This window comes from Halichoerus grypus, chromosome 13 (assembly GCF_964656455.1).
Source record: "Halichoerus grypus chromosome 13, mHalGry1.hap1.1, whole genome shotgun sequence".
Lineage (NCBI taxonomy): Eukaryota > Metazoa > Chordata > Mammalia > Carnivora > Phocidae > Halichoerus > Halichoerus grypus.
Genome location: NC_135724.1, coordinates 49,336,463 through 49,624,820, shown reverse-complemented (window position 1 = coordinate 49,624,820; position 288,358 = coordinate 49,336,463). Strand labels below are relative to the sequence as shown.

General features: G+C 42.0%; 2 protein-coding genes and 1 pseudogene across 2 annotated transcripts; 2 read left to right on the top strand and 1 right to left on the bottom strand.

Moving 5' to 3' along the window:
• Positions 1 to 24,266: 24,266 nt before the first annotated feature.
• Positions 24,267 to 24,785, bottom strand: CETN1 (centrin 1). Its single transcript, XM_036082049.2, has one exon. It carries the CDS (start codon positions 24,783 to 24,785, stop codon positions 24,267 to 24,269), a length of 519 nt encoding a protein of 172 aa, XP_035937942.2.
• A 53,422-nt stretch (positions 24,786 to 78,207) lies between these two features.
• On the top strand, positions 78,208 to 264,649 carry COLEC12 (collectin subfamily member 12). Its single transcript, XM_036082041.2, has 10 exons — positions 78,208 to 78,427; positions 95,437 to 95,487; positions 224,411 to 224,533; positions 232,424 to 232,522; positions 233,254 to 234,300; positions 245,565 to 246,053; positions 247,059 to 247,195; positions 248,430 to 248,539; positions 255,872 to 256,017; positions 263,193 to 264,649. The coding sequence occupies exons 1-10, from the start codon at positions 78,421 to 78,423 to the stop codon at positions 263,210 to 263,212; spliced, it is 2,229 nt and encodes a 742-aa protein (XP_035937934.2). The 5' UTR covers positions 78,208 to 78,420; the 3' UTR covers positions 263,213 to 264,649.
• On the top strand, positions 144,783 to 146,672 carry LOC118529238 (RNA-binding protein PNO1-like; annotated as a pseudogene).
• Positions 264,650 to 288,358: the final 23,709 nt, after the last annotated feature.

Genomic DNA, 288,358 nt, shown 5'->3' with positions numbered 1-288,358 from the left:
TGGACATTTTAACAATATTAATTCTTTCAATCCATGAGCATGGTATATCTTTCCATTTATTTGTGTCATCTTCAGTTTCTTTCATCAGTGTCTAATAGTTTTCAGAGTACAGGTCTTTCACCTCCTTGGCTAAATTCCTATGTATTTGATTCTTTTTGATGCAGTTGTAAATGAGATTTTCTTAATTTTTCTTTCTGTTAGTTCATTATTAATGTATAGAAATGCAACAGATTGTTGTAGATTGGTTTTGTATCCTGTAACTTTACTGAATTCATTTATTAGTTCTGGTAGTTTTTGGTGCAGTCTTTAGGGTTTTCTATATATGGTATCATATCATCTTTAAATAGTGACAGTTTTATTTCTTCCTTACTAATTTGGATGACTTTTATTTCTTTTTCTTGTCTCATTGCTGTGGCCAGGACTTCCAGTGCTATGTTGAATAAAAGTGGCAAAAGTGGGGGCATCCTTGTTTTGTTCCTGATCTTAGAGGGAAAGCTTTCAGCTTTTCACCATTGAGTATGATGTTAGCTGTGGGTTTGTTATATATGGCCTTTATTATGTTAAGGTATGTTCCCTTCATACTCACTTTGTTGAGAGTTTTCATCATAAATGGATGTTAAATTTTGCCCAATGCTTTTTCTTCATCTATTGAGATGATCGTATGATTTTTATTTTTAATTTTGTTAATTTGGTGTAATATGTTGATTGATTTGCAGATATTGAACCATCCTTGCATCCTTGGAATAAATCCCACTTGATTGTTGATGTGTAATCCTTTTATTTTTTTTAATTTATTACTGAAGTTTAGTTGACATATAGTGCTATATTAGTTTCATGTGTACAACATAGTGATTTGACAAATCTATACAATACTCACTGTTCACCACGATAAGTGACGTCACCATATGTTATTACAATAGTATTGACTATAATTCCCTATGCTGTGCTTTTCATCTCCATGACTTATTTATTTTATAACAGGAAGTTTGTACCTCTTAATCCCATTCACCTATTCCTCCCATCCCCCCAGCCACCTCCCCTCTGGCAACCACTAGTTTGTTCTCTGTATTTAAGAGTCTGTTTTTTTGTTTTTTTATTTGTTTTGTTTTGTTTTTTTTTTTTTTTTAGATTCCACATGTAAGTAAAATCATATTCATTTGTCTTTCTTTGTCTGACCTATTTCATTTAGCGTAATACCCTCTAGGTCCATCCATGTTGTCACAAATTAGAAGATTTAATTCTTCTTTTATGGCTGAGTAATACCTTTTAATGTATTGTTGAATTTGGTTTGCTAATATTGTGTTGAGGAATTTTGTAACTATGTTCATCAGGGATATTGGCCTGTAATTTTCTTTTCTTTCTTTCTTTCTTTCTTTCTTCTTCTTCTTTTTTTTTTTTTTTTTGTAGTGTCTTTGTCTGGTTTTGGTATCAGGGTAATGCTGGCTTCATCAAATGAATTCGGTAGCATTCCTTCTCTTCGATTATTTAGAATAGTTTGAGAAGGATAGGTATTAACTCTTCTTTAAGTGTTTGAATTCCCCTGTGAGGCCATCTGGTCCTGGACTCGTGTTTTTAGGGTTTTTTTGACGACCAATATAATTTCATTACTAGTAGTCATTCTGTTTAGATTTTCTATTTTCTTTCTGATTCAGTCTTGGAAAATTGTATGTTTCCAGGAATTTATCCATTTCTTCTAGTTTGTTCAATTTGTTGGCATATAATTGTTTGTAGTAGTTTCTTATAATCCTTTGTATTTCTGGGATGTTGATTGTAACTTCTCCTCTTTCATTTCTGATTTTATTTATTTGGGTCCTCTTTTTTTTGTTCTGGATGAGTCTGGCCAAACTTTTATCAATTTTATCTATCTTTTCGAAGAACTAGCTCTTAGTTTCATTGTTATTTTCCATTATTTTCTGCTATTTCATTTATTGATGCGCACGGATGGATGGGGTGGTCCTTGGTGTGGCTGGCTGCAAAGCCCAGCTCTGACTATTGCAGATGCCCTGGTGAGCAGGGCCACCCCCCTCCAGGGGTGGGAGTTGCTTTGGTGGGGAAGATGTCCATTGGGTGTGGCAGGGTGGAAGTGTTTTGGGAGGGGGGGCACTGGTCCTGGCTGAGGCTATCCATGGGGTGCGGTAGGATGGGAGTCACTTTGGAGTGGGTGAATTGGGCAGGACAGGTCCACAGGGGGACACCTGGGTAGGGTGAGTGGTGGTAGTAAGGTAGATGGGGAGTATGAGAAATGTCACCCATCAGTGCCAGGGCAGCTAGGTAGAAGGAGGGTAAGGAAAATGGTGCCTGCGAGCACTTCAATCTGCAGAGAAAGTTCTTCAACTTTCTGTTCCTTTGGCACATGCCATAAAACTAGTCAATAAATCCCTTCACACATGGCTCAGGAGCTTTTCAAACTCCTCCCTCTGTGCTGGGTCTCAGAGTGAGTGTGTTTGTGCATGGGCCCTTTGAGAGTGGAGTCTCAGTTCTCCTGGAGTTAAGCCCTGCTGGTTTTCAAAGCCAGATGTTATGGAGGCTCATCTTCCCTGTGCAGGGGTCCAGAGCTGTGGTGCCCAATGTGAGGCTTGAACCCCTTGCTCCTCAGGGAGGACCTCCACATTTGTGACATTTCTCCCACGTGTGGCTGAATGTACTAGGGGTGTGGGTCCTGACTAGACCACGTCTCTGTCCCTCCTACCTGTCTTAGTGTGGCTTTTTCTTTGTCTTTATATCTTTAGGTGTGGAAAAGCTGTTCTACTAGTCTGCAGGTTTTTCTCAGAGTTGTTCTATATGTAATTGAAATTTTGGTATGTCCATGGGAGGTGGTGAGTTCAGGATCTTCCTGCTCTGTCTTCTTGATCTTCTCTCCTCTACACAAATATGTTTTTATAGGACTCATTAAAGCTTTAAACATTTTTTTTAAATTTGAAATTTATGATATGTATGTCCCTATATAGGCCAAACAAATTTCTTTGGAAATATAAGCCATAATATGAAGTAGAGTAAGTAAACTCTTAGATAAAACATTTGGAAGATTATGTGTATAGCTGTCCGGCATTTTTTGACAATATGCAAACACATTTTAAGTAGATAAATGATAAAATCTAGCATATAAATAATGCAAGAGATAGTATTTCAGGCCCACTACAATTTGATAATTGATGAGCTGAACTGAAAATTCAGCTAATGATTTGTTTAAAAACAATTTGGAGAACTCTTGGTAACCATAGCCAGTTGTAGTCTGGGTCTCTCTGGCTACTGAAATCTTAAGATCATCATGGGTCCCTTTAAAGTTTTGAGGAATTAGGGGGCCAATACTTATTATGTGCTTAGTGCTTTCTATGCGGGTCACACTGACTGTTCTGAGCTGGCCCACCTACCTTTCAAGGGCCCTTAGAAGTTGGTCCTTGTGTTTGAGCAAACTGCTGTTTGGAGTTTATCTATGCTCCCTTGGGCACGAGGATGGACAATTACAGGACACACTCAAAGTCCAACCCACACCTCATTTCAGCTGTCTTGATTATCCACTAATTCTCTGTTTTAGTTGGAAACCTCTTAACTCTGTTGGAAAACAGATCAACGCAAAGCAAAACTTGAAATATTATTACTTTAAGGAGCCTAATGTCACTTTTGAGCAGCTACAGTCCACACCTGTCAACATATGTGTTCTATCCTGAGAGGTGACTAGTTGGCCAATAGAAGAAACAAGGCTTTGGGTATTTTTCTCAGGAAGAGAAGAGTACAGTTCTGGAAACGTTAGTCATAGGAAATTATCCAGTGCTACTCTGACCCTTAGAACCCTTGCTCATTAGTTTGCTGTTGTCCAAGTTTGGGACCGTTTGAAGTCATGGCTGACATCTGCACACTCTTTTTCAACAAACCCAAATTTTGTTGAAAAAGGAAACTGTTGTTTAGGAAGTCCAGTGGCTCATCCTAGAGTGGCAGATTTTTTTCTGTAATCTATGTTCCCCCTTTAAGTGTAATTTCTGAGAACACAAGTTTATTGCTAACTAGTACTAATTACTTTTAAAATATCCTGAAGCTTCCAAAAAGTTTCTGCCTCTAATTATTTCATCTGTTTTCACAGCTGCCATTTTGTTCTTAAGATTAAGCAATATTTCATACAAACCCCTTTACTTTTATAATTATTATGTCATTATGTTTAAGATTTAAGTGGATTATAAAATATTACACATAGCTACTTGGTAACTAAGGAGCAAGGCCATCTTAGTTAAGAAAGATGGCAAGAAGATGTGTGCAATATCAACCAAGAAATAGGCTGAAGAGTCAGACAGATGGACTTCAAAATGTCAGCTACACTGTTAAGGTCAGGCTTGGACAGAGTGTCTTAGATATGTGGCCATAATGGACTTGTTACTAAGTCACCCCTGATTAGATTTGTCCATCCTGCCACTGGCATAGCCAGACAACCTCTGGCTACACTTACTGGGCAGAGCAGACGAGGAAGCCTGTGCCATTTGTGCTGTTTCCTATGTGCAGCCCAACTCCAAGATAAAATGTCAATGGTCCCCTGCAGTTGTGCAACCTGGAAGCCCTGCATGTGTCCTGTACACAAGCTGGGATTTGCTGACTTGCACAAGTAAGGTCAGAAAGAGAAGGAAAGAGGGTGAATCCCTAATGCAATCTCACAACTGATGAGATCCATGGACTAGTGGATTCTCCATGAGTCAGATAACCTACTCTTACTTGGGAGGGTGGGACGCAGGAGTGTTACCCTGGTAGAAGTCCCTCCATAGTAACATGAAGATGTTCTCCTACACACACACACACACACACACACACACACACACACACACACACACACACACACACACCCCAAGGAGAGAATGTATGAAAGAAGTAAAATAAAAGACAAAAGATCAAAAACTAAAGATCCAAATTATTTATGTAGATTATATAGGTTATAATAGTAATCAATTTCACTAGATTTCTTTCTTTCCTTCCTCCCTTCCTTCTTTCTCTCCTTCCTTCTTTCTTTCTTTATCTTTGTTCATTTAACCATTTATTTAACAAACTTAAAGGACATGATTCATATTACAAAGCTAAATTTTAGAAGTAGGTGTAAGTTCTCTTTTAAAAATTGCTCCCTTTAGGGCCCTTGGGTGGCTCAGTTGGTTGGACGTCTGCCTTCGGCTTGGGTCATGATCTGGAGTCCTGCGATCGAGTCCTGCATCGGGCTCCCTGCTCAGCAGGGAGTCTGCTTCTCCCTCTGCCCTTCACCCCCCCTCAAATAAATACATAAAGTCTTTTAAAAAATTGCTCCCTTTGTAGGCAAAGGTTGGCTAACTCACTGACAGAAAGGACCAGTGGTGTAGTATAAAGGTCACTGATTGAAGAGGTCAGTTTTCATCAAAATCTCTGCCACTGTGTGCACTCCAGACCTCTGTGTCCTCATCTAAAAATGAGAAATAATCAGAAGAAATAATCTGAATTGTTACCCCCCAGTTCTAAAGTTCTATGATTATTATTCACTTATTCTCACCAAGCTTCATCAGTTTGAGTAAATAAATGAGTTGAATCAATCTGTAAAATAAAACATTACAGCTACCTTATCTCTCTTACAGAGTTGCTGAACGTGTCCCTTTAGTTAATACAAATGAAAACGTTGTGTTGAGCCATAGAGCACATGTAACTGGAAGGTAGATGAACAGCTTCTTTAAAAAAAATTCAGACTAAACTAGAATTATTTTAGGCTCCTATAATATAGGCAGCAAAAGTAGGCACTGAACCCAGACTTCAAAATTTTTCATGAAAAAGATCAAGCTTGAATACAGTATGAAGAAATTATATCCCACTTAACCTCATTATAAAGTCAGAATTTATCTGTACAGAAAAGTACCACATAAATTTAATTATTGATCAGGATGCATATAAATACCAAATACATTCTAAAATTTCCATTACACCCAGCATAGTACTTCCCTTGTTTCTTTCCAGTGAGCTCAGCTCTTGGAATAGCATATTCAGAAAATCTGTATTGGGCACTGATTATTTCCCACATATGGAGGATGTGACAGGAAGAAAACAGAGGCTTTCTGCTGTCTGGGAGCATGTTGCATTCCAATGGGAAGGAAGAGGACAATACACAAATAAGCACATAAGCAAGAGCACATCAAAGAATGAAAGTTGTTACAAAGAAAATAAAATGGGGTAATGTGATTTTAAGTAATTGGAAAGGGGAGGGGCTACCTTAGGTAGACAGTCAAGGAAACTTTTAAACCAGTGCTTCTTAAACTCTACCATGCAAATGAACCACATGGGATCTTGTTAAAATGCAGATTCTGATTCAATAGGTCTAGGTGGGGCCTGGGATTCTGCATTTCCAGTAAGATCCCATGTGATACCTGTGGGTCCTAGTCCACACTTGGAGAAGCAAGGATCTTAAGTATTTTTCCCCGATAGCATTCCCATACTTAAATCCCTTCAGTTAATTCTCATTGACCACAGAGTAAAGTTCAGTCAGAGCATGTAGCTCCTTGCTCAAAAGTTTCCAATGGGGCGCCTGGGTGGCTCAGATGGTTAAGCGTCTGCCTTCGGCTCAGGTCATGATCCCAGGGTCCTGGGATCGAATCCCACATCGGGCTCCCTGCTCAGTGGGGAGCCTGCTTCTCCCTCTGCCTATCTCTCTCTGTCTCTTATGAATAAATAAATAAAATCTTTAAAAAAAAAAAAAGTTTCCAATGGCTCCCCATTTTCCTCAGAGCAAAATCGAAAGGATTTACAACGGCTTCCAGGACTCTTCAAGACCTTCTCCATTCTGAAACTATCTGATCTCATCTCCCATTACTCTCTTCTTTTCCATATCAGCTCTAGCTTCCCTGGCCTTATTGATGTTTCTGGAGTATGTTAAGCATGATCTTGCTGTGGGGCCTTTGCATGGCTAATCCCCGTGCCTTAAACACTCTTCCTCCAGATAGCCACCTTTAATTCCACTCTTTAACTCAACTCTGTGCACAAATTACCTTCTCAAGGTGGCCTATCCAATGATGTGAGGCCTATTCCCCTCTTTTTAAAATAGAGGGCAACTTACTCCCCTGCACCTCATTCCTGGTCTCCCTTACACCCTCTTCTTATTCTTATGCCATAACACTTAGCACATTCTAACAGATTACAAAATTTATGTGTATATTATATGTATTGCTTATTTGTATTCTTCTGAGAGAGCTTTGTTTCATAGTCTAATGAATCTCAAGTGCCTAGCACATTGTGTGTGTGTGTGTGTGTGTGTGTGTGTAAAATGAACAGAATTTCATAGCATACTTACATGGCCTGACTCTGGCCTATCTCTCCAGACTATCTCTAACTGCTTCCTTCCCTATACTCAGTGGTCCAGCAGTCCTAAACTGCTAACCATTGCTTGAATACATCATGGCTTATTTTCTCTTTGTGCTACATATTGCCTCTTCCAGGTCTTTCTCCCACTTATTATTTATTCTTCAAAGTTCAGATCAGGATGCATTTACTTATTTCCATTCTCAGGACATTCTTGATAATGCCCTGCTTTATCACACCATTCTACTTGTATATACCTCTATTACTACACACTCCCTCCTTTATTTCAAGAGTTTACATATCGACCCAGTCAAGGTATGCACAGGAAACAGAAGGTACACTCAGATGAAATCATAAAAATAATTTTATGAAGGGGCCATTTGCAGAAGTGGGCAGAGGTAAAGAAATGGATCCTTGGGTACAGAAGCTGAGTGAGTGCTAGGACCTTGGAGGAGGGAATTGGAATAGAGGAACAGCCAGAGAAGCCATGCCAAAACAATGCCCCCCATTTGCTGAACTCAACCCGAAGCCACAAAGCTCCCAGGGTGCCTCAGAGACATAGTTCTGGGGGCATAAGGCAGGCAGAGAAGGGTAGAGAATGGGTCTGGGGGGAGAGGGTGGCAAACAAAGACCAACCAGCATATGTGTTCATCTCCCCATTAGGTGGATGATTTCTTTTCATTGTCATATCCCCAGCACCTAGCACAGGGCTTGGTTCAGAGTGATCATTCAATAAATCCTCATGGACACAAACTATAACATTAGGGCATATACTACTTTAACTGAATATTTGTAGGAAGGTAGGCAGGAAGGCAGGCAAGCTAATTACTTTCTATCTTTGACCAATTTTCATTCATTTCCACACAGAATTTTTAAAATTGTTTCTTGAAATCATATCTAACTTAGATGACAATAGCACAACCAGGACAGAATCCACTGTAAGAGTTAATTTTGGTCATCCTGCTTTGCTGAGTTCAATCTAATAGCCCCCAAAGCAACATAAACCTGGAAATAAATGTACCCATATGGGACTATCAGCCTAAGATACAAAGCATGAGAATTACAAAATATTTCAATTAGTGATGCTTGTCTACTAATTGTACAACATCATCTCTGGGTCCTGGCACCAGGAGGCAATGACTAAAAGCTTGTTGACCATCTAGAGTCAGGCAAGCCAGGTAGATTTGAGACAGGGAGTAATCCAGATACTCTGATGATACACAAGAGGCTATTGGGGAGGGTCACCAACTGTCCTGGTTTGCTTGGGACTGTCCTGGTTTTAGTACTAAAAACCTTCAGCTTGAGGAACGCTGAGTCCATGTCAACTGGGACAGTTGGTTACCCTACAATCAGGATCAACTGAAAAATACAGATTCTGATTCCTCGTGATAGTTTCCTTAAGAGGTATTACTCAAAGGTGACTCAAGCTACTATAACTCTTTGACAGTTATTTTGAGTTTTGTAAAACTCAGAACCTTCTCTAACTGGCATGTGGTAACTTCACTGATGAACTAACGCGTCAAGAAGTCCTAAGAAAAACCCTACACTGCCTATATTCTCTTAACCTCAAAGCTTGCAAAACTGCTTGATCTATTCGGTTCCTCAGGTGTAAAATCATGTGCTCTAGCATATTTGTAGAAATAACAAGCCTTTCTTTCCACTGGTTTCCTCAGGTTTCTGGGTGTATTTCTAAACACTTTGCTAGCCTTCTCCTCTGTAAGCTGCGAGCCCCTAGTTCTAGCCGCTTACGGGAGGAATATGCACATACGGCTCCTGTACCAGGGGCGATTTCTGATCTCTGTATCTGCTAAGTGAGGAAATGGTTGAGAACAATTTAACTTTTTGCAGCAAGTCTAACTTGCTCAAACTTTTGGCTGAAATATAGAAACTCGATATGCCATAAAACTGCCTGGTTCTTGAACCAGATAAACTCCTTTTATTAGTGAGAAACATCACATAGGTACTGATTTATATATCCTTTATGTAAGTACAGGAAATACTTAGCCAATATAACATATTTATAATTTATGAGAGATTTTAGAAAAAAAAGACCTGGCAAGTGGGTTGCTTTGAATTTTGGTGGGAAAGGCGAATGCTTCTGAAGCAAATAATAAAAAAAAAAGATCCAGCTCCTGAGTACAGTAAAAGCATGCAAATGATAATAGGCCAAACAACAGTTTGCTAAGAGGAATAGATTAAACCAGTCACCAAAATTAAGATTTTCCTATGTGATGTGATATTAAGGGAAATAGTTTGGTTAATACTTATGATATAAATCATTATTAATTTTTATGATTATGGCAGTCACTGACATTTTGGTGCTAAAAGTAAATAATTTAAATAATTGGAAAGTCAACTTTTTTGAAAGTTTTAAAAAATTTACTTAAGCTTCTTAAGTCACCATCACCTGAGAAAACAAATGAGAGCTGCCTTTACTGGGTACACAGTGCCAGGCCCCCTGTTAGACATTTTACATAGAATTTCATTTAATCCTTTCAACCCTATGATATGAGTATCACCCAACCCCATTTTATACACAAGGATCACAGAAGTTAAGTGATTTGCCCAGTGTCACAAAAATCTCTTTGTTCTTTCCATTGCATCATGTAATTACCTTAGAAACAAAACCAAATCACTTAAAGACATGTAAATATACCATTTTGGTAAAGATATTATTTTGCTTCTCTCTGTGTAATTTCATTGTATGTTGCTAATTAAAAGTGAAGTTAAATAAGAAACCTGATATAGCATTATAAGATCTATAATGATGCTTTTTGTGTATTGTAGAGGTATTTGTACCTTTAGTGCTTGTTGAATAGTACTCGGTAATTCTATTCATTTTGCTAATTTGCTCATATTTCAATTTCTGAAATAGTTGCCAAAAGCTGTTAAAAGGGAACAATGGGCATATTTTTAAAGTTTAATAAATCAAAACAACATGAGCACATGCTAAAGATTAATTTGGGATCATTTACATAAATGGCATTCTGGGAAAAAAAAAAAGGAGGTGTTTTTTTTAAGTGCAGAAAAAGGAATGCAACCTATTTCTTCCAAGGGCATGTGAGTGGATCTCATATTCTCACACATGGCTTTGTTTTCAAATTCTTGAAAGTGCAGAAATTCTTTTAATTTAAAGGTGAGCCCATGGAAAATCTGGAACAGCTGTAGAACACCATAGAGGAACGCAGTGCACCAGCCACTTTCTCAGCTCACAACACCACCCCAGGGAGGTCTGAGCCTCCGCTCACCACTGTTCTAAGTTATCAAAGAGAGGCACCTCTCACCTCTTTCCCCATTGCTACGAACAAGATGCTTCCATGGAATTCATTGTCTCATTAACTGACCCTGCCTAAAGGCTATTGAGTACAGAGAGAAACTTGACAACTCTTTGGACTCAAGAGGGACTCCATGCTGTCCAAGGAAGAAGGCTCAGGGAGAGTTTAAGTTTAGCTGACTAGATAGTAAAACTTGGAAAACAGCCATATCTCAAAATGCTATCTGAGGGACCTGGCAAAACATACCACCGTGACTTTCTTCAAGGTCACACAAAGTTTAAGTGATTTTTGCTATCCCACATTCCAATGTGTCCTTCTCCATCAATGCATTTCCCATGGTAGTTCATCATTCTATATTTATGGCATTTTTATTAGGTAACAGCATCTCATCTCTCTGAGTAATTGTGCTGCTATTTCTGGAAACTTCTATCAGCCACAGTCTGGGACTGAGGGGTGTCATCCATGTTGAGGGGGGAGTTTGAAAATCTTGTTCTTGAATGAGACAGGTAAAAAATGGTCTTATTAGGATTTCTGTTTTCAATGTCCAAAGAAGAGTCCCTGGGAAAGAAAAACAGATAACACAGCACTGGTAAGATCTGTACATCGGAAGTAGGCTAAGCTAGAGTAATCAGCTTAATCTAGCCATAAAAATAGTGTACGGAGCTCTTTGTTTCATTAACATCGGTTAACCAGGGCCCATCAGGAACGTGGATTGACTTCAGGGGGCTCCTCCACGGCTTCCACCAATGCTGAGTTCCGCAAAGCTGTGCTGAGAATGCCATGAACTGCCTGAGCTTTCACACACACATGCCCCTGTCACGGTGATTCATTTTCTGCCTGGCTCTTTTCCCCCCAGTGCTTTTGTAGGGATGGGCTGTCTCCCGGCATTGAGCCTCCTGGCTGTTTCGATACAGACAGGAAATGGGTTGGTATAGCCCAGGAGGTCACCTGAGCTTTGTTGGCAGCCTCTGAAGTAGCCACCAGCATTCCCACGTTCCTTGGCGAGGACAGGGAGTGGCTTTGTTCTGCCTTCCAAGAGGCTGGACATCCACTGAGTTTGTCCTGCCTGATCTGAGAGGGGCTTTCTCTGGCTTTCCAGAGAGGTGGGCTGGAGCAGCCAGAAGAGGAACGGCTCTGTCCTAAGGGATATCATCCCTCACCTGTCACTCGTGTGCGCTCCAGTGCTGCCCTCTGGAGGCATCTATGCCACGGGCTGGAAGCCCGCCCTATTAGTCCCGAGATAGTCTCCACCTGGAGCTGGGAAACCCAACAGCCGTTAGGTCTTCGGAGAAGCAGGTGCTACCAGGTGTGAAAGGAGCAGTGGCCATTTGGCTCCAGGTAAATTGCTGTCATGAAGCAATCGTGGACCTGCAGTAGAAAGAACACCCAGGTTTCCAAAAGAAGCTAGAAATACAGATTCTTGCCTGGAATTCCTGACTTTTCAAACTTGGCAGCCTCACTCAGTTAAAAAACAAAAAGCAAAACAGAAAAACATTGTAATGGCAGGACCACGGGTAGCGTATCCAATGTCTTGTGCAAATTAGAAAAAAAAAGCACCCCTCTGGGCAGATAGAGCAGGGAAAAAACCCCAGGGCCAAAATGCCAAGTAAAAAGGTGCCCCTGAGCAGTTGCTCCCTGTGCTGCTGGCTTAATGAGTGAGTCCTGGCTGGGTTTCCGCGTCCACCCGCCGGCTGGCTGGGCGCTTCAGGGAGGTACAGCCCGCACAGCGGCACGCAGCTCTCAGGCTCCTGCCAAGTGCGTCTGTCCAAGCCAGATCCTGGCCCTGGGCCTCAGGTTCACAAGCTCTGGATGATGGAAGAGGGAGCTGGAGAGCAGGGGTCCCCCAAACCTCCCCTCAGTCATCCTAGATGGTGAATGTTGGATCTGGGGACGCCGTTATTTTAGATGGCATTTGTCCCCTAAGGTCAATGCACTCTGTATGTGAGAAGGATGTCCTTCTTTATCTACTTTCTCTTTTTTGGTACACTTCATCTATTATTATTTTTAATGTCTTCCCTTTATTGGTCTACTATGTGTCAGAGCACTTTATATAAATTATTTCTGACAGTATCCTGACAGGGCAACATAATTCCCCCTATTTTACAGACGCAGATACTAAGGGTCAGAGAAGTAATTTATCCCAAAACCAGCAGGAAATGGCTATGTGCTGGGCTTTGATTCTAGGTCTGTCTCATTAGGAAGCTGTTGCTGTCCTAAGATGATATGATGACTCTGTTGTTTCTACTTGGGATGGTAGAGTCTCTGTCTTTTCTCCCCAAAGTCACCCAAGGAAGGTCTATGTTATTCAAGCATATTCAAGCACTTGGTGCATAGAGATCTTCTATTTGGTACCTTCTCCCTCCCTCTTTCTGTTTCTTAATAAATGCAAGAACAATTCTTTCATAAAGCAAAGAATGTATTTGTGTAATGTTTAACTTTGAAAATCACAACATCACCAGATGTACATATCCCAATGCGTGTTGTTCCTTCAAAATACTGGGTTGCCTTGGTGACTAGAGACTTATTCCAACGATGCGTTCATCAGTCATCACCTTTCCAATGCTTCTCTTTGGGAAGTACCTTTAAAGCCAGTTTACACACCACTCAAAGAAATTAGGCTCATCTTTTCAATGACATCTACTGCTTTAATCCTTAAATTATAATATTCAGCCTTTCCAGCCACTCTGTTATCAGACTTGAGTACAAATAACTAGAAGCTATTTCCAAAAATTAATTAAGCCCAGTCTCAATGGAATTAGATTTGCTTTTTTTTTTTTTAAGATTTTATTTATTTATTTGACAGAAAGAGACACAGCGAGAGAGTGAACACAAGCAAGGGGAGTGGGAGAGGGAGAAGCAGACTCCCCGCTGAGCAGGGAGCCAGATGAGGGGCTGATACCAGGCTCGATCCCAGGACCCTGGGATCATGACCTGAGCCGAAGGCAGGTCTGAATGACTGAGCCACCCAGGTGCCCCTAGATTTGCTTCTTGAGAATGTTCACAAGAATATGCTGGATTTGGGGCCCCTGGGTGGCTCAGTTGGTTAAGCATCTGCCTTTGGCTCAGGTCATGATCCCAGGGTCCTGGGATCGAGCCCGGAGTCAGGCTCCCTGCTCAACGAGAGTCTGCTTCTCCCTCTCCTCCCTGCTCGTGCTCTCTCTTGCTATCTCTGTCTCTCTTTCTCTCTCAAATAAATAAATAAAATCTTAAAAAAAAAGAATATGCTGGATGATTTAAGACTGTCTCCTAAACAGGGGTTCCCAAACTATTCTGAGCTCAGCAGCACCATTGATTAGGTGTATGACCTTTAAAAGAGACACCATGCCTTGGACTGGAAAGGTCCTGACAAGCTGATTAAACTAAATAAAGAGTTAGGTTGGTAGACTCTGTAAGTTTTGAGTTTGGACTCAGGAGCCAGACAGACTGGGTTCAAATCTTCCCTTTGCCTCTTACTAGGTATGTAAGCTTGCACAATTTACTTTATCTCTTCATGTCTCAGTTTCCTCTTTTGTAAAATGAAGATGATAATGGAATAGGTAGGGGTTCCTAGAACAGTGGGTGATATGCAGTGAGTGCTATTTAAGTGCTGGCTACTCTTGAAATCACACATATCCCTGTACAGCATCACCCTGAATTACCAACGTGTTAGGTAAAGTCAATGATAAGGCAGACCTGTTTTCTATAAGTAGTCACATCAACTGTGGTAATAAAATGTTCTTTTTTTTTTTTTTTAAAGATTTTATTTATTTATTTGACAGAGAGATAGAGAGAGAGCACAAGTAGGCAGAGAGGCAGGCAGAGGGAGAGGGAGAAGCAGACTCTCCACTGAGCAGGGAGCCTGACGTGGGGCTCGATCCCAGAACCCTGGGATCATGACCTGAGCCGAAGGAAGCCGCTTAACTGACAGGGCCACCCAGGCGCCCCAATAAAATGTTCTTATATAGGAAAAGCAATTTTGTTTAGTTGTTAAAATCAAAATGAAATCAGCAAGTGAAAAGATTCTCTACATTCCATTTCATTTTATATTCAAGGAATTCATATGTAAATGGACATGCCTGATACAGCATTACAACATCAATAGCTTGAAACACCTTGGCATCTTGGCAACACCTTCATTCAACCCATGCCTCTGCACATTTATGATAGGAACATATTTTTGGAGGTAGTGCAGGCCATCTTTGGGCAGGATTGGTTGTTAAAAAGTCTCCCTGACACTAAGTTGAAATCTCTTTCCCTTATCATTTCATCTCCCTGAAACCCTTGGAGCCTTATGGAACAAATCCCATTACTTTGGAGGTCATATGCCTTGAGAAGAAACAGGTTTAGTTCTTTTAAACCACTTCTCTTAAGATGTGGTTTTGTATCCCCTCACCCTACTTATCTCACTCTTCTCAACAGACCTTGATTTCTCCAATTCCTTTTAAGATGTAATACCCAGAAGTGAGCATAGTCCTTTAGGGCATAGAAATGGGTCTCCCTCCTTGTTTGGTGAATCACACTTTTATGAATGTAGTCTAGGAGTACATTCATTTTTATTTTCATTTAGTTCTTATTTTGACAGCGTATTGCACACTTACTAAAGTGCCAAAAGAAAATAACTGTTAGCTCAGATTCCTATATCCAGTGAAGATATTCTTTGGGATTGAAGGGAGAAATGAAGTTATTCTTAGAGGCAAAAAAGTGAGAGAATTGTGCAGCAGATGTACACAAAAGAATGGCTAGGGATGTTCTCAAACAAAGAAGGAACCATGGAACATCCAGAAGAAAGAAAGAATATAGTAAGCAAAAATATGGTAAATACAATAAGCTTTCTTTCTCTTCTTGAGTTTTCTAAGTTATTTGATGGATAAAGCAAAACCTATAACACTGATCTGATTCTAAATGTATGTAGAAAAAATATTTAAGACAATTATTTTAGGTGCTCCTGGATGGCTCAGTCGGTTAAGCGTCCGACTCTTGATTTTGGCTCAGGTTATGATCTCAGAGTTGTGAGATCGAGCCTCACATTGGGCTCCATGCTGGACGGGGAGCCTGCTTAAGATTCTCTCTCCCCCTCTCTCTGCCTCTCTCCTCCCCATCCCCCTTGAACTCTCTCTTTCTCTCTTGAAGAAAGACAATTATTTTATACATGAGATAAAGTAAAGAGATGTAAAGAGAGAAAAGGTTTTCATACTTCACTTGAACTGGTAAAATGATGACACCAGTGTACTGTGATCAACTATATATGTATAATGTCACACCTACAGCAACCACTAAAAAAGCCCAGCAAAGAAATATACTTTAAGACACTATAGATAAATCAAAATGGAATGATAAAAAATGTTTATGTAGCCAATATGAAGGCAGGAAAAAGAAAACAGGGAAACACAAAAGCCAAAGAGAACACAAAAAATAAAATAGTAGATTAAGCCCTCATCTATCAATATTTACATTAAAAACAAATTGCCTAAATATACCAATTAAAAGACAGATATTGACAGAGTGGATTAAAAACATGACCAAATATATGCTGTCCACAAGAAATTCAGTCCAAATGCGATGATAGAGGCAAGTTAAAAAGTAAAAGGATGGAAAGGGATGCATCATGCAAACATTAATGAAAGGAAGCAGAAGTGCTATATTTATATCAGATAACTTAGACTTCAGAGCAAATAAAATTACCAGAGACTGAGAGAACCATTATATAATAGTAAAAGGGCCATTCCACCAAGAAGTCATAGCAATCCTACATGTCTGCGTACCCAAACAACAGAGCTGCAAAATAGGTGAAGCAAAAACTAATAGAACTGAAAGGACAAATAGACAAATCCACAATTAAAATTGGAGACATCAACATCCCTCTCTCCACAATTGATAGAATAACTAGACAGAAAATCATCAGTGTTATAGAAAAACTCATCATCACAAACAACCAAGAGGATCTAATCATCATTTAAATAATAGGCATGCTGAAGATCCTAATGGAAAAAGTGGACAATATAAAGGAGTGATGTGTTTGTAGGCAGAGAAATGGAAACTCTAGGAAAGAATTGAAAAGAAATTAGAAATCAAAAACACTGGAACAGAAATGAAGAATGCCTTTCCTGGGTGCATTAACAGACTGGTTGTAGCCAAGGAAAGAATTAGTAAGCCTAAAGATATGTCAATAGAAACTTCCAAAACTGAAAAATAAAAAGAAAAAATAATGAAAAAGATAGAACAGAATGTGTAAGAACTGTGGGACAATTACAAAAGGTATAACATACATGTAAGGGGAATGCCAGGAGAAGAGAGAGAAAGGAGGGGCGCCTGGGCAGCTCAGTTGGTTAAGTACCTTCGGCTCAGGTCATGATCCTAGGGTCCTGGGATGGAGCTCCACAGTGAGCCCTGCATTTCCTCGGGCTCCCTGCTTAGCGGGGAGTCTGCTTATCCCTCTCTTTCCCTCTGCCCCTCCCCCCAGCTCATGCTCCCTCAAGCTCTCTATCTCTCTCAAATAAATAAATAAAATCCTAAAAAAAAAGAGAGAAAAAAGAAAAGAAATATTGGAAGTAATAATGGCTGAGAATTTTCCAAAATTAATGACAGATACAAATCACAGATTCAGAAAGCCCAGACAACACCAAAAATCTGCATGTAATTATCACATTCAAACTGCAGAAAATCAAAGACAAAGAGAAATTCCTGAAAGAAGCCAGAGGGGTGGAAAACATCTTACATGTAGAGAAATAAGAATAAGATTTACACTGACTTCTCTTCAGAAAGCATGCAAGCAAGAAAATGGAGTGAAATATTTAAAGTGTTAAAAAAAAAACACTAACCTAGATTTCTGGATTCAGTGAAATCATATTTCAAAAGCAGAGAAGAAATAAAGACTCTCTCAGACAAGCAAAAATTGAAGGAATTAGCAGACCTGACACCAAGATACCTGTCTTGTAAGAAAGAAGTTCTTCAAGAGAGAAGGAAAATTATTTAGGTCAAAAACTCAGATCTACATAAAGAAAAGAAGAGCATTGGAGAACGAATAAATGACGGTAAATAAAATATTTTATTTTTCTTATGTTAATTGATCTGATAGGTAATAACTTATTCAAAATAACAACAGCAACAATGTATTGAGTGATTGTAGTGTATGGATAAGTGAAATGTTAAGGATGACAGGAATGTTATAAGGGAAGAGAAGGACAAGTTGGGAATAAAGTATTTGCAATATCTGTGAAGCAGTATAGCGTTATTTGAAAATGGTCTTGAATTTGTCATAAGCGTATATTGTAAAGTCTAGGATAATCACTAAATTTAAAAAGAACATGAGTATAATTGATACACTAATACGGAAGATAAAATGGAATCATAAAATTCTCAGTTAAAACCAGAGAAGGCAGAAAAAGAAGGGAAGAAAAAGAATAAATGAACGAACAGGGGCAATGAATAGAAAATAGTAACACATGTAGGAGATACTAATCCAACTAAACCAATAATCACTTTAAAAGTGAGTGTTCTAAATATACCAATTAACAGAGACTGGCAAGAGTGGATAGAGAAACAATATCCAACTATATGCTGTCTATAAAAAAACCCCACTTTAAAAATAAAGACACAGATTAAAAGTAAAGAGATGCAGAAATATATACCATGCTAACACTAATCAAAAGAAAGTGGGAGTAGCTATATTAGTTTCAGACAAGACAAGGAAAATGATCATGGATAAAGAGGGACATTACATAATGATAAAAGGACAATTTCTAAGAAGGCATGAAAATTCTTACTATGTATGTGTCTAAAAATAGAACATCAAAATAATGTGAGGCAAAAACTGATAGAACTGCAAGGGGAGACAGATGAATCCACTATTATAGTTGGAGACTGGCACCCCTCTATTAGAAACGGACAGATCCAGGAGGCAGAAAATCAGTAAGGACATAGTTGAACTCAACAGCGCCATCAATCTACTGGGTATAATTGACATCTACAGAATACTTCATTTGACAGTAAGAAATTATACATTCTTCTCAAACTCAAACAGAACATACACTAAGATAGATTACATTAAGGGCCATAAAACACAGCACATTAAAAGAATAGATCTCACATAAAGTATGCTCTCATACCACAGGGAATTAAATTAGAAAAAAAGAACAGAAGCATAGCTGGAAAATCACAAAATAGTTGAGATTAAATAATAGACTTCTAAATAGCAGATGGGCCAAAGAATTCTCAAGAAAAATTAAAACATATCTGGAACTAAATAAAAATGCAATTGCAACCTATCAAAATGAGGGGGATAAGACCAGAGCAATGCTTAGAGAGAAATTTATGGCATCCAATGCATATATTAGAAAAGAAGAAAGATTTAAAAACAATAATATAATCTGTTGCTTTAGGAAACTAGAAAAAGAAGGGGTATGTCTGGGATCAGGCACAAGCAGGGCCAAAGGGCCCAAGTAGGCTGCACGAGAAGGAAGTCCCCCATGTCATCCACCAAGTTGCACCAGAGCCTTTCCCTCAGCTCCTACCTATGACCACATGGGAACTGGGGGTCCCTTATGACCAGCTGTTGGAAGAAAAAAAGGCTGAATTTGGTTCAAGGATAGGTCAGCTTGGTATAATGAACTATGATACAATGCAGCACTACTCAAAGGTGGATCAGAAAGATATCAGTGAGAAGGGAGGTCCTCCCAAAGGATAGAATTTCTGGTAGTGCGCTTGATCTTCAATTTTGTATAGAAAGAGAAGTGGCCTAGGATTAGAATATATGTGGACTCACAGAATGGTGACCAACCAGTTCGCTGATTTTTTAGTGCCCTGGAAAAGGAAACATCAGGGCTAAATATCACTCACCTATCTGAGAGTGCCAATCATAGAAGAGACACCAAACAACCAAGAAGACAGGATGACTTGGTCAGTTGACATCAGTCTGCCTCTGTCTTGGCTGCCCGAGAGCTGGCACAATAGGCACATGAAAGGAGTAGTCATTGTGGCAGAGATGGAAACTATGCACAAGCCCAACAGCATAGCTGCTGAACCAATGCAGAACAGCACTGCTCGCAAGAAGATGAATTGGCCTCTTAATGTTAAGTACTCTAATTTGATCCCTTCTACTCTGGAAAGACCAGTGACTCATCTTGATTGGACTGGACACATATTTCAGTCATGAGTTTGCCTTTGCCTGCAGAGCTTCAGCCAACACTATATCTGGGTATTTATCCTCCCAACATGGGATCCCACATAATATTACATTGGACCAAGGGACCCACTCCACAGGAAAGGAGGTGCAGTGACCAGTGATGATGATCAGCAGTGCAGGAGTAGGCATATAGCCACAGAATCTAGTGGTCCAGAATGGAGTTGTTGAAAGCTTCTACAAGCTTTATTGCTGATAGAACAAAGGAAAAGCCTGTTGAAGATGCCTTTGAGGGGCCAGCTTGGACATTATAACCAATGAAGATGGAGTACCATCCTCCAGGATGCAGCATATGCTCTAAATAAATGACCCATTATATGCTGTGATATCTCTTAAGCAGAATGCATGGGTCCAATAAACCAAGGGTAGAAGTAGCTCTCACCTTAATTCCCATTCATTTGCTCTTTAATTTGTGCTTCTCATCCCCACAACCTTGGATAATGTGTATTTAGAGATCTTGGTTTCGATAGGGGGCAGCTTCCACCAGTGGGCACAGCAACAAAACTATTAAATTTCTGTGTGGCACCCAATCATGGTAGGTTCCTCATGCCAAGAGAGCAATAGTCAAGTAAAGGAATTGCCATCCATACATAAGTAAGGGATCTTGGTCATCAAGCTGCAGGAAGAATATGGAAAGAATATGTTTGGTACCCAGGTATTGCACTCAGTGCCCTTTCATTTATTTGTTGAGGGTGGGGAGAATCTAGATTGGATAGGAGGGAGCTAAGTACTATCTGTGGCCTCGAGATCAGCTTCTGCATCAGGAGCTGTAGTTTGCCCCTCTAATCTTCCTTTTGTAAGATTCTCTCAGGAAGAGAGATCCATCTGACTCTTTTTTTTTTTTTTTTTTTTTTTTATTCATGAAAGTCAGAGAGAAGGGCGCCTGGGTGGCTCAGTTGGTTAAGCGACTGCCTTCGGCTCAGGTCATGATCCTGGAGTCCTGGGATCGAGTCCTGCATCGGGCTCCCTGCTCAGCAGGGAGTCTGCTTCTCCCTCTGACCCTCCTCCCTCTCATGCTCTCTGTCTCTCATTCTCTCTCTCTCAAATAAATAAATAAAATCTTTAAAAAAAAAAAAAAAGAAAGTCAGAGAGAGAGAGAGAGGGAGGGAGGCAGAGGGAGAAGCAGGCTCCCCGCCTAGCAGGGAGCCCGATGCGGGACTCGATCCCAGGACCCTGGGACCACGACCTGAGCCGAAGGCAGACGCTTAACCATCTGAGCCACCCAGGCGCCCCCATCTGACTCTTGAATTTGCTTCTCCCAGAACTTACAGAAGGCTAGTGGATCTAAGTGGTGTAAGGGGTAGACTGCAGTGGAAGCTGTGGGGTACTGCCTACATCTCCCCTCTGGCCTTGCACTTCGGAACTGAAGTCCTCATCCCTCCAGGTGCTGAGAGTGTTGACAGCTAGTAGTTTGCAACTGAATTCTCCCTCCCAGTGGTTACCCTCGACCGAGGAGGGCCACCTTGCTCAGGGTCATACCACTCTCTTGGGGAAATGGACTGTCAATTAGTGAAAAGTTTTAAAAGCCCAACTTTCTTGTCCCAATTTGAGGCATCTCTGCAGGGTCATCCTCACTCCAGAACTCCTTATGGGATCATCTGAGTCCTTTGTTGTGACTGCATCACAGCCCAACTCCTCCCTCTGCCCAGTCCTGGTTTCTTCCTTCCTCCATACATGAGAACACACTTGTATAAACTTCCTGCACATAAATCTCAGACTCGAAGTCTAGTTCCCATGAAAACTAACCTGCAACAATCTAAAGAGTTGGAACTATTCCTTCCAATATCTTCTTAAACATAACTAAGATGTCTTTAAGGGGGGGGGAGAACCTTTTACTGTTCTCTGCTTATTTAGGGCATTCACTTTCTTGATATATTTTTTTAAAGATTTATTTATTTATTTATTTATTTATTAGAGGAGGGGCAGGGGCAGAGGGAGAGGGAGAGAATCCTCAAGCAGACTCCCCACTGAGCAGGGACCCCTATGTGGGACTTGATCCCAGGACCCAGAGATCACAACCTGAGCTGAAATCAAGAGTCAGATGCTTAACCAACTGAGCCACCCAGGTGCTCCACTTTCTTGATATTATTACAACTTTAATACAGTCATATTTTCATCCTTGGCTCTAAGCTCTGCTTTTCATGTTACATTTGTCATTAGAAAGAAAGGGCTTATCCATGAGGTCTCTAAACAGTTCACATGGGTTTCTTTGGTCTGCTTCCTGCTTCTTTATTGGGGCCATTTGTGATAGCCCGTGGAAATTACTTTCTTAGTTCTTCCCAACATATACAGCTGTGTTCCCCCATCTGCAAAAAGATATCTATAAGTTTTCTTTGAATTTCTTGTGTTTTACCTTTGTAAAGACTAGGCCATATGTAAAGACTAAGACCCAGCCAGACATATATGATTAACTTCTCTTAAAATTCAAATTCAAATATCAGTCTGGGCCTGCTCTTATCATCGCCCTTTCCCATCTTTCCCCTTATCCTCTAAAGTATGAACCAGTTGAGAAGCAAGACTAATAGTTCATTGTGAAATTCTTCCTTAGCAGTAAATAAGATTCAGAAGTATTCTAGAGCTCCCTTCCCTTGTGTGGGATGGATTGTGCCCTCAGGGCAACCCTTTATGTACCGGGCTACAGCCTCCACAGTTGACCCCAGGGCATTTGAGCAGCCTGACTGCTGGGCTTCAGCCCAGGTTGCTGGTTTTCACTTCTATCCTCTGTTGGGACAGGAGCCGAGATTGAACCTAGTCCAGTTGGCTGAGGCTCTGACCCTTTTGCGTAGTTTCTGCCAACTTTTTTTGTTTCTGGTATTTCTACCTTGATCCATATGTAGATCCTTGGGCCAAGATTCTGGTCATCAGGATGCCAGGAAGTCTTGCTTCCCAGAATGCCATACTCTTCCCCTTGCCCTCAGATCAGGCCCTTCAGACTGATGCTGGCCCAAATTGCAGCTGTATCCTCTACAACTGCACCTGTATCCGCACTAAGACCCTGAACCTGAACTGTTAGCATTTGCAGCCTGGTTGAATTCCCCTGCCCTGTGCCAGCCACCTCAGCAAAATTCTTTCTCACAGCGAATGCCCACATACCCATCACTTCAGCTAGTACTACTGCTTTGACAAATTAGTCCCTGTTAATGAGAATTAAGCTCAGAGTAGTAGTTTCCCTGATTAGATCCACCACCCTCTGAAGGGTAAAATTGCTGGCAAAGCAAGTGAAAAATTTTCCAGAATTTCAGCATTTATCTTAATGGGACTTTGTATGAAGATTTAATTTAGGTTTAGTTGTGACCAAAATATCTTGCCTGTTTAATAGTTTTGTTGCCTATTATCAAAACATTAGTCTAGGCTCCATCTTAGCAGATAGATTATATTATCGTCCCATAATTATATTATTTAAATTTTCTCTAATTTCAGATTTATAGATATTCAAAAGGGTAGCTTTCTTATTTCAAAATAAGAAAGCTTAATTTAGAACAGAGAACAAGTAATATCAACACACACAGAAGCCACAGTGAAATAGTGTCCTGGGATTATAAAATAGAGAATCACTTACATGCCAAATGCTCTGGCATCAACTATACACCAGAGGGGGACAATCAAGTATTAAGAACTAAGATATTCTAAGAATTAGCATGTAGATACTGGCTTGTAATAAAGCAATAATAAAATGAAGGTTATTATAATACAGTGTAACTAAAATGCTAGCTGATCTTTCCAAGGACAGATAAGTAGCTTAAAATGAATTCTATTTTTTACAGTTTCCTAAATGAAGATCTACATTTGTAAGATATTTACTCAAAATCATTAGTTAGCTTAATCTCTTAAGCAAATTATTCTTTGGTTGGGCCAATATTAAATTAAATTTTATTTTGTAGCCCTGGTATACATCTGGCCCTGGATAACATACAGTGGATGAGTTATACACAAAAGAAGAATCATTTGTATGGATGTAGTCAGAGAATAGACAAAACTGCAAAATTTACCACCACCCAACTACAAGCTTATACTTTAGAACAGCACCTTTCCTGAGCCTAGTAAGTTTAAGTGGCTGCACTGTTCTCCTTCAAACCAATATTCGGTTAAATGAAAAGTAATGGCTAGGATGACCCGCTGGCCAATTCCACCTCATCATGCTAAAATAATGACTTGAATTTAAGGAATAATATGTGAAGCAAGATAATATAAGACCACCAAAGAAGTGACAAGGGAATCGCATGGCTGTTTGTCCCAAGAAGCCAGCCTACCTTCCTTCAGTTCAATGGTTGTCCACCAAAGCAGGGCAGGTGAGCGAGGGGGCTGAAGCATCGGGTCTTTATTCAACCTAAAGTACTCCAGGTCTGCTTTTGAGAAGTAAAAACCAAAACTCACATTAAAAGCATCTTTAAAATTCTATAATTGAGCCAGAGATCTGGAAATAGAAATATCTAAACAAATTGGGGGTAAGAGGATAGTGCTGTCCTCTAACTCAAGGTTTCACAAAATGGAAGCAGGGAACCCAGCAAGTCACTCGACTTCTCTACACATGCTTGCGGAAGAAAGCGACTTTAATACAAGTTGGTCTTTTTCATGATCCGAAGAAATTCTTCCTCGTTCACTTCACCGTCTCCATCTCGATCGGCTTCATCTATCATTTCCTGCAGCTCCTCGTCGGTGAGGTTTTCCCCTAACTCGTTGGCCACGCGCTTTAGGTTTTTGAAAGAGATCTTCCCAGTTTCATCATCATCAAAGAGCCTGAAAGCCTTCAGGATTTCTTCTTTGGTGTCTTTCTCGGCCATCTTCTGAGTCATTACGGCCAAAAAGTCATTGAAGCTGATTTTCCCTGTGCCTTCCTTGTCCACCTCGGAGATCATCTTCTTCATCTCTTCCTTCCTGGGTTCAAAGCCCAGCGCTCTCATGGCCACCTTCAGCTCCTTCACGTCGATGGTCCCACTTCCGTCAGCATCGAAGAGGTCAAATGCTTCGCGAACTTCTTGCTTCTGATCTTCAGTGAGTTCAGGCTTAGGGCCCACCTTTCTTTTCTGGCTGGTAGAGGCCACATTTGACTTCTTAAAGCTGGAAGCCATATTCCTTTGGCGGTTGTTACCTTTAACGGTGCCACCGCAGCCGCAGTGCTTGCGCGGGGTGACCCCGCCTGGAGCGCATGCGCACGGTGACCACCCCCCCCCCCCCAGAGCGCATGCGCACGGCCTCTCCCCATTCATTTCCAAAGCTTTCCCTTGTGTTCTACCAGTGAGACCTGCCTCACTAAGCCCGCCATGTCTACGAGACTTTATTGACGTTATAATCCACGGTCCCCTCGATTATCACCCAGTTTCCACGAGCTGAGACGTGGGTTGGCAAGAAGTCACTGTAGCCACAGTGGTCTTCCATAATGTTTGCCTCTTCCTGTTCTGTCCAGGCCATTTGCCAGCATCCAGAGGACCAGGTTTATAGGGTTATTTGGAAGTCCTTCTTCCCTCCTCTTCTATACAGATTAAAACAAACAAGCAAAAAAAAAAAAAAAAAAAAAAAAAAAAAACCTCTTGGAGTTAAAAACAAAACAAAAAGCCTCCTCTCAGTCTGAAGTTACCTAAGGCTAAATTTAGGATAATCAAGATGGAGCTTGATCCCTTGGCATTAAATGTGGGGAAGAAGGAGAGAGAATATTAAGTCACAGCATGTGTTCAACTTGACATAAATGGAAAACAGATAAAATGGAAAAAGTTATGTATAAAATTTGTAGAAGTTTGTCTTCTGACATTACACTCAACAATAATAAAACTTCACTGGCTTATTCAGCATATGCCGAAATATGAAATGTAATATCCAAATGTATGATTTACTTTCAGTGTTTCAATTTTACATACTCAGTGTAATTACACTCGAATAACAGTCTTAATTTCATTCACTAGGCTTTTCGTTTGGAAAGGGGTTGAAATACTACTTTCTGTTATTTTTTTAAAGACTCTAGCAGCATATTATTACTCTCACTGTTTATCATCTAGTCGGGGCTGTGCTGAAATCCCCACTCTCATAGCCCTGCTTTGGCAGTGGAAATGGGAGCGTATGATGCAGTACATGTTGGGACTAAAAATTGCCTCCTCAGAACAAAGGAGCAAGAGAAAAATGGGAGATTTTTAAGTGAAAAGAAAGGAAAGAGTCATCAAGTAGGCCCATAAAAGGAATTGCTTTTAGAATTGCTGTATGTTTCTTTAAATATATTTTGAAGATCTGACATTTTAGCATTCTTTTCCCCCCCAAACCTCAACTTATTAGTACTTGATCAGTTACAAAGAAGGCACTTTCAAAAGTTTTTATTGAAGAGTTTTTATATCCCCAGTATCTAGAACAGTGCTTGACACATAGTAGGTAGATTAATAAATATTTGTTGACTAAGTGAATGAGAGTTACTATTGGTTTTGAAATACTTCTGAATTGTCCAAATAAAACCAACAACCTCCCTCCCCCCCAGATTAAATTATGCTGGGAGTGTTTTACAAATTCAGTGTTTTGTTTTGTTTTTTTAAATTAGTGAGCAGATATTGTTTACATGATCTGTTTAATAGCTAGATCTTACTACCTGCCCCAATTGATATGTGACATAATGGACAGAGGGCCTGAGTATAGGGTTTCTAAAAGTCAGGGTAACTTACCTCTGGCACCTCCCACCTCTTGCCTCCCAGCACTTGTCACAGTGTCAACCCAAAGTAGACTTGGCAAGTAGACACTGCCATTGCCCATCTTTCAACACTGCAAATCCTCCTGTTTTCTTAACCAGGTCAAAAAGCCTGGGATCTTATCCCAACCCCATGCCTTGTTATCTCTGTGATTCGAGAAAGTCACTTAACCTCCCAGACTCAGTTGAGACATTTGCAGAGTAGACATAATAATATAGCTTCCTAATAGGGCTCCTGTGCATGTTCAGTGAGCTACTCCAGGAATTGTTCCCTAGTGGGGACCAAACAGGGCTGGGTAATTGTTAGTTGAATCTGGATTTTTCCTAGACATTGTGCATTTCTTTTGACATCCGCTCCTCTGCCCAAATTCAAGCCAAGCTATGATGTGTTGGGAAAAATTGAAGGATAGAAGCTGCCTTATATAGAGCTACATTTGGGCCAAGCTGAGCTCAAAGCAAAACGGTTGTCATAGTTTCCAGATGTGTGCAATCAGCAGTCACAACTAGGGGCCACCAAGAGCACCCTTCATAGAAAACAGTGCCCTCAGCCAGAGTCAGCTGTTGGTGGGGAGTTACTTTATATTCATAATCTGTAATCTGATTTAAAAAGGGAAGGGAAACTTACATGGATTATATGCCTAGCATTGCGCTTGCTCCTTGCATTTGGTCTCATTAAATCCTTGCCATCATTTCCCCACTCTGCAATGAAGAAAAATGAGGCCTGGGAGAGGTCGGTAACATATCCAGTGGTACACAGCCAATAAATGGTGGCTCTGGGATTTTAAACCTTGGCCTGTCTGAGTCCAATGCTGAGGCTTTGTTCACCACAGCATGCTGCCTTCTCTAAAAATTGAGATTATTACCAAGATGTAGTATCACTGGGAATATATGATCCTGCTTTTCTTCCCTAAATGTATCAATAATTAAGCATCTTGCCTAGAAAGATTTAACAGGATTTTGTAGGATCTCAGATGGGGTCTCATTCTGGGGTAAGCCAATGAGAAAAAGAGCAATATGCCTGGTATTTACATTTATTTTTCCATTCTGCCTCATTCCATTCCTTGCTTTCAGCTCGTGGTACAAGGTAGTGAGAAGTAGTCTGGGCAAAGTGCTTTCAGTTGTCATTAGTGAGAGTCTATATAGCGCTTATGAAAATCAGCTTCATTGCCTTCAAGTCACGTTTTAAGTTCTAATGAGACCGACATAAAGTAAATGGGATGTCCTGGAAAATCAATGGATAAGAGTGGTTTGGTTTTGTTTTGCTTTTGCCCTTAAAGCTTTTGTACTATAATGTCCTAGGTAATATGCTAAATCAGTTGTCAATTTTCTGAGAGGGGGAGAGGAGATGCTTGTTTAATGGAATGGTCATGGAAGCTTAACAGCTGGAAGGGGGTAAAAAAAGAGGTGCCAGAATTCCACAACAGGGTCTGGAGTCAGTCAAGACCAAGAGAAAGGACCCATGCAGCTTGCTTATTCTAATTATTTGGTTTTCCATTTGACCTGCATGGCATGAAAAAAGGTGAAGCTCAGGAGTCTTTTAAAATTTAAGTTGCACTCAGCAAATTCAGCAAATTCCAGGTGCCACCCAAGGCAGAAAACATGCACAATAAAGTTTCTTTATTGCGGCCTATTTACTTTCCAACAAATGCAGAACAGAGAAAATGCAAATGTTTGACACTTGTGCATAAGCAGGACAACTGTGCCAGTGTGGTGGATGGGTGATTCCCAAACCAACAGTAACAGAACTACACTATTTATTCTTGAATACGTGGAGCCATTTACAAGAAATGGCCTCAGCAGCAGGAGTTTTACAATCCCGGTGGTCTCTGAATGAGACTACGAAGTCCAGTCCAGTGACTCAACCCAAGCCTTTTTGGCAAGCCCAGGAATAGACTTAAGTGTCCAGCCAAAGGCTACATAATTGCTCATTTCATGAACCCCAGAAATAAAGAAATACTCCTCTCAGATATAAAATCAGACTGTGTTTTAGAAAAGTTTACCAGAATCTCACACTGCTTCTCAAACTTTCATCCAAATACTCCTAATAGCAAAGGAGGTATAAAGCACTTCTTTGGGATCCAGGGAAACATTTGGAAGAAGCCTACACCAAGCATGAAAGGTCTTTATAATTCCGTATTTTATCTTTAAAAAAAAGGATTTTGCTTTTTGCTTCATAGCACATTTGCCAATTCTATTATGTTTTTAAATGATTGACCATCAAGCAAATTTGATTCCCTCGAAGAAAATGCACTGTACTTATTTTGTGACTTTAAGTATACCCCAAGGACGTGAGCAGGGGAGAGGAGAACCTTACGTGTTTTAGCAAACTTGGATGGAGGATCTAATGTAGAGCTTGAGATGGAAAAAATAAAGATTGACAGTGTTTCCCTTCTGCTCCCAATGAAGATCCACTCCACTTATACATCATTTGGATTTGGAAGAAAAAAAACAGGAGGAGGAAGGAAAAGTGTGGGGAGGAGAGGAAGGAAGATAAATGAATGTCCAGAGCATTTGAACTTGAGAGGTGGAGTGAAATTAAATGCATCCAATGAAAGAATGACTGCCCTCTCTTCCCAGAGCCCAGATCAGTCCAACTTAAGCATTGCTTTGATGGAAACAAGCTGAGAAAAGATACAATCTATGTTGATATAAACTCAAAGCAGAACCTCATGGGATTTATGAGCCAGCAGTCATACTACCCTGCTGTCTGAAGAGGGCCCACAAGTGCGGGCAAATGACAGAAAATGCAGAACCAAGAGGCCTGGAAGTGGCTTGCTTGGATTTTTAAAATATCTCCTAGACTAAGCTATTGATTCACCCTTTGATCCACCTTCTTTTATTCTCCAAGGCCCCTGAGACATCAGCATCTAAACTGGCTCCGAGGCTGTTAACCGAGGAGAATTTTCTGCTTACCAGGGATAGAAAGGTCAAAAGCCCACAGGGGTGTTCGTAACACAAGATGAGCCAAGTGGGCTGCATGTTCAGGGTGTATTTAGGGATTAGCAGTGACCTGGAGAGTTTGTGCCCTTTTAAAAGACATTGAAATTCAAATTTAAAAACAGAACAAATGAAATGACTGCTCAGGCCCAAGAAAACAGGTCTTGCGGAAAACAGGTCAGGCAGAACTTGGCCTTTGGACTGCATGTTGTTCATCCAGGCCTTGTACTGGCCACTTCTTCTGCTGGGGTTCATGTACTAAGGATGCTTTTCAGAGAAAAGGACAGAGAGAGAGGGAAAATTGAATCCTAGCTCAAAGCCCATTCATGCCTAGTTCCCTGAGTACAGCATAAAGATCGTTACTGAAGGACAGACCATGCTATGAGCCAGCCCAGTAGGGGAAAGTGACCTGCGACAGATGGAGCGCGAATCTGTTTGATTTTCTCCCCTGAACCAGCTTGGAGAGGAGGAACCCTCTCTGCTTGCTGCGTCTCTGTGTCCTTATCCACCAGCACCCCTTTGGCCTAGAGGCCCCTGTGTTTGGCAGTGAGACCCATCCAGGTCCACTTTTAGAGGCCAGCCCTGAGGTCCTGTGCAAGGCACAGTGAGGGAGCAGAATAGCTGGGACTGGGACCCTTTCCCATAGAGGCCACAACAGCCACGTTTTCAGAAGTCTGCTCCCCAACTCATTGGAAATTGGGGAAACTAAATGAAAGTGACAGTAGAAGGAAATGTAATGCTTTTGTGAAAAAGACATTTTTCAAAAATTTCAAGTAGTAGATAATAAGAATCAGTTCTATGACTGCAATATGCATTTTAAAATAAGCTTCTGAACTCAATTACAGTTGCTCTGCATTTCAAAGTTTAGCAGTGTGTCAGCAAACAAAGCATCAAAGGAAACCAGTAGGTCATGTTAGGAATCCCTTCATCAACAAGTAATCATATTACAGCTCCCTCCTGCTAAGCCTCTAAATGGGAAAGGGGGTACAAATTAGGGCAGGAGGAGATGATGTCTTCTCATCCATTCCAGTTGGCAACTGACCATCCCCATGGAGGTTTTTCATTTAGATGCTGGTTAAACATCTTTTGAAACTCAGTGGGTTCACCACCGGGAATTGCTGTCCCTCTACTTTCCGTGATGTTCCGCATTTGCTACTTTGCATCTACAAAGTCCTTTCCAAATTCCTTTGGTTTCTGGATCATTCTTATCTGAAATCCATGTCCTTTTGTTTTTGTTTTTTTTCCCTTGGCACCAGCCAGGGTTCCTTTTGCTCAGAATGCTGTGCATGGGATAAAGCTTAGGATGGAAACTGGGTCATTTACTTGTGGTATTGTTTTCAATTGCACCTCATACAAAGTGTTTGCCTGCCAGGGTGATTTCAGGCCCCATTGCATTAGTGTGAGTCCACAGTTGGTTAATTTTAAAGCTCCCCACATCCTCTAAGAACAGTTTCAACAGGCACTTTGAAAAATAACTTAAGGATTAAAAAAAACAACAACAACGTAAGGATAAAAGAGGGGAACGAGTCAAGGGGAGAAAGAGGATACACATTAGCTTTTAGATATAAACTTACACTTCAGATCATCTACCAAGTTGGGTTGAAAAAGATGGGGAGGATTCATATCTTACCACAGATCTGTCTATGTGAATTTATCAAAATCCTGAGTATTTAGTAAATTCTAAGAAAGTGATCATTATTTAGCCTTTCTTTCTGCTTAAAAAGTGTGAACATCCTGATTTCCTAGCAGTCAACTTTTAGACACTAAGGCATAAACTAGACATTTTATCTTACATATTGTTCAAAACAAAGGAAAGGGCACTTTAGAATTCCTGGTTTGTTAGGGATTAATTTAGAATACACAAAGCAAATATATTTGAATTTAGCATGGGGGAACTCCAGAAATTTACAAGGCGAGGATTAATGTCCAGATAAATGGAAGAAGATTAAGAACATGTTCAGAATTGTATTCTTTAGCTTAGTGAAAAACAACTCACCAGCAGAGAGATCTCTCTCCTCCGAATGACTGTGGTTATCCACCTCTCCTGGACTCTATGGCAGCCCCAGTGAGGAGAAGCCAGACACACTGCATCTATAGGTTACATTTTAGTCTGAGACAAGTTGTCTAAATTATGTCAGTCGTGACCAGATGGCCCATGTGCACAGGGCAGCAGTGTGGTGAGCTCAGAGCCCTGGGTGCCTGCCCTGGGATACCAGCATGACCACTCCTAGGTACATGACCTCAGGCAAGCTAAGCTCCAAATTCCTATGAAATGGGGTTGGAAAAGCAGTTAACTCACAGGACTGCCGTGGTGGGTAAGTGAGATAATCCATGTGATTTGGTGCCAGGGACTGAGCCACATGATGGTGAAATTTTTAAGGTGATTGTCATGTAGCCCCTGGCTCTGTTACCTGTTTACTGACACCCAAATATTTTATTCAGATCTCTCCAGTTTCATATTTATAACTTTTGATTATCAGGCTTACTTTTTATTAGTTTCTAAAATAACAGTTGCTTAAATAAACGAGATTTATTTCTCTCTTTTGCTTGGTCCCAGCTCACCTGGCTACTCAGATGGTCCCAGGACACCAAGCCGCTTCGGTATTATTGCTCTGGCCCTCCTAGGTGGTTTGCCCTTGTTACACAGTCTAAGAGGGCTCCCCATGCGCAGCGTCTTAGCCAGCAGGAAGGGAGATGTGTCGGGCTCCTCTTGAGAAACAAATCCTCTCCGCTCTACCTAACCGCTCCTCTCGTGCGCACAGCTGCCCCGGATTTGCCAGTTTGCACGGCTACAACCTGGTAGTGCTCACCTCCGCCCAAGCCTCTCACTTTCTGTTCTGGAGCTTCTTGGACATCCTGGCAAGTACAAGCCAGTGGGGTGTGAGAGTTAACCCGTTGACAAAAGGTGGACGAGCACTGGTGGGTATCTCTCCCCTTGTGTCTCCCCCTCAGAAGGTACTATGGGATTGAGCGCTGGTCACCTGTAATAGTGGCCAGCTGTGTGACATTCTTTTTTTTTTTTTTAAAGATTTTATTTATTTATTTGACAGAGAGAGACACAGCGAGAGAGGGAACACAAGCAGGGGGAGTGGGAGAGGGAGAAGCAGGCTTCCTGCTGAGCAGGGAGCCTGATGCGGGGCTCGATCCCAGGACCCTGCGATCAGGACCTGAGCCGAAGGCAGACGCTTAACGACTGAGCCACCCAGGAGCCTTCTGTGACATATTCTTGCGTTGACTTTCCCTCCTTCCTCGTCACACTTGCTCTTGTCACCTTCACTCCTGCTCCCTGGAATCATTTCCCAAATAAATCTGCAGTCAAGCTTCAGCTTCAGACTCTACTCTCAGGGGAGCCCAGGCTGAGAGAGGGGAGTACACAAGGACCCAGAAGTGGCCCACATCCCATCTGCTCACACTCAATTGGCCTCACGTAGCTGCCAGGTAGACTGAGAAGTGAATTCTTTTTTTTTTTTTTAAGCTTTATTTATTTATTTTAGAAAAAGAGAGAGAGAGACAGTGTGTATGAGCACAGTGGGGAGGGGCAGAGGCAGAGGGAGGAAGAGTCTCAAGCAGACTCTGTGCTGAGCATGGAGCCCCATATGGGCTCGCCCCACCACCCCGAGATCAGACCTGAGCCAAAACCAAGAGCTGGATGCCCAACTGACTGCGCCACCCAGGTGCCCCAAAGTGAATTCTTTATTGTGGGCTGCCATGCTCCCAGTTAAAGTCCATTACTGTGGAGGAAGTCTCTGCACATGATTCACTGCATATTTCTTTTAGTTAGACAGATGTGACTTTGCACAATTCAATACAACCCAGATAGGATACCAGGGGTTATGACCACTGGACTAAGGGACCCGAGATTTTGTCTGCATTCTTTTGACCCATTTTCTATGTGAACTTAAGCAGGTTGCTTCAGTCTTCTGGGCCTAAATGTCTTCATTTGTAAAATGGTGATAGTAATAACTCCTTTCATTCTGTGACTACATTACCTGACAGGTATGCCTACAGAGTGCGATCCAAGTTACCCCTCTAGTGGGTGAGCTCACCCCACCCACCAACCTGGGAAATAGTGATCAGCATTGGGTAAACATTTGCTGCTTAAAAGGTTGCACTGAAGTGGGCTCTTGCAGATCATCTCTCTTCATTTCATCATTAGTGCCTTCTCTTCCAAAAGATTATCTACCTTTGGAATTTATCCTTTTAAAAATAATCACGAGGAGAAAAGCAGAGGGGGAAGTTACCCATGACACTTGTTATGTGAGCCTAAGGGACAAAACTGCATTCTCTGTCTCCATCAATAACCTAAACTTTCAGACATGTAGGAATAGTTAAAGATTCCTTCTGGACTATTTTAAGGAGCAAATTTATTAGTTCTATAGCATCTCGTAATCCTGAGGTATTTAGGAAAACTACATTCTTTGGATTCTGAAACCCTGGCTGTTTCCCTGAGCTACTTCAAACAATGCAGCTTTTGCTGACAGGGCACTCCCTGGGCCAGCAGTGTTGTTGAATTGTAAGTAAATAATCTTGAAACAAATCCATAGTTGACACACTGTCATATTATGTTTACTGCTCCAGAGGAGGGATTTATTCTGAGGATATTGAAAAATTCCATTGCTGTTTGGGGGGAGCGACAATTGGGATCACCCATAAATTAAAGTGACTGCCCTCTGTACCTAGATGTGGTCCGAAACATTGTGCATGCACTGAAATGTCATATGCGAAATAGAACAGTGCTGGATAAAAATATATAATGTTACTAAATAAAAACAGATACCGTGGATATGACATTTAAACTGCCAAGTTTGGCTGCAGCTAGCGGCCGTCCTTCTCCCAGGATTAATAACATGGGAGTTCTGAAGGTGGAGCAGAAAAGCTAACTCAGTTCAACGGCATCCTGCTTTGGTTTAGCATAGATTTCATGATGTAATTTAGGTTGCCTTTAAAAAAAAAAAAGATTTATTTATTTATTTGAGAGAGAGAATGCCCACATGTGAGCTGGGGGGGGGAGCGGCAGAGGGAGAAGAGCTCAAGCCAACTCCGCACTGAGCGTGGAGCCCGATATGGGGCCAGATTGCATGACCCCTGAGATCATGACTCAGCTGAAATCAGGAGTCGGCCACTCAACCCACTGAGCAACCCAGGTGCCCCTAGGTGGCCTTTTTAAAAAATAGTTTAATATTTATTGAACCAGGTATGTCTTTCCCTGCAAGCAGGGTATTTGTTTTGTGAGTTTCTAAAACCCAGTACCTTCTCTGCCATCTCTGTGTCCCCACGCCTGGCTCATTTGAGGGCTGGTCTGGCTTTGGGTGTTGGTAAGAGCAGTCATATCATGTGGAGTAGGGACAAATACTCAGGTGAGGAAGGCATCAGCCAAAGTCCTTGATTTCAGCAGGAACTTCTCTCCACTAACTCCATCTAAATCACAGCAATATGTAATTACAGAAAATTAAGAACAAAGCTAGGATTAAACTACAACATCCCTCTGTGCGCATAATAACCTTCCTTTGATACCTTCTACAATCTTTTAAATAGCAAACATGTGCTTTTTTTGAGGTGATTTCCTTATGTAGAATGATGGTCATAGAGACAGGAAAATAAGTTCTTCCACAATTGTGGACTATTCAGCAGAGGGCTGTTCAGCAGGGTGGGAAGAGCCAGAAGTGCTGCAAATAATCGTAGCACCGAGGATGATGTTTTAAAGCAGGGGCGAAAGGGCTCCCCTCCCGGCGGGTCAGGGAGAGCCTCCTAGAGGAGGTCCCACTCCAGCATTCTAGGAGGGCACTTAGGAATTGTCCAGGAGGACAGAAGAGCAGGAGACTTTGCGGTCAAGGGAATAACACCTACAGTACAAAGGAGTAGAAGCAAGAAAAGTGAACAGCAGGTTCACTAGTGGTTGAGTATTGGACGTGCGTGTGGGAAGTGAGGAGGGGGTATGCTTGGGGACGGTGTAAGCCCCTGCCAGGTCTGCTGGGAACTCGTGCATGGAAGGCAGTGGGGTGGCAGGCACAAGCTATTGAGGTCCTGGGAAGGAGATTTAGAGTCATGGAATGTGATAGTTTGGTGGAGATAGGGGTCTCTGTGTTGTAGACCACCCAGTTCAAACGGCTGATGGTCACGATCTGTTTGTGCGCTTCTCCTGACCAGCCCAAAGACTCAGGGCTGCGGCAAGATCATGGAGGGCCTCAGCAGCAGTGAGAGAAGTGGCCTCTTGCAGTGTGTAGGATTGCCCAGGGCTAGCTCTTACCATCTCGCCTCTGCTCACACCTGCCCTGCCAGCCTGGCTAGACCTTTTATGCCCTCATGCCTGCACATTTTATGAGTTCTAGCTGACTAGACTCTCCTCCATGTGTAAAGAACTGGCAGGTGGTGCGCCTGGCTGGCTCAGTCCGTAGAGCATGCAACTCTTGATCTCAGGGTTGTGAGTTCAAGCCCCACATTGGGTGTAGAGAGTACTTAAAAAAAAAAAAATCTTAAAAAAAAAAGAACTGGCAGGTCCCCCTTTATTTTGTTCCTCTTCCTTTTAAATCTACTGCTCTATTCTTTATTGCAGGAGATGCTGAACATTCAGATATTCAGTAAATAGCCTCACTTGTTTCAGTTGCTTTCTGTGAGATTTTTCCACCCTCCGCCTCCCCCCCATGCCCGCAATCACAGGATCCTAGGGAGAATAGTATAAATGACCCCCCATGCACTCATCATCCAGCTTCAACAATCACCAATTCATGGTCAATATTTTCACCATTACCCCTATCCTCAGGTTATTTTGAAGCTATCCCCAGGCATTTCATCTATAAATAGTTCAGTATGAAATAAGAAAAATTTGATTCCCATGTGAATCTGATGTCCCGCACTTTGGCCATATTTAAAAGTATTATTTATTAGAGTTACTCTATGACCCAGCAATTGCACTCCTGGGTATTTACCCCAAAGACACAGATGTAGTGAAAAGAAGGTCCATATGCACCCCAATGTTCATAGCAGCAATGTCCGCAATAGCCAAACTGTGGGAAGAGCCGAGATGCCCTTCAAAAGATGAATGAATAAAGAAGATGTGGTCCGTATATACAATGGAATATTACTCAGCCATCAGAAAGGATGAATACCCAACTTTTACATCAACATGGATGGGACTGGAGGAGATTATGCTAAGTGAAATAAGTCAAGCAGAGAAAGTCAATTATCATATGGTTTCACTTATTTGTGGAACATAAGGAATAGCATGGAGGACATTAGGAGAAGGAAGGGAAAAATGAAGGGGGGGGAAATCGGAGGGAGAGATGAACCATGAGAGACTATGGACTCTGAGAAACAAACAGGGTTTTTTGGAGGGGGGGATTGGTTAGCCCGGTGATGGGTATTAAGGAGGGCACGTAGTGCACGGAGCACTGGGTGTTATATGAAAACAATGGATTGTGGATCACCACATCAAAAACTAATGATGTATTGTATGGTGACTAACATAACATAATAAAATTTAAAAAATAAATAAAAAATAAAAGTATTATTTATTTATTTAAAAGTATTTTTTCTGTTCATTGTCGTCAGAGCGCTTGTTCTCAATTAGCAATTTACTGAAAAGCCATTTGCCACTTAAAAAATACATTATATATGCAAAATGTTTCTATAATGTATAATATTAGAACTAAAAATAGTAGAATATTTTAGAGCAAACACACATGTAACCATGATTGAGCTAGAGAGAGAGGAGTATTACCAGTATCTTGGAGGTCCTTTGCTTCTTCTCTCTCCCCTCCAGTTACCCTCTGTCCTGAAATTGAGGCTAATCATTGCCCCCACACAGAGCTCTGTGTGTATTCACCATATGTAAGTTTGGACCTCTAAACAATATATTGTTTAGCTTTGCCTACTTGTGCACTTTTCATAGAAATAGAATCACTGAATCATATAAATATGGTCATATAAAAACAAAATCACATAAAGTAAAAATCATTTAAATAGAATCACTGAAATATTGTTCTGTGACTTTTTCTTTTTTAAACAGACTTTTTTTTTAAAATTTTTATTTATTTATTTGACAGAGAGAGACACAGCGAGAGAGGGAACACAAGCAGGGGAAGTGGGAGAGGGAGAAGCAGGCTTCCTGCCGAGCAGAGAGCCCGATGCGGGGCTCGATCCCAGGATCCTGGAACCATGACCTGAGCCGAAGGCAGTTGCTTAACGACTGAGCCACCCAGGCGCCCCTGTGACTTTTTCTACTTTAACATTTTTTTTTATATTCATCCATGGATGTATACCTTAAACAGATTAAAAATGTTCTCTTCTATTGCTAGTTTTTAGTTTTAGTTTTTTAGGTTGTTTGTTTTATAATTCTGAATGGTAACTGGATTTTTATTTTTCCTTAAACAAGCAATACATTTACTTATTTTTTAGTTTAGTTTAGATTCAGGTGTAGAATTTAGTGATTCATCACTTATATAAAACACCCAGTGCTCATCACAAGTGCCCTCCTTAATGCCCATTACCCATTTAGCCCAATCCCCTGCCCACCTCCCCTCCAGTAACCATCAGGTTGTTCTCTATGGTTAAGAGTCTGTTTCTCGGGCGCCTGGGTGGCTCAGTTGGTTAAGCGACTGCCTTCGGCTCAGGTCATGATCCTGGAGTCCCGGAATCGAGTCCCGCATCGGGCTCCCTGCTTGGCAGGGAGTCTGCTTCTCCCTCTGACCCTCCTCCTTCTCATGCTCTCTGTCTCTCATTCTCTCTCTCTCTCAAATAAATAAATAAAATCTTTAAAAAAAAACCAAAAAAACAAAAAACCAAACAACAACAACAAAAAAGTCTGTTTCTTGGTTTGCCTCTTTTTTTCTTCCTATGTTCATTTCAATCTCTAGTTCTATCTGCCCCTTTACAAATGGCAAGATTTCATTCTTTTTTTGTGGCTGAGTAATATTCCATTATCTATATCTATATATCCCACATCTTTATTGATTCATCGATTGATAGATTGGGCTATCATTGATAGTTGATATCATTGATAGTGGATATCACTGATAGTATAATTGATAGTTTGGGCTCGTTCCTTACTTTGGCTACTATGGTAACTGGATTTTATTGAATTCTTTTTCTTCATATTCTAAGAAAACATGGTTTCCTCTTTTAAACTGTCATACTACTTGACTTTTTAACATTGAGGCAACCTTATATTCTGAATAAATCTAACTTGGTCATAACATACTATATTTTTCATACATTACTGGCTACAAGTTTGCTAATATTTTGTTTAGGGTTTTTGCATCTATATCCATGACTGAGATTAGCCAATATTCTTCCTTTCCCCTATTGTCCTGGTCAAGTTTGGACATTAAGGTTAAGCTAGCATCATGATATGAATTTGGAATTAGTCTCTCTTTTTCTGTAATCTGAAAATATTGTAAAATTTGGAATTGTTTAATCCTTGAATGTCTGTTAGAACTCAACAGTAAAATAATGGGTCTAATATTTTTTCTGAGAAAATATTTTGAATCAATTCCATTCCCTTTGTGAATTCAATTTCTTTAATGTATATAAAACCATTATGATTTTCTATTTTTTCTTGAGTCAATTTTGATCATGAAAATTTTTCTAGTACTTTCTGTATTTCACTTATGACTTTGGCATGAAGTTGTACACAGTATTATTACATAGTATTTTAAATCTCTTCTGCAACTATAGTTATGTCTCCTTTCCTATTCCTAACATATTGATGAATGCTTTATCTTTTTTCTTGCCCAGATTTGCCGAAGGTTTGGCAATTTTATTTGTCTTTTCAAATAACCAATTTTTGGATTTGTTGATCCTCATTTAGTATAGGATTTCCTCCCATTAATATTTCTATCCTTTTTTTTAAAAAAAAATCTACCTTTCTGAACTCATTGTTTTATGTATTCAGGTATTTATTTTATTTATTTTATTAAAGCATAGTTGACACAATGTTACGTTAGTTTCAGTGTGCAATAATAGTGATTCAACAACTATGTTATGCTATGCTCACCACAAGTGTGTATCTTTGCTATCTTTATTATTTTCTTCCTCTACTTTCTTTTTTTTTCCTGCTCCTCTTTTTGCTTCTTAAGCAGCATGCTTAGCTTGCTAATTCTCAGCCTTTATTCTTTATTATTATAAGCATTTAGGCTATAAAATTTCTCTATACCCCTTTAGAATATCTTAATGTTTAATAATTAGCAATAATTATTAATGTGAGATATTTTAAGCACTGTTAATGTTAAGCAATCTTTGCAGTGAGTTTACTGAGACATGAAATACATTTCATCATGTTTAAAAATTTTGGTTTAACAGCTTATGATACAACTACTTGAAAGTCTGGTTCTAAATTCAATTTATTTCTATTTTTTATTTTAATGATGATCACAGCTGAAAAAGATACCTCACAATAACATATAAATACAAAAATGAAAGATGTGCATTGTTGGGTATACTTACAAATGATGGTATCTTTATTTTTTTAATAGTCCCAGGCACCAATTATGCAAGGTTTTTCTTAATGTTTGGTTAGGAAATTTCCATCTTCACTGATCTGTGGATGTTGCTTCTCCCTATATTTGACAGATGGTTAAAAAACCACTGATATTCTTCATTTGGAAGAGTTAAAAAATTAATCTTTTTCCAAGTCTAAGTAGGCAGATAAAAGAGTTCTAAGAGGTGAAACATCTTTTCGGCAAGAAAGTTACATAATAATGGAAAGATTTCTAAACATATTTTGCACAGACTATCTTTTCTCTCTCTTTTTTTTATCTTTGACACAAAACATTTTACTAAGTTTTATTTCAGCTGAAGCCTCCTATTGCCTTATGGATATTTCATTACTTTTTATCTTAATCATAATTTTTTATGTCAAAGACCTAGATAGTGGATCACTTAAAAACACTTATTTTTATGTGTTATTATTATATATTTCAAACAGGCAGATAGAAAAATTGAGAACATGAATTTCCCCCATCCCTTTATTTTTGACCCAGGTGGCCTTAGCATTCACTTACATCCCTGGATAACTGAGATTTTGTTGTCATTGCAATGCAGGGCACACACAGTATGCACTCAAGAGGTAATGGCTGGGTGAATGTGTGGATGAATGAATGAATGAATGAATGACCTAATTGTTTGGCTTCCTCCATAGACTGTGATCTATGGGGACCACTTCTTTTTTTTTTTTTTTTTTTAAGATTTCATTTATTTGACACACAGAGAGATCACAAGCAGTGGGAGCAGCAGAGGGAGAGGGAGAAGCAGGCTCCCCGTGGAGCAGGGAGCCCGATGCGGGGCTCAATCCCAGGACCCTGGGATCACAACCTGAGCCGAAGGCAGACGCCCAACCGACTGAGCCACCCAGGCACCCCAGGACCACTTCTTATTTACCTTTGTATCCTGAGTATCTAGTATAATGCTTGCACACAGTAGGCGCTAAATATTCTTAGAAAGAAAGGAAGGGAGAAACAGGAAGGAAAGAAAGGAGAAAAGGAGAGAGAGAATTGTGTATGTTCTTACCTGTATGTCTCAGTTAAAAAGAGTGCTTAGTAAGTTTGGCCAGTTCCACTTTAACCTTATTTACAGCCTTTTCAGTGCTTATTTTTAATGAGAGCAGTCAAAAAAGATTCCTAGGATAGCAGTTATCTCTCTATAAGTGAAAGTGTTTTCCCAAGGAATAGAGGAACTAGTGAATTCTATTTTCATACAGTCTCAAGGCTACTCCTAATTGCCTATGGATTGGAAAGTACTCCTTTGTCTTTGATGTTATTCTTTCACTGTCTTTTTGAAAGATAAAAAGCTAGCAGAGGTTTGTGATTGGATTATGCTCCTCCCACCTCAGCCTTGGAAGTCTTGGTGGGATAGGATGTAGTAATACTTTGAGTCACTCAGAAGCGTAAGTGAATAAAGCATAGTGAATAAATGGCTGCTAATATCCAGCACTGTGTGTTTGCATGTGGGATGCACCCTCTCACAGGGAAACTTTACCTCATGCCAGGATGTTTAATCAATGCCTCTGACAAAGTTACATGGTTACCTGCAGTGAGACTCTAGTAATACTTTTGGAAACCAACCCACCGTGAGCTCTTGCTGTGAAAGTATTTAAATAATTAAAAACATTCCTCTATCAAAGGAGTCTCCTTCTGACAGTGGAATCCATAACTTCTGTAGCCTTTCTTTTCAAAACACTTAGATGAAAGAGATGGTTGTGTTTTGTGCAGCACTCACGACTTTTTTTTTTTTTTTTAATGAGGCCAAACTTTGGTCAAAACACTTAGTGATGAAAATCTTAATAACCATAGGTTGGGGCACCCAGCTTCTTACTGTCTTCCTCCAAGCGGCATGAGTGGTATGACTGTGCTACATAAGGAGAGGTTTGTATTTCCTTGTTGGGATCTTGAAGAGCTGTTTTTGTTTACACAGGAAGTCACTGGGCAGGAAATCTCAGCAGTAGGTTTCAGGCTCAAATCTCTGAAGAGCAATGAGAAGAGAAACAGAAGTGCCTGAATGCGCACACACACACAGACACACACGCACACACAATCATCATGTCTTACTCATTGTGGAGGAAATACAAACAGCCTTAAGAAAGGCCCTGAGATTTAAGACGGGATGCATCTGGAGGGGGAGGTCAAGAGGAGGATATGACGACACTCAAATGAGGGAAATACTACCCTCTGAGCACTTTTTTTTTTTTTTAATGACAACCATTATAACAGCAATAGCTTCCAAGACCAAGGGCACTGAAATTCACCCAGACAGGTCCAGATGGTCTGAAGCCATCTTAGAATGAAAGGGCCCTCCTGTGGGCTTCTGAGACGTAGCTGATGGGGTTAATAAGCCCCTGTAGATCTCAGATGGATCAGGCACCAGCTCAGTAACGTTTTGTCCCTGGATTGTCACCCACAGTGAAAATCGGATAATATGGAGAAGGGCATTGTCTTGGCAACAGAAAGATGGTCACCAGGGAACCTGGAAAAAGGAAGCTTCTGTCTGTACACCACGAAGTTGAGATTTGTGTGGCAGGTTGTTCCAGCTAGAGGAAGATCTCACTCTTTGCATTACAATTCTCCATCTTCCAAGCAAACTTACAAGGAAAGGCAGGCCCTGATCTGTGGGCCAAGTATGACACTCTCCATGGCAAACACATTGGCTATCGTAATTGAGAGATGAGTTACTGGTTCATAAATCAATTTTCTCAAGTTTGGTTAGTGTAAACACTCATTCCCCAGGCTCCAACACCCCTAAGTGAACGGATGAGAGGAAAATTTTGAACCAAAAGATAAAATCTGAGGTCCAGCCTCCAGGCTTCTCCAGGCCTCCAGCCTCATGACCTCAGCTGCCCCAAAGGCCCCAACTGACCTGAAGGGGTATCAATTGAAGCATGACTCCAGCCACCTCAAGTGCCCAGGGAAGAGATAAGGGGACGTATTTTAAAGTTGGCTAGATTACTTCAGTGGGCAATTAATTCTCCACTTTGTGCCTTTCTTGACCTTGGATTTCAGCTTTCGGCATTAGTACCATGGACACCCCACCTTCTATTAATCTGATTTCCTGGTCATCTTTATGGGGAACTTCACTGTTTGTAAAGGCTTTTGCATTCAGGATGTCATATAGCCAACGTAACAACTCTGAAAAGTAGGTGATATCACTATTCTCACCTCATGAATGGGAAACACGAGGCTCAGGGAAAGAAGTGACCTGCACATAGTTACTCAGTTAGTAGGCAGCAGAGCCGTAACCTGGACCCCGATGTTCTGGTTTGATTTCTGTTATGACACGTTGGTCATATCCTTAAACCACCGATAGACAAACTTTAGCCTCATAGACCTGCAAAAATATTTGTCTGCTTCATTATCTATAAATTATAAAATGTATGACAATGTTAATATGTTAAGTACATTACTGAACATTCAAAAAGCCAGACATTTTGAAAGGATAAAGAAATGAAATAAAAGGATGTTTTAAAAAATAATTCATTTTGTTTACTGATCAAGCAAAAACAAATTTTGCTCTAACTACAATTATTACTCATTTTAATTTTAGGGAGATGTGATGGTCAAAGCTTCAGTATTTATGAAAATCTTGGTTTAACATTCTGTGACGTAGTGACTTTCAAGTGTGGTCTTCAATATATTTTGACAGTTTTTATTTTGGAATAATTTTAGATTTATGAAAAGTTGCAAAGATAGTACAGAGTTGTGTATACCCTTTACCTGGTTCCCCCCACTGTAAACATCTTAAGTTGTGACGTCTTCCTGTGGCATATTGGACTTAGGAGAATTTGGATTTCACTAGCTTTTCCACGTATGTCCTTTTTCTGCTCCAGGATCCAGTATAGGGTCCCATCTTGCTTGTCATCATCATATCTCCCAGTCTCCTCTGATCTGTGATGGCTTCTCAGTCTTTCCTTGTTTTTTATGACCTTGGCAGTCTCAAGAAGTATCAGCCAAGTAGCCTGTAAGATGGCTCCTCAATCTGTGTTTGTCTGATGTTTTTCTCATGACTAGACCAGGGGAATGGTTTTGGGGATTGAATATCCCAGAGGTAAAGTGCCGTTCTCATGGCATCATGATGGGTGTACATGATAGCTGTATGGCATCTCGGGGGATGCTGGCCATCCCTTGGTTAAGGCAGTGTTTGCCAAGGTTCTTCACTGTGGAGACACTACTTAGCCCTTTCTCTATTCTGTCAAGTCACTATATGTAGTCCATGTTCATAGCAGGGAGAAATGGGAGAGTTGGGAAGTAAGCCCTACCTCCTGGAGGGGTGGAGTCTACATACAGTGTTTGGAATTTTTCTGTGGGGAAGATTTGTCTCTTCTCCTTTCATGTATGTATGCATTCAATCATTTATTTATATGAACATTGACTCATGGATATTTATTTTATAGTTTGGGTTATAACCCGGTGCTATGTTACCTATTTTGTTGCTCAAATTTTTCCAGCTTTGGCCATTGGGACTTTTCTTTGGTTGGTTTCTGTGTCCCAGTTCATGCTCCAGGTTCATGTTGTATTTTCCCTGCCTCAGCCCTGGAAATTGTCATTTCTCCTAGGTGTCCTGGTTTTTTAAATTGGAGAGCAAACCATTGTGTGCTCACTGCTGTTGGAGTATCATTAATTCTAGGCCCATTTGGTAGACCAAACTTGGGCACACACACACAGATGTGTACTAACTCACGTTTGTCCAATACTTAGTTTTTAACAGACAACATGGAAAAAGATTTCTTACAAAGATAAATAGACCCAAATAAAAGAATTGCATCATTGACTAAATTTCCTAAAACATGACACCTAATTTTCAGTTGTATCTGCCAGTTATAAAAACATTTTTGTTCAAATTCATCTAGTAAGCTTAAATATTCCCTGTTGTTAATCCATTGGTTCTTACAAACTAAAAAGTGTTGCTTTTTGTATTGTGCACTCACAAGTAGATTCAAAATCTACAAATTCTCTTTCCAAGTTTTTAAAAAGTGCAGATATCAGAGTTTTTATAGATGACACACTATTTTGGGCAACAGAATTCCATAATCATGGAAATATTTCCAGACATCCAGTTTCTCAATGTTTTTTTTGTAGCACAAATTTTATTCAGACAGTATTTACTTTCTCATTCATTGTGAACATATCCACTTTATTGTGAAATGACAGAGTGAGAGTGTTCATTATTTATTTACATATATATTTTATTGTGGTAGAAGATAAAAGTTATTATTTTAACTGTTTTAAGTATACTGTTCAGTGGTAATATTCTATTGTTGTGCAACTATCACCACATTCTATCTCCAGAACATTTCATCTTGTAAACCTAAACATCTGTACTCATTAAATAAGAACTCCATTTCCTTCTCCCTCCAGCCCCTGGCAACCACGGCTCCAGGCTTTTTTCTCTCTCTGAATTTGACTATTCTAGTACCTCATATAAGTGGAATCATATAATATTTTCTCCTTTTGTAACTGGTTTGTTTCACTTAGCATAATGTCCTCAAGGTTTATCTGTGTTGTAGCAGGTGCCAGAATTTCCCTCCTTTCTAAGACTGAATTATAGTCCACTGTACGTATATACCACATTTTGTTTATCCATTCAAATATCAGTGGACACTTGGTTGTTTCTACTGGTTTGGCTATTGTGAATAACACTGCTGTGAACATGAGGGTACAAACATCTGTTCAAGTTCCTGCTTCCACTTCTTTTGAACATATCCCCAGAAGTGGAATTGCTGGATGATGCGGTAATTTTATGTTTAATTTTTTGAGATTTTCTTGGTCATTTTCCATCTCACTACAATCTCATTTTTATAAAATCAATCTCAACAAAGATATTTGAAAACCTTGAAATATACCAAAAGTGAAGACAAAGATGAGGGCATTATTCTTTTCTGAGTAAACATAGTATGTGTGAACCTAATAAACCGTTGGGATATGGGTTCTAATGACAGTATATGTTAAATACTAGGAAATCTTTATTTTTCTTATTTTTAAAACAGAATTTTAATATAGTCCAAACTTTTAATTTTTTTCTCCTCACACAACAATGGACTGCTGTTCTAGAACGCACAGGAGAGAGTGGGGGTCTGGGTGATGGCCTGAGTCTGTCTGTCCCGCCCTCTCTACCTTGGAAAGTTGTCACTACTGCAGTGGCAAACGAGAGGGTTCCAGTCCCAGGCCTCCCTCCTCTGTGTGCTTTGCTGCCCTCCCACCTGGCACCACCACCTACTCCCATTAATCACTCAGGTCCCATTAACCCCTTGGCATCCCAGATCCTCAGCCCAAAACAGCTTGCTGAGAGTTCAGTCATTTTCTGAATTTTCTCATAAGCAAACATAGAAGGAGGCTCTGAGTTTCTGGGGCACCTGTCAGGACTTACAGTAGGAGTTTGCTCAGTGAAATTGCCCCTGGGCTTGGCACCTCTGATCAGTGTTGATAAACATTCAATAGTTGCTAGAAGATTTTGAGATTAATTGATGCAGGTAGGAAAGCTCCTGCTGGGACCTACATATAGAACTTTGGCTGTCTATACATAGGACACAAGAGTTACAAGCCATTCTTGCTGCTTTCTTATGGAGCTCATTAGCAGTGGCCCATGCAGAAAGTGGCAAGGTCGGAATGATGACTACTTCTATGTACACTGCTGTGTCTCTGTGTTCAACTAGAATTTAGAATTGGAATAGGCTTGGAATGATTCTATTGTCATGCATCTAGACCTGACATGTGAAAAGATGGCCGTTTTAATTTTTTTAGTTTTTTTTTTTTAGATTTTATTTATTTAACAGAGACACAGCGAGAGAGGGAACACAAGCAGGGGGAGTGGGAGAGGGAGAAGCAGGCTTCCTGCGGAGCAGGGAGCCCGATGCGGGGCTCGATCCCAGGACCCTGGGACCATGACCTGGGCTGAAGGCAAATGCTTAACTGACTGAGCCACCCAGGCGTCCCCACAGCCATTTTTAGATAGCTTAGTGTGAGCCCACTTATTGAAACTGTCAGACAGTCCATTTATTCATGCTGGATTTTCCTCAAGCACTCTTGGTGCTTTTCTTGTGACAGGGTCTGCCAGGACACATATCAGCACCTCCCCACCCCCAACTCCACCCCAGGTCAATGCTGACACTCCTCTCGCTAAAAAAAATGAATTTTCTCATTTTAGCTTACTCATTTGGCAGAACCACCACATCTACATGCCAATTCAAATAGAAAAGAGGGAAGGGGGGGCATATGAAAAGGGGAGGGGGAGAACTGTTTTCTAATTAATCAAGATGTACATATCAGCACTTCATTTTTTACCTCTAAATAGCATTGTGCCCCACAAACTGCCACTTGCGGCTGCAACTGAGAAGGTAAGCCTTTCCATATCAGGAAATAAAAATAAGTTGATGTAAAAGAAACTGCAAAATAAATTGAGACCTTAATTATTATTCTCTATTAAGAATGTGTTCTTATGGATTAAATACTACACTGAGTCACAATATTTTTTGTTTTGCATTTTGTTTTGCATTTTTTTTATTGAAGTACAGTTGACACACAATGTTACATTAGTTTCAGTTACACAGCATAGTGATTCAACACCTCTATACTTTATGCTGTGCTCACCACAAATGTAGCTACTTTCTATCACCATACAAGACTATCAAAATATCATTGACTCTATTCCCTATGCTGTATCGTTCATCCCCATGACTTACTCATTCCGTAACTGGCAGCCTGTCCTTCCCACTCTCCTTCACCCATTTTGCCTCCTCCTTCCCCTCTGGCAACCACCAGTTACAAATATCTTTCTTGTCAAGAACTTTTCTTAATAATAAGGCAGAATTTTCAAAACTGTTATTACCTATGTACAGATAATGTCCCCATTTTTTTTTTTCTGATAAAACCTTTTTACCAATGCAAAGAAGATATCACAAGCACAGGCCTACTACCTTCCATTCATACATTCAGCACTGGACACAAAATACATATAAGTAAAGAGCTAGAGGACAGGTCATTTCAGGCTTGGGGAGAAGAAATGGTTTTGGGGAGGAGGGAACATATAAGGTGGGATTTGAAAGAAAGGATGGTGGAAGGAGGGCATTCAGGGATGAAGAAATGGTTTGAGCAATCACGGGGAATGTTAGGTGTGTGAAAAACTCTGATAAGGACTGTTGGAACCAGAATGCAGCTATCCTGGAGTGGCAGGGGTCCATTGTAGGTTTCTCAGTAGTGGAGTGAAAACATACTTCTATTTCTAGGACAAGGGTCCAAGTATTATGGCTCCTCTGAAGTTGAAGAGGGAAAGCAAGATGGACATGAAGAACCTCAGAAAACTTTACATTGCTTTCACGGAGTCAGGCAGAGGCAAGAGAACATTCCAAGTTTAACTCTAAGAAGTGCATGTTGACAAAGCGTCATATATTATACCATCCTGTTTTCCTAAATGTACATTTTAAAATTTGTTCTCAGTTCATCTGCCCATCACCATGGAAAGTCACAGGAACACTGTCTAGAGAGTTAAGAGGAGCAAGACCGTCAGCATGACCTTTACCCCAGTGAGGAGATGCTCATCTTTGTAGGTAGTATTCAGTAATGTTTAATTCTTGGAGGTGCTTGGCTTCACACTTTCACTACACAAACACCGTCCAATCCAGTTTGGTATCAAGTACCCCTAACATCTTGGCACCAAAGCCATTACTTGGGTCCATACCTGTTTTCTTCCAGTTTCAGCTTCAGTAGGTCAGAATCCAACTAAAATCACACATAAATAATCCATATCAAATAGGGAAATATGAAAGCAACAACATTTTAAGACAACATTGAGGGGCGCCTGGGTGGCTCAGTCGTTAAGCGTCTGCCTTCGGCTCAGGTCATGATCCCAGGGTCCTGGGATCCAGCCCTGCATCGGGCACCCTGCTTTGCAGGGAGTCTGCTTCTCCCTCTCTCTCTGCTCCACACCCCACCCCCACCCGCTCATGCTCTCTCTCTCTCTGTGTCTCTTGAATAAATAAATAAATAATCTTTAAAAAAAAAGACAACATTGAATATGCATCGATACCAGTTAGCTCTACCATTGGTATGCTGGGTATTGTGGTGTCTTCTAAAGATCCATTCCCCTTTTTCTTGGTAACTCTTCCAATGTTAATTTAAATATCCACAGACCCAAAAACAGATATGCGCATTAGCACCTTAAACATGCTCAGAACACCTACATTAGCCTACGGTTGGGCAAAATCATCTAACACGAAACTTGTTTTATAATAAAGCATTGAATATCTCATGTAATTTATTGACTACTATATTGAAAGTGTAAAACAGAACGGCCATATGGGTACAGAGTGGCTGTCAGTGTCTTGGTTGTTGACTCGTGATCGAGCGGCTGATGGAAGCTACGGCCGGCACTGCCCAGCATCATAGGAGGGTATCATACTGCGCATCACTAGCCCGGGAAGAGGTCAGAATTCAAAGTTTGAAGTATGAATGCATATTGCTTTTGCATGATTGCAAGGTCAAAAAATTGTAAGTTGAAACACAAGTTGGGGGCCATCTACATTTTGAGAGGGCCCAACCTGAAGGGAACAGGGAAGGTTTCTGTGTGAGTTACCTCCTGGGATGAGCCCGAAAGCAGGGTTGGGTGGGAAGGAAGAATGGGCACTTGCAGGCATGAGGTTTTCACGTCAGTCAAGTAAGAAGCTACGATTTTTAGAAGCAGACACTTACCTCAGAGGCCTTCCTCCGCGGGCATGAAGTGGAACAGGGTAAATGGTCATCCTTGGTAATGTGACCCATTTCAGCATCTGGATGAATAACTCAGACCTCCAAAATCACATGCTTCTCCTCTTGGGGAGAGAGAGTTGTAGGTGGGGAATGAGGAATAGTGCATGTTGACTGCATTCCTACTGTGTGTCAAGAACTGTGTCAGAGGTTTTACATATTTTGTCTACTACATTTAGTAATCATAACAATCCTCATTATAAAAAAAGATGCATTTGAAATTCTGCTAGAATAAATCATTTTCCTAAGGTCACAAAGCTAGCAAGTTGGTGGGGCAGGAATCTGAATTTAGGTCATTTTGGCTCTGAAGCCTGACTCTACATTTAGTTTTGCTTATGTAGACTCAACTTGAAACTTCAGTTTGAATGAAACCACTTGGTATTAATTAGAAGAAGGAGAAATTGGCAAATGCTGTTTTAAATTCTTTGAACAATTCTCTGGAGAGCACATTAAATACCCAAAAGCAAAGCAAAAATGTATATTAGTAAGAACACAGCCATTCAAAAGGCAATTGTTCACCATCAGTTCCAAAAAGAATAAAATGAAGGGAGTTCAATTTCCCCAATTTTTCATGCCAAGTGCTCAAGCTCCAAGTTTCCCTCACTGCTCTTTCTTCACTTCTTCTCCTTACACGTTACACGTTACAGCTTCATTCCATAAGATGTAAGTGGTATTTATAGGAAATACTAATCACTGCCAACAAGTGAATACTCACATTAAACACGATTTAAAACAACCTTCTCTGCAGTTGTTTATAATAACCTCTTGGAACTTTGAAATTAAAATCTGTATCGCATCCAGCCCTTTTCCCGCCTCTTACATTACACAAAGCCAAGAACTTGCCCTTGAACATACTTCAACTCCCTGGCCCATCACTCCGACATGCTCTGTAGCTAATTATCTCAATCCCTAAATATTAGTCCTTTCCCTTGTCTTCTCTGGTTTCCTGGACATGATTCACCCTCCCTGTGTATTTCATTGTTTATGTCAATGAACAAACTCTCTGTCCCTTAAACAGACTCTTTCTTCTTTCTTTGCCCTATCTTCCCTCAACACCTTTTCGGCAAAATGTGCATGGAACTTCTCCTTTTTCACAGGAAGAGATCCAAAATTTGAGATAGTCCAACCTTCCCATTAAAGAGACAAGGTCATTGAGACCCAGAGAGATTATGTGATTAACCCAAACTCACACAGCTAGAAAGAGGCTGAGTCATATCAAGAGGAGAGGACTCTTCCTTGGGTTCTAGTTCAATGTCCTTCTCACCATCCTGTACCACCGACCACTGGTTCACACCCATCCCAACCGCTTGCCGATTTGATGTCACATCATGTCTGCGCAAAGCAGAGGGTATGTTCCATTTTCATTTTTCAAGTGACACATGGCATAGGGGAGGTCCAGGTACAATTGTCTCATGGCCCAAATGCTGCATGTAAGCTCCTTATTCTGCAACAAATACTCCTAAACCAAGGCATCTTCCCAAAGCCCTCCCTTCAAAGCTGTTCACTGGTGTGTGGCATCCCTCTTCCAAGGGTGTTTTAAGGGGACAAGATTGTAGCCTAAAAATTTCAAAGAGAGAATTGTAGAGGCAAAATTGTGAGGGTGGGTGGGCTGGGTGGGGCTTGTAAGGCAGGGCGCAGAATTACTAAGCTATGCAAACATTTTGCTATGGAGGATCTGGGAGGGATGTGGCAAAAAGAGTTTTGCTTTATTCCCATTGCTGTAAAGTCCTTCGAGACTATTGCTATTCACACAAACATAGCAAACCACTCAGGGAAAGGAACTATAAAAGGCAGACTCCTCTTCAACATGGCATGTGATACTATACAAAACTGCTTGGGATCACCCATGTCCTGACACCTGCCCAGTGTGGATATAGTCTTTTAAGCTTGAAATACTTGTAAATACTAGGAAACAGAGGGTGACCTTTTTTTTTTTTTTTTTTTTTGACATCCCAAGACGTGGTGTTGGTATGGAGGGAAGAGTCCTAACACCTGTTTTTGGCAGGACAGGGCCGTAGTTAATCCACTGTCCTGTGCTGGCTTCATGAGCATGAAGATTGTGCCTGATTTAATGCTCTGCCGTTGCTGTCTTGACATTCTTAATAATTTTTAAAATGAGTCTCACATTTCATTTTGCACCAGGCCCCATAAATCAGGTAGCTAGCCCTGTCACTGCTCCTCCCTCACCCCATTAACTTCCATATATAGTTCCTTCTCTAAGCTAGACTGAAGGGCCTATATTCTGTTCATTCTTGTTTCCCATCTGTGCCTACCAAATTGTGTATTGGTTATCATTAGACCACAACTTTATTTTCTCCCTTATCAGTGCCCAGCTTTATTAGGACTCAGAATCCTACTGCAAACATAAATCTATTTGGTGGCCTTAAATCTTATTTCTAAGCATTTCCTAGCTCTAAGGTTCTACAATTCTCATTTTCTTCTTGCTTAGGTGCTGATTAATTTCATAACCAGGTTAATTACAGCAACTCCTGAAAATTACTTTCAGAAAGCTGAGAGACAGGTTTCTTTCACCAGAAATGAAATTGCTTATAAAATTGCTTCAGAATATAAGATTGTTTAAAACCTTCTTCTAAAAGATGAATAAAAAAACCAGGTAGCTCTTTAAATTTCAATTGGCCAATGATAAAAATTTTCTTCTAAGAATTAGCATTTGGGCAAACTTCATGGATAAAAGAAAGCTATTGGATATACCGAAGCTATTGGGAACAAGAATAAGTAGATAATTTTATTATTAACCATATCTGGTTAATATCTTAATAGTCATTTAGTATTTATTAAGATTTTTATTAATTAGGTTTAATTTTAACAGTATTTAGTAGAAAGGAACTGGGTAACTAGTAATTAATGTCTTGAGTGAACAAGAACCAAAACAAATAAGAACAGGTAAAAAAACAAACAAGCCAACATGAAAGATAAGATGCTCTTACACAATTCCCCATAAATCTCAAAATCAGGCTCTTCAAATGCAGGAAAGAAATTGAGTTCCTGCTCTTTCACATAACCCTGGATTCTTTCCTTGTTTTTGGAAAGCACAGTGGCTTCAGTCATTCACTTTAGGTCAAATGTGCTCCTTCCCATAGTAAATGTTGACCGTGGACCTCTCGGCACGAATCACTGGGGTCGGTGCCATGTGGGCAGAGAAGGGGTGGGCTTTGTTCTTGCCTTCAAGGAGCTCATTCTCTAGGTGGGACTGCCAACACACTGATGCCCCCGTGCCACCAGACTGTGAGTTTGGGCCAAGATGTGAGTCTGTCTTAAGTCATCTTTGCCTCGTACTTGTCTAGCATGTACAGAACATCTAGGGTGCAAGAAATATTTCACAGTTGACTGGCTGGCTGGCTGAATGAATGAATGAATGAATACTCATGAGTGAAGTACTAATGAGCTCTCCTTTTCTCATAAATACCAGCTCCTCTTAGATGGCACCAACTAAACCATTGAACAAACACCTTTCAGGGAGAAAATGTGTAGGTCTCTATGGAAGCCTACATCAACCTGACTTCTATACTCCAATTTTTTCACATTGTCTTCAAATAGGAAAGGAGTCGTAATAAATGGTTTAGATGTTACTGATGTTTTCAGTCAGTAACATGAGAAGTCAGAGGCAGCCTTAATTCAACAATCCCAGATTGTCTAGAGGAGATAAGGTGCATATCTAGAGTAGAATTCTATGTAGCTATCACAAACCCTGTTATAGAAATGTATTTGTGGGCATGGAAAACATTCGTGATCTAGCACTAAGGGAAAAAAAAATAGACCAAAACATAGGCCCCCAAACAGCCGTAGTGTCACTTGATGTCACCACGATTGTAGATCTCCAGGGCGGGGCCCACAGGTGAGCCTTCACTGGGCCTGACACCAAGAACTGCTGGCTCTGACTTGTATTTTTCATGCAATTACCATTGTTCCTGCTTTAGAATGTACCTGCTCTCCTTCTATCCTCAGTTTCGGGATGCAACTAATGATAAAATAGAGAAGGCCTTAAATCCAGAGTATTACACTGAAGAGAAGATTTTGGGTAAATGTGTCCAGATTGGCCATGGTGTTTTCACGTTGAGCCAGAAAGCACCATCTGAGCAAATAGACTTTTCTGGAATCATTTTATAGTGCTGATCTCACACTTAAGAGCTTGTCACTCAAACGAGAGCATTTCTGTTAATACACATATAAATTTGTGTAAAAAAGTGACCTTAAAATGTAAGTGTCAGCGGGCATAGGAAGACAATATGGCAAGCACATGGCCTAAGACTCCAGAGTTCATGCCCTGCCCCTGCCATGTAATAGCCAGGTGATCCTGTGAAGGATACTTGCTTTTTCAGCCTTGTTGTTTATGTAAATGACAACAGGGGTTAGAAAGAACTACCTGGTCTAATTCCTAGGCTAAGGCCCATATGGGAAAGTGCTTTGTAAAGTGCAGGACTTTTTAACTGTCAAAGGTTTGACTGTAATCAGATGATGGTGAAAACGTCTTGGTGTTGGGAGACTTGGGTTCTGGGTAGACAGCAGCTACGGCAGATTATACGGAGACAATCCTGTAAGCTCTTCCAGCCTGCAGGCTCATGGTCAAATGCAGAGTTTGCCTAGGTACTTTCTCATGATACTTCCAACATGAAAACTCTATTATGTTATAAAATAACCTTTGTGTTTCACTCTCAGTTTTAGTTTTTCTCATATCATGAAAGAATGAGTCTTGCATTTGATTTTTTGGGCTGTATGTGAGAGAGAGTGTGGATATGGGGGAGGGGGGTTGGAGAGGGTGAGAGAGAAGGAGGGGAGGGTTGGGAGGACTGGGAGAGGAAACTGGGAAGGGGAAGAATGATAAGATAATACAACCAGGCGTCACAAACTGGAAAAACAGACCACCCAGAATTGAAGGCTCCTGATTACCTGTTCTGAGGAAACAGGAACCGCACTCAAGGAATGGATGTGGATGCCTTGACAAGCCCTGCTCTGGCTGTGGGAGAAGCCATCGGGCTTGCTTCCTTCCACCCGCAGATTTACCAAGGGTGGCCTCTGCCTCATCGAGTGTTCCCTAGACCTGGGTTTGGTGGGGTCTTTTGCTTTCTCAGTTTGTTTCTTTGAGAAAAACTTTTATCCATTTTAGCAACAGTGGCTTTGATGAGTGAAGAGCCCCTTGGGAATAATTAGAGACAAATCCACATTGAACTGTGGACAATTTTCTACTGAAATAGATTTCTTTCTACTGTTCCCAATTATTATTATTTTTTAAAGATTTTATTTATTTATTTGACAGAGAGAAACAGCAAGAGAGGGAACACAAACAGAGGGAGTGGGAGAAGGAGAAGCAGGCTTCCTTCCCACGGAGCAGGGAGCCTGATGCAGGGCTCGATCCCAGGACCCTGAGATCATAACCTGAGCCAAAGGCAGACGCTTAACGACTGAGCCACCCAGGCGCCCCTACTCTTCCCAATTAAGATCCTGTCTTCTGGGATTCAGCTTCAAAAGTTGCATTTTCTCCTTGTGGATGTCAGAAAACTCGTGTTACAATTAGTATCTGGACAGCAAAAGACCCAATTGCATCTAGATGGGTCCCCCAGGTGAAGGAGAGCAGGACATCAGAGACAGTGCAATTTGGGTAGGGAGGTCAGACAAGCCAGTGTGTCCAGGCAGAGGCAAAAAAAAAGAGCTTATTAGCACTTCTTTTTGGCCTGAGTTATCCTGGAAGGTTAACGCAGAATGTAACTTTATTTCATTCCGCCTTTCTAGGCACACATTCTGAGAAAAAAAAGAGCCAAAATTAAATTCACAAAACATGGCACTGTAAAAGGGTCCTTTCAAGATTTAAGATGGAGACAGCTGGAGATCCTGGATTCAGCTTCCAGGACCACAGAATATAAGTGCTGTAGATGACTCTCACTTTACAAACAAGGATTCAGAGATCCAGAGGGGTTGAGTGACTTGCCTAAAGCCCTCAACTTGCTTGAGACAGAGTCATTGTGACTCAGGACATTCTTTTCTTTCTACCACATCACAGGGCCTATTGAGTTAAAAAAGGATTTTGGTCCTGAAATATGACATGTCAAAAGTAGTGTTATAGGGGCGCCTGGGTGGCTCAGTCGTTAAGTGTCTGCCTTCGGCTCAGGTCATGATGCCAGGGTCCTGGGATCGAGCCCTGCATCGGGCTCCCTGCTCGGCAGGAAGCCTGCTTCTCCATCTCCCACTCCCCCTGCTTGTGTTCCTGTTCTCACTGTGTCTCTCTCTGTCAAATAAATAAATAAAATCTTTAAAAAAAAAAAAAAGTAGTGTTATAGAATGACATCATCAGTCAACTTGACTGACATCTAAATAAACCTTTGTTATAAAGTCTGAAGAAATAAGTGCAAAAAGAGATCATCTGAAAGATACCTGTTTCAAGACAATAGAACCTCTAAGAATGGGCTGGTTATGACATCTCTCTGTAAGGACATCTGTTGACGAGTGGAAAATTGAGTCATCAAGCATGAACTCTGGAGTCAGATCAGACTTGGAGTCAGTTCTGACCCTCTCTCATCCTACCTTTGGGCAAGTTACCTAATCCCATAAGCCTCAGTATCTACATCTATACAACAAGGAGACACATATTCTCTACCTCTTAGGGCTGCTGTGAAGATTGGATGAAATTAAATACACATAAAGTGCTTAGCACAGTGCCTGATACATTGTACATGCCTAATAGACACTCACTATCATGATAATTCCAGTTATTGATTGATATGGTGACCGAATTCTTTCATTTACTTCTCAAATATTTTTTGAGCTTCTCTACCCCAGGCACAGAGGATAAAAGAGTGTCTGTAATACAGTGTTTGTCCTTAAAAACAAAAACAGATTGTCACAAGGCAGTGAAAGGGCTAAGTTGGAGCCCCAAGGAGGGGTACTTGGCTGTTCCGGGAGGGTCGAAGTATATCTTTCTTGGAGAAGGCAAGATCTGAATAAGTAGCAGTTAGCTAGTTAAAGGTGGTGAGAAGTGAGTGGGGTAGAAAATGGTGGGAAGGGGTCAGGGCTGGAGGGTGATAGAGAAATGTGAAAGACGGTAGGCTGGGGTAAGCACTGAGTCCCACCTGCCCTGTTGATGGCTCTTTTAATATGCATTTTGAAAAATTAGTTTCAATGAATTATGTTTCATAGTTTTAGTAAGTGTGTAGATTAAAGGCCGTTGCCAGGTTAAAATGTATCCCGTAAGTGATGTGTTCCTATTTTTGGATTGACCATGTGATTCAAGAGTGAACCACACAGAACTGTAATTTGGTTCATTTTAAGCATCAAAGTTACACCAAGAAAAAGAAGTGTTCGCCAAAGAGAGAAAGGGAGGGAGGGAGGGAGGGAAGGAAGGAAGAAGAGAGGAAAGGGGAGAGGGAGGTGGAGAGGCAGAGAAAGGAGGAAGGAAAGGAAAAGAAGGGAAAGCTGTTCATTTGAAGTGAGAATTTGTCAATGGAAACTGTTTTCCTTGTCTGCATTATTTGTTTTGAGCAGTGTTCAATATTTAAGATTGACATTTTAGTTTTGTAATAAACTGCATAGTTGGTACTCACATTCCTATTAATGCTTTTGTTCGTGGAAATGTGGCTGCTTTATAAGTTTCTGATTCTCACGGGAGACTTCTGGACTCCCCAGGGAGACCGTTCCCTTCCTTCCTCCATTCCTCAGGACTGCTTACAAATCTCCCTACAGCACGGACTACCTGGAGACTATTTGTTACCTTCTGTCTTCACACTTGACAGTCAAATCCTCCAGATGCCTTGTAGCTACTCTCAGCATCTAGAATATTGTCAGTCACAAAATGGACAGTCAAGAAAAGTGTGTTAATGTGTTGAATAAATGACTGACTCCTGACAATGAGTGGCTATTATCTGAGGAAACATACTCCACTATGAATTTTGTCTAGCAGTCTGTCTTATCTCTAGCTTGATCTAAGACCAATGAATAAAACAATGACATCATTTGAAGTTATGCTTAGACATACCTTTTATCTGATAATCAAAATTTCATCCTGTTGAACCAAAGCCAAATATTTAATAAGCATGATCACTCATCATCTCTCTCCTTTATCTAATTACAATTCATGCATTGGAATTTCTTTTTTTTTTTTTTTTAAGACTTATTTACCTATTTTAGAGAGAGAGAAAGAGCACAAGCAGGGAGGGGCAGAGGGAGAGAAATTCAAGCGGACTCTGTGCTGAGACAGCCCAACATGGGGCTCAATCTCATGACCCGGAGCTGAAATCAAATTTGGACACCTAACCGACTGAGCCACCCAGGCACCCCTGAAATTTCTTGAATCCAAAAAGTTGGTATCAGTATTTCTTATCTTGCATTTGGGTGCTTTTCACAATATGATGCATGTTTTTGTCTCTTTGATAGGTGGTGGCTCCAACAGTGAAGATTTGTATTGCCAAGTCTGCTTCAAATCTGACATGTGAGCAACAAGGCAGGATGTATGTCAGGACCAAGGTCATGAGGTGGTGGGGGGATTTGATGTGAGGTCAAGGAACTCACCTGAAAATGCCAGGGATTTGATGGAAGTTAGTTTGCATTTCTAAGTGTTTTGGTGCAGAATCAAAATGAGCTGTCAGAAGAGGTGGGTCATAAAACCAGATGGGTCTGGGCTCTCAGCACCGCGAGATATCACAAAGTCCGTCCAAGCATGGATCCCCTGTACAATGTCTCCAGCCAGGGCTTGTGATAAGTAGGTTGACAGTCAGCAAGAGGAGCTCAGAGGCTATGGGGTAAGGCTGGCCCTTTAAAGAATGAAGAGCTGATCAGAAATCAGAGCCTCCAGACAAAGACCTCGATTTTGGAGCAAACTACTGTTCCAAGGGGAAGCTTCTCAAAGTTTTCACCTAGAGTAGACACTAAGCTTAGGGCTTGGTTTGCCCTAGGTCTTCAAGGATCAGGGAAGTGGTAGCTTTTGAGTAAAACATAAGTGTGGGCGGCAAAGAACAGACCTGGTCAGTCTGGACAATCATGAGGCTCACATCTTTTGTGTTGGAGGTATGAGAACTTTGAGGGAGAGACCAATGCCTTCGATAATCGTAAACAATCAGGGACTACAAATTATTAGGGAGCACACGATGTTAGACAAGACAGAAGCATTCAGTGGAGAGAAGATAATTGAATTAGCCAATATTCTTTTTTTTTTATTTTAATTCCAGTATAGTTAACATACAGTGTTACATTAGTTTCAGGTGTACAATATAGTGATTCAACAGTTCCATATATTGCTCAGTGCTCATTATGATAAGTGTACTCTTTTTTTTTTAAGATTTTATTCTATTTATTTGAGAGAGAGATAGAGCGCAGTGAGGGGGCGGCGGGGAGAGGAGCAGAGGGAGAGGGACAAGCAGACTCCATGCTGAGCATGGAACCCGACATGGTGCTCGACACGAGGCTCGATCCCAGGACCCCAAGATCATGACCTGAGCCAAAACCAAGAGGCAGATGCTTTAACCTTGTGCCATCCAGGTGCCCAGATAAGCATACTCTTAATCCTCTTCACCTATTTCACCCATCCCCCCTACCCACCTCCCCTCTGGTAACTAAAAGTTTGTTCTTTATAGTTAAGAGTCTGCCTTTTGGTTTGTCTCTTTTTTTCTTTGTTCATTTGTTTTGTTTCTTAAATTCCACATGAGTGAAATCATATGGTATTTGTCTTTCTCTGACTGACTTATTTCACTTAGCATTATACTCTCGAGCTCCATCCACATTATTGCAAATGGCAAGATATCATTCTTTTTTTTATAGCTGAGTAATATTCCATTGTATATACATATATATCACATCTTCTTTATCCATTCATCTATCGATGGACATTTGGGTTGCTTCCATAATTTGGCTATTGTAAGTAATGTTACACTAAACATAGGGGTGCATGTATCTTTTTGAATTAGTGTTTTTGTATTCTTCATGTAAATACCCAGTAGTGGAATTACTGGATCATATAGTAATTCTATTTTTAATTTTTCGATGAACCTCCATACTGTTTTCCAGAGTGGCTGCCCCAGTTCGTACTCCCACCAACAGTACACAAGGGTTCTTTTTTCTCCACATCCTCACCAACACCATTGTTTCTTGTGTTGTTGATACTAGCCATTCTGACAGGTGTGAGGTGATATCTGATTGTGATCTTGATTTGTATTTCCCTGATGGTGAGTAATGTTGAGCATCTTTTCATGTGTCTGTCAGCCATCTGTATGTCTTCTTTGGAGAAATGTTTGTTCATGTCTTCTACCCATTTTTATTTAGTTATTTATTTTATTATTATTATTTTTTAAGATTTTATTTGACAGAGAGAGACAGCGAGAGAGGGAATACAAGCAGGGGGAGTGGGAGAGGGAGAAGCAGGCTTCCCACAGAGCAGGGAGCCCGATGTGGGGCTCGATCCCAGGACCCTGGGATCATGACCTGAGCCGAAGGCAGACGCTCAACGACTGAGCCACCCAGGCGCCCCTTCTGCCCATTTTTAAACTGGATTATTTGGGTGTTTTTGTGTGTGTGTGTGTGTGTGTGTTGAGTTGTATAAGTTCTTTCTATATTTTGGATACTAACCCTTTATCACGTATGTCATTTGCAAATATCTTATCCCATTCAGTAAGTTGCCTTTTAGTTTTGTTGATTGTTTTCTTTGCTGTGTAGACCTTTTTATTTTGATGTAGTCCCAATAGTTTATTTTTGCTTTTGTTTCCCTTGCCTCAGGAGATATATCTAGAAAAATATTGCTTTGGCCAATGTCAGAGAAATTATTGCCTGTGTTCTCTTCTAGGATTTTTATGGTTTCAGGTCTCACATTTAGGTCCTTAATCCATTTTGAGTTTATTTTTGTGTATGATGTAAGAAAGTGGTCCAGTTTCATTCTTTTGCATGTAGCTGTCCAGTTTTCCTACCACCATTTGTTGAAAAGATGAGTTAACCAACATTGTAGACACAGGCAGTTCAATTAATCACAAAAATGAGGGACTTTTAAAAGCATCTGAAAGACTGATAATCAATAGTAATTGGTACTTACTAAGAGCTTGCTATGTTTTAAGTACTTTACATGTATTATCTCATTTAATCCTCATGACACTTCTGTAGGGACTTATTGCCCTGATTTTACACTTGAGGAATGTGAGATTCTTAGAGAGGTTAAACAACTTGCCTGGTGTCACTCAGCTGATCAGTGTCATAACTTGGATTTAAATTCAGGCATTCATGACTCGAAAGCTCATGCCCTGACTCCTCAGCTAGTGAAACTAAACAGCTGTTCTGTGACACAGTTGTGCCACAAACCCTTTTAGATGGGCCACCGACTTTTGACCCATGTTTACTATATACTGTTTTCTTCAGCTAAGGGTCCACAGTATGATAGAAATACCATGTCTTGGAGATACAACTTGTTGTAGTAAGGCACATATTCTACTGTCAATCCAACACCAAAGAAAGATATGTTTATATGTGAAGGATTTGCTTCCTGACCATATTGGAAGGCAAGATCAGGTCAATAAATAGTTTTATTCAAATAGCAACTTTGTGGAAAGATAGCAAATAGAATAGTGAGATACCAGTTGTTACACTTTTTAAAAAAGATTTATTTTTTTTTTATTTTTGAGAGAGGGAGGGGGAGGGAAAGAGGAAGAGGGAGAGAATCTCAAGCAGACTCCCCGCTGAGCACAGAGCCCAATGCGGGGCTCGATCTCACGACCCTGAGATCATGACCTGAGCCAAAGTCAAGAGTCAGGCGTTCAACTGAGCCACCCAGGTGCCCCATTAGTTGTTGCACTTTAATGGTTTTGACAGCACCACCCCATTAACTCTGTAAGTGCTCAGCAAACACACAAAATTGTGACCTACGTCTGTGTGCTATGAACAACCAAAGAGATCAAGTCACTATAATGGAAGATCCAGAAACTGAATAGTTGCCAAAGGGGATTTCAACTAAATGAATCTTTATTCTTTAAAGGAGGTGAAGAAATAAGATTATTTACACATTCTTGAGATAGTTCTGGGTTGGCATGTTTCCTTAAGAACCAGTGCAATTTCGCTTTATCGAGAAGATTATAAAATACTGTTGAAGTGGTTGAAAAATGTTTCAAATGGTTTTTAGCAACAATAAATTTTACTAATTCATAAAAACATGAATAAGGAAATTAAGGGGGAGAAAGGACTGTTTTTGTACTCAAAATATTCAGAAATTTTCAGACTTAAAAACATTCTAGTGAGAATGTCTATCCGTCTCTTTCTCCCTCACTCCCTCTCTCCCACATACACAGACTCTTTTAATTTTTTTTAAGATTTTATTTTTAAGTAATTCCTACACCCAATGTGGGGCTCAAACTCACAACCTGGAGATCAAGAGTCACATGCTCTACTGACTGAGCCAGCCGGGCTCCCATACACACAGACTCTTTTAAACATTCTCATTTTTTTGGATATGAATGAAAACTGGAAATAATGCACATTAATTAGTGAAACTTATATTACTTACTCTATTAAGCTTGTAGTTTTATAGCTAACATATAACTAAAATTTCATTCAGGGCTAACGATAAAAGCAATTGGAATTTAGATTTTATTGTTAGAAAAAAGTCAGTGCATCTATAAAGACCAATAAAGCACTCCTGTTGAGCAGCACAATTTTCAATACTATTCTTTGGAAAGAGAAGGTTAGGGTATTCACCATGAAGAATCAAACAGATCTCAATCACCTTTGAGACCAGAGGGAAAATGGTCAAAACAACTCATTTGGCAACCCACACCAGCCACGCGGAGTTCACCCATCCTCATCCTTTCCCCTGCCTGGCCATTTCCCCTAGAGCACCACTGTGTATGGACATGCTGCACCTGCTTCTTATAAACTCCAAAGTGAGTCCTGTGGCTCAGACAACACAGACAGGGTTAAAAGTAAACCCTCCGAGGTTAGACAGCCATGAGTTTGAGTCCTGGTTCTGGCCCTGATCACCTGTGGGACCTGGAGCAAGCTACTTAACTTTTCAGGGACTCAGTTTCCTCATCTGTAAAATGGGAATAATAGTAACAACCGTACTCACACAACAGTTAGCAGATTGTTTCTGAGTTAAGTGATCAATAAATGTTAGCTAGCTATCCTTATTCCCAGAAGGCAAGTGCCTAGAAGGGTGTATGTTTGCTACATCTTTGAATTTCCCATATTTAACAGAGTGCCTTGTCTAAAGAAGTGACTGAGTGAGGGTTTATGAATTCTGGCTGCCTTCTGTAGCTTGCTGGTGGTAACTATAGACACAGTTTAGGAGGGGTCTGAATATGGGAAGGAATAGAGTTGGTGAAGGCCAGTCTATTCTCACTGACCTCATGATCAATGGTTTGGGGGTTTTTTCCCCCTGAAAGATGTCTCATTTCCTTTCTGTAAATTTGCTCTGTAGTTACTTGGTATTCTCTGACTCTTGATTAATACATCATGGATTCTCCAAGCTGGGTCTTGTGTGTCTTGGGTACAACCTCTCACTAGCTTCAAAGGTCTAGGAAGAGTTAACTGTGAAACTCCCTCATTTCTTTTCTAACCCCCTCTTGCTATAAATTACCAAACATTTGGATGTTTGGTAAATCAAAACCTAAAGAGCTTTTTCGTATACACATATCATTTTAAAAAGCCAAATTCCAAAATAATTTGCACAAACTAATTATTTCCCAATTTCCTATCATTAAGCTCCATTTTCACACTGCTCCCCTTCTCAAAAGCTAGTCCTCTCTGTTCATTATAGAGATTAGATGTCTGGTAGAATCATTATACATTTCATGTAGAAAATGAGACATGAGAAACACTTCCTTCATTTAGGGCCAAAAATTGAAGGGCCAGTATACTCTCTCTTAAAAACCAATCCTCCTTTTTCCTTAGATGACTTTTCCTTTTCCTTTAGGAGTTCGTGTCAATGCCGCTTCCTCCTGGAAGCCTTCCCTGCCTCTTACAGACTGGCTTAGGTGTCTTTCATACAAAAATAATAACTGCTGAGAGCGCTATGCACTGTCTTAGGCTCTTTACATTCATTATCTGATTTATTCTTCAAACTATCCTGAGTGGTAAGTTACTATTATAATCTCTATTTTGTACTTGAGAAAGCTGAGTATAGGGCAGGAAAGTAAGTTGGCAGAACTGGCATTCAAACATAGGCAACATGACTTCGGAGCCTTGTTCCTGACTACTGTGCCACCTTGCCTCCCAAGAGCACTCCATACTTTTCCTGTCACTGCACTTGCAGTGCCTGCCCAGCAGCCAGCCCCTCTTCCCTTCATGGCAACTTTCTGTTTCAGTCTAACCACACAGACTCCGTCCTTGGGCCCCGGGGTAAAACACATGATGCGGTCTCACCCAGTCAACACACCCCCTCCAGTTGCTCATAGTGATTGGTTCAGCGTCGGCCCAGGTGCTAGGTTGGTCCAATCAGAAGAAATCTTGAGACTTTTGCTCAAATGCAGGGAATGCTGACACAGATTCCTTCTTCCCCACAATAGTTAAGGATGTAGCCTGCAGCTTCAGGAGTTGCTTGAAGCCGTCTTGGAATCATAAGAGTTCTGATGACCAAGGAGCCCATATCATGGAGGCAATGCTGAGAAATGAAGAGAAAGAAGTGCTGGGTCTGGTCAGATGCTTTGAGCTGCCTGGATCAGGCTTTCCTGAAGCCAGCCTACCTCTGGAAGGTACAGGCATATATAAATTTCTTCTGTTGTTGGAGCTCCTGGGTGACTCAGTTGGCCAAGCGTCCAATTCTTGATTTCAGCTCAGGTCATGATCTCAGGGGCTAGAGACCGAGCCCCAAGTTGGGCTCCATGCTTAGGAGTCTGCTTGAGATTCTCTCTCCCTCTGCTTGTGCTCACACGCACGCTCTCTTTCTCTCTCTCAAATAAATAAATAAATCTTTAAAAATAAATTTCCTTTATTGTTAACCCAGTTGGAGTTGGGTTCTGTTACTTGCACTGGAAAACTTCTTAACTCATCAGTACTACCCATGATATTTTTCTTGCTTATTTGATTGCTTCTTTCCCTCAACAAATGCTAAGATCCTTGAGGATAGAAGCTGCTCTATCTTGTCACTATTGTGTTCCCAGTGCTTGATTCCTAATAGACACTGCATGAATGTTTGCTGAATTAATAAAATAAATGAATGGCAAATTTTAGTTGGTCGGGTGTGACCTGAATCAAACTTTTAGTTCATTTAGTGAACTTCATGCCATGTACAGATGCTTGAAATTTTCAACAGGAACCTGAAAAGGCAGCCAAGCCAGGCAGAGATTGAAATGAAAATTCTGATTTCTAAAATGGTTTAGTTGTACCACATTAGTTAAGCTATCCATTGAATAGGTTTTATCCTTAAAACAATAACATAAAATCCAAACAATTGCAAATAAGAGATTCCCACTGAAATAAAATGATAATCAAATACTTTAAATAAAAATATAAATACTACATTGAAGAATCAACAGTAATTGTGTACAATATCCACTTGGAGTAGGGTACCTTTTACCTGACAGTCTTCCTTTATATTTTGTTTTTAATCTAAAACAATAACATCAAAAAATCCCCCAAAACCCAGGATAAACTAGAAGCATTTATTAAAGCAACCATCAATTTCACTGCCATCATCTTTTGAGGCCTGAAACATCAAAGATTTACTGGTGTTACCTATAAATAGTAATTTTCATGTGAATTATAGTTAAAATGTACATTCAAGGCATCCTGATGGCAGTGAGATGAGCCTCAAAGAACTCTTGGAGCTCATGCAGTCTATTTCCTCAACTACTAATGAGAAAACAGAAGACCTAGTGAAAAAAAGGCTTACCTGTGTTTAATCCTAAGGCTTCAACAAGCATTCGTTAGGTGCATGTTCTATGTCAGATTTGGTGTTAGATATTGAAAAATAAAATATCTGTTCTCTAGAAGGTTACAACCTACTTGGGAAAACAAATATATACAAACACACAGCAATTAGTGATTGGTTCTATAATGGGGGTGTAACATCAGATTCCTCGAAGGTGCAAAGGATCAGTCAATTCTGGAGGTGAGAGGTTTGTGGAAGTTGTTTTCAGAACAGAAGGTTCTTGAGTCTTGAAGATTCGATAGATGAGCGGTGGAGAGGGAAGGAAGGGGGAGTGGAGGATGCATGGCTAGGGCTGGTGGTCCAGGAAAAAGAATTTCTGTCATTGCAAAGGGCATGAAAAGAAATGTGGAGCCAGAAACAGTTGCCAAAGTCAAGGAACTGTCAAGAGATTAGTAGCTGGAGCTGAGGCTCAGAGGGAATCAGGCCTGTCCTTCCCACCATGCCATGCTAAGGAGTCTGGAATTTATCCTCAAGCTAACTGAGAACTTTCAGGCTATGGAGTAATAGAATGAGATGTGCATTTTAGTGAGCCAACTTCACAGATGGGATTGAGGGTTGGCATGCGGAGGAGTTGGTAGTCAGACTGGAAGCAGATACAGAAGGTGAGAAGAAAAGAATGAATGAGGATGCTGACTTGAGCAAATGGATGGATGGTGTAATATATTTTTTTAAAGATTTTATTTATTGAGACACCTGGGTGGCTCAGTTGTTAAGCGTCTGCCTTCGGCTCAGGTCATGATCCCAGGGTCCTGGGATCGAGCCCCGCATTGGGCTCCCTGCTGGGTGGGAAGCCTGCTTCTCCCTCTCCCACACCCCCTGCTTGTGTTCCCTCTCTTGCTGTGTCTCTCTCTGTCAAATAAAGATTTGTCAAGCAGGGGGAGGGGGAGAGGGAGAAGCAGGCTTCCCGCCAAGCAGGGAGCTCGATGTGGGGCTCGATCCCAGGACCCTGGGATCATGACCTGAGGCGAAGGCAGACGTTTAATGACTGAGCCACCCAGGCACCCTGGATGGTGTAATATTAATCTGAAGTGGGAATACAGAAAATGGTGGTTTTATGGGAAAGTGGTGAATGGAATCTGTTTTGAGTGTATGAGGTATAAGTGCTTGGTGAACACGCAAGTAGAAATGTCCAGGAATATTCTGGTCAAGATAGCATTGTGAGTTCATGTTTCAATATATATTTTTTAAGATTTTATTTATTTACTTCACAGAGAGATAGAGAGCACAAGTAGGCAGAGTGGCAGGCAGAGGGGCAGGCAGAGGGAGAGGGAGAAGCAGGCTCTCCGCCGAGCAGGGAGCTCGACGTGGGGCTCGATCTCAGGACCCTGGAATCGTGACCTGAGCCAAAGGCAGCCGCTTAACCGAATAAGCCACCCAGGCGCCCTGGGGGTTCATGTTTCAAAGTCCCCTTTCCCCACTCCAAACACAGAGCAGTGATGGGAAGAATATACCTAGAGAAACTTGAAAAGATGTTGCTATCTCATAATGCTATCTCATATCTCATTATGCTATCTCATAAATACAACATTGGACCAGATTTAGAAGAGAAATCTGAAATGACAAGCAGGACTGAAGCTGTGGCCTGCTGGGCTCAGGGTCTGGAAGCAGGTGGAGGTGGAGTTTGTGTCTTGTGGGGTAATGAGGACTAAAAGAACTTAGACAAGATAGAAAAAGTGAGCCAGGTTTACCCTTAGAAACCAGGGGCTGGTTTTAACTCCTGCATGAATGGAAACTGAGAATAGGTCCAACTACCTTGCCACTTGAGCCCCACCTGATATGAGCTTTATAGCTAGAGAGATAGGAAGATGCAAATACAGCTTACAACCAGTACCTGGGCCAAGCCACCCTCTGGCTCAAGAACCAGGTATAGGCTTGTCCATATGACTGGTTTGGGCCATATTTGAAGTGACTTGAGATATACCTGTGCTCTTGGGCTTGCCCTCTTGCTCTCTGATGATCTATCAGGAGAGGAACATGAACCAGGTACGGGCTGTCCCTTAGCCTAGGCCCCCAAATGGGAAATGGGAAGCCAACCACATGCCCTAGGTAGCATTTGGTCCCAGAGGGATGAGAGACACATGGACCAGACCTGAAACCAACATGGAACCTGGAGCCCAGAAGCTGGTTCCTAGAACCGAGGGTCCAGCCAAGCCCAGCCAAGTGGCAGCCTGCCAGCAACACCATGGTCTTGAGAATAAATGGCTACGTTTTTAAGCTACTGAGTTGTTTTTTTTTTTTTTAAGATTTTTATTTATTTATTTGACAGAGAGAGACACAGCGAGAGAAGGAACACAAGCAGGGGGAGAGGGAGAGGGAGAAGCAGGCTTCCCGCAGAGCAGGGAGCCTGACTCGGGGTTCGATCCCAGGACCTGGGATCATGACCTGAGCCGAAGGCAGACGCTTAACCGACTGAGCCACCCAGGCGCCCCAAGCTACTGAGTTTTTTGTACAACATTGTTGTGGTATTAGTTGCAAACACCTTATAATTTATTACATTTGTTTTCTTCATGTGTTTTGAGAATATTGATTTACAGGCTTATTTTGAATGGGAGGGTTTTGGTTTATTTTCATCTTCTCTGTGCTTATTGCCACCTGTGTAATAAATTTCAGAAGGCTCCATGCAGGCCCCGTAGGCCTATGTCCAGAGGCAAGTCTTACTGACTCTTCAGGCCCTGTGCTGGGGCATGTGCTTGGCTTCCCATTTCCCATTTGGGGACCCAGGCTGAGGGACAGCAGATGTCTGGGTCATGTTCCTCTCATATCAGATCACCAGAGCGCAGGAGGACAAGCCCAGGAGCATGGGTATATTTCAAGTTACTTCAAATATGACCAAAGTGGACAAGTCCAAAGTCAAGAGGCAGAGAAGTATACTCCACCCACCATGAGGCCAGAGTACAGGAGTGAACATAGAATTCTATTCCAGGGATGTTTTTAGAAAATCGTACAAGCAACTACAATGAATTTCATGCCAATAAATTTGAAACTCTACATGAAAGGGAAAGGTTTTGAAATATCTGATAAGCAATTGGACAGCTGTGTCTGGAACTCAGAAAAGTCCAGGCAGGAAACACAGTCATCAGAAACAAACAGTTGTTCAAGTCTTGAAGACAGAACAGACGGCAAGATCCTTAGGAACATCCTTATTTTGAAGCAAGATAGATAAGGAGGAGCCACATTGAAGACCAAGAGTAGAGTAGACTTAGTAGGAGAATCAGAGACCTGTCGATACCTATCAGAGGGAAAAGAAAGGTTCAAGAAGTTGAGTGTCAACAGAAGAGAAGTTAAATGAATTAAGGATGCCCATTGGAGTTGGCCATTTGAATGGCTCCAATGACCTCTGTTATAGCAGGGCTAGCGCCACCGTGTGGCCGCCGACGCGTAGCCACTGTTTGAAGAGGGAGCAGGTCCTGGAAGTGGACACTGCAGGTGTAGATGACTTCAGGAGCTTGGCTCTGAGGAAAAGAAGAGTTTAGGAAGTAAAGGAAGAATCTACAGGGAGAGAGAGAGAGAGCAATAATAGATGACTTGAGAGCAGGGAGAGGTGGGGTTTGAGAACACAGCTGGGAGGGGAGCCCTGTGCCCCAGATAAGATGCCTCTTCCTGTGATTCTTAGGGGAAGTGTGAGGCCAGGTGCTAGGAAAGATAAGTTGTAAAGGGGTAGGAGCAGGGGAGAGCTCAGGAACTTGAGGGGATTCCTGCCAGATAACCTCTGATTTTCTGTAGAGAAGGAGATGAGGTCATCCGCTGAGAATAAGAAGGTGGGCGTCAAGCAGGGTCCTTGAGAAGGTCAGGAGAAGCTGCTAGGAAATGGGGACATGGGCTGCCCGGAGCATGTGCAAGGACACTGAGAGAGTCATGAGGCTGCAGCAGAATTAGCTATGATCTGTGCGGGGACCAGGATCCTGGGGTCTGACTCGTGGGCATTTTCCTTACAGCACGTTAACATCCAGGATTCTAAGATCTTACTAAAATTTATAAAGATTTCATGAGCTGTATTTTCTCCATAGAACATATTAGGTAAAAGGTAAGAATTGTCAGGCGCCTGGGTGGCTCAGTTGGTTGAGCGACTGCCTTCGGCTCAGGTCATCATCCTAGTGTCCCAGGATAGAGTCTCACATCGGGCTCCCTGCTCAGTGGGGAGTCTGCTTCTCCCTCTGACCCTACCCCCTCTCATGCACTCTCTCTCTCTCAAATAAATAAATAAAATCTTAAAAAATAAAAGGTAAGAATTGTCGTTAAGCTATCCACATTCCCGTGTTCTTGCAGCATTGCAGGTTTAATTATAAAATTCTTATTCTTTCTTTTCAGTCTTAAGTTTTTCATTCAGTGAAACTACAGTTATTGGAAAATCATAGTAAATTTGAGATGTGCTTATTTTGAATACATTCAATAGGAATCTTAATGGAACCTTATTCTCCATTGTCTTGGACTTAGAAAAGTTGTGGAGCCCTTCTGGACTTTAGCTTCTACTATATGGATACTAAATATTTCAATCTTTTTTTTTTTTTAAGATTTTATTTATTTATTTGACAGAGAGAGAGAGAGAGAGAGCGAGAGAGGGAACACAAGCAGGGGGAATGCGAGAGGGAGAAGCAGGCTCCCCACGGAGCAGGGAGCCCCATGTGGGGCTCAATCCCAGGACCCTGGGACCATGACCTGAGCCGAAGGCAGACGCTTAACGACTGAGCCACCCAGGCGCCCCCTAAATATTTCAATCTTATGTGATTAGAAATCCACAACTTTTAACATCTACAGAGCAAATCAATTTAATGGGCGAGCCGAGAATTCACTACAGCATAGGAGCAATCAACAAAGAACACTTTTCCAGTTCAGCAAAAAGTCTTTGCAAATAAAAGATCCTATTAAATTATTTGCACTTCTGCTGCTTCCTCTTTAAGTAAATCCTTTAAAAAGAATATTGATAAGCACTATTCTTATGTGCTAAGAAAGCACATTCAAGATAAAGAAAAATTTAAGCTCAATGTATAATGTATTGCTTCAATGAACGATATAAATAACTAAAATGGAAAGAATGATTGGATTTTAATCTTGAATAAAAAATGTAGGGTAAAATGTAGTGTAGTCAAAAACTCCAATGGAAATGGCTAGTTATTTATAAGAAGGAATAAAATAAAATTTTGCCAATCTTGAAAGACTATAATATCAACAGAAAATACCACATAGGAATAAGACCATACTGTGAAACCTCACCAATCTTGATATACTTATTTGGAATTTGTAACAATTTTGACAAAAGCTTAACGCAAGTTTACCTTTTCACCATTATTAATCAAATTATAGTATAAACAATATTCACAAAGTTAATGTTTAAATTACTTTAGAGAAAAAATTATGTTCAAATATCTTGAGCAGACCATACTTAGTAACAATGTACATATGAATTATAAACAATTTAATCTATCCCTTAAGGTAGTTCTCTTTGGGATTTCTACTATTTTTGTACTTGTTCGCTCTTAAAAATAAAACCGTCTCTTTAGAGATAATCCATCATTCAGATTTAAAATTAATTTTACTAGGCTCTTCCCTACCCAGCCAAATTGTTATTTCATATAAAATAATTGAAGATTATTTTGTCTTTGTTCAATTTAGTCTTCTGCTTTACCTTAAAAAGCAAAATAGAAGATAACAAATAATTAATTATGAGGAAAATTACTACAGTTGGATGAGCTTCTCCTAAGTGATAGGAAATATGTGAAGTATTTTATTTTATTTATTTTTTTAGGCGGGGAGGGGCAAAGGCAGAGGGAGAGAGAGAATCCTAAGCAGGCTCCACACCCAGTGCAGAGCCTGACTCGGGGCTCAGTCTCACATCCCTGCGATCATGACCTGAGCTGAGATCAAGAATCAGATGCTTGGGGCGCCTGGGTGGGTCAGTTGGTTTAGTGGCTGCCTTCAGCTTGGGTCATGAGCTCAGGGTCTTGGGATCAAGCCCCACGTCCGGGCTCCTTGCTTAGCAGGGAGCCTGCTTCTCCCTCTCCCTCTGCCTGCCATTCCCCCTGCTTGTGCTCTCTCTTTCTCTCTCTCTCTCTCTCTCTCTCTCTGTGTTAAATAAATAAATAAAATGTTTAAAAAAAAAGTCAGATGCTTAACTGACTGAACTACCCATGCACCCCTACGTGGAGTATTTTAAAACATTATCTCTAATTCCTTGAAAAATATTGCAAGAAAGATAATGTCCTCACTTCTTATAGGAGGAAATTGATATTCAAATTAAGTGATTTCCCTAAGTGTCAAGTATTTTCTGAATCTGATAAATAAGATACAGTAATGTGTATCAAGGGGTAAACACAGGGTCTAGAACATAGAAAGCTCTTAATAAATGTCAGCTATGCTATTGCTATTGCTCTAAAGAAGGGGCTCACTTTATTTTTTTATTTTTTAAAAGATTTTGTTTATTTACTTGAGAGAGAGTACACAAGCGGGGGTGGGGAGGGGCAGAAAGAGAGGGAGAAACAGGCTCCCCAATCAGCAGGGAGCCCTACCTGGGGCTGGGTCCCAGGACCCTGAGTTCATAACCTGAGCTGAAGGCAGACGCCCAACTGACTGAGCCACCCAGGCGCTCCAGAAGGGCTAACTTTAAAGTTGGGTGAAAATTGATGAAAGATAAATTAGCTCCTCTAGCTTTTGCATCTGTTTCAGTTGCATTTGAATACTCATTCATTTATTGATTCAACAGACACTTACTGAATGCTGACTGTGCACTGGGAATGCCAGTGTGAAAATATGGACAAAGATGTACCTCTGAGGTAATCCAATATTTCAAAAAGTGATCAGCTACAAATGTGTATGTGTGTGTGTACATATATGTACATATACATAAATGATCACTGATTTTTATATATATTTATATATATTTGTAGCTGATCAATGTGAAAGTTGAAATTCAGACATATTTTGAAGATATATATATATATCTTCAAATATATGTATCCAAAATGCATCTGAATTTCCAATTTTCACATTTTTATGTGTATATTCTGTATTCAATAGTGTTTATATGTATTTCATGTTAGAGCTTTTGAGCCAAAAGGGACATTGGAAATGACCTAGTCTAAAATCCATCCTTTTACAGTGAGAATCCTTAGACATAGAAAAGTCAGAGGTCTGCCCTCCCTCAGACAGACACCTCTCACAGAACCGGCCTTAGAGTCCAATTCCACTGGTCACCAGAGGGTGGCTTTGCTCACATCAACATACTTCATCTCCAGAGCAAATGAATGACAAAGTCAAATGAAACATGAAACCAAAGTAAATCCCTCTCATCTATGTCACTGTAAAAGACACCCGTTAGAAGCAAAAATAAACTTTTATTTTATTTTATTTTACATAGGCCGCTCTGAAATGTCCAGGTGTAATATGTCTGAAGCCTGATAGGAGAGCAATCGCCGACATTTCAGAGTTGGAACGGACCTACTGGTCATCCACCTGGAAGCTATCAGGTCATGATGAGGGAATTGCTGTTTACCTCCAGATGCACCCTGGTCTGCAAACTGAGACTCAAGGGCCACATTTCTGTTTTCTTGGGCCCTTGCCTCTTCACTGAACTTAAAAAGAGGCTCCAATACCATCCTGAGAATCACAGTGGTTTGTAGTGGGCTAGAGGAACAATTTCAGACTGATCCTTTGAACTGTGAAATATCAAATGGAATAAAATAGTGGTTTTTTGGACAAACAGGGGAAGCAGCTCTCAATCAGAGCCCTCTTTCAAAATGCTGTTCGTTTAAACACTAAAGAAACAGAAACACTCACTGACAGAAACCTAAGCTTTTAAAGACTTAAAAGCTATTTCTTTATTAAAAAAAAAACTTTTCATGCTGATCTCAAGGATAATCACATCTCAGAGGATGGAGACAGAGCACCTGGTGTCCATAGAGCACCATTAGTTTCTTTATGGGATCCTAACATTTTAGTGGACTTGCTCAACAGCACAATGGCTAGTCTGGCAAAACAAAGTCTATTCCTTGTCAAGTATGGGAGAGAATATGAAGTGACTCAGAAGAACAAACTGTAGAAGCCAATATTCTTCTCAAAAAATAAGCTTATTCTCCTGTCATACTCAAAGGCTTGGTTTTCAGAGCATGTATCGTCCACAGAAGGCTATCCTAAGGGATGTTCCATACATTTTGCTTTCCCTGCTCTGCATTTTTGGGGCATCTTCTTCCATTACTAATCCCTTTTCCATTTATTCAATCTTTCACTGGATTTTTAATTGCTAGAAGCTGTTGTTAACAAAGATGAAGAAGTCATGGTCTTCCTCTAAAGAAGCTCATAGTCTACCATGATGATTCTCCAGGCTCAGTGAGCACAAAAATCAGCTGGGGAGTGCTAGAATATGGATTTACCCCAAGTTTCTTCCTGAAAGATTCTGATTCAGGAGTCTGAGGTGAAGTCCAACCATCTCCACTTTATAAAAACACCCCTGAGTGATTCTGATCTAGGTGGTTCCCAGATGCCATTGTTCAACCCACTTGTCTGGAGGGAAAGAACAATTTTCATGCTCATTTGAATCTCAGTTAATGTTCAGCGTCCAGCTTTCCATGCCACCTTCTTTCCTTCTATGGCCTTTTATCTGTATCTTTCATGACATTGGCCATCTCCCACTTTCTGTCCTTACTGTGGCTCCTTTCTGGAATGCCTTGTCTCACCTATCAGCTTCCTGGATGGGGGACTGTCTGGCCCTAATTTGCATTGTGTGTAGCACAGTGTCAGTTATTAGTAATCATGTAAGTCTTCCTTCCTGGATAAAGGGGCTCATTTCTAAATGGAGAGTTGTTTTTAAAGCGGACACAAAGAAGTGTACTGATACAACGGAGAAAGGAGGGTGTTTTTAGAGGTGGAATGCTAGGCTCAAAGCTTCATAAGTGGAATAAGCACTTGATGTTTAGGGAGACACCAAATAGCTTGGCTGAAATGGAACAAAAGGGGCTGCATAATGAGAGAAGAGAAATGAGTGGGCAAATGGGAGGTGGTGGTAGTGCTGACACTTGCTGGAGGGTACTGGCTGCCCACCAGAGAAGAAACAGAGATGGTCAGAGATCAAGGTATTGGAGTGATGCCAGCACAAATTGACTGCCACTCCTTCCCCTCCAATGTTCTGTCCTGCCTTGGTCTCCCTACCCTCTCAGCTTCTCCCTTACTCAAGGAGCCCATTGGGCTCAGCCTGGGTTCCCCATTCTCATATCATGGCCTAAAAACTCTCTAAAGGGACTAAGCTGGGGAAACTGTAGAGTTTCCCAGCTCTCTTCTATCCCTCTTGCCTCTCTGGCTGCTGCGTGTTGGAGCCTGGAGTGGAGAAGAAGCAACAGGGGGCATGGGGAGGCCACCTGGAGGGTTCTTGCTGAATTCTAGATTGGTATAGTGGTCTTTACCTGGGAGATGGGAAGAAGTGGAGACGTGTGAGATATGTTCTGAAGGTGGAAGCAGAGCTTGGTGAGAAGGGCTAAGGGAAAGAGAGCAGGCAAGCGTGATAGGGCTTTGTCATTGGTAAAAAGTAGATACTTAGCACAAGGTTGGACTGAGGATTAAATGATACGATGCCTGGGGCACCTGGGTGGCTCAGTCGTTAAGCGTCTGCCTTCAGCTCAGGTCATGATCCCAGAGTCCTGGGATCGAGCCCCACATTGGGCTCCCTGCTCCACAGGAAGCCTGCTTCTCCCTCTCCCACTCCCCCTGCTTGTATTCCCTCTCTTGCTGTCTCTCTCTGTCAAATAAATAAATAAAAATCTTTAAAAATTAAAAAAAATATGATATGATGCCTTCTCCAGGTTTATAATGTAAATGCAGGGCACAGTTGCTGCTGCTGGAGGTGGGGAGGCCTGAGCATGACCTGGGGGCCCTGTAGCCCATCAAAGCATCTTCACCGGTATGATTCAGTCCTTTCCAACCACACCATTCTCCCTCCTCTCCTGTACCCTTCCCTTCTCCTCCCAAGCCCCAGTTCAATCCTGAACTTCTCTCACAGACCTTGACCAGAGAAATCTTGGTCAGCTCATGATCTGCATGTGTCCACAACCTTCATCTTGTGAACCCTCCAGAGTGGCATTCAGAGGAGGTGGCAGGCAGGGGACCTATGTGTTGTACCCAAGAGGCTCCATCCACTCTGTGCTGAAGGAGGCGATCATCCAGGAGCCCTCCTTAAAACTGTCCTCTAAAGAATTGCCAAGCCTGCTTTTTCATCACAGGTCTGCAAATCTGGTTCATTATAACAAACATCATAGGTTTTGGGTTTTGTGGGATTTTCTTTTTGACCTCATAATTTTTTGTTAGAAATTTTTCTAACAAAATAGAAAAATAGAAAATGTGTGGTAAAATACACATAAAACTTACCATCCTAACCATTTTTAAGTGTGCAGTTCAGTGGCATTAATTGCATTCACATTTTCACCCAACAATTACCACCACCCATCTCTAGAACTCTTCACCTTCCAAACCTAAAACTCTGTAACAATTAAACACTAACTCCCCATTCTCTCTTCCTCCCAACCCCTGCCAACCACCATTCTATTTCCTGTCTTTATGAATTTGACTACTCTAGGCAACTCATAAAAGTGGAATCATACAGTATTTGTCTTTTTGTGGTGGCTTTTTTCACTTAGCATAATGCCCTCAGGTTCATTCATGCTGTAGCATGTGGCAGAATTTCCTTCCTTTTTTAGGGCTGAATAATACTCCATTGTTAGTATATACCACATTTTGTTTATCCATTCATCCATTGATGGGGATCGCTTCTACCTTTTGGCCAATGTGAATAATGCTGCTGTGAACATGGGTGTACAAATATCTATTTGAGTCCCTGCTTCTGGTTCTTTTGGGCATATATCCAGAAGTAGTATTGTTAGATCATATGATAATTCTATGTTTCATTTTTTTGAGAAAGCACCATGTTGTTTTCCATAGTGGTTGCATCATTTTACATTCCTACCATCAACGCACAAGGTTCTGATTTCTTCACATCCTTGCCAACACTTGTTGTTTTCTGTTTTTTAAAAAACATTTTTATTTTTTATAATAGTCTTCCTAATGGGTATGAAGTGGAATCTCATTGTAGTTTTGATTTGCATTTCCCTAGTGATTAAAGATGTTGAACGTCTTTCCATATGCTTATTGGCCATTTGTAAATCTTCAGAGAATGTCTATTTGACTCCTTTGCCCATTTTTGAACTGGGTTGTTTTTTGTTGTTGAGTTGTAGGCATTCTTTCTATATTCTGGATATTAATCCCTTACAAGATATATGATTTACAAATATTTTCTCTCATTCTGTGGGTCGTCTTTTCACACTGTTGATAATGTCCTTTGATGCACAAGTTTTAAATTTTAATGAAATCCAATTTATCTGTATTTTCTTTTACTCTGTTTTTGGTGTCATAGCTATAATTTATGTTTTTAAAATGATTTTTTAACGCAAATATTGGAGCCAAAATCCTCTCCATTCTTCAGTTGGAGAAATTACTATGCAAAGAAACTGATGGATTTACTCTACCCCAGCATTAGTCAGTAAATTCTGGGCTGAGAATCCATAATCTGGGCTCCCTTTAGCAACTCTCACCTGCCCTGCAAGACAAGGCAGTTATCTTAGTGAAAGCTGGAGCAAGTCCCCAAGGACCCTGTAGTTTAAGCAACCCCTAAAGTGAAATAAAAAGTGCTGTTTTTTGTATTTTCTTTGCTAGTCACGTACAAGTTTCTCCCTGATGTTCAAAAGAAGAAAGCTTCTGGAATGGAGAGTCTAAAATATTTTAGAATGTATTTCTTTCTGGGCATTACCTTTTTCTAGAGCAGAATTCCCTGTTTCGAATGAATCAGTGGGTTGTTTACACCATGCTACCAAATCCTCAGGACAGGAAATCTGAAAAGCTGCAACCACCGCCCAGGCAGAATTGTATTGCTTTTGGTGCTAGTAAGCACATGGTAATTTTTCATTTCATCGTTGTGGAAGAAGTCGCTCTGCACCTCCCTCTCCACAGCTCCACTCACTACTTAGTTTATGTTTTAAAGCAATAAAGCAACAAATGGGTCTGATTAGGAGTTTCTAAAAGGGGAAAAAAACCCAAAAAAACCAAACCCACACTGGGACAACATGATGGGCCACAATGAAAGGAACTTCCTAAGAAGCCACTCAATAGTCCAGCCTCCTTCAACATGATCAATTTCAGATCAATTTTAGGGATGGTGGGTAGAAGGGTGACTTCTTCCAACCAAGGGGATTGTAGTGGAGTTTTTGATCTCTGTCTTTTTTGGAGGTCCAAGAGTTGTAATCCTGCTCTGAGTTCTGTAGGGAGAGCATCTCATGGTAATTTCGGATTTAGCAACAGCTCTATCCGGGTGACAGTGAGCGCGCTCGCCCGTGCCCCGTTTTTCTCCGGGCGCACCTGGAAACTTTGAATCCCGAGGACATTTCTCTCTTTGGTTTAATCTTCTAATCCTCCATGCCCCCAGAGACGTTTGGGGAAGGGACAAGCTTATTCCGCCACCCCGTGACACTGTTGCTCCCCAACTCTCTCACCCCAAGCTCTAGATAGTTCGGGGTCTAGAAACAAGCCCAGCAACAGCACCTTTCGCGCACACCAAGGGTGAACATTTGACCGCCCGGGAGGCGCTTTCTTCCGACTTCGTTCCGCCGCGGGTCCGACGAGGCAAAGGGAGCCCCCGGGCGAGGCACCGCGTGGAGGAGAGGCTGGGCGAGAGAGCGACTGGGCAGGGGCGAGCGCGGGCCCGAGGGCGGGGCGGGCGCGGGAGGGCGCGAGGGGGCGTGGGCGCGGCGGCCCGAGCGCCCCGGCGGGCCAGGGGGAGGGGCGCTGGCGGGAGCGGCGCCTCCCGCCCGGGGTGAGCAGCGCGCGCGGCAGCCCCGCGGCACAGAGCGCCGAGCGGGGAGCGCGGGCCGGCGGCGGAGGCGAAGAGGGAGGGCTGGAGCGCAGACGGCCGACGCGCGGCGCGGCTGCCATGGGCGCGCAGTGACCGGCTGTTCAGCGCGAACTTCCTCGGCGGCGCGTAGCTCCCTGGCTGGCGGTGCGTCTCCTCGGTCACCATGAAAGGTAGGGCGGCGGCGGGCTGCGCGGGGCTCCCGGCCGGCAGGGCCGGTTTGGGGCGCGCGGGAGGGGGCGGAGATGCAAGCCAGCGCGAACTTTCTCCGCGCGGAGGGCCGGGGCAGACGCGCCCCGGGGCTCGTGCGTGCACGCGTGGGGCGCTCCTCGGTCCCGGAGTTGGGCACGGCAGGAGACCTAGATGTTCGGGGTTTTGGGGCGTGCAAGTAATCCCCTCCCCATCGTGTCGCTGCAAAGTAGTTTGGAGCCCTAAGTCGTTGTTTACGGATTCCAGTTCTCAGCTTTTTAATTGAAAAAACATGCCGAGGAGAGTAGAGGCATCCTCATTCCCCCCAGTCGATTTTCCGCTCTGCGGCGCTCCACACTCCGTTCGGGGTCCTCTCCTCCCGGCTGGTGCCGTTTCCCCATCCGAGAAGTCGGTGTGCTGCCGGCCGGGTGTTTCCTCTGGGACTCGGGGATGTTCTTGGTGCGTCCTCCCCACATCTGGCAATGATTAGGTGCCCGCGGAGTTCAGCTGGCTCGGAAAGTGCGTTTGGCATCTTTCTCCATCAGACCCACCGATTGGAACATAACTGCTCTCCGTTCCGCGTCCCTTCCACGTGCCCGCCTGTGGAGTTGGTGTGCCCACGTGTGTTCAGAGGTGACACAAATCGTCCCGTTGGTCGTCTCCGGGGCGGTGTCCTCTGCAGGCCGGTTTAGGGAAGTGTCAGATTCCTTTAAACGGAATCACAAGGAGAAGGGCTTTGCGGGGCAGCCTTCGCTTTATGAGAAACATAGAGATTGGCCAGCAGAATTCTGATTTACATGTGAGATAAATAATTACAACAGAGGCATCGAAGGGAATCGTTTGGGGATGGGCTGGTTTGGTCTTTACACAAGACTCGGGCCTGAGTGAGGGGGCTGGGTGCGAAATGTCGTCCGACCGCGGTGACCGCATTTCCAGCCGCCAGAGACCGTGCCCTGCTGTCCGAGGGAGGTGCCCGGGGAGCCCCACACGCTTGGAAAGTAACTTTCGCCTCTAGGTTTCCCTGAAAGGAAGTCCTCGCTAAACTCTCCCGAGCGATAATGTCCTACCAATTAGCTACCCTTCCAAGGTGTCGGTTTCTCATCAGGAGACCCTAGGAGGGGCAGGGACTGAAAGTGAGCCTACCCACAAGACAAACAAAAGATAGGATACACTTTTCTGGCCAGGGAGTTATGAAACGCAGTGGTGTGTGTTCCTTCTTTTTCCACTCAGTTTCTCTTCTCTCATTTACATTTTGGGAAACACTCAGTTTCTTCGGCCAGCACTGATTAAAGGATCCTCTTGGCAAGGAAAGAGTTCACAGGCTACGCGTTACTTTGGGGCTCAGTTACCATCATTTTAGCCAGAAGTTAATCTTCTCACTGCTGGTCCTGAGGCCAGTAGTTTCTGAACTGTTGGAAAAGATAAGCTGACTGCTCACTCCATCAGCTCCCGTGTGGGTTCCTGAGCCCTGAAAATCTTGTTATGCTTTTTGACTGGGTAAATGACCATTATTGCAGTTTGGGTATTTTTCAGTGTTATTCAGATCTGCCACGGAAGACACACCGGAAAGTCCTAAACATGTCTTTGTGAGATTTACTCTGCATTCTGGACCAGCTTGCAGACCCCCTGGAGAAGGCTCATTGCTTACCCTCTGCGATCCAGGCACTGCCTAAAGGCCCCACATACCTTCTGTCCCAGTGGGGGAGGGGTGATAAGGGACTGGTGAATCCCAGGGTAGACTACTCACTTTGAAGTCCTCTTTTAAAAGGAAATATTCTGTAAGAAGTTTGCTTACCAACTATTGCCATATAATTTACATTCATTTGTCCGTTTAGTGAAATGGGGAAGGAAGGGGACAGTCATAATTTTATAGTATCTACTAAGTGCCAACCACTGTGCTATACCCTCTCCAAAGCACTGTCAGTTAATCCTTTCAACGACACTATGAGGTAGGTATTTTAACCCCTACATTATAGATGTGGAAGCTGAGTCTAGAACAAATAGGAACTGGCAACCAGGAGTGTGGTAAGCACTAAAGACAAGCTTTGCCAGTTTCCCTGTGTTGCTTGGAAAGAGCTAGGACACCAGGTATGGTAACTTCTGGTGTAGACCAGAAGAAAAGTAAATCTCAGACAACTAAGTAGCCAAGGGGGTGGATCCAAGAAATTGGACACAAGCCTTCTGAAGCCAAGCACAGAGTGTATTTCTAGCCCCAGAGGAAAGCCGCCTTTACCAAGTGGAATTATCTTGACAATTTGCCATTAGGTAAGCAACCCAAAGTTTTCCTTGGGTTTGTGATTATGTTGCATAGTTATTAACTCATTATGCTTAAGAAAGCCAGCGTTTCATTAGAATTTAATTTCCGTAAATGATAGAGGCCAGAGACAAGCCTTGCAAATGCTTAAAGTATTAACTTAAAACATTTTTTTTAGACAAATAGAAATTATTTGTGGACATCTTAGAAATTATAGAAGTTTTTTTTTTGCCAAAGCAAAAATTTAGCTTCTTCACGAGTCAGACACCTTTATGAGGTTCCTATTTGACTTTCTAATTCTGATGTTTCAACCTGGAACATGGCCTGTGTAATAAACCTGGCTTTGGGAGGTAATTCCATATCTGCCATGAGCCACAGCGCCACCTATCTGTTGCATTCAGCAAATATTTGTCTCTGTTTTATTTCCTCCATCTCTGGAATCACAAGTACCAAAATAATGACATCATTATATATTTTCCAGCAGAAAATTACTTGCCTCGTTGCTGCAATACTTGCAGTCTTCCAAACTGATTAAAACACGAAGTTGGTTTTAATTTCCGATTTCATTTTCAATTAGCTGTACTGCACCATAGGTCTCATGGTTTTGGATAAATATTCACATTCTTTTTGAAGGAATCTGACTCCTTCAGAGTGAGGTGTGTCATTATTAAATCACATTTCTAGTTCTGAAAGTTGGGAATATTGGTGAGTTTTAAAGCAGCAGTTGTGGCCTAAGAGATGGCCCAAAACAGCCACCAGCGCACGGGACCACAGAGGTCCAGACCACTGTTCTCATTTAACACAGGGAGGAAGTTGGTGCCATCAAAACATAGTATTCAGTTGCTTATTTTTGTGTGCTTGTATATAAACATTTCTGAAATACCATTGGCAATAATACTTTAAAAATGCTCTGGTAAGCAGTCTACTGGTTGTTTTTCCGGACTCATGGACTCCTTGCTTTACCACTGTCTCTAAGATTTCTTGTCCTTTTCTTTTAGATTTTTTTTTTTTTTTTTTTTGACAGAGAGAGACACAGCGAGAGAGGGAACACAAGCAGGGGGAGTGGGAGAGGGAGAAGCAGGCTTCCTTACTGAGCAGGGAGCCCAATGCGGGGCTCGATCCCAGGACCCTGGGATCATGACCTGAGCCGAAGGCAGATGCTTAACGACTGAGCCACCCAGGCGCCCCTAAGATTTCTTGTCCTTAACTGGGATTCGTAAACAAGTGTTTAAGGGCTGACTGCATTGAAAGCAACATGTTTGGGCACCTGGGTGGCTCAGTTGGTTAAGCGACTGCCTTCGGCTCAGGTCATGATCCTGGAGTCCCGGGATCGAGTCCCACATCAGGCTCCCTGCTCAGCAGGGAGTCTGCTTCTCCCTCTGACCCTCCTCCCTCTCATGCTCTCTGTCTCTCATTCTCTCTCTCACAAATAAATAAAATCTTAAAAAAAAAAAAAAAAAAGAAAGCAACATGTTTTATGAAAGGAACTGGAAACAAACTGAGGCCTTTTTTCCTTCACTGATTGGAATTGGGGCTGCCCTTCCTTTGGAAGGTAAATTTGCAATCTAATTATACTTTTGACTTTTCATTAGTTTGGGGATGCTTAACATTCTTAATCCAAGGTTTAATTATTGCTAAGTATAGATCTTTCCTGTGGTCTCCTCCACAATTTCCCAAGATTGTGCCCACCCCCCCGCCTTAACCATGCAGCTTATGCACTGATAATGGTGTGACTGGAAGAAGCTGGCAGATGGTAGCTGTCAAGCTATAGCAAAACCAGGTGCCTAATTTTCTGAATTAACACTTATTTTCATTAAAATAGTGTTTTAAAAGCAGTTGATACAGCTGCCAAAGCAAGTTAAATGGCCCTCGAAGTACAAGTTTTCAGATGGGAAGAATAGATATTTAAATTTTGTGACAGAAGAAAAGCATATTTCACCTGGGGTGAACACAGCATGTGAGTGATCTCTCAGGGGGCAAATCTGACACACGTCTCCCCATGGTGGGAAGGAGGGGTGGGGTCCTGGGAGAGGAAGCCCAGAGCAGTGGCAGAGCGCAGCCTTCCTGTTGGCAGTGTGTGTCTGTGGTGCTTTGGAACTTCAGTGGGTGAATCAGAATGGGAAGAATCGGGCAGACGGGTGGGGGGACAGCATCCTAGGTCTGGGAGGTAATCGTCTGTGAAGAGAGTCTACCCCCACCACGGGGTCAGCTCTACCAGGCTGGTTCTGCTCTCTCCATCTTCTGCCATTCTGAAGGCACGGGCTCACTCTCTCTCAGCTTCCAGAGTTCCTGTCTATGGCCTGGAAGCAGGGAACAGGGTCGTGTGTTGGAAGATAAATGCCAGGGACAAGGTTGATCTGAACCATGGTTTATGCTCACAGACAACTTAGGTGTGACTGATGACCACTTAGTGTGCCCACTTATTATTTGTCTCTCTAATAATAGCTAACATTTATTGAACACCTGCCAAGCCAAGTGTTATTTTCTCCATTTTGCAGATGGGAAAACTTAGGCTCAAAGAGATGTAATTACCTGTAAGGGCATCCAGCTAGTCAGTAACAAAACTGGTATTCAAATTCAGGCAGTCTGACTCAAGAACCCACATATTACACCTCTAGCTTAGACTCCTTTCTAGCCAAACCCTAATATTCCACTCAATCAGCACATCTTTGTTAGGTATCTACCGTATGCTGCACTCCACTAGGTACGAAGTGAGCAACATAGAGAAGGTCCTGTCATCTGGACTCAGGCCTATAATCACCTGGCATCGAAGGTCTGAAGCGCATCAATTTGATGTGCTCTTCAGCCAGCCACTGGAGGATCCTCTCTAGACAGAAGCTCTTGCAAAGATAAAGCAGATGCCAGGGTCGTTGCAGTGCGTAGAGTTTATCTTTAGGAGGTTTTGCTTATGACTGATTGAATGAATGTGAATGGCCCACTGAAGCCGGCAACTCTGAAAGCAGCCTCTACACCACAGTCTTGCTGACAGGTTTGCCAGGAGACGATGGAACATTGTCAGAAGTGCCATTTTCGAGAATAGACTGTAACCACCAGTAGGTGATCAGTTAAAAAAAAAAATTAAAAAAATTAAAACAGTAGTAGTAGAGACAGTAATAAACATTTTGAGCAAGGGATAGGGAAGGATAGACATTCTTCATAGAAAGTATTTCATTCTTTAGTGCTGACAATACAGTTTCTAACCACACCAACAAAGCTTGAGGGAGGTAACTTTCAATCAAGCAGTGATTTGATTTCTGTTTAAGTGGATGATATTTGAAGAGCCCAAACCAATATAGTACCTTGAAAGGGTCTTGCTGATTGCTTACGGGACCTTTGTAATTATATGGCAGCGAAAGCCAATGTAAACAGAAATTAGTAGTCCCAAGTGAAGATGCCAAAGAGCTAACCCCTGAATTTACCATGCATATTCAGTCAGTGCTCTTTAGAATATAAAGGGAATGTGTTTTTCCACATGGGAGAAATTTTTAAAATTAAGTAAATTTATTGGTCTTGGATATATTAAATATGGATCCTTTATGCTTCCTGAATGGTTTAGGATTACAAATCAGTGTCACACAAGGTCGTAGTCACTAGCTTGAGAAATTGGACATTTGACATTCTGCCTAACTTGTACTTGGCTTTTGTGGAAGTAGTTGCACTGCTTTGGGCCTTAGTCACTTCCTTATGACATAGAAATGCTAGGAAACTGGCTGATATTTATGTAACAACTTATTATTCACAGGCAAAATAGCCCACCCTTATAACTGATAATACATACTTTAAAATATAACATTTCATAAAATGTAATCATATGTAGTGATCCCAGGAGTTGAACCTGAGAACTTTATTTTTTTTATTTTTATTTTTTAAAAATTTTTTAATTTTTATTTATTTGACAGAGACACAGCGAGAGAGGGAACACAAGCAGGGGGAGTGGGAGAGGGAAAAGCAGGTTTCCTGCTGAGCAGGACCCTGGGATCATGACCTGAGCCGAAGGCAGACGTTTAACGACTGAGCCACCCAGGCGCCCCGAACCTGAGAATTTTAGTGTGGTGGCAAGGAGTCTGGGCTGTGAAACCAGGGGGCCTGGTGGCCATATGTAAATTACCTAACCTCCCCTGAGGGGCCTGGTTTCCTTATCTGTCAAAGGGGCAATAGTAATGGCATCTGTCCAATGCCATTTTTGTTTGTTTGTTTGTTTTTTGGAAGATTCAATAGGTTAGCACAGATCAATTGTTTAGAATGGTGTCTAACAGGTAACGAAAACTCAAGACATTTTAGGTTTTTTTTTTCTTTTAAGATTTCATTTATTTATTTGACAGAGAGAGAGAGAGTGAGAGAGGGAACAACAAGCAGGGGGAGTGGGAGATGGAGAAGCAGGCCTCCGGCTGAGCAGGGAGCCCGATGTGGGGCTCGATCCCAGGACCCTGGGATCATGACCTGAGCCGAAGGCAGACGCTTAATGACTGAGCCACCCAGGTGCCCCAAGACATTTTAGTTTTTGTAATACTGTGTAATTGTAACCTGCTGCTTCCTCCAGGCAGTAATATAATTGCCAATTATGAACCATTTAAGTTAATCAAGTGATACAGTTTATACCATGAAGAATAGAGTTCAGTTTTGAAAGGAAAGTAATTTTCAAATTATGAATGTGTTAAAACTGACCTCAGGGATAGGAGGGAGCTGTGCTGTCTATAACAACAGTGTTCATATTGGTCCACCTCCAGCTGCTCGCTCTTGTGTTCTTGTCGTCATCATAACGTAGTAAAACAAAACAAAACAAAAAACCAGCCCTACTGAAAATGCAGGGACCGTGTTTATAGTGAGTTTGTAATTCTAATGAAATCATACAATTTTCTCATTTATGATAGTGGTAGAAAATTGATTTAATATTTGTAAATACATTTGATTTGCCTACGAGCACTAATTTTCCTGGAGCACCATTGTTCAGGTGCCTATTGATAATGACATAATATTTTCAAGATTTGTAACTCAAATCCAGTGTCCAGTTTTATCCAGTACAAATATGACATAAAAGAATCAAAACATAAAACAAATTTGTCTCTAAGGAACTATTAGGACAGAGGTATGTATACATATTTTTTTTAAAACTATATGAGATCATGTCTGTTTCACTGCTAGTGTTGATTTGCCATTAAGCTGTCATATTTGTATCTTATTATTTCTTTGGGCTACCAAATCCTAACTAGCTTTTACTTATTCTTTATTTAATATAGTGTTTAAATATATTCAAATATTCTTTATATTAAATATATTCAAATATTCATTTATATTATTGAGACATATTCAAATATTTAGTACATATATAGCCTGTCCTCACGGAGCTTGCAGTCTGGTGGGCAGTGTAAGGCTTATGCATAAATGACTGTAATCTAAGGTAATATGTGAAAAGTGCCCTATTTGAGGTTCAGATAAATGTTGCCAGAGGACATGGGAGGAGAGGGCGACCTGCCTGAAGTCAGGGGTATTTTCCTTTGGAGGGATGATGCAAACCTGATTCATTATCTTGAATTAGAGTTCATATTTCAGATTGCATTATTCTAATTGTAATTGAAGAGGCAAATTATGCATCTGGGCACCCCACAACCTTAAAGTATGACATTTCAGTGTGGGAGGTGAGAGAAAATCGAAGTTTTCTCAAACTTTCTCTCCTAAGCTCAATGTTGGTCTCTCATTTGTAATTAATTATATTACTTTGGCATAATTGTTTGGATAACCTAAAGTTATGTGATTTCAAAACAAAACAGATGTATCATTATTTATTTGTTCGGGGGGAGGTTTAGCAAAGACCAGTTATTTTTTGCATGCCTCCAGAGAAATGGACAGTATTAGTTTTTCTTGACAAATGACCCATGTATTTGAGGCCCTTCCAGAGCCCTTATAAAATTTGAGGCAATGATTCCTCTTCCTCTGGACTTTCTTATTATTAACCTGACCAATGTTATTGGATGAGGGGGTACCTCATAAAAGAAAGGGAAGCATGTCCTCTCCTCTGTAGTTACCCATGAGTAGTAGATGTGGGGATCAAGGTTTTGAGTGTCATATTTGTTTCTTACTTTTTAAGTTGTCAAAGTTGACTCTTGGGGGAAATCTGGTTTAGGCCCCCATTACAAAAAAAAAAAAATCACTTCAATTTTGTTGGACTATAAAGGAAGGAAAAAGGTATTGCATCTCCCTTTACCCTAAAAGCAAGTATCTGCTGTTTTTACAAGCATCAGATTTGTAAGTTGTGCCAGAAATTGGGGTCAGTTTGTGTCTGTAATATTGACTAAAAAAAAAAAAAAACCACAACTTATACCATTGAACCAGAAAGTGATCCCATTGTTGCAAAAGGTAAAATTTGAAAAGCACCTGAGTAATCGAAATAAATCTTCTGTAATATTTAGAATAATCTAGAAGTATTTAAATTGTACAAATTCCTTGATCCATTTGGGGTGGGGTAGGAGGAAGGCCCGGAAGGCAGATCTAATTACCCCATCAAAATTATACTGAAACTCAGTATTTTGCTACACTGCACTGAGCTCATTCACTTGCACAGTACTTAACAACTGCGGCCCAGAAATGCCAATAGGGCAAAGCAAACTATACAAGGGGCCACATAAGGTTTTATATTTATAAAGCTATGAAGCCAGGGCAGATACACCAGTTCTGCTCTTAGGGTTAAATCAAGATTAAAGAGTGTCTGTCTTCGATTTTTAAAGCTCAAATTCATTAAGATACATCTTTTTCAATATCAAATAGATACTTCAGTGCCAGTTAGCTACAGCCCACATTGAACCCACCCCGCATGTTACCCTTGCTAACCAAACTTCCTTGCTGTCAACCTCCCCCATATGCTCAATTCACACTGGAGCTTCGTGTTTTTTGAAACTCAATCATTGGGGCACGTGGGTGGCTCAGTCAGTTGGGCATCCGACTCTTGATTTCGGCTGGGGTCACAGTCTCAGGGTTGTGGGATCGAGCCCCAAAGTTGAACCGGTGTTCAAACTCAGGTCTTACAATTCCAAAGCCCAAGCTTTACCAGTACATCAGTCTAGCTTTAGGAGAAAAGTCCTCCAGAGCAGTACAGCAGTGTCCCAGGGCAGGTCCAAAATACTTAGCAACCCAGGTGATGCTCTGAGGAGGCCACAGTTCCACAGACAGCTAACTCCATGAAAGCTCCTCCATGCAGCACTGGCCAGTGGAGGGTGACGGTAGACTTGGGGTATTTGGCCCCAGGAGCGCAGGGGCACTTTCCTCTCCTCACCACCCAGTCCTGCTACAATAGCTATTGGTGGTGGGAACTCATGGGGGAACAGCCGGCAGGAATGCTTCTAGCAGAGCATTTCGCCAGCTGGTTTGGAAGCAGTTAAACATTTTACCGCCGCCCCCCCCCCCACACACATGGGACTGTACTGTTTTATTCTAACAGCGATGGCTCTAGAAGAGCTGGGACTGCATTGAGGTGGAAACGGCACAGAGTAGCTGATGGATACACACATGTGGATGGCATCACTGGACCCAGTTTGGAAAAGAAGTCTGAATTCAGCCTAGCCTCTGTCCACGGTCCTTCAGCCTGGCTCCTAAAAAAGTCTGAACTTGTTCCGTTCAATCTGGCATTTGTCAGAACCTGCGCTGTGCCAAGGATTGAAGGCTGGAAGTCCATATTCTGTTGCCTCAGGTGGAACTCTTCACGCTGGCCCTTTGAAGCAGGGTGGACCTTGGACCTCTGGCCCTTCTCTGGTCGTCAGCGTCTGTAGGGCCTGAGCACTCTCATTTTTGTCTAGCTGATTGGTATCTTCCACCCACATTCCCTTGTTTGTTGCTTTAGTTTTTTTTAAATCAAAGTCAGAGATGTACATAGTTTAAGGAGTCAAATAATATTTATTATGAATGAGATTTATTATGAAAAGAGGCAGTTTCCTGCCCGGCCCACCTTCGTTTCATCATTTTCCAGTCCCCAGAGGCAGCCTCTTCAGAACATTTGTAGCATTTTCTTTTGGCATTTACTTTTCTTGCGGTTATCCACCGATGCCTAACAAACCATCCCCAAACCCTGCAGCTTAAAACAGCAGTTGTTTATTTGTTCAAGATTCTGCGATTCGGGCTGGCCTCTGCTTCCTGAGGTGTTGGCCAGGCTGGACGGCCTCCCCCTCGTGGCTGGGCATCAGCGGCGTGGCTGGAATGGCTTCCTTCCCTCCATCGTCTCTCATCCTCCAGAGATCTTCTCTTCCGGGGGGTGGGGGGGGCCCAGTCCAGCACGGTAGTTGGATGTTGCACATGGTAGCTGGCTGACAGGAGGGTGAAAACAGAAACTGAAAGGCATCTAATGCCTGGTTCCTGAGGTCACCCACTGCCGCTTCTGGCAAATTGCATCAGCCAAAGCAAGTCATAGGGCCGTCCCAGGTTCAGGAGAGTGGAGATGGACTTGCACGTGGAGGGATGGAAAGAATTATTGGTAGTCCTCTAGGCAGACCCGTCTGCCACAACCCCTTTTCTTTAAGTGACGTGCTTATGGTACTCCCTCCTCCTCCTCTTCTTCCTCCTCCTTATTACTACCATTATTTTGAGTTTAGGCATTATATACTGACTTCCCTTTATAGCAGATAAGGATTTAGTTCTTTTACCCTCATCTCCACCCAACACCCTCATAGACACCTTCTGTTGCCCTCCATCATCCCAATATAGTCACATCACAATCTTGATTTAAGCAATATTCAGTGTTCATATTACTATAATGGTATAAATGCTATTCACAGCTGACTGCTGTTTCTTTCTTGCATAACTTCTCTTCCTCTGGAGTTAATAATCCTCTTGTTATTTTGTGTGCTTAGCTTCCTGTGTATGTACACATCATCATTCATCCCCAGAGTCTCTTCCACTTTCCTGGATCTCTACGCATGTGCTCACCTATAGTAGACATTCTTTCATTTCCATCTTTTTGAAGAAATCTTCCCCAGAGTCTTCTGACCTACTCAGGGTTAGGGTTAGATTAGAGTGCGTAGTGTGCGTAATGCACACGGATACACACACACGTCTTTCTGGGTTTGTTCCTTATTTTAGTGGAATGCATTCTCTAATAATGTCTTGAAGAAAGTGTGCATGAGAGGTACATTTTTGGGGGATCTGTAGATCTGTAGAGATCTTTATGTTACCTATTTATTCGTTTGAGAGATTTCTGCATAGGAAATAATTTAGCCTTAGAATTTTGAGGGCATTGATCTATTTTCTTTTAGTTTTGCTGTTGAGAAGTGAGGTCATTCTTTTTTTTTTTTTCTTTCCCTTTAAGTAACCTTTTTCTTTTTTTCTTTTCTCCTGTCTGGAAGCTTTTAGGATTTTCTTTTCGTCCTCAGTGTTCTGAAATTTTATAGTGATGTGCCTTGGAACAGATCTCTTTCCTTTGTGCTGGGAAGTAATGGGCCCTTTCTCTCTGGAGACTCCTATCCTTCAGTACTGTAAAGTTCTGTTCATTTCATCCTCTCATGGTTCTCTACCTCTGTTCTTTTACCCAAAACACCCATTATTTGAATATTGGACCCACTGAATTGATTCTCTAAATTCTTTTTTTTGCCTTTGTTCTTTTCTATTTACTTGCTTTTTTCTCCCTACTCTTGGAATATGTTAACTCTATTTCCTGACTCTTCTATTAAGATTTTATTTTTGTGATCATACTTTTAATTTCCAAGAACTTTTTCTTTTTCTCTATGGTTCTTTTATTATAGCATCCTATTCTAATTTTATGGCTATATTCTTATCTCTTATCTCTCTAAGGATATTAATGCTAGAATTTTTTTTTGAAATTTGTATCATGTCACGTAATATGTATTTCCTCCAAATTTCTTTATCTGGTTTCTTTATTTTCATCTTTGTCTTTTCGTGTTAGAGGCTGTGTCGGATGTCGGGTGTCTTCTCATCTGTAGGAATAGGATATTATAAAGGTTAATTAGAACATCTTTGTTTTGGTGGGATTTGTGAACTGTGACTGTCACTCTAAGCTGAACTGGCTGGGCTATTCCGCTGGGGACCTCCCAGAATCAGAATCATTCGTTTGTTTTTCTCTTAACTGGTCGGATTTCCCAGGAAGAACCTTCCAGTCTTTGGCCTGAAGGGTCCAGGCTGGCTGATTAAGTGGGAGAGGAGGACCGTGCGTCTGGACATTCCATGTGTAAACTTTCACCTTTTCCCTGACTCCACTGCAGTGCCCTCATCTCAGCTGTTCCTGGTGTCCTCTAGACAAGAGACCTTTTGTTTTTAACTTCTCTGAATAATGAACCTTACACCTTCTGCTGTAGTCGGTGGGGGAGGGCCAGTTACCTAGCTTGGTGGGGGGACTTGGGAGGTCCAGCTGCTTTTTTTTTTTCCCCACAGACCACATAAACTATTTAAAGTGTATAAGTCAGTGGGGTTTTTTGTTTTGTTTGCTTAAACCATCATCACAATCAATTTTAGAACATTTTTGTCATCCCAGAAAGAAATCCCATACCCATTAGCAGTCACCCCCTATTTTCACCCTAAAACCTCCAGCCCTAGGCAAACTTTGACCTGCTTTCCAACTCCGTGAATTTGTCTCATGTAGACATTTCATTTCATATAAATGGAGTCTGTCATGACTGCCTTCTTTCACTTAGCATGATGTTTTCAAGGTCATCCATGTTGTGGTGTGCCTCAGTGCTTCATTCCTTTTTATAGCTGGGTCATACTCCATTGTATGGCTCTATGCTAATTTATCCATTCATCATTTTGTGGACATTCAAGTTGTTTCCACTTTTCTCTGTTATGACTAATACCGCTACAAACATTTGTGTGCAAGTTTTTGTGTGGACATGTATTGTCATTTCTCTTGGGTATATGCCTAGGGTGGAAGGGCAGCATCATATGGTGTCTCTATGCTTAACCCTTTTGAAGAACTGTCAGACCATTTTCCAAAGTGGCTACACCATTTTGCATTGCCACCACTCGCATATGAGGGTTCTGATTTCTGCACATCCTTGCCAACATCTATTATCTTTTTGGTTACAGTCAACTGCTTCTTTAATATATGTTCATCCCATCCTTCTATTTTAGCCTTACCTTGGTTCTCCTTCAAGAGTGACCTGCGCCCCAAATTCCTTAGCCTTTTCAGGGTTCTGGGGTGGAAAGCATTGCATCTTAGCTTTTCTGCTGCTAGCACAGGGTTCGGTTTCTTGGGTCTGTGGGGTCAGTGACCATCATGGTGTGGAACTCAAGGGCCCCCCAGATCTGGGTCTTAGTCTTGGTCTGTCTACTCATAAGCTGTGAGACCTGGGGTCAGGTTATGTACCTCCCCTGAGCCTTAGTTTTCTCATCTGTAAACAGAAGCATAATGAAGGAGAAGTACCTGACTTATAGGAGGTATTAACTAAATATTCTCTTATTTTCCCCAAACATGGTGGATATTCAAAAAGAAAAAGATTTAATCTCTTTCTTTCAGGAATTCTTCAGCTGGTAGTAGAGAAAGACACATGTATAACTCAAATCTACTTAATTTTCAACAACTATTGAGTATCTGTAACATGCCATAAATGTACTAGAGGCTGAGGGTACAACATGGCAAGTTTCCTGCTTTCAAATGGCGTTCCCTCTGGTGGCATGAAAACCAGGAACTGGAATATGGGGCAGACGGAGGAAAGTGCTGTCAGATGGACCCAAAGGGAGTGTAGGGGAAGGAGAGGTAAATTCTAACTGTAGGGCATCACACACGGCCCTCTGATTGGAGCATCTTCACTTGAACTCACTGAGATTATCACGTCCGCAGGCCCTCAGTACTATAAAGCATCTGGGGTGCACTTAGCTTGGGTCTACAGGGTGTGAGGAAAAGGTTTTGAGAACAGACCACAACACTGCCCATCATGTCAGGCTTATTTGTCGTCCTCAAGCCCATCTATCTGCCACTGTGGGCCCCATTGTAGTCTTTTGCCCACTAAAATGTTCAAGCGATAGGAACACTTGACCTCTCATCTTCTCTCGTGGGGCTTGTGTAGCCTGTGTGGGTTGCCCATACAGACACAGAGCCATCAACTCTGGATTCTTTCTCTTTCTCTGGCTCCATCACCAACGTGAATGGTCTGTCTGTTCCCCGCACAGTGGAGAAAATGTGGCAGTGGGCTCTGGGGGCCAAATGAACTGTAGGTAAGTATTACCTAACCAACGTCACCCAGCCTTTAAAGATAGGAGAAGAGGATTCTAAGGTCAACTGTTGAAAACATGGAGTAAGACAAAGTTAAGCAAGTTTTTTTCTCTTTCTATTAGCACTTCTCAGATCTCTAATAGTTCAAAAACCACTATGAATTGCCAAGAGAGGGATAGAGTATGCCGTGTTTCCCAAATTCTCTTTTTCACTCCAAAGGAAAAACATTAAGAAGATTCATTTAACATACTTCTCTGTGAGACCTTCCCTGATCATCTGAGTGAGATGTGATCTGTGGTACGTCACTTGTACCCCTGAGAGTTGGATGAGACAAAACTTTGTATTCTTTTAGTAGCCACTATAAGAACTCCTGATCCTTTTGGGATGAGGCTTAAAACAAGAACCAGGAGATCCTTGAGTCTTCTTAGGGGTCACCTGGAAGGCCTTTGTTTTCTTGAACCCCTGAATGGGTTTGAGTATGTTAATTTGGAGACAGAGCTGAATTGCTTTAATAACAAAAATATGAGACATTTGAAGTTCCCAGGGAAATTTCAGGAAGGAGACAGGAGTCAGTCAGACTAAATGCTGCATGGGAAAAAGATCAGAGAGGAAAAAGAAAACAAACAAACAAACTAATGGTAGGTCTGCTGAAAAGAAGCTTTGGGGGGAGAACAGAAATGTCTAATGGGAAACTTTAAGCTGCTTGCTATCAGGGGTGCAGCATAAATCACTCTTTTGTTTCCACTGTGAGATCCTCAGTGATGCCTCCTTGGTTCACAACGTCTGTGTGTGAGTAGATCCTTCTGCCGATGTGACATGGCGGAGGAGGGGCTGGGGCTGGCAGGGGAGGCTGACGTCTGGGTGGCACCATTACCTGTGTTCATGTCTCATCAATGCCACTAGGCTATAAGCATGTATTTATTGAGTGAATGAATAAATAAATGCATGGATTTCTAAGCAGAAGCAGCAGATCAGGGTTTCTCATTAATTAAGACTAGACCAAGCTACTCAGCCGTTAATATGATAGGATTACTTAGTAAAGCTGGCCCCAGAGGAGCTTAATATGTATTTGTGGAAAAAACCAGTCACCGAGTGACTGAGAAGGGTGCTGTTCTCTGGGTTGTAAGCATGTTCTAACATGTAGAAAGAACTAAGGCATTAATCTTTGACATAAGGAGACTGCTTTAATTATGAAGACCAGGCCTTCTAGATTCCTAGCAAGATCTCTTCCCTGTTCTCTGAGTAAGGAAACAATGATAAAATACAGAGATAGCACACTTCTCCTTTCTCTGCTGGAGGTAATTGCTCTCTCACTAGTGTTTTCATAGCACTTCCTAACACACTAGTGCTCCAAGGTCCACCGCATTGTATTATAGATGTCATACTCTTGGGTTTTTCCATGACATTTCAAGGTTCAGATAGACCCACATCCTGCATCCCATTTGGGGTCTGAGAAAGATGATCACAGAGGCTTTATTCCCCGCCCCCCCCCAAAGCCTGTCAGCTTCTTGAGGGAAGGGACCACGTCTCACTCATTTCTGAAGCCCCACCGCCTGGCAGTCTCTGGTCCAAATAAGTGCTTTTGAACTGAACCACATTGCCGGGAGAGAGCTGAGTGCTGGTGCGGTAATGGTGACCGGCTCAAGAATAATTGATTCGGGGTCTCTGGAAAGGCCTAGTCTTGACACCTTTACTTGTCATCAGAAGTTGCCCAAGAAATCACCAGACCCACACTTGGCAGAACTGTAAAATAGGTTCTTTATCAGTGTGATAAAGAATCACATTGCATTTGTCTTGGGAGGGTGGGGTGGATTCAGACCTTTTGGTAGAAAGTTTTGCTGACCTATTTCTTTTGTTTCCAGAGGGGCCTACATTTAGGAATTCCCAGAACAAGGCTGTCTTTTGAAATGTATTTACTGGGAAACCATCTGTTGGTCCCAGTTATCCAATGGAAAGGGAGTGGGGAAGGATTTGGTTGTCACTGCAGAAGTTGTGCTGGGCTCCTGAGATGCCACATTTAGTGGAAGACATGACCCCCGAGCCTGGCATCTGAGAGGGAGGGCTGTAGGCTCAGTTATGTGAAGATAGCGGGTTATCCAGTCATCATTCAACAAAATCTATTTTGCCCCTGCTTTGTGGCAGGCACCATTCTAGGCATGGGGGATTCGTTCATGAAACAAAACAGAAAAAGTGTGTGCTCACAGAATGCATGATCACATCACACACACACACACACACACACACACACACACAAGGATGGTGTCAGAGAGTAATATTAAAATAGGGTGGTTGGTGTGACAGGGATGGCCAGGTTGTGGTCCAGAAAGGCATCTCAGAGATGTCATACTTCAGCTGAGACCTGAATTAGAAGGAGTCTCCTCAAAATGGGGGGAAGAGCATTCCAGCCAGAGGGAACAGCCTGCACAGGGACCCTGTGGTCTTTCTCAGAGAGCGTGGTGTGTTCCAGGAGCAGAAGGACAGTGTGGGCAGAGGGGAGGGGGGAGCAGGTGTAGATCATAGCCGTTGAATCCCTCGCTGACCCCGTCCTTCTGGGCCTCCCCAGGGTTAACACTGTGTCTTTTCTTCTCCTGCAGACGACTTTGCAGAGGAGGAGGAGGTGCAGTCCTTCGGTTACAAGAGGTTTGGTGAGTTCTGGCGAAGCTCTTTTCCTTCTCCATGCTTGATCTGAGATGCGGTAACAGGCCATTGCTGGACCTTTGGCACACACAGATATGTGTGGTTCTGAGGCCCAGTTTTGGTTGGAAATTGAGTTTCTGTGTAACAGGTGGATAACTTCTCATAACGCCGAGGGTAATGAAACAGGAGTTGTGCCCTGGTGCAGGAAGTAAGGGGATACTCGGGTTCACTGGATACAAACCAGATGGTTTAATAGACAAAACATAATGGGAAAGGTAAATCTGTGACAGGACAGGAGCAAAAATACACAAGATTTCTCTATTTTGATATTTAGAAAACATCTTTGCTCTCTTTTCTCAAGTCTCATGTCCATAATGTAGTGGATGAGTGAGAGGAAGACTTTGTCCAAGAACCCAGCTAGACACAGGTGCGCTGTGGTAAGCTGGATAGTGGCCCCCCAGAGAGATCCATGTCCTAATCCCTGGAACTTGCATGTTACCTTATATGGCAAAAGGTGCTTTGCAGATGTGATTAAATTGAAGATCTTGAGATGGGGAGATGATCCTGGGCTATCTGGGTGGGCTCTAAGCTCGATCAGAGTGTCCTCATAAGAGGGAGGGAGAGGGATATTAAATGACCGAGAGGAGAAGGGGGTGGGCTGGTTGAAGCAGACTGGAGTGATGTGCTCTGAAGGTGGAGGAAGGGGCCACGAGCCAAGGAATACAGGTGGTCACTAGAGGCTGAAAAAGGCAAGGAAATGGATTTTCTGGTCAGAGCCTCTGGAGGGAGCTCAGCCCTGCCAACATCTTGATTTCAGCCAACTGGAGTTGATTTCAGACTTCTGGCTCTTCAAACCATGAGAGGAGAGATTTATTTTGTTTTAAGCCACCACGTGTGTGGAAATCTGTTACGGCTGCCGTAGGGAACCGAGAGACGGTCGTCTGTCTCCGAGGCCGCTGCACGCGGTACGTGTCTCTCTCTGACCGTGCTTCTCATGCCCTGCGGTTCGGTTTCGCACTGCCCGTGACCACTGCAGTGTTCTGGAGACAGCTCAGGGGAGCCGGGGCTTTTCTGTCCAGCTTGTTTCTGTGCCTTGGCAAAAGGAAGAGAAGAGCGATAGAGGAGAAAAGAATGAGTGAGTGAGTGTGTGTGTGTGTGTGTGTGTTTGAGTGTGAGAGGGAGAATGTAAAAGAGAATGAATTTACTTCCTGTTGTTAAAAAAACAAACAGCAACAACAACAACAACAAAACAACTCGTGGTTGGACTTTGATTAAAGTTAACAGTCCCCAGCTGCTTGGCTCTCTCACTGCTTTAACATCCTTCCTTCTGGATACACACTTCTCCATTTCTTTCTGTGACAAAGTAGGGCTTTACAGTGGGAATGTGCTGGCAGAGATGCTCAGTACTTTCTCCCCTCCTGCACACCACTGTTCTTTACCTGCACATTACGTATTTCGGGATTGGTGCCCTGTGTTGTCCTGCTGTGCTGGGGTAGGCTCACTGAAGGTGGTAGCAAGAGCAAGATGAACCCGGGAATTATAAAGGAAAGGAAGACAGAACAGACCAAAATGAAAAGATAGAAATAGGGACGCCTGGGTGGCTCCGTCGGTTAAGCGTCTGCCTTTGGCTCGGGTCATGATCCCAGGGTCCTGGGATCGAGTCCTGCATCGGGCTCCTTGCTCAGCGGGGGGCCTGCTTCTCTGCCTGCAGCTCCCCCTGCTTGTGCTCTTGCGCTCTCTCTCTAGCAAATAAATAAATAAATCTTAATAAATAAATAAAATAAAAAAGAAAAGGTAGAAATAAAGAGGAAAATCAAACTTGTCAAAAGAAGACAAAATCAACACTTATGTGCCTATCTATTTTGGAAATCAGTAGATTTCAAATATTTATTCAGGCATTAGTAGAAATAGGAAGAATCATGAGAAAAGGTTTCTTTAAGAACAGTGACCTTGAGAGAAATTTTATTTAAAATTTCATGACCATGTAACTAGCTACATGGGTGGGGATTTGGTGAAAAATACACACAAATAATAAGTTGCTGAAAGATTTCATTTGTGGTGGTTGAATTTTGTGTGGAAATCACAAACCGATGACTTAAGAGGACACATGATAACAACTTACCAATATTGGAGAGCATGAGCCGAGAGGCAGGGCGAGAGTGAGAGCAGGTGGTACGAGTAGACGATGGGGATGAAATCAACGTGGGACATCTTGGAAAAGGCTATGCGAGAGGTGTCCCGGTGTTGAGAGTTCTTAGATTCAGTTTTTAGGCAAGGTGATGGATATCCAGCATAGGGGTAGAGTAGAATTTTAGAGATGGAAGAGCCTTTGAGATGATTTAAATCAGCCTTTAATTTTATAGATAAGGAAGGTGAGGCCCAGATAGAGTAAGTCCTTTCTCAACCAAGTTAGGTGGAGCTGTTGTTGGATGCTGGGTCTTCTACCCTTCAGGCAAGTGTAGTCTTGGGGAAGGGGCCCAACAATGGGGTTGAGGTGATTTCTCAACTTCCATGTCCTAGAAGGGTCCCTGCAGTTCTAGAAACCTAAAGTGGGCTGCTGGCTCCACCACGGAGCCTCATCATTTTTGCAAGCCCTAGGACTCTGGATCTGGTTTTATTGAAGATAAATGAGTTTCCAGTCCCTAAGAAGTAGCCAAAGCTGCTCACTGAATGCAGCAGAACCCAAGAACCCATTCCTTCAGGTATGGGTAAAGGTTAAACTTTAACCGTTAAGGGAGACAAAGTGATGTAAGGTAGCGTGGGTGGGAGGCATCCAAAGACCCGACAGCCCTGTAGGACCTGCCCCTACTTACTCTGATGACTTGAAACCAGGCACTCAAACTCCGTGGGCCTCAGATGCTGCATCTGCCCAGTGGGCAGAGTGACACCTGCCAAGGGAGGTAAGTCTACCTCACAGGCCTGTGGTGAGGCTAAGAGAGATACCAGGCGGACAAGTGCTTTGAAGGTATAGCATTATAGAAGCCAAGGTGCTGTTACCGCGCTTCCAAGGTGAGAGGCTGTTATCACTCTCTGGACATTCTGGTACAGCCACTGCCAAATACCACAGCATGACAGGTCTGGAACCTCGTTCCTGAAGAGATGGGAAGGTATGATTTACTCTCCAATGTGGTAATATGGTTGGCTTTTATTTCGGCAAAAGTAGACTCGGTAACGTACAGGGTTTAGTTATTGTCTAATTTTAGGTATGTCTTGTTTATGATTTGCATAACTGAATTTATTTTTTTTAAGTTTTTTTTTAAGATTTTATTTTTTTGAAGATAGAGAGCACAAGTAGGCAGAGAGGCAGGCAGAGGGGAGGAAGAAGCAGGCTCTCTGCTGAGCAGGGACTCGATCCCAGGACCCCGGGATCATGACCTGAGCCAAAGGCAGACGCTTAACCGACTGAGCCACCCAGGCGCCCCCCATAACTGAATTTAGATTATAGGTAAACCAGGGGTTCATTATTCACAGGGCAAAGGGGCCACGTACTGTTCTAGCAAATTGTTACCTGGTGGCTTGTTTCCAAAGGTATTTGGAGATAGTTCTTCAGAAGCATTTGCTATGTGAAGTCAGGACTGTTTACATAAGAATACTGCACTTTTTCAAATTCGGTACAAAATTACAGTAAAGAGCAAAATGGGTGATCTTCTCTAGGAATTGAGTGTGGCGTTATTTTAGGACAGCCATCCCTTGTTTATTTGGGGATTCATTATTGCATTTTGGTCTCAAGCAGGTCTTCTGTTTTTCTTAAGTCTGTTTATATGTCATGCTTGTTAGCCCCTTTCCCAGAATTCCGGACAGTTGTCCGGGGGAGAGACAGACTTAAATCTGATGGGTTTGCCACTTACTTGCTTCTCTGACAGAAGCTTCAGTGAGGGGAAGCTTTGAAAGGTTAATGAAGGAAGCATATTCAAGCTTTAATCAGGCTCTCAGGGCCAGCATTTCTTGGTCTCAGTATGCAGAGCTAATCAATTTGGGATGTAACTATAGTTACAATTTGGCGGAGTTCATTCTCTGGAACACGAGGCACCTGTATATTAATTTGTACTTTCTAGAGATAAAATACAATATATACTACGGTGGTATTTTTCTACATATTTCTCAGTTACCCTTTTCTTTAAAACTATCACATATGGCTCTAGTATCCTTTATTATTATAGTTAGCAGAAAAGGAAGGAGAATTAATTCACATTTTAAGGGGTAAATATAAATTTATAAATTTTGTTTTCTTCATTAAAATGATATAGAGTAGAAGCAATGAAGAATGTCATTTCCGTTCCAAGGGATAAGTGCATCAGAATTCCATAGGAGAAGGGGAGAAGTGTGGGAAGAGGAGTGAGTTCCAGAACATGTGTAGAAATGATCATAGCAAATCCAGCTCACATTTGTGTATCACATTTATCTTTCCAAAGGACAGACATATTTTTCCTTCACAACAACTCCATGAGGACGGCAGGCCAGGTGGTTATCTTTCCTGTTTGTTGGCTGCTTTTTATCTTTCCTGAAGGCAGTGGGGGGCAATGGTTAGGTGTATGGGCACTAGAACCAGGTGTATGGGTTTGGATCCGAGTTCCCAAGCTCCCCAACTGTGTGACCTCAGGTGCATTATTGCAAAGCCTACTTCCTCACTTGTAGGGTTGGGTCAGCCAGTTCCATGAAGTTGTTGTGGAATTAAATGGGATGCTGGGGTCGTTAGCACAGTGCCTTGTACACTATGAGCATCCCATAAGTGCTGATCATTATTCTAACACTGGGTTCCTTCTTGGGCCTTCTGGTCCCGCTGCCTGAACATGGAGCCTAGGGTTTATTTAGTAGGCCCCTGGAACCTTCTGATTTCCAGCAGCCTCATGAATTCTTGTTCTGTCATACCTCTTGCTTTCCTGCTAAAAACTAGGAGAGGCGAGAAGACCTAGGGACAGCAGCTGTGAGCCCCAGCACCCTGGTGGGTGGTGTGGGTGTCTAATGGTGAGTACCATGCCGGATGTCTTGGGCCCTCCCTCTAGAGTCTGCTTTGCCTCCTTTCTGTGCTGGGGCAGAAGGGCGCCAGGACCAACTCTGTTTCCTTGGTTGCATTGGGTTGTCTTGAGTTATCTTCAGAATCTGATCTGGTATAATAATAGGGTGCCCAAAGCTGGAATGGTGGAGGAGCAAGAGCTCCGTGGCTCCACCTGTGAAAACCAGGGGTAGAATTAAGGGTTGCAAGTGACCAACTGGGAGCAGCTGGAAATGTCCGTTGTTTGTATTTGACAAAACTATGACAAAATTGCTTCCTTGGGGCTCAGCTATGGTGAGTGTTAATAGCGACGAGAGAAAAAGATCTGAAAAATTGCAAACTGGGAAACATTAACAAAAAGTTAAAGGAAGCATTCTCTGTGAGGTAGAACTCAAGTCTTTTGTAAAAACTAAGAGAGAAAATTCTGAGAGAACTACTCAGAGAAAAATTATTTAGGGGTTACAGTCCCAAAAGGGGTATCACATGCCTTTTTCTAAGTGTGTTCACCGAAGTGTGCCCTTGAATGGTTTTTTTCACCTGCGACTTCACAGGCCTCTCTATACCCATAGTTTCAAACACACCGTGCTTTTTCTTTTCCCATTTTTCCCTTGAATGATAATTTCAAATTAGCAAGAATATCTGGATGGTGCTGGACATGTGGAAGCAGCCTGTGATTCTTCTAGAAGCCTGGCTTCATGTTTGGGTTTGGAGAAGGCCCTGCTTTGAAGTCATCCACCTCCAACGGCAAAGGAGGGATCCCCACATCCCTCTCACCGGTGCCTGTCAAGACTGACACCAGCGGAGCTCACCCCTTTCCCTGATAAGAATGCCAGGAATTTCCATCATTTCCTGTGGGGAATGATTAAATAAGCTCAGCATGGGGCTGGCCTTTCAGCAGCACTTTTTCCAAGCATCTCTGAATGGAAATGGTATAGGATCAGGCAAAGGACTGACCCTGGGCAGAGAGACAAGTTAGGGCAGGAAACAGGAGTCTCAGTATCCCTGTGGGATTTCTTGGAAATGTTCAAGCCATTCGCATCACTTGCAGGGTTTTATTTATGTGGTTTTGTAAGTCCTAATGAAGTTGATATTTCTGATTTTATAAGAATTTGGTGTTAAAGGCTTGTGGAGAAGTAGACACAAAAGAGATTCTCAGGCAGAATCACCTTGAAGGCGGGGGAGCCTGGGTGCTCAGTCGGTTAAGCATCTGCCTTCAGCTCAGGTCCTGATCCCATGGTCCTGGGATCGAGTCCCGCATCAGGCTCCCTGCTCGGCGGGAAGCCTGCTTCTCCCTCTGCAACTCCCCCTGCTTGTGCTCTCTCTCTCTCTGTCTGTCAAATAAATAAATAAATATATATATATATTTTTAAAGAATCACCATGAAGGGGGACTTGTAGAGCTCCCACGGCCCCTCTACCCTCTGCTTCCAGTCAGGCAGGTGGGGTTTGTAAGACCTGAGAAAGGGAGTTTGGTGGCCGTCACTTTCTTTTAAATAACCTAAGCAGATTTCCTAATTTTTATCATTGGAAATAATATTCACAACCTCTCTTGTCAACAGTGTTTGTCCAGGTTTTCACTTCTGCTCCCATCAAGAACTCATTGGTTAGGCCAGGTCCTCCCTGCCTAGTTTTTCTTGCTCATCAGTAAAAAGAAATTGTTCCACATGGTGTTCCCACGTGATTCTGATTTTTTAAAAACCATTTTCACGTAAAAGAAACCATTAAGAATCATTTCTCAGTTATTTACTATGTGCTAGGCAGTTTTCCACTCATTAGTTCATTTAATTTTCTCAGAAATGCTTTGAGGTGTGAATTACCTGCAGTTTGCAAGTGAGGAGGATTGAAGCCCATGGGCTGAGTGGTGCGGCCAACATTTGAGTTCAACCTGACTTCAGTCCCCACCGATCTTTCCACTCCATCCATGGCTGAGAAGCGTACAGAGTCAGCCATTCTCAGTGCATCTCAAGATTTTGATGGGAAAACAAACGATCGTCGGTGTATGTGGATTCAGTCAGCAGCTGTTTATACATGGGCTTATGTTTCATAATTCATAGTATGTATAGATTGAATACTTGAGCCTGGTATTTTTCAACCATTTTAAGTAGACTTCCTCCCCACCCTTTCCTGGTTTGTATTCACTTCTCAATCCTGGTAGGAGTGTGGGGAGGGAGAATAATTTGTTTTTCCTACAATTGGGTTGAAGCTGAATGTGGTTTGTTTTTATTTTTAGAAAAACTAAGGGGAAAAAAATCTACTCAGCCATTTTTCTGTTCAGACAGCATGAAGGCATTAGGCTGTTTCCAGTGCTTGGTTGTTAGGGGTAGGGTGGGAAAGAGTGATTCCTTTTGGTAGCAACTCCTAGTAACTTAAAACAGACGAACTCTGAAACTTTCCTTGAAAGGCTTGAGTTGTTCATTTGGAGGCCCCCTGGGAAAGGGAACGATGTCTGAGAGTCATGGGTTTTGAGGGAAGACACGGTCCTCAGCACAGTTGTGAACTAGAGTGGCTCTTCACATCCCTCATGGTCCCTGCTGGTGCCCTTGCTCTTCAGGATGCTGGCTGGTCTTTAGATTCTGACAGTCGGGTTCACGTGCTGGCTTTGCCCCTGACCAGCAAATCATTCAGACTCTCTAAACATCACTTTGCTCATCTGTGAAATGGGAATAGCAAGAAAACCTTCCTTGCAGGGCATATGAATTATAAAATTTATAGGTAATATATAAGAGGGGCCAGGTATAGAGCAGGTCTGCACTGAACTGTGGCTGCCATTAAACTGTTGACAACTCTCAGCCCTCTCCCTTCCCTCCGCTCCCTTCCCCTCTCCTCCCCTGCCCTCCCTTCCCCTCCCCTCCCCTCTCCTCCCTGTCCCCTTCCTCAGGCACCAGCATCCCATTGCCTCAGCTCTCCCTTTGTGAGGCCTGATAGGCCTCATGCTCTCTGATCCTTCCCACTTTCTGTCCTCCCTCCATCAAAACCTCACTGCCCTCACTCCTATGCACCCGTGCCATAACTTTGCTTAGGGAATATCAAAGGAGTCGATTTTCTTGCAGGCCTTTTTAAAAATTAATAAAAGACTTGGTGGCCACCAGCAAAGAATGTATTTTAAGGAAAGTAACACACACTGTGGGGGGCGCTAAGAGCAGCTTTCATGGAGCGGGTGCCTTAGCATCCTCATGGCTGAGAGAATGTCCTCTGGGTTTAATTTCCAGCTTTACCACTTAGTGGAGAGATAGCCTTGGGCAGGTCGACCTCTCAGGGCCTCATTGTCCTCATCAAAAGATAGAAGGAATTTGAGTATCTACCTGTAGGGGAGTCATGAGAACTAAATGAGTTAGTACGGAGAGCAGTGCCTTGCACGCACGTGAAGAGAACCACGTAAAGTACGTATTGTGGGAAGTGACAGGGATGGTCACAAGGTGCTGTAGCACTTCCACGTGGGTTAAGAGTCTTTGTTTCAGTGTCTTTTTAGAAACAAGGAAACTATGCCCGGCCTTTATTAGACTCTCTGTCACATGTCATTGGCCAATGTTGAGTCACAGTCTTTTCCTAAATCCGTTATGGACAAAGGAATAGGCTGGCTCTGGTTGGCTTGGGAGAATCATTTGGGGTAGAATGTATAGGGAGGAAGTAAGTACTCTGACCACTATTATTATGTGTAACTTAATATCCATAATATCTAATATCATATTATAAATATATATAGTATGGTTACATTTATAATTTAATGTTAATTTAGACAATGATTATTATTAAATAATATAATTTAATTATAATCTGATCCGTTATTACTTATACTTTGTTCCACTTGCAAAATTATCGTGTTTTATATAACACATGAAAAAATTCAGTTTATTCACAGAGTAATTACCAGTTTACTTTTAAGTGATTTGTTATAAATGGAGCTACAAGGTGCTGAACTCTGAAGAATACAATTCTCATATTGTATTCTCAGTGAATACAACTCTTGCCACAGGAAACATTGTGAAATTGGTGTCCCGTTCTGAGTCATAACTATAAACACTTTGTGCTTCTTCCGATGTTTTTCATTTTTATCCTTTTTATAAGTTTTTGAAAGCTGACATTTGGCCCTGATTGAAACAAGCTTCTCTTTTCATATGCTAGGATAGTTTTTTTTTATTGGTATAAATATTTCCATGCACAGATCAATTTCTTTCACACACTGAGAAGATGAAGGACTAGAGACTTGTCAGGAAAACAGGAGAGTGGAACTAGAAGTCTGCAAAAGTTCTGGCAGAAATTTAGACTACATTCTTACTCCAAATGCCTAAAGATGCCTCTGTTCTCTGATATTTGAAATAACCTTTCTGTCACATTCTTCTTGTTCTGTGAAGCAGGAAAATGCATCCGTAAAGTTATTGTTGGCATTTTCGATTGAGTCTTCAACCTGAGCTCAGGCATTCAAAGCAGTGTAAGTGAGAGATAAGCATACTCTTCCCCTTTGGACTTTATTTCATTTTGTACTTGTAAGAGGAAATCCTCACAAGAGCTCCTTTTTAGTGCTTTGCTGGGGCCATATGTAGTGATGGCTCTACCTCACATTTTACACAGAAGTCTTACTGTTGAATTATTTTTGAAATAATTGAGGGGAGTTGGGAATACTTCTCATTCTGACTAATATTCACTGACTGCCCTCCATGTGCTATGAATTGCGGTACAAAGATGAATAAAACAAGGTCCTTTCCCCAACTATTAATCCTCATCAACATTTATAATCCATTTTTTCAATTTCTCAGAAAAAAAGAGGTATCATAATCCTTATGGAAACAAAAAATGCTTTAAAAAAATCTGTGTACTAGTAATGGCCTAGTTCATAAGCCTCCTCAAAGGGTCCCCCAAAATACTCATAAAGTGAAGGTAGACTAGAGAGCTGCCATTTTGTGATGGAAGTGATATGAACTGGGTGTCAGAGATTCATGCATAAATTCTGCAAGTGGGAATGAGAAAAGAGTAAAACAGGGGAAATGGGGGTCGGGGCGGAGGGGGGTGTTGTCCCTTAGCCCAGAGAAAAGGTGACTGAAGCGTTAATGAGAGTTTGGGGAAGAGATTTAGGCAAGGAAGATGGGCCTTACACAGTAGTCTTTTCTTACAAAATATATGCACTTTGTGAGATTTGCTGAGATACTGAAGCAAGCAAGATTCACGGGAAAATGTCATTCTTAGTCAATGCAATATGAAAATGATGTGATATTTATTAACTATCTGTAATGTGTTGGGCATCATGCACAGTAAAGAAGGGAGACATAGGTTTGCCTTTGGGAATTTCAAATTTAATGAGAAGCAGACAGAGTTTTCCAACATTGGCACATTTGCATAAAAGAAAAATATCAGCCAACCCTACAAATTGTTTCCCCACCCACCAGCAGAATTTCAGAAGGCACAATGGAGGGCACCACATGGCAGATGGAATGTGAGCCGCCTCTTCTTTCTGTTTCCAGTGTTGTTGTAAGTTCGGTATTGGCAAAACTTCAGTGGTTTCTGGATAAGGGTGGGAACTCTCCTTTATACGCCCCCCTTCCCGTCTGTGCAAGAGAAGAAGGCATATACAGAGTCCCTTTCCTTTGCCCCACAGAAAAGGTTCAGGATGAGGTGTAGGAATCTGTTTGATATAAGCCCATGAAAGAAGGTTGGAAGGTAATTGCTGTCTCCATATGGTGTACACACCATTGATCACAGCTCTTTCTCAGCTGCTGCCATGTGAATCCACTCTGCTTATTAACAGCAGCTATGTCCACTTAAAATGCAGTTCAGAAAGTGTGTAACAAAATAATTTGGTTTGGAAGCCTTCACTCTTTGTTGCACTTTTGATAGACCAAAATGTACCTCCTATAAACAGTGAAGACTGTCCAATAAGGATTTCAGGGAGCCCAAGTGACCTTAAACTGGTAAATTTACACCACTAAGCCTTCATTTGCTTTTTATGGAAAGAAGGATGACAAAACTACTTATGTTAGAGGGACATTCTGAGGGTTATTTCATGTAAGTGACGTACTTAGCAAAATGCCTGACACTTAGAAGGTATTCCACACATGCTCATTACTAATCAAAAGAGAAAGACAAAGATAGAAAATTAGATTTTTTTTTTTAAATTACTGAGTTCAGTACTTCCTTTGAGCTCTCTGTCTCTCCCATCCTCCCTCTCCCTCCTCCTGTCTCCATATACACACCCCCTTACCTGTGTGTGTGCATGTGTGTGCATGCATGACTGGGTATTTGAAAAGATCTGAATTGGAAGAATGTGGTCTTTACAATTTCAGAATTGTAGTCTTTTTTTTTCATACATATTAACTAACTATGTGAATTTTGCAAAATGATGTAAACTCTCTAGGTCTCAAATAAGCTCTTCCGTGAAATGAAGAGGTTAGAGTAGGTGATTCTGAGGACTTCTTTAGGCCATGCAGTGTTATGGGTTTGTATCTGTAATGTCATCCAAAGCTCTGTTCTGCCCCTACATTTGATTTTAAATACATGGTATTATTTTTTACTTTTTCTTTTACTTCAATTCAGAATAAATATCTTTGTACCCTCACTTTAGATATATTTTCCCAGTTCTCTGATACAAAAGTTAGTTGGCAAAAATTGGCAGATGGAAAACTTTCTTCTCATTGGTTTTGTTCACAGTATTAGTGAACTCATGATTATTGGTTTTCCATTTGGTTATATGTTCCTTTCATGTAACTTTAGAGCTATTGAAGCATTTTCTAGGCTTACGTGTTTTGAACTCACTTTATTCTAGATTTCTATGTTCAGTCATGGAATATTTTGGTCCCTCCCAGCTTCATAAAATCAGTGAGTAATTATTCAAATACACATGTCTGCAAATTTAATAAAAAGCATAACATTTCCATTAATAATCCCCCCAAAACTTGGAATTTCTCTCAATTCAGTGATCTGTTTATATTTATCATATTATGATATTTTTCTTCTCATGTTAATGAAAGACACATTGCATGAAAACATAAATCCACTAGTTATCAATAAAGGAAAAAAATCACTTTGGCCTTGCTCCTTATTGAGAAGATGGCCCATTGAGAGCTGTGACTTTCTTACCTTCTCAGGTTAATGAATTAGAAGTATTAGAATCCACACACACACACACACACACAAAAAGTACCGGGTGGTCTTCTCTACTCTGGGGGCTTTTTCCCTTCCTCTGAGATTGTGGTTATATAAAGTAGGAATGCTTATATTTTAAAAGCTTGTGAGCTAGTCCTTTTCCCAGCTGGGACATTATTAAATTAATTCCTTCCCTCTCTGTCTCTTTGTATATAGTTAATCTCATTTTCAGAATTGGGAATAAGTCAGCATTTAGAATGAAGGGAAGAAGAAAATAAAAAAGAGTATGAACTTTTATTTCCATTTTAATTACAAATACCTAGAAAAGATGGATTCTGAGAAACTGAAAGTCTTTGTTGTTGTTTTCTTTTCTTCCCTTTGCTGAGCACTTGGGTGGATTTAGGTATACCCACAGTTGGAGAGAGCTGAAGAATTTGAAGTTCCATCGTGCTAAAGGAAGGACGAGGAGGGGGAAGACGCAGGCGTGGGGGGACCTGGAGGTAGCAGAGTGTGCTGCAGGCTTTGGCATTGGGGGTATATGGTGATCTTGTTTAGTACTGAAGGGCAGGGATTACAGGCAGAAGGAAGTGAGCAAACCCTTGCATCCTTGTAATTCCTTTTTTTTAATATATATATATATTTTTAGCCATGGTGTAAATTCAATGAGGACGGAGATAGTGTCTGCTTTGTTCGTTATTGTACCTAGGACAGTTCCTCAGCTCAACAAATATTTGAGAAAGGGAGAGTAAGATATTTTGTATACTTAGGACGTGCGTCATACTCAGGTGTTGTCTTAAATCTTCCCGAAGCTCATGAGCTGGTGGACCTCTCCCCAAAGCTGCCTCTGTATGGACAAAGAACATTTTCTAAAGTTGAATTCAGGGAAGGCAGAGGCCCAGACCCCAAATCAAAGAGTCAGTTACAGCACAGACTCAGAGCCAGGAAAAGTAAAAGACAACAGTGGCTAAGTCTGAGAAGGGAGAAGACAAATTTGAGCCGACACTGGGGAGGAAGAGGTCAGAGAGTGTCAGTGTCAGAGGGGGAAGACTGAGTGAAGCAAGGACCTGCCCTGAAGCACCTGAAAATCTCTAAGGTGGGACCAGATGTCTGTTTGCTTCTTCAGAAAGACCCAGGGAGGGTCCTTTTGCTTCATCTGAATTTACTTTATTTCTATTAAACTTAATGAAGATTGCAGACCTCTTGTGAAGTACAAATTCACCAGGAAGTTTCAGAAAGGATGGAGGCTCCTAATAGTCCCCTGCACTTAAGGGTGCACTGTTTAATCAGATCACTTTCTTCCTAAAATCTCACTGAAGTCCTGGAAGCTGTTGTTTTTAAGAGATTCATCTTTCAGAGATATGAAAGGCTCAAGGAGCTTTGGATTGAAGGCACCTAGCATTGGGAAAGAAGTGTGTCAGGATGTGGGACAGGAACTCAGAGAGTGTGAAACACAAACTTTCCATAATTAACAATTTTCTTGAAGTCTGTTCCAATCTCCCCTTTGTTTCCAGAAAGCAGGTGAGAGGGGGCCATCTTTAAAGGGGCTTGAGGGAGAATGTAATCTGAGGAGAAGCTGCCTTTAGATGGACCTCCCTAGAGTAACAGTGGTCTCCAGAGCCCTGCTTTGCAGAGCCCGAGGGTGAGCTAGCTTCCCTGGGCCCTGGGGCTGGTGCCCCCTCTGCATGCTGGGAAGGACTCCTCAACCAAGTTCTGGGAAGGGAGTTAACTTTCACTAGGAATAGGAAGTTTGCATGAGTCTTGTGCCCTCCATGTGAGCTCGTGGGATAAAATCCTAGAATATCTGTTACGTACCTATTATATCCTACCCCTGTGCTAGAGTCTGGCATTGTATTGCTGAGACATGGCATCAGTATTTATGGTCCTCATGGTCTAATGGGGAGGAGAAAAAAATCAATACAGTCATACTATAGTTTGAAAGAAATTTGCAAGGAAATAGAGGATAGATAGAGGATCCAGATTCTGAAGTTACTAATTCTGCAGGGGGTGGGGGAGGAACATGTGATCAGAGAAAGGAGCAGAGAAGGATGATTGGTTTCAGGGGAGGGGCATTAACATGAGGAAGTCCCTGGGCAGTCAGTGGGAGAGCCTCGAGGCAGAGACAGAATGAAGATGTGGCAAGAGAATCAAGGAGCATTAAATACCTGTCTTTGTTGGGGAAATAGATTGGGGCCTGTACCCTGCAGGGAAACACACATACACCCATAAGCCGAGGTGCTGCCCCACCTCTGGAATCCAGTATCCAGTGGTAGTCATTAAACGCTGTCGCTTAGGCTCCTAATATGTGCTAAATGCCCTGGAGGATTCAGAATAAGAAGTCTTGGTCCCTGTGGTCAGAAGGTTACACGCAAGTTAAGAAGGCAAAAATTACTCACAGGTAATGATAGCAAACAATGCAAGTGAGTATATCAGTAGCTCTCTGTGGTGAAGGTGAGTCCAAAGGAAATCAGGAAAGCAAAGGGAAAACCATTGCAGCCGTCTGGGGCTCTGGGTGGGGAGTGGCAGGAGCTAGGTCAGGGCACATGTGGAGATGGGAGAAAAGGCACCCAGAGAGGGGAACAGTCTTCCTGCCCAGAGCTGGGGTTGCACTTGGAGTGTGGTGGGGGTGTGTATGGAGCCAGGCTAGGGAGCTGAAAACCAGGCAGAAGAATTTAGCTTGATTCAGTTAAAATAACCCATCTCTAAGGGGTGCCCAGGTGGCATAGTAAGTAAGCATCCGACTATTGATTTCAGCTCAGGTCATGGTTTCAGGGTCCTGGATCGAGCCCCATGTCGGGCTCCGTGCTCAGCGCAGAGTTGGCTTGAGATTCTCTCTCCCTCTCCCTCTGCCCCTCCCGATTTTGCTCGCTTGTGCTCTCTCTCTCTCTCTGAAATAAATAAATCTTAAAAAAAAAAATAACCTGTCTCTGAAAGTTTTTAACAGAGCAGTCTGTGTAGCAAAAGGGGTATTGAGGAGTATTGGGAGTGACTGGTGGGATGTTACCTCGCAGTGTTAACCCGAAAGAAGAGAGGGGCAGTGAAGGGTTCGGAGCTGTAGCTGTCACCGGTGAAGAGGCTGATAATGTACCTGTGACGATGGGAATGAAGTGAGAGAGACGCTGTAATCTGTGACTCCAAGATGTCTGCTGACTCTTACTGCGGTCCCTGATAGCATCTGGCACTGAGCTTCAGAGGTCAGCCAGGGAGGGGGCCGCGCAGCACAGCCCCTGCCCTGCACAGCAGAGGAATCCAGGCACTTGGTTGCTTAGGACCCAGGCCGTCATCTTTCATTGCATTGAGACATTTAAGCATTAGGCAACTCATTATTTTTCTTTGTGTGTAGTTTATGACTTTCTTGATTTGAATAGATCTTTTGGTTTGGTGGGTTATTGCCAGATGTCTTAAATGCAACCGTGTATAGTCAGGTACAAATAATAAGCGCTTTTTACTAAGCAACTGTTACATCACGGCTGTGCCAGTGTGGTCCTGGAAACTTGGAAACACCAACAAACCAAGCCTCAAACAAAACAGGGTGAGAGAAGTATGAAACGAACAATCCATGAGGATAATACTCTGCCACGGGTAAGTACATTGCTTTCCGGAAGCACGGATGCTGAATGCTGGCTCTAAGGTCAGAAGCTCATTTGGGAAACCCAGCCTGAGGAGGAGGAGCTGGTGAGCGCGGGTTGAGCTGCCTAGGAGGACAGCGGGATTGCAGGAGTGAGCGTCCTCGCAGCTTGAGCCTGTGCTTCTGCAGAATCTGCCACCGGACCCTCAAACTCCCCCCTCGCACCAACCCCCTCATCCTGTGGAAAGAGCTGGCTCTTTCCTTGTTGCCCAGGAAGTCTTCAGTCTGAGATACTGCACTTTGCTTCTCTTACTGCACTTTGGCTAGGGACAAATTAACCTGGAGCTGCTCTACTTTGCTGCCTTTAAATAAAAGAAACATACTTCAGCATTTCAACCATTGTTTGTATTGGGAGGATACCTCTGATCCATTTATGTGTGGTCACATGCGCAGCCTTGTACGAGCGCTTGATAAAATGTGTGTGGTGTGCAGGGGCCTCAGACATCAGGTGGCAGTCGTCTTTCATTGTTTTGTTTTAACAACAGCTTTACTGAGATATCATTCACATATCATACAACTCACCGATTTAAGGTATACAATTGGATAGTTTTTAGAGTATTCAGTTGTGCAATGATCACCACAGTCAATTTTAGAATATTTTCATCATCCCAGAAAGAAACCTTGTTTCCTATTAGCCATCACTCTCCACTTTCCTCCAGCTCCCTCTACCCCTTCTAAATCCTCAGCTACTTTCTGACTCTGTGGATTTTCCTGTCCTGGATGTTTCATGTAAATGGAACCATACAATATGTGGTCTTTTCTCTCTGGCTTATTTCACTAAGCATCATGTCTTCGGGGTCCGTCTGCGTTGTGGCACATGTCAGTACTCCCTTCCTGTTTCTTGCCAAATAATATTCTGGTGTATGGATCTACCACATTTATTCATTCATCGTTTGATGGGCATTGGCTTGTTTCTACTCTTTGGCTATTATGAATAATGCTATGAACACGGATGTGCAAGTTTTTGGTGTGGATGTATGTTTCACCACTCTTGAGTATGTGCCTAGGAGCGCAGTTGCTGAGTCATATTTATGCAATTCTGTGTTTAACCTTCTGAGGAACTGCCAAACTATATTCCACAGTGGCCGCACCACTCCTTCATTATTGAGTATCCTTATTTCCTTTACCCCAAAAGGGAAGGAAAAAAACATCTTGAATTAATTTGCTATAGCACAGTGGTGATTTATATTAACTAAAGAGGACAGAACTGAAATGAGCTGAGAATGGTTTTAGGTATGTGTTTTATTTACATCTCAGTATCTATACATCACAGTATACTTCAGTTTCCCACCACGTGGAGAAGGAGACCTAGTTAACGTTCCTGTTCTCCTTTCCCTAAGTTGGTGAAGTGCAGGACGGTGCTGTATAGGAGCTTGCCAGGGTGGGAGCCAGGAGCTGCGTGTGGCTACTGAGCCCTCGAAAATGTGGCTACTTCAAATTGAGATATGCTGTGAGTCTAAAACCCACCCGGATTTGAAACACTTAATATGAACAAAAGAATGTAAAATACAATTTTTATATTAATTGCATTTTAAAATGATAGTATTGGGATCTGTTGGATTGAATAAAATATAGTGTTAAAAATAACTTTACCTGTTTCTTTTTATTTTTTTTTTAATGTGGCTACTAGAAAATTTTAAATGACGTGTGGATTTTATTATATTTCTATTGGGCGGTGCTGTTATATACTATTTTTAAGGCTTTGTTTTTTTGAACTACTGGGAAAGAACAAAATTTAAATGTCCTTTGGGGCGCCTGGGTGGCTCAGTTAGTTAAGAGACTGCCTTCGGCTCGGGTCATGGTCCCGGGGTCCTGGGGTCGAGCCCCATGTCGGGCTCCCTGCTCGGCGGGAAGCCTGCTACTCCCTTTCCCACTCCCCCTGCTTGTGTTCCCTCTCTCGCTGTCTCTCTCTCTGTCAAATGAATAAATAAACTCTTTAAAAAAAAAATTTAAATATCCTTTGGGTAGATTCAGATTATTACCAAGTTCGTTTTTTTTTTTTTAATCACTGAAGAAAGACCAGGAATCCATTTGCCCCTTGACTAAGAATAGTGAGTCAGCTTTCAGCAGAAGGGCCCTGACCAACCAACCTTCCCTCAAAATTAATTCATCACCTAACCAACAAAATAAGAAAAAGCCTTCACAAATAGAAACATGACCATAAAGACATTAAAACAAAGTCCTGTGATAATTGAATACAACTCCTTTACTGACTCTCTCAGGAATGTGCTGGCCCTCTCTGTTGTAGAACTCAGGAGAGGGACCGGTGGACACTGCAGGCCAAGAAAGGAGAGAGGACGGTGTATATAACTGTGGCAAACTATTGGGGAAATGTTGGGGGAGGTTGGTCTTTCAACTAATGTGTGTGGATACCACTTCATCATAAACAGAGTTGGCCTGGGGCTTCTCAACTGCCTTTTTTTGCTGAAGGTCAGTTTTCAGATTACCAGGAAAGCTATGTTGAAGACATAACATACTTGGCAGCCCTTTTCTGTAAAACACACATGATGTACTGGTGTTTTTAATCTCAAATATCTGGACATAAGATTACCACTGGTGGTTTCATGATTCAAAACAGAGAACAGACCTATATTTTGGCAACATCCCCAGGTAACATAATTTAGCTTGACTCCAGACCTTAAGACAGATAAATTCCTGAATTCTACTCCAGTGGGAAGAAAACTTCTTCCCCTTTGGCTGAGGCTTTCGCTGATGTGTAAAATGAAACTTGGGGCAGTGTTGGGGGAATGGATTCAAAAGGTGAGACAAAGTCCATAAAACCTTAGGTCATATAGTAAGTGAAGAATCCTGATCTCTCCTGTGGCCCATCCCAAGCGACCATGGAAAAAGAAGAATAAAAATAGGTGGGAGCCAGTCAGGATTTTATTCTTAGATGACAGCAGGGGGACTCCACGTGTGTGTAAATGATGTCTCTTGTCAAAAACATTCTTAACTGTTTTGCTGATGTTGTTTCCTTGAGCTCACTGCCAAATCAGAATAGCTGAGTCTATTTTCTTCTTTCTGTTGATGAGTTCTTAAGTGAAGGTTTGGCGGGTTAATCAATCATCACTCATCACTTGTCCACTTTAAAGGAAGAACCTCAGGGCAGTCCCCCTGGGAAGTACTGGGAGGTCATTATGGTTTACTGAAAAACAGGATAATTAAGAGAGACAGAATGATCCAATAAAATAATTTGTATGTTGAACACATGAGTTTTGTTAGATTTCCTGGTTGATTTTAGGGCCAACTTTATGAGCAATGATCCCCCTTTAAGAAGCTCCTCAGCATCCATTTTCTCTCCTGTACTCTATTACCTCATAGCTGAGAGGCATGGGAGAGTCAGGAAATTATATCCTGGCCCTGGCTCCACTTCCATGAAGCTTCTGGAAGGTGGAGAAAAGAATAAACAAAGGTGTTCTAGCACACAGGCAATACTTGCTGCCCTAGGTGTGCAGAGGAAGCTGGTTTCAGATCTCCTGACATGGACCTGGCCTTAGCAGAGTTTTAAGGGGACAGAACTATCGCAACTGCCCCTCTTATCTAACTCAAGCTTCACATACCGCGTCCTGGCCTGTCTCTTTCAGGCATGCAGCCCCTTCATCCCTTCAGGTTCTCCCAGTGAGAAAAGCTGTCTGATTTATGATTTCATTTATAAATTCATCCCACACATACGTACCAGGCACTGTGCATGCTCACTTTTCCAGGTGGTCATTCATCCAAAAGGAGACGTTGGTGATAGGGCCCTGTGTAACTCCAAAGAATAACATGCAACAAATGACCTTCCAGACTTAGAGCAAATTGACAGGGCAGAATCACTTTGGTTGGCATCCTTCACATCTTAAGAATTTCTCTGCCCACACCTAAGTCCCTAATCCATCCAAGCTCCTCATTAGAATCTGGGTGATCCAACTCTATCCACCAGTTATTTAGATAGCAAGTAAGTACTTTCCAAGTTCCCATTGTTGGAAGTGAGAACTCCCAGGTGCCATGGTGGAACAGAAAGGAAATTGGGAGGAATGGCTTCTTTGAGAAAAGAGAAGTCTTAGAGAGTGATCATCTGGGGAGAGAATCTGTGCTCATTAATTCTTCAGACAGGAACATAGATGAGAGAAGTCCAAAATAAGGAGGGGCTTTTCAACAGGTGGAACTGTCCAACAGGGGTCCTGGCCACCCCATAAGTCACTATCAACCTCTCCGTCCTGAATGGCCTCCCATTCATAGAAGTGAAGGCTTGCCTTCGGAATGTCAGTCTGTGCCATCAGGAATAGCCATCTGCTGAGGCCTGTGGCTGCAGACAGGGCCAGCCCAGATACTTTCGACAACCTCTCCCCTCTCTCGTCCCCCCCACCCCCCAAATCACTTCTTCTCAGTTGTTGGAATAAGTCTGCAAGCTCAGGTGGAGAAAGGAGAATTGCTCTAAATTGCCAGAAATCTGTGTCTGTTCAAACACGAAACTCAATTCAGTAGCAGTTAAAATGATCATTGCTTTTTTAACACGAGAAACAAAAATATGTCCTCAGCAGGATGTTTCAAGGCTAAGTTAGGAAATTACTGATCCAGTGTTTGGTCTTGACAGGGTCCTCTGAGAGCATTCTTAAAAATTACTCATTTTATAGATAAGGAAACTTAGTAGAGTAAAATAACTGCAAATGAGACAAAAAAAATCACAAGTGTGCTGAACATTTTTCTCTTTTTCCAACTCTTGGGCTTGAGGTTTATCTAACATCCATAGTCCTTCTCTTGCGTGAACTCTTTCCTGGCACAGTATGGCTGGTCCCTTTGCCACAAATAAAATGCAGTACCTCTGGCAAACCACATCTTTATGCAGCCTTAGACATATTTATGTAACTCAGTCGGAAGAATTTAAAAAGATAAATTTCCAATTCTGCAAACTTACTGTAACTTTTGAAAAATGACCTATATCCTGCCTGTAAGATATGCCATCCCCTTAATCATAAGCTCTAAACAGTCAAGGATCCCGTTTTTGTTGGCAGTGATGTTGAGAAATGCTGAATGAAAAAGGCTTGTTTTCATTCTACTCCACTTGGTAGGGAGTGCTGAGAATAACAAGGATGAAGCAGCTGAGAAACGCCACAACCAGCCACAACCATCGGGACCAGCAGGATCTCCATGGAAGAGTCTAGTTGGCTTCATTTACACCTCATTTTATGTAAACACTGGGCTTTGTGGGCATCATTTCCTGACAGCTCAGCAAATCCACCCAAGGAGTTTACGGATTTTAACAGTTGCCCAACCTCTGTTTCAGAGATGAGGAATTCTAATCAACATAATTTTGGTCCCCTTTCTGAATATGTAAGCCTTGCTTGACTACTGTACTCAACTCCATCAGCTTGAGCATGTGACATGGACATTCTTCAAGGCAGAGTTGAAAACATCTGCAGCCTAGAAATCAGCCGAGTTCCCCAGGGAGGGTGTTAAATCCAGAGTGTGCTGATCTGTTTCCTGTCTTTGTTATGATTTCTTCACTGTAACTGAATATCCTTTGGCGCTCCAGTGACTGGGTACCCTGGTGCAGCTGTGTCAGCAGGCCAAGGACTGTTGGCTTAGGGGGCTCCATTTGCATTTACACAGCGAGCTTCCATAATCCCAGTCAGGCCTATTAATTTACAGGGTAAGCCCCTCCTTGTCTGCACATCAGCATGCCTCCCTGTGCAGTCCATGCTGTTAAACATAATCTAATTAAGGCTCATTAAGAGAGAGAGCAGTCACCTAGCTATCATGATCCTTGCCAAGGAAAAACTCCCAGGGACTTGGGAAAGCACCTACCGAACAAAATGCCGATGTAAAATGCTGCCAAAAAGCAGGGAAACTTTTAAGAACTGGAAGGTGCTCCCAGGCTCATTTTCAGAGAAGCAGCAGGGCTGACCGCTTGAGCAGAGAGAGAGGGAGCTGCAGTCTCAGAATTGTGTATTGTGTGGCCATATCTGCATTGCTTACCTACCACCTGTATTTTATTTTACTTTCCTGCTGGAAAGCTGATCTTGCCTTCCCACCAACCTTTCATCCTCACGTGGGATCTCTCCAGAATCAAAAAGGTGAGCAGCCAAGGGGTTACCACTGCCCACAGCCCACAGTTTGGTCAGAATCTGCTCTTTGGAGGAGAAAATGTGCCTTTTGGAAATCTTGAAGATTACATAGTTTATTCTCGAAACACTGCATCAGCCATCAGTGGGTTTCCAGTAGCTGTGAGAGCATTTAACCCAAAGTGGGTCCATGACCTTCTTGAGCTGAAAGGTATGGGAAGGCTCCAGTGATGTGGAGAACAGATCATTGGTAACTTAGAAGTCATTCTGCTGGGGGCGCCTGGGTGGCTCAGTCGTTAAGCGTCTGCCTTCGGCTCAGGTCATGATCCCAGGGTCCTGAGATCGAGCCCCGCATCGGGCTTCCTGCTCAGCAGGAAGCCTGCTTCTCCCTCTCCCTCTCCCACTCCCCCTGCTTGTGTTCCCTCTCTCGCTGTGTCTCTCTCTGTCAAATAAATAAATAAAATCTTAAAAAAAAAAAAAAAAAAAAGAAGTCATTCTGTTTCCGGCACTGAAGGGAGAGTCCCGCCAATACTGAGTATTTCTCCAGAGGAGGTTTTTAGGCAGCTTTTCTGTCTTTGTGCAGAGTGTTTCATCTGTGTGGGCCTGGCTTATGAGCACAAGTTGCTCACGGCACAGTGTTTGTCCAGACTCCCCAGTGCTTCCTGACCAGGAAGGGGTTTGTGTTTTGTATGAAGGCTGTAGGACTAAGCAGTGTGCAAGATAGAAATAAATGATGTTTTATTTCATTAAGATTTACACACAACATAACACCAACAGTAGTTCTGCAGGGAGGATTTGGATGGAGCATAGCTACAGTGTGCCTGATGGATTTTAGTGCTGTCACGCCCACCTCTATGAGACAAGGTAAGTGTGGAAGTCAGATGGTTTCTCTCAATTCCATGGCTAAGTTCAATTCAGAAAAGTAGTAAAATGCTCTATATAATGTATTGCAAGGCCCTCTTAAACCAGTCAGCCTTCAACCACGTGCTTTGTAATCCCACCTGAGGGCTGACATATGGTCTGATTTCGCACCCTGCCTGGGTCTGCCTGATACACTTAAGTATTGTGTCATTTAAAATAGGTTGTGCTTTCTTTTTTAAAATAGTATTATAGCATCATGGTGCCTTTCATTTCCATTTATCTTCCAGTGTAGCTTTCCATTTAGCTACCACACAGTCATGGAAGGGGAAACAGTGATTTTTCCCATTGTTTCTGACTGGCTCACAGGTACCATCTGAACGATGATGTGTGTGGTCTGTGATTGTAAAAGTTGGCCCTGCTTGTGGGGGTGATGGGGGTGCTTGGACATCAGGGAGGTCAGGAACATTAGTGATCTTCAAATATGATTCCAGCCAACATATATCCTTCATCTCTCTAAAAATAAAACTAAAAATCCTGAATATAGGAAACCCTTTCTGGCCAATCTCAATGGCTCTACATTTATTTATTGAGGTGTTATTGAATATCTGTTATATGTCAGACTCTGTTTTAGGCTCTGGGAATACAGTGGAAAACAGAAAGTACCTGTCCTCAGACAGGTTGAGGGGATAGGTAATAAGCTAATGAGAAAATAATTCAAATAGTGACAGGTGCTAGGGAGAAAAACCAGGATGGAGGACCAGGAAGATGAATGGTTGTTTTGGACAGGATGACTAAGAAAGGCCTCTTGGAGGAGGTGACGTTGGAATGACAGAGATAAAATGATGATGGTTGGTGTGATTTGGGGGAAGCATTATAGCCTGAGGGTATGGCAAGTAAGAAGACCTTGAGGTGGAAACAGCCTGGAGTGTTCTAGGAACAAAACTCAGCCAGATGTTGCTAGGATAAAATGAAGAGGAGGTAGAGGAGATGAGCTCAAGAAGTGGGAGCGCCTACAATATCTTAAGACCTGGCATCTGTCCATGGAGAGGATTTTGGAGTCTTCGAAAGCCTTTGTAGGGTTCAGGTAGAGAAGCGTCGTGGTCTGACTTGCAGCTCATATTATAAGCCACTCTGACTCCTTTATGGAAAAGTGATTAGGGGGTATGGAGGGTGGGGAGGCAAGTGTGGAAGCAGGGAGACGTGAGGAGTTGTTTTAGGAGACCAGATGGAAGGTAATGGTGTCCTTGACCGGAATGGTAGTCCTAGAGAAGTGATAAGGTTTGGAGTGTGTTTTAGAGACAGAGCTGACTAGGCTTGCTGATGTAGGTGTAAGGGATGGAGTGAGGTCAGGGATGTTCAGGTGTTTGGTCTGTGCTGTTAATGTGTGTTGGGGGGCAGGGGAGATGGGGCCTGATAATTTTCTTCTTCCTCTTTTCTCTTCCTTTTCTTTTCTTTTTCCCTCTTCTTTCCTTTCTTGATTAATTCCCAAATTTTAGAGCTCTCCAACCTGGCTAGGAGTAGATCTTGTACTTGTGTCCTTGCTGATCTCCAGAATGAGCACGGTGACACTGATTATATGAGAGTGATTCAAAATTCTTGCTTGCTAAATTCACCATCACTTTTAAGTAGGGGAAGTTGGGCTGTTTGGGGAAGGTGGGGGGATTAAACCACCAAATCCCAGAGACCTCTCTTTATTGTTCAGAAGTTCACTGTGTATCAGAAGATGGATTTGGCAGTATGCAATGTAAAAAAAAAAAAAAAAAACAAACCCTCTAGTTTCCTACTGCTTTTTAGGGTGATGTGTTTTGAATACATTCTTTCATCTTGTAGAATATTAGCTTCAAATTCCCGTGGGTTTGGATTTCTGACGGTGGGTCCCTGAGTGGCACTGTTTGGTGGGACAAAGGCAGTGTCCTTACCCTCTCTAAAGCAGCCCTGTGCTTCTGTTAGAAGTGTCTGGTTCCAAGGTCCTTGGGTGCTTGTGTGACAGGAGAAACAGATGTGTGAAGTTCAGTGGAAGAGAAATACAAAACAGAAAACCATATTGGCAGAACACAGTAATTTAAAAAACAAGCAAACCAGCAAGTCAGTCCTGGAGATCCAATCTTTGGATCCTGGCTTAGACTAGGAAAATTTTCGGTTTTGTCAGGGATAATGTCAGCTGATCTCCGCACTCTCCCAAAATCCTGCCAGAGCCAACACCTGGAAACACAAGATTTCCAAAATTCTTAAGAAATGTTCTTTGATGGTGGTGGTGAAGACGAGGAGGACATTGCTGCCAAAGAGGAAGTTTCTAGAACTTAAAGGAATGTAAAATAATAACGATGTTGATAACCACGATTCTGTGAGTGCTTACATATACCAGGCACTGTGATATACTTTGCATGCCTTATCTGAGCGAATCCTTACTGTGGTCCTATAGAAGAGATAGTGGAGGGAGGGATCCCATTTTATTGATGAGGAAGCTGAGGCTTCAAGAGGTTGTATAAATTACCTAATGTAATAGGTGAGAAAGTGAAACCCAAGTCTGTCTGTTTTCAGAACCCAAGCTCTAATCTAAATCACATATATTGGAAACAGTGGTGCACAAAGTTGGTCTTTTTCTAACACAATCTGTGAGTGATGATTGATGCCAATGTCTATTCCGTTTAACACTAGACCATACATAGTGTGGGCATTCAAAAATATGTGACATTGTTCTTTTTCTCAAGCAACTTAGGTGTCAGAGAAGACATAATCTTAAAAAAATAGAGAAGAGTGTGAGGCAGTAGGTAATGAAGTGCCTAATCAGAGCTATGGACAGGTATCACAGATGCTGAAGGGAGAGCAAGACACTGTAAGTGACCAAGGTCAAGGTGACATCTTTATGATGTAACTATCTTTTCAACTAATGGTGTGTAAAACACCATCGTAACTAATACTTAGGATGTACCTTCTACCAAAGGGTTGGTAAAATCCCCCTCTCAGAAATACTGTCATAACATTTGTTTCAATAGGAGCATTTATCTCTAAATCCCAAGGAAGACTTCAGCAGTATAGTTTCAGTGTATATAATACAGTTTCTTGAATGAGTCCACTGGTCAGCATTTGTGGAGTGAGTGTCTTCTACATTAGTGTCTTCTACAGGCTCTGTGTGAAGCCAGTGGGATTCCAGGATGAATGAGATACAGCTCATGTAGTCAAGGAGCTCAGAAGATAGGAGGGCAAATGTGAGAAGTCCAAGACTAGAAGGTGGGAAATCAGTTAAGAGTCTGTTGCAGTAGCCCAGATGATAAGAACCTAAACTCTTTTTTTTTTTTAAAGATTATTTATTTATTTATTTATTTATTTGAGAGAGAACACATGAGAGGGGGTAGGGTCAGAGGGCAAAGCAGACTGCCTGCCGAGCAAGGAGCCCGATGCGGGACTTGATCCAGGGACTCCAGGATCATGACCTGAGCCGAAGGCAGTCGCTTAACCAACTGAGCCACCCAGGCGCCCAAGAACCTAAACTCTTAATCTAAAGGCTTTAGCTGGAGAGAGTGAGAGATGCTGATAAAAATCAATAAATACTTAGGTGGATAAAAAGTTATTCTGCACAGCAAAGGAAATGATCAACAAAACAAAAAGACAAGCTACTGAACAGGAGAAGATACTGCAAATGATGTATCTAATAAGGGGTTAATATCCAAAATATATAAAGAACTTATGCAACTCAACACCCAAAAAACAAAGAATCCAATTTAAAAATGGGCAGAAGACATGAACAGACATTTCTCCAGAGAAGACATCCAGATGGCCAACAGACACATGAAAAGATGCTCAATATCATTCATCATCAGGAAAATGCAAGTCAAAACCACAATGAGATATTACCTCACACTTGTCAGAATGGCTGAAATCAACAACGCAAGAAACAACAGGTGTTGGTGAGAATTTGGAGAAAAAGGAACCCTTATGCACTGTTGGTGAGAATGCAAACTGGTGCAGCCAATGTGGACAACAGTGTGGAGGTTCCTTGAAAAGTTAAAAATAGAAGTACCTTATGATCCGCAGTTGCACTCTTGGGTATATACACAAAGAATACAAAAACAGTAATCCAAAGGGATACATGAACCCCTATGTTTATAACAGCATTATTTATAATAGCCAAGCTATGGAAGCAGCCCAGGTGTCCATCAATTGATGAATGGATAAAGAAGATGTGATGTGTGTGTGTAATGGAATATTATTCAGCCATAAAAAATAATGAAATCTTGCCATTCACAACAACATGGATGGAGCTAGAGAATATAATGCTAAGCAAAATAAGGCAGTCAGAGAAAGACAAATACCATGTGGTTTCACTCAGATGTGGAATTTAAGAAACCAAACAAATGAACAAAGAAAAAAGAGAACAAAAAAACCAGACTCTTAACTATAGAGAACAAACTGATGGTTACCAGAGGGAAGATAGGTGGAGGTATGGGTGAAATAGGTGATGGGGATTAAGAGTACACTTATCATGATGAGCACTAATATATAGAATTGTTGGCTCACTCTGTGTATACCTGAAACTAACATAACACTATATGTTCATTATACTGGAAATAAATAAATAGGAAAAAAAGAGTAATTTCATCCAAAAAATTGTTTATATATTGAAATGATATTATTTTGGACATGTTGGGTTAAATAAAATATAATTGAAATTAAAAATACATACATACATACTTAGGTAGTAAAATGAGCAGGATTTAGCATGGAGTTCAGAGGAAGGCAAGGCATCAGGGATAACTCCAAGACTTCTGAATGGACCAGTGGTGGTGGTGGCCATCTCATGAATAGAGGATAGGAAGAGCAACATGTTTTTTGGGAGGAGGATAAATTATGTTTTGTATATGCTGAATTTGAGGTACTTATGGGTTGAATTATGTTCCCCCAAAAGATGTTGAAGTCCTAACTCCTAGTACCTGTGGATATGACCTTACTTGGAAATGGGGTCTTTGCAGATAATCAAGCTAAGATATCATTAGGATGGGCTCTAATCTAATATGATGGGTGTCCTTTTAAAGAGGGGAGATTTGGACATAAAGAACATGCATACAGGAAGACCATTATGTGAAAATGAAGACAGAGATTAGGGTGATGAAGCAGAAACTGAGGAATGCCAAAGATTGCCAGAAAACCTCTGAAAGCTAGGGCAGGCACGGAGGAGATTCTCCATCACAGCCCTCAGAAAGCACCAGCCCTGTAGATACTTTGATTTTGGACCTTTAGCCTCCAGAACTGTGAGGGAGTAAGTTTCTGTTGCTTCAGCTACCCAGTTTTGGGTACCTTGTTATGGCAGCAGCCCTAGGAAACTAATACAGATTTTAGTACCAGGAAATGTGGTGCCGTGGTAACAAATCCCTAAAAATGTGGAAGTGGCTTTGGGATTGGTAATGGGTAGAGGCTGGAGGAGTTTTGTGGTGCTTGCTAGAGAAAGATTGCCTTGGAGAGACTCTGGTAGAAACGTGGATGTTAAAGGTGATTCTGGTGAGGACTCAGAACAGGAGAGCTCTCTATAGGAGAACCTCCATCTTCTTAGAGAATACATAAATCATCATGAATAGATGGTTGCTAGAAATATGAATGCTAAAGGTGTTTCTTGTGAGTTCTCAGATGGAAATGAGGAACATGTTATTTGAAACTGGAGGAAAGGCGATCCTTGTAATGAAGTGGGAGAGAACTTGGCTGACTGTATTCTGTTGGATGGAAAGTAGAACTTGTAGCTGAGGAGATTTCTGAGAAAGTGTTGAAAGCATGACCTAGTGTCTCCTTGCTGCTTATAGCAAACTGAGAGGACAGAGATCTGTCGAAGAAGGAATTGTTAAGCATAAAAGAAACAGGACTTGAAAATTTGGAAAATTCTTAGCCTGTTTTGTAAAAAAACAAGAAAGTGTACTGTGCAGAGAACATCAGTGGTGTCAACCATCTCAGCAGAAATGCTGTCAGTGTGGACTAATGGGAACAGAGATGGGGTGAAATGAGGGAAGGCTGTCAGACCTCTAGGATTCTATAGGGAGGAAATGGGTCAGTGGAGCTATTTGAACCATGAATGTCTGTTATCCTTCAAGAAAAGGAAGGAATGACCCTGAAGACAATTCAGAGCTCAGCAGGACTGATACCACCACCATGGTCCCTGAGAGCACAGATCTGGGGGTCAGGGCCAAATCCTTGGTTCCAGAGGGCTGGGCTGCCACCCTGGGCTAAGGGGATGGGGCTGTCATCCTGGTGGGCCTGGAGGACAAAGCATCAAGCCAAAGAGGATTATTGCCAAGGCTTAAAATCAAATGGAATTTGCCCTGCTACTTTTCTGACTTCCTTGGGATAACATAATCCCCCCTTTCCCCTTCCAATTAACTCCTTTTTGGAATGGGAATGTGTATCCTATGCCTGTTCCACTGTTGTATTTTGGAAGGAGATAACCAGTTGTCCAGTTTCAAAACTAGAGAGGAGTTTTGCTCCAGGATGAATCTTATCCCAAGTCTCACCCATAACTGATTTGGATGATGAGATTTAGGACTTTGAGTGGATGCTGGAATGATGAAGACTTTGGGGGATGTAGTGATGAGGTCAGTGTATTTTGCATGTGGGAATGACATGAATTTTGAGGAGCCAGAGAATAGACAAGTTACGTGCTGAATTGTGTTCCCCAAAAGATACTCAAGTCCTAACCTCCCAGTACCTGTAGTTATGACCTTATTTGGAAACAGGGTCTTTGCAGATTAAGATGGTAGGCCCATTAGGGTGGGCCCTACTCCAGGATGACTGGTGTCCTTACAAAGAGGAGCAATCTGGACACAGGGGATCCACAGAGGGAGAACACCATGTAAAGATGAAAGCAGAGATCAGGGTGATGCATCAGAAGCCAAGGAATATCAACGGTTGCCGGCAAACCACCAGAAGCTAGGAAAGGCATGGAGGGGATTCTCCATCACAGCCCTCGGAAGGCATCAACCAACCCTGCTGATCCCCAGACCTTGGACTTCTAGCCTCTAGAATGTGAGAGAATACATTTCTGTTGTGTAAGTCCTGCAGTTTGTGGTACTCTGTTACAGTAGTTCTAGGAAATTTATACAGCACCCTATCCATTTCCTGTGGTTGCCAAGACAAATTATCATACACTTCGTTGCTTAAAACAACAGAAATTTATTCTCATAGTTTGGGAGGCCAGAAGTCCAAAATCAAGATGTCAGCAGGTTGGTTCCTTTTAGAGACTCTAGGAGGGAATCTGTTGCTTGCCTCTTCTGGCTTCTGGTGGTTGCTGGCATTCCCTGGGTTTTGGCCCCGTTACTTCCATCTGCCTCTGCAGTCACATTGCCTTCTTTGTGCATTTGTCCAATTTCTCTCTGCCCCTCCCTTAAAAGAACATTTGTGATTGTGTTTAGGGCCCCCCAGGTAATCCAGGATAATCTCATCTCAGAATCCTTAATGTCTGCAAAGACTCTTTTTCCAAATAAGGTAACATTTACAGGTTCCAGGAATTTGAAGTTGATCTCTTTGAGGGCCATTATCAGCCTACCACAAGTCCTCTGGTACCGAGGTGGAAGTGTCCAGCGGTCAGTCAGATGTGAGTCTGAAGTCCACAGGAGAGGAAGTGACCAGAACATATGTGACAGTGAAAACCATGAAAAGTGGATATGATCACCTACAGGGAGGATGAGGGGGCCACGGACAGAACTCTGGAGAATGTCCACTTTAAAGAGATGGATGGAAGAAGATGATCCAGTAAAATGGGCTGAAAAGATGATTTAGAGGCGGAAACAGAACCAGGCAGTATGGTGTCCCTGGGAGCCAATGAAGGATTTTTTTAACAAGTCCTTCATATGCTACAACACGGGTGAACCTCGAGGACATTATGCTAAATGAAATAAGCCAGTCACAAAAGGATGAATACTGCGTGATGTCACTTATATGAGAGTTACTTAAAGTAGTCAAAATCACAGAGACAAAGAGCAGAATGATGGTTGCCAGGGGCTGGGGAGAGGGGGCAATGGGCAGCTGTTGTTTAATGGGTTCAGAGTTTCAATTTTGCAAGATGAAAAGAGTTCTGGAAATTGGTTGACTAGCAATATGAATGTACTTAACGCTACGGAACTGTACACCTAAGAAAGGTTAAGATAGTAACTTTTATGTGTATTTTGCCACAATGAAAAAAGGGAAAGTTTTTGTAATATAATTAATATTTTGTTCAATGTCAACATTGTCCCTTTAAGTAATATAAATGTTTCCTAATGCAAGTGAAGGCAATCTGTGCCTAATTTTTTTCATTAAATATTCTTTTTTTTCCCCCTTTTTTTTAGAGAGGGAGGTGAGGAAGGGCAGAGGAAGAGAGAGACTCTCAAGCAGACTCCACTCCTAGCATGGAGCCCAGTGTGGGGCTCAATCCCACAACCCTGAGATCATGACCTGAGCCAAAATCAAGAGTCGGATGCTTAACCGACTGAGACACCCAGGTGCCCTAAATAGTCTGTTAATAAATGATTTACCTAGCGTACATATTTGACATGAGAATAAAAGGAGATAAAATGAAACTTAAGTGAAAGTTTTTTTAAATCGTAAGAAATATCTCAGTGAAAGTTTTTTAGTAATATTATCAGTAACAATATTATTTTCAAGATGTTATGTAATTTCTGGGGATACAATTTTTTAAAAAGAAGAACATTTCCTGGCTATACCTAAACAGAGTTAATATCAAGGTTCTATGAACTGCTTTAGAGGAGAGAGGGGAGGCCAGGGCTGAGCAGAACACACTGTGTTTGGATAATGTGGCCCAGACATTCTCATTTAAAGATCTGTGTGTATGCGACAGGTATCCCAGGGCTAGCTCAGCATTCCATTTTTCCCACAAGAATGTAGGTTGGGGCCCAAGATGTCTGCATTTGTTTGAGTCCTCTGGAAGGCTGACACCAAGACCGAATGGAAAGTGTGAGAGAATTATTAGTGGAAATGTCTGTGAAGGATAATGGAGTGAGGAAGCCAGAATAACCAGAGAGAGCCTTCAGACTCTACAGGTCTGACCCCTACGAGAAGAAGGCAGGAAGGAAGGACTGGGTAGAGGCCTCAGACTACGGTGCAGCTAGAGACAGTCTCAGCCAGCCTGATGGGAACTCTGAGAGCACAGGTTGCCTGTTAGAAGCGTTCCATGTCGGGAAGTGACCTTGAGCTAGTGTCCCTGCTATGCTCGGTCATTGACTGGGAGCAGACCCACGACAGGGTGGCCTCAGCAGGAACACCGTGGCAGATCCCAAAGGTGCAGTGGCTGGCGGTCATAGCAGGTTCTGTCTTGAGGGAGATCGGAGGGGTGCGCCTCCATGGCTGCACAGTGGGTTTACCCACATTCTAGAAAAGCATCTCAATACGGGAACCCCTGTGTGAGTTTGCTGAGGAAGCTTCGTTATGGTGGCTCATAAGGCAACTAACAGCACTTCCGAGTCTCTGTGGCCCTGCAGGTCGCCTTCAAGACAAGCTCTGATGCTTGTGATCTTTCTCTATTTAGACTGTAAACAACAGTGAGAAGAACATATTTTTCCTCAACCCAGCCTCAGAGAAAATCTCTTACACCAGAGTTATTTTTCAACTCACAGTGTTTTTTCTGATTCATTTAGAAATGTGTATTTTTGAATGTAGAAGTCTGTTAGAACACACCACCCCAAAGGATAATCATTGTTTTCAAAAAGGTATATGTTCTATATTTTTAAAGAAAATTTTAATACAGTTGACCCTTGAACAACCTGGGTTTACACTGCGTGGTCCACTGACACACGGGTTTTTTTATACTACAGTACTATAAATGTATTTTTTCTTCCTTATGATTTTCTGAACATTTTCTTTTCTCTAGTTTACTTTATTGTGAGAATATAGCATATAATACATGAAACATACACAATAGGTGTTAATCGACTGTTGATGTTATCTATAAGGCTTCTGGTCAAGAGTAGGCTATAGTTAGTTAAGTTTTTGTGGAGTCAGAAATTATACGCAGATTTTTTTACTGTGTGGCGGGTCAGTGCCCCTAACTCTGCATTGTTTATGGTTATATAGTCTTCAGTATGATTTCAATGAAAGATGTGAATTCAAGTAAACAGTATTTATTTTCCTCCCTCCCCCGCAGGTGTCATTTCTGTGACCTTGTTTTGTATATCTAGCCACCAATTCTTTTTATTGTTTGTACATATACTGAGTACACAGTAGTCCTTCAATGAAAATTACTTTTAAAGGAAACCATAGAATTTATTCCTTTGTACACTATAACAAAAGGCACTGCTTTATTTTCATTAAATTTATGTACAGTATAGTAATTTTTTAAATCTTTTAAACTCATCAGAAAGGGCATTTGTACTTGTATAATGGAAACTGAATCAGTTAAAAAGATTCCTCCCCACAAATTTCTATTAATCATTTTCATTTACTTTAATTGTTCTAATTTATGCATATTTTTAGCCACTGACAATCTAATTAGCCTCACAGACATCTCATTTATTCCAAGTCCCTCAGTAGTTGAATACCATCTCCCCTTTGGATTCTACAGGAATTTGGACAGTAGCTGTGAAGTGTTGGTACAGGGGTGGGGGTTGGTCTGCCCACATATCATGAAAAATAGAGAAGAGAAACATTACCTTTCAAGTAAATTTGGTTTTACAGAGAAGAGTCTGTGCCTAAGTATTCATTCACCACATACCCATTGAGGGTTTTAGGAAGTCAGTCTGTTTACACTGTATCTTAAGTCAAGGGTCCTATTTTTATACAAGGTTTGCCAAACCGAGTTCTACTACGACAGTGTTCTGCCAACACAAAGATTACAGGCTCAGGCCCTTTGTGAGCACTTGTTTGCCAAACAGTCAGTCGTGTTTTATCTAGACAACCCCAACCTCCCAGATTCATCTGGGAAACTCTGTTGTGTTTATCCCATGATGATGACAAAGTGGTTAAAATAAAGATTACTACACAAAGTAATATTTTCAAGAGAGACAAAAGGCGTTGATCCAGACAGGCTTTAGAGAAAGACAGACTTTGTGGCCACCACTTGGGTATTTGAAAGCAACAGAATTACTGTTTTTCAGTTATAGTGGTGCTGCATTCCCTACTGAACTTTTTAGATACATATTTTCATGCGTACTGTTCCCCAAAGTCAGATTTCTGTGCCGCCCCCTTTACCATTTACCTTGACTGTTGGCTATTTTTTTTTTATTTAGGTAGGCTCCACACCCAGTGTGGGGCTTGAACTCACCACTCTGAGATCAAGACCTGAGCTGAGATCAAGAGTCAGACGCTTAAGACTCAGCCACCATCCAGACACCCTGATTATTGGCTATTTTTAAAAAGAGTTCTAAAATATTTGATAATTATAAAAAATCAAGGTTGGAGTTTTTTGTCCCATATGATTATATTATTGATATATTTTGCTAGGGGGAAAAAAGTGATCAGTAGCTTTATATTTAATAAAATCAGAGATGACGGGACCTGCATTTATAGTTGTACCTGTGTGTTTACTACACATTAGTAAAGGATCCAAGCACTAGAACCTGCTTCTTTGTAATGTTTTCAAGTAGATGTGGAGGGGTGAATTTCACAAAAAGAGAAGCTGGGGTTATCCCCTCCTACTTTTGACAGTGCTCATAAAGAGCAGTATACCAGACTCTCAGCACACCAAGGTTACGCTCTGTTTTTCCTGGAGTGCTTCTATGGTGGATCTGTTTCACTTGGTCTGGCGAAGTCATCAAATTCTATTCAAGAAGACAGACTGGGTGGCCTCCATTCAGCACACCAGACAAGAACTATGGGTGAAATTTCCAGAAATGGTAGGCTGTTCTGCTTTGCCTCTACCTCCATGAGAAATGGAGAAGGTTAACGCTGCCCCACGGAGAGTTGAGGGGAGATCTGATTGCCCTCTGATGAAGTCAGATCCTGCTCAGAGGAGCAGGGTCTGTCCCCATGTAGGAACGTGCCTCTGATACAAATATCTCTTAGATGGTACAACCATGGCTGATCCCAATTTATAAATAGAAAAAGAGAATTTACTAAAAGATACCATTTTTGTTGATTAACAAAGGCCATAAGCCAAGGAGAAAGCCTGAATGCATGTGTTATCTGCACAGCATGAACAGTCTTTCAAAAGGAGGGATTCAACATGTTTTAATCTGATTTAAGACTGTGTAATTCCCAGGAGGAAGTCACTCCATCCAATCACATGAACTAGAGGAGCATCTTGAACATGGGAAGATAAACCAGTACAATCACGAATAACTATGGGGCGCCTGGGTGGCTCAGTCTGTTGAGCATCCGACTCTTGATTTTGGCTCAGGTTATGTGTCAGGGTCTTGGAATCAAGCCCTGCATCAGGCTTCCTGCTCAACGGGGAGTCTGCTTGAGATTCTCTCTTTCCCTCTCCCTCTGCCCCTCCCTCTCTGCGCACTCACGCTCTCTCTCTCTCTCTCTCTCAATTAAATAAATAAATCAAGGGGTGCCTGGGTGGCTCAGTCAGTTAAGTGTCTGCCTTCAGCTTGGGTCGTGATCCCAGGGTCCTGGGATCGAGCCCCGCATCGGGCTCCCTGCTCAGCGGGGAGCCTGCTTCTCCCTCTCCATCTGCCTGCCGCTCCCCCTGCTTGTGCTCTCTTTCTCTCTTTATCAAATGAATAAAGAAAATCTTTAAAATAAATAAATAAATAAATCTTTAAAAAAAATTAACTATGAAAGTGGTACTGATCATTCAACGCAAACTGTCAAAGATGAATGCATACTTTTTTTCAGAAGCCCATTAACGTGCTTATGCACTCCAGGCCCTTATATTCTGAAGAAAAATGGGTAAAATAATTCAGAATGATTAGGGAGAAGTCAAATGGAAAATGTGAATTAAATAAATGGCTTTTGATTGCTTTTAGGGGTGCTTAATAATAAAAATGAATGGCTGACAAAATGTTGCAATATATATTAAGATCAACTGGACTTGCTCTAATAAGATCATAATTTGCAATTAACACCGTAAATATTTCATGCAAATAACCCTACAGTGTTGAAAGGTTTGGAAGTTATTTCATAAAAGCAGCAGAATATTCCTTTTTTCATTTTGTACTTCACATTTGAATTTGTTTACAGAACTTGTTTATATAAATAAAAGATAAATGTCAGAATAACCTGACAGTTCCTCAAAAGATTGGACATAATGTTTTTGCAACAGATGAGCATAGGGGAAAAAACAAAAAGAGAGAGGCAAACCATAAAACAGACTCTAACTGTAGAGAACTACAGATTTCTGAGCAACTGAGGGTTGCTGGAAGGGAGGTGGGCAAGGGGATGGGTTAAATGGGTGATGGGCATTAAGGAGGGCACTTGTGATGAGCACTGGGTGTTATATGTAAGTGATGAATCATTAAATTCTATTCCTAAAACTAAAAAAAAAAAAAAAAGGAAAAAAAGATTGAACATAAAATTTTCATATGGCCCAGCAATTCCACTCCTAGATATGAAATGAAAACATGTTCACATAAAACTTGCACACAAATGTATATGGTAGCATTATTCACAGTAGCCAAAAAGTAGAAAGAACTCAAACGTTATCAACTGATAAATGGGTAAATAAAATGTAGTATAATCCATAAAATGGAATATTATTCAGTCATTAAAAGGAAATAGTGGTACATGCTTCACTGTAGATGAACCTTGAACATATTACACTCAACAAAAGAAATCCTACACAAAGTGACCCTATTTATATGAAATGTCAGAACAGGCAAATCTATAGCAACAAGTGGTTGCTAGGAGCATGGGGGGCAAGGAGCTGGAGGACTGCTGGTGGGTATTTGGTTTCTTTCTGGAGTGATGAAAATGTTCTCAAATTGCTTATAATGATAGTTGCACAACTCTGAAATATACTAAAAACCATTGAACACTCGAAATGAGTGAATCATATGGAATGTGAATATATCTCAACCAAGCTGTTATGTTAAAAAAAAAAAAAAAAGTGAAATGTCAGCCCATCCCTATCAGAAATTTCACAAAGGTGAATAATTGGCATTCGAATGAATAAGAGCTTCTGTTACAATATAGACAACATCTGCACATTAAAAGGAGCAAGGCTGAGAAAAGGTAGCTTTAACCTAGGGGAAACTGATCATGTTTATTCCAAGGTGCTCTGAAACCCACGCTGCCTGGAACCTGCTCATGCACCCTTGGTGCCACTTTGAAAGAACAAGTGCATGTTCGCGCACTCTCTGGCACGCATTCCCCAGTGTTCTGCTCTCCCTGTGAAAATTATTGGCCTCGTCAGGTTTGATTCCTTTATTCTATGTTCCCCTCCGAGTGCAAACACCATGTGGGAAAAACATTTTCAACTGGAAGAAACCAACTGTGAATGTTGTAAGAAGAGGGCAACGAGTCCGATTTGACCTCTGTTTTAAAGTAATACGTAAGAAAAAGTATCTTAGTGAGTAAAAATAGCTTAAATGGACAAAGTGAAAAACAAAACATAACAAATCAAGGAGGAAGTATTTTCCGAGACGGAGAAAAGCACTGTGTGTGTCCCCCTCTGGCAGATCTTGTGTACAGCTTGGAGAACTGCCATTGCTGTGGGTATGAGACCCAGTAAGATGATTTCAGCATATTGTTTCTGACAACTTGAAATTTCTTGCTTTAAAGGCAGTGTGGAAATATCATGTGTCTATCTTGTTTATATAGAGATACATAATTTTTCAAATAAAAGTTGTTTTCACATTGGAGAAGGATCATTTTCTTGTTTTTCATACCTATACTTATATTTTAGCCTTTTCTTTCTCTGCTCTATCCCATCTCCTGCTTCCCCCAACCAAACCAAACCAAACCAAACAACAATGCAAAGAAACAACCAAAAAAATATTGTTCCAGAAAAAGTTGAGAGTGTCAGGACTGCAAGCCACTTCTGGGAATATCATGCCTCAAAAATAATTAATTTCATATCAAGACTACTACTGATGCTTTATGTTTATACTGCAGTGTAAATATGGGCTCATGGTTTCTATCTGCATGGCTTTGTTATTATTATTTTTTTTAATATTTTCTATCTCTTTGTTGAAGTTCTCATTAAGTTCTTCCACTCTTCTCTCCAGCCTGGTGAGCATCTTTACGATCATAACTTTAAAGTCTTTATCAGGCATATTGCTTATCTCTATTTCACTTAGTTCATTTTCTGAGGTTTTGTCTTATTCTTTGTTTTGGAGCATATTCCTCTGTCTCCCCATTTTGTTTGACTTTCTGTGTTTGTATGATTTAGGCAGGATAGCTACTTCTACAGTTGAAGAAATGGTCTTGTGTATGGTTATCCTTTAGGTAGACATTGTGTACTTGGTGAATTTGACTGGCTGGCTGGAGCTGTGGCTAGTGTGGGCTGGGGGTCGGTGGGGCACACTGTGTTGAGGCTGCCCTTGTGGGATGGCTGGAGCTGAAGTGGATGTGGGCCAGGGCAGTCCTGAGGCTCTTTGCACAGAGGGTGCTCTAAAAGGACAGCTGAAGCTGAAGTGGGAACATGGCTTTATTAGCTGTGCACATGGCATATTGTTTCAATTATGTCAGCATTTTCACCCGCCACACCTTGCACTGGACCAGCTCTTAGCTAAGGAGTCTAGACTTTACCCCAGTGATCTCCAAAGTGCAGTATAAACATGTTTGCTTGATTTTTATCAGAAAAAAGAAAAAGTCATTTAAACTGTAATACTATTTAATATGGACATAGTGGGTATATATAATTTATAAGTAAAATACATATACTGAAGGACACTTTTTCATTACTTAGTTTCTAATAAGGATGTTTGAGCCAAAGTTTGGAGAGCACTCTCCTTTCTTCTTTGCTTTCTCTAACCCTGTTCATGTGCTCCAGCCTCATGCTTCTTTTCCATTGGTTTCTCTTCTCACCCTGCACCATTAGGCTAAGGGAACACAGGCACATATTTGGAGCCAAGAGTACTGCAGGGTTCACGAACAGACACACATTCCCATGAAAACCTGAGGACAGCCACACTTCCAGAGCCAACTATTCTTAACCACCATTTCAATAGAAGGCCCAAGAGGATATTTAAATAAAAGGAGTGGTTTTATTTTACAAACCAGAAGACTTGAAGGTGAGATACAAGCTAATTGAGTTTCTTCCAGGTTTGACCTGTGGTTTCTTTCAGCCATGAAAAATTGATGCAGCATCCATTTTTCCAGATTTGGAAATTTTGATCAATAATTTAACTCTAATCTGAAGATACTTATAGTCAGTTAAATACTCATCAAGTACATATTTTATTTAGATACTATAGGAAAAATTAGAGAAATATTTGTTCTTGAAGAGTTTACACAGTAGTTGGAAAGAGAATATGCACATACAGAATACGTATTTTTCATATACTGAATATATATTCCATGTTAACACACATATAGAAAATTAGTGAATACTCAAGATTGTAGATGAGACAGCCTTGGCTCATCAGTAAAAAGAGATGACTCTCTTCCTAGCAGGTGACTGGACCAAATGAACTCTTGCAGTGACTTCTAGCTTTCCAAGAGATGGCCTAGGATTTTATGGAGGAGCTAGCAGTAAAAGTCCTAGGAGTTTGGAAAAAACATAAGTCACTCTGGACCAGAGTGCTTGGAGAAAGTTTCACAAGCAAGATGAGACTTAAACTCACATTGGAGAAGCAAGATATGCAAAGAACAAAGGGTAGGAATACACAAAACTTAGTAAGTAAGTCTTCCTTACTGAGGGGGACTACATGCTGGAGCCATACATTGGCATGGGTTTTTTACTCTGTCCTGCCAGGCTGTTATTTGCCCAAGGTCATGGCAGCCAAGTGCCAGAGGCAAGCTTCCTGGCTCTGCTCCTATCCACTATGCCAGTGACCTGTCCTAAGTGGGACAGGAAGGTTGTTGCAGATCAGCTTAGAAAGTCTGGTTGCTATCACATAGTGGAAGGCATACTGCAATCTCTGTTTTAGGAGCATTAGCTCAGTTGCAGTGTATAAAATGGACGAAAAGAAAGGAAAGATTGGAATCAGGAACACTTGTAAGGTGATCTGTTGCTATTACCTCGTTTGCGGTAGGCAGGGTGAGGTGTGACGGTAAGGTTCCCAAGTAGAAATAAGCACAAAGAATTGAATCCACATCCACTGAGCCTAGGAGAGAAGTCAGGGCTACAGATTAAGATTCAGATGTGCTCTCTGTAGACATCATAATAGAAGACTTGAATGTATAATCCATCTCTGTAGGAAATATTGTGGTGATGGAAAATCACTGAGCCAGTATGAATATGGAGGAGAGGAAATGCCAGCCAACATTTCACACTTGGTAACCTCTTCCTCCCTCTCTGCATCATTCTCTGACTGACTCCTTATACATCCCCAGCACTGAGGAGTACAACACTGGCACACAGGCTAGAACCCCTGTGTGTAACACTTCCCATTTCCTAATGATGGTTATCAGAGGCAATATTTCTTACTAGATTCTAGACCTTCATTTTAAGAGAAAGAAGTGGTAACAGAAATCAGAATGATAATGTTGGAAGAGATTTTAGACATTTAACCACTAATAGCTCAAGACTCAATTTAAGCATTACATTTCTCTGCCCCTTTACTGCCTCTTCCCCACCTCCCCCAGATTTGGGTGTCCCCTCTTTGGTGCTCCAGTACTACTCATTCCATTCTTTTATTAGGACATTCATTGTATTGAGTAGTAATGTTTGTTACACTTGTCTGTTCTGTAGACTCTGTACAACTTGAGGGGAGAGATTTTTGTCTTGTTCATCTTTATCCCCAGTACCTGATACAAAGTATATGTTCAATAAGTGTTTGTAGATTAACTGTCCTTCCAACCCCCTAATATATTTTCTTCTTCTTACAAATCTGGATAAGAAGCATCCCTAGTTTTCAAATGTATTGACTGAAAGAAATTCCTTTTCTGAATCTGATAAGATTTTTATTTATTTATTTATTTATTTATTTATTTGACAAAGAGACAGCGAGAGAGGGAATGCAAGCAGGGGGAGTGGGAGAGGGAGAAGCAGGCTTCCTGCCGAGTAGGGAGCCCAATGCAGGGCTCCTGATCCGAAGGCAGACACTTATTGACTGAGCCACCCAGGTGCCCCCAGGATAAGATTTTTAAACATTTGACCAATTATATAGATCAAGAGACAGTATTAGTTTCCTGATAAGTTGGTATAGCTACAACTACACAAAGAAAAATATTCTTAGTTGTCCCAAAGTTGAGTTTTTATTGGTGCACATTCACTGGCAAAAGGAAAATATGAACTTGAAGTAGACTAGCACCAGTTTGGTTAGTGTAGGCTTGTAGACAGTGCCTTCCTATGTCCATTCTCATGATGCCTTAAACTATAGTCTATACCCTGTAGAGAACAAGGACCGTGTCTGCTTTTTGTTCACCATTATATACCCACTATCATATAGTGTGATGAATTCTTCCACATGAACACTGAATGATTAAGTCCATTGTTTCCTAAAGTCTGGTCCTTCAAAATAGTCTCCAAAGGTGGTCTTTGAAAAAATGCCCTTCAATCATATCAGTGCAGGAAAAGTTGCATAGCTTAGCCTTCTGCAGAGACGTACAATGTGCATAAGTATGTTAAACTATGCATAGCACTTTAATGTATAACACTCTACAGCCCCATTGTAGAGCCTGTTTGACTTGATCTAACCCAGTATTTCCTAGAATCATCTGTAATTGTGAGTACTTTAGCCTTTCCAAGATTCAGGTATCTGATACATACGAAGGGGATGATAAAATTCTATGGTGTGTAACTCAAAGAAATGTTGGAAGAATCCAATGCATTAACATATTGAAATTGCTTTTATGTAAAATTCTATTTAAATGTGAGGTATTAGTACCATTTCCTAATCATTATTACTGCGTGTGCTATTCTCCAAATAGATGATATGTGTATTATATCTCAATAAATGTTGGTAGGTAGGTAGGTAGAGTGATAAAATTGGAAAAATGAAAAAGAATTCATACTTCTGGGGACCATGAGGTTTAGAAAATTTGAGTTGTTGTGGCTACTAGGGTCTGACTCTTCTCTGTGCTCTGGGTTTTCTCTCCCTTGCTAGCCTAATTACCTCTTTCCATTCATTTGCTTATTCATTCATTCATTTATACAACAAATACTATCAAGCTCTGAAGATGAGCTACCATTTTGGTTGGTATAGGTATATGGAAAGTGCATACAAAGGAATCAAAAAATCTCTTAAGTTCATGATTTTGGGGAAAAGGCAGACATGGAAACAAATATAAAACAGTGAAGAATGTGCCATTGTGGAAGGACATAGAAAGAATCCTGAGGTGCAGTTGATTTCTCAGAGCAAGGACCCCATCAGAGGAAGGTAGAGAAGTTTGAGTTGAGTCTGGAAAAAGTTTCCCCGATAGACGAGGCATGTTAAGGGCAGCCAGTTCCTATTCAAAATTATAATTCCTGCTTCCTTTATTTGTGATTCTTTCCTGCCATCTCCTGCTTTAACTTCCCATAATCATGGCCTCGCCCCCGAACTTCAGGTCTGTTCTTTTATTCTTTCTGTGACTATTCAGAGAGATTCAATGAAAGCTTGTAGAAGAGGGGTGCTTGGGATTTCATGGAATGAGAATTTTGGACCTTCCATTGTATCTCTTCTTTTTCTCAATAAAGCGCAGCTCAACTTGATGTGTAAATTTTTGAAGTATTGAAAGTTAAAATGACACGTGTTCACTTAAGATTTTAATATGTTTAAAAATAATAAATAGTTGGCAGAAATATTGAGTATATTAGAATTCAGAATGAATTTTGGCTCCATGATAAAGTACCACTTTATATGTGAGGCTAAGCTATCAACTTAGAAGAAAAGAGTGAGGAGAAGTAAATTATTAATTCATTTGTCAGCCGGGGTTGTAAGAGAATGAGGTTTATGCTGGCCCTCTGACTTTACAACATCTGAAATCACTCATGTCCACTTTCTTAAATCCAGCAGTATCTTTATGGCCAAATTAATTTCTTTTTTTACATTTATTTAAGAATATGGCTTTTACATTACAATCTAGCACATATGTCATCTTACCCCTTTTATAATTCTTTTGAAAAGTTAAACTCAGAATACATCCAAGAGTTCAAAGCTGAATTATAATCGACTATATACATGTAACATATGTATGTAGACTATAAATCTCTAAAAAGTATATTTCTTCAGAAATATGTGTGTTCTGGGATGACAGGTCAAAGTTTCAAATTCTACTTTCCTTACCCTATTTTATTAATTGCTAGAGAAATATTAGAGATTTATTTTTTACCCACTTTTATAGCTCAAACAGTCCATTAAATGAATTAATAGATGCAAAAGAGCTTAGGAAAGTGCCTGGCATCTGGTAGGGGCTCAGTAAATGCAAGCTCTTGTCATTCCTATGATTTCTCCAAAGACTTTTCTTTTGACTCACATGCTGTGACATGAAGTATCACCATCTGGGTTGACTCAAGCCACTTACCCGAATCAGAATAAAACTTTTAGCCCTGGAGTCGTTTCCTGTCCTTTCTAATTGTGCATAGGAATATACTAAAGAGAGAGAACTCCACCAGCTATCAACTGAGCAAATGACTGCGAGTTCCTCATTCCATGTGCGTGCACATGCACACCAATGCAGTGAAAACCAACTTGAGAGTATGAGAGAAAAGAGACTACGGAAATAGACTTTAAAAAAAAAATTCAGTTTAAGTGGAGAGTCATGGGACAGGTCAAAATGGGCAGGGGAAAGAATTTTAGAGAAATGAAAATGCGGTGCAGGTGGCCACCCTGAAGCTAATTTAACTTGGGTCATCTCTGATCTCTTCCAGCTGTGAGCACGTGCATGTGGCTCAGTGGCCCAGATGTTCTTTCTCGGTCTTTATGTTGCACAGCCTATAAAATTTAAACAGGATTGGAATTTAATTCTAGGCCTTTCAGAGTCCAATCATCAATATTTAATGGAGCTGTTCTCTGAAAATATAGAGTCCTGCTAAGAAAGGCCCCGGTTTGGACCAAGGCAGCCTCCTATAATTTCTGTAATTTCTCCTCAGTGACGGCTGCCTTCCTTCCTTCACTGCCCCACCCCTCTCCAATTTTATGCTTCTCAGAGAATTGCTCCTCACCTCTGAAGCTCCCAGGTCATGTAAATGTGTGCTTGTTTCTAGGTATGAGCTAGAGATCTCTGAAAAACACAAGTACTGTGCTACTTTTTACAGTGCAATCAATTAATTGAAGATATTTAATGAGCATGCCTTAGGTATTTCAACATCGGTGGTTCAGTCAGCCATGTGAGGAATACAGATGAAACAACGAAGCATGGACCTTGGCCTCAGGAAACATGCAGTCTGGTTGTGGAGGAAAGATGAACACATGTAAGTTCATCAAAGAACAGTACAAAATTCTTCTCTAGCTGTTCAGAGCAAAACAACATGCTTCCTTGCGAGAGCTACCTCTGGTTGTGACTTGATTCAGGTGACTCCTAGGTTGGCAGTCAGGCCTGAAAATCCCAGCTGAACACAGAGGAGATCTGTGTCATGTACCAAACTACATTTACAGTGGAAGGCCCCAAATCTAAATTCCTGAAAGCCACCCTGTCTTTTTCCCTTTGTTACCTGCAAAATAAATCCCTTTTCTCTAGCTAGTCCCCTGGCAGAGCAGGGCCTGTTTGACCAACATTTTCATCACTAAGTAGGCATCTGTCATGCAGTCCAGTACGTTGACCAAGAAGCAATGTTACGACAAAGAGTTGGTGGCTAGCTGGAGCTCGTTTCGTAGCAATAGTCTGGCTGACATCCTATGCACATTAGTCACAGATTCTGTCTTAAATTCTCTCCAGAGACAACACAGACACATGGAAGACCAAAGGGGAAAGGTGAACAGTTACTAAGAATATCTGATGGCCAGAAACACAGTCAGAGTCTTTTTTGGATATTCACTATGAGTAGAGGATGAGGAGTCTAGATTTCAGTCCAAATTTCTGTTGTGTATTATCAGAAACAAGAGTGCAAAGTTCCAGGAAATTCTTTAGCCTGACCCATCAAAATAATAGCCGTTATATTTTGACACTTTTTGCATTTGGAAAACAAATGAATGTCTTCAACTTATGTGTAGAAGCTTATTCAGTATAATGCAATATTCAGATTTTAGATATCCAGAAGGATTTTTTATCAAGCAGGCAAAATTCTGAATGCTTTGTCTACCTCTGGATATTCAGGAAAAGGTATGTATAAAAAGAGACTTCAAATATATGTGAGACCTACATATCTATGAATTTAACTTCTCATCCTTTCTTTATTAGAAATTCAGCTTGGGGTGCCTGGGTGGCTCAGTCCTTAAGCGTCTGCCTTCGGCTCAGGTCATGATCCCGGGGTACTGGGATCGAGCCCCGCATCGGGCTCCCTGCTCCGCGGGAAGCCTGCTTCTCCCTCTCCCACTCCCCCTGCTTGTGTTCCTTCTCTCGCTGTGTCTCTCTCTGTCAAATAAATAAATAAATAAAAATCTTAAAAAAAAAAAAAAAGAAATTACATTTAGTGAATGTTAATAGAGTGTTTATTCATCATGTGCAAAAGAGTTTGCTAGGTGCTAAAATCTTTAAGAAACTCAGAATTCAACTAGGGAAGTATAAGTGAAGAGAATTATAATATCAGGAATAAGTACTAAATAAACACCCAAAAGCTGCTAGTCAGGATCAGGGAAGTGAGTGAGATAAGAAACAAAAAGAGGGGACTCATGTTCTAAGCTAAGCTGACGGTATGAGCACTGGCCTGGAGCAGGGGCCATGTAGAGCACTTCTGTGAATGGCAAGTGTTTGGGCTCAAGTGGGAGATGTGGGGATGGCCAGGATGGGAGATGAAGCAGGAAAAGATCAGATCAGTGGGGTGCAGTGAAGGTGATGTTAGCATTAAAACCCATCTGAAGGTGTCTGTAAGGAAAAGGTAGCCATTGTGTGATTGTAGAAGAGAGTAAGCTTCAAATAGGAGCTTTGAGAAGATAATTTTGATGGCAGTTTGAGTAGGGAAGTGATGAGAGAGAAGGTATTTGACACAGGAGTTTGATTTTGACAATCCATTGCATCACACTTGGCAGCAGGTGGTGGCAGCCTGAGCTGATCAGGACAGTGACAAAGACCTGTCCTGAGGAGGAGTGGCCAGGAGAGGCCTTGTGGAGGAAGAATGGGCCAGATGGGGCTGCTCAGACAATATAGAAGCGTAGACACCAAGCTAGATCTGGTGCAAGGCTGATTATAAAAGCAAGACAGCTCCAATTACGGAGATTTGTCATGAAAATACCATGTACCCCATGTATCTTTCTGAGTCATTATCAGCTGTTATTGGTTTATATCTTTTAAAATATCTGCAATTTTAAACACCGTGTATCTTCTTTTATTTCTTGCATTTTCATATAATGCTTTGAACCACTTTTCAGTTGTTGGCATAATCTTTCACAGTTCTGCATATATTCTAATAATTCCTATTCCTTTTTCTTAGCCAATGAGAAGGGCTTAATGATTTATGGACAATATTTTAGTAGTGTTATATTATTAGTAATAATGATGATGGCTTCATATAGTTTGTGTAATGACTCCATCTTGGGGTGTGAGTTTGACTTTTGTGGTAGGTTTTGCAGGGTACTTAACCTTCCTTCTTCTCTTTCTCTCATAATTGTATTTAGAAGATTACCACCTGCCACAGGCAGATCTCTCCTCCAGCCTTTTAATAAACAGGGCAGACCTGGATTCAGGAGGGGATGATCAGAGCAGACCTCTAAAGCCTTCTGTTGTCTTCTGTAAGTAGTGACTCCTAGAGCTGATTGGCTTCTGGGCTGAGCAATAACCTGACTTCAGGGCCTCCTGGGGATGCCAGAATCTTGCAAGAAACCAGTTGTTAGTTACCACAGGAGTCTCAGAAAAAACTGGTAGCAGCACGCCAATAAGCTTCAGACTGTATTAGATTTCTTGAGCCCATACCAGTCCTGCCTTCAACGAAGCCCCAAGCATCCTTGGTTGATATAGGAAACCAAGGGACAGCCTTTCTTTCTTTCTTTCTTTCTTTCTTTCTTTCTTTCTTTCTTTCTTTCTTTCTTTCTCTTTCTTTCTTTCCTTCTTTCTCCATTTTTTAAAATTAAGTTCAACTAATTAACATATAATGTATTATTGGTTTCTGAGGTAGAGGTCTGTGATTCATCAGTCTTATATAACACCCACTGCTCATTACATCATATTCTCTCCTTAATGTCCATCACTCAGTTACCCCATCTCCCCATCCCCCAACCCCCCAGCAACACTTGGTTTATTTCCTATGATTAAGAGTCTCTTATGGTTTGGATAAGGGACAGCCTTTCTAAAATGCTGAATTTTCAAGTACAAGGAAGTAGGTGCTTTCCCTGAGGGAGTAGCAAAATGAACAGTGAGTATGTGGTCATTTAAATGATATGACCTGGTCCTTTTTTCCCTTATAGAAAAAAAAAAAGCAAGTTGACTTAAAGAAATGCTACTTTTTATTTTCAGCCTCCTATTGATGTGATTCAGCATGTTAATATTTGTTTAAAGGACTATCAGAAGTAAACATTCAATCTAGGAATGACATAGTGGAGTTACGTGGAACTGACATTAAATTTGAGCATGATCTGAGTACAGTCAGTTCTGCTATCGTTCAACATATTGCCTTTCTAAAAACCCCCGCACTGTGCAAAATCATGTAATAAAAACCACAGGCTAATGGGAAAAGTGGGGTAAGGGGCATGGGTCACAACACTCAAAGACCTTACCACTGACATATTTTAAAAAAAGATAAGGTTCTATAAAAAGGTTAGCACAGTTTTATACATGTTAAAGAAACACATGTTAAGAAAAATATAAATACAACAGTAAGCATGGCACTTTCTGTTGAAGAATTTGCTTGAGGAGGTAGATAATGGAAGGGTTGTAGCTTGTGAGTTTTTGTGAAGGGGTGGAAGGAGGTTTATCTGATATCAGATGGAAAGTTCTAACACCAGATATGGACGGGTGTGGCTCTCAACACACAGTGAACTGAGGTAGCTGGGAGGTGTTTAAAGTGTGTGTGTGTGTGTGTGTGTGTGTATGCGCACACACATTTTGTGTATTCCAGAATGGCTCAGTTCAGCTGGATGAAGTTTTCTGCATTCACTTAGTGTTTGTCACAGAAGAAATTGTGTATTAGCAAAAAAGTGAAATTCATGTAATGCTCAGATTGTTTTCTAATATATCAAATGGTTTGGAAAGAGTTTGTATTTTCAAAGTAGCAATATAGCAGAACTGGCTGTAATTTTACCCCTTAGCTTTTCTATAAGGACACTGAGACCCAGCCAAGCTAAATGAGGTTTTGTAGCCAGATTAGAAGTTGAAACCAGGCTCCCTTTGTAGTAGGAATGTCCACATACTCTGTTGCTTCTTTTGTTGTATTTTATAAACTCTTGCTGCTATTATTTTTATTGCCAGTGATAACATTATTTTAGTACTGGCTTTAATGTAGGTGCCAGCACTTAACACAATATCTGGAACTGAATAAGTATTTGTTAGTAAATGAATGAATAAATTAATTAGGTTAGTGAATGGACATAGTCAAGTCCAGGTTCACTGTGGAAATATTTCCAGACCTGAGGGTAGAGGGACAAATCGAGAAGATACATGTTTAGAGTTAAGGATGGCAGTACTCATCTACTCTTCAAGGTTTCTCGGATTGGTTTGGATTTTAGTAAAATGACTAGGAGTATAGGCTTGTGACCGACCATAGGCAAGTTATTTAACCTCCCTAGACAGTACTGGTATCTACCTCCTTGGGTTTCTGTAATAGTTAGATAAGATCATATATATAAACTCATAGTACACGGCAATGGTTCAGTAAGTGTTAGCAATTAGCAATTATCAACATCATCATCATCATCATCACCACTACTACTGCTGTTGCTGCTGCTTTTCTAGCATACCCCTGTTGGAAGGACCAAGGACCAGTGAATGTGAGAGAAGGAGCCCTGGTACTTTGCGGCCTGGTTTTCCCAACTACTTACGGGCGATCTCCAACCCAGATATGCAGTAGGATGTCAAACTCAACACGTCCAAAGTCAGACTCATTAGCTTGCTCCCTGTGTGCTCCTCCTCATGAGTTCCCCCTTTCATCGATTTACCCAAGCTAGACACCTCAGTGGCCCTTTGCTCTCTCCTCCCTCCTCCACATTCCATGGGTCATTCATTCATTCAATTATGATTTTTTGAACACCAACTCTGTGTCAGGCCTCCAAAGTGCCTCAAGAAATAAACATGAATAAGGCATGATTCTTGTCCTAAAGAATCTTCAGTATGTTATGAGATGAGATGCAAAGTAGGAAGTGCCCGATCCAAATCCTACAGGGTACGCCAGTCAAGATAAAATGTGTTGACCAGCTGTAAGAGGCCACATGATCTGATCATGGTTCCTATGTGTTGCCACCCACTTAAATACAAAGTGGACAGCCGTTTACGTGCAAAGATGATGAAGAGTATAATCATGGGATCATTCTATATTTTTAAAATTTTGGCCCTTTGGGTTAACAAAACATATTTGTTTTGTCAGGAACACTAGGTTTATTACTCATTCTCCATTTTGGGTCCTAAAAACATTCTTTCATATGACAATGACTATACAGTAAAAGTTTTCCCTCTTTTTCAGAATATTCAGTTCTTTAGTTGGATTTGTGTCTGTTTGATAATTGTTTTTCGTGGTGATATGGAGGTAGGTTCAAAATAATTTAAAGTTGACTATTTAAACTTTTTTTTTTTTTTAAAGATTTTATTTATTCATTTGAGACAGAGAGATACAGAGAGAGAGAGAGCATGAGCAGGGGAGAGGCAGAGGGCGAGGGAGAAGCAGGCTCCCCACCGAGCCAGGAGCCAGGAGCCAGGAGGCAGGAGGCAGGAAGCAGGAGCCAGGAGCCAGGAGCCAGGAGCCAGGAGGCAGGAGCCAGGAGCCAGGAGCCAGGAGGCAGGAGGCAGGAGCCGGGAACCAGACGTGGGGCTCAATCCCAGGACCCTGGGATCATGACCTGAGCCGAAGGCAGATGCTTAACAATCTGAGCCACCCAGGCGCCCCTTTAAACATTTTTTTTAATTTAAAGAAGTTTTAAATTTAAATTTAAAAAAATTTAAATTTCTACTTTTTATAAAATACTTGATTGGATTAATGAATTTAGCTTAGTCCATTCATACTCATATTCTTAGCAGTTTTGCCTGTACAAATAAAACCTAAGAGATTTTCAATTCACTGTTTCAAATGCAACATATAAGTGAAAGGGAACATTATCTTTCAAATGTGCTATAAATAATACATTCATTAGTAAATAATTAGGTAATTAGGAAAGAGCTCTGGAAAAATACAAGTTTTCAAAATAGGGATAATTAGGGACGCCTGGGTGGCTCAGTTGGTTAAGCGACTGCCTTCGGCTCAGGTCATGATCCTGGAGTCCCGGGATCGAGTCCCGCATCAGGCTCCCTGCTCGGCAGGGAGTCTGCTTCTCCCTCTGACCCTCCTCCCTCTCATGCTCTCTGTCTCTCATTCTCTCTCTCTCAAATAAATAAATAAAATCTTTAAAAAAAAAAAAAAATAGGGATAATTAATAAGCAGAGTTATCTAGGTCCAGAGTCTGTAGTTCTCCAAAGGATTTATTTATTGAGCAACTTCATGTGCCAGGCCCCGTTCTGGGAGCTGGGGATACAGCAAGTGAGCAAACCAGAGCCAGCCCTGAGGCAGTTCCCATTCTACTGGGAGAGACAGAAAATAAATTAACAAACAATAAACCTGTAATGCCAGGCAGTGATAAGAGCTGTGAATTAAAATAAGAGCAGTAAGGGCCAGAAGCACATGGGGGCTGTAGGTTCCTGGGGAGGGAAGCACAGAGCACTGGGCCTCCAGGCTAGGACGGCTTCACCCAGCTCACCAGCCGGGGCGGCCGGTGGGTGGGGAAAAAGGCAGGCTGAGCAGCCGTCCGCAGTCAGGGGATGTGGGGACATGGGCTGCATGGACACAGCGGAGGCTCGGCCAGCGAAGCCCATTTTGCCACCCCCCACTGGCCGTGGATTCCTGGGCCAGAAAGAAGAAACAAGGAAGATCCCTGTTCCAACTAATAGCCACATGCCATTAAAAGATAACTGGATGAAAAGAGTTACTCCCATCTCCCATCGTAGAACATTTGGGACTTCAGGTACCCTGTTCCTTAAAATCGAGGAATGTAGAAATCGGGACCTGTAAAGAAACCAAGGATGTTCGTGCTCTGACAGAAGCAGCTGATTTTGTGAAAGCCTTTCTTCTTGGGTTTCCAGTGGAGGATGCACTTGCCCTCATTAGGTTGGAGGACCTCTTTCTAGAGTCTTTTGGAATTACAGACGTGAAGCCCATAAAGGGAGACCACCTGTCCCGGGCAATAGGAAGAATCCCTGGCGAAGGAGGAAAAATCAAAATCACCAGAGAGAATCTGACACAGACATGGATAGTTTTGACTGATGTGAAAGTTCACAATCTTGGCTCTTTCTGAAACATCAGGATGGCAAGAACTGCCATTTACAACCTCATCCTGGGAAATCCTCCATCAAAGCTTTATGGCGGTATTCGAGCCGTGGTTAGCAGAACAGCAGATCAATTCTGATTTCAAATCAGAGACATTTTACCTTGAGACTCTAGAGAAAAAGACATTGCCCTCCACACATGGTCACCAGAAACCATGTAAAGAATTTTTCAATTTAAGCCTCCATCGCTTCTTCCGTTCTCAGCCAGAAGCATCAACAGAAAGGAAAGGTTTGATAGTATTCACACTCAGCAACTTTGAGGAGAATTTCCATATCTAAATTTAGTGCCATTATTATACTTACACATTAATTATAATTTATCACTTCATTTTTTTTAAGTAGGCTCCACGCCCAGTGTGGGGCTTAAGCTCCTGACCCTGAGATCAGGGGTTGCATAGTCTACTGGTTGAGCCAGTCAGGCGCCCCTCACATCATTTTAAATAAAAGATTTGCATAGTTTATAATTCTCTTATCGAAGTGAAACTTCTTGTTTAAACAGACCTTTATGAATTTATAAATTTATTTATACATGTATAACTTTTTATAAATTTATAAGCATGTCTTGTCTATGGAGTGTAGTTAAAAGAATCATCTCACCAAAAAAATAAAAAAATAGCAAGTAAAGGGTGCTAGATTAGATAGATGGGGTGGTAGGGGATCTCCCGATTTGGTTGTTCACTGAGATTTCGTTATTCACATAGGCCTGGAATTAGACGTTCAGTTCAACGTTGGCCACCACACAGCCCTACCTTCCCTTTCACTCTGGTGCAGATTCTCTGCTAGCCGGTGTTGGCAATGAATTGAATAAGAAAATACCTTTGTTTGTTTGCGTTGTTTACTATCAAATCAGCCCAGTATAGATGCTGTCTGGTGTGGTGCACATTGATCTAACAGTAGTTTAACTGCTTTGAAATCTGCATCCTTACTAGTGGGGAAACTAAATGCTTTCATTAAGAAAACACAAACACACAAAGCAGATGGTTAACTAACAGCGTCTTGATGTGAGCAAATTTTTAGTCTCAAATTCTACGGCTTCACAATCTCAGAGGGATTTTCCTTCTTACTGTTAAGGAAAAATCACTCCCCACTGCATTTTAAAGAATTAAAAGTCACACGTGTGTGTTAAGAATATTCACTTTGGCCTGTTAAAAAAAATTATGATTGCCCCCCAAAAAGGGGCTTTTATGACCTTTTACATTTTTAAAGTAAAGCCTTCCATCTGTTAAAAAATATCTTTAAGAAAATTCCTTTACTGTATTTGTGTTTCCTAGTAAATGTTATATTCATTCCTTAGAAAATTTGCTTGGGGGCAAGTTCATTTTGGCCTGATGTAATTTAATCCAAAGGGAGAAAAACATTAAGTTAATGAAATCTTAATGGAAAGCCATTATATTTATATATAGTTTAGTGTCTTAATTACTATTCTCCCAAATTATATTGGCTTATAATTTTTAACTTAAGTCTGAAAAAAAGATAGTTTTTAGTTACCTAATTAAATGCAATGCTGATTCATTTGGGGAATAATACTTTATTTAAAGTAATTTCTTTTAAATGAGCTCCGACAGACATGTGTCTATATATATCAATTGGATATAATTTCTAATCAATCGCTTTTTTAGCCATAATAACAGATAGCTGAGCAATTATGGCATGTGTTCTGACCATTTGGTCAGTTACCCACTGAGTAGCTTGAAGATCTGATTTCTGTATTCTCTGAAAATGAGAGATACCACAGAATCATATGAAAATCAGTCTTTTTTTGCCATCATTTAACTTGATCTGGAGAGATATAAAAAGTATAAATTTGTTCGCTTAGGTTTTTTATAATTTTATTTTTGAAATTCAAGACAAGATTTCTGATAATTTTTTAAAGTTTCCTGGTGTAAAGTTTGCAACCCACATATCCAGTAAAGGACTAAGATCCAAACTACACAAGGAACTCATCCAACTCAATAGCAAAAAAACAACGCAATTAAAAATATTTTTCTCCCATTCCATAGTTTCCTTTTCATTTTGTTGATGATTTCCTTTGCTGTGCAGAAGCTTTTTAGTTTGATGTAGTTCCACTTACTCATTTTTACTTGCCTTTGCTTTTGGTGTCAAATCCAAAAAAATCATTGCTAAGACCAATGTCAATGAGTTTACACCCTAAGTTTTCTTCTAGGGGTCTTATGGTTTCAGGTCTTATGTTCAAGTCTTTAATGCAATTTGAGTATATTTTTGTAAATGGTATAAGATAGGGGTTCAGTTTCATTCTTTTGCATGTGGCTATCCAGGTTTTCCCAATGCCATTTATTGAAGACGCTATTCTTTTCCATTCGTGTATTCTTGGCTCCTTTATCATAAATTGACCATATAATCGTGGGTCTATTTCTAGGCTCTCTATTGAGTTACACTGATCAGTGTGGCTGTTTTTATGCCAATACCATACAATTTTGATTACTATGGCTTCATAACATAGTTTGAAATCAAAGAGCATGATGCCTCCAGCTTTGTTCTTTCTCAAGATTGCTTTGGCTATTCAGGGTCTTTTGTGGTTCCATACAGATTTTAGTATTGCTTGCTCTGTTTCTGTGAAAATGCCATTGGAACTTTGATGGGGATTGCATTGACTCTGTAGATTGCTTTGGGTAGTATGGACATTTTAACATTCTTTCAATCCATGAACACAGAATATCTTTCCATTTATTGGTGTCATCTTCAGTTTTTCATTAATGTCTTATAATTTTCAGTGTACAGCTCTTTCACTTCCTTGGTTAGATTTATTCCTAGGTTGTTTTATTCTTTTTGATGCGGTTTTAAGTGGGATTGTTTTCTTAATTTTTTTCCGATAGTTCATTGTTAATGCATAGAAATGCAGTGATTTTTTATATTGATTTTGTATCCTGCAGCTTCTAAATCTGTTGATTATTTCTAACCATTTTAGGTGTAGTCTTTAGGGTTTCCTATCTATGGTATCATTGCATCTGCAAAAAGAGACAATTTTACTTCTCTCTTTACAATTTGGTTGTGTTTTTGAAAGGTTCTTTTAGTTTCATCTGTCTCCTCATCACTGTCTCATCTTAAGTTGAACATAAACTCTACAGGAGCAAAGACTTTCTCTGTTTTAATCCAGCACATAGAACAAGGCATAACCCATGGCAGACATTTAGTCAATATTTATTGGGGAAATGTCATTAAGTAGGACCTCCATGAGGGGAAATAACAGTTTGTGTAGAGTTGTCCATTTTTTAAAAAAGATTTTATTTATTTATTCATGAGAGACAGAAAGAGGGAGGCAGAGGCAGAGGGAGAAGCAGACTCCCCGCAGAGCAGGGAGCCCAATGCGGGACTCGATCCCAGGACCCTGGGATCACGACCCGAGCCGAAGGCAGACACTTAACCGACTGAGCCACCCAGTGCGCAGAATTGTGCATTTTTAAAAGATGACAATTTAACACAAATGACAGCTTTGAAGGGGGGAAAGAATGCCTCCCCAAAGACAGAGAGGAGAGTGGAATCCAGGAAGGACATCCCACCTGCCCATGAATGTGGTGGGATGGGCTTGGCCTCTCCTTCATTTGGGATAATGCCAAGGATGTGATAGATGCCCAATAAATGTTTGTTGCATTAATTATTTAACTAGTTAATGGACTTATCGTCAGTTATGTTCAGTGTACATTTGAGGGTTGGTTATGAGCTGTGCCAATCACTGGGCAGATTAAAGGTGAATAAGAAAAGGTCTTTTTCCTCTAGAAATTAGTGGTTACATAGATAAGCCTCAATCTTTTTAGTCCAGACATAGAATTTCACTTTTCTCCCAAGAGCACTGCATCCCTGAGTCACTCCCCAGGGATCTTCTGAAGAAGACTTTAAAGGGCTCAGACTGTGGGGATCACCCAAGGACAGTTCTGTCCGCAGGGGCAAGATGTAGAACTCTTCCACCTGTGTGTACTGGATGACCAGCAATTCTTGCTGCTTTATCAGTTTTTTTTTTAAAGATTTTTTTATTTATTTATTTTAGAGAGAGAGAGTGAGAAAGAGCATGAGAAGGGAGACGGTCAGAGGGTGAAGCAGCCTCCCCATTGAGACTCCCCGGGACTCCAGGATCATGACCTGAGCCAAAGGCAGTCGCCCAACCAACTGAGCCACCCAGGCACCCGCTTTATCAGTTTTTAAATAAGGATTTCCCCCTCCCCTGAGGCCCACATTTAATGACCGAAAGGGCAGGGACCCATGTATGTTGCTCTGTGTACATTGTTTTTGTTAGCATTGTGGGCATAGCTGAATTTGTCCTTCTTACCCGTCTGTCCATCTGATCTTCCTCCCTTTTGACTAACCAGAAAAGTTAAGTGTCCTGTCTAGGATAACACTGTTTTTCAGTAACCGAGCCAGGGTTGTTTGCATCTTGTTTGTGTCTGTGTCCATCTGTGTTATACATGTGAGATATTTCCTCTACCTCCGGGTGCTATTGCTAACATCCATTTGTAAAGGAGCTCTATTTAATGAGTTTTATTTTTATTAAAGATTTTATTTATTTCTTTGGGAAAAAAAAAAAAAGAATGCACCTCTTTTAACTATAGGGCCAGTGCTGTATCCAGGATACTCTCTTCCCTCAACTCATGCTGTGTGGGAGACAGATAACATCGAGTATACCCCAAATTGTCTATCAGTAGGATGTTGATCAACATGTAAAATGAGAAGGCAGTGCATGAACTGCAGACTGCCACCCACAACTGCTTCAGAGGGCCTCACGTGCCCACCTCTGTCAGGGACCTGGTTGCCCTAATTATTTAGTTCCAGATATTGCATACCCCAAGGAAAAATCAACAGCGATGGCCTCAGAGAGAAAGGATTCCCTCTCCACGGACTGTGGGACCTTGAGCAAGTTATCAAATCTCTCTAAACCGGTCTTCTCATCTAGAAAACAGAGATAATGAGTGCCTGCCTTGTGATGGTTGTGAGAATTAAATGTATATAAAGCCCTTAGTAAGGGCTTCTAGTAAGTGTTCAAGAAATGTTAGCTGTTGTTAAAGGATGATTATTTTAAAAGGGAAAATCATGACTCTCATACAAATGTCAAATGAACATGTGTCAAGGATTTATTTAACTCATTCATTAATGAGAGAATCTGTAATGTTACAATCAGTTCAAAGGAGAATCCAAAGGGCAGGTGCATATGTAGGCAATTAGGATTGGGTTAGTTAGATGCAAAATTGGCTTCTTCCACAGAGAGAGGGAAATCAGTTGCACTTCCAGTGGACAAATTTCATGTGCATATCTGTGGGCAAGAATCATTTACATTCCTCTCAGTCATCTACAACTTACAAGTTGTAAAGTAGCCCAAAGACCACAAAACGTGCAAAGACCTCATAGGCTCAGGTAACCTGGAAGGCTGCATAGGCAAGGCCTAGTTTTCCACTGATACCACCCATTAATCATTCAGATCCATTTCAAACTTTTTTGCAATTATTTTCTGCACAGTTTTTATTATTGCTAGTTCCTTATTTGCATCCTAGGAATATTTTGAGGACCAGCAAGATAATGGATATGAAAACTTGCCATATAACCTATGGCATATTTTGCAAATAGTAGTTAGAATATGAAAGAGATCGGTGAGACCAACCTGCATTTTCAGTCCCACCTCTGATACTTCCTGTGTAATCTTGAGCAAGCCACATAACACCTCTGTGCCTCTCTTTCCTTAGTTGTAAGTTAGTGCATTTAAGATTCACAGCACAAGGTTATTGTGAGAATTAGATGAGGTTCTATGTGGGAAAGTACTTTGGAAAATAAAAAATGCTATGTCAAGATGGGATGTGATTATATTATTGCTCTCAGCTTAGATTGGTTCATTTTTCTTTAAGAAGAGACTATAGAATAAAAGATGGAGTGGTGAATTCTTAAACTCACCAGGTAATTATTACTGCAAGTTGTAAATTACATGAAGTCTTTGACTCATTAACAGTGATTTATGGCACTACTGTTGATCCAAAAGCACTTCTCCAATATTCACCCACATGTCCTGATGGCTCCAGAGAGAAGTTCATGGTGCTGGGAGTGGTAATGTCGATGACCATGGGAGCCATGTTTCCCTAATTAAACCTGTAAGGATGGTATTTTACTCTCCTCAACCTCTTCCCCCAGTGCTGTCATCCCAGAGTCTCCCCTGGTTATCCTGTAAAAAGAAATTCATTTAACCAGCCTGTAGAGTCTCTCAGTAATTTGCAGGAATTGGGAAGGAAAGTCTTTGGCCCAGCACACTCCTTTCCTGGCCCAGTTTTGGGTTTTGTAATTGAGAAGGGATAAGGAAGGTTTGGAGTGAGTCCAGGACCTGACACTGAAAGCATTGAGAGGAGGTGAGTGAGACCTGGGTGGGAGGGGCCAGGATTGCTTAGCCTGGAAAGGAGCAGATCATGGCATGACTCTAAGTATGGACAGATAAAAGGATTTCCACCATGCCTGGTGCAGAAGAGAGTAACTTCAGTGACAGCTCAAGGGTTTTGGTTATGGAGACTGAAGAGCTGTCTGCCTAAGCTCGTGAATGCTGTGGACACATTTATGAAGGTTCTACTAAGTTCTTCTCTAGAGTTTTGAAGAACAAGAATGGGTCTCTCTTAGTCTGAAATATTACAGATCATGTCCTCCCAGAGGCAGAGGCTTGATTCAGATCTGAAGAAGGTTTCAAAACTGAGAGAAGGACACCACACCTGATCCTACCTTGTTTATTATGACTAACGGAGCCAGGTGAAGATGGGAGAGAGATTGAGTAACTGAGTAGGCTTCTCTGCTTACCTGCCCTTCCCTGTGCCCTGTGAGGGGACCCCAGCATTTGTGACAGTATTTCTCATACTTACTTCCTCTCCTTAGACTGAGCTCCTCAAAGCCAGAGCCTTGGTTTTCATCCCTGTGTCCCCAGCCGCTGACACAAGACCTGACACGTAGTAGGGCTCGGCAAATATTTGTTGGATGAGTACATTGATGGATGACTCCTTTGACAGGAGTCAAGTCAGCAGAAACCATAATGGCAGAGACACTGACAGAAACCCCCATTTAAAAGCCAGTTGAGCAGCCTAGTCTTTGGGCTCGAGTGCTGTTCACCATAAAATAGTAAGGGAAACCTGAGTCCAAATTTCAGTATTCGTAGTGAGACTATTTTCAGCTTTCTCAGAGACGGCATCTGTAAATAATCAGGCAGAAGCCTTTTATAAAACAACATAGAAAAACCTCAAAGACTATTCTAAGGCTGCAACATTTAAACAAGATTTTTAACCCATGGGGACGCCAAGATCAACACGGAGCTTCCTGCACATAAAAGCCTGGAATTTCATAGCAGTATGGGGGCAAAAGCTATGATCGCATTTCCCCCTTTCTAAATTATATACTGCTTCGTGTTAATGTGAGCAGAGGGCCGGGACAGAGACGGGCCTGTGGGTTACGTAAGTCCCACTGCACCCTCCGTCCCCCCTGTAATACGGCTGCCATGGTTACAGTGGTTGGGGGGAGTCCGCAGGCTGGCTGGACTGAGAAGGCAAAAGGTCACTGGTAGGTCATGCCATGATTTAAGTACTTGATGTAATTTATAACTGGGCTTTCACTCTACATAGAAAAATGATCAGGGACATTTGTTGTGTAATTTTTTCTCTCACTAGAAGATGTTGTTCTTAAAACTTAGTTTAGTGGCAGCTATAAAAGTCCATCTGCAGCACATTCCAAAATCACTTTCTTTTCCTTCCCAACTGGAAAGAGGAGCATGAAATCAAATGAACTCTTTGGCCCTCTCAACCTGCATCGTTGTCTCCTGGGGAGGAGAGACGGGTCTCTAGGTCACTTCTTCCCCAGTCCCTGAATCAAGGACCACATCAGCACATTCCGAGTGGACCAACCTCAATTATAAACAAGGAAAAAACGGAGTGCTCCTAACTATCCTTACTATCAGGCCAGTCCTATGCGTGTGTGACCAGTATGATATGAAATCTGCCCAAGGTTTCTCCAGTTACCTGAAATGTTACTTCTTAAGGCTCTTCTGGGGAGACATGCACTACTAATCAGCTGCCGTGTCTTGTTACCTGGGAAGGCTAATACTTGAACAACTATCATTATAATACCTGACAGTTGGTACAATTAAATAACAACTATTTATAACCAAAAGGAGGACTTTTGAGGTTATTTTCTTAAAAAATAAGAACTTTATTTGGAAAAACAGTACATATGTTCATTTTAATTCTGTGTATTCTGGGCTTGAGGAAAAGGCTACATCTTCATTTTTGTACTAGTTGGCACAGTGTTTGGAAGATGGTCTAGGCCCAATAAATATTTTTTGAATCAGTGAGTGAGAAGAATATTTACAGAGCAAAAGCCTCTGGGCTTGTTGGCTGAGTCCAGTGGTGTCTACTTTCTGCAAACTCTGAGAAATTTGTATAAACAAAAAGATCAGAGTGGGAATTTAAAAAGAACATTTATTATCATTTTTAATAATATATACTTTTTAAGCTCTAAAATTGTGCATGAACACACATATACCCCAATACTTCCATGGGTACATGCTTAGAATGTGATGCATAGACTGTGTATGCCTGTGTATGTACATATCTATGGATTTTTTTGAAGATACAGAAAATATAGTTAACAGTAGTTATCTCTAAAGAGGGAGTAAATTTAAGAAAGATAAAGGGCACTTTCACATTTTACCTTATATATTTCTCATTTTTTGAATTCTTGTAATGAGTATGCATTTGTATATCTGAATTCTTAACACATGGTCTGGCACTTAGCAAACATTAAGTCAGTGTTAAACACACACATAAGTGAATCAGTGAATCGAGTGGTATGAAAGTTATATTCAAACATTTGACTTTGAGAGAGTTAGGGAGTGGAATGATGATAAAGAAATTGAATTGAAGACTTAAGAAAAAGAGGACATCATCAGGGTCTATCACGGGAGGAAGCCGTCAGAAATAAAGGAATAGTTTTGGGTTGCCGTTGATAAATATATTTTCCAATTTTAAAAACAAAATGGCCCCAAATTAGCTACCCGCTGTTAGCAAATAGCATAGTATTATGTAGAGTAACATAGTATTACACCTAATCGTAGGTGTTCCTAGGGTTTATCTGCTGCCTGCACAAAGGCCAATGGCCTGGCAAGAAAACCCTGGTGACCTGCTAACCTGAAGGGCTGGACAGGCCTGATGGTCTGAAAAGCCTTTATACTCACAGCCCTGTGAGTATACAAACCACACAACAGCTGGTTTGCTGGATCAACAAAAGAACTAACGAGACCATACAGGGAAAAGAGACAATAATCCAGTGGCTCAGCCACAGTCATTTGGCCTGTCCTGGAGCTTGATGTCCAGAAACGGACATGATGAGTGAGAACTTTTAACCCCAATCCAGCTGGCATGACCCAAATGCATGAAACCCTTTCTTGGCCCCTCATCTAGGAAATGAGTTGGCAATATTTAAAAATGCTTGAATGGCAGCTTGGCTTCCATTTGAAGAAGCTGGTAGAAAGATCCCAATGGCAGGAATGTCTAGATAAGATTACCATCAGTAGTCAGTTGTTGGAATCACTTGAGTATTTTGATCAAGTGAAGAAAGAGCCACTCAACTTCAGTCTGGGTGGCAGAGAGTCCTTTTAAATGTGGCTACTGCACAGACGTTCTGTGCATTACTCATGCTGTGAAGTACGTGATTTAAGCCACTGACTTCCTAAATTAAAGGCACGAAAAGGCAGACATGTAATTCTTTTAATTACACCTCCAAATTTCTCCTGCATTCCTTTGGGTTTGCCTCCTGTTTGTCCATGTTTGCCTCCTGCTTCATCAACCTACCGGCAGAAGATGAGCAATGGAGAACGTAGAGGATCTGTAAAAAGAATAGAAGACCTCAGTTAAATTGTATACACTATAGAAAAAGGAAGGCACTGTTTTTGGATGTTTAGAAGATATGAAATCTGGTTTCTGGTGATAGTAGAGAAAAATAGAACAATCGTGGTAGAACTGAGACATACATTTATACGCTTTTTTGCCATTTGCTGTCTACTAACGTGGGTTATTTTTTTTTTTTTAAGATTTTATTTATTTTTTGACAGAGAGAGACACAGCGAGAGAGGGAACACAAACAGGGGGGAGTGGGAGAGGGAGAAGCAGGCTTCCCACAGAGCAGGGAGCTCGATGCGGGGCTCGATCCCTGGACCCCGGGATCATGACCTGAGCCAAAGGCAGATGCTTAATGACTGAGCCACCCAGTCGCCCTAACGTGGGTAATTAATAAAATATATTTGGCTTACATCACCAGGCAAGAGGGTTCAATTTTATCTTGTATTTCTAGTAAAGTGTATCCTTATAATCTTAATATGTAGTTTTCATAACTCAGCAATAGAGACAGGCTTCATTTCCAGAAGATAGGCAGCCCTGAACAGCTCAAAGCTGTATACACTTTTTATTTTATTATTTTATTTTATTTTAGAGAGCATGAGCGGGGGTGGGGGGTGGGCAAAAGGGAGAGGGAGAGAGAGAATCTCAAGTAGGCTCCCCACAGAGTGCAGAGCCCCATGCCGGGTTCAACCTCATGACCCTGAGATCATGACCTGACCCGAAATCAAGAATCAGACGCTCAACCAACTGAGCCACCCAGGTGCCCTGTGTACACTTTTTAAAACTATGCAACCATTTAGATATTTCATTTATAGGAACTAATTGAAGTAGGTACTTGGAAAGCCATGTAGTTTTTTTTTCTGCTAGACGACATGAGAAACTGAACTTCGGAATTATGCAGCTAAGTTTCTGTTCTGTCTCTCAGCTGTTCTCCTTTGTAAGGAAGGTGGCATGACTTATCCTTCTCTTACTGTTATGGTTCCTGGGGTGGTTTTCGAACTATAATGGGAGATGTGCTGACCCATCTGCATTCCCAGACCAGGCCTCACTGACATCAGTGTACCGTCAGAAGGCTGTAGGTCTTGGTGCAGACAAAAACTTCTCTGTAATTCCATGGTCATTAAACTAGTGTAATCTCACCTGTCCCAAATTCCCCCCAGGTATTGACCTGAGCTTGTCTTTGAACACGTAACCCTTTGATTGATGTTCTAAGAATGTCCATGTTGGTTATGGCATGGTAAAATAAGGCCACAGCCTTTATTTGGGTGTCTGAGGGAAAGGAAAGACAGGACAGGATAAATAGAATTGGCTAGTTGGAATAGGATTTAGATGATGGAGATGGTCTCTAGTTGTCTGGTACCTGGCCTTGGGATGGTTAAGGCAGAGGGATATTGTGTCCTGGGTGAAGGGAAGATTGAGGTGGTCTAGCTCTGGATTTGGGTTGGTTTGCATATCAAAGGCATGCTCCCAGCTGGGCCCTTTGCTATCTCCAAGAATTGACTGGCCCCAGGAGGGGCAGTCTCTCTTCAGCTAGAAAGGGTTTTTGAAATATCAAAACATCATAATGTATAAAAAATAAAAAATATATACAATACAAATGAGTTTAGCATATTTGTCTGAATCTTTCTTAGTTACCTTTTATGGAGCTCCACGATTATTTGCCAAATATGTTCTAAAGTGATTTGCCTGTAGTGGTCTACATGATTTTGAATGAATGGTACAGTATTAGACAGTCCTGACTTCCTGTCCAACATCAAGTTTAACCTCGACCTTGGTGGGCAATCCAGAACCCTCTTCCCCTCACCCAAAAACTTTTTGAGGGCTTTTATTAGACTTCTTTTTTTTCTTTTGGATTTTTTAGACTTCTTTTTTTTCTTTTGGATTTCTGCAGAAGAGATTTAGCCTATATAGATTTTGTTGTTTTACAAAACTTAATGAGGCTTTTCCCCTTTTCAGTGTACTTGGAAATACTGAGGAATTATTCCAGTTTGCCATAATTTCTCAGACTTTCACTGGCAGCTAGCCATAGGAAAATGTTTTCCTCTCCTAGGACTGAAGCAACTGTGGGGCTGAAATTTCATTTTAGTGACACACACACTCATAAATTACCATCAAATATTTTATCATTTCATGTTTGGATGATTTTCCAGTTATAATTTGCTGTGAAACAAGCCACTCCAAAACTTAGTGGCATAAAGCAATTTATTATTCTTATATCTCTGATCTGTGGGTCCAGGATTCGGTACAGCTTGCCTCTGCAGCACCATCCTCGGATTTCAGCAGGGATGACAGGAATGGCTGGGAACTCCCAAGACTTGGGGTGCCCAGGCAGCTCTCTCTCTCTTCATATGGTCTCTCCCAAGTGGCTAGGGTGAGCTTCCTCACAGAACGGCAGCCTCAGGGTAGCCTTCCTACATGGTAGAGCAGGGCTCTAAGAACAAGTCTTCAAGAGTCAGAAAGTGTGAGTCTAAGGCTTAGCCTGGAAATTGGCATAGTACGGCCTTCTTTTTGCCATATTGGTTAAGTTGGTTAATTTTTCACAGGGATACCCACACCCAACCCTGCAGATTCCAGCAGAGAGGACAGAGACTTCACCTGTCAGTTGGAGGAATAGTAAGGAATCTGTGGTTATCTCTAGTCTACCACGTGGCATTTTGTATATCTACAAAAAGGAGATTATTTTTATCTCCCTCTGTACATGCCTTAAAAAGGTAGATATTCAACTGTAGCTCATTTCAGAGTTCTTTCTCTATGAAGATTGTTGACCTTTTGATGGAAAAAATTTTGACTTCAAACTCAAATTATGATTTGGTAATCTCCTAAGATACATGAAGATATATGCAGTGTGTATTAGGATATTGAAATGTATATCTTTGCACTTGGTGGATATTTTCCAGAGAATTTTAAGATATATAATCTGATCCCTATATCTGTCCTTGGGTATTATTATCTTCATTTTGTAGATGAGGAAGCGGAGGCTCTGAATGGCTAAGTGTCCCACATCACATGGCTTCATGGTGGCAGAGGAAGGACCAGAATTAGGTTAGCTGTATACGTTTCACTGATGGCTTCTTTGAATTCCTTAATATAGGTAGAAGTAAGCCAAAGGCTATAATAAGGACTTTTAATAAATTTCATTATTTTGGATGTTAATTTCCTGAAATGAAGAAAAGATCTTTTGCTTCAGGCAAATACTTGGTGTTTGCACAGCTCTTATACTTACACAGTATTTTCACATTTCCTGTCTTCTTTATTCCATATGCTGATCTCATGAAAGGTATTGTTAATAGCACCATTTTTCAGATGAGGAAACAGAAGTACAGAGGGGTTAAGTAAACTGCTTATGGGTCACATGGCTGACGGGTAGAGCTGGTGCTCAAGCCCAGAACTTTAAATTCTGAATCCTGTCTTTCTGCTTCTTGGATCCTCACTCCCCCACACCCATACACCAGTTTCTTGGCCTTTGGAGGCTTAGAACAGTATACAAATGGCTTAAGAGCAGGACCAGCCTCTTCAGGGACAAACATGGAGGCCCCAGAGGACTGAATAATCCACAGCGGTTAGAGAAAGGCACCAAGATCGGGGGCAGCGCCAGCATCGTTAGAGGAAATGGGGAACACTCTAATTGCAGGCAGTTTCAACTTTGACTGTTTCCAGGAAAAGCTAATACTGTTATGATTTCTCCTGATGCATGTGAAATCAGTTGCTATAGTAATGACCAGTGTTTCTTGGAATTTGCTGACAGCAACAGGCCTTAGGAGTGAAATTTCTCTGTTAATCATGGTTCTGATGCTGATAGTAATGAACTTAGCTCCACCATCTTAGACCCTCTACCATGTCCATTTCCCACCATGATCTCCTACTGGCCAGAAGGAAGGGCAAGACAGGTCTCTGCTCACGTCAGTTAGACATGTTGTCAATGGCCTTGGAAACATGGTTCAGCTGTGGCCATGTTCTAGGGTAGGGGAGGCAGAAGACAAGGGGGAGTTTGGAACCCAGGTTTGAACCTATGTTGATGAATATTTGGGTGGATCCACTATGGTCCCTACATCTATAGTTGTCATAGAGACTAGGAAATAAATTATTTCATTATTTGTTCAGCTGAAACAACATTAATAAACATTTCCATTTTTCCATTTAGGTGTAAGCAGTATTTCTGTTGGCTGTACCTACAGGATACATTTTCTAGTTCCACATTCCTTCCCTACTGCTACAGTGACCCTCTTTCTCTCAAGCTTCTACTTGTGTTGGGATCTTTGCAGTAGCTATTCCTTCTTCCCAGTGATCTTGGTATGACTAGCTCCTTGTCATTCAGACCTCAGCTTAATAATAACCTCCTGACTCCTTTTTAAATTATTATTATTATTATTATTGGGGCACCTGGGTGGCTCAGTCAGTTAGGCATCTGCCTTTGGCTCAGGTCATGATCCCAGGGTCCTAGGATCGAGCCCCACATAGGGTTCCCTGCTTAGCAGGGAGTCTGCTTCTCACTCTGCCTCTGCCTCGCCCCTTGCTCATGCTCTCTCTCTCTCTCTCTCAAATAAATAAATAAAATCTTTAAAAAATAAATTATTATTTCAGGGATTTTTTTTTTAAAGATATAATTGACATATGACATTATATTAGTTATAGATGTACAACTTAATGATTTGATATTTTTATACATTGGGAAATGATCACCACAAATGAAGTAGTTTATATGCATCACCTTATGTAGTTACATTTTTTCTTGTGATGAGAACTTTTAAGATTTACTCTCTTAGCAACTTTCAAATATGTGATACAGTGTTGTTAACTATCGGCACTGTGCTGTACATTACATGCCCATGATGTATTTATTTTATAACTAGAATTTTCTACCTTTTGACACATTTGACCCATTTCTCCCACCTACACTCCCTGCCTCTGGCAATTACCAGTCTCTTCTCTGATTTTGTGAGCTTGATTTTGTTTGTTTTTTGTTTTTTTAGCTTCCATAAGTAAGTGAGATCATATGGTATTTATCTTTCTCTGACTTATTATACTTAGCATAATGCCCTCAAGGTCCATCCATGTTGTTGCAAATGACAAGGTTTCATTCTTTTTTATGGCTGAATAATAATGTATGTGTGTGTGTATACACGCACATACACTACCCAGAAATAGAATTGCTGGATTATATGGTAGTTCTATTTTTAATTTTTTGAGGAACCTCCATACTGTTTTCCATAGTGGCTGCACCAGTTTACATTCCCAACAACAGTGTATAAGGGTCCTTTTTCTCCACAGCCTCGTCAACACTCGTTATTTCTTGTCTTTCTGATAATAGCCATTTTAATAGGTGTGAGGTGTTTTATCTTATTGCAGTTTTGATTTGTATTTTCTTCATGATATCTGCTGGCCATCTGTGTATCTTCTTTGGGAAAATATTTAGATTCTCTGCCTATTTTTTAATCAGATTTTTTGTGTTTTTTGTTTTGTTATTGAGTTATAGGAGTTCTTTATATATTTTAACCCCTTATCAGACATATGATTTACAAATACTTTCTCCCATTCCATAGGTTGCTTTTTTATTTTGCTGATGGTTTCCTTCACTGGGCAAAGGCTTTTAGTTTGATGTAGTCCTACTTGTTTACTTTTGGTTTTGGTGTCAGATTAAAAAAATCATGACCTATGTCAAGGACCTTATACCTATGTTTTCTTCTGGGATTTTTATGGTTTCAGATCTTACATTCAAGTTTTTAAACTATTTTGAGTTAATTTTTGTGTATGATGTAAGATACTGGTCCAGTTTCATTCTTTTGCATATGGCTGTTCAGTTTGCCCAATCATCCATCCATCCCAATTATTTATTGAAGAGACTGTTCATTTCCAATTGTATATTCTTGGTTCCTTTGTCATAACTGACCACATGTGCAGGTTTACTTCATACCAGAAATAAAATAAAAATTAAAAAAAAAAAAGAAAAAAATAGAAATAAAAAAAAATAAATCTGCACATGTATTATCTTTGTGTCTGTTTTATACCATACTGTTTTGATTACTGTGGCTTCATAATATAGTTTGAAATCAGGGAGCATGATGCTTCTAGCTTTGTTGTTCTTTCTCAAGATTGCTTTGGCTATTTCGGTCTTTTGTGGATCCACACAAATTTTAGTATTGTTTGTTCTATTTCTGTGAGAAATGCCATTGGAATTTTGATGGGAGATTGCACTGACTCTGTAGATTGCTTTGGGTAGGATGGACAATTTATTTATTTATTTATTTATTTTTAGTATGGACATTTTAACAATATTCTTTGGATCCATGAACACAGAATATTTTTCTATTTATGTCCATTAATTTCTTTCATTTTTTCAGTGTACAACTCTTTCATCTCCTTGGTTAAATTTATTCCTAAATATTTTATTCATTTTGATGCTATTATAAATGGGATCATTTTCTTAATTTTTTTCTAATAGTTTGTTATTACTGTACAGAAATGGAACAGATTTTTTTATATTGGCTTTGTATCCTGCAACTTTATTGAATTTATTCATTAGTTCTAACACTTTTTCGGTGGAGTTTTTAGTGTTTTCTATATATAATATCCTGTCATCTGCAAATAATGACAGCTTTCTTCTTCCTTTCCAATTTGGATGCCTTTTATTTCCTCTTCTTGCCTAATTGCCCTGGCTTGGATACGTTGAATAAAGTAGTCAGAGTGGACATCCTTGTCTTATTCCTGATCTTAGAGGAAAAGCTTTCAGCATTTTACCATTGAGTACAATGTTAGCTGTGGGCTTGTCATATGTGGCCTTTATTATACTGAGGTACGTTCCCTCTATCCTTACTGTTGAGAGTTTTTTATTGTTGAATTTTGTCAAATGCTTTTCTGCATCTACTGAGATGATCATAGGATTTTTATCCTTCATTTTATTATTTGGTGTATCACAGTGATTGATTTTTGTGGATGTTGAACCACCCATCGTGCATTCCTGGAATAAATCTTACTTAATCATGGTGTATGATCATTTTTGATATATTGTTGAATTCAGTTTGCTAATATTTTATTGAAGATTTTTACATTTATGTTCACTAGGGATATTGATGCGTAATTTTGTGTGTGTGTGTGTGCCCTACTTGTCTGGTTTTGGTATCAGGGTAATGCTGGCCTTATAAAATAAGTTTGGAAGTATTCTCTCCTCTATTTTTTGGAAGAGTTGAAGAACGCTTGATGTTAATTCTTCTTTGGATGTTTGGTAGAATTCAGTAGTGAAGCTATCTGGTCCTGGACTTTTTTCATTGGGATGATTTTGATTACTAACTCAATTTCCTTACTAGTATTCAATCTGTTCAGATTTTCTGTTTCTTCATGGTAAGTTGTATGTTTCTAGGAATTTAGTCATTTCTTCTAGATTGTCAGATTTGTTGGTATATAATCATTCATAGTAGTCTCTTACAATCCTCTGTATTACTGTGGTAGCAGTTGTAATGTCTTCTTCATTTCTGATTTCACTTATTTGAGTCCTCTCTCCTTTTTTCTTGGTGAGTCTAGCTAAAGGTTTGTCAATTTTATCTTCTTGAAGAACCAGCTCTTAGTTTCATTGGTCTTTTCTATTATCTTTAAGTCTCCATTTTTATTTATTTATGCTCTGATCTTTGTTATTTCCTTTATTCTACCAACTTTGTACTTTGTTTTTCTTTATCTAGTTCCTTGAGCTATAAAGTTAGGTTGTTTATTTGAGATTTTACTTGTTTTTTGAGGTAGCATTCATTGCTATGAATGTCCCTCTTAGAACTGCTTTTACTGTATCTCATAAATTTTGGTATGTTGTATTTCCATTTTTATTTGTCTCAAGGTATTTTTTTTATTTTTTCTTCAACCCATTGGTTGTTCAGTAGCACATTGTTTAATCTTCACGTATTTGTGAATTTTCCAGTTTTTTATAATTAATTTCTAATTTCATGCCATTTTGGTCAGAAAAGATGCTTGATATTATTTCAGTTCTTCTTAAATTTATTAACACTTGCTTTGTGGCCTAAGATGTGATCTATCCTGGTGGGTGTTCCATGTGCACTTGAGAAGAGTGTGTGTTCTCTTGCTTTCAGAGGGAATGTTTTGTGTATATCTGTTAGGTCCATCTGGTCTAACATGTTGTTAAGACTGATGTTTCCTTATTTTCTGTCTAGATGACCTGTTCACCTCCTGACTTCTGAAGGACCCAATCTAAAAGTAGTCCCTTTGAGTCTCTGTGTAGTACTATTTGATATTTTCATGTTACTTTATTTGTTTATTGTGCATCTCTTCTCCACCCCCATACTCCATGTCAGAGGCAAGTTCATGGAGAAGGGACCTTGTCTGTTGGTCACCACTATAACCCTTCAAACAGTGACTGGCCCAGGTGCTCAACAAATATATATAAAAGTAATGAACTATTCTTAGTTACTGCAGTTCTTTAAACTGGGCATGCTTTCCTGTACATCCATGACTTTGCACATGCTGGAACCTCTACCTGGAAAATCCTTTTCCTCCATTCTTTTTCTATAATTCCTTAATTAATTTACCAAACTTTATCTTGTGCTGTTCAGAATGTAGGGCAAGATGAGTTTTCTAACTTTAGTTTTATTATTATTATTATTATTATTATTATTATTATTATTTAAAAACTTTAAGAGATCTATCACTCTGATTGGTAGATCAGAAGATCTACCCTCTGATTAAGGACTTCAGTCTTCTCTAGAGCTGGTACTTCCCCAGGACACATTCAAGAAAAGTATGCACAGCAGGGCATGGAAGAGTCTCAGAGCCTCACCATGTGGATGGAAATTTGCAGTTATCTTCCTGCTCCTAACAGAAGAGATTCCCTACCAGAGAGGAGGCACAGAAGCCACTTTAAATGACTTGTGAAATTCTCATAGGATATAATAACAAGATATTTAAGTAAAATGTTGGGAGAGCAGTTAGAGAAAGACTGTAACTCAAAGATATTATGATAGTGACTCTCTCATTACATCTCTTTTCAACCTCTGACCTTATTCATCTTTCTTTTCTTCTTTCCCTCCACATCAGATAATCTCATGAAACCCAGTTCTGTTTAATGTTTGAATCACCTACAATAACCAGCATATGATGAGTACTTCCCTAGATGTTCCTGGCTGGTCTTTGTTATTTTCAGTTTGCTTTTGCTTTTCGATGAAACAATTCTCAAACTAATTTTTTGTGGGTCAATACATGTAGCATGTTAGTTTTGAAACTTGATCTTTTGGACCTTTTGGTTTTTTTAAGGAAAAAAAAAAGGAACTGGAGAATCTAGAAAGAGTTTTAAAAAGTCATTGCTCCACCCTACAAATCTTTCACCCACATCTACTAGCATGATGATAACTCATTTGAGGACAGTGAAAATCAGTAGCCTGACCAGGAACTAGTGCTGTTGATTATCATTTCTTATTTATTTTTCTTCAGTCCAACTTATTTTAAGCCTAACATATTCAACACCAGAGTATTGAGTAGTTGAAGAAAGACAGATGTGAATTACAGTGTAATTAGGTTCATATGTCACTATGACAGACAACTGAATAAACCTCCATGTTATTGCACATTTATCCAGAAAAGCTCTGCTAATTATTCCATTTCCCTGGGCCTCCATTTCTTATCTTCAGATTAAGAAGTCAGACTAGTTGATAACTAAAAGCTCTTCTCTCTTTAAGGGTCAGCGTTTGCATGAGAGTTTGTTTTTTGCTTGTTGTGTTTTGCTTTTGCTTACTTTCTTTACCAGTTTGCAAGTCACCTCTGGAGCATTAAATTTTTTAATTAAATTTTTCTTTGAAATCATTGTAAGTTCTTATGCAGTTGTAAGAAATAATACAGAGTAATCCTGTATATCCTTTACCCAGTTTCCCCCAACGGTACCATCTTACAGAACTGTAGGACAATATCACAACCAGGATATTGGCATTGGTAGAGTCAAGATACAGAAAATGTCCATTGTGACAAGGTTCTGGATGTTTCCTTTATAGATAGATAGCTTTACTAACTTCCCTCCCTTCTACCTTCTCTTAGCCCCTGGCAACCAGTAATCAGTTGTCCATTTCTGTAGTTTTGTCATTTCAAGAAATGCATGAATAGAATTATACAATATACAACCTTTCATGGTTGGCTCTCCCCCCGCCCCGCCACTGAGCATAATTCTCTGTAGCCTCCCTAAGATTATTGCATGTATCAGTACTTTGTTCCTTTTTATTGGTGAGTCGTATTCCATGGGATTGTCATTCATTCATTGAAGGACATCTGGGTTGTTTCCAGTCTGGGGCTGTTATGAATAAAGCTGCTATAAACATTCATTTACAGATTTCTGTATGAACATATTTTTCTGGGATAAATGCCAAGGAATGCAATTGCTGGATCATATAGTATTTGCATATGTGTGTTTGGTAGTTGTTTAAGAAACTACCAAACTTTTTTTCAGAGTGGCTGCACTATTTTACATTCCTCATTTACATTCCACATCCTCACCAGCATTTGTTAGTATCACTATTTTTTATTTTAGCTATTCTGATGGGTCTGTAGTGGTATATCATTGTGGTTTTAATTTATATTACTCTAATGGCTGATGATGCTGGATATCTTTTCATGTGCTTACTTGACATTTGTCTATCTTTTTGGCAGAATGTCTCTTTGTCTCTTTTGCCTGTGTTCCAACTGAATTATTTGCTTTTTTGCTTGAGTTTTTGAAAGTTCTTTATTCTATACTAATTCTTTGTTTGAATGTATGGTTTGCATATACTTTCTCCCTCTCTCTATCTTGTCTTTTCAGCTCCTTAACAGGAGTTTTTTTCAAAAGCAAAGTTTTTAAGTTTGGTGCGGTTCAATTTATCAATTTTTTCTTTTATTTATTATGCTTTTGGTGTCAAGTCTAAGAACTCTTTCCCTAGCTGGAGATCCTAAAGATATTCTTCTGGGTTGTTTTGGGTTTTTTTTTTTTTTTTTTTTTTTTGGTCTGTAAGTTTTTTGTTTATATTTAAGTCTGTGATGCATTCAAGTTTTATATAAGGTATGAGAATTGCTTGTGGATGTCTCATTACTCTGGCACCATTTGTTGAAAATGCTGTCATTCCTCTGTTGAATGGTTTCTATACCTTTATCAAAAATAAATTGGTCATGTTTGTGTGGGTCTGTTTCTGGGTTCTCTATTCTTAATTGCCTATTCACTATAGTCTTGATTACTGTAGTTATATCATGTCTTGAAATAGGGTAAACTGATTCCTCTGACTTGATTATTCTTTTTCAAAATTGTTTTAGCTATTTCAATTCCTCTACTCCCTTTTGGGAGTTTTTAAATTATGAATTTATTCTTCTTAATACATATAGGCCTACTTAAATTATTTCATGTTGGGTGAGTCATGGTGGTTTGTGGGGTTTTTGAGGAATTTGTTCATTTCATAGAAGTTGTCAAATGTATTCATGTAGAATTGTTCTTAATATTCCTTTATTATCCTTTTGATGTCTGTAGGGTCTATAGTGATATCCCTTTTTTTTCTGATACTGGTACTTCACATATTTTTTCCTTTGTCAGTCCTACTGAAGGTTTGTCAATTTTATTATCTTTGCAAAGAACCAACTCTCCGTTTTACTATTTTCTCTACTGTTTTTGCATTTCAATTTTCATTGGTTTCTGCTCTTATCTTTATTATTTCCTTCCTTCTGCATGCTTTGGATTTATTTTGTTTCTTTGTAGGTTCTTGAGCAGGAGCTTAGATTATTGATCTGAGACTCTTCTTTTCTTCTAATATATGCATTTAGTGCTATATATTTCCCTTCTCAGCACTGATTTAGCTATGTCCCAGATGTTGATATGTTGTATTTTCATTTTCATCAGTTCAGTGTATTTATTTCCCTGAGATTTCCTTTTTGACCCATGGATTCATTAGCAGGTTGTTATTTAGTGTCAGTGTTTGGAAAGTTTACTGTTATCTTTCTGTTATTGATTTCTAGTTTGATTCCATGGTGATTAGAGTACACACTTGGTATGATTTCAACTCTTTTAAATTGATGATGTTTGTTTTATACTCAGGCTTTGGTCTGTTTCAGTCGATGTGCTGTGGGCACTTGTAAAGAATGCGTATCCAGCAGTTGTTGGGTGGAGTGTTCTATAAATTATAATTAGATCCTGTTGGTTGTTGATGGCATTGAGCTCTTCTACGTCCTGCTGATTCACTGTTGAAAATCCATTTCAACAAATTTTTGAAAGAATGGTGTTGAATTCCTCAACTATAATTCTAAAGTTGTTTATTTCTCCTTTCAGTTTTATCAGTTTTTGCTTCACCTATTCTGCAGTTCTGGTGTTTGGTGCTTTTACATTTAGGATTCCTATGTTTTGTTGGAGTGACCTTGTTATCATTTTGTAGTGTCCCTCTCTGTCTCTGGTCATTTTATTTCCTTTGAAGTCTACCTTATCTGATATTAATATAACCACTCCTGCTTTCCTTTGATTAATGTTTACCTAATATATCTTCTTCCATCCTTGTAATTTCAACCTTCCTGTATTGCTGTTTTGAAATGAGTTTCTTGTAGACAACATATACTGGGGTCACATTTTTAAATCTGTTCTGCCATTCTCTTTTAATTGATTTATTTAGACTGTTTGCACTTAAAGCATTTATTGATATGTTAGGGCTTAAGTCAACTGTTTTGTTTTTTTGGTCATTGTTCTATTTTTTAGATCTCTGTTTTCTTTCTCTCTCTCTTTTTTTTTTTTTGCCTTCCTGTGGGTTAGCTGAACATTTTTTTAGAATTCCATTTTGATTTATCCATAGTGTTTTTGAGTGTATCTCTTTGGATAGCTTTCTTGTAGAGGTTGCTCTAGGTGCTACATTATGTATCTACATAACCTATCACAGCCTACTGCTGTTTTCTTTTTACCAATTCAAGTGAAGTACCTTACCTCCTTTTACCTTCCTCCATTTATAATACACTTGTCTTAAATAGTTCATCCACACACATTTTGAACCAAATCAAGTAGTTTTGTTCATTTTGCTTCACCATCAAACATAATTTAGAAAACTCCAAAGGAAGAGAAAAGTCTATTGCATTTATCCCTATTTTTGTTTACTGTCTCTTCCTTCTTGACATTCCACCGTGTCTTCTTTTCTGTGTAGAGAACTTTCTTTAGCTATCCTTTCAGAATAGATCTGCTAGTCACAACTTTTCTTGGTTTTCCTTCCTCTGAGAATGTCTTCATTTCTCCCTTCCTTCCTAGAGTATGTTTTTGCAAGGTACAGGATTGTGTACTCACAGTTGTTTTCTTTCAGCTCTTGAAAAATCTCATTCCCACCACCGTATTCTCTGACGAGAAAGCCACCATTTGAATTTCTTTCCCCCTGTAGGTAAAGTGTTGTTTCTCTCTTCCCGCTTTCATAATATTTTCTTTGCCTTTTATTTTCAGAAGTTTAATGATGATGTGTGTTGGCATAGAATTCTTTGGCTTTCTCCTGTTTGGGATTCGCTCAGCTTCTGAACTTGTAGGTTTATGTCTCTCGCCAAATTTGAGAAGTTTCCACAGCCATTATTTCTTCACGTACTTTTCTGGCTCCTCCTTCTTTTGCTTTTCCTTCCAGGACTCTGAGGACATGAATGTTAGATTTCCTAACAGGTTCCTGAGGTTCTGTTAATTTTCTTTTTTATCTATTTTCCCTCTATTCAGATTGGGTAATTTTTACTCTTCTGTCTTCCAATTTCTTGTTTCATTCCTTTGTTCCCTCCATTCTGCTGTGGAGCCCTTCCAATGAGCTTTTTATTTTAGTTATTGTACTTTTTTTTGGTTGAAGTTTCCATTTTATTCTTCTTTAGGTCATCTGCTTTTTCACTGAAACTTTGTATTTCTTTTCTAAGTTTTTAATTTTTTCATGTTTGAAATGTAATTGTAATTGCTCATAGAAGCAATTTATCATGGCTGTTTTAAAATCTTTGCCCGGTAATCCTAAAATCTCTTGTCATCTCAGTGCTGGCATCTATCGATTGTCATTTTTTACTGAGTTTGAGATTTTTCTGTTTGTTGGTATGACAAGTGATTTTAATTGAAATTGGGATATTTTCATGTTATTTTATGAGACTCTGGATCTTACTGAAACACTCTGTTTTAAGCTTTCTCAGGGCCTTGGCAGGGGAAGGGGTGGGCATTGCCTCATTACTATTTCGGTAGAGGCAGATGTGCAGGTCCCCTATTGAACCTCTGTTGACACATGAGGGGTGTCATTATTGCTCATTATTATTATTGCTCATTATTAAGCATTATTGCTGAGCAGGGGTGGAAGTTCTCCTTTGACACATGTAGGCAGGCTGGCCTCATTATCAGTAGGGCATAGTGAAAGTCCTGACTCTCAGCTGGGCATTCTCTGACACCACCCCAGTGAGGGTATTTGGGAACCTCATTACAGCCTCACAGAGGTGGAAGTCTAAGCTCCCCACCTGGGCTTTGCTGGCATACGTGGAGGCTGGGCCACAATTGTTTTTGTATGGTGTTTAGCTGGAGCATAGCATTTATTAATTTAAAAGTTTACTACCTTTTGAGGCTGCCCCTTTCCTTGAGAAAGCAGGCTTTTGTTGGGGTATTTGACATACAAAGAAATAAGAACAACTCACCACTGTGTTGTTCCATGTGTCCTGAGATCTCTAACTAGTCTGCCTTCTTCTCTTCACCTTTCAGAGTCTTACATTTGTTTAATATCTGATGTGTATGGTTTTAGTTTTACTTAGTGGGAGAAATGGGAGAACATGTGTCCACTTTGTCTTCCTGGAAATTGTAAGTCCTGGAGCTCTCATTTTTAGTCAGCTTGGTTTTTAAGCTCAATATTGTATGAGCATGCAGCACCACTTCACAAACCAGAAGGACACCAAACCACCTGTGGAAAACATTTGTTTCTCAGATTTATGTAAGAGGAAAAGTATCTACCACCTGCTTGGCACTTTATGCATAATTTCACTTAATCCTCAAAATAACGCTACAGGGAAGGTATTATTAAGCCTGATTTGCAGATTGAGAACTGAAGTTCAGAGAAATTAAGTAACTTGTTCCAGATCATGCAGCTTAGGATTTGAAGCCAGTTTTGCCCACATTTTTCTCCCACCACATGCCTCAGTCAGCTTGTTAGCTTAACCAGGATAGAGATGACCTTTCCTGCTTCTTGTGCATGTGCATACCTAGTAAATCCCATGCAACTCCACATCAGTTTTCAGTTAGGTGAAACATGTTCATATAGGTGTGGTTTTTGTGTATAAATGTAGAGAGGAGTCCTATACCTACAGTAGGAAATTAATACCTATAAGATCAAATTAGTGAGAGATCCTGCAATGTTAACTGTTCTAGTATTACTATATAAGTTGTGCCCACAATATAAAATTGATTCTATAAGGAAATAAATATGTACAAAATCATAAGTACAATAATCCATTGCTACTCTTTATAGGAATGCTTGCATTCTAGGGAAAGGAGACATTTCTTTTTCTTTTTCTTTTTTTAAGATTTTATTTTTAAGTTATCTCTATACCCAGTGTGGGGTTCAAACAACCCCAAGATCAAGAGTCACATGCTCTACAGACTGAGTCAGCCAGGCGCCCTGAAAGGAGACATTTCTTTAAGAACTTAAAACATTTGAAAAAAAAAAAAAAAAAGAACTTAAAACATTTGTTTGCTGGCAGAATATCCAAATAATATTCTTTCAGTTTTGAAAAATCATTGACTCTATTTAAGATTAATAAACTGATAATAATCATCAAACACAGTAATTTCTGAGTTAGGCATTTCAGCCTCTATTTTAGTGTGAAATAAGTTGTGGCAAAATTATTTTTTGAGGAGCTCTGTACACATTACAGATTTTAGACCTATTTTCTGTCCCTGAAATTTGATTTAAATCATCTTAATCTTTTTCTTCCCTTTTCCTTTCCCTGTTTTTTTTTTTTCTTTTTCTCAATACTTGGCAATACTCTAATTCCTTGGAGAGTTTCAACTTTGAGACAGCTATGAATAATTCAAGTTTAATCCCTCATTCATTCCTTTTCAAGTTCAAAATCTGACATCTTTTTTTCTGTTTATGAACCACAGGAGTTTTTGGTACAAGATAGTGATTGAAAAGAAAGATTGCTAAAGGAGATGTGGTATGTGATGTATTATTTATTTATTGAAAACACAGATGGGATTACATGTATGACAGTCACGTTTTTGGTTCTCAGGTTTTAATAATACTTGATCCCTGCTAAGTTTAGAGGAAGAGAATGACCTTTGATGGTATCCTATCAGGGCCGGACATTGTGCTGACCTTCTAAGAGTATCATCATTATCCCTAGTTTACCAGTTAGGAAATGGGAGGTTGCAAGAGGTTGAATAACTGTGTGGTAGAGCTGGGATTGAACCTAAGTCTTTCAGACCCTGAAGCCCATACTCTTTCCAAGACACTTTTCCACACCATGCCAAAAAATCCTCTTAAGCTGAAAACCAAAGAAATTGACTTACCCTCTTACATTCTGAAGAAGACCTACTAAAAATTCATCTCCTAGGCTAGCACCAGCAATTGGATTCCATCTGTTCATCATTTGTCCAGCCATTTATTGTAGTCCTTCCTTTTAGTCCAGAGCTTTGAGATTCTGACTACACATCAGACCATTGGAAAGTTTTTTAAAAATTATGTCAGACTCCACCTGACAGAGATTCTGATTATTGGCCTGGGATGGGGCCCAGGCCGCTATTTTTAAAGTCCCCAGGTGTCTCTGATGTGCAGCCAGGATTGACATCTTGCAGTCTCATTGCTTCTTGTAATCTCTAACATCACTCCCTGTGATGGTTAATTTTGTGTGTCTACTTGCCTGGGCCATGGGGTGCCCAGATATTTGGTCAAATATTTATTCCAGGTGTATTTGTGAGGGTGTTTCCGGAGGAGATTAACATTTAAATCAGTGGACTGAGTAAAGCAGATTGCCCTCCCAGATATGGGTGGCCATCTACAATTAGTCAAAGACCTGAATAGAACAAAAAGGCTGAGGCTGACCCTCTTAGGAGTAAGCGGGTCCTTCTGTCTGACTGCCTTGAGCTGGAACCTTGGTCTCTTCCTGCCTTTGGACTGAACTGAAATACTGGTATTTCTTGGGTCTCAACTGGCTTGCAGTTTAACTTACACCATTAGCTCTCCTGGGTCTGTAGCTTGCCAACTGCAAATCTTAGGACTTCTCAGCCTCTATAATTGCACAAGCCAATTCCTTATAATAAATTTCTTTCTATACATATGCACATCTTATTGGTTCTGTTTCTCTGGAGAACCTTAGCTAACACAGTCACTTTTTAAAAATAGATTTTATCTATTTATTAGAGAGAGAGAGAGCAAGAATGAGCAGGGGGAGGGGCAGAGGGAGAAGCAGACTCCACATTAACCAGGGAGCCTGACATCAGGACCTTGAGATCATGACCTGAGCAGAAGGCAGATGCTTAACTGACTGAGCCACCCAGGTGCCCCACACACTTACTTTTTAACTGAGACTTCTCGATACCTTTTCAGTCTCTGAGGTTTTTCATACTTTATGTCCCTTGAGACATCACAAGGAAAGCTCTTTTTTTTTTTTTAAAGATTTATTTATTTGAGGGGGAGATAAAGTGTGGGGGAGGGGCAGAGGGAGAGGGGAAGAAAGAGAATCCTCAAGCAGACTCCCCACTGAGCATGGAGTCCAACGTGGGGCTCGATCCCAGGACCCTGAGATCGTGACCTGAGCCAAAATCAAGAGTTGGACACTCAACCAGTTGAGCCACCCAGGCACCCCAGGAAGCTCTTTTAAAATGGGGTTGGGATGAACATTTCTGTAAGGTTCCACCTCAACATTGATGCAGAGGATGCAGGTCAGCCACAGGAAACTCATATTCCTGCCCGTGCTTCTCTCAACCAGCTTGGTCTGATTCTTGGCCTTTGTACTTGTACCCGTTCAGAGAAGCGGCTGTGAAATCAAAGAACAAAATACCTTGCTGTCAAAACGTAGCCTGCCTGAAGTGGTCTTGTCACAGGAAGAGCTACCTGGGCGGTAAAGGCACCTTAACATTGGGTGCCCACTGTTAATTCACATTGTCTAGTTGTCTCTCCTGGTGGTCTGGGGTCATTCTCTCAGGGTGTTGGCCAGATGGCAAAGCTGAACTTGGCATCTAGAGCCTAGCACTGAGTGGGGAGGTGACTACCCAAAGACACAAGGGAAAAATGAACCAAAGTGGGGTGCAAGCCAGTCCTAGAGAGCATTGAGTGCCAAGCCAGTGTCCCATGCCAGTACAAGGGGCAAGCAGGGAGCCAGAGAGGGAGGCAAAGTCAAGGGTCGAAAGCCCAGGAGATGTAGCCAGAGGAGAATAGGATGGGGTAGGGTGAGAGGACGATAGGAAGGTAAACTAGAAGTTCCCATTGTTGCATATCTGTGATTCATTTGTATTGGTCAACAGCCATATGACCATGAATGGATCAGCCTGGTTCAAAGTCCTGTGTTGGAGTGGCTAATTTTTCATTCAATTTTTACAGCCCCATCCCTAGTCCTACTTTAAATTAAGATGTGGCTCCATCCTGTCTTTTGAGTATTTTGTTTTATTCAGTAACACAAGTTCATGACTTGGTCAAAAAAGCCTTGGTTTACAACACCATAAGCCAGTGCCCCATAAATTTCTATCACACTGATAATATCTTTAAACATATGAAAGGCACTATGGGATTCTGTATTGTTAGAGTAAATTTTAATTTATTTTAGTGCCTTGTAAATAGCTGGCAGAGGAATGATATTCTTGTTTTATCATTTGCTTTTTTTTGCTACATTTTTCCAAACTTTGAAAAACAATTGCTAATAAACAAAGCCGCAGGAATCATTCCAGTTCAAGGAAATAAACAGATTTCGAGGGATTAGAAGAAGTCACCTAAGTTCATCTAGGGGTGCTTTCATGACTGTACTGTATTAGCACATCAGTGCTGCCATGTGTGCAGATAAAAGCATCAGAGTTTTCATTGCATGCTGAATTTTCAGATGGTTTTGCTATTCTCATTTCACCTAAAGTAAATTAGAAAAAAAAAAAAACAACTAGGAATATGTTTGAGGGGAAAAAAAGAAGATGCTCTGGGTTAGGTCTTGGAGGTCTTCCAATTCCATAGCAGCAAAAGGAAACCTCTTCCGACCCCCTTTTTCTTTTTGGTACCATAGGTATGTGAGAACAAAATGTAACCATCTCTTTTCCATGTTTTCTTGGCTTCAGGGGAATCAGAAGTCTGTCCAGGGACCTGGCGAAATTGGCCCTGGAGAGAGTGTGGACATTATAGATTTGAAAGCATAACTTGTCTTTTAGTTTTGCACAAACTGGATAATTTTGTCAGATCTTCACTTTGGTTAGCTAATGGAAATACAACTTTTTATTTTTTTAATTTTTTTTTTTAAAGATTTTATTTATTTATTTGACAGAGAGAGAGAGAGCACAAGCAGGGGGAGCAGCAAGCAGAGGGAGAGGGAGAAGCAGGCTCCCTGCAATGGAGCAGGGAGCCCGACACGGGGCTCGATCCCAGGACCCTGGGATCATGACCTGAGCCGAAGGCAGACGCTTAACTGACTGAGCCACCCAGGCGCCCCGGAAATACAACTTTTTAATTTCTTGGTCTCCGTTTATCTTTTGGATTGAAAGTTCCAACAGAAACTAGATTCATGGGTTTTCATACAAAGCTGTCTTTTTAGGAGGTTGGACAGTAAAGAGTCACTGAAGGTAAAAGAAAATAATCTTTGCTTAATACACTCTTGTTTTGTGCATTTTTATATGTGTGTAGTGATGGTATTAGCACACCCAGTGCTGTCTGTCTGCTGTGTATTGGAAGGTTCGGCAAACGGGTGCTGTTATCTGGATTTTCCCATTCTGGACATCAGAATCTTGTCTTTTACCGGCACCTGTGTCTTCCCAGGATATATGTCTATTTATAACAACCTCTGGAAGGGTTGTTGTTGTTTTTTAACCCAGAGTCTGTATGAAGACAACAAAGGAATTTCTTGGGAGTGATTAAAAACACACCCTTTGATCAGTAAGGACCTTATACAACCTGTGTAGACACCACAAACTGTAAAGAAAATGAAGTGGGTTTTGCTATCAGTTGCCAGTCCTGTCTCACTGAGAATTTGGTCACCTTTAGCCAGTGGTGCTCTGGTCCCATCTGAGTCTTTTCTGTCCTGATTTTGTCCCACTTGGTCTGGTTTACACTTCAGTGGTCTTTCATAAGCTGGTTACACATAGCTGTTAGTCTTTGTTTCTTAAAGTCTAGTTCTTAAGAACCAAGTATTTAAAAGTCCTCTCAGGATTAGCATTCTTCTGAATGCTAAGGCTACAGATGGGAAGTTGAAAAGCCCTTTTGAAGGGCAGAATAACTTAACCCTTTTTTTAATATATATTTTTTAAATTTAAATTTAATTAAATAACATATACTGTATTATTAATTTCAGAGGTAGAGGTCAGTGATTCATCAGTCTTATAATACCCAGTGCTCATTACATCACGTGCCCTCCTTAATGTCTATAACTTAGTTATCCCACTCCCCTACCCCCTCCCCTCCAGCAACCCTCAGTTTGTTTCCTAAGATTAAGAGTCTCTTATGGTTTATCTCCCTCTCTGATTTTGTCTTGTTTTATTTTTTCCTCTCTTCCTTTATGATCCTCTGTTTTGTTTCTTAAATTCCACATATGAGTGAGATCATATAATTGTCTTTCTCTGATTGACTTACTTCCCTTAGCATAATACCCTCTAGTTCCATCCACATCGTTGCAAATGGCAAGATTTCATTTCTTTTGATGGCTGAGTACTATTCCATTGTGTATATATATATATATATATATACCACATCTTTTTTATCCATTCATCTGTTGATGGACATCTGGGCTCTTTCCATTATTTGGCTATTGTGGACATTGCTGCTATAAACATTGGGGTGCAGGTGCCCCTTCGGATCACTACGTTTGTATCTTTGGGGTAAATCCCTGGTAGTGTAATTTCTGGGTCATAGGGTAGCTCTATTTTCAACTTTTTGAGGAACCTCCATCCTGTTTTCCAGAGTGGCTGCACCAGCTTGCATTCCTACCAACAGTGTAAGAGGGTTCCCCTTTCTCCGCATCTTCACCAACATCTGTCGTTTCCTGACTTGTTAATTTTAGCCATTCTGACCGGTGTGAGGTGGTATCTCCTTGTGGTTTTGGTTTGTATTTCCCAGATGCTGAGTGATGTTGAGCACTTTTTCATGTGTCTGTTGGCCATTTGGATGTCTTCTTTGGAGAAATGTCTGTTTATGCCTTCTGCCCATTTCTTGGATTATTTGTTCTTTGGGTGTTGAGTTTGATAAGTTCTTTATAGATTTTGGATACTAGCCCTTTATCTGATGAGACATTTGCAAATATCTTCTCCCATTCTGTCGGCTGTTTGTCAACTGTTTTTGGTTTTGTCGACTGTTTCCTTTGCTATACAAAAGGTTTTTATCTTGATGAAGTCCCAGTAGTTCATTTTTGCCCTTGCTTTCCTTGCCTTTGGCGATGTTTCTAGCAAGAAGTTGCTGCGGCTGAGGTCGAAGAGGTTGCTGCCTGTGTCCTCTAGGATTTTGATGGATTCCTGTCTCACATTTAGGTCTTTCACCCATTTTGAGTCTGTTTTTGTGTATGGTTTAAGGAAATGGTCCAGTTTCATTCTTCTGCATGTGGCTGTCCAATTTTCCCAATACCATTTGTTGAAGAGACTGTCTTTTTTTCCATTGGACATTCTTTCCTGCTTTGTCAAAGATTAGTTGACCATAGAGTTGAGGGTCCATTTCTGGGCTCTCTATTCTGTTCCATTGATCTATGTGTCTGTTTTTGTGCCAGTACCATACTGTCTTGATGATGACAGCTTTGTAATAGAGCTTGAAGTCCAGAATTGTGATGCCATCGGCTTTGGTTTTCTTTTTCAATGTTCCTCTGGCTATTTGGGGTCTTTTCTGGTTTCATACAAATTTTAGGGTTATTTGTTCCAGCTCTGTGAAAAAAAGTTGATGGTATTTTGATAGGGATTGCATTGAATGTATAGATTGCTCTAGGTAGCATAGACATTTTCACAATATTTGTTCTTCCAATCCATGAGCCTGGAATGTTTTTCCATTTCTTTGTGCCTTCCTCAATTTGTTTCATGAGTGTTCTATAGTTTTCTGAGTACAGATCCTTTGCCTCTTTGGTTAGGTTTATTCCTAGGCATCTTATGGTCTTGGGTAAATTGTAAATGGGATCAACTCCTTAATTTCTCTTTCTTCTGTCTCATTGTTGGTGTATAGATATGCAGCTGATTTCTGTGCATTGATTTTGTATCCTGCCACATTGCTGAATTCCTGTATGAGTTCTAGCAATTTTGGAGTGGAATCTTTTGGGTTTTCCACATAGAGTATCATGTCCTCGGCAAAGACTGAGAGTATGACTTCTTTGCCAATTTGGATGCCTTTTATTTCTTTTTGTTGTCTGATTGCTGAGTCTAGGACTTCTAGTACTATGTTGAACAACAGTGGTGATAGTGGACATCCTTGCTGTGTTCCTGGCCTTAGGGGAAAGCTCTCAGTTTTTCCCTATTGAGAATGATATTCACTGTGGGCTTTCCATATATGACTTTTATGATATTGAAGTGTGTTCCCTCTATCCCTACACTGTGAAGAGTTTTAATCAAGAAAGGATGTTGTACTTTGTCAAATGCTTTTTCTGAATCTATTGAAAGGATCGTATGGTTCTTGTCCTTTCTTTTATTAATGTAGTGTATCAATCACATTGATTTGCGGATGTTGAACCACCCTTGCAGCTGAGGAATAAATCCCACTTGGTCTTGGTGAATAATCCTTTTAATGTTCGGCTCTATTGGCTAATATCTTGGTGAGAATTTTTGCATCCATGTTCATCAGGGATACTGGTCTGTAATTCTCCCTTTTGGTGGGGTCTTTGTCTGGCTTTGGGATGAAGGTAATGCTGGCCCCCTAGAAAGAGTTTGGAAGTTTTCCTTCCTTTTCTGTTTTTTTTTTTTTTGAACAGCTTCAGAAGAATAGGTATTAATTCTTCTTTAAATGTTTGGTAGAATTCCCCTGGGAAGCCATCCAACCTTAGATCTTGTTTTTTGGGAGATTTTTGATTACTCCTTCAATTTCCTTGCTGGTTATGGGTCTGTTCATGTTTTCTGTTTCTTCCTGTTTCAGTTTTGGTAGTTTATACATCTCTAGGAATGGGTCCATTTCTTCTGGATTGCCCAATTTGTTGGCATATAACTGCTCATAATATGTTCTTATAATTGTGTTTCTTCACTGTTGGTTGTGATCTCTCCTCTTTCATTCATGATTTTATTTATCTGGGTCCTTTCTCTTTTCTTTTTGGTAAGCATGGCCAGGGGTTCATCAGTCTTATTAATTCTTTCAAAGAACCAGCTCCTAGTTTCATTGATCGGTTCTACTGTTGTTTTGGTTTATATTTCATTGATTTCTGCTCTAATCTTTATTATTTCTCTTTTGGCTTTAGGCTTTATTTTCTTTCTCCAGCTCCTTCAGGTGTAAGGTTAGGTTGTATATTTGAGACCTTTCTTGTTTCTTTCTTTCTTTCTTTTTTTTTTTTTTAAAGATTTTATTTATTTATTTGACAGAGAGAGACACAGCGAGAGAGGGAACACAAGCAGGGGGAGTGGGAGAGGGAGAAGCAGGCTTCCCGCCGAGCAGGGAGCCCGATGCAGGGCTCGATCCCAGGACCCTGAGATCATGACCTGAGCCGAAGGCAGACACTTAACGACCGAGCCACCCAGATGCCCCGAGACCTTTCTTGTTTCTTGAGAAAGGCTTGTATTGCTATATACTTGCCCCTTAGGACCACCTTTACAGCATCCCAAAGGTTTTGAACAGTTGTGTTTTCATTTTCATTTGTTTCCATGATTTTTTTTAAATTCTTCTTTAATTTCCTGGTTGACCCATTAATTCATTAGTGGGATGCTCTTTAGCCTCCATGTATTTGAGTTCTTTCCAAATTTCCTCTTGTGATTGAGTTCCGATTTCAAAGCATTGTGGTCTGAACATGTAGGGAATGATCCCAGTCTTTTGGTACTGGTTGAGACCTGATTTCTGACCCAGTATGTGATCTATTCTAGAGAATGTTCCATGTGCACTCATGAAGAATGTGTATTCTGTTGCTTGAGGATGGAATGCTCTGAATATTATCTTTAAGTCCATCTGGCCCAGTGCATCATTCAAAGCCCTTATTTCCTTGTTGATCTTCTGCTTAGATGATCTGTCCATTACAGTAAGTGGGGTGTTAAAGTTCCCTATAATTATTGTATTACTATCAATGTGTTTCTTTAATTTTGTTATTAATTGATTTATATAATTGGCTGCTCCCATGTTAGGGACATAAATATTTACAATTGTTAGATCTTCTTCTTGGATAGACCCTTTAATTATGATATAGCGTCCTTCCTCATCTTTTATTACAGTCTTTGGTTTAAAATCCAATTTGTCTGATATAAGGCTTGCTACCCAGCTTTCTTTTGATGTCCATTAGCTTGATAAATTGTTTTCTACCTCCTCACTTTCAATCTGGTGGTGTCTTTGGGTCTAAAATAAGTCTCTGGCAGACAGCATATCAGTGGGTCTTGCTTTTTTGTCCAATCTGATACCCTGTGTTTTTTGATTGGGGCATTTAGCCCATTTACATTCAGAGTAACTATTGAAAGATAGGAATTTAGTGCCATTGTGTTACCTGTAAAGTCTCTGTTTCTGTAGATTGTCTCTCTTCCTTTCTGGTCTATGTTACTTTCGGTCTCTCTCTTTGCTTAAAGGATCCCCTTTAATATTTCTTGCAGGGCTGGTTTAGTGATGATAAATTCTTTTTGTTTCTGTTTGTCCTGGAAGCTTTTTACCTCTCCTTCTATTTTGAATGACGTCCTTGCCGGATAAAGTATTCTTGGCTGCATATTTTTCTCATTTAGTACCCTGAATATATCATGCCAGTCCTTTCTGGCCTCTCTGTGGATAGGTCTGCTGCCAGTCTGATGTTTCTACCCTTCTAAGTTATGGACCCCTTGTCCCGAGCTTGCTTTCAGGATTTTCTCTTTGTCTCTGAGATTTGCAAGTTTCACTATTATATGTCGAGGTATTGACCTATTTTTATTGATTTCGCTAGTAGGATCACCCTTCCTGTCCCTGGACCCTGAAGAAAGAGGGTTTAAAGTCTGCTATGAAGCCTCATGGAATATGATGTGGCCAGTGCCATGCCCCAAGAATTATATTAAAATAAGTATTTGAGCATATTCCTTTGAGGTGCTTTGTAGAGTATCTCTAAAGGATAAGATATCCCAGCTTCATAAACAAGAACATTGAGATGCCAAGAGGATGCATAGTGAATCTAAGCTGGTGCTGGCACTGTCCCTGCTCATGACACCTGGAGACTTTTGGTCTGAGAAAATCATAGAACACTGAGGACAAGTCCTTGGTGACAATTAGAAAATATCTTTTCTGTTGAGAATAATTGGACTTTCATGAGCAGCTAAGGAGCCAAGGACTGTTGGGCTTTTTGAAAACCTGGTCTGTTTCTCTTGGAATAGGGGTTGAATCCCTGTAAGGAAGCCAAAGGTAACTACATTGCTTTGAGTGGCAGAACTGCTGGAGATTTTACAGAGGAATTATTTAAAAGGCCAGCTGGTATGAGCTGTTTCCAGATCTGAAGAACTATATTGCAAATAAAAATATTTTATTTCACTCATGAATAACTAATTTCAGATACCTAAATACTAAGAAGGTAGAAGCAAGCCTGGGTGCAGATAGTATCAAAAAAAGCACATGCAGTTCCTAAGTGAGAATTGCTGCTTTCATGATCAGGAGACATTAATGTGCAAGACAGTCTACATTCCATTAGCCCCTGCTTCCAGAGGCTCTAATGAGATTGATGTTCCCATGCAGATAAATCCCAAGGAAATAAAATTCCATTAACTAATCTAGTCTTGGTTTCACTAGGAATAAAGAATGCATCTTAACAAAATAAGGAAAGAAAGTTTATTTTTCAGGAAGCTGAAACCATATGTTCCCAGATGCTGCCTTGCTCCAAAACTCAGGGAAAGAAGGTTAAGGCTACTTCTTTGGGGAAAAAGAAAACAACAACACTCAAATTCTTATTTCTTAAAACAGAACAACAAGCCCTCAAAAATAGTAAATGTTAACAGAACAATAATAAACAATGGCACAAATGCCCATCTTAAGAAACGCAGTTAGTCACGTCTTACCTTGCGCAACCGACAGCCATGTGCTCAGGCATTTCTGCGATGATTGAAGACACATTCCGACAGTTATAAACATCCATCACAGATTCAAGTATGCAGCTTAGGATTCCAGAACCACAGTCTGCCAGTTGTTGACCATTAGTGACATACCAACTATTACTGAGATCTCTGCAAGATCTCTGGGTTTGCACGAAACAGCTGAAATACTACTCAGTATAAGAAAGTACCTGGGGTGAAATAACCTTTCAGGAAGCCTAATAAAGAAGAAAGGAAATGTGACATTTAAAGCCAAAATTGCTTTCCTGAAGCATGGTCAAATCATACATGAAACACAATGGCCTTTCCATGCCAGAGGAGTAATAGCTCATTTCCTCTGCATGCCCTGGACTCTCTTTTCCCTTAAGTTTTATTACATATTTAAGCATGCATTATTGGTCATTCCAAGTGCATGAACTTATGATAGATTAAAAGGATCTACTTACTCTAGAAACTGTTGAACACTCAATTGGCATGATTTAGACTCAGAGTTGCTCCACTTTTAGAGCACGCCAGTGCTTTGTTATCCAGGACTAGAGATGACCCAGATTAGAGTTTATTTGGGCCCTTTCTAGCTTCTAGATATCCACTTACCACTGTCTTTTTGTAGTTTTACTCCTCCTGAGCGCTACCAAGAGCCCTGCACTGGGGACGCAAATGGAGATGAAAAGGCTTAACCTTTGTACAAAGAGAAAGCTGAAAGTCTAGCTACAACTGTGTCATGGGACTTTCTGTAGGCTCTGAATACATACAGCCTCTGCAGTCACCACCCCCCATGTACACCCTTTGAACAAGGGTTGTCTGAGGACTGAGCCAAGAACTGGGGTCTGTTACTGGTTGGGCTGGTCCCAAGCAAACTGTGAAACAGATGAAAATTAATTTCCCAAGTGCTCTGCCACGGTCCCCACTACACATCTGCCCCAGTGCTTCCTTCCAGGCACTCAGCATCAGTCCGAATTTCAGACCCCTGCTTAACTAACAACTAGTAACAGCCAAGTCTAGCTCTGCCCCCCCAGCGTCTACATTTTAACCAGGATTACAACTCAAGCAAACAACCTGCCAGAGAGACTTAGAGAAAGCTTCAAGTGAAGGTAGAGGCTGTGTGTGTTCCATTCATGTGTATATCCCCAGGGCCTGACCCTTAGGAGGAATTCAATAAATATTTGCTAAATGGACAAATAAATTAGTGAATGACAAGACACGGATGGCAGAGCATGGCCTGCCATTTGGGAAAGTTTGACAAGAAAGGACTCCAGCTAGCAGGAACAGCCCTGCAGGGGCACAGTGCTGCCCACCTGGGAGTGAGAAGTGCTCTCCCAGCCCACTTCCCTGCCACACAGCCCAGACCTCTAGCGCTGGTGGTCCCCACCCTAGTCATCTGAAATCCAGTCCTGAGACAGGGTGGAAGATGTCCTCAACCTCAGACTCTGTTGTGCATTCTCTGGGATGGCATTTCGGGTTTAGGTTTTTTTGTGTTGTTTTTTGTTGGTTTATTTGGTTGGTTTTGCTTTTTATAATTAGTGCCTTGAGCTGCTGATAAAGTAGCCTGGTATACATGGGTGGCCTTCAAATGCTTGGCATTATTTGGACCTGCTCTGTTGTCTTAAATAGATCTTAAAAAGATCAGAGGAATTTGGATATGTTTAGGTTAGAGTTTAGGTCTGAATACTACAGATAGACCAGCTTTTAATTCCTTCCTTTCTTCTTGTATTATTTAAGTCCATGGGCACTTAGAATCGGTATATAAACACCTCTAGGTAGCGCGGAAAGAGGCAGCATGTGGAACTTGAGGTCAAAGCTGTAAGCTTACATGTCCCCTCTACCCCAGAAAAGCCTGGAGATTCCAGATGTCTCAATTCATAGCTTCAGTTGGCTTCAATGTCAGTTTCCTTCTCATTCTTCAGATAATTACTGACTCTGTTGAATTTCATTTCAGAATCCACTGAGTCAGGTAGTTCAGTGTGGAAGCTAACTTAGAGTTAACTAACTCCTCTGACTCTTCGACAGTTTGAATCGGCTTTTCCCATCTGTGGAATTTTCCTGCAACTGACCTGGCTAAGTCAGCTACCGACCCTTCCCCCAGAACCCCTTCCCTGTATCAAGCCCACTGAATGCACAGAGCTGCTTCTGCCCTCAGAGAGAGGCTCACGCCCAGAGAGGTGACCTGGGTCAGGAGGGCCAGTTTTCAAGCGCTGGAGAAAAGTCTTCACTGGCAACATTAGAGAAATGCGCTGATCTTGTGTTTTTACCGTAGTAGTGGGTGGAAAGGGGAATTTGTGGCTACTTCCTTTCATCTTGTAGGTGGTTGCTTTTCTTGGATAAAGTAGCAACATTCCTCAAAAACTAGAAATTGTGACCCTTGAGATTGAAAATGTATATAGCAGCTCTAATTTTTCAAACCTAGAATTGGGTGACAAAATCAATTTACAGAGGTGTTAAGACTGTAGGTATTATTATTGCTGAAGGAGAGGCAACGTGGGCTGATGGAAGGAGGAACAGCATGCCCCTCACCACTGTCGTGTAGTTCCCATGCTCTTTTGAAGTGCCCGTGGAGGAAAGATGAGTGAAGACAGACCCTGCTTTGTTTTTTTAGCCTAGAAAGTTAGGTCATATACCTTACCTGTTTTCCTTTGGAGGCATTTAAGACATTTGGACACAGAGAGTATCTATAACTTTCCTTCTCTTGCTAGAAAGTGCTCTGAACCAGAAATGATGTAGATGAGGAGTCAACTGTGAAACTCTCATGTTTCTGGTGGCCCCAAAACCCTCTGCATTTTTTCCTGGCTGGGTGACATAGTATGAACCCTAAGTGAAAGAGTGAACTAATCTTTAGACTTCTGTCTCCAAGTTCTCAAAGTCAAAGGCAGAGAGTACTCCATGTTTGGTTACTGGTACCTAGTTAAATGTATTTAACAGTTGTAGTATCTAGCTTTAGCCTCTACAAATGGATGTATGGCTTTAAAAGGCTCCTATAAAGGAACCATGGATTAAAGATAGCACTCTTAACAGTACATCCCCCAAAAAAACAGACAAAAATGGCACAGGAAACATTTCCATCATTCTTCCTGAAAATGGTCTGCCAATCACATTACAAGGTGACAGTGTTACAAGGTAGAAACAGTGACAGTCTGATGTGATTTGCCAAGCAGTTGGCCAGAAACCTCAAATTTATTAAAATGTCACTGGAGGATATGGGTGAAAATGTACATGTATAATTGTTATGGTAGATCACACTCTTAGTATATTTTGTGCCTTGAACTATTAAGTAATTATGATAGCCTGTGTAGATAATTTATAAGTTAACAAAGAGTAAATAAAGTAAGGAAGTCGGGGGTTCTACGTTCAAATGCTTGGAACCCCTTGCTCTAGGAAATGGTACCTACTAAGGTTGATGGTCTAAGGTTGGTGGCCTGTTCAAAGGTAGGTGTGGCCTTGGGACAGACCCTCCTGAAAAACTGAGGGATGACAGAGGCCACTGACGAGAAGCCAGAGGACATATACAAACGAGGAAGATGGGAGATCTCCCTGACTTTCCAGAGGTGTGCAGAACTAAGGAAGCAGCTTAAGAAAGTGGACACAAACTCACCAGAGCAACAGGTTCCGTCTAGCATCTGGTTCTCTGGCAAGCTGAGTATTACCAGCTCATCTGGTAATGGTGGCCTGTTGGGTGTAGATAACTCATGCCAGCCTCGCCATCCAGCTCCCCAAGGGACTCAGCATTCAGAGAACACAAATAGAGGTATATGGTAGGTTTTGATGCGAACCTTTGGCCTTTTGCATTTAATCATCCCAGTGTGCCTTTTCCAGTTAAGGCAAACAAACCTTAGAGTTTCTATCACTTTTCAAAGTTTCTGGTAAGAAAAGGCCTGGGAGCTCTTGTCAGGGCTGCTGCGTTCAGTTGTGCAGGTTTTCTCTGCAGAAAGTCTTCCAGAAGGGCTGATCTGTCAATTTTTGCCATTCTAACTGGTGTAAGGTGGTATCTCAGTATGGTTTTGATTTGAATTTCCCTGATGGCTAATGATGATGAACATTTTTTCGTGTGTCTGTTAGCCATTTGTATGTCTTCTTTGGAGAAGTGTCTGTTCATATCTTCTGCCCATTTTTTGACTTGATTATTTGTTTTTTGGGTGTTGAGTTTGAAAAGTTCTTTATAGATCTTGGATACCAGCCCTTTATCTGTAGTGTCATTTGCAAATATCTTCTCCCATTCTGTGGGTTGCCTCTTTGTTTTGTTGACTGTTTCCTTTGCTGTGCAGAAGCTTTTTATCTTGATGGAGTCCCAAAAGTTCATTTCTGCCTTTGTTTCACTAGCCTTTGGAGATGTATCTTGAAAGAAGTTGCTGTAGCCGATGTCACAGAAGTTACTGCCTATGTTTTCCTCTAGGATTTTGATGGATTCCTGTCTCACATTGAGGTCTTTCATCCATTTTGAGTTTATCTTTGTGTATGGTGTTAGAGAATGGTCGAGTTTCATTCTTCTGTATATAGCTGTCCAATTTTCCCAGCACCATTTATTGAAGAGACTGTCTTTTTTCCATTGCATATTTTTTCCTGCTTTGTCGAAGGTTATTTGACCATAGAGTTGAGGGTCCATATCTGGGCTCTCTATTCTGTTCCATTGGTCTATATATCTGTTTTTATGCCAGTCCCATGCTGTCTTGGTAGAGCTACCCTATGACCCAGCAATTGCACTCCTAGGTATTTACTCCAAAGACACAGATGTAGTGAAAAGAACGGCCACATGCACCCCAATGTTCATAGCAGCAATGTCTGCAATAGCCAAACTGTGGAAAGAGCCGAGATGCCCTTCAGCAGATGAATGGATAAAGAAGATGTGGTCCATATATACAATGGAATATTACTCAGCCATCAGGAAGATGAATACCCAACTTTTGCATCAACATGGATGGGACTGGAGGAGATTATGCTAAGTGAAACAAGCAGAGAAAGTCAATTATATGGTTTCACTTATTTGTAGAACATAAGGAATAGCATGGAGGACATTAGGAGAAGGAAGGGAAAAATGAAGGGGGGGAAATCGGAAGGAGAGATGAACCATAAGAGACTATGGACTCTGAGAAACAAACTGAGCATTTTAGAGGGGAGGGGGTTGGGGAGATGGATTAGCTCGGTGATGGGTATTAAGGAGGGCAAGTACTGCATGGAGCACTGGGTGTTACATGAAAACAATGAATCATGGATCACTACATCAAAAACTAATGATGTGTTGTATGGTGACTAATGTAACATAATAAAATTAAATTAAAAAAAAAAAAAAAGAAGGGCTGATCTGCCTGGAGGACACCTTTTTCTAACTCCTACAGAGGCACTTACGTTGACCTGCCATGGCTTTGCGGGATAGAGCAAAAAAAGAAAAAAAAAGATCAAGCACTAAGCCTAATGAATTTTCACTCTTCATCCCAGAGTGTGGCTTTATGTAGGCCCAGGTAAGGTAGGTTCAAGTGGCATTCATCTTCAATGTTGTTAGAGAAGCCACTTGAAATCAGATTAGGTGGTGGAGAGAAGCCCAGTGTGAGAATTGTTATTGCAATCACTAGGAGCCATCCCAAAGACAGCAGGGATGAAAAAAAGGAAGGGCACATGAATTTCATTTTGTGACCAAGACTTTTTGAGTTGCTACACAAATGCCATTTGTTTCCAGAAACTAACAAGCCATGTGTTTCTCATTCGTTACCTGCGTCCACTCTTTTCCCAAACACACTTGCTCTGGGATCCTCAACCCCTCTGACTGGCTAGGAGGGAGAGTCAGTTGTGACCCAGGCTGGGAAGTGAAGGAGAGCTCACTGGAGGAGGAGGAGAGTATCCTCTCCACTTATAAAACTGGGAGCAAAGTAATCAAGCAACACTGAGTACCCAGCCCGCCTCCCTGGCAGTTCTCTTCAGCACAGTGCGCTTTGGGTTGCAGAAGACCTGTAAATTGCACAGTAATGGCCGGTTCCTCAGCAGGAATAAACATGTGCTTTGAGTTTTCCAAATGAGTCAGACACACGCTGTGAGATAAATGCTGATAGCAAGCAGATGTGACGTTTGCTTTTCAAGAGGGACGGAGAGGGATCGTGTGTTGGCATCTTCCACACTCTTCGAGATGATGGACTGACACTTAATGGGGTCTGGTCCCTTAACAAGAAACATTGAGTGGTGGGGGATTCCCCCCCCATTCTTTCTTTCCGTAAGAGAAATCTACATTTTAAGTCTTAAATGTAAACGTGTCCTGGCTCCAATTTGTCGGCTGACTCTAATCGCCTTGGAACTTATATAAACTCTAGGTGAGTAATTTCCCCAAGTACAGTGCCCCCTTGGAATGCACGTGCTGTGAACTCAGCTTAAATTTTAACCTCACATTTTTCTGGGAAGGATTATGATCCATGTTTTTATTGTTTAAAAAAGGCATCAGAAACTCAAAAATGTCTAGTGCCTTTTCCATGCTTGAACTGGTACTTCCTCACATGAGCCTCTCCCTTGTGCTGTGCATGCCCCGGGATTGTGGACACACGCGCCCCCCTAAAACTGGGGTGTTGTACCAGCATTGAAACCAGGAGGCACCAAAACTCTTGTCTTCCTTATGGCACTTCCAACTGAATTGTGAACTGTAGGGCCTTGTGTCTTCCCAGCTCAACCGCAGAAACCCTGAGTGTCTTTTTGCTGATGCACGCCATGTCCCAGTTGCCAAGTGACATACATAACACATTCGTCAACAGAGCAGGAGGTCCGAGACCTAGTTTTCTGCTGCATTCTTCCATGCTCGGCTTTCATTCACCTCCTCTCCTTCCAGCGCTTGGGTCAGCAGATGCTAGGCTCTCCCCCAGTGTTTGCAGAATCAGTCCCAGATGCCAAGCTTGGAGCTATAACATTTCTTTGCAATCTTGTCCCTGTCCCTGTACACATTAATCACTTGCTCAAACCTTTTAACAGAGTCTGTTAGCCTTTTAATACAGGACTTTTTTTTTTTTTTAAACCAGGTTGGTATTAATGTAGAAACAAGTGGGCTGGTTTATTCTCCCAGGAGCTTCTAGTTATTTGTACTTAATTTTTGTTTGAGGACTACCAAGAGCCAACTGGTATGATACGATATCCTGGGAAGGACAGGGACTGAGTATCAAACATTGGTTCTTTTGCCAGTTCGTCGTGTGGCGTTGGGTAACTCAGTGTATCAGCTTGCCCATTTGTAGAATGGAGGTGTTGGACTCAGTGGTCTTCCTGTGAAACACTAGTTGTCTTATTAGTTTTACTGTAAGGTTTCCAGGAAAGCAAATACCAAGCAAAAGGCAAAAATGGGAAACCTTCAAGGCAGAACGTTACTGCTTACTATATTAAACATTGCTCAGCAATGCCCTGTGAATGTGTTTTGGTGCAGCATTCTTCTGCAGACACTGTGATGGTATTTTCATATTCTATTTCATCATCCCATGGATATTTTGGACTCTTGAACAAATGAGAAATGATTCTGGCCCTGGAAGAACAAGGGAGGCTGTGGTAGCGTCATTTCCATCCCATTGTTGGGAAACTTGATTGAATAATTTGTTTCTGGCGTTAACTTTCCTCAGCACTCATATGCATGTTTACACCCTCCAGACCCCCAGTATACCAGACTGCTTTCCATTTTCTGAGCCCCTTTTCTCTGTCCTATGGAATTACAAAGAAGAATCAGGTGTACCTTTTTATGTTTTTGGCTTCATTTGATTGTTGTGGTGGTGTTAGCCTCATCAATGCCAAATGGCTGGAATTTGACCATGTAGTAAATCCATAGGCAAGTGTTGTGGGGGGGAAAAGGCATCCCTGTATTCCTGTCTCCAGAAGAGAGTTTGAGGACTGGGGTCTGCTCTGAGGAGGACTGATGTAGCCAGGTATCTCAAACTCTGGAACACACCATCACCTGACGTCCAGCAGCCACCACCATCAAGCCCATGTCAATATTGAAATGCAACTTGTTATCAACCTTGGTAACAAGCTGCCCAGGGGTCCCAGTGCTGGTGCTGGAACAGGAGTATTCATTTACTTGTTAGTTTTGCAAACATTTGTTGAGCACCTATTGTATACCTGGAACTGTGGTTAGGCACTGGAGATACAAAGATATATGCAAATGGCATTGCCTTCAAGGAGTTTGTGATCTAGCAAAGGACACAGGTGTATACATAGTGTATTGGAATAGAATGTAAATGCTACACTGGGGGCATGGATGAAAAGCTGTATAGGAACAGAGACCGATATTCTGAGTTCTGCCAGGATTTTACTTGGCTAAGAAGCGGCAAAGGGTATTCCAGGCAGAGGAATCTGCTTGGGCAGATGCACAGCAACACAAAAGGGCACAGCATAGTCAAGGCATGATGCAGATCAGTGTGATTGGATCACAGATTCAGTGGAAAATGGCAAAAGACAAGGCTGGAAAGGCAGGTTGGGATCAGGAAGAGCCTGATGCAGGGCCCATGAGTTAAATACACATTTGTTCTCCAGAAAATTAGGAGAGTTTACAGAAAAACACATAATAAATACATAAAGAAGAAATTAAATTGTAGGAAGTATGAGGGATGAGGATGGAAAAGACCATGAAAGTTAGTTGTTCCTATATAGATGATGTACAATTAGTTGTTAGAGGTAGGACAGAAATTTGACTCTGTGGGGCACCCGGGTGGCTCATTTGGTTAAGTGTCTGACTCTTGATTTCAGCTCAGGTCATGATCTCAGGGTGGTGAGACTGAGCCCTGAGTCGTGCTTGGAGCTTGGCAGGGAGTCTGCTTAAGATTCTCTCTCCCTCTCTGCCCCTCCCCCAGCTCGCACATGCACATGCTCTCTCTCTCTCAAATAAATAAATAAATAAGTCTTAAAAAAAAATTTCACTCTGTACTTCCTAAATGCCACAGCAAAAAGGGAAATATGAACTAATGAAAAAAGCCAAAGAAACAGGCTTTTGCTGGAACTAAGACCCAGGGGAAATTTCTCCATTGATTCTCATCAAAGGCTCAATGGGGGGGATACAGTGGAAATATCTTCAACCATATTCTTACACTAGCAATTTTTATAGAACTGTTTCTTGTAATGTCCCCCAGTGCAAGCCAAAGGCACACTGCCAAAGTGTAATTCGGTAAAAGCAGTTCTACACAGGGCCCGAGCAGTTCAGCCTCAGCCTGCTGCTTTCTGATGGTTTGGCTTGATGTATAGATACGATTTGGCGTATATAAAGGAAGAGAAGTTCTTCGTATCTTTTAGGCAATCATCCGTGAATATTATTTCTTACAATGGGGATCTTAAAAAGTATTGGACAACAGGCAGTGAACTTAAGCTTCTATTCATTGTTGAAGACCTCAAGAACAAAAGAGTTTGAACCTTGGGTTATGTAACAAAAAAATCTTTGCCAAAGATGTTTAATCATGGAAGGAAAGTAATTGGTCATCCCGGACTAATAGTGTAATCCGTGGCTCAGTTCCAGCTGACCTGGAATTACAGCTGGGCTGCCGAATAGGTTCCCTGACCTGACAGCACGTGTCTTGCTGTGAACTCTAAGTTGAAGGTGGGTGCCTAAAAGAGCCCTTGCATTATACGAGGAAAGCTGTGGGCTGAGCATCGTTTGACATTAGGCCCTTTTCCTCAGTAGCTGAAGCAATTATGTGAAACATAAATGTAGGTCCAACAGGCTGTGGGTGTGTGTATGTTTTGTTTTTGTCTCAGAAGCCTTGTGGTATCCACCAAATAGCATCTAAACTAAAAGAGTGTAAATTCCACCACACCTAAAGAACAAATTCCACGTATTTATGCAACATTGTACAATTTATAAAAGATACTTCGATCATTCCCACCCAGTATCTAATTTGAATTGCATAGAACTTTGAGCAGGACTGGTATGATTATCCCATCATACAGATGAGAAAACTGAAGGCTTGATCAGGTTGGCATGCACATAGGGTAGGAGAACAAAGATCATAACTTGGCTCTTTTGATTTTAATACAGTTATTTTTCTCTCTTCCAAGACACACCTGACTTACTCAAAGGAATAACGAATTGTAGGTTATGATAACCATGCTCAGCAGCCACCAGGCTACGGTACTGCCAATTGGAAAAAATTCCACACCCTGTAGGTGGGGAAGGCACCCTGCAGTTAACCCAGAAAAAAATATCAACTCCTTAGGCAGGAATGCTAACATGATGCATCTGTTTATGGAAAGACAAGCACTTCCTAGTTCCTGCACTTCCTGGATGGTCCCAGGTATACACTGGCCAGAGACAATCCAAGGATTTGTTCTTTCCATCTTCTATTTACCAAACATACAGTGTGTTGCCACATATGATTGTGTGGACGTGCATGTTCTCAGTATAATATAAGATTAGTTCTACAAATATTGTAGAAACTTTAAATAATCTTATCTGTTGATATCAAATGACCAAATCTTCCCGAAGGTACTTACTCACTGTAGCTATAAAGACGAACTTGAACACTGTATATTATAATAATTGCTTCTCTGAGTACTCTACTTAAGTAAAAATAAACTCTTGCTGCCTCCTGCCTACTTTTTCACTGAACATCTAAAGAGCTACTTGTATCTGGTTACTTTGGTGTGCAGCAGAGAATTTGTGGATATAGACTGTTTTCTCTTGGTCCCCCCTGAAAATACAAAGATAGGAAGTAAAAATCAGACATCGATGCCCCCACGCTGACGTAATGCACTGAATTGTAAACTAGTGTCCCACAGGACAGGGTCTCCTCCCGACCAACAAGCGTTCTCATAACCAGAAAGCCACAGGCACTCAAACAGGTGATCTCAAGGTAGCACCAAATATCCCCAGTTTATTGCCAGGAGAGATGCCAGAGCTCAGTAAGGCAGTCAGACCCATTAACTCATAACAGGTTGTGTATTCACTCAAAAATTGAGACCATTTCGATGCAGTTACTTGCCAAAGATACCCAAAAGCAGCCCATCCCCAAATCAATCCGGGTAAAACATTCCAAAATGTTTTTTCCTATTCTCTTCTCTGTTTGAGCACACATTACCACACACCCCTTTCCAGTTAGCATCCAGTTGGGTACCTACTCCTAAAAATGAGAGAATATATCATCTCCTAAAGGTCTTTTCCAGTTCAAAACATTGGGAGTCAACGAGATGAAAGCTACACACCTAGAGAGCTTTTTTCTCTCCAGCCTCCCAAGTTGTTAAAGATGGAATGCCTGTTAAGTCAGTGGAAGCAAGACCCTCTCTGGCAGCCAAACCTGAGACTGGTTTGGAAAAACCCACTCTCTAGAAATGGCTTTGCAATAAAACTGGAGATTCACATGTGAAAGAAAGGAAAGGAAGGGAGAGAGAAAGAAGAGTGGAACCAGTTCCCCGTCAATACGCAACTGCCCACAGCCCCCTGCATGGTCACTTCCTGACAGACACCCATTTGCTGCTGTGGAAATGAGGTCTGGGCCACCAGTGTGGTGGGAGAGGACTGTCCCTGTGTCTTTGTGACCTGCTACTACACCGTGACATGGGATTTAGGAACATAGGGCCTTCATAAGTCTCAAGGATTATAACACATGCACCAAAGGAGTCTTTGCCTTTGTTTTTTTTTTTCACCTGGAAGTACAGAAAAGGGTCATTTGCTAAGTGATCCTTAGCGCCTTGAAATAGTTAATGGAACATCTCCAAAAAAGTCTCGGTCCCGGAGGGTAGTTTCTGCTTTGAAAGATTCTGATTCAAGTTTCTCATCTTGCCTCTTTTTCAAAAATAGCTCTTAGAAGGACAGGCACACGTGTAGGCCATCTCTGCTTCCGTAACAAACCAACGTTTGCGCAGCAGGACTGGCTTCCCTTCCCAGATTTTGGGAGCATCTGAGGCCTGCTCTTGGGAAATGCACATGTGACTGGGAGCGGTGTAGCCCCCTGCTGGGCAAAGCACTCATGGGGCCTGGGAAAGGCCTCAGGTTGACGTGGCGTCCTGTGAAATAAGAGACTGGCAGTGTGTTCACTCCATGTTTTAATTTATTTGTGCTTTTAATGTTAAAAATTCCATCAGGATCTTCTCTTTGGCCTTTCAATTAGAACAAAAGCCAGTCAACAGAAAGCTATAGATGAGATCTGTGGATACCATGGCAGAAAATGGATTTGCATTTGTGGCCTGATCTGTGAGTGTGATTTGGACCACGGATGACATTTCTACATCCTTTGGCCAGGCTCAGGGATTAGCAATTTTTCGGAAGTGCTGTGCCAGGTTTTCGGCTCTATTCTTCAGGCTTGAGTCTATGGGTGGCATTTGAGCGAGCTCGATTCTCTCAGAGCTGAGGGGATGATTATTCTGAATTAGTGGAAGATGACCAGGGATGACCTTATTTTTGACCTTGTGGTTGGATTAAAGAACCCCCAAAGGGGCTTGCTGTTACAGTAACTTGGAGAGTTTCCATTTTAGCATATATAACACGATCTCATTTTTAAAAATTGCTGCATGGTACCCTACAGCCTGGCTATGTGTGTGTGAAATGTATGTATGTATCTTGCTTTTCAAACATCCTCTCTTAATTCTGCCTGAAATAGCTTCCTTTTCAAAGTTACATTGGTTGGAAATCTATCAGTTATAAATTCAGTATTATCGATAAGCTCGTTTCCGTTGTTAATGTCCTTGGGAGAGTTGTGGTGAACTGTTCTAGCTTCACAGTAAATTGTGAATAAAGTAGACAGGTTGATTTCCTTCTAACACCTGGCTGACACACTCTCCAGGAGAGAGAGTGTTTGTAGAAGGAAAAGGTACTCAGAATCAAGGGGAATTAGAGAGGAAAGCAGCATGCAGGAAATTTCAATAACTGACAGGCACATGAGCACACCAGGGGCAGGTAGATGGCATCCAGGACAAAGAGATGGGCGCAGGACGACTCCAAAGATAAGCTTCCCATGTTGAAAGTACAAAGCAAACCCTGGTTTGGGAGGAAAGGTGTGTGCTCTCCCAACAGTTCCTTGGCCTGAAAGAAAGGGAGCAATGGTAGTTAAGAATTTTATAAGCATAGTTTTTGCAATCACCGATGTATCTGGGGTGCCTGGGTGGCTCAGTTGGTTAAGCGACTGCCTTTGGCTCAGGTCATGATCCTGGAGTCCCAGGATCGAGGCCCGCATCGGGCTCCCTGCTCAGCAGCGAGTCTGCTTCTCCCTCTGACCCTCCCCTTCCTCATGTGCTCTCTTTCTCTCTCTCTCAAATAAATAAATAAAATCTTTAAAAAAACTTACCGATGTGTTTACTTTTCTTCAAGTGTCCCTGGGAATCCGATTTTGGGACAAAAGCTGGCTTGAATGTCACATTATTTAGTTGGTAGCCCATCATTGCCAGGAATACCCTCTTCTCCAGGGGTATCTCTATTTATTCCATCTCTGTGTGACATACCAGCTGTCAGACCTTGGGTGGTCACAGGGAGTTAATCAAATGGCTTCAGCAAATTAAAGCTGAGGTTTACAAACATCACCGCGTGTGTGCTTGGCATTTGGGGAGACCCACATACATACAAAAACTTGGGAGTGAATCTCTTCATAAAGAGGTGGGTGATTGATGTAGCTCCTACTTGGAAGCTACAGGAGCATGCGCAGTATTGATGGCGCCATGCTAATTAAGACTAATGGCCAAAAGAGCCATTGCCGATGACCCAATTCGGCAGATTTAGTTAGAGATTATACAGATAACTCTGGCTAAGACATCAATCTAGTTCAATTTTACAAGGCTTCCATTTAAAATGAGGTGGTATTTGACTAAAAATAGTATAATAAGTAGTTTACTGTGTCTTGCTATTGTGGACGCTGAATGCTACTAACAGCCTTAAAAGTTACCATTTTAGCTTGACTTTTTTTTTCATGGACCAATTATGTGGATGGCTTATTACCAAGTTCTTTTTGTTCATTATCCCTCCTGCTGTCCAGTTGAGACCGTTATGTAGTTCACTAGCTCCTAGACAAGAAGGTAGACATGAAGAAGGTGAAGCTCACTTCTGTCTCTCTGCCTAGCAGCAAATCTGGTAAACTGTTTTGTAGGGAAGATACTGAAGCTATTGGCTGAAAACAGACCTGTGTGTTCCCGCATGGATTACATCTTCGTTTGATTCTCCTAGATCCCCCGTGTTAGAGAGAGCTAATAATTGGCCAAACTGAATATTTCTTGGTAGGGTGAAAAGTAAACTCAGCGAGATTCTGCTTTATATGACATTAATTTTGTCACGTGTAAGGAAAAACTGTGATAAATCCAGCAAGATTCTGAAGCTTTTTAAAATTACACATGATTTGTACAGTGATTACACTCATCAAAACAATTTTTGCCTATCTCTGTAAGTGCTGCCAACAGAGTTTCTGAATTTTCTTAAAGTACATTATTCCTTTTTAAGAGCTATGGAAATACAGTCATATACGGTTGTATCTGAATCAGTGGTGCTATGAGAGATTGATCAGTTCTCAAATATTGCGTAGGAAAACATCACTGAGGGATTGCACTATGGCATTAAAACCTGCAAACATTTCTTTTTTTTTTTTAAGATTTTATTTATTTATTTGACACACAGAGAGAGAGAAAGAGAACACAAGCAGGGGGAGCGGCAGGCAGAAGGAGAGGGAGAAGCAGGCTCCCCGCTGAGCAGGGAGCCCGATGTGGGACCCGATCCCAGGACCCTGGAATCATGACCTGAGCCGAAGGCAGACACTTAACCGACTAAGCCACCCAGGCGTCCCCTGCAAACATTTCTTAAGTGGGGAGAGGGAAATCACAGTATTATACTGATAGAAATTTTATCATGAGACTTAGACTAGAAGCAGATGTTTCTCTGCCTCTTACCATTAAGCATGGGTTTTGGGGGTTGGGTGGATGAGAAAGGGGGATGAGAGAATTAAGAAAAGCAAGGAGAAAGACCAGTATAAGGGTACTCCAGTTTCTGCTAGTTTACTGCTTTTTCTAAGGCACTGCTAGTCACCACCATATGATAAATTCCTCAGTGCATTCTTTAGCTTCTTGTCCTGATGCAAGAAAACGCCATCTTAAAGAAGGACATACATTATCCCCCTTGGAAAAAGAAATAACAAATAATTAAGACCATAGCTCAGAGGGACCCAAGTTTATTGGCAATAAAAGGCAGCTGTGCTGACAACTCTACCAATTAATCTGCCAAAAACGAGCATGTCACTGTGTTAGAAAACAGGACTGGAAACATCCAGGGATCTATATAAAGCTTGGACAATAGTCTAAAGAACATGGGCAGCAGTGTGGCACCCCACCTTTCAGCAGATGAAGTAGTTCTCCATTCTTGCCCAACAAAACTCCTCACCAGGTGGAGAGCCCCTCAGGCCTCAGTCAGGTGTGCACCTGACCCCTTCCAGAGGCTCTGTGCCCCTAGAAGATGCCAGTAGGAACAAAAACTTTTTGGAAGTTACAGTTTTTGTGTACCTTGAGCTCCTTCAGGTGTGTTATTTCATTAAATCCTCATAATTATACACAATTATGGGAAGTATTAGCATGTTAGTGTCCATAGGTGAGGAAACTGAGGCACAGAGCTTCCAAATTCGGGTTTCCCTGGTTCACATATCCATTCTTTCTCCACAAGAACATATGTTTCCAGATGAAACATCATGAAATGTTTGTTCTAGGCCTGGCCACCATGAATTTATGGTGTGACTTTGGACAAGTCATTTAACTTCTCTGGGCTTCAGCTCTGTAGCTAAAAAATGAAAGGTCATTCTTGCAAAACTAAACATACTTTTACTGTACAATCCAGCAATCATAATCTTTGGCATTTATCCAAAGGAGATGAAAACTTATGTCCACGTAAAACTTGTGCACAGATGTTTATAGCAGCTTTATTCATAATTGCCAAAACTTGTAAGCAACCAAGATGTCGTCCTTCAGTAGGCGAATGGATAAACTATAGGGCAGCCAGATTATGGAGTATAATTCAGCACTAAAAAGAAAGGAGCTATCAGGCTATGAAAACACATGGAGGAGACATAAATGCATACTATTAAGTAAAGGAAGCCAGTCTGAAAAGGTTACATACTGTATGAATACAACTATGTGACATTCTGGAAAAGGCAAAACCGTGGAGACAGTAAAAATGTCCGTGGTTGGGGCACCTGGGTGGCTCAGTCGTTAAGCATCTGCCTTCGGCTCAGGTCATGATCCCAGGGTCCTGGGATTGAGCCCCGCATCGGGCTCCCTGCTCAGGGAGCCTGCTTCTCCCTCTCCCACTCCCCCTGCTTGTATTCCCTCTCTCGCTGTCTCTCTCTGTCAAATAAATAAATAAAAAATCTTTAAAAAAAAAATGTCCGTTGTTGTCAGGGGTTATGGGGGAGGGAGGGATGAATACATGGAGCACAGAGTTTTTTAGGGCAATAAACTACTCTATGTGATGCCATAATGGTGGATACCCGTCATTATACATTTATCTAAACCCACAGAATTTACAACATCAGGAATGAACTCTCATGTGAACTATGGACTTTGGGCGATTATGATGTCCATGTGTCCATGTAGGTATATCACCTGTAACAAATGTGCTGCTCTGGTGGGGGATGTGGATAATGGGGGAGGCTGTGGGGGGAGCAGGAAGTACATGAGAAATCTCTGTAGCTTCCCCTCAGTTTTGCTGCAAACTTAAAACTGCTCTAAAAAAATAGTCTTAATTTTTTTTTTTAATTTTTAAATGAGAGGATGTTAACTCTAAGGTCTCTTACTGAAGTGCTCCTCAACTTTAATGAGTCAAAGGAATCACCTAAGGCTCCTGTTAAGATGCAGAGTCTGATTCAGTAGGTCTGGGGAGAGCCCTGAGGTTCTGCATCTACAAAGCTTCCAGGTGATGCTGATGTTGCTGGTGCAAATAGCACTTTGAGGATAGAGGTCTTATAGTATCATCCTACTGGGATTCCAAGATGGCAGCAAGCATGTCTTCATCTTCCCGTCGTTGCTACATGCCCACATTTGGTTAGATGCCTTGCATGTAATAATGTTAGATACATCAGATCTAGTTAGTACCGAAAAGTAGCTCAAAGGGACATGGTTGGATGGGAGTTTGTAACTTCAGCGGCTTAGTGATCCTGCAGTCCTCTGAAGGTTCCATTCCTCTGGGACCAAACCAAGCCTGGCCTTCTCCCCACCACCACCCACAGCAGGTTTCCTGTTAATCCTAACTTTCTCCATGGCGGGCATACCCACCCTAACTCTATCCCCAGCTCACTCTGACTTGATCCAAAATAAGATCAACCTTAAAAGACATCTGGTAGATGCCATTAGGAAGCACCTACTCTTCCAGAGATATTATTTTACATATTAAATCACATCCTCCTCATATACACTGCGACATATAAAGTTTCTTCCTCCACTCTGACACCCCTCTTTGTTCTGGTAACCAATACCAGCACTTTATTAGCTGTCTATGGTAACACTGTGCATTTTTCCTTATGCAGTGGAAGTTACTACTCTTAGGAATGGTTGCAGAGGCCAGAGGTCAGCTTTTCATTATCTCTATGGGGAGACATTCATAAACTCAAGACAAAAATATGGCATGAATTCAAAATTTCTTTTCTTTTAAAAAAAATCCCATTATAAACTACTTGTTTCGAGTTAGGTCTAATTAGAGTACTTCACACATAGGGGCTTACTGTGTTGAACCTATAAAGAAGTAGATGCTATTTTTTTAACCCGATCTTTTCTTATAATGCCCAAAAGGACAACACTATGTATTTTTGTACGACTATCAAGGGACAGAGGCAGCTCCAAATATTTGACCTAGATAAACAGATTACCATTCACTTCATCTGAAAATACAGGGATAATTAACTTGGACAACCATATAAACAGCAGGGGGCTCCTCCAGAGTGTGTGCCTTCTTAAATCAGCAGATGGCTCCCGGAGAGTGGCCGCCGAGAGGCGAGGCAGTAGCGGCCTTTCACTGCTGCATTTTGAGTTTTTCTAATGAACTGTATGGTATTGTGGAAAGAACCTGGGAGCATTTCAGTCTTCGTGGGTTTATTCTGCCGTCCCAGCCCACTCATGTTTGTCCGTTTGGTAAGGTTTATAGCGGATTTGTTTTCCTGAGTTAAAACAAAAGTGTTCTTCGTCGGGCAAAGTTTGCAGTTTAGTCCATCACTCGTATCCTGCCCCGGGAATCACAGAACTGCACTGACCTGAGAAGCTTCCAGTCCGATTCCCAGTCCAGTGCCTGATTTCCCCTTACCGAACCTCTGCCCAGTGGGGCTTCCGCCAATCTCTGCTCGCACACGTTCAGCTGTGGGTTGTGAGTTCCCTCGAGGCCGCCTCCTTCTAAGAAAGTTCTTCCTGAGATTGAGCTGAAATCCATTTCCCTCTAGTTCCCACCCTTCAGTAGCCATGCAGGGAGAGCAAAACACTGACCTGGCGTCAGGATTGTGCAGACTTCGGGGGTACATCAAATGCAATGGAGGCTGAGAAGCACTATTTCTAGGGTCTTTACCAATCAGAGGCATTGCTGGCTGCATGGGTTGAGTGTGGAGAAGGGATGGGGAGGGTGGTTAGGGTGGAGGAGAAGCTACAACCTTTTGTTGAACTGGCAGGTCTCTCCTTAAGCTGAAACTAGTACTTATTATTTGGTTTTTAGGCTTTAATCTTGAATTATTTTACATTGATACAAAACCAATATAATCATAACTTAAGTTTCACAGCTGAGCTAGGTGAGCTCATGTTTTTCTGTTTCATGTTTTATCATGTTTCTGGCAGATATTTCATTTTTCTCTCTGGATGTTATGACAAGGCATTTGGGGAGTTGGGATGTGGGGGTGCATACATCTCCCTCCTGAGATATCATTCCCCTCCCCACCTCCATCACACTATTTACTTCACATCAGCTGCAGCAGATGACTAAGGTATCATGAATTTGCTGTTCACCTAAAAAAGACTCCTAGTCTTTTTCCCCTCTTGCTGCTACTGAGCCATTACCCTCATCTTATATTTTGGCAATCGCTTTTTTTTTTTTTAATTAAAAAATTCACCTTTAACACTGATAAAGGCAAGGTGGGAGGATCTGGTTTAGGTGTACTACAGAGAGGAATTTCCCGGTCCTGGGCTCCAGAATTAGCTGCACTTCCTCACAGGCCGTCCTAGAAAACCCACAGACTTCTTATGTGGGGACTGGCTTGTAAAATGTACCGCATAGAGGCACAGACCAGAAAGTGTGCCCTCTGTCCTCAGGCAGACACCCCAAAAAGGGAATTGCATTTTACAAGGAAAGAAGAAGAGGTAACTATGATGCTCTGGCCCAGTACGTGCCACATTCACCATATTCATTGTAAATGCATGAATTTCACTTAATCTGTACAATAATTCTGTGACATGCACGTAATGATGGCCATGTTACAGACGAGGAAGCTGGTGCTCAGAAGGGCAAAGCACTAATAAGTGGGGTGTCAGGATGGAAATGTGTGTCATGCCCTACCCCCCACACCATCCTGCTAAGGTAAGGGAGGCCCTTCATCCCTATTGAATTTCATTGCATTGGGTTCACCCCAGAGTTCCAGGCTTTCAGTCTTTCTGAGTCCTCTTTGTGCATGGCATACGTTTGCTAGGTTAGGAAAACCTGCTCCACTGTGATGAAATGCAGAACACATAGGAGACACTCTACCTGCCTTTGAGCAACGTGCTGTATAAAGTAGTAAGTCAGATCATACACTTGTGAAACTAATTGATCCTATATTCTTGACTGTGCATGAAAAGTAGAAAGAAAAGGGGATTTATTTTTCATCAGTGTGTCTGAATGATTTATATAGGTAGTTCCTAACTGGGAACGGGAAAGGTGATTTGTAAGGCAGGTGTTTGATCATTTAAAGATACATTTTGCCCTAGAAATAATATTTCATCTTCTGGCTATATCTCAATGCCTATTTAACCCACTGTGTACCTGTATAGCTGAAAATACTACTCCAACTCCATCATGAATATATTATGGATTATTGTAGCAGTGTATTCCTAATTCCTAGTAGAGCTCCTGTCTCCCCTGTGGTGGCAGTGGCTTTTTTTTTTTTTTTAAGATCTCTAGACGATCACAAAGCTGGTATGCTTGTCTAACATGCCCAGATAATGAGTTCTTGACATTTGCTAATCCAGCAATTATTTTCCTGATGAGAGGTGAACTGTTTTAATGGAACACAAACTATACCAAATTTCAGAACTGCAGAACATTCAAGATTTAGATATCCCTTTCTTCTCTTGTCAGTTTCATGCCAGACTTAATGAAAATTGAGGTTTTGGAGCAGAATTATGTCTCAGTACAATGAACTATTTCAAAAATTCCTTCGTCCATAAATACCCACTTCTGCACTTTTCTGCACATGCTTTGGAATGCAAGGGGTCCCTTCGGGCACTTACCTGTCTTTCTCTGAATCTGGCTCCACTGGCTTTGACATTTATAAAAGTCTCAACTGCTTACGTCAGCACCTTTGACATTCTGTGGTTCTTTGGGAAAGGGTTAATTAAAAATGAAATTTAAATGGATGGAAATAATATATGACTCTTTGTATGGAACCACTAGCCAGGGGCTGTTTGCCCAGGTGGCTGGAAAGGGACCAGGAGAAAGACTCTGCGCAAGACCCTGTACTCCTCTCTCTGTTCTCACTCAGTTTGCTCCAGCCCCCTCTCTCTGCAAACATATGTATATATTCTGCCTGAGTTGAAAGCTGAGGCCTCTGAATAGGAAATTTCTAAGCATTTGAAGCCATTCATTTCCAGGTTTCAAACTTGATCTCTGATATACAACTCACTCTCTTCTTCACATCCATCTCAACCTTGGGGCCCTGGTCAGAAACTTCTAACCAGTGTCCTAACTAGAACCCACAACCCTAGAGATGCAGGACATGATGAGGTGATGACATAGTGTGTGTGTGTAATTAAATATGTATACATACAGAATTCAAACAAATGATATCTGAATAGTGTGAATACATTTGGGGCACTTCCTGTGTGCGAGGCACTGTTTGTAAAAAGACGGAAAGTTACAGCTCTAGTCTGGATTACAGTTAAAGATAATTAGCGTAATGGGATCGCATTCAAGTGCCATGGGCATCTAGGAGAGGGAACCCTGTAGAAGTCGGATTCCCAGAGGAGCTGGAGTTTTGAGATGGGTTATAGAGGATGAGTAAAATTTGGGCAGACAGGCAGGCAGGCAAACAGGAGGTGTCCCAAGCAGAGGGAAAAGCATGAGACAGTGTAATGTATTCTGGAAGGTGCAAGTCCTCTGAAGTCTGAGCTGAGAATGCAGGAAGAAGACAAGGAGAAGTGCTGGGTGGAGGTCCCTTCACCATGGCTTTAGGTGCCATGCAGTGGAAGTTATGTTTTACGCTCAAGGCATTGGGAAGCTACTGAAAAATTTCAGGCCGGGGAAGAGAGACATGGCCAGATGTGTTGGGCATCAAAGCTGAGGCATGTATGCTAAAAATAATTCAAATCAGAGGGAAGTAGGATTCTTTCTTCATCATTGGAAAAAAAATAAATAAAGCTCTTACCTCAGCTCTGGGTAGAAATCTTTGCTTTTTCCTCCGGAAATACAGCTTCATCTTCTCCTTTGTGGTTTCTGGGCTGGTGCTTTCTTAATCTGGTCTTGCAAGCAAAGCTACCAGATGGCTCTTGTCCCTAGCGCCGTCCCAGGCATGCCCGCCTGTCGGGGTTGATGAATGAACTCCTCCCTTGTACTTCTGACCTTTGCATTGCCACCTTTCCAACTGTGTGACTGCAGACTCTCTCAATCGAACCATCATGCGTGGAGATTCATGAGCCCCCTTGGGAACAGACCATTTCCCTTAAATCACTTGTCAGAGGCACTGAGAGCCTGCTACTTAGTGGAACATTAGAAACAGTTTTAGTATTTTGAACTTTGACCTGAGTTCGATGTGATCAGTCTGAATTTGAGTCTTTCTCTTCTGTTCTTTACTCCTTTTATTTCTTCCTTTTTCCCTCCAATTTCCCTTTTTTCTTTTTCCTTTTTTTTTTCTTTTCCAAAATTTTTAGGTTGCATGTTATAACTTTTTCTCCCAGTGAAGATCTAGTGTTGTGATAAAAGAGTGACTAGTCCGTGCAGCTCTGGTCTACCAGAGTGAACCCTGGGCTGGTGTGGGCATGGTGTTGGAAACCATCCTGCACATTTCCACCTTACCCAACTCCATCCTCAGCCAGGGGCACTCAGGGTTCTTCCTGGCAGTCCAGAGGGAAGATTCTGGAGGGCACTGTTGGAAAGAAAGAACCAGAAGGAAGACGTGGAACTGCTAAGAATCTGCGGAGAGCTGGCTATAGGGGAAGACGGAAAAGAAAGGTGAGGATTGAGAGGGTAGCAATCTAGAATTGAGAAGGACAAGGGAAAATAGACTGGGAAGAAATACACCGTGTCGGAAGAGTCTTGAAAGGACAAAACAAAATATGGTTCTGTTAGTACGTCCTGTGGCACTCAGAGTTTCCCCATGGAAAGCAGTACAGGCTGCTGCGTGGAAGGAGCTCGTTATCTACAACTGTGACTGTAATTGCAAAGACCTTGATTGTAAGTTTCTGGCGGGTGGGAACTGGGTGCTGTTTGCTTCATTCTTTCTCCCTCGCTAGCCATGCCCTTCGGGACTCGATGTTGGTCTTCTGCTGAGGGATCTGTGACAGCTGCATCTGAGTCTTTTGGTTCACAAATCAATACACTGAGGGTTTTTACACAGTTTGACAGGAATGGAAGAATATTCTCCAAGCCCTGGCACCTGTCCTTGCAGCCACTTTCCCAAAACAGTGGAACAACTTAAAATAGCCATTCATCTGTGTACTTTTATAACCGTTCTTGTTTTTAATTCACAACTGGGGCATAGAGTCCATCTTCTGATGTACCATCAGCTCTGTGTGGCCAGGCTACCACGGAGCAGGGTGCCCTCCAGGAAAAGCCCGGCAGTGAAAGCTCCGTGTCAACAGTGGAAAGTGTGTTGGCTGCTCTGGGATATTCCACCCACAAGTAATTGCCATGGTATTTTTAAAATGTCTCTATCAGGATATAGGCAGAGCCAATGCTCAGCGGGGGGGGGGAGGGGGGGGGCACCATGGTATATTCCTTCTGATTGACCGGAGCATTGATTAAATATTTGGACTATCACCCCTAGATCTAGGGTGGAGGCTGAGGTTGTACATGGTCACATATTTTCCTTTTGGTTGAACTAGTATTTGGGGTACGGGATGTTTTGACATCTGAATTAACCCCAGCCCTCTCAGTGGGGAAGGAGTGTAGCCACCCCCACATACACCTAATTTTCCCCAACCCCACTCCTTGCCAGAATGGAACCCAGGAGTAGGGCTTAATGGTGCCCAGCTGGGGGTGGGGGCGGTTCGAATCTAGGAATCTAGAATCTATGTTCCCTGTGCTGCTCACTGGCTTCCCTGTCTTTCTTTGAAAGGCAAATGCTCCAAGCTGAGGCTCTGAATAGACAGAGGATTAAAGGCTTTTGAAGTCAAAAATAGGTCTTCAAAGCTGCCAGCAGTGGCCAAGGATTCCCTCCACAACAGCCTGGGTCCAAAAACCCAGCCCAGCACACATCTCCCAGACACTTTGGGAAGCTCATTTCCTTTGTGCAGCAAGACCTGTGCCGTGTGTGGGTCTCAGACTTGCATGCTGAGGAGCAAGCATTGCCGGAGGAGGGAGCCAGGTGGCTTCTGTGCTGACTGATACCCGCAGCTCACAGGAGGCTGCACCTCATGGGGATCCTGCAGCAGGTGCCCTCAATGCAGCGAGCGCATCCAAGTTCGCTGGGGGTCCCGCTCTAATTCACATGGGTTCTTTATGAGTTTGGGCCACGAGCCGGACTGATGGGCATCAGATCCCTTGGGCTCACTTGTGCCGAGTGCATCATGTGCTGGTTGCTTTCCTGCCATCTGGAAACCATTAGCATTGAAATGGTTTCAGCCGCTCGCTGTGTACTCCATGTCCCAAGAGGCACAGCCCAGCACAGCCCCGGTTCTGGGAGCCAGAAGCCTTTTGCTTCCTGTAGGATTTCCAGTTTAAAACGCAGTGAAGCCCTACCCTCCAGGCCATCATCCAACCCCCTTCTATCCCTTCCTTTTCCTCCCCTCTTGGAGCTCGAGAACAATGATACTTGCAGGGGGGAGGGCGGGCTCCTGATATCTATCCTTGTGTCATTTCTTGCCCATCTTGTAGGTTTGAAGCAGGGGTGGGTGCAAATAAGTCACTCTTTAAAAAGCCCCCAGGAAAGGAGTTGCATTTTACATTCTCTGCTGTGTGCATTTTGTAAAATGGAATCTCTAGGAGAACTCTTAGAGGAGATGGGGACTCAAGCCTCGAGCCACCTAAAGTCGCAAAGATAACCATGTCGTAGTCCTCACTGCCCGCGGTGCCTGGTAATATGCTGGGAGGGCTGTCGGCCTCACTTAGTCCTCATTGAGCCCCGTGGCTGGGGACACTGCGTCTCAGAGGGTGGCACCGCTCAGAAAGGAAACATTGGATTCTAACCAAGATCTTCACAATTCCCAAGCCCACGCTCTTTCTGCTCAGCAGGCTTGTGCCCCATTTAAGCCTGGGCAGGCCGGAGGCCCCAGGAGGACAGAGGAGCCAAGGAGGAACAAACAGCTGCAGTTCACACTAGATAGTCTAGTCATGGGTTTCTCTGAGGAAGCAAAATGATCTTTTGAAAGGAAACTCACGCAGTCCGTCAACTTCTTGCCAACACGAGTACAGTACAACCTGCCAAAAACAGCCAAACCTTGTTTTGGGTATGAAAGCAGCTGTTATAATAAACTCCTCTGCTCTACCTCTTTTTCCTGTTATGGTAGAAGGACTGTTGAAAGTAAATGTCTCCAGTACATGGATTTTCTGGGGTCATGAAAACATTTTTTAATTGGCAGGCTCTATTACATTTTTTGGTGAAGTTAGGAAGTAAACAGAATGCCACATCCCATTTCAGATTCGTTCACAGCATAAAGGTCTCTGGATCCGAGAAACTTTATTCCCTGCCCCCTCCCCCCTCCCTTGGGCTGGAGCCTTCTCAGGCATTGGGCTTGTTCCAGAACGAATGGATCTCTGCCCTCTCTGCTATCCCAGGACTGACAACGCAGAGGGAGGGGAATGAGTGCACAGAACTTAAAGTCAGATCTGGGTTTGAATCCTGGTCCTGCCAACCGCTAAGATGTCACCTCAAGGGAATTATTCTCAGCTTCAGTCTCCTGATCTGTAAGATGGCATTGTAGTAACTACTCATTAGGTTGTCATGAAGTTTAAAACAAAATTCAAAATAATAGCCAACATTTATATAATTCCTATTATATGCTGTGTGGTGTTAGGTGTTTTACATGTATTATTAACTCACTCAATCTTCTCAACAACCCCGTGGGGGGGCACCATGCTGGCCATATTCTAGCCCCTGGGGATACAATGGTGAGTTGCAACTGACAGAAATCTCTGACTGCATGAAACCTACATTGTTTTTGAGGAAAGACAAAAGAGAAGTAAAATAAATAGCATGTTAAATGGTGCTTAGTGCTATGGAGAGAAATAAACCGGGAATGGGGAATGGGGGAGAGTAGTGTCGTCATTTTCAAAAGAACGATCAGGGAAAAGCCCCTCTGACAAGATGACATCTGAGTAAAGACTTTTTTAGAAAGTGGGGGGCGGGGAGCCATGAAGATATCCAGGCAGAGGAAAAGGCAAGTGCAAAGGTCCTGTAGCAGTGCGTCTGGTGTATCCAAGGTGCAGCAAGGAGACCAGGGTGGCGCTGGAGTTGAAGAAGCAAAGGGGAGAGCAGATGAGGTCAGAGAGGTCACGGCTGGGGCACAGAGTGTATAGGGCTTCACAGGCCTCAGCTCTGTGTCTCAGTGAGCAGAGAAGCTACCAGAAGAGCTTGAGCAGAGGAGGGGCATGATCAAGATGAAGCCAGATGTGTAGAAAGGACACTTTTGATTCATTCACTACAGCTGCTGCCCCTGCTGTTGGTTCCCACAAGGACATTTGCCAAATTTTTGAGACTGTTTAAGTAGGACATTTCTTACCAGGACATCTGGGCCTCCACTGTCAACATCGTACTTGTTGATTTTAACAACAGATGAACTTCCCCCAACTTGCCCTGTATTTGCATCCAGTCTCCTCCCTTCTGGGATGATCCCATCCTTCACTGCCTCTCTGCATTGGGTTGTCTTGAGGATGCTACTAAAGTGCTGCATAGATGTCTGTGGTCTACACTTGTGATTCATACTGTGGTGTTCCACTTTGCGTTAGTTATTGGTCCAGGGACTCACAGACAAATACTGCTTTGGCCAGGCAACCAAGAGAACCAATGGAGAGCAAGGATGCAGAAGGAGATGTTTGTCAATGGACTTGCTCCCTCAGTGTGACCGAGAACTCACTAGCACCTATAAATTCCTGTCGGAAAGGATTATGATCTCCTGATGTTCCTGTGAGAGGCCAGGCATCGCAGATTCTGAGCCTTAGGTATGGGTGGCTTCTAGAGCTCAGAGATCTCCTGAAATAAAGTCCAAGTGTATGTCTGGGTGCGTTTTTGGGGAGAGAGGTCATGACTTTCATGTTGCTTCTTCCTTGAATGGCTGCATCACAACTGCAGGCCATATTTGCAACCTTGGATATGCTAGTGCATTAAGCTGACAATATATACATTTCAAAAAGGGGTCTAGTTTCCTGATATTAAGAATCTGTACTATTTCTATTTAACCAATATTACTTGTAGGGTTTCCAAGATAGAAAGATAAATTGTGGTCTCTTAGAAGGCATGGAATACATATTTGAGGACATCAGGTGTGCTATCACACAGGTCTGTTTGGCCTCCTCTTGCCCAGTGACTAAACTGCTAGGAATCCACTGGCTGTATTTAGATCACTTATTTTCATATGCTCCTCGTTGCCTTTGAAACACCTCCAATTTTAGCAATGCTTTACAGACATGCACATGAGCCAAATAGTTTAAAACAACAACGTAGGCCTTAGGTATTTGGAAGCACCCCCCCCACCCCGCCCCATCCCCTCGGGTCCTTTGTGGAACAGGGCTCACACACAGGATGAGGTCCCAGCTGCAGAGGGGAACAAAGAGAACAATTTAAGCATAGTGAAGGGAAGCATAGTGACTTTGCAGCAGTCAGTGCTAGAAAGAGATGTTCCTAAAGTCATGCTGGCACATGTGGACCCGTTCTGGTACCGGACGCAGGGTGTGCACCTGGAGTGTCTGTTGGTCGCTGCTCGTCTGCAGACATACCTGAAGGGGGAATTTGGTGGGTCGCTGCTTCCCCTCGGGGCACACTAGTCCACTGGGCCCAGTTCAGAGAAGCCCTCAAGGGGTTCTTAGCTGGGACTTAGAGAAGTTACCAAAGGATTTGTTGAGAATGACTGATCCCACGCTCTGGAATGCAAACCCTGCACAGTTTATGGTACATAATTATATACAATAAACTATAAAGGACATAAAGTGGGTTTTGATATCAGGTTCCAGTTCCTCCTCACTAAAGGAACTGGTAAAAACCCTTCATCATTGTGGCTAAGGAAATAGTTCTGGTCCTGTCTGAATCTGTTTCCATATGTCCACACTGCCCCTTCCCCCATTGTTTAGTCTCACTGACTGAAGCGATGTCTGCCTCTCACGTCAGGGTCAGAAGCATCCACAGGCCCCCCTGTTTATCACTGTGGAGGGGAAAAAGTAGGGCCATCAGAAACATGATCAAATACAATAAGCTTATATTTGATAAGTAGAGAAGATCCGCCATACAAATTATGAAACAGAAGTCTGCTTATTTTGAGAAATTTCACATTTTTGATCAAGATGGAAATTTTTTTTTAAAGATTTTATTTATTTATTTGACAGAGAGAGACACAGCGAGAGAGGGAACACAAGCAGGGGGAGTGGGAGAGGGAGAAGCAGGCTTCCCGCCCAGCAGGGAGCCCGATGTGGGGCTCGATCCCAGGACCCTGGGATCATGACCTGAGCCAAAGGCAGACGCTTAATGACTGAGCCACCCAGGCGCCCCTGAAGATGGAAATTTTAAAAAGGAAAACTATCACAAGGACACTTGCTTCGGGTTCAGTCTGTGTTTCTGTCCACCAACACGGGTGACATTTCAGTTTTGTCCTGGCCACAGGGGAGCCCTAGTCTCTGTTCCTCTCTACCCGAATATATAACTAGAAGATAAACTGAGGCATATTAAAAATGTTGAGAGTTGAAGCAAACATCTGTTCAAATGGGGACAGCGACAAACCGGAGGTAGTTAGAAGCGCTCCACCCACAGGAGCCAGGGGAAGAGACTTCTGTAGAGAAGGTGCCCCGTAGCAAGGAAAGGAAATTGATTGATTAGCTAATGCTTAGGCCTAGTTGGCTGTTTGTGGTTGGTTGTCCTTAGGTTTCAATTTTGTAACCTAGAGGCATTTACAGACTTAGGTTTTGGTTTGCTTATGTAGGCCGCCAGGACACGCCAGCAACCTCAGTCTGATGGCCTCCGTGTCTAATGATATAACAATACCAATCTCCCGGGGATTCATTATCTTTTGCTACAGAGCTGTCCTCTGTTTCCTGGAAAGATGGGAGGAGGTTTAATCTGTTTGCCCGGAGCCTTTTCCTGCTGGAGGACCAGGCCAACGGGACCCCCTGTGCGTGAGGCCTCAGTGCACTTCCTGTGTCACAGCATCACGTGCCCCCTTGGCAGAAAGCGGTTTGAGGTACACCCTTGCATCACCCTACAGGATGATACAGCTGGGAAGCCGTTTTGCACCTACGCCTGCACGAATTCAACGGTTTGACTGATCTGTTCCTGGCGGTGGTGCAGGGACTCCGAGCCGTGGTGCTTGACTTACTAGAAATGAGATAGCGCAGTAAAGATAAGCCAAGTCGGTTTGGTCTCTTCAGTGTAGGACCTATTTTTGTTTCATGAGGGCGGGAGGAGGGAGAGGCACTGAGGTTGAGAAAGCACTCTGGATTGCATCTACCAAGAGGGAACACTTCCGTTGTCTTGACATAGCACCCCAAATGGGCAGTGCCTGGCACGTGTGCTGAACCACCGTGTTTGGGTCCCAATTTGGGGGCCACATGAGGGCACGTGGCCCTGGGGTCAGTGGGGTGGGGTGGGAGTTGAGTGGAAGCCAAGGTCTTGCCCTGCTCTGAGGACCAGGTGTGCAGCTAGATCTCAAGCCTTAGTATTGGCCATTTGGGAAGTAAGAATCACCACATTGTAACAGCAGGAGAGAGATCGGTACTCGTTTCTTTACCTAACAGACTTGCTTCATTGTGCCCTTGATGTCCAGGTAATTTTACACGACTTTTTTCGTGCGCTAGTTTGTTTTCTCTTTACTCTCTAGAACCTGCTGTTCATTGCCAATAATCTGTGTCCTCTCTGTGTCCCAGTGCGCAGACATTCCACCTCAGGGTCTCCCAGCTGGTTGGGACACAGAGGACTCAGTGGTAGCAACCTTCCTTAGAGTGTCTTTCCCAAGGCCTCTTGTTGTTTATTTTCCTTTCCCTGTTGCCACAGCTTTCCCCTTTCTTCTGTTATTTCTAGATAATCCCAGATCTTAGCTCTTCTCCTAAAAGAATTTTTTGGGGGGTTATTTCTATCCCCTGCTCTGCGAGCCTTTCCATCCTCCCCAAGGCCTATACAACCAAAGCCTTTGAAAGAAGGAGCCCTCCCTGAGCCCCGGACTCTCCCGGCCCCACTTGAATGAACATTTCTCTTAGGTGATTTGTGCCCACTCATGATGTCTGTCTGGGAAGTGAGCAAGTATGGAAGCTGTCAGATCTTCCCACCAAGCTCAAAGCCAAGAAGATTTACTTCTAGGCCGTAGTCTCATAGATACAATTGAGTAAATCTACAGTCACATAGTCACTGGGGGCTCTGTATACCCTAGTAAATTAGTGCTTCTAATTTTATAAGCACTGTCATAACCACAGTTGTAAGTGGGATTTTTCCTTTTACTGGAGTATATGTTCCTGTGCTTTACTAGGTGTTGTTTATTAGGTGTTGTTCCCCTAAGTGCTGTATAAAGTGACGGATTGTTTCAGGGCAACCGGCAGACTGTATTTGCAGGTGGTTGGTTGTCTTTACTAGCCTTGCTGTTGTAACGCAGCTGCTTTCTGGCCGGAAGGAACACGGCATAGTAGCCGTGGTTATTAAGTCCAGACTTGATTTTATTCCTCATTTAGAAATGGATGCTTTGTGAATCACTGAATCCTTCTTTTTTAGTTCCTCTTCAGGGCCGTGCATGATGTGAAAGTAATGAAATAACACTGTCTTTTGATTGCAAGATCACACTGCCGGCCTGTCAGCAATAGGAGGAGAGCTTTTCCAACACTTCCAAGACTTCCTGGGGAAGTTTGCTGCCCCAGGAAGGAAGAGCCCTGCTTTGGGCCCTGTTCTAGAAGGCGTGTGTGTCCTTCGTCTGCTGAGTTGAGCCCATCCCTGGCATCCCGTTGTGTAGTGGCCACTCAAGACAAATACTTCTTGGGGTATGTGGGTGGCTCAGTCGTTTAAGTGTCTGCCTTCGGCTCAGGTCATGATCCCGGGGTCCTGGGATCTCCTCCCGTGTCAGCCTCCCTGTTCAGCAGGGAGCCTGCTTCTCCCTCTCCCTCTGCTGCTCCCACTGCTCGTGTGCGTGTGCTCTCTCTCAAATAAACAAAATCTTTAAAAAAAAAAAAAAAAGAGAGAGAGACAAATACTTCTTAACTGGAGGGAACCACAGGATATTTTAAAGAATAATAAGCAATAAACTCATACTATGTTCTAAACTATATACAGCTTAGGAGGAATTAATGTAAACAAATATATGCTACAAATTAGAAATGAAATACATGAATGACTCCCTAGTGGGTGATTCTGATACAGATTTCAAATTCCATATTTACTGGGGTAATGGAGAAAACCCTGAGCTAGATGTGGGTTGGACAGCATTGTTAAGAACTTGTCCTAAGCTTTTCTTTCCACCTGTTTAACCAGTTTACAGATCGAATTAGAAGCTGTTTGGCCATTTGGGCAATAAGATGCATTTCTTTGAGCATGAAATACAATTAAGTGATAGCATAAACTAAGAAGTTCGTATTGGTGAAATTGTGTATATATTTTCTGCATCTCTGATCTCCATTGAATAATTGACGAGAGCTAATGTGGCCTGGACCAAATTGTGCAGTTCTTTGCTACAAGAGGTCAAGTTCAAAAGGTATTTTGCCTCCACTGTTGGCATCTCAGCTAGTGTATTTCTGATGTTTTCCTGTTTCTGTCTCTGGGTCTGGTTGTTGCTGTTAGATATTTGTGCATCTCATGAATGTTCAGAGGTCTTGTGCTCCTTTGGACTCTTGGACTTTTTCTGCCTGGCAGCTGGGGTTTTAATCCCTGCATGATTTTAGGAGGCAAAGAGAATATCCTCCAGACTGAGGCTTCTCATTTGGAATCCCTTCCTCCATAGTGATTCCTTCATCTGAATCCGGGTGTGTCCTCCACCACTGCCTGTCCTTAGGCTGATTCATCTGTGCTCCACCTCGTAACTTTGCCACCTGACTTGACGTGGGTGACAGATCAAGCCAGTCCTTCTGTACCTCATCTCCCAAGAGAGAGGGAAATTCACTTTCAGGGTGGTTGGTCAGAGTTAAGTCAAACCTGTATTCGTGGTATGAAGTTAACAGACATGTGGAAACTGAACCCTGAACATTGTCAGTTTCACTGGGAATCTAAGATGATTGCACCCTGCAGAGATCATGAATTTGACATGTATTAAATATCCATGGAAGTTTTGAATTCAAAACATCTAATGTGCACAAATATCACTAATAAGAGTGCCCATATGATCTCTGTAACCTGGAGGGAGAGAGAAGGAACAAAGGTCCAATATAACCTTCACCCTGTCTAATGATCCTGAACTTCTCCAGTGACTTCCCCATATGGACAGAGCAGTTTGATTTGTTTAAATGTGATGGGTCAGTTGCATCAGGTTGAGTAGCGGCCTGGCAGATGTTGAACAACCAGCCGTCCAGGAGGTAAAAGCCCTGATTTTGTAGCATTTGTTGATTTCTTTGGTGTAAAGGAAGTGTGACCAATTCCAAGCTGCCAATGGAAAGTCACTGAACATGGAGTTGTGAAGAGATACAAGCCCTTGGTTCTCCTCAGTCAGAGTCAGTTGGCCCCAGCACACCCCTGAGGAATCTATGGGAAACTGTGAATTTGAGTTGTGACTTAGAAATCCATTTTTGAAACATCTCTACTGTCAAGAAAATCACTTTGTTTATGTATGTGTCTGTGTGTCTATACAAATATGTGCATTTATCCATTTTTATCTAGTTATTTCAGTTTTAGATAATTTTCTAAATTTAATGCTGTACTCTGAATTCTTTACAAAGTAATGGAAAATTTAATAAGCATACATTTTCCCATTTACTTTATATTCAATTATAATTCTGTTGCATGCCTTCTTTTTTTTTTTTTTTTTAAAGATTTTATTTATTTATTTGACAGAGAGAGACACAGCGAGAGAGGGAACACAGCAGGGGGAGTGGGAGAGGGAGAAGGAGGCTCCCGCTGAGCAGGGAGCCCGATGCGGGGCTCGATCCCAGGACCCTGGGATCATGACCTGAGCCGAGGGCAGATGCTTGACGACTGAGCCACCCAGACACCCCTGCATGCCTTCTTTTTTGTGTATCAGGTTTCCATTTTTATATTCCTTTGACCTCTACAACCACAGCTCCTGCCCCATTGGAACATTTCTTCCTCTGTCTGTCCTTTGTCCACACTTAACAGCAAGTATGAATAACAAGCTGGTGAACGGGAGGCTCTTCACTTCAACCTGGGGACCTCACTCCTCTCACGGCTGGGCCATAGTCTCTAAAATAGATCCCTCCCATTCCCCTCATTATTTGTTTGCCAATGTTTCCTCATTTGGGTCATTTCAAGTTGATTGACTCATTTCTCATCACAGTTCAGAACTGAGGCTACATGCAATGCAGAGCAGATAATTACTTTAAAACACCGACAGTAAAATCCATTTTCTGTCTTGGCTCAGTTTTCCCTTAATTTAAAAGTGTCCTCAACTATAGTCTTCACTTGAAGAAAGTAAAAAACCACATATTCATAAAGGAGTGAGGAATGTCTGTCAGGCTGATTGATATTTTCATGTACATGGAAGCCCCTTTTTTCCCATCAAAACACTAGTTCTGTTGGTTTAAAGAAATCCAGTAGGTATGTGAGAGAGCATGGATTAGTCTCTTTTTTATACCAGCACCAGCTCCACAGCATAGTTTCCACGTGCCCCAACACTGTTTCAGTGATAAGCAGCAAACACACCATCATTAACCGGCTCAGCGGGGTTCCCATCATCCTTATAGCAGCTCCTCAGCTGCCTCTAAAATAACACTTTTTAAAGCAACAACACTCAAGGCAGATGTTGGATTGTGGGTTTATATTTCTCATCTTCGTCCTGTCGGATTTAGTTTTGTAAGTGCTAAGGGACAGAAAGCGTAGAAATGCTGCCCTGCTGCTTTAGATCTTGGGGTTGATTTTGGGCTGGGCGGGGGTCTAAAGAATACCTTGCGTTCCTTTGGTTGGTAAACCCCGCTGCACTCCCCACCTCCTGCGGTGAGCAGAAAACTCTTCCTTTCTGGCTGTGGGTACCCGACTGTTTTGGGAGGACAGGGGTTCTCCCAGAGTGTCTGCATTTTGACTGTCAAGCCTCTGAGCTGCTCTCCCAGGACGGCTACCCCCTGGCCAACAAGACAGATCCGTATGTCACTCTCGCCTAGAAAGCTGGACACAAAGGTGGGAGGGAAGTTCATGAGATCCGGGCACCTGAGAGCTGGGGGAGGCCTGCTGCTTCCAACCTGTGTGAGATGGGGGGAGAGGTGTTCCCCAAGGGGAGTGACAGAGCCTGTGTTTCCCACTGCCAGGATCTACGCCTCAGCCATGTACTTGTTAAACTGCTTGACGTGTAGAGTTCTGGAGAACTAGCTGGTGTGTTTAGAGAAATGCAAAAGCAGTAGTACAGAGAAATAAAATCCCCACACCTACGGGAGGTGCTAGCCATGCCATGGCCTTTAAAAACACACAGGTGCATAGATTTATGCAATGTGAACCACACAGGTACTAAAGGGGTTCAAGCCCGGGAGGGCTTGGGGCGAGGCTAATATTAGGGAAAGGATTCATTGAGGAGGAGACGTGTGAGTGAAGGTTCAAAAGAAGTCATTTCGCGGAGAGGAGAAGTGTTGTGGGGAGAAGAAGGGCACATCTCAAGACCTGGAGAAGGAATAAGCAGATCTTTGGGGGGTGCAGCGTGAGCTCTGCGAGGGTACCCTGGTGCTCTTTCCCACACTCCCCCAAGCTTTTGCTTCCGTGTACTCGCTGAAGCCTTCTCTGACTCCCCGATTTAAATTGCCATCCACCTTCTCTCCCACATGCCCTTTGCCCATTCCTGGCTTTATTTTTCTCCAAAGTGCTTATCACCATCTAACACCTTACCATAGCCTCCTACCGGAGTATAATTTCCATAGGAGCCAAGATTGTTGTCTGTTTTGTTGACCGTTATACCCAGTGCCTCGTACATAGTAGGTGCTCCATACTTATTTCTCTTTTTTTTTTTAATTTTATATATTTATTTTGACACAGAGAGAGAGAGCACAAGCAGGGGGAGCAGCAGAAGGAGAGGAAGAAGCAGGCTTCCCTCCAAGCAGGGAGCCCGATGCGGGGCTCGATCCTAGAACCCTGGGACCATGACCTGAGCCGAAGGCAGATGCTTAACCGACTGAGCCACTAGGCGCCCCTCCATACTTATTTCTTGAATAAATGAATAATGGGATGTACCAAGAAAGAAGCATGGTGAAGTGGGCAGGGTTTGGGGAGCTAAATTAGAATTCCAGAGGAGAATTGGGAAACCTGAAGCCTAAAGCCAGGGCTGGCTCATGTGTGAGTGGGGAAGACAATGGAGTTCACTGAACTGTAGTTTCCTCTCTGTAAGATGGATGTTGGCCAAGATGACAGCTGATTCTCTTCCTAGCCCTGAGGTTCTTTGAACCTGCTTGGTTAGAGGATGCTGGCTGGTATGCATCTTGGAATCTACTTTGAGCCACCTGGGACTTACTATGGCAGTAGAGAATTACCACGGATTTCTGAAACATGGGCTCAAGCTGGTATTTGTAAAAGGGTTTTGCCAGTGTACTCCAGGCAGATTTTTTGTTTGAGGGGGTAAGAGGCTAGAGATAAATTAATTTTTTTAATCACCACTTAATAAATCCTCCTTTCACTGCCTTCTTTCCACTGTCTTATCTCACCCAACCTCTGGAGGTACGGACGGCCATCCGTGGATGAATGAGCCATTGGACACTGGCTTTGGTGGTTACTATGTCATGTACTAGAAGCACAGAAGAAAACTCAGTAGGAGCAACCGACTTGTTTTGGTGTCAGACTTAAACTGTGCAAGCCCCCAGCAGGTCTCATAGTTTGCCTTGAAATTATAAAGCTACGTTCTCTTCCCAGCCCACCCCATTCCAAAAATTCCATCGCCAATGGGGGATAATTCCCCTGAAGGGCTAACAGACCTTACCAACCAACCTTCAAGACAATCCTGACCTCTCACAGAGATAATGAGCATTTACTTAGGGTGGAATTAACTTGCTGCTCAGTATGTCACCACAGAAGAGTCAGAAATTACAGCCCGTAGAAGCCCCAGGCCTGTAATAGTTAACTTACTGGAGACTGAATTTTACTGCTCATTTCTGAGAAAGGCATCTTCTATCAATGTTTGAAAAGATGGTTCTGCACCCCTTTGTTTTGACAGAATACTTCTAGAAGTCTAACCTGTCAGCTTTCTGCAGTTTATCTTTTTAGGCATCCTTAATCTTGCTTTGTTTTGCTTTCCACTTCTGGAAGTCAGTAAGCTTGGAGAAGCAGCATGTGATAACCCCAAGTTCATCTTCCAGCTCAGCCACTTACTGGCTTGGATAGTCAACCTCTTTGACGGGCACTCTCCTAAACCCTATAAACTTAGGTCCAGAATTCCTACTTTGCAGAATCGTTAAAGGCACTGTAAGTAACCAGAAGAGGGTGCCTGGCACCTATGGGGGCCTCAGGACTAGCAGCCATCCTCAACAGTTCCTCTTTGCGTTAGCGGCGATGGCAAACTCTCACCCACTAAACAAATGTCCAGTGGCCTTCCTCCAAATACCTGTGCAATGTACGTGTCCAGCTCAATTATACAACAGACTCTGATGGCCCGAGCTGGAGCTACATTTTCATAAGTCCTTTTCATTAAAAGACTCAGTGCCTAATCACAGAAGGACATTGTTTGGTAGTGCCAGATAATGAAGTAGTCAGGGCTGCTGAAATGTATCATCAGGATTGTTGACAGTTCACGCTGTGTCCCTAGAATAAAATGAATAGGAATAGAGCCAAGAGGAAGGGGGCCAGCGAGGAGAGACAAATGTTGGAGATGTGATGCTTGAGCTCTCCGATGAACGAGGATTCCTTTCCTCAGAATTGAAAGCATTTGTGTACAGTTCATATAATAAAGGATTTCTTCTTATAAAAACCACAAAGAGAAAATAATTGTGGTCTGTTGAGACACTATATATTCTGGCAGGCGCTATATATTCTGAGTGGCTCATTATATCTGGCTTTTGCCTACAATTCTTTTTTAGTAGGCAGGGTATAAATGGTAAATTTTAAACAAATCACACATACTCTTAACATTAAACCCAAACCAGAGCTGACTGCCATATATAAATGTTTTAATAAAAAAAAAAACTATACCCTTGTTGACTGTACAGAATATTAATATAAGCTCAGAATGAGTGCTGAAGATTTCAGACTCCTAAAACTCTCTTCTAAATAATTTTCCTGGTTTGAATACACTTTTATGAATACAGGGATGCTATGAGGCTTCATTTATTTTGTGCACAAAGTTATTTCATTCCCAAGTCTTACCCTGCTTCTGTTTTCATGCTTCTCCACATCATTTAGGAAACATGGTGTAATAAGGTGTCCAAGGCTGAGATTTATATTGGGGGAACTAAATTACTCATTAATAAAAAAAATTTGTTGCTAACTAAATCCATATTCTGTTATTTAGTAAATGGCCTTTATAAATAAGGAATAATTCATTATTTGTGGGGTAAAGTGTTTTATATATTTAACTTTTGTTCTAGTGATATTACATAACATCCAAATAACTAACCAGGATGTTAACTCGTACTGTTTTGTTGCCTTTGAGGGCATTTTAATTATAGGAATTTATTTGAATCATCAGTTTTACTGTTAGAGCCAAATCATTCTTATGGGCTTATGGGAATATATGCCACCAGGCAGTAGATTAATAACTATAAAAAAACCACATGAAAAGGTCACTGCAAATCTCAGATCAAGACCTGTGGTTTTCTGGATTTTGCAACCCACCAGCTTTTTGAAGCTTCTCTCTGGTAACATGATCTTTACAGCAACACCACCGAGCTCTGTAGACACTTGTGATAATTAAGACAGACCAGGAATGTCCCACACTTGCCCACAGTGCCAGGCTTCACCTGACAGGGAAGGGGATTGATCAGCATGAGTCCATTTCAAAAGACAAGCCATCCTTCAGTGATGGCAGAAAAATATGATAGTGAATGAAGGAGACTCTTTTGTTCTGCAAAAAAGATTGGAAAAACAGACTGGATCAGAGCCTGGACCACAGCGCTTGGGAGGGCTCTTCATGGAGAACCACAGCAGAAAGGAATTCTCTGCTGGTGAATTCTTCTGGCCCTTTGCACTGTCATTCCTGCAGTGTTCCAATTATTCTCTCCAACCAGCTAACCGCCGCCCCCTGATCGGTGGCCCCACCCGGCCCCCACTCTTCTTACTCTAAACATGTGTTATTGGAAACAGGGCAACCCGGGGAACTTTGAGTTTGGGCCCTGGGGACCAAATTGTCAGCCTATCCTGAACTTCCGTGGAATGCCCAAGGAGTTGACCAGAGTGATTCTGATTTCACTGAGCCCCCAAACTTTCTTTCTTTTTTTTTTTTTTTTTTTTTTTGCATAATAAAGACTTGGACACTGGAAAATACATTTAAAACATGAGCCAAGAATCAAGTTCAGCGGGAGCTCATTGAAGAGGGATAACCAATGGAAACGCAGGGATCCTTCAGGCGTGTTCTGTCTGTGGCGTGCTGAATTGCAAATGTGCTGTTTGGGCCAGGATTTTCAATACGCTGTCTCCTGCCGGTAAGGGGCAAGATGGCTTCACTTCCTGAGCTAGAATGTCTTATCTGCAGCACTCTGCAGGTTGATTCCCTTGCCTTTCCCACCACCCCCACCCCCTCCAACAGGAACAAAGCCCCCAGTCTCTGGAAAGTAATGCTGAGAAAACAAACAGTACAAAGGCTGGTAACAGGGGGATATCTCTCTTGGATGTTTTCTGTGACCATCTCGGTTCAAGGAGGAGGGGGTCCCCCAGCTTCGTGAGCCAGCAGGGTCTCTTTGTAGTAGGCATCTGTATGTTTGGCCAGATGTCCTCCCAGCGGAGGGCAGAGAGGGAAGGATAAAACAGAATTCTTATTAAAAATAAGTCTCTGGGGAGAGAAAAAACAAGACACAGAACGTGTGTCAAGTGGAAAGGGAGGCCAGGCGGTGCCATCTGATATTGATTAAATGCTTGATACGGTCAGCAGCAAGAAGGGCACATCGTGAGGAAGTGACCTGGCTCTTCAGAATATGAACCAGTGACAACTGTCTGGGAGCAATCTGCTTGAAGATCACATGCCCGGGAGGTCCGGCAGCAAACACAGCAGCAGCACACATGGGCAGAGCGGGAGGGAAGGACCCTCGCCCTGAGAGTGCGCACGCGTGACTTCAGATTTGCTTTGCCTCGTTGACCTCACTTTCCCCATCAATAACACAATGACACTTGACCAGATGACCTCTAAGCAACTTTCTCACCCTAGATTCTCTTATCTACCCTAACCTCCCCTGTGACCAAATCTTCTAATGGAATGGCTCTGGTAATGGAATGCAAGAAATCGCCCTAGAGAGACGTAAAGAGCTCATCCACCACCGTCCTAAAATCCAAAGGAATGAAACTCCCCATCAGCCACAAAAGCGTCATCCAGTCTTTCCAAGGGAGGTCAGTCCGACATCGCTGTGTCTATCATCCTTCTGTGCTTACAGTTGCCACCAAAGCAAGTTTTATGGGTTCTGGACATGAGGTGTGGCATGTTTGTGGGTCTACTTACACTTCCCCCTTTTCCTAGTTCCAAAACTATTTTCACTCTGACTGATGTAAGGGGTGTTTGTTTCATTTTAAGCTGCCAGATTGTAGAGAGTCTAAGAGCTGATGGGTATGTGTGTTCATTCATCCTTTATTTAAGGAGGAGCTGTTGAAGTGTTTTTGTTTTTTTCCTCTTTGGCATTGTCATGAGGATAGCAGTATCTGAGTCCAGGGTGAGGCTGGATTCCAGTGGGAGTGGAAGAGGAAGCTCCCACTGAGATGAAAGGGTCTCACACAAGGACCATGGCAGTGAAGTGGAGAGGAAGGGATGAGCAGAGAGAGTCACCATGGCAAAGTGGAGAGAGCATGGTGCTTGAAGTTGGACAGTCCCAGGTTTGAATCCTGGCTGTGGTGTCTATGGGATGTCATCTCAGCTGTCACTACCATGCCTCCTTGAAGGGTGGTTACGACTAAAGATGCCGTGTGGAAAGCACCTAGCTCAGAATCTGGTACAGTGTGGGCAGTAAATGAACAGCAATAACCTACAGATGAGATGAGTGATAAAAACGTCCCATGGGAAGATTAGCAGGGCCTGGCAACTGAGTGAATTAAAGAATATATGAGAAGACTCGAAGGTGTCTTTGAGTGGGGGATTGGGATAGTGGTAGTATTTAGGTTGGATGGAAACATGGACGTTGGTGGAAGTTGGAGTTTTGGTTTGGCGGGGGTGGTACCGAGGTCAGTACTGGACAGGAGAGGTGGTGCCGAGACATCCAGGGGTCGATTAAAGGAGGATGGAAAGGAAACATGGTAAAAGAAATGGGAAAACTGATACTGAGAAGTTGATTTACTCTTCGTCTGTTTGAGTTGGATTTTATAGCTTCACCTTCAGAGGGTTGGCTAACCAAAGGTTGATCCAGCATGATCCTTAGGTCCTCAAAATGTATTTCTCCAATTAAGCATCTTCTGGACCTTGTGAGAAATGCAGAATCTTAGCTCCTACCTCACACCTACTAAATCAGAAATCTGCATTTGACAGTGTGTTTTGTAAGCACTTTACAGTTTGAGAAGAACTGTTCTAAAGCATGGCGGCCAAACTAGCAGTGTCTGCATCCCCTGGGAACTTGTTAGAAATTCACATTCTCAGGCACCTTCCCAGACCTCCTGAATTAGAAAGGCTTTGTTCTGACAAGTCCGACGCACCCCAGAGTTTGAGAATCCCTGCTTAAGTCATGGAACAGATGGATCGAACCCCCTCCCCTTGAGTCTGTAGCACAGAACACCAGAGGGATTGGTTAAACCCTGAAAGTTAAATTGGAGTCATTGTTCTATGCTGTTTCTCTCATCATTTTGCATTAAACACAGCTGAAGAACTCTTTTCACTAAAGAAGGGCACCATGCGTAAAATTACAAACCAAAAGGGGGGAACTTTGGCTGTAGCTTAATCCTCACGACTTACCCATCAAAAGTTATTGAGCACAATTATAGGAGATCAGTCCTTTATGTACTGTTGCTCCTGTGAGATGCTATTAGAAAGATGCAGATAGGAAAACAAGGGATCTCCCGATATTCCTTACGGTGTGATTTTCACATTAAAATGCCCACAGTCTTGGTCTCCTGTGTTTCTAATCAATCTGATGGAAAGTTCCCTTTTTATAGGTTAGTTTTTGGAGTCACTTGCAGAAGTGATGGTGGTTTACCACTTAGACTAGAATGTTTTTCAAAAAGTTGAACAGTGAGCGGTCAAAATTTACCTCCTCTCAACAAAAATGTCTGTTGTTTTTTTTTTTTTTAGTTTCCTCGTTGTTATTCAAATCACTGTGATAACTTAAATAAGGGTCAGCGTCTGTTTTCTATATACATATAATGTACAAAAATGGTTATATATTGAACATTTTAATCATAAAATTACCTATATTTTCTGCTATAGGTTAGTGCGTTACAGCCAGTGACATGGTAAAACAGTGGCGGGGCGGGGGGCTGTCACAGTCTGTGGTGGTCACCAATTTCCATGGTGCAAATACTCCCTCCGGGGCTGATTTCAGGCTTCCAACAGCTTAACAACCAGCTCCCCAAATTCCTACAAATTTGACAGTTGACTCTTGTAAGCCAGTGAGAACTAGCTCAAGCACACCGCTGAAACAAACATCAAGGGACAGTTCGCAGTTTTTCTGGTTGGCTGTGTTTGAATTGCCATAGGTCCAATAAGAGCTGAAACAAGTACATTTGGGTGTTTAAAATCTTTTGCCATGTAGAGATTTTTAGTGAAATGCTAATTATAATGGATTTGAAATTATTCTGAGACAAAGTTAAGTGCTTTTTCCAAGTCATTATTAAATACAACAACGTTATATTACAACATAATGGCAATATTTAAAGTGCTTATGTTGCTAAAGTGGTATGTTTATAAAATACTACTCATCCTATAGGAAGGCATATGTAAAAATTACTCTTCATCATAGTATTTGAAGCAACATGCAGAAAGATACTTTTCAAAATGATATCTCTGGTTACTATTATTAAAATTTGACTTCTCTTACAGGTATTCAGGAAGGAACACAATGTACCAAATGTAAAAATAACTGGGCACTGAAGTTTTCTATCATATTATTATACATTTTGTGTGCCTTGCTAACAATCACAGTAGCCATTTTGGGATACAAAGGTAAGTACTCTTTCCTTTTTCTTTCCAAATGGCAGGTTTCCCTTTATTAACTTAAACATGAAAAAAAAAACATGTTTTCAAGTATGAAGTATCTCATTAATACAACTCAAATGCACAAGTAAGCGACATCATAAACTTTGTTGTCTTGAGCTTCTTGTAGCTGTGGGATCTGAGTCCTTTTGATGCATTTCAACAACCATAAAGGTCCTCTATAAGTTATAAAGATTTTTCCTCACTGTTGTGTTTTCCTACCTGTTTCTAGCTCCACCCTCTTCCTCAATCTTTTTTCATCTTATCTCTAAGAGGTCCTGTGGAAACCCTGGAGTCAGCACACAGGAAAATTATACTGACCAAGGGTAAGCCAAACACAAGATCTCCAGAGATACGACTTACTTCACGCCAGGGACTGGGCAGCTAGTTCCCTTTTTTCCTCTTCAGCACATTTACTGTGACCACTGTTGTTTATATAACGCCATAAAAATATTGTCCTGTAGAAGTTAAACATAGAGGGAGCGCTGCCACCCCAACAATACTTTATGGGATGTTAGGTATCCCTCCAGTTTGTCTGGTTTAAGGTCAGTGGAAGATTTTGGCCTAAATCCTTCAGACTTGCAGACAAAGTGGGTTTGCCCTTCCCCTCCCCCCCACCACACCCGTTCCAGACACCACAGGTAGAAGGTGTCATGACTCAGAATCACAAGCTGCATAAACCTTTTTATAGAAAACAGCCATGGAAGCCTTCCCATCAAAGACACATGACACAGACATGTCGTCTGGTTTCAGCAAGAGGCAGACGTGGGGGCTGCTGATCTTCAAAACCTTCACTCAGCAACCATCCCGGCTGCCTTCCCTCAGAACTGACAGATTAACAGTGGAGAATTCCCACGTGTTCCCTTCTCTGTTTCTTGGCTCATAGACTTTCTCCCCTTGGGGAGAGAAAGATTCAAAGTGAATTCCCTCCAACCTGTAACTCCTCTCTCCTCTCTCCCAGCGTCTAGAGGTTTCCTGAGGAAACCCAATGTCTTGAAATGAGAATAGGCTTTGGAGCCAGATGATCCAAGCTCACTCTTGATTCTGCCATTTGTAATACAATTGTGAATGTTTAAAAAGTGTTTGCTGACATGCTAGGCATCATGCTAAGTCCTCCACATGGCTATGTAACCTGGGTATGAATCATACCCTCTTTGAGTTTCCTGTTTCTTAAAGTGGCAATTAGTAATGCCACTTTTCAAGGTGATTGGGATGAGCAAAGATGATGTCATTGAACCGCCTGTCCAGTAGTTGGTCCTAGGAGATAGCGGCTATATTTCTGTGTTTCTTCTTCTTCATAACTGCATTTATACAGCTGTAGCCAGTAGAATGGCAAAATGTTAAAAATACTCAGTATAGTTGAGGCTTGAAAGTCTCATCTCTGAGGCCACACACATGTAAAATTGTGTGCATCCTGTAGGGTGTTGACTGATGAATTTGAGCAATGGAAATCTGGAAAGTCACCAGGTCGTTTTATACATTTGTGATTAGTTAATCCAAACTAGGATTAACAAAGTAAGCGTCAAGAAAGATTATTAAATTGTGGCAAGGCAGGACAAAGGGTGCGGGAGCGAGCCTAGTGGGGAAAAGGAGGGTCTTTTATGTCCTGGGTAATTCAGACTGACTCTCCTCCTTTACCAGGTTATTTAGGTCACTACTCTCTTCTCCTTGACTTTTCTCAGGAAACCCAGATAAAGGAGAAGGTTGGAATCAAACAGCTGTTTAATAAGTACCTTTAGGGCTCAGTACTGTGTGATATCATGAAAGCAAACACTTAACTACTGAAAGAGTTGACAGAGGTTTGAAGAGCATACCACCATATGGTATTTTGTAATTTTTACTTCTGCAAAGAAGTAAGATCTAGGATCTTTGTGCCTTTAGAATTACACAGAAAGTTCCAAAGGAGAGGGGTTTTTTTGTTTGTTTGTTTTTCAAGTATAGATATTTCCTTCATTTTTATGACACTAGAAAACCCTTCTCAGCTCTGGCATGTTGTGCACGGGCTGGTCCATTTGCTGGGAACACCTTTTCTCTGCTCTCCACCTAAAAGGCTCCTTTGCCTTCATGTCTCACTTAGACCCACAACCTGCAAGAAGCCCCTGAAGGCTGAGTTGGCCCTCCTGTTTGTTCCCATAGCACTCCCCTATTTACTCTTAGCCCTTGTCATACTCTATCATTATGGCCAGTGGGCTTGTCTGTCTCACCACCCAAACTCTAAGTTCCTTGAAGACAAGAGACTCGTATCTTTAGTTTGTTGTATCTCCCACTAGCATCTAGCCTCATGGTACTTCTTAGGCACCAAGTAAAGTTACTGGATAAATTAATGAGAGGGAGGATGGATGGATGGATGGATGGATGGATGGATGGATGGATGGATTGTAGATGAGGGCCGACTTCTGTAAAGATGATCGATCAATGTCCAGGGACCTCCAAGCCATTCTGCACCTAAGGCATTGTTACCACTCAGAGCCCTACCTAGAAGTCTAAGATCCTGAAGGTCGGCATGTCCTGCTCTGTGGGTGTAATCTGTCCAGGATGAAGCAGGGAGACACTGAGGGAGCAAGTACAAGTGGATGCGAGATGATGGTCTTGCCCCTTTTCCCTCCTCAGGGGCCCCCATCCCTCAGGCGTCTACTGACAAATATAAGATAATACAACATACAGTTTTGGTTTCCAAACATAGTCTTAATGAACTAAAATGTGGATATTTTCCAGATGTGTTTTCTTTTTACTTGTACAGCAATTCTTCTCTCTTGCTGATAAGATTCTAGTGACCCCACACTGGAAGAGGGAGAAAGATAAGACCTAGTTCTCCTTTCCCACATCTCCCTTTGAAGTCTAGAGAAACTATCTCCATTTCAAAAAAAGAATATTCAGTGAAAGGAGATATTTCTCTGAAGGAGAAGTTAGGAAATAAAATAGAAACTGCTTTATGTATCGGAGTTGGCAAAGGCAACTCCATACTGTTCTTCTCAGAACAGTTTTTTACTTCTCCTTTCATGTCACTTACACAACCGTGAGTTAGGATATAACCGAAGTTCCTTCTAGAGAATTTGCTGCACAAGGCAGGGAACTGCTGAGTCACCCGCACACGGCTGTACAGTGGCTGCGACCCTGAGGCTCATCTGCTGCTTTACAGAAACCATGTTCTTGGACTGTTCCGGCTTGGGGCATTCTCTGCCTTGGGCTCTTCATTCTCCGTCATGGAGCTTCCATGGCAGAAGCCATGTCTTAAGTTCAGTGGATCATGTTTCTTCCAGAACATTCCCTGAACAGGAAAATCGTACTCCGCTGTCCTGCCCAGCAGGCATCCGTCTTAGGGGAATTAGGATAAAGAAGAAAGACAGAAATCTGACTCTCTCTCAAGACGAATCTCCTTTAACTCAATATTCCTAGTCATAGAATGTCTACCTTGCTGCTAAGCTCTGCTAAAGTAGCAGTGACATCTGGATCTGTAGGCTTTCCTGGCGGGCATCAAATCACACTGGGTGGCTACTGTTAGAAGCCAGGGTAACACCCGACAACCAGATCTTCGATATTTTTGTAATGAAACCTGAAATGGTGTTCAAGGTAGGAATGTCTTTATTGCATTCCAGGGGAGTGCAGCTGGTATTCCCGGAAGTCCCAGGTACCCATGCAGGGGCGTGTTTCCCCCTCAGGACCACAGTCTGGGACAGACACCCGTGAGCACCAGGCAGGAGCTCTTGGCCCTGCTCTCGTTCCTTGTCCTCAGGGCCTGGACCATGAGCTATGTCTCTTGTGGGAGGTAACTATATTGAGGAAAAAGAAGTACTAAATAAGAGGCAATTTGGAATTCTAGAGAAAGCATTCGTTTTGGAATTAGCTCTCCTGGCCTGCCATCTCACTTAGTCGTTTACAAGCTGTGTAACTCTGGGCAAGTTACTGAACATCTCTGAGCCTCAATTTCTTCACCTGTAAAATAGCAGTTTTAAGGATTAACTGTGGTGATGGTGCAGTGCACCTCTTAAAGAGTAGGCACTGGATAAATAGAGGCTGTTATTATTGGTGTGGTATGAAATCCAATCATCAGGGAAGGCTTAGCATGTTGGGGTGGTAAGATTGGAGTGGACCCTGAAGGATGGGTGGAATTATGACAAGGGAGAAGGAGGTTAATGGCCCAGGCCAAGGGATGGTACCAAAAGGCTTTTATAGAAAAGGTATTACTGTCAGATTATTTTAGAGGATTAGGCTTTAGGTACTCGAAGAGGGCCAACTCTTTGGGCATGATATCCGAAGCAGTGATATTCTGAAGAAAAATTCTCTGTCAAGAAACAGTTTCTAATAAAGGGAAGCCCATGAAAAAACAGACTGCTAGGAACTCTTCTGTTTCATGTCCGTCTTCCTCACATCAGAGGGATCTACAAACCGGGGTCTGCATCAGTAGACTGGGAGTTTCTAGGGGGAGGGAGGATGGCTCTGCCACTGTTTTCCTGATTGACAACTTGAGCTGATAAGGTAAGAGTAAGAACCGACGAAAATGCTGTGTGCTCTTTCAGCAAGTGTTGGTTCTGGATGCCCCTCAGCCCAGTGTTCGTAGGCAATAGCAAGCTGCCAGCTCTGCAGCCCTGAAGTTTGCAGCTTTAGACCCAGATCCTATTTTTAAACGCAGAGCCACAAGGCCCAGTGCGTGTAACCAGCTCAGTAGCGCTGGTGGCCGGGGCCTCGCTGCACCAGAGAGAAACCTGACAGGTGTTTGTTTTGTCTTTAACAAATGTATTTATTCCCTTGACACAAACCTGAATTCTCAGTCCATGACAGTTCTGTGTTTTTTAAAACTAAAATGGAAGGAAAATTAGAGAGGGTAGAAAATGACTGCCTGTCAGCATATTTAGAAGTTTCTTCAGCTTCCGGGAAAAAAAGGGCAGGACTGAAGATCCTGTGTGTGGTTTGAGGACAGACTGAGGCATGTGTTTTGATTTGAGGATCAAAACTGAATCTTAACTCATCAACATTTTATACTTTTTTTTTTTTTTTTTTAAAGTTTAACTTTGCTAAAATGCAGATGAAACATTGTGTTCTTCAAAAGTTCTGGGGATTTACAAATGTGCATGTCAATCTAACAGTCTTAAGGTATAGATTATTATAATCGTACCTCTCTTGTCTATATAGTCACTTAAAAAAAAAAAGCAGTGGTAATTCAGCTGGATGTTGTACTCCTTGACAGTGCTGAGGCTTCCCAGGGGTGGTTTGTATGTCTTTGTATGTATGTTTGTATCTATGTATGTTTGCATGACCTCTAGCTCAGCCAGTTTTTCACAGGCCTCAGGAGCCAGCAGGCAGACTCTCACTGATGTAAGTAAGTAGCATAATAAACAAATATTTGTTGAACACCTACTAAGTGCCACACACTAAGAGCTACAGATGAAACTGAATGCAAATTTTCCTGCCTTAAAGGATCTAATAGTAAACAAGCCAGGACCACACAGTGAAGTAAGTCCTATAGCAGAGAAAGGACTGCTTGCCAAGAGAATTCTGCAAGATGCACCGCAGCAAAAATTACCCACAGAAAGTGATGAGCCGAGTCTTGAGGAGCAAGTAGGGCTTAACTTGGTGAAGAGTCCAGGGAAGAACATTCTAGGTAGAAAGAAGAGCACATGGAAGGGCTTGGGTGAGAAAGAGCATTTGGTGCAATGCACACATTTCATTATAGCCACACTCTAGAAGCTTGAGGGGGAGAGCATGACAGGCTTCTCTAGGGAAGGTGCTAGGAGCCACGGGGCTGGTTCACTTTGGGTCATACGTCTGTATGAGAACATGGGAGCATACTTCTGCTTCCTGATAGGAGCCAGGAGAATCTTCTCGTATAGTCATGCATGGGTGGGACACTTGATGAATAAAAATAAACTGGCCCCATTACCTCACAATTAATATACAAAATCTATTCATGCTTAAAAAAAAAAAATAAAGTCATTCTTTTCAGAAAGCCATTGGTGGTACCCAGACAGACTTGATCTCAAGCTGCTAGAAGTTGGATCTCACAGGAGTCACTTCCAGAGAAACACACTCTTCTTTTTTTTTTTTAATTAATCAATTTATTTATTTTATTGTTATGTTAATCACCATACATTACATCATTAGTTTTTGATGTAGTGTTCCATGATTCATTGTTTGCATATAACACCCAGTGCTCCATTCAGTACGTGCCCTCTTTAATACCCATCACCAGGCTAACCCATCCCCCCACCCCCCTCCCCTCTAGAACCCTCAGTTTGTTTCTCAGAGTCCATAGTCTCTCATGGTTCGTCTCCCCCTCTGATCTCCCCCCCTTCATTTTTCCCTTCCTACTATCTTCTTTTTTTTTTTTTAACATATAATGTATTATTTGTTTCAGAGGTACAGGTCTGTGATTCAACAGTCTTACACATTTCACAGCACTCACCATAGCGCATACCGTCCCCAATGTCTATCACCCAGCCACCCCATGCCTCCCACCCGCCACCACTCCAGCAACCCTCAGTTTGTTTCCTGAGATTAAGAATTCCTCATATCAGTGAGATCATATGATACATGTCTTTCTCTTGATTGACTTATTTCGCTCAGCATAATACCCTCCAGTTCTATCCATGTCGTTGCAAATGGCAAGATTTCATTCCTTTTGATGGCTGCGTAATATTCCATTATATATATATACCACATGTTCTTTATCCATTCATCTGCTGATGGACATCTTAGCTCTTTCCATAGTTTGGCTATTGTGACATTGCAGCTATAAACATCGGGGTGCACATCCAAATGGCCAACAGACACATGAAAAAGTACTCAACATCGCTCAGCATCAGGGAAATCCAAATCAAAACCTCAATGGTGCAATGCACACCTCAATGAGATACCACCTCACACCAGTCAGAATGGCTAAAATTAACAAGTCAGGAAACGACAGATGTTGGCGGGGATGCGGAGAAAGGGGAGCCCTCCTACACTGTTGGTGGGAATGCAAGCTGGGGCAGCCACTCTGGAAAACAGTATGGAGGTTCCTCAGAAAGTTGAAAATAGAGCTACCATATGACCCAGCAATTGCACTACTGGGTATTTACCCCAAAGATACAAATGTAGAGAAACACACTCTTACACAGTATTTTAGAAAGAAACTTGTATTCACAACCATAAAGAATTACTGCCTTCCAAGAACAAATAAGAACAGGAGCTTTTATTTAACACTGTATCACTAACTCTTTCCCTTTCAGGTACAATCAAAAAAATGCTGCTAAAAAAAAAATTCTTCTTCATGAATAATTGTCTGGAAACCCATGTAGGCATCTTCTTGGGAAATGATAAAGTGCAGATTCGCTTGTCACTAAGGAGAAGCAGACTTTTCAGGCTTCATGAAAGAGTGACAAACACTCTTGACTTTCTTTCCCTTCCTTCTACAAAGACTGTTTATAGAAGTAAGCTAGGTGTTCTTTACTATGGACTTTCCTTCCAGATAAGTGCATACCACCTTCTAGGAATGGCAGGGAGCCTGATAAGTGATAAAATTTTGTAAATGATCACAGTGTTATACCTCCATCTATGAAAATTACTTTAGAAAATAATACAGATTGAGGGCTTATATAATACATAAAAATTAAAACTGAGTTCCCAACAACATCTAACACATCCAAGGCAATACAGAATCCTAAGAACAGTTAAGAACATACAACTCTCAACCAAGTAAACTACCACTGGGTTTTGTGACAAGTTATTTTTCTAAAAGAATGGCTTTTTCCCCATATTTGATTTCATTTATACTTTTTGTTTCAATCTGTTTCCTTTATTCTCTAATGAAATGTTTTTTTTGTCGAAACTGAAAAATAAAATGTGAGCAGGTGTGTGTACTAATCCTTAATTCCCAAATCTTAGTTGTAGAAAAAATGGACAATGTTACGGGTGGCATGGAGACATCTCGCCAAACCTATGATGACAAGCTTACAGCAGTGGAAAGTGACCTGAAAAAATTAGGTAATCTGCAACAAGAATGAACAGTGCATTAAACTAAATCCTCTAATTCTATGTTAAATGACCTCAGCTATTTAGAATGATACTACTAAAAATTGACATTCACCCAGAAGGTTGTTAAATTTTTGTGTTGTGTGTTGAGTCTTTCCTCATGATTTAATTTAAAGACTTCTACATTTTAATGTTAAGGAGCAATTTTGGAGTTGAATTCTTCCCCAAAAAACCACTCTGTGCCAATTAAAATCTGAAGACGAATCCTGATTAGAAAGGACCACAAATACACTTTAATAAAAGCTCTTTTATAAAATGTTCAGTAAATTCCTATTTGAAATATTCTAGACTGCATAGAAGAGTTATAGAAATCAGTTTTAAAAAATTAAAAAATTATTTCTATCCTTTGATTTTTGTTTTTGTTTTTTTGGGGAAGAATTAATGGTGAATTTAATAAACAGTAGGTTATTTCCTTCTTGACACCCTGCCCAGTGCTCTAGAATCTGGCAAAATCCCCCTCCTTCTTTGAGAAAAGTGCTTACAAAGTTAGCACCCCTCCCAATTTCCCAGGACCCAGTTTTAATAGGTATGTGGGTTTTACTAATGCAGAGCACTCTGCATATACATATCAATTTTATCTCTGAAATAACAGTGCATACCAGTTAACTCTCTTTGGGATCTTTGACCTCACCTGATCATTGCTCCATACCACCAACCTAAGTAATAAATATGTCTTATTCCAGGGGACCAAACTGGGAAGAAAGCCATGAGCACCAACTCAGAACTCTCTACCTTCAGATCAGACATACTGGATCTTCGTCAGCAACTTCATGAGATTACAGAGAAAACCAGCAAGAACAAAGATACTCTGGAGAAGTTACAGGCGAGTGGGGATGCACTGGTGGACAGGCAAAGTCAACTGAAAGAAACTTTGGAGAATAACTCTTTCCTCATCACCACCGTAAACAAGACCCTCCAGGCGTATAATGGCTACGTCACCAATCTGCAACAAGACACCAGCGTGCTGCAGGGCAACCTGCAGAGCCAAATGTACTCTCATAACGTGGTCATTATGAACCTCAACAACCTGAACCTGACCCAGGTGCAGCAGAGGAACCTCATCACTAATCTGCAGCGGTCTGTGGATGACACGAGCCAGGCTATCCAGCGAATCAAGAATGACTTCCAAAATCTGCAGCAGGTTTTCCTTCAAGCCAAGAAGGACACTGATTGGCTGAAGGAGAAAGTGCAGAGCTTACAGACGCTGGCTGCCAATAACTCTGCCTTGGCCAAAGCTAACAACGACACCCTGGAGGATATGAACAGCCAGCTCAATTCATTCACAGGTCAGATGGACAACATCACCACAGCCTCACAAGCCAATGAGCAGAACCTGAAAGACCTGCAGGATGTACACAAGGATGCGGAGAATAGAACGGCCATCAAGTTCAGCCAGTTGGAGGAACGCTTCCAGCTCTTTGAGACGGATATTGTGAACATCATTAGCAACATCAGTTACACTGCCCACTACCTGCGGATGCTGACCAGCAATCTGAATGAAGTCAGGACCACATGCACAGATACACTGGCCAAACACACAGATGATCTGACCTCCTTGAATAACACACTGGCCAACATCCGTTTGGATTCTGTTTCTCTTAGGATGCAACAAGATATGATGAGGTCAAGGTTAGACACTGAAGTAGCCAACTTATCAGTGATTATGGAAGAAATGAAGCTGGTAGACTCCAAGCATGGTCAGCTTATCAAGAACTTTACAATACTGCAAGGTAAGTGAAAATTCTGAATTTATTCGTATTAGTTATTGACTACTCTATAACAAATTACCCTAAAAGTTGGCAACTTAAAACAGTAAACATGTGCTATCTCACAGTTTCTGTGGATTGGGAATTCAGGAGTGGCTTAGCTGGGTGATTCTGGCTCAGTATCTCTTGTAAGGTTGCGTCAAGATATTGGCCAGGGCTGCAGTCCTCTTGAAACCTTAACTGGGGCTGAGGATCTGCTTCCAAGATGACTCATTCACATGGCTCTTGGCAGGAGGCCGCAGTTGGCAAGAGACCTTGGTTCCTCACAATGTGAAATTGCTTGAGTGTTCTCACAGTATGGCAGCTGGCTGACTTCAGAGCCGGTGATCCAAGAGAAAGCACAAGAAAAAGCCACATGCCTTTTATGACCTAGCCTCAGAAGTCACATACCATCACTTCCACCATATTCTGCTCTTTAAAAATAAGTCATTAAGTCCAACCCACACTCAAGGGGAAGGTAGATTAAGCTCCATATCTTGAAAAGCGTTTTAACTATGAATTTGTAGACAGCACTCAAAGGCAGTCCATTAAATATTTGCTGAATTTGGATGTTCTCAGTGCCTAGCTCTTTCAACGTCATTATAAATTGGGCTCCTTTGAAAGCAAGATTAATTTGCTTAGGTCACAGGGATTCCTATTTCTAAGTGTCATGAGCAGATGGATGGTTGGCCGTCACAATATCCGTAAGGCCACAGGGGACAGAAAGAATGTGACTTGCATATAAAATCTGAGTTTTACTCTCATCCAGGTCATCCATGTAAATTGAAAATCCTTGGCTCAAATTAAGTCTCCTTCTGAAGATTTGTGGCAACCATATATTAATAGTATTTTTCAGTCATAAACTATTTTTACAGCTTTTAAGTTGAAAGTACTATGTGAAAGATGCTATGCTAAGCACTCTGGGGTATGCAAAGAAGCCCAGATGGTCTTTGCCCTCAGGTAACTTAAAATCAAGAGAATTTTAGAGTATCAGGAGACTGCCTGTAAGCAAAATAATCCTGATTTTCAAAAAGAGGAAATAGATGTGTAGACACACTGTGTAGAATAGGGAATTTGTCTTCAAGCCTGAAACGAGATTGTTTTTAACAATATTTTGTGATATATTTGGATAATTTGTGAGCTTTCAGGAAAGCAGCAATCATCAGAATGAGTTCCCTAAGAAGGCAGGTGAACCTAATCTTATTTCTGCACATTAACAGAGTTTTAGATTATTAAACTAAGTGAATGGAAAATAGCATATCTGGGTTTTACCAAGGCATTTGTTACTGATGCTGTTAAGAACAAGACAGAGAAAACAGGTGCTGGATTACAGCACAGTTAGGTGGATTTATTGGTGATACTGGTTTTCTATGCTATGTAACAAATTACAAACTCAGCAGCTTAGAACAACACCCATTTCTTATCTCAGAGTATCTGTGGATCAGGTGTCTGGGCAAGGCTTGCGGCCTCTGCTCAGGGCCTAACCAGGGTACCATGCCAGTGAGGGGCTGAGGTTTCATCAGAGGCTTGACTGGGGAAATTCCATTTCTATGCTCCCTCAGGTGCTTGACAGAATTCATGTCCTTGCAAATGTGAGATTGAGCTTGCTGGGGTCTTTTGGGGGGAAGGAGCGGTACTGGCCTAGAGGCCTCCTGTAGACCCTTGCCATGTGACCATCTGACAACACTGCAGCTTCTTCAAAGCCGGCAAGGGAGTCTCTCGTTCCAGTATGCTGAGACAGCATTAAGTAATGTAATCTCATCTAATGTAAGTCAAGGGGAGTGACATGCCATGACCTTTGCCATGTTCTGTTGGCTAGAAGCAAGTCACAGGTTGCACACTCACAGGGAAGGGATGACACAAGGGCATGAGTCATTGGGGGTGACCCGAGGGTGTGTCTTCCACAGAATGTGTATAAAGAATGATAGTTCAGTCAGCCCCTGTGGGGCCGGCAGCAGGTCTGGATGGCAGATGGCAGAGCCCCATTCAACAGCTTTGTCAGTGACTAGCATGAGGATATGGATGACCTGATAATCCAATACTTGTGTGACATGAAACTATATATACTAGACCATGGATGCTAGAACCATAATCCAAAATGACCTGGAGAGGCTAGAATAGTAAAGAGATGCCAACAAAATGAAGGAGATAGGGAATACATGTAAAATCCTGGTTGTGGTTGGAAAAGACCAAACAGACAGAGGTTGATGCGAGAACATGTATATGAGAAGCATGGTGGTTTTAGTTGACTGTAAGCAAGTCACTGTGTCTGCCAGTGAATCTAATGTGATCTTTGATTATATCAATGAAAATACAATGTCCAAAATGAAGGAGGTGATATCTTACTCTGTTCATTATGGCAAGACTACTCCTGGAGGATAGTGTGTACTTTGAGGGGCCCCTTTCAAGAGGGACATTCACAGACCAGCATGCTCAGAAAAATATGCCCAGGATTATGGAGTCCAGACGTGCTTGAGGAAGGATTGAAGGACCCAGGAACTTTAACCTGTAGGAGAGACTACTTAGTGGAGAACAAGGCAGTTGTCTACAGCTATTTAAAGACTATCATGTGGAAGAAATTTTACATGACATCTGAGGAGGGTGAAACACGGGCTAGTGGGTATTCATGAATAGAAAACGAATTTTGGTTTCATGTGATGTTCCTTATAAAAATTGGCGTTGCCTGTAAATATAATGGCTTTCCTGAGCAATACGGGTGTCCCAACTCCAGAGGAGATGGACAATTGCAAGTCAGGGACATTGTGGGTATGAGTCATACTCTGAATAAGGAGCAGGCTTTCAGATGATCAGAAAGTTCTTCAGTGATTGCTTTAGTTTTTTCCTATTCTTTCTCAACTTAAATTCAAAATGGGAGCAGATCTCAGTAGTTGTGCAACAACATAAAATAAGAGCTTTCTAAATTTCTCTTGGCACTGTAAAACCTTAGAGAATCATGTTGTGGTACTCTGGATATTTTCTAGCTATAAGTTTTATAGTTTTATTATTCCATTCAATTGCTAGCTTGCCTTCTACAAGTAAACTTCTAACATATTTAGTGTGTAGACAGTGTGGCTTGGCAGCTAAGGAGGTGTATGAAAAGCTTATAGCTGAAGATTCAGACCCTGGCTTTAAATTAGTTAATGCTTCCATTATTGTGATTATTTTTATCCACTAATATTGAATGTGAATGCACAGAGTGCTTGATACAAACTCTGTAAGACAGGTACTTATTTATTTTCTATCTTTATTTTTTTAGAGAGTGTGTGTGAGCCAGGGGTGGGGAGGGGGTTGGAGAGATGCAGAGGGAGAGAGAGAATCTCAAGCAGGCTCCATGCCCAGCATGGAGCCCACCACGGGGCTCAATCTCACAACACTAAGATCATGACCTGAGCCAAAATCAAGAGTCAGACGCTTAACCAACTGAGCCACCCGGACACCCCAAGTAAGATGGTACTTATAAGATCATCACCAGTTTATAGATGAGGAAACTAGGGTTTGGAGAGGTGTTTAAGGAACTTGCTCAAATTCACAGAGATAGGGGCGCCTGGGTGGCTCAGTCGTTAAGCGTCTGCCTTCGGCTCAGGTCATGATCCCAGGGTCCTGGGATCGAGCCCCCCGCATCGGGCTCCCTGCTCGGCGGGAAGCCTGCTTCTCCCTCTCCCACTCCCCTGCTTGTGTTCCCACTCTTGCTATCTCTCTCTCTGCCAAATAAATAAAAATAAAGTCTTTAAATAAAAAAAAAAAAAATTCACAGAGATAGTAAGTAGCTAAACAGGATCTGAGCCCAAGCTGTCTGATGCCAAAGCCCATGCTGTTAATCCCATCTATATTCGCTGAAAGTACATGGCCCTCTTCCCAGTCCTCAGGTGCCCCTGAAGTAGTCTGTGAGGGCAGGGAGCTGGGATTTCATTCTAAGTGCGACAGGGAGGTTTTAGGCATGGTGGTGACATGATCTGATTTATATTTTTAAAAGGTCATTCTGGGTGCAGGGAGGGGAGTGGGGTGGGAAAAGGATAGATTATGGGGGAGCAAGCAGGGTGACAGGGGTCCACTGCAGGGTTATGGGCCAGTTATGGGTGACTTGGAGGTGAGAGAAATGGGTCTCCTCAGTCAGGAGGGGTGTTGTAGGCAGACCCAAGGGCAGCCTTGTCCTTCCCTGGCCATCAGGGCCCTGACTGGCTTCGTCTGGCCATGCTTCACTGAGGGGAGGAATCTACGGATACAAGGGGCTGTGAGTATTCAGAGCTCACATCAACCTGTTCTTGACCCCATTTGGTGCGCAGGACCCTGGGGTTTCCTACCCAACATGTTCTTAGCCCAGAGGAGCTGCCAAGGCACTGCATGTTGTAGGGGTGCTGGTGGAGATGTGTGGACAGAAATAGAGCACATGGTCAGGGGCCAGTGTACGTGGCTGGACAAGGCTGATGGGTGGATCAGTAGTGGAGGGTGAGGGAAAGAGAGGAACAGGATGTCTCCTCGATTTTTAGCTTGAGCAAGTAGGTGGATGGACAGACAGGGGAGGTGCAGGAAGAGAGGCCCGTTTAGACATATTAAGTGAAACATGTCTATTAGGAGGAGGTTTCTGACTCAGTGTTTCTAAAACACCGGAGATCCTGGCTTCTGAATGATATTTTCCTTTTCTCATTTGCCTTCCCGTAATACTTTTATCCTTGGTCTTTTCATTACCTGCGCTTCTTGTGAGTTGACCTCGGAAGTGTCTCAAGCCAACCAAGCTGCCCCCTTTCTGTTCCATCTCTTCAACTTCCTCCAGAGCAGGAATGCCCAGAGGTGTTCCCAGGGAACAAGAGACTGGGGGCAGAGCTCCGTTTCCCAGTGCACTTCTCTGCTCTCTTTCCTTGATCCCTCCAGGCAGATCTCTTCCCTGACGATGAGGGAGAGATGGGATAAAGCAGGATGGAGCAGGATTGGATTCACTTTGAATTATGTTGGCCTTGTCCCTGCAAGGTTCAGAATGCTCTGATGCTTCCTGGGAAATCCTTTTGACTCGCACTTTGTGAGCCCTCATGCCTACAGGGACGGCTCAGTCACAGGAGACACTGGCCCCTTGCGAAGTAGAAGCTGAGGTTGACTGCTTGCACTAAGCCAAGGTGATAACGTGGAAATAGACGTTAAACCCATGTTGAATCCCAGCAACAGTTATCTCTGTATCCGTAAACCAAAAAAACCCAAAAAACCACCTTATTAAGAAAGCCTTATTTTTTTGTTACAAATAATGTACATATTTTTATGCTCATTATGTATATGGAGGACTTCATACGTCATAATGCACTCTTGGGTAGGAAGTTCACATCACACCCTGAGCTTTTCTCTGCAAGCTGCAGAGAATGTTAAGTTGCCCCCTCCTAGCCCAGGTGGAAGTTTCTCTTCCTATGCTCTTCTGAGAGAGGCATCAGATTTAGGGGGTGAGAACAAGAGCTCGGGAATGGGACAGACCCAGACACAGACACCAAGTTCCTCATCCTCATCTGCGTCTACCTTTTAGAGTGATGAGAACTTAATGGGCTAATGTAAATAAAGCCCTTGGTGCAGTGCCTAGCGGGTGGTTGGCTAATATGCCCACCCACGTGTAAGTTCAGAGCCTCCTCAAGATGTCCCCCCTGCTGCAGCCTCAGCCACTACATCGAGTGGAAAACAACAGCTGCGTGTGCCCAAGGAATGAAATCGTAGGGAGGGGGTCAACATCGATTTGGGTCTCAAAGTCCTTACTGCCGGTGGCCGGGGGCCCAGCCCTGGAGAGGAATGAGACTCGGGGGCTGCCGACAGCTAGCTTCAACTCCCTTTTCCGTCCGTGTCTGCAGAGTGCCAGGCGTGCTGCTGAGCACTCGGTTCACTTGTCTGCTTTCGTTACAGCTCTCTAGGGCGGGAATTACCAGCAGTCCCCATCTGCAGGGCTGGGAACCGTGGCACAGAGAGCCTAAGGAACTTATCCCAGGTCAAGGAGCTAGTAAATGTCAGTGCTAACCTTGGATCTTTCTAGTTCCCAAACCCACGCTTCCACATGACACCCTGCTGCTGTGTGACATGATGACATAGAACAGATGGCATGTTTGGGAGGTTGAAATGTGGGAGAGTTTATTTTCAGGAGAGCAATCGGTAGAGGTTTCAGTAAGAGATTGACATTTGAGCTGGATCTTGACAGACACATAGGAAGGTGGAAAGCGTCAGGCAGGAGGCCTCAGTTTCTCTCAGTGCCCACCCCACCCACTCTTGCCACGCTTCCTCAAACAAGACTGCCTGTTGAGGACCCATCAGAGCGGCCACTGGAAGGCACAGAAGCAGACTGTGGCCAGTTGGTGAGAAATGGTGGTTTAAATATACCCTGTGGACAAGGGTATATTTGTGGAGAAGGAGCCTCCATGGCATTCCAGAAGGCTGTCTTAAACATGAGGTTAAGAATTAAATTATTTCTCAGAATGATTGCCAAATAATATCTTTTAAATTTTCTCAGTGAAACAAGTGCTTTGAAAGTACCTCAGTGAAACAGAATGGACTCTTTCATAACGTAGGTATTTTGGTAAATGTTTGATTAATTTAGTAGATTTTTAAATGAGAAGCAAAAAGGTCTCTGATTATATTACTAGTTTTCTCTGTCTTCCATCCTTACCACTAGAGGTTCTAAAAGCAAGTCTCCAAAATTTTGGATGGCAGTAAGAATTCAAGTGGTTTCTCTACTTTCCGTCTTGTTGGCAAACAAATTGGAAACTTTATCTCAGGGGTAGGACACAGGGCTGGGCCCTCCCCAAGGCCCGCAGTCTGGTGTCCAAAGCAGAAACAGCACAGTGATGTAAAATCATCTGTCCTCTTTAAACTGCTTGTTTGGAGGATTCAGGTGTTTAAGTTTCCCCACTCTGGAGGGTGGGGAACACGGGGAGGAGGCTTTGCTGGCAGTGAAACCCGGGCTGCTCCCAGGCCTGGTCTACATCACAGTCAGATGTTTCGGGAGCTTGTGATGGCTTTACCAGCGCCGTGGTGGGTATCCTGGCGTTTCAGAATCTGGAGCGAGGGGGCCACTCGCTTGGCCTTGAAAGCAACTCTCAAATTTGCTTCTGAGCAGGCGTCCCACGTGCCTCCACGTGGTAGCATCAGCATATTCTCAGCTCGGAGGACAAGTTGTTACTACACACGCTTATAAATACTCTCGTGTTATTTATCTCAGTGTTTTGGTTTTAAGGCACTAGGGGTGGCGACCCATAGAGTACATTTTTATTTAGCCCAACATTGGAAGGCCAGCTTCCTGGTCTAGCACCGTGACGGTTTTCCCAAGGCCGGGACAGCTGTGGATGAAGAAATCAGTAACACTGCTTGCTGGGAGTTTATCCACAGTCATGAGTATTCAAACTTATTAAGAGTCAGATAACTTATTTGTGGTCAATGTAATGCTTTGTGTAAAAAAATTCAGTTTTTATGCTCATCCAGCTGGGAAATGCATCACAAGTAAGATTTTCAACCTTTATCAAAGGCAAAAAGTCTATCTTCTTTTGACGTCTTTTCCTTTCCTCCCCAAGATCTGGAAGTTAGCATCTGCTGATATTTTGCACTGACTGTGGAATCCATGTTTGGTGCCATTCTTAAAATAAGCCACAACGTTTGTGTGGAGTGAGTGGGGACATTTGAGAAGCAGTTCAGAGGGAAATAGCTGAATACCATCAACTACCCAGCCCCAGAAAGAAATAAGATTAATGAAAAGCTGTCATCCTAGGTAAGGGAGGTCTTGGATTCATATCAGGAGAGGAAAAGAGTGTGTCTTTGGAGTTCTGTCAGAAACCAGAGGAAGGTGTTCTGGGAGAAACAGAACTCCCTATCACATCGGTCTGTCACATCAGGAAGACAAACCCCTGAACAGTCTCTATTCCATGGGCGCAGGTAAACTCCTTTCCCATCACCTGCAAGTATAGTACCAAACCCAGTTGTGAGCAAATGAGAAACACTGATTGTTGGCAAAACCCATAAAGAGAATAAGGACAAAGAATCCCTAAAGCACTTGAATTTCCCAACAGACCTTCTTAATTTTGTGGATTTCATAAGGCTAAACGTAGAACATAAAACAGAAATAGGTGAGAAAAAAAGCTACTTTTATTTTTGCTATTATTGTATTTGTTGTGGTTGTTTTGGCCTGTTGTCAGTATTGTTCCACTAGAACCTTCCATAATGATACCTCCATTATGGAGGAATGCATATGCCACCTTCCCACTGTTAATCTCCAGGACACTGTTTCTCAACTACACAAATGAACTAAGATACTTTTTTACAGGAGATAGATTTGGCAGTGAAAATCCACCTTCCCTATCTTTACTAATACACTTAATGAGCCTCCTTGGTTTAAAAAGAAAAAAAAACAAAAAAACCAATCCTCAGATTGCAGATGCAGAGACCACTGGGTCAATTCTTAAATGGGAGTAGAGTTGAGAAAGACCAGTCTCCCCAGGATCATATTCCATAGCCAGGGTCATCCTGATAACGTAAATTGAGTGGAGCTGTACTTCTTAGAATGAGATGAGGGGGCGCCTGGGTGGCTCAGTTGGTTAAGCGACTGCCTTCGGCTCAGGTCATGATCCTGGAGTCTCCGGATCGAGTCCCGCATCGGGCTCCCTGCTCAGCAGGGAGTCTGCTTCTCCCTCTGACCCTCCCCCCTCTCATGTGCTCTCTCTCGCTCTCTCATTCTCTCTCTCAAATAAATAAATAAAATCTTTAAAAAAAAAAAAAAAAAGAATGAGATGAGGGATAAGAATCAGGCCACTGTTCCCCAGAAATCTCTCCCTTCTGGTCTCTCCTGGGGCCTAAAATGTTGGCATCAGTGCTCTAGGTCTTTGGATCTGCAACACACATTGATTTGATAAACACTGTCTCTGAATCATGACTATGTAACCAGACGCTGCTAGCTGCGAGTTGGGAAAGTGCCCTCAAAGAACAAACAAGTACTGAAAGATGAGAGAAAGAGGAAAAACTTCCACCTGGGAGAATTACATGGTAGGTGGACCGGAATTTTCCAGATGGATATGGGCAGAGGAAAGTCTAAGAGAAGAGATGCAGAAGTGCAGAGGATGGAATAAACACATGTTAGGCCAGGTCATGAAAGTCTTGATTTAATACCAGATGACCAAGTAGTGGGGGCTGAATATTCTAGAGCAAGTAGAGATCAGAGTTATGGGTAAGGAAGACAAATGTAGGAAAGATGCAGAGGGGGTGAATGGAGAGGAATCAAAGGTAGGAAGAGCAGTTAAGAAGTTAACCCCTACACTGGGTCATGATGAGTGACGGAAGGAAGAGATGGTTGTGATGATGTGGTGAAGGGCATATCAATAAAGCGAGGATAAGGTCAGTTTGAGACACGCCAGGTTGCAGATGCTGGCAGGACAACCCAGAAAAAGTGGACTATCGGACTATGAGATGGACATAGGGACCAGGAGAGCTGATGATAGAGAAGAGCCAACAGGAGCTGGGGGGCAGAAGTCAGTGAGTTGGGTTCAGAGAGAAAATTCTTCATTGCAAAGTCTTCTCAAGTCTCTCACTTATGGAGCAGATAACCCTAGAAAAGGACATGTTGAAACTAGTCCTAACCATTAGCATAAACTCTCTTATAGCTCAGTAGAAGGTCTGCCTTAGATAAATCCAAGGGCGATATCATGGGTAGCCTTACATAAGGAAAGCTGAGTCCAGAGCTGAGGTTTTCGCTAAGAGAGAACAGAGATGGGTGGGCTCATTGGGGCCATGGATAGTGTGAACGTACAGTGGACACCCATCAAGGCCTAGAAAGGAGAGTGGGGCAGAGAGATCCCCCTACTGAGGCAGGAAGACCTACTTCACTGTTCTGTCCTGACTAGCTGGTGCGGGAGGAGTGGGGCAAGGGGATCAAAAAAAACACAAGGTGGGAGGCCCACCTACCTTTCATCTCCCTAGCACTTCTGCCCACCCAGCCTGAAAGGCTTTCCACTTCTATGGAAAGAATGAGTATGGATCTCTTACACTTACTCCTGTAGAACAGTGAGATTTCAGAAACTCAGAAATTCTGGAGAATAGAGTATTTGAAAACAGTGTCCTCCTAGGTACAGTCATTTCAACGTAAGAAGACCAGAATTCCTGTCCGAGCTCCACCACTAGACTGTGACTGTCCACATTTCATCCTCCTGGGTGTATCTGTCTTGAGGAGCTGGTGTTGAGTAAGAAGCTTGGCCTCTCTGGCTCTACATGTCCTCGAATGTGCTCTGGGAATAAAATGTCATAGATGAAGGTCAGGTGACATAACGTATGTGAAAGTACCTCGAAAACTCATTCACTCTACAAATCCTGGTTGTGGTATGTTTGCGTGCAGTTCCCTTTTGCCCCTGAGAACTTACAGAAAAAAACAACCCCAGGTTATGTGAGCTTCTCTAGGATGATAAGGGATGAACAGATATTTGCCTTCTTCCTTTGGCAATAAAATGGTGTCCTTTTTTTCTCGCCTGCCCAGTTCGATGGTCACCTGTTTTTTTTCTCTAGCCCACCTTCCCTGTTTGCATTATTAGACTAACAAACTGGGGAAGAGGACACTCTTCTTAACCCAGCCCGTCAAGCCCTTTCCCACCAAGACCCTCTGAGCTGGTCCACAGGTGAGGGAGGCCCAGCCCCAAGGACAGCTGCATCCCCACAGCATGGTCGGTGGAGGAGACAGGAGGGCCGGGGGTGATGTGACAGAGAAGAGACTGGCCTTGGTGTGGTGAGGGAATTAGCAGGAAGGCGCCTCTCAACATTTGATGGCCTTTTTCATTCAACTTTTTATCCCCCAGCACCTTGCGCAGTGCTCGGCATATAACAGGTTGTTAATAAAAATTTGTTAAACTCATGAAAAGAAAAGGAAACCAGTAGGAGAGAATCCGCCATCCCAGCCTACACGGTTTTTCTGCTGGTGACAGAACAGTCCCAGACAACTAAGGGAGCCCAAGTTCATGGTGTGAGTCACTGTGTGAAGACGTCCCTCCCCTGAAAACATCCGTCGAGATACCAGAGGGCTGCGTGCCATTAAGATATATTCTAAATGCTTGGAGCGGAAAGGGTGAGCTTAGTGAAGAAACCTTTTGTTTTAAAAAAAAAAATACCCTCAAAATAGTATGGTGAAACAGGCAGCGCTCCTTAATGTATATATTTTGGACGTCTAGATTTTTTTAGTTGGAGAGTTTATAAGAAGATAAATTCTTCACTACCACTCACTATGGATCTCATGTTCATGCCATTTATATTTTTTTATATTTTAGGTCCTCCTGGACCCAGGGGTCCAAAAGGTGACAGAGGACAACAGGGACCCCCTGGTCCCACTGGCAACAAAGGACAGAAAGGAGAGAAGGGGGAGCCTGGTCCACCTGGCCCCGCCGGTGAGAGGGGCCCAATTGGGCCCATTGGCCCCCCTGGAGAGCGTGGCGGCAAAGGCTCCAAAGGCTTGCAGGGCCCCAAGGGCTCCCGTGGATCCCCCGGGAAGCCCGGCCCTCAGGGCCCCAGTGGGGACCCAGGCCCCCCCGGCCCACCAGGCAAGGACGGACTCCCTGGCCCTCAGGGCCCTCCTGGCTTCCAGGGACTGCAGGGCACCGTGGGAGAGCCAGGGGTGCCTGGACCACGGGGGCTGCCAGGCTTGCCTGGGGTGCCAGGCATGCCAGGCCCAAAGGGCCCCCCCGGCCCCCCAGGCCCATCAGGGGCAGCGATGCCCCTAGCCCTGCAGAACGAGCCAACCTCCGCACCCGAGGCCAATGGTAAGTCTGAGACTTCCCTCACACCCGGGGTCAGGGGCGCCGTGTGCACTTGTGGCCGGCCTGCAGCATGCAGCCCCATGTGCCCCCACACCCCGCTTTACTTGGCTTTGAAGGCACCGTGTGGGCAGGCACATGGCCCCTGATGCTCTCACAGGCCTCTGAGCCAGGCGGCGTCCCTCAGCACATGTGTTTCTCTCTCAGCACCATCCCTCACACGCGTTTATGTAGCAGAGTCAGGCTCTCGGGGACAAATGCATCCCCAGACATTTCCTTCATGCAAGTCTGAGGCCGGCTGCCCCCAGCCAATCTTGTTCTCATTTTATGCCCTTCACCTTGGGGACAGACGCCCTCAGTAACCGTGTAGATGGAACTTTCTGTTACTAAAGCCCAGATTGCATAGTTTTGAGAGGGTGTTCTGGTGCTTCTGGCTTTTTTATAATTATGAAATTCGATTCCTAAATTTTGATAATTTGGCAAAACCCTCAATGTCTGGTTAGCAACCAAGCCTGTTTTTTCTCTCCTTTGAATCACACCCAGTTCCACTCGATTTCCTTAAGCACGACTCTCGTCATCTTCATTTTTCCACAAGCCCAGTTTGGGTTCTGGGTTCTCCCATCTATTTATGGATAGGTTCCATATGACTCCAGACTGATGTGGTACATCTGTGTCTGCTCAGCCTTTTGTTGTTGTTCCTGTTATTTCTGTCATTGTAAAGACTAATCCAGATGCAGAGGAACTAAGACCCAGCGTCAATAATTTTCCAGGCTCTGTAGTTTTAACTACTGTGTGCTCTGCAGCCTGTCGCCCCCCCCCCCCACTAGTCTTTACTCCCAGCGTGGCTGTCTCAGCCACTTGTGGGCTCACACACGGACGCAGGAACTGCTCCTGGCCTTGGAGAGAAGCAAGGCCAAAGCCATGGCCTCGTAAACATAACTGAAGAAAGGCGTAGTGCTTTGTGTGTGTGTTCGTTTTCTTAATTAATATTTTAAACGTTTGCATTCCTAGGCTGCCCACCTCATTGGAAGAACTTCACGGATAAATGCTACTATTTTTCGGTTGAGAAAGAAATTTTTGAGGATGCGAAACTCTTCTGTGAAGACAAGTCTTCACATCTCGTTTTCATAAACACAAGAGAGGAACAGGTATGTTTGCAGCATGCTTGGAGAAAAACTATAATTTAAGGATCGTTTACATCTGGAAATTGCATGCTTAACTGGAGATTCAAAGATATCAAAAATCCATAAGTCACATAAACACAGAAGGCCGCATTATGGAGATTTGGGCCTTATTCAGTGACAAGAAGCATTCATGGCACGGGAATTATGTCCTCTTGCTTCCAGCTGGAAGATACTACTTTATTAAGCCTGGAGATGGGTGGCTCCTCCCGGTGGCTGTTGAAAGAGCTGTAATGTGGAAGAGAAGTCTGCTGGCTGGCACCAAACACATGTGGAGAGAGAAGCCAAGGGGCATGAGCACTGTAGGGGTGGGTGCTAGGGACCAGATGGGTGGCCTCAGCAGTGGAGAAGACCACGGGGCAGAGCTCACACATGATCACACTGGTGACCACTCCCTAGGCCCCTCCTATGGGCCAGGCACTGTATGAGGCACTTCTTTCTCCTTTACCCCTCACAGCAACCCCAGAACCCATGGGTATTATTATCCCCCATTTACAGATAAGAAAACTGAGGCCCCACAAGGTTTCATGGCTTTATTCATAGGATGACAAGTAAATGCAGAGCTGAGACTGAAACGGAGGTCCCTCTAGCAATAATGCTAGTGCTCTTTGGTGCCACACGGTTCCAGAAACCTCCTTCCTTTTCCCTAAGTATCTTCAGCAGATGCGGCCTTGGAAACAGAGGTTTCCTGCAGTAACTGACTGGGGATGGCCAGGTGCAGGTGCCCGGGCTTTAGAATCGGTAGACTTGGGTCCAGTCTCAGCTCAGCCACTTAACTGCCGTAGTTGCTGAAGGCTTACAGACAGGTTGCTTGTGGCACGTTGGACATGGGAGCTGGCCAGAGGACGAGCTCGATGATGCCCGGGCTGTCAGTATTACCAGAACACGGGGGCGACGGGTGACAGAAAGGGATGGAGCCTGGTGGAATTCATTAAGTTGTCTGGGTGGTCTAGAAGAGGAAGAGCATCCCTTAAATATCACTTACAAACTTATAGAAGGAAAACGTGTCGAAGCCCCAAAACACTGCAAAACAAAACAGGTGCAGTAAAAAAAAGAGCAGAAGCATGTACATACTCTAACACACATTCTCTTTTAAATGTCCTTTCTTTCCCCCCATATGTTTCAGGGGAAGGGGGAATTCCTCTAGATATCTGTTCCCCCCCCCCAGGTAATACCACACTGTCACGGATTTATCTTTCAGCAATGGATAAAGAAGCAAATGGTAGGGAGAGATAGCCACTGGATCGGCCTCACAGACGCAGAGCATGAAAATGAATGGAAGTGGCTGGACGGGACGTCTCCAGAGTATAAGTGAGTGTTCAGAACCTTCCAGGCTGTTCTGTTTTTCACCCCTTGCCTGACCCCTTGCAATCTCTTCTTTAACCACCCTGTGTCCTAGATACCCCTCACATTGAGGTTTCTGCTACTAGTTGTGTATTTCCATGTGTGGTTGAGAATCAATATGCTATAAACTAGGGTTGTTTTTTTTTTTTTCTTTTCATGGTGTGAATTTTTTTCATTTCTATGGAAAAAAAAATCAGAGACTCATAACATCTGACAGTATGGTACTTGAGGTGAGGTGTTCTCTTTAAATGCTGCTGTGAAGGATAAGACTACTTCAGGCACGATGAGAGCTCGCCCCTGTTCAAGAGCCAGGAGCTCCCTTCAAGATAACACCTCAGTGGCCCTGACCCCAGCTAGGCTTCTGGCCAGGGTGTGATTAGGAACTACAAGTTAATAACAGGTGCACCAGGAACAAAGGTGTGGTGTGGGGGGGATATCATCATCCCCTAAGTGTTTGAAAAGTCCTTGTAAGTCTGGTGTGACCTGAGTTCTATAAAGGCAGCAACAAAGAATGGAAACCCTTTTCAATACCTGCTCAGGCTCCCAGGCTCATGGAGACTTCTGGGCCCCTCATTCAACCCCTGGGGCTGTCTTGTCAACTCCTTCCTTAATACTACCCCAGGGTCAGAAGATGGGCTGAATTGTACCAATTTGAATTTCACTTCTTCCAACTCCTACTTTGCCTCTAATGAATGTGAAAATATGCAACAAACTGCACCACATGGAGCAGAATTTATGAAAACTCACCTCTGAATAACCAGCCTTTCCTTTGCTGGAGAAGAGAAGGCAGACCCTGCAGAGGCTCAAGCAGGCATGAGGCTGTCACGGTATGGAGACAGCCATGATCATGGCGCCCGGGGAGGAGACAGTGAGGGGTTTCAGGGCTAAGACAGTGTCGGGGGTATTGAGGCAGGGCCGGTAGCAGTCAAGGAGGGGAAGCAAGGGCCAGAGGTGGTGGAGAAGCCCGTGAGAGTTTTTAAAATGTTTCTGTGGGGGCACCTGGTTGGCTCGGTCAGTTAAGCATCCAACTCTTGAGATTTCAGCTCAGGTCATGATCTCAGGGTGGTGAGATCAAGCCCCAAGTCAGGCTCTGCACTCAGCGGAGAGATTCTTGAGATTCTCTTTCTCCCTCTGCCCACCCCCCCCCCCCCAACTCGTGCACGCTCTCTCTAAAAAATTATTTTTTTTTTTTAATTTCTTTGAGAGAGAGAAAGCATAGGGGAGTAGGGAGAGAGGGAGAAGCAGACTCCTCGCTGAGCGGGGAGCCCGCCGCAGGGCTCCATCCGTAGACCCTGGGACCATGAGCTGAGCTGAAGGCAGACGCTTAACTGACTGAGCCACGCAGGCACCTGTAAAAAATAAATAAATCTTAAAAAAAAATGTTTCTGTGTGCGTGTGCCTGGGCACAGGTAGACAGATCTTCCACATGACAAGCAAGATTAGAGGGTATAGGCAGAAACCAGAATAAGGCCATTTCTTTACAAAACAATGGCCAAACAGCAAGATGGAACATTGGCAGGTTTTAGGTCTGCTCCGAAGCTGAGACTCACGGTGCCCCCAGGGCCAATGGCCATCTGCCTGCTGGGCCAACAGATGTCCTGTCTGCTCCCTCTGCACCTGTCTGTGGGGAGAGGAAGCTCTACTACACCCTGGCACTCAGGGGGTTGGCTGACAGCCCGAGGAGAGCACCCAGCATGGCAGAGATATTCCTCAGGAGACTTAAAACAGTTGGGAGGGTCGGCAGTAGAGATGGAAGGCAGAAGTTACTAAAGGACAAAGATAAAGCTTGTCTTAGACAAGATTGCCAGGATCTTTTTTTTTTTTTTTTTTTTTAAGGCAGTTGAGGGTAGGCGAGCCTCCACTTTCCTCACAGCCCTAAGTGCAAAAAAGTTCTAGGGTAGACTCACTAAGAAATTCAGCCGGAAGCCTTCCTCCAAGAAGAAAGTGGACTGGCCCATATAGGAGGGATTGAGCTGGCACGCTGCAGTCTTCACCAGCTGCCCCAAAGCGGCACTTTGCTCCTCTTCCCTGGGCTCTAGCAAGAGCTGGGTGACTTGGGAGGAGAGCACCCGTGTCAGCACCTGGGACCGGAGAAGCTCACCAGACCCCTTCCCGGGAACTCCGTCCCCAGCCACGGCCACCCTGGAGCCACACAGGAGCCTCGGCTTCTGCACCCTAACCACAGCACCACTGTGCCTCTCGTTGCCCACCCAAAGGAACACATACACTTGACAAGTCCCCAGGATCAAGTTTTAAAGGCAAGAATAAATTAGGCAGACGTATTATGAGGTCTCAAGGACGAAAGGCTAATTTAACTTGACACAGAATAATAAACACTGCTCAAACTAGAGAAGGAGCCAGTGCAGTGAGGTCTGGGTTCCAGGCTTGGCCGTGGCCTTCGTAGCTGCCAGCTACTCAAGCACGCGAGATCTCATGTCCTCGTCTAGCAACAAGTCTTACAGAAGGGCCCACGTCAGTGTGGTGAAAACAGAATGGGATTATGTATATAAAGCGTTTAGGACAGTGTGTGGCCCATGGGAAGTGCAGAGGATGGAATAAACACATGTTAGGCCAGGTCATGAAAGTCTTGATTTCTGTCTTCCCACCAGTCAGTCACTGCAGAATCACACTCCCTGGCACTGAGGTATTTTACCATGTCCTGACTGAGATGCCACACACAGTATCTCACTCAGATCCCACACCAGGGTTGTGAAGAAGAAGAAGATTCTCCACCATGGCCTGGGGATGGGGTCTGGGCTGCAGGCTCTTAGGGGTCTCTCACCAGTCTGTCTCCCCAAAGACTTCTCTGTCTGCCCACTCACCTTCACCCTCCTCCTCTGTGCTTCTGGCACTTCCTTGTGCCTGGTCCAGGCTGTAGAAGCATCAGTCGAGTCTCCCAGCTGTCCTTTTACCCTTCTCCTCTAACACACCCGCCCTCGCGCACACTCGCACACACACACAGTTGTCTTTATTTTTTCTCATTTCACCACAGATCTGTGAAAACTTCTTTCCTGGCCAGCATCAGACCCTGGACTGGAGATTGGGATCCAGTAGCCCACAGTCCTGTGTCCACACTCACTGAATTATCCTGGAGGGTCCACTGTGAGCCAGCATCTGTGCTGGCCCAGAGGATCTTTTCTAGAGCGTAGGGGCAGCAATATGCGTGAGACATGTTGTTCTCCTACTCATGTAAAAAGAAAAAAAAAAAAAAAGTCTGATTTCCAAGACCATGTCACAATCAGGAAGACAGACATACCAACCCTAAGATGTGGACACGGCAGAGAGGCAGGGCTTCAGGGAGAGCTCAACATTCTCCTCACAGTAGTTGACAAAACAAGTAGCAAAAACAGTAGGGATATGGTAAACACTATCAACTAACTTGACTTAATTGATGTTTATGGACTGTTTCACTCAACGGCTATGAGTACACTCTTTTCAAGTACATTCAGTACATTCACCAAGATAAACAATATGCTGGGCCATCAAACAAGTCTCAGTGAATTTAAAAAGAACTGAAATTATATAGAGTATACCATATATAGTTCTTTGACCAAAACAAAATTAAATTAGAAATCAATAACAAGGGGCGCCTGGGTGGCTCAATCGTTAAGCGTCTGCCTTCGGCTCAGGTCATGATCCCAGGGTCCTGGGATCGAGTCCCGCATCGGGCTCCCTGCTCAGCGGGGAGCCTGCTTCTCCCTCTGCCTCTGCCTCTCTCTCTCTCTGACTCTCATGAATAAATAAATAAAACATTAAAAAAAAAAAGAAATCAATAACAAAAAGATACCTGCAAAATTGCCAAATATGTGGAAATTAAAGGATACACATCTAAATAATCCATGGATCAAAGAAGACATCAGAAAGGAAATCTGCAAATGTTTCAAAGAAAAGGAAAACACAACATATCAAAATTTGTGGGATGCAGCTAAAACAGTGTTTAGACTCCTTTAAAGTGCTTATGTTTGGGGAAAAAAGAAGTTTTTAAGTTGAAAATCCACGATCTCAGCTTCCACCTTGTATGGGTAGAAGAGGAGCAAATTAATCCCAAAACAAGTAGAAGGAAGGAAATAATAATGACCTGAAAGCAATGACATAGAAAACAGACAAATGAAAGAGAGGATTGGTGAAACCAGGAGCACATCACAGCTGAGCCTTCTGCTCCTGATGGAATAGATGCAAGTATGTTTGGCAGAGTCGTCCCTGTTCACGGAGGCTGCCCGGGAGGAGGGGGGAGTCTGTCCCAAGTGGGACGTAGATTCTGCCCACCGGCTCGGCTCAGAGCACAACTGTAAGGCAGCCTTGTGAGGCCTTTCCTGTCCACCCTGCCTGCAGTTGCCCAGCTTAGATCAGCAGAAATGTGATCATCTTCCAGAGGGTTTCCCAAAACACACTTGAAGCTCCTCTGTTCCTCTTGTCCACTTCTTAGTCGCCTGCACAGGACATCATTTGGTGGAAGTATCCTGTCAAGTGATGAGTAACACTCCAATCTCTGCACTGGGTTGCCTCTCTGTCCATGCAGACCACTCCGTATAATATTACATGTTGTATTTTTTAGACTAGAGAGCCATAGAATGATGGCCACCAGAAGGGAACCTTCAGAGTCATCTAATTTACTAAGAACTCACTCTGGTCCATGCTGCGTGTTTCTAGCAGAGTGGCGCTGGCTTCAGCCACCAGCGAGAAATCTTTACAGACCCTGGTATCGGGAGAAAATTCTACAGCAAAGTAACACTTCTCACAACGAAGATTTTCCTGTTTTGAGGCCAGGCTTTTACCAGCAGAAGTTGCTTGGCCATGAAGCCTCAGTCAATCTTGTGGTTGATGAGAAAGTACTAAGTCGTGAGGTTGGAAGGGGCGATTCCCAAGATTGAGAGTTTGTGCTCTGCTGCCATTAGGAGAAACCAAAATCCTCAGTGGGGAGGTTCACACCCACGAGCTGATGTGCTTGTATGTTTCCAGCTGACTGGAGCAGTGAATCCAAGTGCTTCCCAGGTCCCTCGTGTACTGATTGAGTATGCTGCCCAAGTACGTATGTGTGTTGCTATCCAACCACTTCTGTGATATGTCTATTACAATATGGGATTCAGGGATTTGGGGCCCAGGCTTCAGCCATCTTCTTTCCAGAACCTTCTTGTAAAGGAGGTTAAGGCACGATTTAAGCTGAAATTCTTCTCTAAAATATATACACTCTGTTTATCTGATATGTTCTGTTCCGTTGCATTGCAAGCATGCAGACTCAGGGTACTTGCTACAAATCACTCACATGTGATTTTGGCTTTTCCAAAGAGACTGAGTACTTAGGCTGCAAGACGAAGTGCCCCCTGCAGCCTGGCTTCAGGCTCCTCCTCTGCCCACCCATGCCAGTGTCCCCTCAGTCACTCACTCGCAGCCACAGGACTGCATCCTAGTTCTTGTCCCACAGGAAAACCTTGATCACCACATGCAAAGAATTCCAATGGCTTGGAAAAATAATGGAGAATGGTGATAAAGGTTATCTCCTTTCTTATCAGTCAGTTATCTTTTGGTCTAGTCTCTAAATTCCATTTCTCTACTTAAATGGAAGAAAATGCAAGGGAAAAATACTAAGCAGGTCTTCTATCCAAAGTCCTATTTATACAACTTCCCAGTAAACTGAGATAAAGACTATCAAATGTCCCATGATTATACATTCAGGAATCACAGATCTCAAATTCTGTAAACAAAATTGGAATCGAACCCCCTCGCAATGCTGGCAGAAATTAACCAAACCTACATCAGCAGTATCCAACTGCTCAGGCATTGTTGACATTGCCGAAGGCGTCCTACAAGGTGGATGGAAATACACACAGAAAGGCAGCCCTGAAAGTAAACTGTTTTCCCCTCCAACCTCATTTCTCTCTGGTGTCACCGTGGCAGTCTGAGATTTTTAATGCACTTGTTTCTTGCCTGTTATGTTAAGTTCCGTGAGGGCTGGAATTCCGTCTTCTCTCCACACTGCTGTGTTACCATCATGTGCCATCATCCCTGGCACGTAGTAGGTGCTCTGTGGATATCTGTTGAGTGAATGCGTGAATGAATATTTCTAACGCTCCCTCCTAAGTATCATCCCATTTTCACCCTCTTCAGTTGATGATGTCATCTAAATTATCTATTTGTCACTAGATTTATTTAAGTGAGGTCACTTTTCATTTTTTAAAAATCCCAACATATATTTAGAGTGGGGGAGGCAATTCTACCTCACCTCCTCACCCTTTAACTGTGAATTTCACACGTCCTTTCCCACTGCCCTCTGGTCGTACTGATACTCCTGTCAAAAAATATAGGACAATAGGGGCTGTATCCACTGGTGACCCTAGGGACACGCTGTGGCTGACAGGGTAATGAGTCATTTATGGGAAGAGCCTTCTGCTGCACGTTTTTTCAGACCCTCCACACGAGGCAAGCTTGTCTTTTCAGGCAGTAACCACAAGCTTTTATGCAAAAACCTGCTTCTTAGAGAAAATTCAGCTTTCACGTTCTGAGTCCTAGAAGCACATCTAATTTATTGCATAGAAATAGAATCAAGAATAGCAAACTGGCAAAGTGGTGTTTTGAGCTCTGGCATCCAAGTTAAGCCCCAGGTGAACTCATCCTGAAGAAAACTTGTTTTTGAGAATTTCCCTCCCAAAAAAAGGCAGGGAAATGTAGGAGTCATTTTCAGTAAGATTAAATTACTATTTCTTTCTAAAGCAATCAACTCTCTACAACTTAGCCAGACTACCATAACCCAGGGCTGGTGATTGTAAATTCTCGTAAACGTGTATCAGCAGTCCCTCACTTTCTCTGCCTGACGCTCTGACTTGTCACAGGCAAGGTGTCAAAATGTGCAAGGATCCCTCTGGGTTCTCACTGAGAGTGAGAAAGTGTGTGTATGTGTGTGTATCGTGTCCTCCGAGTGCATATCTATTCACACACAAACATTTACACACATGCCCAGAAGTCAGCATTCTAGTAAACACTGGAAAGTTACTCATCTAACTGTGTTGCCAGAAGGATTTACTCCCTCAGCATTGTGATGAAGCAGCTCAGTGAGTTGATTTCATTGTGGCAAAGATAACAAGCCTGCAGGGAGATGCTGCATTACACAGTACTCTGCAAAACAGCTGCTTTTTATTCTGAATAATAAGTCAGTCAGAGAAAGAACAGCTTTTTAAACAGTGCATTTTCATTCCAGGCCAAATGACATGCTGCAGTTTTGTTTTTTACATTTCTCTGCTACTCTTGGGTAAAGAAAACTTTGCAGGACTTGCAAATAACACTCAATTTCTGTTTTATTAAAAGAAATTGGAAAGCTGGACAGCCAGATAACTGGGGTCATGGCCACGGGCCAGGAGAAGACTGTGCCGGGCTGATTTATGCTGGACAGTGGAATGACTTCCAGTGTGAAGATGTCAATAACTTCATTTGCGAAAAGGACAGAGAGACAGGTAAGCAGGAGAGGAGATCTAAGGGTGGGCTGCAGAGCTTATATCCTGTTAAAGCGTGAGATGTGAGGAGCATAAGGGCTCTGAATGCAGGCTCTGCAATTGGGTTCTAGTCTTGGTTCTGCCCCTTATTGGGGGGGAGGTTGTTAACCTCAGGGAACAGTATCCTCTTCATAGGAAATAGTAACAGTATCCTCGTGAGAGCTTAAATAAGTAAGTTAATAAATGTGCCTAAGGTATAGGAAGTAAATATTAGACTAACTGTTTTGGTCATTATCTTGTAATATTGTCAGTTAATAAATTCAGTACCAGTGTTATGTCTTTTTTATAGAGTTCCATACACAGACAATTTAGGTGGCCAACCATTCAATTCCACATGTATTTATTGAGCATCTAGTATGGGCCAGGTGCTATGCTAGATAATGGAGGGAGATAGTCTATACCCCTGAAAAGCTTAGAAGCCAAAGAGGCTTTGGGATATATCTACTTTTTACTTCAAAAGATCCTAATCTAAAGCTTCACTTAACACATGACCCTTTTCAGAATGGGACATCTTTGTTTTCTTCATCAGAACTAGATTTAAACATTTATGGTGGGAGGAGGAGGAAATGTGGAGTGAATCCTAATAAGTATGGATTTCTTCTGGAGGTGATGAAATGTTCTAAAATTAGATACTTCTAAATTGTACAAATTTGTGAATATACGGAAAGCCACTGAATTGTATACTTCAGGTGGGTGAATTTTATATGTGAATTATATCTCATAAAACCTTTATAAAAATGGTGGCAGCAAACAAAAAAACCTCAACTACATTTTGCTCAAACTATTGTTGCTAGTAGCTGGGGCACAAATTATCCATACCTCCATCCAACAGACATTTACTGACTCCAGGCACTGGCCCACGTGCTAGGGGTCTTGAGACCCATAAGGAACTCTCAGCCTGATCAGTTGCAGGGGCAACTACAAATACCTAAACAAGAAATTACAGCTCCCGATTCAAAATGGCATGTCCCACGGACACACCAAGTCTACAGCTACATATGGAACAATTGCTCTGAAAAAACCTTTAAAACCTGAATAAGCAACTCCGACACATTAGGCAAACAAGGAAAAAAAATCAAAGTGGGTAGGAGAGGCTGGGACACAGTCTTGCCGTAAATCCCACCCCCTGGCACAGTGAGCCCCCAATTAGGAAGGAACTCAAAACCCAGAGCTCCTCTCTGAGGAGTGAAAAGTTTACACCCCACACCAGTGCTGGTGGGCACCCTCTCTCTTCTTTTTCCCAGCCTAGCTAGCCAAGGCTTGTGGGAGCCAGTGCTAACACTCTCCATCTACCTTCCATGCTCTGCCCTGGCATTCTCCTGCAGACCTCCCTCCCCACAACCAGCCCACCCACCCATCTCAGCAAGCATCCTTCCAGAGCAGCTCCTACCCTGCCACACTTGGCAGGCAGCCCTGGCCAGGACAACAGTACTCCAAAGTGACTCCTGCCCTGGGGAGGTGAGGACATAACCCCACACACCACTGTGCCTGCAGTTCCTACAGCTGGGCTTCTTAGCTGGCTGCCCAGGGAACAAGCCTGCCCTTCGGTGGGCCTGCAGTTGTGGAAGAAAGGCTCATTGCAGGCAGCTAGCCTGACTGCTGGTCCCACCCATTAGTGAATTCATAGCAGCTGCTGACAGGCCTCTCAATAGCACAGGGAGAAAACCCTGCCCAGTGCACCCACAGCAGGCAAAGTGGGTCATTGTATCTGGCTGTGCTGAAGGCACTCAGCTCAGCCACAACAGGGGGGCACATGCAGCCCACACAGGGGACACTCCTGGAGCACCTGGTTCGGGGGGAGGGGGAGAGGGATTGCACGATAGCACACCACAGGACCTCTTTTATATAAGGCCACTATTTTCAAGACCAGGAAATGCAGCTGACCTACCTAATACATAGAAACAAACACAGTTTGACAAAATGAGGAGCCAGAGGGAAAAGTCCCAAATAAAAGAACAAGATAAAGTCACAATAAAAGAGCTAAATGAATGGACATAAGCAATATGACTGATAAAGGATTCAAGGTAATGGTCATAAAGGTACTCTCTGCACTTGAGAAAAGAGTGGATGAACTCAGAACTTCAACAAAGAGATAGAAAATATAAAAAGAACCAGTTGGACCAAAAGAATTCAGTAACAAAGAATACACTAGAGGGAATCAATAGGAGATTAGAGGATGTAGAAGAACAGAATAGCAATCTGGAAGACAGGGTAATGGAAAGTGGCCAACCTGAACGGCAAAAATAAGAGTAGGTTAAAGGGAGCTCTGTGACATCATCAAGGATAATAACATGCACATTATAGGGATCCCAGAAGAAGAGAGAAAAGGGCAGAACACTTACTTGAAAACTTCCTTAATCTGAGGAAGGAAACAGACATCCAGGTCCAAGAAGCATAAAGAGCCTCTAATAAGATGAACCCAAGGATATCTACAACAAGACACATAACAGTTAAAAAGTAATGAGAATTTATGGGCCAAATGGGTAATGGGTATTAAGGAGGGCACTCATGATGAGCACTGGGTGTTATATATAAGTGATGAATCACTAAATTCTACACTTGAAACCAATTTTACCATATATGTGAGCTAACTAGAATTTAAGTAAAAACGTGAAAAAAAATAAAAGCAACAAGAGAAAAGAAAACAGTATTTGTAAGGGAAACCCCATAAGCCTCATCATTCAGAATTGAAGGAGAGAGAGAGTTTCCCAGATAATCAAAAGCTAAAGGAGTTCATCACCACTAAACCAGCCTTACAAGAAATGTCAAAGGGACTATTTTAAGCTAAAAAAAGGCGGGGGGGGGGGGGGGAGATGCTAATTAGTAAGAAGAAAACAGACAAAAGTATAAATCTTACTGGTAAGGGTAAATAGTAAATGTGGTGGATTAATCACTTATAAAGCTGGTAGAAGGGTAAAAGACAAAAGTAATAAAAAATAACTATAACTACAATAATTAAGGATACACAAGATGAAATGTGACATCAAAAACATAAAATGTAGGAAGTGGGAGTCAAAATGTAGAGCTTTAGAATGTAAACTTAAGCTGTTATCAAGTTAAAATAGTTATAAATATAAGTAGTTATATGTAAACTTCATGGTAACAATAAAGCAAAACCTGCAGTTAATACACAAAAGATAAAAGAATCTAAGCATACCACTAAAGGAAGTCATCAAATCACAAAGGAAGAGAGCAAGAGAAGAAGAAAGGAATAAAGAGGAACTATAAAACAACCAAAAAGCAATTTTTTAAATGACAGTAAGTATACACCTACCAACAGTTGCTTTAAATGAATTAAATTCTCCAATCAAAACCAGCTACATGGAGTAGCTGAATGGATAAGAAAACAAGACCCGTGTGTATGCTGCCAACAAGAGACTCACTTTAGACAAAGATCCACACGGACTGAAAGTGAAGGAATGGAAAAAGATATACCAAGCAAGCAGAAACCAAAACAAAGATGGGATAGCTATATTTATATCAGACAAAATAGACTTTAAACAAAGACTATATAAGAGACAAAGAAGGGCATTATATAATAATAAAGGAGTCAGTCCAACAAGAGGATATAACATTTGTAAATATTTATGAACCCAATATAGGAGCACCTAAATATATGAAACAAATAGTAGCAGACCTAATAGACAGCAATACAGTAGCAGGGGACTTTATATCCCACTTACATCAATGGCTAGATCATCCAGACAGAAAATCAATGAGGAAACATCAGCCTTAAGCAATTTATTAGACCAGATGGACTTAACAGACATATATACAAAACACTCCATCAAAAATCAACAATACATATTCTCAACTGTACATGAAGCACTCTCCAGGATAGATCATATATTAGGCCACAAGACAAGTTTCAGTAAATTTAAGGAGACTGAAATCCTATCAAACATCTTTTCTGACCACAGTGATATAAAACTAGAAATCAATTACAGGAAGAAAACTGGAAAATTCACCAATATGTGAAGATTAAACAACATGCTACTAAACAACCAATGGATCAAAGAAGAAATCAAAAGAGAGATCAAAAAATTCCTTGAGACAAATGAAAATGGAAATACAACATACCAAAACTTACAGGATGCAGTGAAAGCAGTTGTAAGACAAAGTGCATTGCAATAAATGCCCACCTCCATAAACAAGAAAAACTCAGATAAATAACCTAAGTTTACATCTCAAGGAACTAGAAAATGAAGTCCAAAGTTAGTAGAAGGTAGGAAATAACAAAAAGGAGAGCAGAAAGGAATGCAATGCCGACTAAGAACACAATATAAAAGCTCAATGAAAATAAGAGCTTGTTCTTTAAAAGGATAAACAAAATCGACAAAACTATAGCTAGACTCACCAAGAAAAAAAGCAGACTCAATTAAGTAAAATCAGAAATGAAAGTAGAGATATTACAACTGATACCACAGAAATACAAAGATCATAGGAGACTACTATGAACAATTATTGACAGCAAATTTGACAAGCTAGAAAAAATGGATAAATTTCTAGAAACATAAACCTACCAAGACTGAATAACAAAGAAAATAGAATATGTGAACAGACAGATTACTAGTAAGGAGATCGAATCAGTAATCAGAAACCTCCCAACAAACAGAAGTCCAGGACCAGAAGGCTTCACTGGGGAGTTCTACCAAACATGCAAAGAAGAATTAATACTAACCTTCCCAAACTTTTCCAAAAAATAGAAGAGAAAATGCTTCTAAACTCATTTTACAAAGCCAGCATTATCTTGATACGAAAACCAGACAGGTATGCTACAAGAAAATTACAGGCCAACATCCCTGATGAACATAGATGTAAAAATCCTCAACAAAATATTAGCAAACTGAATTCAACAATATATTAAAAGGGTTATACACCATAAGTAAGTGGGATTTATTTCAAGGAGGCAGGGATGGTTCAATATCCACATATCAATCAATGGGATACATTAACAAAATGAAGGATAAAAATAATATCTCAATAGATGTAGAAAAGCATTTGATGAAATTCAACCTCCATTTATAATAACTCTCAACAAAGTGGATATAGAGGCCTCAACATAATAAAAGTTGTATGTGACAAGCCCATAGCTAACATCATACTCAGTGGTGAAAAGCTGAAAGCTTTTTGTCTAAGACCAGAAACAAGACAAGGATGTGCCCATGCTTGCCACTTTTGTTCAATGTGGTATTAGGAGTCCTAGCCAGAGAAATTGGGGTGGGGGGGTGGGAGGTGGGAATAAAGTCATCCAAATTAGGAAGAAGTAAAAGTGTCACTCTTTGCAAATGACATGAATTTATATAGAGAAAATCCTAAGGACTGCACACATACACACACACACACACACACACACACACACCTGTTAGAACTAGTAAATGAATTCAGTAAAGTTGCAGGATACAAAACCAGCATACCAAAATCTGTTACATTTCTATTCACTAATAATGAATGCTAAGAAAAATTAAGAAAACATCTCCACTTACAATGGCATCAAAGAGAACACCTAGGAATAAATTAACCAAGGAGGTGAAAGACATATACACTGAAAACTTACAAGACATTGATGAAAGAAATTGAAGATGACATAAATAAATGGAAAAATATTCCATGCTCATGGATTGGAAGGATATTGTTAAAATGTCCATACTAGCCAAAGCAATTCAGTCCTGTCCCTATCAAAATTCCATAGGGATTTTTCACAGAAATAGAACAATCCTAAAATTTGTATGGAACCACAAAAGACCCCAAAGAGCCAAAGCCATCTTGAGAAAGAATAAAAAAGCTAGAAGCATTTTGCTCTGTGATTTCAAACTATATTACAAAGGCATAGTAATGAAAACAGTATGGTATTGGCATTAAAACAGACATGTAGATCAGTGGAACAGAACAGAAAAATAAGCCCATACAAATATGGTCAATTAACTGACAAAGGAGCCAAGAATATATAACAGCAAAAGAATAGTATCTTCAATGAATAGTGTTAGGCAGACTAGAGCCATTTGCAAAATAATGAAGTGCACACCATACACAAAAATTAAAGTGGATTAAAGACTTAATTTAAGACCTGAAACCATAAAATCCCTAGAAGAAAACATAGGCAGTAAGCTCCTTGGCATCAGTCTTGATGATGATTTTTTAAATCTGACACCAAAAGCAAAGGCAACCAAGGCAAAAATAAACAAATGGGACTACATCAGACGAAAAAACTCCTACACAGCAAAGGAAACCATCCAAAAAATGAAAAGGCAACCCAAGCCTCCACTGACACATGAATAGATAAAGAAGATGTTATAAGTACACAATGGAATACTGTTCAGTCATAAAAAGAATGAAATCTTGCCATTTGCAATATCATGGATCTCCAGAGCTAGAGAGTATTATGCTAAGACAAAATCAGTAAGAGAAAGACAAATACCATATGATTACACTCATTTGGAATTTAAGAAACAAAACAAATTAACAACTAGAAAGAGAGAAAGACAAACCAAGGAATGGACTCTTAACTATAGAGAACAAACTGATGATTACCAGAAAGGAGGTAGGTTGGGGGAATGGGTGAAATAGGAGATGGGGGTTAAGGAGTGCACTTGTCATGATGAGCACCAGGAATTGCTGAATCACTATATTGTACACCCGAAACTAATATAACACTGTATGTTAACTAACTGGAATTAAAATGAAAACTTTAAGAAGCTATCATAAGAAAAAAAAATTATTTTTCTAACTATGTGTGATCACAGATGTTAACTAAATTACTGTGGTGATCATTTCACAATGTATACAAATATCAAATCATATTGTACACTGGAAACTAATATAATGTTGTATGTCAGTTATACCTCAATTTTTAAAAAAGAAAAATTACAGTAGAGGGTGAGAAGTGACCCAGACTTGTCATTTGTTTGCCTTGTTTGGCCATTTGGGATTTGAGTTGAGCCCAGAATAGGCATCTTCAAAAAGAAATTTACCTTTTAGTTAATCTGAATATGACCTTATAGGCATTTCTTTGAAAAAATAATTGAATGATGTATTTTGGAATCTTTCCTATAAAAATACATGTTCCTTTTTCTGAATTGTACATTAATGGTATTCTTTAAGAAAAACTAACACCCATTATTTTTCCTCTCTTTTAGTACTATCATCTGCATTATAATGGACTGTGATGTAATAAACGTGAGCAAATTTCCGGATGGTTCTCAAAGACAAAGGATACTTCTTTCTGATTGTATCACCTTCTCTCCAGATTGGAAAAAAAGCACTGAAAACCAATTCCTGAAAAAATTGACAGCTGGTTATCTTTACCATCCTCCTTTACTCAAGGACTTCAGAACTAAAATGTTCCCCCAGTATGATATATTGATTTTCAGTATGCAAATGGACTGAATCACATAGAATTTTCTCAGCCAGTAACTGCACAATTATGCAAATCACATCTTCCAAAGTATGGATTGCTCCAATCAGAAAAAAGGCTATCATTGGTTGTTGAGCTCTAAGAAGAACTTAAACTGTACTGTGTAAACAGTACCTTCCATTTCTGAAATCCCAAATGTAAGAAAAATACGCAGACGTACAGATATATAGGCCAACTTTTAGTAATAATATGAGATATACTTAAAGAGCTTTTTAAAACTTTGTATTTTTGTACAAAATATTTGCCTTTTTACAATTTTTTCCTTTTCTTCTTTTTTTTTTTTTTTGTCATTTTACCAATATAATACATGGAGCCAAAGAAAACAATAATGGTACTAATAAAACTCCTAGGGTTTCTTGTCAGATTTAATTCTACCCAATGGCAAAGAATTTTTTGTTGTGGATTTTAAAAAATGATTAAATATATGTGTGTATATATATATTTTTTTAATGTAGCATTTCCTCAGAGGAGTCAATCACTTGAAATGTCTACAAACATCCTTGCAGATTTTGCCAGGGTAGGTCAAGCCTGAGCATATACACCGCTCAGTCCTGTGGGCTGTGTACTGAGCCCATCACCAGCCAACATTCTTGCTGTGTGCCTGGCCAGGCCCAGAGGAAGTGGTCAACTCAGGACGTGCTTCTACTTCATTTTGGTGGAGTTAGGGGTGGCGGAAAGGTATCTGTTGGAAAAGACAGAGCACCTAGAAAGCCTTGTTTTGTGGCTGCAGTATGAATGTGCATGGTATCAGACCCGTAGCAGGGCTGCTAGTGACTGTATGTAAGTAAGTATGGCATCTTATCAACCAAGGGCAGAGATGCAAGAAAGACGGGGAAAGCTATATGCTACCTGGAAAGTTTGTGTTTTTTAAGTCACGTTCCAAAAAGCATAACTCCAAGGCACATGCATGATGAAATGCAAGAGTCAACTTTTGGCCACTGCACTGAACTATTGCAAAGAACCTTTCCTCTGAGCCCATCCTCCTTCTACTCCTTGACTTGCCATTGAAAAGTCTAACATGAAATGTGCTGAAAATAGGCATTAGATATAATTGATGCTCAAAGGTAAGATTTCCATCCAACAGAATCCCTCTCCTCCCCTTCCAGGGATCTCCCCAGGCAGTGCTGCTACCTATCCCAAATAAAATGATAAAAGAATAAAGACAGACTTTGACTTTCACACCTGCAGCTGTGTGGATTATGTTGTCTTACCCCTGGTCACCATTCATGCCATCTCCCATCTCTGCAGCCCAAAATGGCCATCTGCTCAGCACCTTTATGCCCTGCTGCCCTGTCCATGTGGCCTGGTCAGGTTGGCAGGACCCACCGGCATCTGGGCCCTGTGACACAAGGCAAAGGCTGGACTCCAGTACTTAGTTAGGCTCAAGACCTTTCAGAGACGAGACCCAGTCCCTTAAGACCTCTCAGAGACGAAACCCAATCCTCTTTTTTATCCTTTTCCTGTTTAAGTGTCAATTAATATTCGTGCCCAGAAGCAACTTAAAGTTAAGTGTCTGACACCCCATGAGAAGGAACTATGCTAGCTCCCACAGCTGGTTGTTCCTCTCCTAGCCTTCAACTTACAGTGCTGTCATTGTCGGGCACTATGCGGAGTGCTTGAGTCAGACAATTTCATGTCCTCCTCCTAGCAACCCTCTGAAGCAGGCTTTGCAACCCTCCCCACTGACAGAAAAGGGGAGGGTCTCAAAGAGGGGACATCATTTCCTGGGTCACACCATCACCAAGGAGTGAGACAGGATTCAGACTTGAGCCCTGAAAATGTTCTAAATGTTCTTTAGGAACCAGGGTCCTTCTTAATAACACCCTGAATAAAATCAGATGAGTATCGCACATTATAAGATGCCTCATGTGCTTCTCTGTACATTTAGCTATTTATACACCAGCCTTCTGTTCACCTACTCACAACTGATGCTCTTTTGGGAGGAGAGATTTAATGAACTATGATGAGGTCTTCAGGCACCTGATTTGCTACATGCTGGAAGAAGAAGGAAATGTTTTTCTTCCTAAATGGCTCCTGAAAGGATGAATGCACAACCAGGAAGAAAAAACCCTTTCTTCTCCTCCTCTATTATCAATATTCATCAGCTCGCCCACCACCCTTCCAATTTGTAGGAGTTAAAATTTTAGCTAAAGCAGACAACAAATGGTAATAGCCACTCCCGTTTTAAAAACCAGATGTTTATAAGGAAGTAGGAAGCTATATAAATCAGGTAACAATGCCAAACATGTCTTTTTTGCCTCAGATGACAAAGCTGGTTTCTTCTTGAGAAAGTAAGCATATTGGGGTGCCTGGGTGGCTCAGTCGTTAAGCGTCTGCCTTCAGCTCAGGTCATGATCCCAGGGTCCTGGGATTGAGCCCCACATCGGGCTCCCTGCTCCGCGGAAAGCCTGCTTCTCCCTCTCCCACTCCCCCTGCTTGTGTTCCCTCTCTTGCTGTGTCTCTCTCTCAAATAAATAATAAAATCTTTTAAAAAAAGAAAAGAAAAAGTAAGCATATTAACTCATTCGTGACTCAGAGAAGTCCCACAAGAATAATAATAGTTTAAATTTGTTCGGCATTTTCACATGCATTATCTCCTCTAATCTTCATGCAAGCCTATTGTCCCTCTTCATTTTTTTAAAGATTTTATTTATTTATTTGAGAGAGAGAGAGTACGTACAAGTGGGGTCAGGTGGATAGGGAGAGAGAGAATCTCAAGCAGGCACCCCGCTGAACGCGGAGCCCGACAGGGGGCTCGATCTCACGACCCTAAGATCATGACCTGTACTGAATTCAAGAGTCCGAGTTTTAACCGACTGAGCCACTCAGGAGCCCCTTTCCCTACTTTAGAAATAAGGGAACGGGGGCTACTTGGAAGACTTGCTGTTGCCCACATTGCTGTCACAGTTGCCTTCAAAAATGCAAATCTGATCAGGTTCCTCAATCTTAATTCAAAATCTAAGTCCATCCTACCCCACATCCCCAGCCTAACATCTTCCGAAGGATCGCAGGGTCCCACCCACACCTCCAGCCTTCCCTCCAGCTGCAACTCCACCCTCCCTCCACATGCACCAGAACAGCCTTTCAAGCCACCTGCACTCACTCAGCCCCGGGCTCTTTCTCATCCCCATATTCTACCTGGACTCCTTCCTTGTCTTTTATACCTAGAAAGAGCCTTCTTTAAGATTCAGCCCAAGTATCACTTCTTGTCTGATTCCTTTCCCAACAAATGCATCTTGAAAGTAGAGCTGATTCCTCTTTCTATGCCAAACACTATGCACAAGTGCTCTGGATGAAACAAACTCCTTCACTGTGTTAGATGATCTACAGATTAGTTGCAAGACCTAAAAATGACTGAATTGAGAAGAGAGGAAAGTGAATGTGGCCAGTCAGTTACAAAATCAAAAGCACTGAAGAGTGGGAGAATCCAAGCAGGAGAAATGAAGGAATTCATGTTACTAATAATTGCTTATTATACATCCAGGATATTGGATGTAAGTATATTATACGTATTATTCCATCAGCATAATGGAAAATAGACTGAAAAGAATCAGATGATAAAACAGATTCATTCTATTCCTAAAGTATGGCCCTGAGTCTGGGAAGAGCTTTTGAAACTTAAATGGCAGTGTGATCAAGTATCTCTTTTCTAGCTGTTATACTCAACAATTTTACAAGTACAGGTAGACTTTCCAGTGTTTTTGAGGTGTTTCTCTGTATAATAGTTCCATTTTCCGAGGAAGAATCCCTTAATGGCATGGTGTCATATTTGTTTTATAAATCACAAAGCAGATGTTGAAAAGATTTTGCTTCACCTATTCATCCTTTTTCCTCCCCTCCTAGATATTCTTGTTCAAATAAGTACATAGCATGCTCAGTTGGGCAAAAGTCCAGAGAAAAGCGGGCTTAAGCAAACGAACTTTAGGGCACCTGGGTGGCTCAGTCAGTTAAGCGTCTGCCTTCGGCTCAGGTCATGATCTTGGGGTCCTGGGATCGAGCCCCGCATCGGGCTCCCTGCTCCATGGGGATCCTGCTTCTTCCTCTCTTTCTGAGGGGAAAGTGATACAAGAGGAATGGCACAGAAGTGTGAAGCTATGGGAACTCCTGCTCAAACTTATGAAAAGCAAGAGTCCCCAGTGGACTGGCAAACATGTCCTTAAAAATCTGTAATTCTGGGGGTGCCTCGGTGGCTTGGTTGGTTAAGCATCCAACTCTTGATTTCAGTGCAGGTCACGATCTCAGGGTTGTGGGATTGAGACCCACATTGGGCTCCTCGCGCTCTCCTTCTGCCCCTCCCTGCTATTCACTCTCTTTCTTAAAAAAAAAAAAAAATCTGTAACTCTGCCCCCCAAATATTTCCCAGCTCCAACCATGTTTCCCAGCTCTATCATGATGTTCATAGATAGTAAAAGAATAAAGTAATCATTTTTCTCTTGCTTAATCAGCATATACAACGGTCATATGTGTTATAACACTCATATTACCTTGTTTTTGACGGTGACAATTACTTATTTCTAAAGAACTATTTGCTATGCCTCCATTTGAGCAATACCATGTGAAAAGAAGCTGTTTTTTTCTCCAAAGGTATAGTTTGAGACCCATTTCATATAATAGTCTGGATTTCAGGTCCTATAATATGCCCCTTAATAGACACTCTGCAAAGCAATGATCATTTTCTGCTAGAACTTCACCTATTTCAACCTTACGTCTACAGCTTCACAGAGTTGAAATGTACCAAGAGTCCTGAATCAACAGGCACAAGGAATAGTGACCAGCACCTTCATACGGACCCTGACATTTCTCAAAAAAGAAAAACAAAAAGCCTAGAAAAATCAGATGATGGATGGATGGATGGATAGGAAGATGGCTAGCTACATACATACATACACACATACATAGAATGGAAGGGAGAGAGAAAAAGGAGATTGAGGGTTGGCTAGGAGAAAGCTGTTAGTTTTTAACCGAGTCCATTTGAAAGAGTCCTTTCAGTGGAAAAAGCACTGCCCTCCAAGTCCACTGAGGTCCTCCACTCGCTCCCCAGGCCTGAGTTTTAGATTATGACAGATAAGGAGAGGCTGGCTCTACTGCACTTACCTTGCTGAGGGCATGAAAAAAATCATCTGCCTCAAATCATTTTTGCTTACTTTTCAACTCCATAGCTATAATGTTTGGAAGTTACAGACCCCCCAGAAATTGCCTTTTTCTGTTTTTCTCACAGGCAACAAGATCACATGCATTGCATTTTCCAGTCTACAGTAAGAATTGATGCCTTGGTCAACCGGCCCTGGCATTTGGGATTGCTGCTTTCCTCCTCCTATGGGGACAATTGTCCTCCCTCTGTAATTCAGCTCACTGACTTGTACTCTCAAACGACAGGTCCGTAGGGAGACCAGAGCAGGAGAAGCCAGGAACCCCACATGTTATCCAAATACAGGTAGAAAATGAACCTCCCCAGGAGCAGATGTGTGGGGGCCAGCTGGTCCCAGCAACATAAAAGCCCCACAGGAAGGCACTTGGCACCAATGAAAAGCAGGCAAGGTTGATCTTCTGCTGTCACCTCTACTGTGTATGAATGAAACTTTCTGGTCCAGCACCTTTGCGATTTCTGAGAAATAATCTTATATTTAGTACTAGAGATTATGTAAGAAAAGACCATTTCTCATAAGAAAATAAATCAGTCCCTGGAGATTAGTAGGATAATGTCTCAGACCCCATAGCCTGATATGTCCGTAAGCTTCACATTCTCCTAGGGCCCCCACTGGTCCCTGCTATCATCACAGCAGGAAGGGGAGTGTTGCCCTTTGACACGCATACCCGAGTATGGACCAAATCCCTTCCCTTCATTCTCGAGGTTAGAGGCTCTGACGAAGTCTGTGCACTAGAGGCTAGAGCACAATAAGAGGTAAATAGCCACAAAGAGCAACCAATTGCTAGACAACCAGAGCTCACTGTCCACAGAAGAGTCCAGGGCAAAGAGATCTCCCCTGGACTCCTCCCTTTCTAGCTCCAGCTTGCCTCCAGGCATCACCTTTAAAACCTCCCATCCAAGAGTACCTCCAAGGCATCCGGCCCCCCTGAAGTGCCCTTCCCCTACTTACACAGACCCATCATCCACCCTGAGGGACACTTCTCTCAGGTTGTTAACACAAAGGCAGACCTCAGCCTTCAGGCAAGATTGCAATCTCTCTCTGCAGGGGTCTGCACCAGAATAACCAAGCCCCAATAAACCCCCACAAGCCATTAATACAAGAGAGGGAGGAAGGGGTGAGGAGGGAAAAGGCAAACTTTGGTAAAAAGGCTGGGAAGGGGACACTTCACCCAAAGAAGCGTGTCTCCAAAGGTGGCCTCAGTTGTGGGGAAGAATCTAGGGATAGGGAATAAAAAGGTGGGGGGTAACAATTATTCACGGACCTTGATTTTTTTTTATCTTTACAGGAGTTACCTTTATGGAGCAGTTACAGATTTACAGAGAAATGGATCAGAAAGCACAGCAAGCACGCCCTCTCCCTGCCTGTTCCCCCCACACATCTGGCACTGGTGTGGGACCTCTGTTACAGATGATGAACCAATACGGATACAATATTATTAACTAAGGGCCATAGTTTATGTTAAGGTTCACTCTTTGTGTTATACACTTGTCAAAATCCATAGAATGTGCAAGGACAGTTGTCCATCATCACTGAATCATACAGAAGTTTCACTGCCCTAAAAATCTCCTGTGCTTTACCTATAAGTGAACCAGGCTTGATGAGCAAAATATCAGAACAGGAGATCTGACAAAGACTCACTGCTAAAATCCGTGAATGTATACTGAAAAGAAAAAAAAAGAGCATTAAAAGATTCCCCCACTGCCCCCCCAAATCATATTTGATAATTTGAATTCCCTTTTCACTGGGGAGACTGGCATCACACAAACCATGAACTCTCAAGGGAAGCTCAGGCCCGCACAGGTGCTCCATGGCCCCTCCCTACACTTAAAGCCAGCCCTGGGAGGGTCCGGCTAGCATATCACGTGTGTCTCGGAGGGGCTGGCAGGGAAGAAAAGAGGCCCCAACATAGTTCTTGGGAGCAGAGAAGCGAAGGAAGCCACCAGCTTATTTCTCCTCTCCCAAGGTCAGACAACCCGCCAAAAGATCACCAGCAAACAAAGATTTTTCACAGTATGTATCATCACATGGTGGTTTTCTTTGAGGATCTGCCTTTACAAGGGAAGGCTGAATAAGAAACCAAGCTGGTGGAAATAGAACAGAGTAGAAGGAGTGGTTGAAAGCTAGGGAGGGAAGAGATATTAAGTGCCCCCTCTTTTTTTTTTTTTGCCTTTGAGCTACAAAATCAAGCCCTACTGTAATACTTTCCAAAGCTTTCAGATCAATCGCTTATTCTATGTATATGTAGATCACCTGACATGTTCATATCACACCTTAAGAGAGGAATATCACACCTTTGCAAATGGAGGATAAATGGAAACCTGATACACATTAATGTGTTTATAAATACACTACACACACACACACACACACACACACACACACACACACACACACACACACAAAGCCCAGCTGAGCAATCCCATCCCTAACCACAGCGGCGTCTGAACTCGCTTGGACACCAATCACCCCTCAGCAAGCATTCCTTCCACACTCATCTTCACTCACTATGGTACTCCCTGCATTGGCTGTTAGAAACGTCTCCTGTGTGTCTCAGCCTTCAGTTCCTCCCTGTACTCATCTGCTAGGGCAGCCATGACAAAGTACCACTGGGTGGCATAAACAGCAGAAATTGAATTTTGTCACAATTCTGGAGGCTGGATGGAGCTGTTGACAGGTTTCTCCTGAGGCCTCTCTCCTTGGCTTGTGGATGGCCATCCTCTTGTGGTGAGCTCATGTGATCTTTCCTGTGTGTGTGTCTGCATCCTCACCTCCTTTTCTTAGAAGGACACTTGTCATATTAGGGTCCACCTTAATGACCTCATTGTACCTTAATTAACTCTATCTCCTATTACAGTCACCCTCTGAGGTATTAGGGGTTAGGAGTTCAATATATGAATTCTGGGGGACACAATCCAGCCCGTAACACTCCCCATGCCTCCTTCACTCTTAGTAAATAACTGTTTGCCCCATTTATTAAAAATGTGGAGGCCAATCAAAGTGTACTCGTTAAACTTCATGCCCATTTTTTAAATTGCCTTTATAGATTTCACCCATCCCCCTGCCCACCACCCCTCTGGCAACCATGAGTTTGTTCTCTGTAGTTAAGTGTCTTTTTGTCTCTTTTTTTCTTTTTTTTTGTTTCTTAAATTCCACATATGAGTGAAGTTACATGGTATTTGTCTTTCTCTGACTTATTTCACTTAGAATTATACCCTCTATGCCCATCCATGTTGTTGCAAATGGCAAGATCTCATTCTTTTTTATGACTGAGCAATATTCCACTGTATGTATGTATGTATGTATGTATGCACCACATCTTCTTTATCCATTCGTCTATTGATGGACACGTGGGTTGCTTCCATAATTTGACCATTGCAAATAGTGCTGCAATAAACATAAGGTTGCATGTATCTTTTTGAATTAGTGTCTTCATTTTCTTTGGGTAAACACCCAGTAGTAGAATTACATGGATCATATGGTAATTCTATGTTTAATTTTTTGAGGAACCTCCATACTGTCTTCCACAGTGTCTGTACCAACTTATATTCCCATCAACAGTGTATGAGGGTTCCTTTTTCTCTACATCCTTGCCAACACTTGTTATTTCTTGTGTCTTTGGTTCTAGCCGTTCTGACTGGTGTAAGGTAATATCTTGTGGTTTTGACTTGCATTTCCCTGATGATTAGTGATGTTGAGTATCTTTTCATGTGTCTGTTGGCCATCTGTGGGTCTTCTTTGGAAAAATGTCTATTCAGGTTCTCTGCCCATTTTTAATCAAATTATTTGGGTTTTTTTGGGTGTTGAGGTGTATAAATTCTTTACATATTTTAGATATGAATCCCTTATCAGATATATCATTTGCAAATATTTTCTCCTATTCACTAGGTTGACTTTTTGTTTTGTTGCTTGTTTCCTTTGCTGTGCAAAAACTTTTTACTTTGGTGTAGTCCCCATAGTTTATTTTTTCTTTTATTTCCCTTGCCTGAGGAGACATATCTAGAAAAATATTTCTACAGCCAATGTCAAACATTATTGCCTATGTTTTCTTTTAGGAATTTTATGGTTTCAGGTAATTTCCTCCTGCCCATTTTAATATCCCTCTGTACCTTCCCCTTTTCATTCCTTCTTTGTTGAGGAAGAAGTCCCTCTCCACACCTGTTCCCAGAACCAACTCACTGTACCGCTGGGAGGCACATCACATCACACACCACTCAAGAAACCCTTCTCTTGTATCTTCAGCTTCTCCTCTGGTACTTGTTCCTTCCCCTTCTCTCCGTCTATCTCATATCCCCCCACCCACCCAATTTTTTTAAGGAAAGGAAAAATATAAAAAGTGACTCTCTTTCTTAAACTGCTACCCTCACCTCCTGTTAAAGACACACTTCTTAGAATGGCCTAGATCGGCAGCCTCTACTTCCCCTCCACCTTCCTACTCCTTTACCCCTTGCAGACCTGGCTCCCACTCCCCCTGCCCTCTGGAAAAAGTGCTCTCCAAGGTCATCAGTGACTGCCTCAGTTTTTGTGGGGATTAAGTGAGAAAATACAGGTAAGGCCTTTAGAGCCCAGAATCTGGCCCAGTGAGTGCTCCTGGCTGTTATTACTCATCCACCATCCTGCCCTGGCTTGCTTCCCTCTGCCACACTGACCTCTCCTTTGTGCCTCCCTCTGTGGCACAGATGCTCCCAGGGACAGGGCCACCTCTAATTGTCCAGGCCTGAGGTCCTCAGGATTCAATGTATGTGTCAACTGGCGCTTTGCATATGAGCCCACTGACCGATGAGACAGTTGTTAGGCCAAGAGGCAGAGGCCCATAGCTGCAGATACAGCTCAGCTTTGGTCCCTCAAATCTGCTCTCTCCCGACGCACACCTGCAGCACATGTGCCTCTTTCTCCTAACTCTGCCTGGGCCGTCTTCATGGTCCACTGGGCAGTAAGAGGTCCTTAGGCACTTACGTAGACACCTCTTTCTTGTACATACAAAGTCTGTTCTGCCCCCTCTTCTCTTCCCTTCCAAGACCTATTTCGAATCCTTTTTCTCAAGGCCAATTCTCCATCTTTCCAGGAAAGCATTTTTGGTTTATTTCCATGTTCAAGGTAGCTGGGAACTTTATACAATAATTGAAATCTCAGGCAGTCCTGGGGAAAAAGGCAGAGGAACAAACCAGGATCTGCTTCTTTTCTTTCTTTTTTTTTTAAGATTTATTTAGAGAGAGAGAGAAAGAGCACTTGCATGAGCAGGGGGAGGGGCAAAGGGGGAGAGAGAGAGAATCCTCAAGCAGACTCCCTGCTGAAAGGGGAGCCCGATGAGGGGCTCCATACCAGGACCCTGAGATCACGACCTGAGCCAAAATCAAGAGTCAGATGCTTAGTCAGGAGCCACCCAGGCACCCCTGGGATCTGCTTCTAATTTCAGAGGGCCTGAGGTCCATAGAGGAGCAAAAGTCCAGAATTTCTATATCCATGCTGAACTTCCCTAGGTAGAATACTTTTTAGGCACACATCCATCCACCCAATGAAATTGGGCTCTCCTTACAAATTCTGCCTCACAGGCTATGTCCTCCATGAAGACCCCAACCAGAAATAATTTAACTCTCTCATGCTCCTTTCTTCCTCTCTTAAGGTACTGACTTTCTGCCAGTTACCTGAATATTTATCTACCTCCCTACCCCACAGGTGATAGGCACCTCTTGAGGCAGGAGCTGGGACTTCCCTATTTCACATTTCTACAGCCACCTGCCACAGTGCCTTGTACATCGGTGGCACTCGATACACAGGAGTCAAATTGAATTAAGACAAGAACATGGGAGGAGGGGAAATGGGGAGTTACCAATAAGCAGGCATAAAGTTTCACCCAAGCAAGAGGAGTAAGTTCTAGAGATCTGCTGGCCAACTTTAAGCCAAAAGTCAACAATACTGTAAGCACAACAATACTGTGTGCTTAAAGGTTAAGAGGTGGGGATGGATATTAACTACACTTACTGTGGTAATCATTTTACAATCTTAAATCATCATGTTGTCCACCTAAAACGAACACAATGTTATGTGTCCTTTCCATCTCAATAAAAAATGTTAAGAGGGTAGATCTCCTGTTAAGAGTTCTTCCCACAATAAAAGAAGATTTAAAAAAAAAAAAAAAGAATGAACAGAATCTTAACTGATCTTTGTGTAATCTGAACCTCAGCTTTTCATAATGTTTGTTTCGAGGAGAAATGAAACAAGCAGCCAGTGGTTTGTCACAGCGGCAGGGGCCAGCCTTCCCCCACAGGCTGTCTCTCCCTGCCAGGCACACACCATCACTTCCCCCCCAGCCCGTCCCCCCTCCTTAGGTAGCACAAGACCAAAAAGCCCATTGAAACTGCACAGGTGGAACGAGGCACCTCACTGAGGTCCCAGAAGGGACAGATCTCTGTGAGGCCATTTGCCTTGGAAACTTGGCTGTCACAAGGCATTTAGGAAGCAGGTGCAGGGAAAAAAAAAAAAGAATTAAAATCTGTCCTCCAAGATACAGGTAGCAGCCAGCCCTCCCAGGGTAAGATAACAAAGACTCCGCATGCTTAGCACACAGCTAGGGAATGCTTACAAACTGACGCTACTTATTTAGAAAAGTTTACAAAAAGTTTAAAAGAGAATTCCTTCATGGATGGCCATTGTTAGCCTGTCTGCAGAGGGGCAGTCCTTTCGGCTCTTCTCTTCTGCAGGAATTTTGGGGCATGACCAGAACTTGGAGGCACCCTCACATCCTCACTCAAACCCTTTTATCCACTCACTTCAACACCTTCTTTTTCCTGTGTTCTTCAAATCGGCACCTTCCTCTACCCATGTATCTTATATAATGTTCAAGTACGGTATATCCTTGCTGACGTTCTAGTCTTTAGAACCTTCTCCTCCTGGATACCCAGAATAAAATGTTTTAAGGACGCATGCTCCTTGCGAGCTCTTCGCAGTCAGCAATACCTCAGTGGAGTAATGGATCAAGACTTCTGGGTCTGCAGTCTTGTGATGGGGGACAAAGTCTAGCGTAGAGCAAACCTGTCCGTGGTTATCTGAACCTCCGTCTCATTTGAAAAACCTCTGTCTTCATTCTTACCTTTCTGGGCCTCTCTGCAGCATTTGGACCTGCTGAAATGGAGAACTCCTTCCTTTTATAACTCTCTCCCTACCTCGGGTTTGTTTTGGAATCAGGCAGGTCTGGCCACTGACCTGGCTCAGAGCTCCACATCTTCCAATCTCTCTGGTGTGCCCTGGGCCAGTGGCCCAGCCTCTTGGGGCCTCTGTTCCCTCATCTGTGAGGATGCACAGATGATATTTTGAGATGCTACCTAAGGTTTCTCCTCCTCCACCTTCCTTGTGCCCTTCCCTTCATCATTTAGACAAAGAAACAGAATCCTATACTGATCGGTATTCAATCTGATCTTAAGCTAGTCATAATATTTGTTTCTAGGAAAAACAGAACAAACAAAATGAAAGCAGTTCTCCATACATACTGTTCTTAGGGAGAAGGCAAATGTGCTAAACTCAAAGAAATAATTGCTCAACTGTGAGTTCTGAAAGAGACTTGTTAGAGTCTTGTGCAGAGACAGTATTTTGAAAACAAAACTTTTTTGCTGCAGCAGACAGGGGGCTTGAAAGAGAAAAATGTTTGCGACAGAAAATATTGCACTAAGGAACTAGGATCCTTGAGGATTCTGCAGAGTGTATACTATGAACTAAAGAACAGGAAAAAAATGTAGGTTGACATTAAAACATTTGTCTCTACTTGAAAAAAAACAAAGATAGAGTCAATGACTGTGGGATGGAGAGTAAGCAAGGCTACAAGCCAACATTTAGGTCCCTAAGAAGTGCCCTGCACAGTGGCCCCTTCCATGGACCAAAAACCTTGGATAGAAGGGGAGAGAAAAACCCCAGATAACCTTAAAGGGTGTCCAGAGCCAAAGAGCCCATTGTCTGGCTTCCCAGGGAGTAGCTCAGAATTCAAGTCTTGAAGAAAAGCCTCACGTCGAAAATGGCCCCAGAAGGGCAGCCTGACAATGACTAAGGAAATTTCCAGGTCAGGTGAACTTCAGGGCAGCCTCATAGAACCATGAGCAAAAGGTTCCTGTGAGCCCCTGCACAAACAGGAAAGTGACTGAGCACAAGCCACAGTCCCAAAGGAGCCAGGGTTTGGGACAAGATGAGGGAGGAATGTGTGATCCTCACAGACATGATAGGAAACCATGAGGACCACGTGGACTAGAAAAGACAAACTTCTCAGGAGAACACAGGAGATGGAGGCTGGTGTCGACCCCTCCCCGCCAGGATATTATATAAACCAACACCCCAGAAACTTAGCTCAGCCCACCCACACACAAGGGGTGAAGGAAGGGAGGGGGGAATCTTGCACTAATTGAGTGTAAAACTGTACAACTGCATTTAAGTCCAGAAGTGACTAAGTTACCTTGAGTTGACAACATGAAATTTTCTGCTCTCTGTGGAAACTGAGATGTCACGACTTCAGAAGAAATGTTTATATATGAAAAGTCAAATGAACTAACTCTAAAATCTGAACTGTCAAATGCAAAATAGGTGTGCCAAAACCTACCTCACAGAATTATTGCAAGTTTTAAATGAGTTCAAGTACAAAAAGCACCTCGCACAATGTCTGGCTCATAAGACACAGGCCAAGATCTTGGTCTTCCCCTCCTGTGGCACTCTCTTTCAGTTCTCTGGTTCAGCTCAAGAAATAACAGGGTTTTAGTCTTCCCAGACACTTAATAATATGGCCCAGAGAGCCAGTGAGCAGTTTTATGGATAGATGAGTGTGGCGGTTCCTACAGAAGCAGGGTTAGCTCCACCCACAGAGAAGATGGGACCCTGGGTAGAAAGCAGGGAAGCAGCCGTGTTTTTTAAAGAGCTGGGCTGACAAGTAACTCAACCCACTTAGAGACTTTGTAGTCTGTGAGTCAAGACCCTCAGTAAATGATTGGATGTCCTCCTCAGCACTGTATTTGGAAGATATTTCAGAAGAAAAAGGGGAGAGAGTGGTTATTGTATTTCCACACTTATTCTAGACAAGGAGTCAGCATACTACAGCCCATGGGCCAAATACAGATCACTGTCTGTTTTTATAAACAAAGTTTTATTGGAACACAGCTATGCTCGTTGGTTTATGTGCTGTCCATCTATGGCTGCTTTTGAACTGTAACAGTAGAGCTGAGTAGTTGCAGCAGAGACCATTTAGCCTGCAAAGCTGAAAATAGTTCCTACCTGTTCCTTTACAGAAAAAGTTTGCCAAGCGCTGTACTAGATGGTAACAATTCATGCTTTTATAGAGCTTAGAATATATTTCACACACATAATTTCATTTATTTTAAACAAACATCTCAGTGGATTAGGATATTTTATCCACCATAGTATCATTGTGTTGCTATATGTTTCCTATAAAAATTAGGAAGCTGAGGCTCCAGGTGGTAATGGACTTGGTGCTGAGTAACAGAGGAGTCCTCAAACTCAGTGCTGTTTCCATCCCACTCTCCTGCCACGTTCCTTACACTAATAGCATCCTTAGTGTGACCTGATGAAAGTCTTTTTTTTTTTTAAGATTTGTTTATTTGAGAGGGTGGGGCAGGCAGAGAGAAAGGGACAAGCAGACTCTGCTGAGCAAGGAGCCCAACAAGGGGCTAGATCCCATGACCCATGAGATTATGACCTGAGCTGAAATCATGAAATCACGAGTTGGACGCTCAACTGACTGGCCCACTCAAGTGCCCCTAGTGACCTGATGAAAGTCTCAAGGGACACAGAATCATCTTAAGGAGCGTTAGCAAAATAGTACTTTCAACAAACTCTTGTGTAACCACGACAGCACCACTCATCAGAAATGCTCACCTTGGCTCACCCTTAGAAGTGCTCACCCAACCCAAGGCCACATTAAGGGCCATGCTTATGAAAATGAGGTGGGTGGCCAGTCTTGAGGTCATTCAGCATGTGCCTCAAGCTGCAGAAGGAATACATCATCCCAAAGGCATTTTATAAAAATAGCATGTAAACGTATGATTGTCAAAAGATTAAAAACATAATTCTCATACAAATAATATAGTGGGCACATGTTGTTAATGAGGGAACTGGCAAGACAGAAAAACTGGTTCAAAGGTGTACACAAGAAATGAATACATTTCGGCAGTGAAAAAAAGGGTTGGTAGCAGAAATAGAGCAGCTTTACTCATAGTGCCAAAAACTAGAAGCAACCAAGATGTCCTTCAGTAAGTGAATGGATAAACAAACTGTGGTACATTGTGCAATGGAATATTAGTCAGTGACAAAAAGAAATGAGCTATCAAGCCACAAAAAAAAAAAAAAAAAAAAAAAAGAAGGAAACGTAAATGTATATTGCTGAGTAAAAGGCCAAATACTGTATGATTCCAATTATTGGGCATTCTGGAAAAGGCAGAACTATGGAAACAGTAAAAAGATCAGCAGTTGCCAGGAGGGAGGGGAGAGAGAAGAGAAGGATGGATAGGTAGAGTACAGAGGATTTTTTAGGACAGTAAAACTGTATGATACTTCATGTTACACATTTATCAAAGCCCACAGAGCTTTCCAGCACAAAGAGGGCATCCTAACGTGTGGAAAATTTTTAAAAATAATTTAGGAGCTTGGGGGATCCCAGGATGGAACACTGACTATGATATGAGAATCTGGCCATATGACAAACATGTGAGACAACCTCACTTTGGGGGGGGCGGGTGCTGACCTAAGTAGCTCTGGAGATGAGTAGAATCTGTAAGACTAAAGGCAGAAGGAGCTGGGTATAAGCACTATACGCCAGCAGATAAAGTGGTTTCCCATGGGGGCGTGGATTAACAATTCTGACTCTGTATTACATGAATCCTAGAATTGAATGATTAAGTGAATGGATGGTGGGTGGTGGAATCGGGCTTCTCACTCTTGAAGTGAGAATTTATAGGGAATCCAGGGGAGGAGGCTAGAATGACTCATGTGGTTGGAGTTGGAGACATCAGTAAGAACTCATGTGTAGTTTCATGTAGCTACAGATGGTTCCTTACAGAAATATCCACAGACACGTGTATACACACAGGTTAACATACATACATATATTTCCCTGCTGTCAGCTGAGAGGCCCCATTAGCAACAAATAAACCGGGCGCCTGGGAGCCATGAGTCCATATAAAGAGGATACAAATAAATGGTTCAATAAATTAGTAAGTGAGGGAGAAGAAACAAACCCCCCATGACGAAGAATTCCAAACAATTTATGTAGATCCTCTACCCTCGAAGAGGCAGAGCAGAACTCTGGACCCTTTAGGCATGAACTACATGGAGTGGCTTCCTTCGGGGGAGGACAGAGCTGAAAGGGGGCAGAAAAGAGACACGTACAGTGGAGAAACCTGACAAACACTGCATCTGCCAGGTGCTCTGGGCCAACAGCAGTAGTCGTCTATCATGTGGCTACCATGTTGTTAGGATGTACCCCTGATAGGATGTAATGAAAATGGCACTTTATCTCTGTGGTCTTTTTCCCAAAAGCCCATAAAACTAGTCTGATCATGCGAAAACACTGGACACATTCCCATAGAGGCATATCCTGTAAAATATGTGACCAGGACTCCTCAAAATTGTCAGGGTCATCAAAAACAATGAAAGACCCTAGCAACTGCCATAAGAAGTGCCTACGGAGCCTACGGAGCACCTACGGAGACCTGACCACTACACGTAATGTGGAATCCTGGTGGGATCGTGGGACAGAAAGGGACATCAGGTCAAAACTAAGGGAATCAAAGTCAAGTATGGAGTTTGGCTAATAATAATGTAATAGTATTGGTTCACTATTTATAACACATGTACCCTATTAACATAAGATGTTAAAAACAAGGAGAAGTAGGTACAGGGTATAAGGGAACCCTCCATACTAGCTTCTCAATTTTTCTGTAAGTCTAAAACTGTTATAAAAGATATAGTCTAGGGCACCTGGGTGGCTCAATCAGTTAAGCATCTGCCTTCAGCCCAGGTCCTGGGATCGAGTCCTGTATCGGGCTCCCTGCTCAGCGGGGAGTCTGTTTCTCCTTCTCCCTCTGCCCCTCCCCCACCCCGCTCGTGCTCTCTCTCATGCTCTCTCTCTCTCAAATAAATAAAATCTTAAAAAAACAGTCTATTTTTTTAAAAATTAAAGTTGCTAAAGTAGATACAATACTACACTACAGAGCAATAGGGCCACAATCTCTGGAGTTATCTCTTCAGCCAGACAGAAACCATCTGCTTGACAAAAATTCTGGCAGCATATCAATCATCTTCATTACCATCTAGCTCTACAGGGTCTGACCCATACTCAACATAGGTTGTCCAAGTGTCATTCCCCTAGAGGTTCTGATGGCTCTTCCATGGGGTTGTTGGTCAATTTGACCAATGACATTCACATGCATAAACATTCATCTTTCTACTTTATTTCCAAGTTTTGCATCATTTTCTCTTAACAAAGGTAATGCATACGGTCTTCTTCCCAGAAATCACCACTACTAGCTAGATCCATGGTTCTAACTGATAGGTCATATATAGGACTGTGGCGTCTCACAAACCCATTGCTAATATGAAGTCAAATACTGAACAAGGTGTAAATTTCATTTTTTGGCACAACTAGAGTATTTCCTGTTACAGAGCTGTTCAAAAGAGGAAACACAGAGGTGAGATGGTTGCTATGGGAAACACACAGTCAGGCAGTAAAATACAGATTTTTATCAAGCCAGTACTAAAGGCAAATTTTATAATTTAAACATGTGAGCAAAAGGCCAGGACAGTGAAAAGGTCATCTCAAACAACCACATGGGTCTGAAAAACTGCCAGGTGAATGAAGTAGTAGTTGTGGATGCTTTCATAGACCCTACGAGCAAGCACTCCATCTAGCAGTGATCATGTGGCAATGTATGGCTTGTTTCCTATTGTTTTGAGTATTTCAATCTCTTCAGGCATGCCACCAAGATTCTATAATGGAAGAATGGGCTAGAAAAAAAAGAGTTGAGAGTCATTGAACCAGACTGTCAAAATGTCAAAAACTAAGAGAAAGCAAAAACGATGGGAAGAGCATAAGAGGCTGACGACTTAATCAGAGTTTTTCACGGTTAGGCAAAACACTTCCGGGTCCACCCACGCCTATGACTGCATTTCAAGAATATAGCTCACATGTTGGAGAATTCATCTCCCACCAGCCGATCCCAGGAGAGAGAAATGAAGGGGTGGAGGGAGAGCAATTTTTCATCTAGCTAAGCCTCAGACCACTGTCAACACTGTAATTATATTACGCTTGCTGTTTATATTGGTAATTTATCAGGGTAAGGTACATGGGATAATTGAAAAACTAAATTCATTCAGTCACTTACAAAAACATTCAACTGGTTTATGTGTGCAGCAATGAAGTAGGAAAGCGACACAACATCCAAATTGTAGCCATGTGTGACTTGGCTTTTTCACTTAGGGGAAGGAAAATGGTTAAGCCTGGGATTGCATTTCTCTCTGTCGCTCCGACTCTGAAGGAATAATGAGTTCCTGCTGGTGACACAGTGGCTTGGGGAGGCAAGCAGAGAGGTGGTTTGGGGCATTTCCAAAGCTGTGGGTGAGCCTTCACCACGAGACCCTGGTTCTGTGGGAGGGACAGTCAGTGAACCTTGCTGAAACTGGCTGGGAGTGCCACGTGCTAACATACAGACTTTGCCCTGCGTTCCCTAAGCACGTCTCAACGTGAATTAACATGAGCACCTTTACTACAGAGTGCAAGGCAGTCGTGCAATCCTATATTCACCAAAGATTCATGTAGTCTACCACAGAGGGCCTCCCGGCTTTGTTCCAGACCTTTTGTCAGGTGCTAGGGATCTTTCTTGAGTTCCCTGGAAAGCAGATCTCAAGATAAAGGCTTCATTTCCCTCCTCCACCACCCATTCTAATTTCAGTCACTCTTGGCCAGTGCTCCAGACAGCCAAGGCTGCCTGCCTGATGGGCTGATGATCCAGGACCTCAGCCTGAGCCCTGAGCTACCTTGCCCTCATTAAGCTATAGCTAGCTATTGAAGTTGCCCATTTACTGTTATCCCCAGCATGGAAGCACCAAGAGACACCCAAATGAGTCCTCTGGGTTCTAGTCAATTCCTCCATGCTTTTATTATGTAGAAGCAACCCACTCCTCATGGTAATTGGGGTCAAATTTGCCCACCAATGCAGTAATTCTCTTCTTTGTCAGTTCTTCCACTGACATGAGGAGACTAAAATGACCCAGCCAAGTTCACACACTGCCTAGTGTTTCCCTTGTGGGAACCAGGAACTTTCATACGGCAGAGCCTGAAGTTGCAAGCTTGAGAAGCAGTGACTATGAGAGGCTTCACACCTACTTCTTCTGCTTGGTTCCTGTATCTGTGAATTCTAGGTATTGGGAACATAGCACCAGAGCCACTGATTTAGTGCATATACTACACCCTGAGGACAGCCGCACCCCAACCCTACGGGTTATTGCCCTAACGGTGGCACCCTAGCTGGGCCTTCACTAATCTCTTCCCTGTCCCATTGGACTAGCTACTCCTGGTTAAGCAAATACCTGATAAGACCAGTGGATCTCTGGTCATGTACCCATTGTGACAGTGTTATGCAGGATGCCACATCTATAGATCAGGAATTCTATGAGCCCTGGGATGGTGGTTCTAACAGAGACACATGGGCAAGGCAGGTGTCAATTCTGTACGGACTAACTGAAACTGAAATCACTCTGCCACCCAGTGGGGGGTCTGGTGTCCTCAGGCTCATCATGAGTTGTCCACAGCCACAAAATAAGACCTCTTGTCTACCTCATTGTTGAGAGCATCCTCTGCAGTGGAAGTTCTCTGGTGGGCATTAAGGTAGGATATGAAGAAACACACACTTTGAACCCATAACCTCATCCCTCTTCCCCAGATCACCTTACCACAGACCTCCCAATCTGGTTCCTTCGGGGCCCTGACCAAGCAGCCAAACCATTCACCCTTGTCCCCCAGCTCATAGCCATCTGCATCTCAAGCTGCTTTTCCCTCTTTATAAAGTGAACCTCCAAGTATGTGGTTTGTATCTCTGCCCACTGGAACAACTGCCGTCACCACTTTCTGTTAAGGCCACCCTGACAGGGGTTCTCACAGGGCGGCAGTCCATTCCCGGCGAGCACGGAGATCCTGTGATCCCTCTATTCCATTGTGCTGGTAAAGAGATGGTAGGTGGCTGGTTAACTTTTCTGCTGTCGTAAGTTCCAGGCAGAGACGTGATATGAGTGAGGTTCTTTGGCACTTAAGTCTGTACTTTTCCTTGGCGACCCACCCTGCCAACCCAGAGAGCACTTACGGGAGAAACCATGTGTTCCCCAGCCCGTGCTCTGCCCAGTGGGTGGTCACTCCTCCTCCAGCCGCTGGCCAGAACGTGACACCCTCTACAGAGCAGGTCACAAAAATACCTGTGTGCCAAACCCCACTCTGTCCAGTTTTGGGGGACACACTTGAAGTTGCAGCTGTGATTACCCATTCAGGTGCCATTGCTATAGGAGAATGAAAAACCACAGTTTGGTTTGGGCCAATCCTGGCTCGAAAATTGTGTTCCAGCCAGCTGAGAGGTTGGCATTCCTAAGAGGATAGAAAAGTTAAGAAATCTGTAAGAGGTCCGCTTCGTGTTGATCTTTGCAGGGATTTTGAAGTTGCTGGATGCTTCGAAGTATCGAGTGACTAATTTCCCTTCCTTTTTTTTTTTCCTAAAATCTCACGTGGTAAACATTTATTTCCTGAAAACCTGCCAAAAGAGTAATTTTTTTCAGAGTTGGAATATTATTTTAAAATGTAAAATGAAGTCCTGATAGCAAATATTATCAATGCAGGCGCTTGAATCTACATATAGCAACTTAAGAAGTACTGCCTTCTTTTGGTTTCAGGCTTTGGGAGTTTAAAAGAGAGAGAGAGAGAGAGAATTCCAAATGCTTCTGAAGTGCTTATTTTTCTCTAAGATCCAGGCTTACTTTTTGGATGAGAACAGTCAATCCAGGACAGTTGGCAACTCCAGGTAAAAATGTGCCTACGATTTGTTTTTAGTTGTGTTATTACACCTTTCAAGCCAAGGATGCAGATTGGCAGTGCCCTGGAGAAAGGAGAGAACCGGACACCACCCACACCTCCCCGCTGGGGAGGCCTCCAGACAGAGCCTGGAGCAGGGCCGTGCTGGAATTGACCCAAACCAGGCCTCCCTGTGCTGCCCTAAATCAGATCTGATTTAGATTTAGATCTCAGAACCAATCTTCACTTGCGCCCACTCTGGATGGGCTGGTCTAAGGGTATATACAGATTTGTTAAATGGGTGTTTGTGTCCTGTCAAATCCATAATTTAGGTTGGAGGATGGTGATAAAATACTATGGGACACCACCTGTTTTTGCCATTTAGTGAAGGTGTCGGCCTTTCACTGCAAAAAGTGTTGATTGAAAGTAAGGTATTTTGTCTCAAGAGGTACATATACAGGTGGAATTTAACCTGGAATTTAAAAAATGTTTTCAAAAAATAACAATACAACTTATTTAAATGAAACAATTTAAGTGCCACAGTTTGGTTTGGGCCAGCCCAGTATTATGAAATTCCTTTGATTAGTAAGTCAGATTACTTATGGACTGTTGGAAGACCAACTTTTCAATGTACAAATTGCCAATGGATCATCTGGGAAAAGAACCAGAGGGTCAGGAAGAGCTCTTTATCACACTAATGTGGAAAGACACACAAAGCATGACCCAGATCTAAAAAGGGGCCAGCACTTGCAGCGATGCTATTCATGGTTGAGCTGAGGAGGCTGCTGCCTGGGAGCAAAATGAACAAAGAAAATGATGGAGAAGAGGTGGGGGGGAAACACTGCCCAGGGTGAGACACAATGGGGAGGCCAGGAGGACCTGGAAAGGGTCTGGCTTCAGGAAAGAAAACAAGATGTGAAAGGCTTTCCATTTTTCTAGCTTCTTCCCCCTTCTGAAAATCTGAATCCAACTAGACAACCTATTTGACTGCAGAAATCCACTCTTTCCATGTGTTCCATCATGGTTATAGTTATGAAAAGAGCATATTCATTTGGATAACACTAGCTGCTATAACAAACAGCCCCTCAAAAAAGGATACAATGGCTTAAAGAACACAGAAGTTTATTTCTTGTACATAATTCAATGTGGGAGAGAGATTCCTAGTCGTTTGGCAACTCTCTTCCACATGGCGACTCAGGAACTCTGTCATGGCTTTGTGGCTGTGTCATCTCCACAGCCTGTCACCTTCAGCATCAGGACACTAAGGGGGACAAGTATGAAAAGGGCACACCTGCCTCTTAAAAACCCTAGCTCAAAAGTGACATGCAAAACTTCCACTCACAAACCATTGGCTAGAACTTAGTTGCATTCTATGCCAACCTGCAAGGGCACAAGAGAGGTCTAGGTACACACCCAACAAAAAGGAGAAATGGATTTTTTGGTTAATGGCGAGCCTCTGCTTGGAAGCAGATAAATGCCTTATTCCTTTTTGCACGAGTACCTGCTGCTATCCATTACAGGGTTAGTGGTAGCTAAACATCTGTGAGACAATGAAGGCTTGAGTGATACTGAAATCCTAGGAAGAATAATAATAATAATAATAATAATAATAAACATTTATTGGGAGCCGTGTTGTGTGTACCTTCCTAAGTTATTTACACATAGTATTTGATTTAATCCTCAAAGTTTTGCGTTCTTTTACAGATGAGGAAACTGAGGCACAGAGAGATTAAGCAACCTTCCAAAAGTCATATGCTGGTAAGTGGCAAAGCTGGATTCTGAATCCAGATTCCTCATTCTTATCCACTATATTTTGTTGCCTCCCCGAGTATAACTTTTAATCACAACTTTCATTCATACACACAGAAACCAGCTTTTAGAATTTTATAACCCAAAGTTAGCATGACATAATGTAGTGTATCTTAAAGTGGATTCTTAGACGGGGTCCACTGAGTTCACTATGACAATTTAAAATTTTTCAGTTTCCATTGTAATGATAACCTTTTAGAAACATGTCATGGGGGGGTATGAATCTTGGTCTGCAAATTATGTATGGAAAAATATATTACTTAATCCTCTCTCTCCCTCTTTTTTTTTTTTTTTTTTTTGGTCTCTTTAAGGATGGGGACCCAGCTATCAATCACCCTCCTGGCATACCCAGTGCTAAGTCAGCTGACTTTTTTTTTTTTAAGTTCTTATTTTAATTCCAGTTAGTTAACATATAGTGTTATATTAGTTGAAGATGTACAATACAGTAATTCAGTAGTTCTATACATCACCCCGTGCTCATCACGACAACAGCACTCCTTAATCCCCATCACCTATTTCACATATCCCCCTACCCATCTCCCCTCTGGTAACGGTGATTTTGTTCTCTATAATTAAGAGTCTGTTTCTTGCTTTGTCTCTCTTAATTTTTATTTCCTTTGCTCATTTGTTTTGTTTCTTAAATTCCACATATGAGTGAAATCACATGGTACACTGACTTATTTCACTTAGCATAATACCCTCTAGTTCCATCCATGTCATCGCAAATGGCAAGAGTTCATTCTTTTTTATGGCTGAGTTATACTCCACCATGTGTGCGCATATATATGTGCAATACGCACATACCACTTCCTTATCCATTCATCAATCAATGGACGCTTGGGCTGCTTCCATATCTTGGCCATTGTAAATAATGCTGCAATAAATACAGGGTGCATGAATCCCTTTGAAGTAGTGTTCTTGTATTCTCACCTGACTTTTTAAGCTCCAGGCTCCAAGTCCCGCTGGTTATACAAACTCATGGAATTCAGCCCCTCTGGTTTTCAAGGCCAGATGTTATGGAGATTCGTTTTCCCTGTATGGGCTTCCTGGTGCTTTCCTCTGCCTGCACCTGCAGCTCCCTCCCTCCCGTGGGCAGCTCCCAACCACCATTTCTGTCCTTCCTAACCTCTCTGATGCAGCTTCTTCTCTACCTTTAGTTGTGGAGTTTGTTCTGCCAGTCTTCAAATTGCTGTCCGGTTTATTGACTCAGATGTGAGTGATATCTAGTTGTAAACATAGCCGGGGGTGAGCTTGGGGTCCTCATACTCTGCCATCTTGCACCCCCTCCTACTTAATTCTCTATAATTAAACTTAGTTTCTAACTTGAGTCCACCATTCTACCAGGAAGCCAGATAACCTCAAGTCTTCTTGCTCCCCTCACCTCTCTGGGGTTTTGTCCCAATTCCGCAACCTTTCATAGAACCCAAACACCAACACATGGGGGACTGTGTGGGAGGAAGGGCATCTGTCCAAATAAGGAGCCACGAGGTGTGCCCTCCAATCTCATACCACTGCCTCCCAATGACCAAATCAAAGAAGAAGCCAAAAGGCAAGAAGGCCCAGTTATGTAGTTCATAAAGATCAGCCTCCAAGGGCACAGATGAGGATGGAGGAAAATGGAGAGTAGATCTGGAGGTGTGAATGAAAGATAAGCATCACATTTTGGAAGGGTATACTCAAAACTGGCTTTCATTTGAAGGCTTAAGGAACAAAAATCAGGGAAGCTTGTAAATAATCTCTGCTTCTCTGACCCACCAGATCTCTCCATGAGGTCATAGGAATAGAACCCCAACTACCTGCTTGAGTGGCTGAAGTAAGAAGAAAGAGAAGGCCTGGAGACAACACAGAAATCAATAAAGAAATAACTCAAAATATTATCTCAGCAATATAAGC

Bases quoted from the DNA above. Each gene is read 5' to 3' on its own strand.
- COLEC12 (XM_036082041.2), top strand. The intron at 234,301-245,564 runs GTAAGTGAAAAT...TTTATATTTTAG, and splicing joins GAACTTTACAATACTGCAAG to GTCCTCCTGGACCCAGGGGT. The intron at 247,196-248,429 runs GTATGTTTGCAG...TTTATCTTTCAG, and splicing joins TAAACACAAGAGAGGAACAG to CAATGGATAAAGAAGCAAAT.
- CETN1 (XM_036082049.2), bottom strand. From the start codon at position 24,785: ATGGCTTCCAGCTTTAAGAAGTCAAATGTGGCCTCTACCAGCCAGAAA.